The sequence below is a fragment of the Pagrus pagrus genome, assembly GCF_965226575.1.
Source record: "Pagrus pagrus genome assembly, chromosome: 9".
Lineage (NCBI taxonomy): Eukaryota > Metazoa > Chordata > Actinopteri > Spariformes > Sparidae > Pagrus > Pagrus pagrus.
In genome coordinates, this window is record NC_140193.1 from 33,394,047 (window position 1) to 33,637,839 (window position 243,793).

Consider the following 243,793-nt stretch of genomic DNA (forward strand, 5'->3'; position numbering starts at 1 on the left):
CTATTGTAATTGTAATGTTTATTAGGGCCCGAGCAGGGAACCTGCGAGGACCCTATTGTAATTGTATTGTTTCTTATTATTTTAGTTATTTTTATTTTTCCCAAATGATCGCATTTTTCACTGCCTGAACATACCCCAAAACTCACCAAACTTGGAATATAGATCAGACCTGGCGAAAAATTTTATAATCTGTTGTCGTTGTGAATTTTCACCAGTAGGTGGCGCTGTAATTAAGGAAAGTGCGTTTTGCCTAATAACTCACACATACTTTGTCGCACATTCAAAAACCTTATATCCACGCCTTCAGTGAATCCTCTTGAATCTCTGGGTATAGGCCACGCCCATATCCGCCTACCGTTTTTTTTCGCTAGCTCGCAAAATGTCGCAAACCTACTTTTTCGAACTCCTCCCAGGCAATTTCACCAATTTGCACAAAACTTTGCACACAGCATCTGTGGACCCTCCTGACAAAAAGTTATTAAAAGAATTTTGATATACCAAAAAATACTCAAGTTATTAAATTACAAATTCCTGCAGATTTCGCTCAAAACAGGAAGTTTTGCATATCTCCACATTGGTGTGTCCAAATGACTTCAAACTCAGGATAGTACTTCCCCATGAGCCCCTAAGGCTCTGTGCAAAATTTTGGCTGATGACCACTAGGTGGCGCTCTTTAAATTGAAGTAATTTATATCTCCACATCCGTTTGTCGGATTGACATGAAACTTGGTACACTCATTGCCAGTGCCCTCCTGAGGACAGCTCATGAAGGACTTACCGATCCGACACTAGGTGGCGCTCTGGTGGCAGTTTCATTTTAGATTTGGCACTGTGCCCACACCATAACGCTTACGGATATGAAACTCATTGGGGTGGTATAGACTGGCCCCTGTAACTCACACACAAAAAATGACCAGCAGGTGGCGCTGTTATCAAGACAAAAGCGTTTTCGGTGAATAACTCCCACATAATATGTCGCACAGTTCAAAGCCTTATATCTTCGTGTTCCCTGAATCCAGATGAATTGATTGATGTAGGCCACGCCCACTTTCGAGGTACATTTCCATTTGCACATTCCCGAATGTCTCAAACCTACTTTTTCGAACTCCTCCCAGGCAATTTCACCGATGTGCACCAAATTTTGCACACACCATCTGTGGATGCTGACCACAAAAAGTTATTAAAAGAATTTTGATAGTCCAATAAACACCCAAAATATAGAATTACAATTTCCTGCACATTGTGGTCAAACAGTCAATCTTGCGTATATTGACGAAATACAGTCCGATTAACACAAGACTTTAACTTATTGTGTTCCATGGCCAACTGACGGTTTGTGCTAAATTTGGTGCAAATCGGCCAATAGATGGCGCTTTTATTGCTAAATAATGAAAGAACAGCTTGACTGCCTTCACTTTTCATTCCTCAACGGAAGTTGTTGCATGAAGAAGCCCCGACAGCTGCATGCCCCGACAGCAGCATGCCTCGACAGCAGCATGCCCCGACGGGAGCATACCCTGCGAGGGCCCGATCATCACTGCTTGCAGTTTTAATTAGGGCCCGAGCAGGGAACCTGCAAGGACCCTATTGTAATTGTAATGATTATTATTATTCTTATTTTAGTTTTTTTTCTTCCCAAATGATCGCATTTTTCACTGCCTGAACATACCCCAAAACTCGCCAAACTTGGAATATACGTCACACCTGGCGAAAAATTTTATAATCTGTCGTCGTTGTGAATTTTCACCACTAGGTGGCGCTGTTATCAAGGAAAGTGCGTTTTGGCTAATAACTCCCACATACTTTGTCGCACATTCTAAATCCTTATATCCACGCGTTCAGTGAATCCTCCTGAATCTCTGGGTATAGGCCACGCCCATATCCGCCTACCGTTTTTTTTCGCTAGCTCGCAAAATGTCGCAAACCTACTTTTTCGAACTCCTCCCAGGCAGTTCGACCGATTTGCACGAAACTTTGCACACAGCATCTGTGGACCCTCCTGACAAAAAGTTATTAAAAGAATTTTGATATTCCAAAGAATACTCAAGTTATTAAATAACAATTTCCTGCAGATTTCGGTCAAAACAGGAAGTGTTGCATATCTCCACATTGGTGTGTCCGAATGACATGAAACTCAGGATAATACTTCCCCATGAGCCCCTAAGGCTCTGTGCCAAATTTTGGACGACCACCACTAGGTGGCGCTCTTTAAATTGAAGTAATTTATATCTCCACATCCGTTTGTCTGATTGACATGAAACTTGGTAAACTTATTGCAAATGCCCTCCTGAGGATGGCTGACGAAGGTCTTACCGCTCCGACACTAGGTGGCGCTCTGGCGGCAGTTTCATTTTGTTTTTGGCACTGTGCCCACACCATAACACTTATGGATATGAAATTCATTGGGGTGGTACACACTGGCCCCTGTAACTCACACACCAAAAATTACCACTAGGTGGCGCTGTTATCAAGACAAAACCGTTTTTCCCTTGACTGCCTTCACTTTTCATTACTCAACGGAAGTTGTTGCATGAACAAGCCCCGACGGCAGCATGCCCCGACACGCGTGGACTGCGAGGGCCCGTACATCACTGCTCGCAGTTTTAATTAGGGCCCGAGCAGGAAACCTGCGAGGTCCCTATTGTAATTGTAATGTTTATTATTATTATTTTTATTTATCCCAAATGATCGCATTTTTCACTGCCTTAACATACCCCAAAACTCGCCAAACTTGGAATATACGTCACACCTGGCGAAAAATTTTATAATCTGTCGTCGTTGTGAATTTTCACCACTAGGTGGCGCTGTTATCAAGGAAAGTGCGTTTTGCCTAATAACTCCCACATACTTTGTCGCACATTCTAAATCCTTATATCCACGCGTTCAGTGAATCCTCCTGAATCTCTGGGTATAGGCCACGCCCATATCCGCCTACCGTTTTTTTTCGCTAGCTCGCAAAATGTCGCAAACCTACTTTTTCGAACTCCTCCCAGGCAATTTCACCGATTTGCACGAAACTTTGCACACAGCATCTGTGGACCCTCCTGACAAAAAGTTATTAAAAGATTTTTGATATACCAAAAAATACTCAACTTATTAAATTACAAATTCCTGCAGATTTCGCTCATAACAGGAAGTTTTGCATATCTCCACATTGGTGTGTCCGAATGACTTCAAACTCAGGATCCTACTTCCCTATGAGGCCCTAAGGCTCTGTTCAAAATTTTGCCCGATGACCACTAGGTGGCGCTCTTTAAATTGGAGTAATTTATATCTCCACATTGGTTTGTCGGATTAACATGAAACTTGGTACACTCATTGCCAATGCCCTCCTGAGGATAGCTGACGAAGGTCTTACCGATCCAACACTAGGTGGCGCTCTGGTGGCAGTTTCATTTTTTATTTGCCACTGTGCCCACACCATAACACTTATGGATATGAAACTCATAGGGGTGCTATAAACTGGCCCCTGTAACTCACACACCAAAAATGACCAGCAGGTGGCGCTATTATCAACACAAAACCGTTTTTGCCTAATAACTCCCACATAACATGGTGTGAATTCTTAAACCTTATATCTATGTGTTCCCTGCATTCAGCTGAATTGTGTGATGTAGGCCACGCCCACTTTCGCATCACACTTCCATTTGAAAATTCCGGAATGTCACAAACCTTCTTCTCCGAACTCCACCTATGCAATTAATCCCATTTCCACCAAACTTTGCACACATCATCTGTGGACCCTCCTGACAAAAAGTTATTAAAAGAATTGTGATAGTCCAAACAACGGCCATAATATGAAACAACAATTTCCTGCAAATTCTGTTCAAACAGACAGTCTTCCATATCTTCACCAAATGCAGTCCCATTAACACACGGACAGTTAAGACATACATACACAATAATCGGGCAATGCGGCCGGGTAACTGGCAGGCCCCGACCGCAGCACACCCCGACACGCGTGGACTGCGAGGGCCCGTTCATCACTGCTTGCAGTTTTAATTTTTATTATTTTTAGGCCAAAATGATCGCATTTTTCACTGCCTGAACATACCCCAAAACTCACCAAACTTGGAATATATGTCAGACCTGGCGAAAAATTTTATAATCTCTTGTCATTGTGAATTTTCGCCACTAGGTGGCGCTATTATCAAGGAAAGTGCGTTTTGCCTAATAACTCCCACATACTTTGTCGCACATTGAAAAACCTTATATCCACGCGTTCAGTGAATCCTCCTGAATCTCTGGGTATAGGCCACGCCCATATCCGCCTACCGCTTTTTTTCGCTAGCTCGCAAAATGTCGCAAACCTACTTTTTCGAACTCCTCCCAGGCAATTTCACCAATTTGCACAAAACTTTGCACACAGCATCTGTGGACCCTCCTGACAAAAAGTTATTAAAAGAATTTTGATATGCCAAAAAATACTCAAGTTATTAAATTACAAATTCCTGCAGATTTCGTTCAAAACAGGAAGTTTTGCATATCTCCACATTTGTGTGTCCGAATGACTTCAAACTCAGGATCCTACTTCCCTATGTGGCCCTAAGGCTCTGTTCAAAATTTGGGATGATGACCACCAGGTGGCGCTCTTTAAATTAAAGTAATTTATATCTCAACATCAGTTTGTCGGATTAACACAAAATCTGGTACACTCATTGCCACTGCCCTCCTGAGGATAGCTGACAAATGTGTTCCAGATCCGACACTAGGTGGCGCTCTGGTGGCCGTCTCATTTTGTATTTGGCACTGTGCCCACACCATAACACTTATGGATATGAAACTCATTGGGGTGGTATAGACTGGCCCCTGTAACTCACACACCAAAAATGACCAGCAGGTGGCGCTGTTATGAAGACAAAAGCGTTTTTGCCTTGACTGCCTTCACTTTTGATTCCTCAACGGAAGTTGTTGCGTGAACAAGCCACAACGGCAGCATGCCCCGACAGCAGCACGCCCCGACACGCGTGGACTGCGAGGGCCCGTACATCACTGCTCGCAGTTTTAATTATTTTTAGTTTTTTTCCTTCAGCCGAAATGATCGCATTTTTCACTGCCTGAACATACCCCAAAACTCGCCAAACTTGGAATATATGTCACACCTGGCGAAAAATTTTATAATCTGTTGTCATTGTGAATTTTCGCCACTAGGTGGCGCTATTATCAAGGAAAGTGCGTTTTGCCTAATGACTCCCACATACTTTGTCGCACATTCAAAAACCTTATATCCACGCGTCCAGTGAATCCTCCTGAATCTCTGGGTATAGGCCACGCCCATATCCGCCTACCGTTTTTTTTCGCTAGCTCGCAAAATGTCGCAAACCTACTTTTTCGAACTCCTCCCAGGTAATTTCACCGATTTGCACCAAACTTTGCACACAGCATCTGTGGACCCTTCTGACAAAGAGTTATTAAAAGAATTTTGATAGTCCAAAGAATACTCAAGTTATTAAAAAACATCTTCCTGCAGATTTAGTTCTTAACAGGAAGTGTTGCATATCTCCACGTTGGTTTGTCCGAAGGACATGAAACTCAGGATACTACTTCCCCATGAGCCCCTAAGGCTCTGTACTAAATTTTATCTCATGACCACTAGGTGGCGCTGTTTAAATTGAAGTAATTCATATCTCCACATCCGTTTGTCGGATTAACATGAAACTTAGTACACTCATTGCCAATGCCCTCCTGAGCATAACTGACGAAGGTCTTACCGATCTGACACTAGGTGGCGCTCTGGTGGCAGTTTCATTTTATATTTGGCACTGTGCCCACACCATAACATATGGATATGAAATTCATTGGGGTGTTAGAGACTGGCACCTGTAACTCACACAACAAAAATGACCAGCAGGTGGCGCTTAATGGCTCCATAGCGCCCCCTGGAATATTTCTAAATTGAAGCCCTGCCTTCTACATGCACGTACTTGAACAAAATTCGGTAGGCTTATGTATCATCACCACACGCACAAAAAACCCTCTTGGACACATACCCTCCATCCAACAGGAAGTCCGCCATTTTCCTTCAAATTCAATCCTTCGCCATCAAGCAGGAAGTCCTGATAACTTCAACATACAATTTCCCATCGGCATCAAATTGCTCACACATGTAGAGGGGCTCGCCCTGAACACGTCTCTGCATCAGTACTGTGTCATATCTGTAGCGCCACCCTCTGGACACAGGAACTCACTGAAGATGTCACTGTTGTGTTTTGTGTGACACGGATCACATTTACATTAGGTAGGACATTTCCACAGGCAATAGGCAAGCACACAACTGGGCGCACAGGCCTCCGACGGCGCCACAGCCCAACGTACGTGGACTGCGAGGGCCCGTTCATCGCTGCTTGCAGCTTTAATTAGGGCCCGAGCAGGGAACCTGCAAGGACCCTATTGTTTTTGTAGTGATTATTATTATTTTTAGTTTTTTTCCTTCAGCCGAAATGATCGCATTTTTCACTGCCTGAACATACCCCAAAACTCGCCAAACTTGGAATATATGTCACACCTGGCGAAAAATTTTATAATCTGTTGTCATTGTGAATTTTCGCCACTAGGTGGCGCTATTATCAAGGAAAGTGCGTTTTGCCTAATAACTCCCACATACTTTGTCGCACATTCAAAAACCTTATATCCACGCGTCCAGTGAATCCTCCTGAATCTCTGGGTGTAGGCCACGCCCATATCCGCCTACCGTTTTTTTTCGCTAGCTCGCAAAATGTCGCAAACCTACTTTTTCGAACTCCTCCCAGGTAATTTCACCGATTTGCACCAAACTTTGCACACAGCATCTGTGGACCCTTCTGACAAAGACTTATTAAAAGAATTTTGATAGTCCAAAGAATACTCAAGTTATTAAAAAACATCTTCCTGCAGATTTAGTTCTTAACAGGAAGTGTTGCATATCTCCACATTGGTGTGTCCGAATGACTTCAAACTCAGGATCCTACTTCCCTATGAGGCCCTAAGGCTCTGTTCAAAATTTTGGCCGATGACCACTAGGTGGCGCTCTTTAAATTGAAGTAACTTATATCTCCACATTGGTTCGTCGGATTAACATGAAACTTGGTACACTCATTGCCAATGCCCTCCTGAGCATAGCTGAAAAAGGGGTTACAGATCTGCCACTAGGTGGTGCTCTGGTGGCAGTTTCATCTTACATTTGGCACTGTGCCCACACCATAACACTTATGGATATGAAATTCATTGGGGTGTTAGAGACTGGCCCCGGTAACTCACACACCAAAAATGACGAGCAGGTGGCGCTAAATGGCTCCATAGCGCCCCCTGGAATATTTCAAAATTGAAGCCCTGCCCCCTACATGCATGTACATAAACAAAATTCGGTAGGCTTATGTATCATCACCAGCCGCACAAAAAACTCTCTTGGACACATACCCTCAGTCCAACAGGAAGTCCGCCATTTTCCTTCAAATTCAATCCTTCGCCATCAAGCAGGAAGTCCTGATAACTCCAACATACAATTTCCCATCGCCATCAAATTGCTCACACATGTAGAGGGGCTCGCCCTCAACACGTCTCTGCATCAATACTGTGTCATATCTATAGCGCCACCCTCTGGACACAGGAAGTCACTTATCTTGTCACTGTTGTGTTTTGTCTGACACGGATCACATTTACATTAGGTAGGACATTTCCACAGGCAATAGGCAAGCACACAACTGGGCGCACAGGCCTCCGACGGCGCCACAGCCCAACGTACGTGGACTGCGAGGGCCCGTTCATCGCTGCTTGCAGCTTTAATTAGGGCCCGAGCAGGAAACCTGCGAGGTCCCTATTGTAATTGTAATTAGGGCCCGAGCAGGGAACCTGCAAGGACCCTATTGTAATTGTAATGATTATTATTGTTATTTTTATTTTATTTTTTCTTCTGCCAAAATGATCGCATTTTTCACTGCCTGAACATACCCCAAAACTCGCCAAACTTGGAATATACGTCACACCTGGCGAAAAATTTTGTAATCTGTCGTCGTTGTGAATTTTCACCATTAGGTGGCACTGTTATCAAGGAAAGTGCGTTTTGCCTAATAACTCCCACATACTTTGTCGCACATTCTAAATCCTTATATCCACGCGTTCAGTGAATCCTCCTGAATCTCTGGGTATAGGCCACGCCCATATCCGCCTACCGTTTTTTTTCGCTAGCTCGCAAAATGTCGCAAACCTACTTTTTCGAACTCCTCCCAGGCAGTTCGATCGATTTGCACGAAACTTTGCACACAGCATCTGTGGACCCTCCTGACAAAAAGTTATTAAAAGAATTTTGATATTCCAAAGAATACTCAAGTTATTAAATAACAATTTCCTGCAGATTTCGGTCAAAACAGGAAGTGTTGCATATCTCCACATTGGTGTGTCCGAATGACATGAAACTCAGGATAATACTTCCCCATGAGCCCCTAAGGCTCTGTGCCAAATTTTGGCCGACCACCACTAGGTGGCGCTCTTTAAATTGAAGTAATTTATATCTCCACATCCGTTTGTCTGATTGACATGAAACTTGGTACACTTATTGCAAATGCCCTCCTGAGGATGGCTGACGAAGGTCTTACCGCTCCGACACTAGGTGGCGCTCTGGCGGCAGTTTCATTTTGTTTTTGGCACTGTGCCCACACCATAATACTTATGGATATGAAATTCATTGGGGTGGTAGACACTGGCCCCTGTAACTCACACACCAAAAATTGACACTAGGTGGCGCTGTTATCAAGACAAAACCGTTTTTCCCTTGACTGCCTTCACTTTTCATTACTCAACGGAAGTTGTTGCATGAACAAGCCCTGACGGCAGCATGCCCCGACACGCGTGGACTGCGAGGGCCCGTACATCACTGCTCGCAGTTTTAATGATTATTATTATTATTTTATTTCTGCCAAAATGATCGCATTTTTCACTGCCTGAACATACCCCAAAACTCGCCAAACTTGGAATATATGTCACACCTGGCGAAAAATTTGATAATCTGTTGTCATTGTTAATTTTCGCCACTAGGTGGCGCTATTATCAAGGACAGTGCGTTTTGCCTTATAACTCCCACATACTTTGTCGCACATTCTAAATCCTTATATCCACGCGTTCAGTGAAACCTCCTGAATCTCTCGGTATAGGCCACGCCCATATCCGCCTACCGTTTTTTTTCGCTAGCTCGCAAGATGTCGCAAACCTACTTTTTCAAACTCCTCCCAGGTAATTTCACCGATTTGCACAAAACTTTGCACACAGCATCTGTGGACCCTCCTGACAAAAAGATATTAAAAGAATTTTGATATACCAAAAAATACTCATGTTATTAAATTACAAATTCCTGCAGATTTCGCTCAAAACAGGAAGTTTTGCATATCTCCACATTGGTGTGTCCGAATGACTTCAAACTCAGGATCCTACTTCCCTATGAGGCCCTAAGGCTCTGTTCAAAATTTTGGCCAATGACCACTAGGTGGCGCTGTTTAAATTGGAGTAATTTATATCTCCACATTGGTTTGTCGGATTAACATGAAACTTGGTACACTCATTGCCAATGCCCTCCTGAGGATAGCTGACAAAGGTCATACCGATCCGCCACTAGGTGGTGCTCTGGTGGCAGTTTGATTTTTTATTTGCCACTGTGCCCACACCATAACACTTATGGATATGAAACTCATTTGGGTGGTATAGACTGGCCCCTGTAACTCACACACCAAAAATGACCAGCAGGTGGCGCTAACTTGCTCCATAGCGCCCCCTGGAATATTTCAAAATTGAAGCCCTGCCTCCTACATGCACGTACATGAACAAAATTCGGTAGGCTTATGTATCATCACCAGCCGCACAAAAAACCCTCTTGGACACATACCCTCAGTCCAACAGGAAGTCCGCCATTTTGCTTCAAATTCAATCCTTCGCCATCAAGCAAGAAGTCCTGATAACTTCAACATACCATTTCCCATCGGCATCAAATTGCTCACACATGTAGAGAGGCTCGCCCTGAACACGTCTCTGCATCAATACTGTGTCATATCTATAGCGCCACCCTCTGGACACAGGAAGTCACTGAAGATGTCACTGTTGTGTTTTGTGTGACACGGATCCCATTTACATTAGGTAGGACATTTCCACGGGCAATAGGCAAGCACACAACTGGGCGCACAGACCTTCGACGGCGCCACAGCCCAACGTACGTGGACTGCGAGGGCCCGTTCATCGCTGCTTGCAGCTTTAATTAGTTAGGGCCCGAGCAGGGAACCTGCAAGGACCCTATTGTAATTGTAATGATTATTATTAGGGCCCGAGCAGGGAACCTGCAAGGACCCTATTGTAATTGTAATGATTATTAGGGCCCGAGCAGGAAACCTGCGAGGTCCCTATTGTAATTGTAATGATTATTATTATTATTATTATTATTATTTTTCTTATCCCCAAATGATCGCATTTTTCACTGCCTGAACATGGATGAAATCGCGATTTTATTTGGTAAATACATCAGGCCTCGCGAAAAATTTTATAATCTGTTGTCATTGTGCATTTTCACCACTAGGTGGCGCTATTATCAAGGAAAGTGCCTTTTGCCTAATAACTCCCACATACTTTGTCGCACATTCAAAAACCTTACATCCACGCGTTCAGTGAATTGTGCTGAATCTGCTGATATAGGCCACGCCCATATCCGCCTACCATTTTTTTTCGCTAGCTCGCAAAACGTCGCAAACCTACTTTTTCGAACTCCTCCCAGGCACTTTGACCGATTTGCACCAAACTTTGCACACAGCATCTGTGGACCCTCCTGACAAAAAGTTATTAAAAGAATTTTGATATACCAAAGAATACTCGAGTTATTAAATTATAACTTCCTGCAGATTTCGCTCCAGACAGGAAGTGTTGCATATCTCCACATCGGTGTGTCCGAATGACTTCAAACTCAGGATCCTTCTTCCACATGAGGCCCTAAGGCTCTGTTCAAAATTTGGGATGATGACCACCAGGTGGCGCTCTTTAAATTAAAGTAATTTATATCTCAACATCAGTTGGTCGGATTAATACAAAATCTGGTACACTCATTGCCACTCCCCTCCTGAGGATACCTGACAAATGTGTTACCGATCCGACACTAGGTGGCGCTCTGGTGGCCGTCTCATTTTGTATTTGGCACTGTGCCCACACCATAACACTTATGGATATGAAACTCATTGGGGTGGTATAGACTGGCCCCTGTAACTCACACACCAAAAATGACCAGCAGGTGGCGCTGTTATCAAGAGAAAAGCGTTTTCGGTGAATAACTCCCACATAATATGTCGCACAGTTCAAAGCCTTATATCTAGGTGTTCCCTTAATCCAGATGAAGTGATTGATGTAGGCCACGCCCACTTTTGCAGTACATTTCTATTAGCACATTCCGGACTGTCACAAACCTACTTTTTCGAACTCCTCCCACGCTATTTCTCCAATTTGCACCAAACTTTGCACACAGCATCTGTGGACCCTCCTGACAAAAACTTATTAAAAGAATTGTGATAGTCCAAAGAACGGCCAAAATATGCAACAACAATTTCCTGCACATTGTGGTCAGACAGACAATCTTCCATATCTTGATGAAATACAGTCCCATTCACACTAAAGTTTTTTTAATTGTGTTCCATGGCCCGATGGCGGTTTCTGAAAAATTTGGTGCAAATCGCCCAATAGGGGGCGCTTTTATTGCTAAATGACGAAACAACAGCTTGACTTGTTGCATGAGCAGGCACCAACAGCAGCATGCCCTGACAGCAGCACGCCGCGACAGCAGCATGCCCCGACCCGCGTGGACTGCGAGGGCCCGTTCATCGCTGCTTGCAGCTTTAATTAGGGCCCGAGCAGGGAACCTGCGAGGTCCCTATTGTTTTTGTAATGATTATTAGGGCCCGAGCAGGGAACCTGCGAGGACCCTATTGTAATTGTAATGATTATTATTTTTTGTTATTTTTCTTCTGCCAAAATGATCGCATTTTTCACTGCCTGAACATACCCCAAAACTCGCCAAACTTGGAATATAGATCAGACCTGGCGAAAATTTTTATAATCTGTTGTCATTGTGAATTTTCGCCACTAGGTGGCGCTATTATCAAAGAAAGTGCGTTTTGCCTAATAACTCCCACATACTTTGTCGCACATTCAAAATCCTTATATCCACGCGTTCAGTGAATCCTCCTGAATCTCTGGGTATAGGCCACGCCCATATCCGCCTACCGTTTTTTTTCGCTAGCTCGCAAAATGTCGCAAACCTACTTTTTCGAACTCCTCCCAGGGAATTTCACCAATTTGCACAAAACTTTGCACACAGCATCTGTGGACCCTCCTGACAAAAAGTTATTAAAAGAATTTTGATATACCAAAAAATACTCAAGTTATTAAATTACAAATTCCTGCAGATTTCGCTCAAAACAGGAAGTTTTGCATATCTCCACATTGGTGTGTTCAAATGACTTCAAACTCAGGATAGTACTTCCCCATGAGCCCCTAAGGCTCTGTGCAAAATTTTGGCTGATGACCACTAGGTGGCGCTCTTTAAATTGAAGTAATTTATATCTCCACATCCGTTTGTCGAATTGACATGAAACTTGGTACACTCATTGCCAGTGCCCTCCTGAGGACAGCTCATGAAGGACTTACCGATCCGACACTAGGTGGCGCTCTGGTGGCAGTTTCATTTTAGATTTGGCACTGTGCCCACACCATAACACTTATGGATATGAAACTCATTGGGGTGGTATAGACTGGCCCCTGTAACTCACACACCAAAAATGACCAGCAGGTGGCGCTGTTATCAAGAGAAAAGCGTTTTCGGTGAATAACTCCCACATAATATGTCGCACAGTTCAAAGCCTTATATCTTCGTGTTCCCTGAATCCAGATGAATTGATTGATGTAGGCCACGCCCACTTTCGAGGTACATTTCCATTTGCACATTCCCCAATGTCTCAAACCTACTTTTTCGAACTCCTACCAGGCAATTTCACCGATGTGCACCAAATTTTGCACACACCATCTGTGGATGCTGACCACAAAAAGTTATTAAAAGAATTTTGATAGTCCAATAAACACCCAAAATATAGAATTACAATTTCCTGCACATTGTGGTCAAACAGTCAATCTTGCGTATATTGACGAAATACAGTCCGATTAACACAAGACTTTAACTTATTGTGTTCCATGGCCAACTGACGGTTTGTGCTAAATTTGGTGCAAATCGGCCAATAGATGGCGCTTTTATTGCTAAATGATGAAAGAACAGCTTGACTGCCTTCACTTTTCATTCCTCAACGGAAGTTGTTGCATGAAGAAGCCCCGACAGCTGCATGCCCCGACAGCAGCATGCCTCGACAGCAGCATGCCCCGACGGGAGCATACCCTGCGAGGGCCCGATCATCACTGCTTGCAGTTTTAATTATTGTTATTTTTTTTTTTAGGCCAAAATGATCGCATTTTTCACTGCCTGAACATACCCCAAAACTCGCCAAACTTGGAATATAGATCAGACCTGGCGAAAAATTTTATAATCTGTTGTCATTGTGAATTTTCGCCACTAGGTGGCGCTATTATCAAGGAAAGTGCGTTTTGCCTAATAACTCCCACATACTTTGTCGCACATTCAAAAACCTTACATCCACGCGTTCAGTGAATCCTCCTGAATCTCTGGGTATAGGCCACGCCCATATCCGCCTACCGTTTTTTTTCGCTAGCTCGCAAAATGTCGCAAACCTACTTTTTCGAACTCCTCCCAGGGAATTTCACCAATTTGCACAAAACTTTGCACACAGCATCTGTGGACCCTCCTGACAAAAAGTTATTAAAAGAATTTTGATATACCAAAAAATACTCAAGTTATTAAATTACAAATTCCTGCAGATTTCGCTCAAAACAGGAAGTTTTGCATATCTCCACATTGGTATGTCCGAATGACTTCAAACTCTGGATCCTACTTCCCTATGCGCCCCTAAGGCTCTGTGCAAAAAGTTTTGCCCAATGACCACTAGGTGGCGCTCTTTAAATTGAACTAATTTATATCTCCACATCCGTTTGTCTGATTGACATGAAACTTGGTACACTCATTGCCAATGCCCTCCTGAGGATGGCTGACAAAGATCTTACTGATCCGACACTGGGTGGCGCTCTGGTGGCAGTTTACTTTTATATTTGGCACTGTGCCCACACCATAACACTTATGGATATGAAATTCATTCGGGTGTTAGAGACTGGCCTCTGTAACTCACACACCAAAAATGACGAGCAGGTGGCGCTAAATGGCTCCATAACGCCCCCTGGAATATTTCAAAATTGAAGCCCTGCCTCCTACATGCACGTACATGAACCAAATTCGGTAGGCTTATATATCATCACCAGACGCACAAAAAACCCTCTTGGACACATACCCTCAGTCCAACAGGAAGTCCGCCATTTTCCTTCAAATTCAATCTTTTGCCATCAAGCAGGAATCCTCATAACTTCAACATACAATTTCCCATCGGCATCAAATTGCTCACACATGTAGAGGGGCTCGCCCTGAACACGTCTCTACATCAATACTGTGTCATATCTATAGCGCCACCCTCTGGACACAGCAAGTCACTGAAGATGTCACTGTTGTGTTTTGTGTGACACGAATCCCATTTAGGTAGGACATTTCCACAGGCAACGGGCAAGCACACAACTGGGCGCACAGGCCTCCGACGGCGCCACAGCCCAACGTACGTGGACTGCGAGGGCCCGTACATCACTGCTCGCAGTTTTAATTGTTATTATTATTATTTTTTTTTTTAGGCCAAAATGATCGCATTTTTCACTGCCTGAACATACCCCAAAACTCACCAAACTTGGAATATATGTCACACCTGGCGAAAATTTTTATAATCTGTTGTCATTGTGAATTTTCACCACTAGGTGGCGCTATTATCAAGGACAGTGCGTTTTGCCTTATAACTCCCACATACTTTGTCGCACATTCAAAAACCTTATATCCACGCGTTCAGTGAATCCTCCTGAATCTCTGGGTATAGGCCACGCCCATATCCGCCTACCGTTTTTTTTCGCTAGCTCGCAAAATGTCGCAAACCTACTTTTTCGAACTCCTCCCAGGTTATTTCACCGATTTGCACCAAACTTTGCACACAGCATCTGTGGACCCTCCTGACAAAAAGTTATTAAAAGAATTTTGATATACCAAAAAATACTCAAGTTATTAAATTACAAATTCCTGCAGATTTCGCTCAAAACAGGAAGTTTTGCATATCTCCACATTGGTGTGTCCGAATGACATGAAACTCAGGATAATACTTCGCCATGAGCCCCTAAGGCTCTGTGCCAAATTTTGGCCGACCACCACTAGGTGGCGCTCTTTAAATTGAAGTAATTTATATCTCCACATCCGTTTGTCTGATTGACATGAAACTTGGTACACTTATTGCAAATGCCCTCCTGAGGATGGCTGACGAAGGTCTTACCGCTCCGACACTAGGTGGCGCTCTGGCGGCAGTTTCATTTTGTTTTTGGCACTGTGCCCACACCATAATACTTATGGATATGAAATTCATTGGGGTGGTACACACTGGCCCCTGTAACTCACACACCAAAAATTACCACTAGCTGGCGCTGTTACCAAGACAAAACCGTTTTTCCCTTGACTGCCTTCACTTTTCATTACTCAACGGAAGTTGTTGCATGAACAAGCCCCGACGGCAGCATGCCCCGACACGCGTGGACTGCGAGGGCCCGTACATCACTGCTCGCAGTTTTAATTATTTTTATTATTATTATTATTTTTATTTATCCCAAATGATCGCATTTTTCACTGCCTGAACATACCCCAAAACTCGCCAAACTTGGAATATACGTCACACCTGCCGAAAAATTTTATAATCTGTCGTCGTTGTGAATTTTCACCACTAGGTGGCGCTGTTATCAAGGAAAGTGCGTTTTGCCTAATAACTCCCACATACTTTGTCGCACATTCTAAATCCTTATATCCACGCGTTCAGTGAATCCTCCTGAATCTCTGGGTATAGGCCACGCCCATATCCGCCTACCGTTTTTTTTCGCTAGCTCGCAAAATGTCGCAAACCTACTTTTTCGAACTCCTCCCAGGCAGTTCGACCGATTTGCACGAAACTTTGAACACAGCATCTGTGGACCCTCCTGACAAAAAGTTATTAAAACAATTTTGATATTCCAAAGAATACTCAAGTTATTAAATAACAATTTCCTGCAGATTTCGGTCAAAACAGGAAGTGTTGCATATCTCCACATTGGTGTGTCCGAATGACATGAAACTCAGGATAATACTTCGCCATGAGCCCCTAAGGCTCTGTGCCAAATTTTGGCTGACCACCACTAGGTGGCGCTCTTTAAATTGAAGCAATTTATATCTCCACATCCGTTTGTCTGATTGACATGAAACTTGGTACACTTATTGCAAATGCCCTCCTGAGGATGGCTGACGAAGGTCTTACCGCTCCGACACTAGGTGGCGCTCTGGCGGCAGTTTCATTTTGTTTTTGGCACTGTGCCCAAACCATAATACTTATGGATATGAAATTCATTGGGGTGGTACACACTGGCCCCTGTAACTCACACACCAAAAATTACCACTAGGTGCCGCTGTTATCAAGACAAAACCGTTTTTCCCTTGACTGCCTTCACTTTTCTTTACTCAACGGAAGTTGTTGCATGAACAAGCCCCGACGGCAGCATGCCCCGACACGCGTGGACTGCGAGGGCCCGTACATCACTGCTCGCAGTTTTAATTAGGGCCCGAGCAGGGAACCTGCAAGGACCCTATTGTAATTGTAATGATTATTATTATTAGGGCCCGAGCAGGGAACCTGCGAGGTCCCTATTGTAATTGTAATGATTATTATTATTTTAGTTTTTTTTCTTCCGAAATGATCGCATTTTTCACTGCCTGAACATACCCCAAAACTCACCAAACTTGGAATATACGTCACACCTGGCGAAAAATTTTATAATCTGTTGTCGTTGTGAATTTTCACCACTAGGTGGCGCTATTATCAAGGAAAGTGCGTTTTGCCTAATAACTCCCACATACTTTGTCGCACATTCAAAAACCTTATATCCACACGTTCAGTGAATCTTCCTGAATCTCTGGGTATAGGCCACGCCCATATCCGCCTACCGTTTTTTTTCGCTAGCTCGCAAAATGTCGCAAACCTACTTTTTCGAACTCCTCCCAGGCAATTTCACCGATTTGCACCAAACTTTGCACACAGCATCTGTGGACTCTTCTGACAAAAAGTTATTAAAATAATTTTGATATTCCAAACAATACTCAAGTTATTAAATTATAACTTCCTGCAGATTTCGCTCCAGACAGGAAGTGTTGCATATCTCCACATCAGTGTGTCCGAATGACTTCAAACTCAGGATCCTACTTCCACATGAGGCCCTAAGGCTCTGTTTAAAATTTGGGATGATGACAACCAGGTGGCGCTGTTTAAATTCAACTATTTTATATCTCAACATCGGTTGGTCGGATTAACACAAAACTTGGTACACTCATTGCCAATGCCCTCTTGAGGATACCTGACGAAGGTCATACCAATCCGACACTAGGTGGCGCTCTGGTGGCAGTTTCATCTTAGATTTGGCACTGTGCCCACACCATAACACTTATGGATATGAAACTCATTGGGGTGGTATAGACTGGCCCCTGTAACTCACACACCAAAAATGACGAGCAGGTGGCGCTAAATGGCTCCATAGCGCCCCCCGGAATATTTCAAAATTGAAGCCCTGCCTACTACATGCACGTACATGAAGAAAATTCGGTAGGATTATGTATCATCACCAGACGCACAAAAAACCCTCTTGGACTCATACCCTCAGTCCAACAGGAAGTCCGCCATTTTCCTTCTAATTCAATCCTTCGCCATCAAGCAACAACTCCTGATAACTTCAACATACAATTTCCCATCGGCATCAAATTGCTCACACATGTAGACGGGCTCGCCCTGAACACGTCTCTGCATCATTACTGTGTCATATCTATAGCGCCACCCTCTGGACACAGCAAGTCACTGAAGATGTCACTGTTGTGTTTTGTGTGACACGGATCCCATTTACATTAGGTAGGACATTTCCACAGGCAACAGGCAAGCACACAACTGGGCGCACAGGCCTCCGACGGCGCCACAGCCCAACGTACGTGGGACTGCGAGGGCCCGTTCATCGCTGCTTGCAGCTTTAATTAGGGCCCGAGCAGGGAACCTGCGAGGACCCTATTGTAATTGTAATGATTATTATTATTATTTTAGTTTTTCTTCCCAAATGATCGCATTTTTCACTGCCTGAACATACCCCAAAACTCACCAAACTTGGAATATATGTCACACCTGGCGAAAAATTTTATAATCTGTTGTCATTGTCAATTTTCACCACTAAGTGGCGCTATTATAAGAAAATTACGTTTTCCCTAATAACTCCCACATACTTTGTCGCACATTCAAAAACCTTATATCCACGCGTTCAGTGAATCCTCCTGAATCTCTGGGTATAGGCCACGCCCATATCCGCCTACCGTTTTTTTTCGCTAGCTCGCGAAATGTCGCAAACCTACTTTTTCGAACTCCTCCCAGGCAATTTCACCGATTCGCACGAAACTTTGCACACAGCATCTGTGGACCCTCCTGACTAAAAGTTATTAAAAGAATTTTAATATTCCAAAGAATGCTCAAGTTATTAAAAAACAACTTCCTGCAGTATTCGCTCCAAACAGGAAGTGTTGCATTTCTCCACATTGGTGTGTCCGAATGACTTCAAACTCAGGATAGTACTTCCCCATGAGCCCCTAAGGCTCTGTGCAGAGTCTTGGCCAATGACCACTAGGTGGCGCTCTTTAAATTGAAGTAATTTAGATCTCCACATCCGTTTGTCGGATTAACATGAAACTTGCTACACTCATTACCAATGCCCTCCTGAGGATAGCTGACGAAGGTCATACTGATCCGACACTAGGTGGCGCCCTGGTGGCAGTTTCATTTTTTATTTGCCACTGTGCCCACACCATAATACTTATGGATATGAAATTCATAGGGGTGGTATAGACTGGTGCCTGTAACTCACACACCAAAAATGACCAGCAGGTGGTGCTATCTAAATGACAAAATAACAGCTTTCCTGTCACTTCTCTTTCCTCAACGGAACTTATTACATGAGCACGCCGCAACAGCAGCATGCCCCGACACGCGTGGACTGCGAGGGCCCGTTCATCGCTGCTTGCAGCTTTAATTGAGAATATTTCTTTACTTTGCAGTCTGTCTGCATGCTGTAACATACATTTGTGAACACAGACCACACTACAGTTTAATACATCAAAATTAATATCAAAACACCCCTAAGCCTTACTTATATGACTGAGCAGGGCCCAGTTAACTCACTTCTAGCATAGTTGTAGGCATTTCACACAGACTTAGATGGACAAATATTAAAATGACGTGCAAAACAGCTGATGATAACAAGCGAGTAACGTTAGCATAACTTCACAACAGCTAGCAAACACAAAACAACATTACTTCAATCAAAAAAGTTGCTTCAAACAAAAAAACCTTCACTTCTATCAAAGAAAACATTTTCAATCAAATAAAAACAGTGTTCAAATGCATTTTTTTGAGTCTCAACTATATTTTTGCATTCAAACACTTTTTTTATTTGATTGAAAAGGGTTTTTTTTTATTGAAAATATATATTTTGATTGAAGCAACCTTTTATTTGATTGAATAATAAAGACACAAATCTACCTTCATAGGTACTTAGCTGGACGGAGAGGTGAAGCGTACTTCACCCCTCCCCGAGTCTGAAGGCGCTTCCCTCTCTCGTCTCTCTCTGCTCCAATGTCCGCCTGACGCTGCTCCGTGTTGCCACGGTTGGTTATCGTCCCACTCAGCTTCGTCTCGGTGTCCGACAGTCTTCTCCACCGCCGTACTCCGTCCTGGCTGCGCTACGGCGTCTGTTCTGCATGCCATCCGCTCTTCCACCCGCACACCTGTCTTCTTGCTGCACGCCCGCACTCACTCTGTCCACTGTGGAGGGAGACAAGAAAAAGGAACCACCTGCCCGCACCAACCAATCACCGCCGTCCTCCCAGAGTGGACAAGTGTTCCTAATCTCCTAAATGTCACAGCATATGTGCGGCCACACATCTTAGAAGGGGAGGGAACCAATACCCGCACACACACACAAACACACACACCCTGTGACAAAGGTTTTCGACACAATCTTGATAATAATTCACTTCTGCCACAATGACAGGGGGCTAACTATCTGGTTTACTTGCCTGGAGACCCCTGTGTGATCTATCGATCATAATGTCTCTGTCCATATTCAAAACTTCTTTCAGTAGTTTGGATGTGTTGGAACGCCTCATCCTTCCCTCTATGTCAATGCATTTTCCCCGTAGGCTGGTTACCTCCATCTCAAGCTTGCCTACCTTGGTTTGCAGCGAAGTCACGTTGTCTGAGCAGGATGATAACCCATGTGCCACTTCAGTTTCTACTCCATGTAGTTCGAATTTTTACAGCTTAAAATTCCTCAGCCAGTACACTCTCTAGCTCCGCTCTAAGAAGTATAGTGATGTCTTTTTTCAACGATCTGAGGATTTAGACTTTCAGGTCCTCCGCCTGTATTTCTAGACCTGATTGGGGAGAGTCACTGCTGCCCTCAGCACTCGAGCTTGTGGCTTTGGGTCAGCACTGGAGGTTCCTCCAGTGAATTTATATTTATATATATTTATACATTTGCAGATTGTTGGCCATTGGCACGGTAATACCAAACTAAACTAATGTAAAGTGGAAATAAACTTAGAACTAGGGATGTCCAGAGCCGATCTGCGGGATCGGGATCAGGGCCGATATGGGCATTGTTTCACTGATCGGGATCGGCAATTTTGAACGTGGACCCAAGCCTGATTATTTTTACGTCAGCTGTAAACGGAGCATAATTTGTGGAAGAACGCAGACGCGCGCGTAACGTTAGTCTGGCAACCCTGTGAAATGTCTGCAGTGTGGAAATATTTTAAATTAGAAAGTGAAAGCAGTGTACAAGTAACATCTGCAATATGACCGTTTCGCGAGCTGGTAACAAAAGAGCTGCATTTAATACTACACATTTTATACGGCGCGTAAAAAACAAACAATCAAAGGAATACAACAAGTTCACTCAGGCAATACAGGCAAAGGCACCAAAGCAACAAACACTCGCGGAGACTTTCAAAAGGAAAGAGAAATGTCATGAGACAGCGACATGGCCAAAAATATTACAGAGAAGGTAACTGAATTAATCGCTCTGGATAACCAGCCCATCTCCGTGGTAGAGGATCAGAGTTTAGTTACTGACTTTGTTGACTTGGTTGTTTTTGTTAAAAAACAAAAAACAAATGAAAACCAATGTTGCAATAGCATATGCAGAATAAGAAAGAGCCATATGAAAGTATTTACTTTGTTTCAACAAAATAAAAATAAGCCTATTAAGGAACAGCTTGGATGCAGGTAATTTTTTCTTAATGCATCTGTATTATCTAGGAAAATATTAGTTAGGGCTAAGTATAGGATCGGGACTCGGTATCAGCAGATACTAAATATTAAATGGCTAGGATCAGGATCGGGGTAAAAAAAACCTGATCGGGACATCCCTACTTAGAACAATATTTCATAACCCACTTTGTGGGTGTATAGTGCCTAAACAAAACCTTTTAACCGAGTTTCAGCAGCGCATGTTCAAAACACCGTTTTCCTCAAACTGACCGCTGATAATATCAAATCAAATCAAATCAAATTTTATTTGTATAGCCCAAATTCACAAATCACAGTTTGCCTCAGAGGGCTTTACAATCTGTACAGAGACGACACCCTCTGTCCTTCGACCCTCGATTCGAGTGAGGAAAAAGCCCTTTTAACAGGGAAAAAAAATGCGGAAGAAACCTCAGGGAGAGCCACAGAGGAGGGATCCCTCTCCCAGGACGGACAGACGTGCAATAGATGTCGCATGTACAGAGCAGATCAACGAGATCACAATGTATTCAATTATAAGCGATGGTTGACAGGAGTGAAAGTACACAAAGATGTATTACAGCAATAATGATGAAATGCACATGGAAATGTGATTACTAGTGATAACAGTAGTAGTGATCAATGGCAAGGATGGTATGTAGCAATGCAGTACGATAATAGTAGTGGAACGTATGTAACAGAGATGTGACTAATATTAGCGACAGTAGTGGTGGGTGTCAGGCAGGGTCATGGCAGTAGGTGCATCCACGATCAGGCAGGGCCATAGCAGTAGGCGCATCCAAGATCAGGCAGGGCCATAGCAGTGGGCGCATCCACGATCAGGCAGGGCCATAGCAGTGGGCGCATCCATGATCCACGACCCGGGCGCGGCCAGGATCCAAGGGAGCCTGTAGGACTAGAAAGCACAAGGACTCCGGGGAAGAAGTAAGTCAGTGACATGCAGAGATGGGGCATGTATACAGGCATAATGTATACAGATGGAGAGGAGAGGAGAGGGGAGGAGAGAGAAGCTCAGTGTGTCATTGTCCCCCGGACTAGGCCTATAGCAGCATAACTAAGAGCTGGTCCAGGACAGGCCTGGGCCTGTCCTGGACCAGCCCTAACTATAAGCTCTATCGAAGAGGAAGGTCTTAAGTCTACTCTTAAAGGTAGAGAGGGTGTCCGCCTCCCGGACCAAAACAGGAAGATGGTTACACAGAAGAGGAGCTTGATAACTGAAGGCTCTGGCTCCCATTCTACTTTTGGAGACTTTAGGAACTACAAGTAATCCTGCGTTCTGGGAGCGTAATGCTCTAGTTGGGTGATAGGGTAATATGAGCTCCTGGAGATATGATGGTGCCTGACCATTGACAGCTTTGTAAGTGAGGAGAAGGATTTTAAACTCTATTCTTGATTTTACAGGGAGCCAGTGCAGAGAGGCCAGTACAGGAGTAATATGATCTCTTTTCTTAGTTCCTGTCAGTACACGTGCTGCAGCATTCTGGACCAGCTGGAGACTCTTTAGAGACTTGTTAGGGCAGCCTGATAATAGAGAATTACAATAGTCCAGTCTGGAAGTGACAAATGCATGGACTAGCTTTTCTGCGTCTTTTTGAGACAGGATGGGCCTGATTTTTGCAATGTTACGTAGATGAAAAAATGCAGACCTTGAAATTTGTTTTATGTGGGAGTTGAAGGACATATCTTGATCAAAGATAACTCCCAGATTCCTGACGGTGGTGCTGGAGGCCAAGTTAATGCCATCCAAACTCGCTATATCATTAGATAATGCATCTCTAAGGTGTTTAGGACCAAGTACTATAACTTCGGTTTTATCTGAGTTTAACAGCAGAAAATTGCAGGTCATCCAGGTCTTAATGTCCTTGAGACATGCATGGAGTTTAGTAAGCTGATTAGTTTCATTTGGCTTTATTGATAGGTATAACTGTGTATCATCTGCATAACAATGAAAGTTTATGGAGTGTTTCCGAATTATATTTCCTAGAGGGAGCATATATAAGGTGAATAGTATGGGTCCAAGCACGGAGCCTTGAGGAACACCATGACTAACCTTGGTATACAGGGATGACTCATCATTAACATGTACAAACTGAAATCGATCCGATAAATAGGACTTAAACCAGTTTAATGCGGGTCCTTTAATGCCAATTAAGTGTTCCAGTCTCTGTAGTAGAATGTGATGATCAATGGTATCAAATGCAGCACTAAGATCTAGTAAGACCAGGACAGAGACAAGTCCTTTGTCAGAAGCGATTAGGAGGTCATTTGTAACTTTCACCAGTGCCGTCTCTGTGCTATGATGTGCTCTAAAACCTGATTGAAAATCCTCATATAAACTATTTTTATGAAGAAAGTCACATAGCTGGTTGGCGACTGCTTTCTCAAGGATCTTGGAGAGGAAAGGGAGGTTGGATATAGGTCTATAGTTGGCTAAAGCTTCTGGATCAAGATTAGGCTTTTTAAGGAGCGGTCTAATTACAGCTAGTTTAAAGGATTGTGGTACGTATCCTGTTAATAGAGACAGGTTGATCATTTCTAGTAAAGATGTGCTAATTAAAGGTAAAGTTTCTTTCAGCAACCTAGTTGGGATGGGGTCTAGGAGACAAGTTGTTGGTCTAGATGAAGAAACCATCGAAGTTAGTTGGTGGAGGTCAATGGGAGAGAAGCAGTCTAAATATAAGTCAGAATTTACAACTGTTTCTGAGGTTCCTGTGTTTAAAGATACAATAGTGCCAGTTGAGGGCAAGCGATGATGGATTTTGTCTCTAATAGTTAAAATTTTATCATTAAAGAAGTTCATGAAGTCATTACTACTGAGCGTTGTAGGAATACATGGTTCAGTAGAGCTGTGACTTTCTGTCAGCCTGGCTACAGTGCTGAAAAGAAACCTGGTGTTGTTTTTGTTTTCCTCTATTAATGACGAGTAATAGCTTGCTCTGGCATTGCGGAGGGCCTTCCTATATATTTTAAGGCTATCTTTCCAGGCTAAGCGGGATTCTTCCAAGTTGGTGGAACGCCATTTCCTTTCAAATTTCCGTGATGTTTGCTTCAATTTGCGGGTATCCGAGTTATATATGTGGAAGATGAGAATGTATTGCTCCTGTTTGAGATTAAGAAAGCTCTTGACTGTGATGTTCTGGTCTATGTGTGCTTTTACAGGGAAATTATTACACAAGAATAGAACAGCCAAAAGGCAAGTACAATCTCACAAATGGTGTGTACAAATATTTACATTTTATTTATTTTCCACAAAGGTATGCAGTCACAAAAAGATTTTTAAGCTCACCACTGGATGTGTTACTAACACATTATACAATATGCCGTACTGAGACAAAACCTGAACGTTAGCTTTAACAGACTGTGTCTTTACAACAGTGGTCTCAACATTGTACAAGGTCATCTTTGTAGAGCTGCATTCATTTTGGCAAGCTTTGGTAAAAAGTACTTCAACTGGACATAAGAAATACAGGCAGAAGACAGCAGAGAGTCACGAAGTAAGTTGCTATGGTTTGACTGTTATATAGTGGGTGAGGCTGAAGATAATAATAATTAAATTGACTCATCAAAAAAAAAAAAAATTAATTGATTCATCGCAGAACAATCTCAACTCATTGTTTTAATCTCACTAACTCGGGTTAGTGAGGTTACTTGCTCAATTGTTCTGGAGCTTTCAGTCGTATTAAATAGTCCTCATTAGCAGATAGTTTAATTCAACATTCCAACTTTAATCACTGATATACAATGTTTGGTTAGTAACCCATGTCTCTCTCCCCCCTTCTCATGTAGTAAAAGAGGAAAGAAATTTGCTTGTATCCCTGCCCACTTTATCAAATCAAGACAGAGAACTCCATAAAGAGGCGGTCCTGGCTGCTTGTGAACGAGCACAGTTTGCTAAGTGCAAAGCAGACAGGAAGTTAGCTACAACAAAGCTGTTTACAGGAGCTTTCATTTTTTTAGTTTCGCTTATAAATTACTTGACTAAATGCCTTGTCAGTTCTTAAAACAATCAGACTGACAGCAGAACATTTGGATCTCTGAGCTGAGAAGGAACAAAATAAGAGAACCTGAAGAAGAGAGACAAAAAGTAACTTTTCTCTTTCATTTATAAATAAATACAACAGATCTGATGCATGACAAGGCTATGGTAACAAGGATACAATATCGAAAAGTGTCTCAGCTTCAAAAAGTGTGTTTTTTGGTGTTTAATCCACAGTTCTTAACCAAATGGTTCAAAGTGTTTAAAAAAAATGCTGTGCCATAACAAGAGTATAAAAATACATGATTATGCAAGACAAGTACAATTATTAGTCTTTATGAGTACTGTGAGCTCCTTACAGTACTGTGTTGTTTGGCCAGCAGCCACGTAGACATGGGGGAGTTCATCGATTTTCCCTTGGGTACGTAGAGCTCAAGGTGGCGGTAGAGGAACAAAACAACATACAACAGCAGTAGTGCATTTAAAGTGAGCAGACAGCTGATATGCAGCATTTCAAACTGTGTAACTTTTAAAATGCTCCAGAAGAGCAATGTGAACTGGTGTGGGGAACACCAGCAGGATTTGCCTCGAGTCATGATGGAGAGAGTTTAGATGGCACAGTCGTCCTGAGCAGCAGGGCTGAAGGCGGCACTCCGCAGGGCATCCAAGCAGTTGACCAGGATGAGCGTGCCGGTCAGGTGCTTCCAGCGTTTGGTGATGGGGTTCTTCATTTTGTCTAAACCCATGTGCAGCTCCTGGATCACGTCCCTGTAGCTATCACCGAGTTGAGCGGCCCACGTGACCAGGAAGTCATATGCCGGCTTCCACATGGCCTGCAGACAGAGGTAGAGGGAAAACAAACATCCCATGATGTGCTGACACACTGAAATGTCTGAATGTCCCTAATCATGACAGAGCAGATATTGTCTTGACTACAGACTGACAATGTACTCTAAGTTGTTCTATTTTTTTGCCATGTGTATGTTTTGCAAATTAAAAAAACAAATTAAGTTTTTAAAAAATACATTGATCGGAACATGATGGCCATGTTGTGATGTGAATCCTGTCAAGATATTTCTGTCAACGCTGACTCAACGTGCTTGCTGATTTGCTGATCATCCAGTCAAGGGGCCTGGGAGCCTGAGTCAGGAAACTTAGGATTTTCAGTTCTGGAAGAAGCGACTAGAATGAGTTAGATCAAGCCTGAGTATGTTCAGCCTGAAATAAGTATATGCTTGGGGAAAGAGAAAAAGCCATTATCAATGGAGCTCCGATACTGTGATTCGCCATGACATCTGGTAAAAAAAATTCCAATAGAAGCAAGAAATATGGACGCATGTAAATATGACATTTATCTAAAAAAAATAAAATAAAAACAAGAGTGGAGAAAAGGAGTCAGTGAAAAACACGATTATTCCATTAAGCAAAATCCACATTCATCATTTACCAGACTTGAGTTTCCTTTATGGATGATAGTACTGGAATTGTCCTGTATCTTAGTCTACATTAGATTTTTTTAAAAATGTATTTAAATTAAATAGTTAAATAGTGTTTATTCAGCTGAAATGCACGAGCTAGCAACTGATGATGAAAATATGGCTCAAACTGATAAGATATTGCAGCGTGTCAGGGGTAAGAGGGTTGAGTTTCCTGACATGCTTTGAAATTGAATTTGAATTTATTTATTCAGGATTGACCCTTGAGATGAATCATCTCATTTTCGAGGGGGTCCTTCCACAAAAATGATAAAGACACAAAAAGAAAACAGTGAAACACATTACAGGATTTATACATGCACACACACACTCACACAGACACAGACACAGACAAGGCTCTCCAGACCCAGGCTAATCCACTGATAGCCAAATCTCAGTTCAGTAATCAATTTGGTACAAGTGGGAGAAAGAAAGTTACAGGAATATCAGTTTATATAATAAATATATAAGATATCACCATAATATAATTGAGAAAATGAATGATAAATGAGAATAAAAGAAACAATAAATAAATAAATAGAAACAAGTTTGCAAATGTGTTAGAAGTGATGCTGTGAAACCATGAAAAGAGGTAGTAGACCTAAGCTGGCATTGGAGATTATTCCAGTCAGACGGAGCTTTGAACTGGAATGAACGGCGCCCAAATTCTTTAAATATTCTAGGAGTGCGGAAGAAGAGGTGATCGGTATGTCTTAGGTTGTATTGTGTACTGTAAGGAATTAGAAATTGTTTTAAGTATGAAGGAAGATTAAAGTGAATGCATTTAAAAATGAATAGTGACCAGTGAAAAAATCTTCTGGCTTTTGGGGTTAACCAATTCAGAGATTCGTAAAGAATACAGTGATGAGTTCTGTAGGGACATCTCAGAACAAATCTGCAGAGGCTGTTATAAAGCACGGTGAGAGGGCGAAGATTTGCTTCTGTGGTGTTCTGGTAGATAATGTCTGCATAGTTAAGAATCAGAGGTGGGTAGTAACGCGCTACATTTACTCCGTTACATTTACTTAAGTAACTTTTTTGATAAACTGTACTTGTAAGAGTAGTTTTAATGCAACATACTTTTTACTTTTACTTGAGTATATTTGTGAAGAAGAAACGCTACTTTTACTCCGTTACAGTGAGATACATTCCGCTCGCTACTTTTGTTTTTATTCATCTGTTATTCAGTACACAGTTGTTTGTTTTGTTTTGTCAGAGACTTCCACCAAAGGCTCTGTCACATGACTCTTTTTCGCCAATCAAAAGTAGCCACTAACAACGTTTGACTCCGTTTCACCAATCAAACGGAGCCAGGCAGTCACATGACCGCACACAAAATCTCCGCGGCCCCGCTCAGAAGCAAAGTGACAAACAAGAAAGCAGAAAACAATGGCGGAAACAACGGCGTGTGATTCGGAACCAGAAGAGGCAGAAAACCCCTGGCCTCACATCCAATCTATGTTTACCTTACAGACTATAAAAAAGAACAGCTATGTCATGCGCTGTCATATGTGTCTGCCTAAACATGTCGACATTTCAGCCTACAAGAACTCCACTTCGAACTTGCGAAAACACGTTGCGGTAAGTGTATATGTGTTTTGGCTGTGGATAGGCTAACGTTAGCCCTTTTATAACGTCATAAATAACTGTCAAATGTACATTGCTTTGGAGTAATTTATTATCACACTGCAGCCTCACAGACACACACACACACACACACGGAGTCAGTGAACAGCAAAGCACAGTCACCATGGTGGAGAGAAAGTAAAGTGAATTTCAGTGAATAAAACAATTTATAATAAACAAGTATCGAGTATCCCACCGTCATGGTGTGGTGTGGTGATGAGTCTCCCTGTAGCCTCATTGATATTTTTTCTGTCAACAGAGGGTTCACCCCAACAAACTGACGAGGTACACAGACTTAATAGAGTCCCACAGAAAGCGAAAATCCTCCTCTTCTGACGAACCTCCTAAAAAGAATGCGAAGATCACTAATTCCTTCGCTGTCCCTCCACGGCAGGTAACACAAGCAACGCTTGACAAGCTTGTGCTACGTTTTGTATGTGAAGCCAACCAACCATTTTCTGTGGTTGAGAAACCATCCTTCAAGACAATGTTAGAAACCCTGCAACCTCATTGTACAGTAATGACAAGGAAAACGTTATGCTGTAGAATACAGGAAGCTGCAAAGAACATGAAGAACATTATCATCAAAAAGTTGAGCACTGTGAACCATGTTGCTACCACAACAGACTGCTGGTCTGCCAGACAACGTAGTTACTTAGGTGTCACCTGTCACTGGATAGACCACAATTCTCTAGAGAGGCACTCCGCTGCATTGGCTTGTAGACGTGTCAAAGGCTCGCACACGTTTGATGTCCTTGCTGCAGCATTAGAAGAAATCCATTCTGAATACCACATCAGGGAGAAAGTGACCAGGACGACAACAGACAGTGGCTCAAACTTCCTGAAGGCCTTTCGAATATATGGTGTGGAGGAGAAAGAGGACGAAGTTGCTGATGGACAGGAGGAGAGAGACTCCATTCTTGATGATGCGTCAGAAGATGAAAGTGAGTTTGATGTGGAATATCAAGATGTGTCTGCTATTTTGGATGACGACACCGGCCTGGAGTACACACTTCCAAAGCACCAAAAGTGTGCATGCCATCTCCTCAATCTCATATCAACAGTTGACACCACTGCTGCAGGAGCTGGCAGCGAAACATACAAGAGGCTGTCTCGGTCTGCTTTTGCAAAATGCAATGCTCTATGGAATAAAACCAGCAGGTCAACCACAGCATTTGAAACAGTGGAACGTGAATGCAAATTGCAGTTCCTGCGACCCAATCAGACCCGTTGGAGCTCCCTGTTCCTCGCTGTAGAAAGGGTTGTGCGCATTCAGAAGGAGCAAGGAGAAAACGCAATCCACAATGTATGTACAGCATTGAAGATAAAGATGTAAGTTGGCAGAACTCACATTGTTTGTTAAAGAGTAATGAAACAGATGTCAGCATTGCTGATTAATGTGGGTGAATCCACCTGTTTTAAGTTTAATATATTGTAATATGGTTTAGTTTTCTTTACATGGTTGTGTGATAATTGTAGTTGATTTGGATGAAATAGTTTATGAACTTATTTTTATTTTGTATTTTTTTGTTTATTTAACATGGATAATGTGCAATAAATATATGTACCAGAAATAGCTAATTTTCCTCTTTACATCTTTTATAGGCTCAATCCAGCTGAAATGGGATTTTTGGCTGAGTACGCTGCTGTAATGAAGCCTGTTGCCATGGCCCTTAACATCCTCCAAGGGGAATCATCTGTACATATGGGCTTCCTGCTGCCAACACTTCACCAGTTGCAGGACAAGCTGAAGAAGCTGGAATCAGCTTGCAAAGTGTGTGGACCTCTCATTGACGCCCTGCAGGATGGGATCCAGAAACGTTTTGGAGAGATCATGAAAGAACCTGAGCTGATTGCTGCAGCTATACTCCTACCAAAATTCAGGACATCCTGGACCACTGAAGAGAGCATCTTAAAAGCTGGTAAATATACTTATGTATCAATTTAAATGTGAATCCGTAGACCTTGACATACACTTACCAGCCACTTCATTAGGTCCACTTGTACAATCTAATTTGATCCATTACAACAGCTCTGTCATAAATTCTGTCTTTACAAAGATAAAAAAGTACATTTTTGATTGACACTGTCAGAGAAGGATCGATTCGACCATGTTTATTGTTGAGGTTGTACAGTAGTTTGCAGTAGTGTTGAAACGGACTGTATTGTTTTGAGATGTTTCTAATATTTTGGCCACCCGAGAGGGCCGGAATATTAGAAACACCAGTCAATATACAGTACTCCAGTACAACACCACCACCCAGTACGACTTCAATAATGAACATAAAGTAGAATTGTTACCTTTCTGACAGTGTCAACAAAAACAGGAAAATTGTGAGCTTTGTTAAAGTAGAATTCATGACAGACCTTTTGTAGTGGATTGCATTATACTGTACAGGTATCCCTACTGAAGTGGCCAGTGAGCGTATATGAATCTATGTTATGTTATTGTCATTTAGGTTTATATTGTGTCAGTGACAAACTATAGGCTGGCAAGAGTTACAACCACCAAGGGCTTTTAATACCAAAAACAGCAGCTTGGCAGCCTATACAGTAGAAGGGTGTGCACCTAATTCTTTTGAAAACAATTTATCTTGCCACAGGCTTTGACTACATCAAAAATCACGTGGACACTGACTTGGAGTTGGATGATGATGCCCGCACAAACAGCAGCCAGTCTGATGAAGACGACTTCTTTGCATCCATGAGGGCAGGAAAATCAGAAACAGGAGAGCTGGAGAGGTACCTTTCATGTCCGTCCAACGGAGGTATGGATGTCTTACATTCCTTTCCTCAAATCAAGAAACTGTCACTCAAAGTCAACACAAGTCTTCCAGCATCTGCAGCCTGTGAGAGACTCTTTAGCCATGCAGGACTCCTGTTCACTGCTAAAAGATCACAGCTTCACTGCAAGAACCTTGAGAGCCAACTACTGTTGAAGCTTAACAGTCACTTCACTGAGTGATTCTTTGGGACAGAACACGAATTTTCAGCAAAACACACACGCACAGTTCATGGACACAGAGACCTCTGTATGCACAGGCTGCCTTGTTTGTGTTCCTCTATATAATGCCTGCTGAGCCTATTGTGCTGTTTCATGAGTTTAAACAAAAAAAGTTATGAAGTTATTACCATTTCTTGTGGCTGAATTTGCCTTAATTTATGTTAATTTATGTTTTATGTTATGCTATTTTAGTTATTTTGTAAAAATGTAATTTATTATTGTTTTAGTTAAAGAATTTGCACATTGCTATTTTATGTTTTTGTCTATTTGATTACATTCATGCTCTGATTATTGTAACAATAAATCAGAAGTTACTCAGTACTTGAGTAGTTTTTTCACTAAATACTTTCTTACTCTTACTCAAATAATTATTTGGATGACTACTTTTTACTTTTACTTGAGTCATATTATTCTAAAGTAACAATACTCTTACTTGAGTACAATTTTTGGCTACTCTACCCACCTCTGTTAAGAATAGGGAATATTAATTGTGTTATGATTCTTTTCCGGACCTGTAATGTGAAGCAATCAATGGAACGATACAGTAATTTCAAGCGAGAGTAGATTTTCTTTGTAGTTGAGTCGACGTGTGGCTTAAAGGATAACTGAGAGTCAAGCCAGAGGCCCAAGTATTTAAACTCGACTACATTTTCTAGTGGTGTACCATCAAGAAAATTTAAGGACCAGTCTTTGGATAGTTGATCAGATCTAGTGCTGAAGAACATGTTATGTGTTTTCTTATTAAAGAGAAGCTTGTTAGATGAAAACCATTTTTGAACCGAGTTAAAACTAGATTGTAAGGAGTGCTGAATTTGTGAAATGTTAGGTTTAGATGAGTAGATTACAGTATCATCAGCATAAAGATGAATTAGACAGTCAGAGCAGGTTTGTGGAAGATCATTGACAAAAATGGAAAATAGGAGAGGACCCAAAGATGACCCTTGAGGCACACCTTTTGTTATTGATTTAAAATCAGACTGAGTGCTCTGAAAGGAGACACACTGGTTTCTATTGTGAAGAAAGGAATTAAAAAATAAAACTGATTCTGATGAGAGACCAATAGCATATAGCTTGTCCAGGAGGAGGTAGTGATCAACCATATCGAAAGCTTTTGATAGGTCAATGAATATGGCACCAGTAGGCATATTATTGTCAAAGGAGGATAGTATATCATTGGTGAGTTTTGTGAGAGCAGTGGTCGTCGAGAAGTTGGGTCGAAAGCCAGATTGGTGTGGAGATAAAATATTGTAATCATTGAGATAGTTGGATAATTGGTTAAAGATAAGTTTTTCAAATATTTTTGCAATACTATTGATGATTGAGATGGGTCTATAGTTGTTAATATCTTGGGGGTCACCACCTTTATGTAGAGGGGTCACTCTGGCACATCTCCAAGATAAGGGAGTTACACGGGTAGTCAGGGATAAATTAAATAGATCAGACAGAGGAAATGATAGAGAGGCATGAGAAGCCAATTTAAAGAATTTAATCTCCAGCCCATCTAGACCACAACTGCTCCCAGAGCTTAAGCCGTCAATGACCCGTTGAACCTCAGTTGAGGTGATAGTTCTGAAGGAGAAGGGGCTTTTGCACCTTTCATTAATCAGGGTGAGGTCAGAGCATTGAATACTGGTAAGAGAATTGCCAGTTTCTGAGAAGTGCTGACTAAAGGCTTCTGCAATTAAAATTGAATCATTAATAATTTCATCATTCATTTTAATATGGGTAGTGAGGTTTTTTGTAGATTTATTAGTTACATTATTGATTATCTTCCAGAACTGTTTGGGATTTTTAAAATTGGTTGCTAGGGAGTCTTTATAGTAATTGGCTTTAGCATTTCTTGTTTTGGTTGTACATTTATTCCTCAAATCTTTGTAAGCAATCCAATCAGAGACATCCTTAGTTGCTCGATATTTTTTCCAAGCCTTGTCTCTTTGTTTGAATAAATTAATAAGTTCTCCTTTAATCTACGGAAGATGTCTACCCTTAACTCTGATTGTTGACCAGGGTGCATGTTTGTTTATGACCTCAAGGAACTCGGTGTAGAAGAAATGCCATGCATCTTCAACATTTGGTATTAACTGAAACCTCTCCCAGTTTATGTTTAAAATGTCCTGGTTAAAGAGATCAGGATTAATAATGTTAGCTTTCCTTACTTTAATAAATTTAGGAGGAAGATGATGCATTCTAATCTTCCAAACACAAAAGACAATGGAGTGGTCACTAAAGGAATCTGATAATACTCCAGATTGAATAATTCTATCAGGATGGGTGACTAGTATCCCATCAAGCAGGGAAGCTGAGCTAGAGCACACCCTGGTGGGTTCAGTTATAAGTTGTGTGAGGTTTATACTGTTGAAAAGATTGCGATCGTTGAGAAAGGACCGGTCTAGCCAATTAGAGTTAAAATCCCCTAAGATAATTTTCTCACCTGAGTGGTCTAAGGAGTTAATGGTAGATAACATACGATTTGTAGATTCCGTAGGAGATTTAGGAGGTCTATAGATATTTCCAATAATTAATCTTTTGCTCTGGTGAAAAATTATCCTAACAAAGAGACATTCAAAATACAAAGGATTCTCAGTTGGTATGACTAGTTCTGAAGTCAGACTTGAGGAGATATAGGTCAAAAGTCCCCCTCCTCTAGAGCCCCTATCACTCCTGTATAGGACATAGTTGTCAAGTTTGACATCGTTGTCAGGAATATCACTGTTCAACCAGGTTTCTGAGAGAGTGATTACATGAGGTTTGTTGTAAGTAAGCCAGACTCTTAAAAGGTCAATTTTAGGTAGCAAACTTCTTATATTCAGGTGAACAACTTGCAAACCTTTCACTAAGTTCATTATTCATTTGAGACAATTAAGTATCCACTATTGTGACAGAGAGAAATGCATAAGTACCAAAACTTAGCATCATCACAGATTGTGTAGTATGTGACAATAACAGGCAGTGGTGGGGGCCAGCAGCTGGAGAGTAGCACACGTCCACATACAAACACACGTCCACATACACATGCCACACAGGTGTACAACCACACACACACACACACACACACACACACACACACACACACAGGAGCTGAACATAGACTTAACAACAAAACAAAGTTCAGTCTGCAGATTTTATGATGGGACAGACAGATTGTATTATTAATAATAAGGTTTTTCAGGAGTAAGCAAGAGAGGTGCCACAAAATAATTTATTTCCAATCCACAAAGAGACAATCATTTATCCCGATAAGACTTCACGAAAGGGGAACCAAAAAGTCAATACTCGAACAGAAAGTGTCCCTCAGTGAGAGTATAGTCTTTCTTTACGACGGAGTGCGGTTGATTGCGGATTCCGCTTTGCGACAGTTCCACAGCGGTTGACGGCAAACAAAGCTGCATGCCTTACTGTTCAACAGTTAGTGACATGAAAAAGTTAATATGTCCGCATAAGATTAAACCAAACGGCTCCAAATTATACTTAACTCTGCGCATGAAGGAGAGAAACTGGTGAGGGTTATGAGAGGAAGAAAAGAAAAAGAAAACATCAACATTACCCGCACACGCCAGTTCCTACTCGCGCATGGGATGAGCATCAGGCTGGGGAAGAAGTTGCGGAGCTCGTGGTGTTATCACAGGCTATGACTTTACTAAGGAAAGCCTCCACCTCCGTGGGGGTACGATACAGGGTGGATGTACCCTCGTGGATAATTCTCAGCAAGGCGGGATATTGTAGAGTATTTTATATCCAACTCATGGAGCTTTTTCTTGACTGGGTCAAAAAGCCGGCGCTTCTCTCTTATTTTGTTTCTCCAGGTCTTTGATTCGCTTTTCCATATCGCTTATCGCGTCTTCATTTCCACTGACTCTTTGTTCGATCAGAGTCATATGATCATCCAGGGTAGTCAGCGATGATTGCAAAGAATTAATACTCGTTTGTAGCCGATCCATTTTCAAATCAATATGAGAGCACAGTTCTGATTTCATATGCTGCATGGCCTCAAAAAGAGCTTCGTTAGAGGCCATTGCAGAGGATGAGGTGAGCAGATTGGCTTTGAAAGTTCCTTAGTTGAGTTAGAAGTATGAAAAAAGGACTGATTCAAATGATTAATGAGTGATAATGAAGTGAGTCAAAGCAAACAAACGGAAAAAGTTTCAGAGGTCAGGAGAATTAGCTCATAATGTAGACTGAGGACTCAGGAGACGCTCACGGAGATTCACGTGCGGCCATCTTAGTCTCAAAAGTTAGTCTCAAAAACTCGATTGCTATGCTTTGAGACAATGTGTCTGAGGCCAAAGTCAAGTGTGTCTAAATGTTTTCTAAATCACCACAAATGTTATATGTTGAACAGTAATTGTTGTTGCTGTTCTTCACCCCAGTTCTACAAATGTTTCTAATAGATTACAGTTGTTGTGGCAAAAGACAATCTTTCACCATGAGTGAAGTCATGCACATGGAAAGTGACATCTTGCCTGTGTAAGTACAACTGTAATAAGATGTGTCCCACTGTTAAACAAAGATTGCTTCCTAGAAGTTAAACTTCTCCCCTGATTCTGCTACAAGAGACCCAAATTGGCTCTGTTTAGTTTAGTTATGGGCCTATGCTTTAAAGATATACTCTGGCCTAGTGATAATGATTCTCAGGAGTTGCACTTGAAAATGTGACTAGGTTCAAATAGAGCAAATTTTCCAGCCTAATTTATATTTAAAAATCCTGCTCAGCAGCATTTTTACATATGTACATTTAAACTTAGTCACTGAAATGCTGTCAAAACACAACACAACATGACTACATATATAAAACATTTGCTTTAAAACTACACTGCTCAAAAAAATCTTTACTGATGTACATTGTATAATTTGTTGATAACAAAATGACGTAACAACAGTCAGTGGAAACCAAAATCATCAACCCATGAGGGCTGGATTCAGAATCACACTGAAAATCAAAGTAAAACATTGAAATCACAGGCTGATCCAACTTGCGTGAATTTTATCATGGCAACTCATAATGTGACTCAGTTGTGTGTATGGCCCCTGCATGCCTGTATGCACTCGACAGTGTATGGGCATGCTCTTGATGGGTCGGCATCCCAGACCTGGATCAGACCAATCAGACCAATGTGTTCTCTTGCCATGCCAATCGCGCTGCATGGTGCTGGGCTGTGAGCACAGGTCCCACTAGAGCAGTGGTTCTCAAATGGTCTGGCTTCGGGACCCACCATCACCCCTTAAAGGAATAGATCACTCTAGAACGAAATTCAGTCGTTATCGACGCACCCTCATGCTGATGAGAAGTCCGGTGTAGTTTCTTATTCCTCAAAGTGCAGCTGGAGACCCACGGGGGTACCCTCCTGCAGCGAAAAGGTCCATAAAACTACAACTTCGAGTAAACTCTGGATCTTGCCACTTCAGGACACTTAGATTGCAGCGGACGAGCAGTATGGAGGAATATTACAACGTTTTTGCGTAGTTTTATGGACCTTTTCATCTCGGGCACATTGATGCCCGTTATATGGGTTTTTGCTGCAGGAGGGTACCCCCGCAGGTCTCCAGCTGCACTTTGAGGAATAAGAAATTACACCGGACTTCTCATCAGCATGAGGGTGAGGCGATAATGACTGAATTTCATTCTAGAGTGAACTATTCCTTTAATGACAACCCAAATCAAGGAAAATTTTCAACTTCTCAAATGTATTTAATATAACACTTCAGTAACTGTACTATTAAAACTATTCAGTCACTTATTCAAGCTATAAAAAAATAAATAAATAAATAAATAAATAAGTGCAACTATGACAACCAACAATGCACTATGGAATAAATTCTTCTAAATTCTTCTTCAATAAGTTTCTTCAGTAGCAGTTTTTATCCATAAACTCAAAATAAATTAAACAAAAAGTGCAATTCAAAAAGAATCAAGTATACAAAATGAACTTTTCTTCTGATAACCTTATCAGTAGGTAAATACTGAAAAACACTGTGCTTTGAAGAAAATTAAGCACCACTCACTTCAACCTTACAGTAGGTGTAACACTGACATCATACACCTAAGTTTGGAGGAGTTAATGGGAGAACTGGGGATGTTGTTTGCTCCTGACAAGAGTCTCAAAGTCTGGAGTTATAGTAGACCAAGCAACTCTGAGGTCATGCTCAATGTCCAGTCTGTTTGTGTGTTTTGTCTTCAGCTGGACCAGAGCTGAGAAGCCACATTCAGAGATAGGTAGTGCTGAATGGTAGGAGGATTTTTACTGCTCGAGTGGCAAGGGAAGGATACTCCCTTGCCTTGATCACAGTGCTGCACCAGAAATGGGAGAGGCTTACCTCTGTGAATTTCTTTTTCAGCGTGTGGTCACAGGACAGCTCCACCAGCTGACTCTCTTCGTTGCTTGGCAACGTCATCTCATCTCATCTCATCAACTTCCGCTATGTCCGGGGTCGGGTCGCGGTGACAGCAGGCTCAGTATGGAGCTCCAGACCTCCTTCTCCCCAGCAACACTCTCCAGCTCCTCCGGGAGGATCCCGAGGCGTTCCCAGGCCAGATGAATATGTAGTCTCTCCAGCGAGTTCTGGGTCTGCCCCGGGTCTCCTCCCAGTTGGACGTGCCCGGAAAACCTCCATGGGGAGGCGCCCAGGAGGCATCCTAATCAGATGCCTGAACCACCTCAACTGGCTCCTCTCGACGCGAAGGGGCAGCAGCTCTACTCCGAGCTCCCTCCGGATGTCTGAGCTCCTTACCCTATCCCTAAGGCTGAGCCCAGCCACCCTACGGAGGAAACTCATTTCAGCCGCTTGTATCCGCGATATCGCGGTTAGCAAACGACTCGAGGAAAGGGGGTCTTCGGAGGTCTGCTGCACAGTGCCGCATCAGAGCAAAAAAACTTTGTCAGGAGTACATTAAAGTGCGTGATGCACTGAAAAAAACAGGAAGTTCTGGTAAAGAGAAGGCCAAATTTCCTTGGTTCGACAGCCTGGACAAAATACTTGGGACAAAACCGGTTGTTGATCTGGTGGATGTTGTGGAGTCCCATGACAGTTCAACAACATCGTCCGCTTCCAATGATGCTAGCACAGCTAGCCTGGCTCCCGCATCTGACACGGATCTTGATGGTGAGTTTATTCAACTTTATGCAGGTGCCAATACCAACCAAGTTACAGAAGTTATGGTGTAGGCATAGACAGTAGTATACTACTGTATACTGTATCCACCTGTCTGTCTAGATAATGTATATTCTCTTGGTTTCAATTTTACCTTAATGTTGGCATTAGGACATTACATCACACACACACACACACACACACACACACTGTATTCTGTACACGGCATTATTAGGGCCAGAGCAGGGAACCTGCGAGGACCCTATTGTAATTGTAATGATTATTAGGGCCCGAGCAGGGAACCTGCAAGGACCCTATTGTTTTTGTAGTGATTATTATTATTATTTTTTTTTTTTTTCTTTGTCGCAAATGATCGCATTTTTCACTGCCTGAACATACCCCAAAACTCATCAAACTTGGAATATACGTCACACCTGGCGAAAAATTTTATATTCTGTTATCATTGTGAATTTTCAACACTAGGTGGCGCTATAGTCAAGGAAAGTGCGTTTTGCCTAATAACTCCCACATACTTTCTCGCACATTCAAATACCTCATATCCACGCGTTCAGTGAATTGTGCTGAATCTCCTGATATAGGCCACGCCCATATCCGCCTACCGTTTTTTTTCGCTAGCTCGCGAAATGTCGCAAACCTACTTTTTCGAACTCCTCCCAGGCAATTTCACCGATTTGCACCAAACTTTGCACACAGCATCTGTGGACCCTCCTGACAAGTTATTAAAAGAATTTTGATATTCCAAAGAATACTCAAGTTATTAAAAATCAACTTCCTGCAGATTTCGTTCCAAACAGGAAGTGTTTCATATCTACACATTGGTTTGTCCGAAGGACATCAAACTCAGGACACTACTTCCCCATGAGCCCCTAAGGCTTTGTACAAAATTTTATCTCATGACCACTAGGTGGCGCTCTTTAAATTGGAGTAATTTATATCTCCACATTGGTTTGTCGGATTAACATGAAACTTGGTACATTCATTGCCAATGCCCTCGTGAGGATAGCTGAAAAAGGGGTTACCGATCTGCCACTAGGTGGCGCTCTGGTGGCAGTTTCATCTTAGATTTGGCACTGTGCCCACACCATAACACTTATGGATATGAAATTCATTGGGGTGTTAGAGACTGGCCCCTGTAACTCACACACCAAAAATGACGAGCAGGTGGCGCTAAATGGCTCCATAGCGCCCCCTGGAATATTTCAAAATTTAAGCCCTGCCCCCTACATGCACGTACATGAACAAAATTCGGTAGGCTTATCTATCATCACCAGCCGCACAAAAAACCCTCTAGGACACATACCCTCAGTCCAGCAGGAAGTCCGCCATTTTCCTTCAAATTCAATCCTTCGCCATCAAGCAGGAAGTCCTGATAACTTCAACATACAATTTCCCATCGCCATCAAATTGCTCACACATGTAGAGGGGCTCGCCCTCAACACGTCTCTGCATCAATACTGTGTCATATCTATACCGCCACCCACTGGACACAGGAAGTCACTGAAGATGTCACTGTTGTGTTTTGTGTGACACGGATCCCATTTACATTAGGTACCACATTTCCACAGCCAACGGGCAAGCACACAACTGGGCGCACAGGCCTCCGACGGCGCCACAGCCCAACGTACGTGGACTGCGAGGGCCCGTTCATCACTGCTTGCAGTTTTAATTTTTTTTAAAATTATTTTTAGGCCAAAATGATCGCATTTTTCACTGCCTGAACATACCCCAAAACTCACCAAACTTGGAATATATGTCACACCTGCCGAAAATGTTATAATCTCTTGTCAGTGTTAATCTTCACCACTAGGTGGCGCTATTATCAAGGAAAGTGCGTTTTGCCTTATAACTCCCACATACTTTGTCCCACATTCAAAAACCTTATATCCACGCCTTCAGTGAATTGTGCTGAATCTCCTGATATAGGCCACGCCCATATACGCCTACCGTTTTTTTTCGCTAGCTCGCGAAATGTCGCAAACCTACTTTTTCGAACTCCTCCCAGGCAATTTCACCGATTTGCACCAAACTTTGCACACAGCATCTGTGGACCCTCCTGACAAAAAGTTATTAAAAGAATTTTGATATTCCAAAGGATACTCAAGTTATTAAATAACAACTTCCTGCAGATTTCGCTTTAAACAGGAAGTGTTGCATATCTCCACATTGGTTTGTCCCAATGACATCAAACTCAGGATACTACTTCCCCATGAGCCCCTAAGGCTCTGTGCCAAATTTTGGCCGACGACCACTAGGTGGCGCTCTTTAAATTTAAGTAATTTATATCTCCACATCCGTTTGTCGGATTAACATGAAACTTGCTACACTCATTGCCAATGCCCTCCTGAGGATAGCTGACGAAGGTCATACCGATCCGACAGTAGGTGGCGCTCTGGTGGCACTTTCATTTTTTATTTGCCACTGTGCCCACACCATAACACTTATGGATATGAAATTCATTGGGGTGTTAGAGACTGGCCCCTGTAATTCACACACCAAAAACGACGAGCAGGTGGCGCTAAATGGCTCCATAGCGCCCCCTGGAATATTTCAAAATTGAAGCCCTGCCTCCTACATGCACGTACATGAACCAAATTCGGTAGGCTCATGTATCATCACCAGACGCACAAAAAACCCTCTTGGACACATACCCTCAGTCCAACAGGAAGTCCACCATTTTCCTTCACATTCAATCCTTTGCCATCAAGCAGGAAGTCCTGATAACTTCAACATACAATTTCCCATTGGCATCAAATTGCTCACACATGTATCAGAATCAGAATCAGAATTCCTTTATTTGTCCCGCAAATGGGGAAATTTCTTTGTCACAACAGCCAAAGGACAGTATCACACTTAAACAGTAATAAAAGTAAAAAAATAAACAATATAATAAGACATAAGAAATAGAATTTAACTGGTATATACATAATATCTACAATATGAAATTGGTATTTACAATATGACATAGTATTTATTATTTATAATATGGACAGTGTAAGTTTAAACAGTTGGTATTTTTATTTACAAACAATAAATAATAAATAATAAATATGGATATTAAAAATTGTCCAATTTGTGCAAACCAGAAAGTGTGTGGATATGTGCAGAGTTTTTTTATTGCACAGTGCACAGTGAGGTCTACTGGGAGCAGTGCTGGTTGTAGACTCTGACAGCAGCAGGAAGGAAGGACCTGCGATACCTCTCCTTCACACACTTGGGGTGTATCAGCCTGTCACTGAAGGAGCTGACCAGTGCTGTGATAGTGGCCTGTAGGGGGTGGGACTCCTTCACCAGCAGCGATGATAGCTTGGCCATCATCCTGCTGTCTCCCACCACCTGCACTGGGTCAAGAGGGCATCCCAGGATGGAGCTGGCCTTCTTGATAAGTTTATCAAGTCTCTTCCTATCTGCTGCCGAGATGCTGCTGCTCCAGCAGACTACACCATAGAAAATGGCTGATGCCACCACAGAGTCATAGAAAGAAGTCAGGAGTGCCCCCTGCACTCCAAAGGACCTGAGCTTCCTCAGCAGATGGAGTCTGCTCTGACCTTTCTTGTATATTGCTGCAGTGTGATGAGTCCAGTCCAGTTTGTTGTTCAGGTGAACTCCCAGGTACTTGTAAGACGTCACCATCTCAATGTCCGTTCCCCGGATGTTCACCCGAATGCAGGGTTGTTTGCGCCTGCGGAAATCCACCACCAGCTCTTTGGTCTTCCCGGCGTTGAGCTGGAGGTGGTTCCGCTGGCACCAGTCCACAAAGTCCTGAATAAGTTCTCTGTAGGCTCCGTCATCCCCGTCCCTGATGAGGCCGACGATAGCAGAGTCGTCAGAGAACTTTTGTAGATGGCTGTGGGGTGTTTGGTGGGAGAAATCAGCAGTGTACAGGGTGAACAGGAAAGGGGCCAGGACTGTTCCCTGTGGGGCCCCTGTACTGCAGACAACCGTGTCCGACACGCAGTCCCGAGTCCTCACATACTGTGGCCGGTTGGTGAGGTAATCGAGGATCCAGGACGTGAGGTGTTGGTCCACCCCCGTGAGCTCCAGCTTGTCCCCCAACAGTGCAGGCTGTATGGTGTTGAAAGCACTGGAGAAATCAAAGAACATGATCCTCACAGTGCTTCCAGGCTGCTCCAGGTGGGACAGTGATCTGTCCAGGAGGAAGATGATGGCGTCGTCCACTCGGATGCCAGGCTGGTAGGCAAACTGGAGTGGGTCCATAAAAGGACCCACCAGAGGGCGGAGATGGACAAGGACCAGCCGCTCCAGGGTCTTCATCAGGTGTGAAGTGAGAGCAACTGGTCTGTAGCTGTTGAAGTCCTTTGGGTGAGGGATCTTTGGTACTGGTACCACACAGGAGGTTTTCCACAGCAGTGGCACTTTTCCCAGCTTCAGGCTCATGTTAAAGATGTACTCCACAATCCTGCACAGCTGGTCTGCACAGGACTTGAGGAGCCTGGAGCTGATCCCGTCTGGACCCGTGGACTTCTTCACCTTCATCTTCCTCAGTTGATTCCTCACCTGGATAGTGGAGAGGGACAGATTGGAGCAGGGGGGCTGAGTGTCGGGTGGGGGAGGTGGGTGAATGTCAGGGGGGGCAGTGGAGGGTGTCTGCGACATGAAAGCAGTGGAGAGGGAGGTAGAGGTGAGAATGGGGCAGGAAACAGGTGGGGGGGAAGAGGTGGTGGGGGGCAGCAGAGATGAATGGGCCGGGGGAGGGGTGGGTGTCTGGTCAAACCTATTGAAAAATAGGTTCAGGTCGTTCACCCACGTCTGATCCCCGGCAGCCTGGGAGTCTGGTTTCCTCAGTCCTGAGATGGTTTTAAGGCTTTTCCAGACTCCACGGATGTTACTCTGCTGCAGCTGGACCTCCATCTTCCTCCTGTAGCTGTTCTTCCCCTCTCGGATCTTCTTCCTCAGCTCCTTCTGCACAGCCTTCAGCTCCTCCTTGTTTCCTGACCTAAAGGCCCTCTTTTTCTCCTTAAGGAGAGCCTTAATGTCAGGATTAATCCAGGGTTTGCTGTTTGAAAAACACCGTACAGTCCTGGTGGGTACAGTGTTTTCAACACAGAAGTTGATGTAGTCCGTTATGCATCCTGTTAAGCTGTCGATGTCCTCCCCATGAGCAACACACAGTTCTTCCCACACAGTTGAGTCAAAGCAGTCCCTCAGAGCCTCTTCAGACTCCTCAGTCCATGCTTTAACTGTGCGGGTTTCCACTGGTTGCCTGTTTACAAGGGGCTTGTACACAGGCAGGAGATGAACCAGGTTGTGGTCAGATCTTCCCAGGGGAGGGAGGGGGGATGAGTTGTATGCCTCCTTGCTGTTGGCATAGAATAAGTCCAGTGTTTTATTGTCTCTGGTGTGGCAGGTGACATACTGAGTGAATGTGGGCAGGGTGGAGGACAGAGAGGCATGATTGAAATCCCCAGAGATGAGGAAGAGGGCCTGTGGGTGCTGTGTCTGCAGTGAGCTTGTGACTGAGTGGAGAGCGTCACAAGCTGCATCAGCGTTAGCAGAGGGGGGGATATACACTGCGATCATGATCACCTGTGTAAACTCCCTCGGGAGGTAGTACGGCCTCATGCTAACCGCTAAAAGTTCAATGTCTTTACTGCAGACCTGCTCTTTAACAGTGATGTGCCCAGAGTTACACCATCTGTCATTAACAAACACAGCCAGCCCTCCTCCTTTCCTCTTACCGCTCTCTGCCGTCCTGTCCGCCCGCCGCATTTGAAATCCGTCCAGATTAGCGTCTGTGTCCGGGGTCTGCGCCGTTAGCCACGTCTCAGTAAACACCATGATGCTGCTCTCACGGTAGTCCCTCTGATGCCGGGTCAGCGCCGTTAGCTCGTCCATCTTGTTGGGGAGAGATCTTACATTCCCCATGATGATGGACGGGAGGATGGGTCGGTAGCGTCTCCTCCTGCTACGGCGAGCAGCTCCGGCACGGCACCCGCGTCTCCTCCTCTTCAACTCCCGCGGGACATCGGGCCGCTCGAGCGGCGGCACCGCAGCGCTACTGAGGGCCAACAGCTGATCCCTACTGTAAACAATAGGGCCGCGTACAGGCTCCCCGGACACGGCGGAAAACAGCGAAAGAAGCAGAATTAAGACCAGAGCGATAAAAACAACTCTGGTCTCCATACTGCCCGGAGAAAGAGCTCCAAAGTCAAGTAAATAAAAAAAGTTAAAAAGTACTAAAAGTTATAAAAAAAGAAGAAAAAGCTCAAAGGTGAGCGAGAGCTGCTGTAACAGGCTGCCACTCACGCGGCGCCCCTCCTCGTAATGAGAGGGGCTCGCCCTGAACACGTCTCTGCATCAATACTATGTCATATCTATAGCGCCACCCTCTGGACACAGCAAGTCACTGACGATGTCACTGTTGTGTTTTGTGTGACACGGATCCCATTTACATTAGGTACCACATTTCCACAGCCAACGGGCAAGCACACAACTGGGCGCACAGGGCGCCCAACGTACGTGGACTGCGAGGGCCCGTTCATCGCTGCTTGCAGCTTTAATGTATTATTTGTTTTTTTCTGCAGTATTATGACATGAGTAACAGAGAAATTGTTTCTTTCAATAAACAGGGGGAGATTCAAGCAATGTATCCTGTGATACTGATACTGCCATAAACACCCCTGCTGATGCAGACGTGTCTGATACTCAGAGCACAGAGAGCAGGGACAGTGAAGAGTGCATTAGAGGAGGGAGACTGGCCATTCCCGGAGCTCAGGCTCGAAAAAGAAAGGCTAAATCGTGCCGATCTGATGATGATTTTCGTACACACATGGCTGACAGTAGAAGGATGCTGGAGGATATACATGGAGCTGAACGGAGCCAGTTGGCTCAAGAGGCTGCTGCTTTTGAGAAGATATTTCAGGCACAACAGGAGGCTGAGGAGAGACGATTCCGGTCTATGCAGGCACAGCAACAGGCCACCAACCAGATGTTTCTGCAAATAATGGGCACTCTTGCAAGTGTTTGGTTCCCAGGTCAACCTCATTCCTCAACAATACCACCCTGGACCAAAACACCCCCACCAACATCAACACCAACACCTAGTGCCTGATCCATGCCACAGCTGTATCAGCCAACACAGCCTACATTCCTGCCGCCTATGATCCCTCCACATCAGCACCAGACACAATCTCCATCCTCCCAAAATGAGCATCCCACCACCTCATCCATTCTACATGAGATAAATAGTAAGCAGGACTACTACAACCTGTAAATTGTTGTTACACTTTTTTCTCTTTTTTTTTCAAATTAGGAAAGGCTTTGTTTATGTATGCCCTTAATGTGCACATTCATTACTGGCATTGTTTGAATTGCTATGCAGAACTTACTGTTTTTGGTTTAGTGTTATAAAGAATGTTAGACAGATTTTTTATGAAGAACTATGGCTTCTTTGTGTGTGTTTAGATTTCCAAGCAATATGCTACCTCATTTTCAAGGTTTTGTTCTTTTCAAGCTTCTGGGCTACACATGAGGTGAATATCCTATAAAGAATCATTTTTGATTGTTATACTACTTAAAGCTTTATTTTTTATTGTCATTTCAAGCTTAAAGCTTAATTTTGTTATTGTAATTTCAAGCAATCTACCAAAAAAACACTGTTGAAAACATGTCAGTTTATTTTCTAAATGGAGACAAAGCATTTTTTTTTGCACTGATGTGGCAACGTTACATTTGTCACAAGTTAAAAAGGCAATAAACAGTTTTTAAAAGCAAAAGTGTTTCCATTCTGTCCACTTTGAATCACACAAAACAGGTTCCCACGATACAGAATATGGTAGCACTTACAGTAGCACACATGAATCAGTAAAAATTAATTAATCAAGGGAGATAACAGCTCATAACTTTGGGAAGCTCAAACTGGCCTGTATTGTTTGTAAGGTTTTAACATTCACATTGTTGAAAAGTAGCTACGCAGTGCATTTCTGATGTAATTGTGTTGCTGTTGCGCATACCCCTGCTCATGATGTCCCACACTCTCACCCTCCTCTGTAACTCTTCTGTTATCTCTCTCAAGATAGTCCTCATTATGTACCTCACAGTAATTATGCAGCACACAACAAGCAGACACTATGCGGCTTACAAAAGTTATGTGGACATCACATTCTTTCATGAGGCAACGCCAGCGTCCTTTGAGGCGCCCAAAGGCATGCTCAACTGTCATACGGGCTTGACTTAATCTGTGGTTGAAGTTGAGCTGCTGTGGTGTTACTCCTCCTCCCTCTGGGTAAGGTCTCATGAGCCAAGTTAGCAGAGGGTAGGCCGAATCACCCAACAGACAAAGAGGCACGTCGACCCCCTCAAATGTTTCAGTCCAATGTGGTAAAAGAGTGCCTGCACTGCCAAGTTCATACAGTGACGAGAGGGAGAACACATGGGCATCATGTATCTTGCCTGGTCACCCAACATTAATGTCCCAAAATCTCATCCTATGGTCCACCACACCCTGCAAAATAATTGAATAGTCTCCCTTTCGATTGTAGTAACAAGATGAGTTGTCAGGTGGAGCTCTGATCTCAATATTGGTTCCATCTATTGCTCTTGCAACACTCCATGTGTCTCGAAAACCTTTTACTATCAGCCTGAACTCTGCTGCAGAGGGATGCTTAATGTACTGAGGCTTCATTACAACATTTATAGCAGTCACAACCTCTTGGGTGATAGAGCAACATGTTGATATCCCAACACCAAACGGGTGTGAGATAGACCTGTACTCTAGGTTCGTGGCTAACCTCCAAATACAAATTGCCACACGAACGTCTACAGGCACCGCCTGCCTGTATTTAGTGTTTTGGCGTGTCAGCCAGGGCCGGAGAGTGTCGCACAGTAGATTGAAACTGCCTCTTCGCATTCTGAAATTTTTCAGCCATTCCTGGTCCGTCCAGGCATTGTTGATGCAGGGCCACCAACTATCGCTATGTGGATATGTCCATATGCTCCTGTGTAACAGAAAGATATATTTGGTAAAATATAGATAATTATCATAGGTAAACTGCTGTTATTAATATTGTTGAATGAATTAGGCCAATGTCATTTTTGCTGTTTTTGCGAATCTACATTTTTAATAAGGTTTATCGCTTTGGATAAAAGTACTAAATACCCTAATATAAACATAAATGTAATTTGGACAGATATAAAACAGCATAGGTCTCTCCTCTTCTTGCTACCCACAAAAAGAGATTCATAGCTAACAAATAATTGGCTTTTTGTAATTTTACAAATTTGTAATTTCATGCTAATGTGTTAGGGAAACTCAGCCTTTAAAAGCAGACTCAACCTCAAAATTTCACCAGACAACATTAATTCAAAAGAGCACACGTTTGCTGTCTCTATTCACAAGAGGTGCAGGCTGTGTTGAAGACCACGGGCGTACCTGATCGATCTTCGGAAATATTGTCGGCTGATGAGCATGTCACAGTGTAGGAGGATGCGCCTCTGCCTGAACCGTCTTGATATGCTTCGTCGGTGACTCCAGTGCATCATTACATTGTTTTCCAGCCTCAGCCTTGCCTCATTTTCGAACTGTACCATTTGCCTACAGTGATGAGTGCAAACTACGTAATAAAGGATTACCAGGGCCAAGAGCAACCTGCGTAGTTGTCCCTCCATTGTTGAAAAGTGGCGCTCTGATAGTCTGCTCTTCTTTGTTTACTTCCGGGAGTTTTCCGCAAGGAAATTCGGACCAATTAGAGAGCAGTTTCCTCGCGCATCACACATTTTGGTCCGCTTGTAAATGCTGCCGTGTGAACACAAACCAAACTCGAGGCAATATGCAACATTGTAACAAGTTGGTCCCTGATTCGGACCAAAGCAAACGAACTATAGGTGTGAAAACGCCCTTAAACTCCTTCGCTTGGGTCAGGAGCTCACTCCCCAACCGGAGGGAGCAATCCACCTTTTTTCGGCAGAGAACCATGGCCTCAGATTTAGAGGTGCTGACCTTCATCCCGACCGCATCACAGTCGGCTGCAAACCGCCCCAATGCTTGCTGAAGGTCACGGGCTGAGGAAGCCAACAGAACCACGTCATCCGCAAAAAGCAAAGACGCAATTCTGAGGTTCCTATACCGGACACTCTCCTCACAATGGCTGTGCCTTGAGATGCTGTCCATGAATATCACAAACAGGATCGGAGACAGGGGGCAGTCCTGGCGGAGTCCAACACCCACTGGAAACGTATTCGACTTTGTGCCAAGTATACGGACACAACTCTCACTTTGGTCGTACAAGGACCGGATAGCTCATACCAATGGCCCCGGTACCCTATACTCCCTCAGTACCCCCCACAGAACTCCCTGGGGGACCCGGTCGAAGGCCTTCTCCAAGTCTACAAAACACATGAAGACTCTACTGATTCTACTGTTTTGACAATGCGCATGCGCGAGTAGCAACACGCGGACGCTGTGGAGGCTCTGTGTTTGGCAAACAATTAACGTAACTACTATGCTTAAAAATAAAACCTCTACATGGTTTTGACTTAAAAACTCAAGTGGAACATATGACCTAAACTTCTTGTTAAAACTGAAGTAAATACCGCCACGATGACTGAAAGGGGGACAGAGATGGTCGGCGAGACTGAAACTTTCGTTATCTCTGACACCTGCCCGGTGATTAAGGAAGATCAGGACAAAGGGAAGGAGCCCTCTTCTAAACGACCAAAACCTGGATCTTGGTCGGAATCAAATTCACCGGATAGTTCACCCTCTGCCCAGGTAAATCACCAGCTGTTGGCCTCTATTGAGATAAGACTCCGAAAGCTGGATATATTGGATGAGCTGCGGCAAGATGTTCAAGATCTGAAGCAGACCTCGGATTTCATATGCGCAACGCTGGATGAGTATAAGAAGAAAACTGACGGATTGGAAACCACATTCATCCAACTAGAAACAACGGTAAATCAGATGAAAACGGAAAATGGCCAGCTAAAGGAAAAAATGCTGGAGCTGACGACTAGATCTATGAGGGATAATTAGATTTTCTCCGGGATCACAGAAACTTCAGGTGAAGATGTGGAGAAAACACTGAAACAGTTCTTAATCAACGAATTACAGATGGATGTGGGGATGGTGAAAAAAATCCAGTTTGATTGTGTACATAGGCTCCAACGCAACAGAGAAAACCAAGGAAAGCCCCGTTTATTAATGGCGAAGTTTGAACGTTTCAAGGACAAAGCTTTTGTTAAAAGTTTCACCAAACACCTGGCGGGTAAGCCGTATGGTGTGAATGACCAATTAGGCTACGCATAGACAAAGAGGATAATAATGCAAGAATGAGTATAGAAAGAGGAAAGAGGGACTTGATCTGTTTGCCATATAAGTGAGTAAGATATTTTGTATCATTAATGATGGCCTCCACACATGTGTTAAGGTGGCTTTGCCTCTGCTGACCACCCAATTTTTATTTTTTTGTTTTATGTTGTGTGTCTATGTCTTTTTTATGTCTTTTCTGTTATCCTGTTTGGATCATTTGAGGTTTATTAGTAGGCCTGTGTGTATTTGTTGTATATGTGATGGTTTCAATATTATTAAAGAGTGTCTATGGACATAAATAGGTTGGTTAAAGGGAGTTATAACTGTAATGGGTTAGCTAACAACGTAAAAAGAAATGAGGTTTTCAAATGGCTTAAAGATAAATGTACATTTGACATTATATGTTTACAAGAAACACACTCTGTATCAAAGGATGAAATGAAATGGATGAGAGAATGGGGTGGACATATTTTCTTTAGTCATGGATTTAGCAATCAAAGGGGGGTATCAATCCTTATTGAAAAGAATATTGATTATGTAATTCATACAACTTTAAGAGATACAGAAGGAAGATGGATTATTGTAGACTGCACAATTAAATCTCTACGATTATGCTTAGTTAATTTATATGCACCATAAGTGAACATATGCGTTCAGATCATTCACTTATTACCCTTCAGGTGATGACTGATGATTTTCATAGAGGTCCAGGTTTCTGGAAGTTTAATCTGTCTTTACTACAGGATGATTTGTTTGTTGAAAACACAAAAACATTTATTTCTGATTTTTTTAAGTTTAATATTGGTAGTGCTAACCCTCATATGGTATGGGATTCCTTTAAGTGTTCGTTCAGGGGATACTGTATAAAATATTCTTCTTGGAAATATAGGTTGAACACACGTTATGAAAATGAATTGATTCAAGAGATTAAAAAGTTAAATGAAGAAATTGATGAGGACGGTGAAACTTGTTTAGATATATATGTTACTTTGGAAAATAAACAGAGAGAGTTAGAGAGACTCTACCATAAAAAAGCTAGTGGCATTATAATTAATTCCAGAGCTACATGGATGGAGAAGGGTGAGAAATGTACTGACTTTTTTTTAAAACTGGTTCATAGAAATCAAACAAGGAAAAATATAACTCAACTGGAGACTGAAGATGGATCTGTGTTATCATCGCCAATAAAAATTTTAGAGGAAGAAAAATCCTTTTTTCAAAATATTTACACTCTAGTAGAACAGAGTTGTCCACCTCCAGACCTCTACCAATCCTTTCTCCCCGACTCTTATCCAGAAAAATTGTCAGATTTACAGAAACAAGATTGTAAAGGTATGATTTATGAGGATGAGCTTCGTCAAGCAATAAATTCCTTTAAATCAGGTAAATCACCTGGACTAGATGGGATCCCTATTGAAGTTTATAAAATATTTTTTGATTATATAAAAGATCCCATTCTAGCATCTTTCAATCATTCTTTTGAGGTTGGTAGATTGTCTGGAACTCAACAAGAGGGACTGATCTTTCTTCTCCTAAAACAAGAGGCAAATGGTCAATACAAAGATCCAGTTAAATTAAAAAATTGGAGACCCTTAACTTTATTGTGTTGTGATAACAAAATATTGTCCAAATGTATCGCCTCTAGAAATAAAAAGGTTATGCATGGAATTATCGATAAAGATCAGAATGGATTTATTGAGGGTAGATTCATTGGGGATAGTATAAGACATCTCTTGGAAATTATTGAACTTTATGAGAAAGGGAAGAAACCTGGTTTAATTTTTGTGGCAGATTTTGAAAAAGCTTTTGATACTGTGAAATGGGAGTATATTTCTAAATGTTTGGAATTTTTCAACTTTGGTATCTCCTTGATAAGTTGGGTTAGAGTACTATATAATAATCCATTAAGTAGAATTATAAACAGTGGCCATTTATCACAAAGTTTTTTATTGTCTAGAGGAGTTAGACAGGGTTGTCCACTATCCCCATATTTGTTCCTGTTAGTAATAGAAACATCAGCGATAGAAATTAGGAATAATATTAATATTAAAGGTTTGAGTAATTATGGGTTAGAATCAAAGATTTCGTTATACGCGGATGATACAATTTTCTTTTTATCACCCAAAGAAAGGTATTTGAATGCATTACTCAAAGACTTGGATCAGTTTGCAGAATTGTCTGGTTTGAAACCAAATTATGAAAAATGTATTATTTTGCGATTAGGCTCGTTACATGGAACTGCGTTCAAATTTTCATGTAATCCAACATTGATGTGGTCAGATGGATCAATAGATATACTTGGCATCCATATTCCAAAAAGGATTGATGAACTGGTAAAAATTAACTTTGAGAATAAACTTCAAAAAATGAAAAAAGTGTTATGTCCATGGAAATCAACAACATTATCTTTATTTGGGAAAGTCACCCTGGTTAATTCATTGTGTACCTCTCAGTTTACTTATTTGTTAATGTCTCTTCCATCCCCAGACGAGGTTTTTCATAAGAAGTATGAGAAACTAGTCTTTAATTTTATATGGAATAATAAACCAGAAAAGATAAAGAGAAAATATTTATACAATTCCTTGGATGAAGGAGGTGTCAAATTAATTAATCTTAAGGCACTCAATCAGTCCTTAAACGCGTCTTGGGTACAGAAAATATATTGTAATCCCAACTGGAGTTCCTCATGCTTCTTACGCAATATACACCCAATATTTAAGTATAATTTATTTATGTTTGCACAGATTTCAAATACCCATTTTCAGTGTCTGCAAAACATTTTTGTAAACCTATCACCTTTTTTTAATGATATGATACAGGCATGGCTACATTTTCAATATTTTCCACCTGAGTCTGTGGATGCCATTTTGCAACAAATTATATGGTTTAATTCTAACATACTGATTAACAGATCACCTATTTTGTGGGAGCATTTTGTTGGAAAAGGTATTATTTTTGTAAATGATGTAATGGATATGAATGGTAACATTTATTCATATAAAACATTTTGTGAATTATTTGGTAAATTGTGTCTGTCTGTGTTAGTAGCTGCAATTCCCTTAGTTTGGAAGAAGAAAGTTAAAAATGCAAAAAGAAAATTGTTGGTATGCAAATCTCTTATAAAAAATTACTTATGGCTTAAAGGGAAAAAGATAAACCCCTTTATGTATAAGTTTTTCTTGAGGGCATATAATTTGAATAAGGAGCTAGATAAATTTCAGTCTTACTGGGAGGGGATATTTGATACCCCTTTGCCATGGCGACAGGTGTATAATTTAACATATAATTCTATTATAGATACAAAATCACAATATTTCCAAATCAAGATTCTATATAAAATTTTGCCCACAAGAAAAATGCTCTTCATTTGGGGGTTACAAGATGATCAAAACTGTCGTTTCTGTACAACCGAAATTGAAGATATGTTGCATCTTTTTTGGTTTTGCCCATATGTGGCTATGTTTTGGATGATCTTGGAAAAATGGTTAGCCTCAAACTCCCTTGTCTTGTCAATGTGCCCTCAAACAATAATTTTTGGTGACTTAAGTAATGGATGTCCAAATGTTTTAAATACAGTTATTTTACTGGGTAAGAGATTTATTTTTGAACTGAAAGGAAAATAATTTTTGACATTGTTTAACTTGATTTCTTTTTTGAAAATTTTTTTTTAGTTAGAGGGTATTATCGCAAATAGACAGCAAAAGACCGAGGACTATGAAAGAAAATGGAATACATTAAGGCCTTGTTTTAAAAGATTGAGGATGGTGAATTGTGTCTTTTTTCTCTTTTTTTGGAAATAGTGCTTTTTTTTTGTTTGTGTGGCTTTTTATTATGTATGTCATTTGTGAAAGATGTTTTGGTAGTTTTTGCGTGTCCTTGTGCTGTTTTAATGTAATAAAAAAAAAATTAAAAAAAAAACACATGAAGACTGGATAGGCAAACTCCCATGACCCCCCCAGCAAGCCTGCAAGGGTAAAGAGCTGATCGATTGTTCCACGGCCAGGACGGAATCCCCATTGTTCCTCCTGAATCTGAGGTTCGACGATCGGACGGACCCTCCTTTCCAGCACCCTGGAATAAACTTTCCCAGGGAGGCTAAGCAGTGTGATACCTCGATAATTAGCACACACTCTCCAGTCCCCCTTTTTAAAAATGGAAACCACCACCCCGGTCTGCCACTCCAGAGGTACCGTCCCCAACCTCCACACGACACTGCAAAGACGTGTCAGCCATGTCAGCCCAACAATGTCCAGAGCCTTCAGCATCTCAGGGCAAATCTCATCCACCCCTGGCGCCTTGCCACTGGCTTGACTACCTCAGTGACCTCTGCCAGGGATATGGACGAGTCTTCCCCCGAGTCTTCAGACTCTGCCTTATTTACAGAGGACGTGTTAGTCGGGTTCAGGAGGTCGTCGAAGTGCTCCTTCCACCGCCCGATGGTATCCCCAGTCCGGTTCAGCAGGTCCCCTCCCCGACTGAAAACAGCCTGGGCTGAGGCCTGCTTACCTTTTCTGAGCCGCCGATGGTTTGCCAGAACTTCCTTGAAGTCCTTCTCCATAGCCTCACTGAACTCCTCCCACACCCGGGTTTTTGCTTCAATGACTTGGGTTGTCGCCCCGACTGGCACCGATGATCGTCTGACCACTGCTCTTAGTGGCCACCTCTACAATGGAGGCTCTGAACATGGTCCATTCGGATTCCATGTCCCCAGTCTCCCCCGGGATGAGCCAAAAGTTCTTCCGGAGGTGGGAGTTGAAGACCTGACGGACCGGGGCCTCCGCCAGACATTCCCAGTTCACCCTCACTACCCGTGTGGGTTTCCCAGGTCTGTCCGGCAGCCTCCCCCGCCACCTGATCCAACTCACCACCAGGTGGTGATCAGTTGACAGCTCCGCTCCTCTCTTCACCCGAGTGTCCAAGACATACGGCCGCAGGTCTGATGATACGACCACAAAGTCTATCATCGACCTTTGGCCTAAGGTGGCTTGGTACCAGGTACACTTATGCGCCACCCTATGCTCGAACATGGTGTTCGTTATGGCCAATCCATGACTAGCACAGAAGTCCAATAACAAAACACCCTTCGGATTTAGATCGGGCAGGCCGTTCTCCCCAATCACCCCCCTCCAAGTTTCCCCATCGTCAGCCACGTGAGGGTTAAAGTCCCCCAGAAGTCCCCAGGCGGAGTCCCTTCCAAGACACCACCCAAGGACTTCAAGAAGGCCGGGTATTCTGAGCTGCTGTTCGGTGCATACGCACACACAACAGTCAGAGCCTTCCCCCCAGCGACCTGCAGTTACATGGAGGCGACCCTCTCGTCCCTCGAGGAGAACTCCAACACAGCGGCGCTCAGCCGGGGGCTTGTGAGTATCCCCACACCCGCCCGGCGCCTCTCACCCTGGGGAACTCCAGAAAAGTAGAGAGTCCAGCCCCTCTCAAGGAGTTTGGTTCCAGAACCGGTGCTGTGCGTGAAGGTGAGCCCAACTATATCTAGTTGGTACCGCTCTACCTCCCACACCAGCTCCGGTTCCTTCCCCGCCAGAGAGGTGACATTCCACGTACCGAGAGCTAGTCTGCGAAGCCGGGGGTCAGGACGCCCAGGTCCCCCCCTTCGCCTACTGCCTAATGTACATTGCACCCAACCCCATCGCTCTCCCCTGCGGATGGTGAGTCCACAGGGGCGTGGCCCCAAGCTCCATCCCCGGGTCTGGCTCCAGGGGAGGGCCCATGGTGCCCCCATACCGGGCGAGGTACTCTGTCCCTGTAGTTGCCGATTAATAGGATCTTTTTGTGCTTGGCAACGTGACACTTCCCATGATGATTCCAAAGGGGTCACATATCCAGTCGTCATCCCTCTGTATCTCGGGAAAGTAGTCATTAAACCATTCCAGAAGATTATTCAGATGTGTCGTGATCATTTTCCTCATTAAAATTTTTCCTGCCGTGTACAGTTGCTGTCCCTCATGACAGGCATTCGGTGTCGTATTTACGTTTTGCCATGCTCAATAAGCATTTAAAATCAAACTTTGCGGCTGTTCTTCTATGCTGTGAAATGGTGGGTGTCAATTAGCATTACAGGGCAGTATCGCCACCTACTGTTAAGGAGTGTGAATAGACTGCGCTGCGTTGCATAAAAAGTCTCCTTCAAAATCAAAGCACAGGATTTTTTTCTCAACATTTTTTTTTGCCTGGGCAAAGGTCCGCAACCGACTGAAAACCAGTTGAGAACCACTGCACTACAGGACATTAGGCCCTCATGACACCCTCATGGCACACCAGCAGCCTGCTGGAGGTCATTTTGTAGGGCTCTGGCAGTGCTCCTCCTCTTGCTCCTCGCACAAAAGAGCAGATCTGGTCCTGCTGCTGGGTGGATGCCCTTCTACAGCTCTGTCCAGCTCTTTGTGTAACAGCCAGTCTCCTGGGATCTCCTCCATGCTCTTGAAACTGTGCTGGGAGACACAGCAAACCTTCTTACGATCGCACGTATGGATGTGCCATCCTGGAGGAGCTGGAATACCTGTGCAACCTGATTGGGCTGCAGGTACTGCCTTATGCTACCAGTGACAAGGATGCTAGCATAACGCAAAACTAGAGATGAATCAGTCAGGAAGGATCAGGAGAGAGCAATTGTCTGTGGCCACCACATGAAGAACCATTCCCTCTTTGGGGTGGTTGTCTTGCTTTTGTCTCTCCATTGCACCTGTTGTCTCTTTCATTTGCACCAAAGCAGCTGAAACTGATTCACAGTCACTTGTACTTCTTAAATGGACAGATTGATATCCCTGAAGTTTACATTTAGTCCAGTCTTAGAGTCTTCAGTTCTTTTTATTGCACCACCATCACCTAATTCACTCATCAAATCATGTTGGAGATTATGTGAATATTTCTAACTATGATAGGAATGTTCCTTCAGACATGACAGTTTATTGTTGACTGATCAGTGTGCCATGTGTCTAAAGCTTCATATAGATTAGTTTTATGTAAACATTAATGTACAGTTAATGTTTCAGTGCAGGGTAAGAGCTGCCTTAATGTTCACAATAGCCCTTTTCAAACAGAGACTCTGCATTATCTCCACAGCGGAGGTTCGCCAATTCTCCGCCTTTGTGTGTTCACACTGAACCAAGCAGCTCCGGCGCAAAGCCGCACCAGTGTGCCAATTCATACAACTCTGATACCCCTAAATAAAATCCAGTGCAACCAATTGCCTTCAGAAGTCACCTAAATTAGTAAATGGAGTCTACCTGTGTGTAATCTAATCTCAGTATAAATACAGTTGTTCTGTGAAGGCCTCAGAGGTTTGTTAGAGAACATTAGTGAACAAACAGCATCATGAAGCCCAAGGAACACACCAGGCAGGTCAGGGATAATGTTGTGGAGAAGTTTAAAGCAGGGTTAGGTTATGAAAAAATATCCCAAGCTTTGAACATCTCACGGAGCACTGTTCAATCCATCATCCGAAAATGGAAAGAGTATGGCACAACTGCAAACCTACCAAGACATGGCCATCCACATAAATTGACAGGCTGGGCAAGGAGAGCATTGATCAAGCAGCCAAGAGGCCCATGGTAACTCTGGAGGAGCTGCAGAGATCCACAGCTCAGGTGGGAGAATCTGTCCACAGGACAACCAATAGTCGTCCACTCCACAAATCGGGCCTTTATGGAAGAGTGGCAAGAAGAAAGCCATTGTTGAAATAAAGCCATAAGAAGTCCCGTTTGCAGTTTGCCACACAGAGCAAACATGTGGAGGAAGGTGCTCTGGTCAGATGAGACCAAAATTGAAGATTTGGCCTAAATGCAAAACGCTATGTGTGGCGGAAAACTAACACTGCACGTCACCCTGAACACACCATCCCCACCGTGAAACATGGTGGCGGCAGCATCATGCTGTGGGGATGCTTTTCTTCAGCAGGGACAGGGAAGCTGGTCAGAGTATTTTTTTTGCGGTCAAATTCCAACAGAAATATTCCAGGGGATACAATATTATTAGGATGGATTCTCAAAGAAAGACAGTTGGCCCGAGACATAAGAACGTGTCATGGGAAAGAACACAGTAAAAGTATTGATAATATAATAATAATAAAATAAAAGAATAAATAAAATAATAATAATAATAAAAAAATAAAATAATCAACAATAACAATAATAAAATATAAGAGTAAAAACAAAAAAAAATGACATACATATCCTACAAAAATACATACATACACACATAAATATATTGACAAGACAGAAGGGACTTGACGTCTAGAAGGACTAGATGAGAGGTGAGAGAGCCAGTGGGAAAATCAACTTACAGCATGTTTTTCAAAGAGTCAGCGGTGCTATGCCAGGTGCTAAGGGTGCTCTCATTGGCACCATTAATCTGAGCTGTTAAAGCTCCATGTATATGGCGTCCAAAAGAGAGAGAATCCAAGACTGAGTAGTCAGAGAATGAGGTGACTTCCAGCGAGTTGCAATCATTTTCTTGGCTGCTGTCAGTCCAGCAAAGATGACTCTCTTTTTTGAGTTTAGAAATATTGAGGATTGACAGATTATTTAAAATCAACACACATATAGTTACAGGTACTGTATCATCTATCAAATCAGATAATTTGGATGCAACATTGCCCCAAAATTGTCTAACAGGAGGACAGTCCCAGAACATAAATGTGCCCTGGGTTTTCAATGAGCACGGCTCATTAATAATTTTCATGTGATGGAGTTTAACAGCGGTGAGGTATGTTCTGTGCAAGAAATTAAAGTGAATTTGCTGATGATCTGGATTACGAGATGCATCATGAATGCTGGACCACATTGCGTCCCAATCAAAATCCTGAGCTAGGTCTGGGCAATCTCTCCTCCAGACTCTCTCCACAGGGAGTAAAACAAGGTCTGTTACCTGCAAAAAATGATACAGTTTGGATACCATACCCTTAGCTCTGTTTTGTTTAGTTAATAAATCTCGGAGTGGGTGGGTAGGTAAAGGACATGTGCTCTAAGCGCTGACCTTAGCTGTAAATTAGGGGTGGAGCCGAACCCGAATACGGTATTCGGAAAGACACAAATAACGTGTTTTTTACAAATACTTATTTCGAACAAATACTTTGAAAAATATTTGTATTCGGGAACAAGAAAAGCATCGTATTAAAAAGCTACGTTTCCTCATGAGACCGCAGTACATGCCCGGATGAGTGAGTGAGTGACGTTCAGGAGTCGGGGGTGGGGGCGTCAAAACACCGCTGTTCCGACCCCCCCCCGCCCCCGCAGCTGTCCATGGTGCTGCTGAACCAGGTGACGTTGTTTACACTCTGCGTTGTGGCTTGTCTGTGAAACGCGCGTTGCTCAGGGACTGGGCAGATCTGTCCCACTTGCTTTGTCCCTCACTCCGTTGGGAGATCTTCCACAGAGTAAAAGAAATACACGTTGTTTCTCTCCCCCGCTCCGCTCGAGCGCGGCTGAACGCGGCTTGAGCCCACTTCACGGGCGCGAGGCTGCTGCAGCCGGCGACCCTGCTGACAGCAGACCGGGGGAGAAAAAACATTCTTTGCTCGGTGCTTTGGTTGGGTTTTAGGCAATGAAGAAGCATAATGACAGTTAGCTATAGGCTACTATGTCATATTATTTACAGATTAAGTTTAGTTCTTGGAATTCTGTGCATTAGAAAGAACAGTTTTTAAGTATTATTTGTTTTTATTCTGTCTGTTCAACGTCCTCCAACAAGGACGGGTGGTGGTGGGGTTCATAATGTTCACAATGATATTTTATTAGTTGTTGGTTTAACCATGGATGAGGTAATGGCTGTTATGTTATTTTCTTTTCAGTGACATTCCTTGTTACATGTTCATTGCTGGATTTATGGAAAAAACATCAACCAATATTGCATATCCATAATTATTATAATGGATAATTAAAGAATACTTACACTATAATAAAAATTAGAAGTGTAACTCAAAAAAAAAAAAAATTTTTACGCCTATTTTGAATTTTACTCGAATACAAATACAAATACTTTTCCCCCCTCAACAAATACAAATACAGATACAAATATCGGCTGCTCTGCACACCCCTACTGTAAATAAAAGAAAAAAGTGGAACTTGGCAGATCGAATGCATCCTTAGTATCAGCAAAAGAGAGTAATCCGAAATCATTAAAAATGTCTTTTAAATAGTGAACACCCCTCTGTTCCCACTGGGGAGCACAGATAGGTCTCCCCCCAATTAGAAGTGCCTTGTTATTGAATATTGGAGAAAAGATGTGCCACTTGCAGGAAAGATGACAGTGTGTTTCAACTAATCTCCATACCAGCACAAGATGAGAGATAATGGGGTCAAGGCGTAGTTGACACTGTTTTTTAGGAATGTTGCTAAAAAGAATGTCTTGAAGTGTCCATGTCTGAACTATATTGCTCTCTAGCATGCGCCAAGAGACAGAAGAATGAGTATCAAACCAGGAGAGCAGTGGCCTGAGCACGAACAACCAAGAATAGAGTTTAAAATTAGGGACAGCCAGGCCACCATCCTCCCTCCTTCTCTGAAGAATAGACAGTTTCAGACGCGGCCTCTTCCGGTTCCAAATGAATTTGGAGGTTGCAGATTGGAGCTTGCTCCAGTAATCAGATGGAGGGGGAAGAGGAACCATAGAGCTTACGAAATTGATCTGGGGCAGAATATTCATTTTAACAATAGAGATACGGGCACGAATAGACATAGGGAGGTCAATCCACCGGTCCATGTCCCTCAAGATCTTATTCAGGACAGATGAATAGTTATGCTTAATAATCTGATTTAAAGAAGAAAATATTTCAATTCCTAAATACTTAAAGTGTTGTACTATGGGAATATTGGCCGGAAGGACAGATGTTTTTGCAGTGTCATTTAGATGTAAGAGAGCAGATTTGGACCAGTTAATTTTAAAACCTGACATATTACCAAACTCCTCACAGATGGTCAAAAGGTGTGGTACCGACTGAGCAGGATTTTCCAAGAAAACTAAAACATTGTCCGCATATAGCGACAGCTGGTGTTGGGTGTTATAAACAGAGATGGGGGAGATCAAATCAGACTGACGAAGCTAGTGGCTCCAAGGAGAGCACAAATAGTGCAGGGCTTAACGGACAGCCCTGGCGTGAGGACCTGGAGACTGAGAAGAGGGAGGAGTATGTTTGACCAGTAAGTACCTGTGCTGAGGGGCCTGAGTATAGTGTCTTAATCATACCGATAAAAGTGTTACCGAAACCCATTGCTTCTAAAACAGACCATAAATACGACCATTCTAGTCGGTCAAAGGCCTTCATAGCATCAAGTGAGAGTACAGACATGGGTGTTTTATTATCTGTTGCAGTGTCAACTATGTGAAGTAGGCGTCTAACATTATCTGCTGCAAGCCGCGACTTTATCAAGCCTGTCTGATCAGGATTGACTAATGATGGCATGTGGTGCTCAAGGCGGCGAGCAAGGAGCTTTGCAAAAAATTTTAAGTCAGAATTTAGGAGACTGAGGGGACGGTAGCTAGAGCAGGCAATAAACTGATTAATATATGCTTCATTTTTTAATAACGAGGTATTAAAACGCCATCTGGCTGCACGTTTAGATAGACGGCCCAGAGTTGCTGAACAGAAGACACCTTTATGGTCTGACAGAGCTATCGGGAGTAAAACAGCGGTATTAATACGATGAAAGTGCTGGGGGGAAGCAAAAAGGAAGTCTATTCTAGAAAAAGATTTATGTCGGCCAGAGAAAAAAGTGTAGTCTTTGATGGAGGGGTTTATTAAAGCAACACTAGGTAGTTTGGAGTCATTACTACCCCCGGCTGGTTGAGAGGCGCAATTATCTGTTACTAGAGTCGTAAATACTGTCGCTGTATGAGCATCCCTGGGGAAAATGAATACACGTGAATTTGTTGACAGAGCCGGCGAATCATGAAATCGTCGGAAAAAACCTCAACCGAGTGCCAACAACAAGCTAGATTCAGAGTTAGCAGTTGGTAGTTTGTTAGCATATAGGCTGCACAGCACATCAGCATGCTAGAATTATTCTCATACCGAGTTGGTTGTAGTGATTGCACCGACTAAGTTACTTCCAAAACACGACGCTTGGGCGTGAATGTGTTTAGTAACGTCTGAAAATATAACTATGTTTTCGGGAGTTACTGAGTACAATCGCAAGTTGACGTTGTGTTCGGCTTAATAACTACAACCAACTCGGTATGACAACAGTAAGTAGCATGCTAACGTTACCTCCCGATCCCGATCACACTGTTCAACAATTACGTTGATTATCTGCATGAACTAAGGAATCCGCAACTTTTCAAGACAAGAAGTTCATAGTGTTTTAGTAAGTTAGTCATCGTCTAAAGTCACTTCATGAAAACATGCAAGCTGACGTTGTGTTCGGCGTAATAACTACAACCAACTCGGTACAACAGTAGCTAAGTAGCATGCTAACGTTACCTCCCAATCACACTGTTCAACTATTACGTTGATTATCTGCATGAACTAAGGAATCCGCAACTTTTCAAGACAAGACGTTCATAGTGTTTTAGTAAGTTAGTCATCGTCTACAGTCACTACATGAAAACGTGCAAGCTGACGTTGTGTTTGGTGCAATAACTACAACCAACTCGGGACGACAACAGTAGCTAAGTAGCATGCTAACGTTACCGATAACAACAATAGCCTGACGTTACCTCCCGATCACACTGTTCAACAATTATGTTCAATATCTGCATGAACTGAGAAATCTGCAACTTTACAAGACAAGACGTTCATAGTGTTTTAGTAAGTTAGTCATCGTTTACAGTCACTACATGAAAACGAGCAAGCTATTGAAACGGACAGCATTAGCTTATCTCCCGGCCTTATTACGGTTATAAACTGTGGACAAATAGAACCCCAAAACACCACATAACAACAAATCAACTCAAAGTAAAAGTCGGTAAGATATGTATAATATAAATATATATATAATATACATAATATATATATATATAAATATAAATATGTATATATGTAATATATGACTTACAAATCCAGTAGCATCAAGGCTAGGTCGCCATCAGTTCTTTCAGCTCACACCACCGAGCGTAAGCTGGTCCAATATTTATCCATGTCCGGCTCATGTTATATCACTTTCTCTTTTTCTTTTCTTCGCCTCCTCAGACAATACCTTCTTGGCTTTTTTAGCTGGCTTGGCCATGGCGTTGGTTTACAAAAAATCCAAGTAGCTGCTGGCTAAATCCACCGACGAATAAACGTGTCGTAAAGCAGGTCGCACTAGACTTCTTTACGTCAGGTATGTCGCTACCCGCTCTGGGAAGTTACACAGTGCGGTTTCTGCTGGCGCGACCCCGCTCAGGCTGCAGAGGCGTCACCGTTCATCCTATTAACCGTTATTCTACCACTTAACTGAGTTTAGAAATATTATTTTAAGGTCGAAAAGCTACCTAGTGTTGCTTTAATCACCACATATCCACAAGCCCCAAATTACTGGCCCAAAATTTTAGAGCATTTCTAACAATTCTATGTGTTAGCAATTCTAACATTTTTGATGTAATTAAATTGTAGAAATTGCTGTCGAAATCATTAGGAGCATATGCTGATATAAGAGCTATTTTCCTTGAATTAAATTCTATTCTAGCAATCACAAGTCTACCCATGTCATCTGCCCAGGATGTTATAATTCTCATTGGAAGACTGCGTCTAACAACAATGGCCACACCTTTAGTTTTCGTGTCAGCAGAGGAGAATGCTACAGTGTGAAAAAATCTATTAGCAAGACGACCAGCATCAGCTTTCAACAAATGCATCTCTTGCAACAATGCTATGTCAATATTCTTTCTTTTCGAAGCTGGTCAGAGTTGATGGGAAGATGGATTGAGCCAAATACAGGGCAATCTTGGAAGAAAACTTGTTAGAGTCTGCGACTTGAGACTTGAGACATGGACGGAGGTTCACCTTCCAGCAGGACAATGACCCTAAACATACAGCCAGAGCTACAATGGAATAGTTTAGATCAAAGCATATTCATGTGTTAAAATGGCCCAGTCAAAGTCCAGACCTAAATCCAATTGAGAATCTCTGGCTTGAAAAATTGCTGTTCACAGACACTCTCCATCCAATCTGACCAAGCTTGAGCTATTTTGCAAGGAAGAATGGGCAAAAATTTCAGTCTCTAGATGTGCAAAGCTGGTAGAGGCATACCCCAAAAGACCTGCAGCTGTCATTGCAGCAAAAGGTGGTTTTACAAAGTATTGACTCAGGGGGGCTGAACACTTTTACACGCCACACTTTTCTTTTTTTTATTTGTAAAAAAAAAATTGAAAACCATGTATCATTTTCCTTCAACTTCACAATTATGCGCCACTTTGTGTTGGTCTATCACATAAAATCCAAATAAAATCCATTTATGTTTGTGGTTGTTACAGGACAAAATGTGGAAAAATTCAAGGGGTATGAATACTTTTGCAAGCCACTGTACCTGCTGACTGTTTACAATCATATGGATGCTGTTATAATGTGTTGTGATTGAGATCCTGACCCACCATGCATCGTGGAAAGTGACAAAGTTACGTTTTTCGCTCTAAGTTACATTATTACATAATCACCACCATCAGTAAACAGGACACTGTCTGACTCTCTCACTCGTGGGGAGGGATGCTGTTTTCTGGGAGAAAGTTCACTGAAGTCTTGGTCGGGGGGACTGACCGTCGCAGTGACTTTTTTCAAGACAGTAACTACAACAACACAATAGTGGAAGGAGACAAACACTTGGTGAGTTAAAGTTTTTTGCCAGGGACAGACGCTGTTTTTCGGCCAGAAATGTGACAAAGAGTCGGTAGGACAGACAGGATGACAGACAGGATGACAGACACTTTTCTGCGTATAACTGCAGATTTTTCCTCATAAGTTGCCAATGACAATACCATGATGTCCATAGCTGTCTCTGACCCTACATGGGCGACGGATTGATCATAAAAGCAATCATGTTACGTGGAAAAAAAAAAAAAATTATATATATATATATGGGGATTTCAATATTTCTCAAGAAAAAAACTTCTGCAAAATAATGTGTTCCGATATGTATTTCGATATTAACTGTATGAATGAGGAAAGGAAACCTGCTTCAGGCTCAGCCGGAGGGGAGGAGTCAGAGAGAAACTCAAGAGTTTGTTAAAGAAAACATGTCAGTGAGCAGCTTAGCTTCACAGAGCCAGTTACTGCAGTAACTGAGCCAGAATTCTAAAAGTTATCTCTTTTTTTTTAATGGAAAATCCAGAGTTTTCCTCACCTCAGGCTTAACATTCTCATGGTTTTCACTAATCCTGCTTGCTGAAACAGGGCTCTGAAATATGAAACAGGATCTGTGCTTAGTTAGGTAACTTCAGAGTTAATCCTGGGTTTTCAGTACTAGGATGGTGGTTCACATCCATCATCATGGTAATTTGTGCTGCACACCTAACCTGCTCCGGACCAGGTGATGATTGAGGTAACGGATCCAAACATATGAAAGCACCACCTTCTGGCCAATCAATTTTCTGGAAAATTGTGTAATTATCCAGAAAAGATCCCGTGGAGCTCAGTGCATGGATCATAATGGGTGTATTCCTGTGTTGGAGACCCCTAACACTTAAGACGCAAATATTACAAAAGGTAATAGTAGTTAGTCTTATTATAATACAACTCCAAAGAAGAGAGTTAGAAGTGAAACCCCTAACCATAACTTGATAAACATACCATTCTCAAGCTTAAAGTGAAACTCTCGCCTAAATGCAACCTAGGCTGTTTTTGTGAAGGAACTCGAGTCAAATCTTTGTGTAAAAGCATAATTACGACGAAAAAGCCACTTTTAAGATTTACTATATTTTCGTTTTCGGGTCAAAATCATTTTCATTGGTGTGCTAGGGGCAACATTACGGTAGCATCAAAATCGCTATTTTTAAAACATTAAGAAGACTCGACACAACATGAAACTTTGCTCGTAGTATCACCAGGGTCTCTACACATGAACACGAGCATTGAGAACATTGTTTGTGTACACAGAGTTTACTAAAAAGAAGGTTTTTGAATGACTCACGCTAGCACTAGCTTGCTCCACTCGCCGCCGTCCTGCCAGTCGAGAAGAGTCGATCCCTGAGTGCGACGTAACATGGAGGAGAGTAAAGGTGGAAAGCTCCTAAAGCGTTGCACTCACTGCTTTTACACAAAGGTTTGACTCGGTTCCTTCACAAAAAAAGCCTAGGTTGCATTTTGGCGAGCGTTTCACTTTAAATCTTAGACAACAGTTATCTACTGTAATACAGATGTACCTCACTGTCCACCACCCCGTTCTTGTCACGATGTGGTGCCTCGTAAGCATCCATTTGCTGGCGTGAAACCTTGGCGAGCCTCTCAGCCAGCTCCCTCCAGCGTCCAGCCACCTCCACAGCCGTGGTCAGTAGGACAAAGTCCATGACCAGTCTGGCCACGAGACCCTGACAATCCATCTTCAACAGGGCCTGCAGAGAAAGGACAAAAAAGGACTTTAGTGATAAATCAATAAAAGAGTACTTAAAGTTACAGTCTGAAATGATGGAGGTAGATCCCGAATTCTGGAGAAAAAAAATGACGTATGAGCTCTGACTAGGAATCAGTGGACATGGTGAGAGAGAGGACCACAGTGAATTGTGTCCAGTGAAGATGGAAACTAGGGGTGGGGGAAAAAATCGATTCACATAAGAATCGCGATTTGAATCATCCACGATTCTGAATCGATTCATAAACTTCAAAAATCGATAAAAAAATAAAAATAAAATAATAATTTTTATATATATATATATATATATATATATATATATATATATATATATATATATATTGAAAAATCACACAAAACACCAATTTGTGTTATTTGTGTACAGTTTATGTTTGTAACTTCTGGGAGAAAAAGGCAGCTGGCCTAAGCTTTTATTTAGGCAATTTTATTTATGCAAGTTATTTCTTGTACAGTAAGTAAGTTTTTATTTGTTTAGCATGAATAAATGTTACCTTTTTTTAATGTTTGCCTTTGTGTGATTACATCATTGGAATCAGTTTGTTTAAAAATCACATTATCTTATACAAACTGTATTGTTTTGATGCCATAATTTGCCTTAACACACTAAGCACTGTATCAATTTTTGAATCGAGAATCGTTTGAATCGAGAATCGGTTGAATTGAGAATCGATTCTGAATCGAATCGTGACCCTAAGAATCGGAATCTGAATCTGAATCGAATCGAATCGTGAGACACCCAAAGATTCACACCCCTTAATAATGCCCTTATGAACACCGACCTTTGCTCATGCTTACAGACTTAGAGACAGCTAGGCTTAGAAAGGACACACATGACCATTCTAAACTGATAATGTCATCACAGGGTGGATTAAGAAATGCAACATGACAAAACCATGGTTCAGTCAAATTTCAGGCGTACAATCTACCTTTTTATGTACTTGTTTTTATGTACATGTTTATGTGTGTGTGTGTGTGTGTGTGGGTGGGTGTAGGGCTAGTTTTAGATTTATTTGCGTGGTTTTGTTTCTGTGTTTTTCATGTTTTTGTGAACATAGAAATTATTACCTGTGTGCTTAAATTTAAAATAGAGAGGTTAAATTGAACCTTTTTCCCCACGGTCTTTAAAAATGATAAAAATAGGACCGGTCATTAAAAAAGATCAATTATTATCAATATCGATATGAAACTTCACTATCACAATAGACTTTTCAGCTATATCTCCCAGACCTAACTTATGTCAGTAACAAGTTTCAGAGGTCAAATCTGAAATGCCTCCATGTCTGAAATTAAACTTGGTGTATAGAAAAAAAATGAGAAAGTTTCATGCTTTAGACATAAAATGCATAATACCTTCCATACATGAGCTTATTTGCTCCACTAGTGATCCTCTGCTATTTTCCACTGCCTGCCTTCCCTAATTCTCCTTCAAATCTCAGCTTTGTGCATTTTTCAGATGCTTTCTGGTGGAAATAGATATAAGAGCCTAATGTTGCCTCAACAGGAACAGTCAGGATTTATGTCATATCTGAACTGAGGGCACAGAAACGCATGGTAACCAACACTGACAGACTGATAATATACACTACAGACAATGATACTCAGCAAGACACAACAAGTGCTGTATTCAGTAAGTCTAAAGCTTGCTGAAGCATCTCCTGAAGGCAACATATTGATGATTTAGCTGAATTTTTCCTGAGGGTGGCATTAGAGAAACATCAGGATCAGTCATGAAGCTTTCTTAATGCGGACCAAATTGTTGACAGCTGAAAAAAATCTCCGTCCACAGGTCCAACTGAGGCAAAAAAAAATGAGGAAGAGAATTGCAGCGGGGTTCACGTTTGCTTGGACAGGAGTCCGGCTCCTCCCATCAGCCTATGTAACCTCCCTGTCCCCATCAGTCCTGCCCAGACGACTGGAGATTGTGGAAGAGAAAAACTCTGTAAAGACCCAGTCTGTTCTTACAGCAGACAAAACACATGCAAAGTGCATTTGTGCTGATTGGCACACATGGTTTCATTTGTGCACCACATACACAGGCACACACAAAACTCCACATTTGTACTTCAATAATACATTGCTTGACCCCAACACTTAAGACGTAATCTCAATATTAGTCTTATTGTTTAGCACATTTGAAGCACCACGTTTCGAGGTTTTTCACAAAAAGAACAAAAAGTAAAAACCAAAAATGACAATACAAGCTTAAGGAAACAGATATTAAAACTGGACCTCGGGGTGGGTGATCTGGCCAAAAAATAATATCAATATCTATTTAATCTCAATCACAATCCACCTTCCTGTGCTCTCTCTGAAACCGATGCCTCCAGCAACTTCCTCTCCTAAACAAGGGTGCAGTGGTAAAGGAATAGGCTCAAACAGTTACAGCTGTGGCACTAGCAAACTTCAGTGAATATTGAAAAGTAATATCATGAAATAAATACAGACAATATCTAATTGAAATAGGCTACTATGACACAAAAAGTCATAGTATTATAATATAAAACATTAAGGAAATGTTTAATGATTTTTGTTGTATTAAATACAAGATGATTTAATTAGCTGTATAATCAAAAAGTTTAATATCTTTTTATTCAAGAAATAAATACCATTATAATGTTGCCCACTTACAAATGTTGTTGATAATGTCATATGTCTTTGTGATAAACAACATATAATATAATTTATAACACAAAGAACACACATTAGGTGCACCAAAGACACTTTTTATTGACATGAACTCATTTTATAAAACATTATGAAGATATATTTCATGAATATCACAGAAAAAGTCCATCTGATGGAGGTGACTTCTCTAATACAGAGTTGACAGCCAACTGACTGAGTTGATGTCATATGAAACACAATAGTACACAAACCTTAAAAACCTGGAAGCACACAGGAAGCCATTCCAAACATGAATCTTCTCTTTTTTATTGTTTCAGATCGAAACCGCAGCCAAATGACATCTTCGGCTGATCGCCATTCGGACTCATACTGCATCTTCTACAGCCACTTGGCAGAGCCCTACACAATTACCTCCATCGGCTCCTCGGCAGGAGGAACCCATGCAGCTGGGACAAGCCAAACTGTCCACAGAGCAGCCAATAGAGGCCAGTGCTCTTGACGGGAGCTTGATATTTAAAGTGACTCACAAGACTGAACCTCTCGAAGTCATTGTAGGTGACCACCATGAACACCATGTGTTTTCACTTGTTTCATTCTACCCAGTACTCTCTTATTCTGGGCTTCCCGTGGTTAAAGGAACATAACCTACACATCGACTGGAGTACCGGAAAAGTTTTGAACCGGGCTGAGGGTTGTACAAAGAAGTGTTTTAAGTCATGTCATGATTTGAGTATGAAACCTGTATTTAACACGGTCTCTGTTCATCCTGACACAGACCCTGAACCCCCTGACCTGACATCAGTTCCGAATTGTTACCATGATCTGGGGGAAGTTTTTAGCAAAAGTAAGGCTACTTCTCTTCCTCCTCACAGACCTTATGATTGCCCCATTGACTTGATCCCTGGGGCCCCTATTCCTAGAGGTAGACTGTATTCAATCTCTGGCCCTGAAAGGGAGGCCATGACGGCATATACTGAGTCGTCATTAAAGGCTGGCCTTATTCGCCCCTCTTCATCTCCAGCAGGGGAAGGGTTCTTTCTTGTGGGGAAAAAAGATGGGTCTCTCATACCTTGCATTGACTACGGGCCACTTAATGACATCACTATTAAAAATCGGTATCCTCTGCCACTCATCAAATCAAATCAAATCAAATCAAATTTTATTTGTATAGCCCAAATTCACAAATCACAGTTTGCCTCAGAGGGCTTTACAATCTGTACAGAGACGACACCCTCTGTCCTTCGACCCTCGATTCGAGTGAGGAAAAACTTGCCCCAAAAAAGGCCCTTTTAACAGGGAAAAAATGCGGAAGAAACCTCAGGGAGAGCCACAGAGGAGGGATCCCTCTCCCAGGACGGACAGACGTGCAATAGATGTCGCATGTACAGAGCAGATCAACGAGATCACAATGTATTCAATTATAAGCGATGGTTGACAGGAGTGAAAGTACACACATGTCATCCGCCTTTGATCAGCTTCAACAAGCAAAGATTTTTACCAAATTAGACCTGAGAAATGCTTATCACCTGGTTCGTATCCGAGAGGGGGATGAATGGAAGACAGGCTTTAATACACCTAGTGGTCATTATGAGTACCTAGTTATGCCATTTGGTTTGACCAATGCTCCTGCGGTGTTCCAAGCCATGATCAATGATGTTCTTAGAGACTTCCTGAACCACTTTGTCTATGTCTACTTGGACTTCTTGATCTATTCCCCAGACTCGGACTCTCATGTTGGCCATGTAAGCCAGGTCCTCCAAAGGTTGCTGGAGAACCAGTTGTAAGTTAAAGCTGAAAAGAGTGAGTTTCATGCTGACACTGTATCTTTCCTTGGCTTCATCATAGCCCCTGGAAAGATGCAAATGGATCTGGCTAAAGTTAGCGCTGTGGCTCAGTGGCCTACACCTGATAGCCGCAAAAGGTTCAGCAATTCTTGGGATTTGCTAACTTTTACAGCCGGTTTATCAGAAACTTCAGCACCATAGCAGCACCTCTCCATGCCCTCACATCTCCACAGACTCCGTTCCAGTGGTCCCCTCAAGCTGAGGAGGCCTTCCAGCAGCTTAAGACATGCTTCACTACCGCTCCCATCCTCACAGTTCCTGATCCTAGCCGACAGTTCATGGTGGAGGTGGACACCACCAATGATGGGGCAGGAGTGGTCCTCTCCCAATGCTCTGAGAAGGACAACAAGCTTCACCCCTGTGCCTTCCTGTCTCGGAGGCTTTCGCCGGAAAGGAACTACGATGTTGGGAATCGTGAGTTGCTGGCTGTCAAAATGCCTCTGGAGGAGTGGAGACATTGGCTAGAGGGGGCGCAGAATCCTTTTGTTCTATGGACAGACCATAAAAATTTAGAATACATTCGGAAAGCTAAAAGACTGAACTCCATCAAGCCAGATGGATGTTGTTTTTCGGTCGTTTTAACTTTGTGCTGTCTTACAGGCCGGGGTCCCAGAACACGAAGCCCGACGCCTTGTCACATCTGTTTGACCCCGAGCCTACTGCCAAGGAACCTGAGCCCATCCTACCACTGAACCGTGTGGTTGGAGCAGTGACTTGGCAAATAGAATCTGAGGTGAAGCAAGCTAATGGTGAGAACCCAACACCTAGTGGTTGTCCAGTGAATCGCTTGTTTGTCCTGTTACTATGCGTCCACAGATGATCCATTGGGCTCACACCTTGCTACTCACCTTCCATCCGGGTGTCAAAAGAACCATGCACGCCATTTCCCAGAGGTTTTGGTGGCCCTCCATGGAGCAAGAGGTCCGGGAGTATGTGGAGGCATGCTCCATCTGCGCCCGCAACAAGACCTCCTCCGGAGCACGGATGGGTTTGCTGCAGCCACTCCCCATTCCTACTCGTCCTTGGGCTGAGATCTCTCTGGACTTCGTCACGGGGCTCCCAGTCACTGAAGGTAACACCACTGTTCTCACAGTGGTGGATAGATTTTCTAAGATGACTCATTTCATTCCTTTGCCCAAGTTGCTCTCTGCCAAAGAAACAGCGGAAGTTATGATGACTCATGTGTTTCGTATCCATGGATTTCCTAAGGATATCATGTCAGACTGGGGGCCCCAGTTCATCTCTAGATTCTGGAAGGAGTTCTGCAAACTCACTGGAGCCACCGTCAGCCTCACCTCTGGGTACGGCCAGACAGAACATCTCAACCAAGAGTTGGAAACATGCTTTCGATGTCTGGTGTCACAGAACCCAGCTTCTTGGAGCAAGAACCTGGTGTGGGTGGAATACGCCCACAACTCCCTCCCCACCTCAGCCACCAGTATGTCACCATTCCAGTGTGTCTTCGGTTACCAGCCCCCTGTCTTCTCTGAGGCAGAAAGGGAGATCACTGTCCCGTCAGCTCACACCATGGTCCAGCGTTGCCACCGCATCTGTTCCCCATTACCCTGTGTATATATGGTCTGCGTCTTCCTTTGTCTGTTGCCAGTTCGTCTTGTCTTGTGTGCCAGTGAACCAGCTCCGTGCCGTCATCGCTTCAAGAATTGTCAGCGTTTGTTCCATGCCCGTCTTGTCAGGTTTTGTACTTTTATTTGATACTTTGTTAAGCCCTTGGTTTTGTTAGTAGGTTTTCCCTCATGCGAGTGGTTTTCTGTTTATTAGCTGTCGTAGTGATTTTTTTCCTCGTTGTGAGTGATTTTCTGTTGTACTTTAATAATAAAAGATTTGTTTATTTTCTACTTTGCCTCCTGAGTCGTGCATTTGGGTTCAAGTCCTTGTTCAGTTGTGACAACTATAACTGTGAAAGACCTATTTTCCCCTGAATTAAACAGCCACCATTTATTACAACTAGGGATGGGACGATATATCTAAATTTAATATTGCAATACAAAAATGTAAGGACGTGTATAGGTCAGAAAATTGAATGGGAATAGTATCTGTGTTTTTCTGCAGTAGTAACCATAAATGGAACATTTGACTATCATAATTTAAGAAGCCTTCCATCCAAATTATATGATTTAGACTTTGTAATGACATTTTGAAATTGTGTACATTTTAGCAAGACAATGCCATTGCTTGAAAGATTTGTGGCTCAGAAATAAAGAAACATATCTGACATTGACATTGGACATTGTAACTAAACTGTTGCTGTTTAGTCACTGGATGTGCTTTCTTGACCTCCTCTGAGAACCTTTCCATCTCCTCCTCTTTAATCTCCTTGCTTGCTCAGTCATGTCTCCTACTTGTTTTATTTTCCACTCCACAACCCTTTTCTCCATCTTTCTCTCTCCCTTTGTTGTTCTTCTGCCTTTCTGATTATTTATCCTCTCCCTTCTCTTTCTCTGATACTCTCTGTTTCTGGCCCTCTTCGCCTCTAATCAGAGGTTGTGTTTAGCCATTTGTACCTGAAACATTTTGAAGTAAATAGCCTTCTTAGTCATTGATATGCATCCATTAAAATGCTTGATTAGTGTAGTAATGGTATTTAAATAATTTGATTGAAAATAAAGTACTGATTTCAAACACATTATTCAATTATTAAAGAGAACTGAGAGTTATGTCACCTCCGTCAGCATATCAACTCCATAAGATGCAATATCTGACGGAGTTGACGTCTGACGGAGTTGACGAAATGTCACTTTTTTTCACTTCACAGCATAGTTGTAGTGAGTAGCCTTTTTTTAAAAAAAGATGCTAAGAGTTCTCTTAATGCTAATCAAAATACACCTTTTTAAACCACAATTCATATTCTGTTTTGATTTAGAAGGGCAACGGAGTTGACCTGTTATGGTTGAGACACACCTGATAGCAATATTATTTCATGAATTTATCAGAAAAAAAAAAAGCTTACCAGTGCCTAAACAGCATTCCCGCCTTATTTTGAAACCAGGAAGTGAAACAGGGGACCTTAGGATATAGCTGACCGTTTTTATGCCTGATTAAATTATGCTTTTATAGAAATCTGACAGAGTTGACAAAGATCTGGGACACAACTTTAAAGGGCCAACATTTTTTAACAAAAAATATATTTTTAAACAAAGATGATTATATTAGTACATTTGACATCTATGTTATCAGTAGGTTTTATAAATCATATTTATTTCATATATATAAATCCTTTAAATGGAAATTTTCACCAAAAAATAAATGGAATTAGTGTGTTGATGATTAATAATTTTAATTTTTTTGGTAGGACATGATTTGTCCCAATTCTCAAGAATGGGTGATACACTTTTCTTTCATCTTTCTTCAATAGGTATGCAAACGATGTCATCATTTCTCAATTTTTTCTCCTCAACAGGTACAATCAAACACAACAGGCAAGTATCCACAAAAGTATTCAGCTAATCAACAAACGATGCTCAAATTATCAAAATCAATTGCACTGGCAATAAACCCAATAATACAGTGCTTAAAAATGGCAATTTGTCCCTCCTCGTCGTCAATTCCCTGACTTCTTCATCACAGTTACTTTACACATTACATGCCACATACAAAACCGAATTTAGCTAGCTGCTGAACAATATCCCAATAAGCAATTAGCATTAGTCTAAAAAACGAAATATAATACCCGAAACACTCAACATGTCAACGAAACATAAACAGAAGATCTTCCCAAACACATATCAAGCTTATTTAAAAACCTCGAAAGCATAAACACTCATTCACAGTACCTGAAAAAGGGAGATTTAAATAACCATAACTTCTTCTCTGTGAACTATGAACCTAGCTAGTTCCCGCCTCCTCAGCATGAGCTGAATGATAAATCCAACACAGCAAGAGAGGTGGGACTTAAGGCAGAACAGCCAATCATCAGCCGGTCACACTCCAAGCCGGTGTCATGTTTGAAGCAACAAAAGGAGAGGGAGGGGGAGAGGAGGCAGTCGCAGCGAGCACAGACACAGAGCGGCCAGAGAAACTGAGCGTCTGTAGTAAGGTGTTTGTGCAAAACTGCAGAAAAAGTGTGGGTGTTGAACCCTCTCACCGGAAAAAGTGTGGGTGTTAAAACACCCACATCCCCCACGGGTGCGACGCCCCTGCACCTACGGATAGTAAATTTGCAATTTGGAATTACTGCAAAGCGTTGTTTATCTGAGGAGGAAACAAGGCGTCTTCCTTTAACACATCAAATTTGATCAACCACCTCAAGAAGAATCATGTGGAGTTACACGCTACATTTGTGCAGCAACGTGATGGAAAGAAGCAACAGCCGACACCGATAAAAAACACACAGTTGTCTCTTAAAGAGTCAACTGAGAAAAAACAAAAAACTCAAAATGCCTGTTAAAAAGCTCCAATAAGATGTGCCCACCAGGTAGAATTCCACCTATTATATCATGCAGAGCCTGGTGGAGCAGAAGAGGGCTATAAGTGCATTTGCTGATGATTATGAACTCCCTGCAAACCCAGAAACTGACAGCAACTCAATGGGGGGATTCTGGAGAAGATGATCACCCTACTGCAACCCTTTGAGCAGCTAACCAAGGACATCAGCTCTGCAGAGGCCACTGCTGCAGATATCATCCCTGCTGTGGTCTCCCTGACACGGCTGCTTACCAAGGATGATGAATCCAACAAAGGTGTGAAAACAGCCAAACGTGCTCTACTGGAAGCTGTCAGTGATCGTTTTAATTGTGTGCAATCTGAACCTCTTTATGCCATTGCAACCATGGTTGATGCTCGTTACAAAGATTGTTTTTTTGACATGGATAAGAAGGAGGGAGCATGCAATATGCTTCTGAAAGTGGTGAATGTACCAAGCGGGACATGCACCAAGAAATCCTCTCAGAGAATGAAGTCGCCGATTAAGCACCTACAGGCGAGGCAGCACAGGTGAGTAATTAACAGACCTTATTATCAAACTAATTTAATCTGCTGAGTGCTTCACATGAAAATGTACATACAATGAATAAAATAAACATTTGGCTGTCAGTGCTTCAAAGAAAATTAAATAGAAATTCTATTAAAGAAAAGGAAGAATTCTATTATATAATTATTCCTTTTCTTTTTTTTTTTACTCTTTGTTTAGGTGCATGCATACCTGGGAGAGGACATCCTCCAGAAAGGATGCCCTTTGGAGTACTGGAGGCTCAACGAGGCCCACTTCTCTGTTGTTGCTCATATTGCATGCAAGTACCTCACTACACCCTGCACCAGTGTCGACAGTGAACGGCTGTTCAGCACTGTTGCCCACGTCATTGATGAGAAGAGAAATCGCATACATTGTGACAATGCTGAGATGTTTGTTTTCATACAGAAAAATCTACCTCTCACACATGAGGACATGGGGAAAAAGAAATAAGCCAGTCATATGGACCAGTCAGCATCAGTCTTCTTGGAGCTTCATTTGTTGCACTTTAAAGGAGGGCTACATTTTTTAAACATTTTTGTGCCTTTCTTGTTTTTATTTGCACTATTTTGTTACTCATACGAAAGAGCAGGGCTGATTGAGACCAGTTTATAATTTAATGATTGTATTATTTGCCAAGTTATGGACAGTTACTCATTCATTGAACTTGGAATAAAAGAGGACTATGTTTGTTTACTACTCTGGACTGAAGATATGCATCTTCCTTGTTTTGATATTGTCTGTAGTGTTGTTTGAGGCAAGATGTTTTTCTCTAAAAACTCTAAAAAATAATAAATATGGCAGTGCCATATTGGCACTTTTTTCCATAACTTAAGTTGAAGTTGTTCTCTTATTTTGCATAGACAGTGTTTACATTTGGAAAGCCATGTTGCATTTATATATGCATCCAGTGGGGCATCACAATAAAATTAGGCATAATGTGTTAATTTCACAATAGGAGATATGTTATGTTGTTACCTAACAGTTTTGGTGTAAAAAGCCTGCATATATCGGTATCGGGTGATATCGGTATCGGAAATTACGAGTTGGACATTATCGGAATATTGGATATCGTCAGAAAAGCCAATATCGAGCATCCCTAATGTATATATGTATATATATGTATATATATATATATATAATTTATTTATGTAACGCCCATTAGTTACACACAGTGTAATCCCCAATTTTTACAGCTTAACAATGTGTAGAGCTATACAGCCTAGTAGGTTTCAGATGAAGTTGCTTAGTTTCACCAACAGGGTGCGCATTCATCCAGTTTCCTCATTTGTTTCTGTTCTCGGTCATTTCCATGCACCGATGCAGACCAGAGCACCACAAGAGAGACGAGCGAGTTGATGAAGTTGCTAACTGCCTGTAAAAATGTTAAAACTACAATTTTGTTCCAGTTATCAGTTTGGAGGACTTCCGTACAAGGAAGACAGGTTTTCTTGCCAAACTTGACCGTGTGGAGTGAAAACTCTGGTAAGTAAATGCTATGAACGATTAGCGTAGCATGCTAGCGATGCCGACCACGGCTAATTACTTGCTTATTTTATTGAATATATCTCCACTGTGTATAGTCATGTTTCTATGACAGTGTTTAAAAGCCAACCGGAGACAGATAAACGTGTCGAGGTTGAAAATGTATTTGATTGTCTATTTCTGTGGGAAAGAATGACATCTGTGTTGACTGCGCTAGCACATGCTATACAGCTAAGAAAGCTGGTTTAAACTGGATTGGGCTGGTTGTTGAGTTAAAACACACGCAGCGGTGTGCAATTTGAGTTTACAGAAGATAATTCATTTCATTTTCTTGGGTAAAACAACATGATTGAAAGTCATTCATTTCATAATTTGTGTACATTAAGCTGATGAGTTAAAAAAAACATCTAAAATTCATATACATAATTGTGTGTTGGCTGTTAAAAAGTTATTGCGCAGCTGTATATGATACTTGTCATTGAATAATTCATGTTCATTGGTTTAAGATACAAAGAGAGTTAAAGGATAACTACCGTTTTTTACAACCTGGACCTTATTTCTAGCAAAATATATTATCATTTACTCACCCAGATAACTTTGGTGTCATTTGGCGTCGTTCGGACGAAATTAGATCCAGTGGAGTGCCGCGTATATCCATATAATGCAAGTGATGGGGCACAGAAGCGCAGCCTCTATGAGCATTATCTGCCACGAAACTAGTTCATTTCACTGATATTTTGTTACAATACGCTAGTGCTATTCCCCTCTGAGTCCAGGCTTGTCTGTTGTCAACATCTGGGATCTGTAGGTTGACCTACTACCTCTGACCTGGAAGATGTCATCTCTGAGCTGCGCGCGCACCCGCGACAGCCAGCTTGTTTACCTGTAGCTGCTACTACTAGTTTGACCCCGGATGTTGATAACAGACGAGCCCGGACTCAGAGGGGAATAGCACTAGCGTATCATGACAAAATATTGGTGAAATGAACTAGTTTCGTGGCAGATAATGCATTATATAGAGGCTGTGTTTCGGTGCCCCGTCACTCGCATTATATGGATATACCGGCGCTACACTGGATCTAATGTCGTCCGAACGACTTCAAATGACACCAAAGTTATCTGGGTGAGAAGAGAGATTAACAAGATGAATAAGATTTTATTTAAGAGATGCTACTACTACTGTCCGATGCAGGTTGTTTTTTTTGTATGAGTGGATTCTGATGGCGGCCAGAGCCTAGAATGGTGGATCGTGGAGCGGGACGCAGGCTATACGCGTGGAGGGTGTGACGTCAGCGGGAGCTTCACTGTGCATTGGAAAGAACATCTCTTCATACAGATAAGACATAAAACATAAAATCAAAGTACCCGGGTAGATGAACTATTACACAAACTCACTGAAGAAGGACAAACTGTGAACATTGATTTGATCCAGACTTGACTGCTCTTTTTGGACTTTTTAAAAAAAAAATTCTTTCTTGTTTTGTTTATTATTTTGGGCCCATATTTCACAACTCATACTGTGAATTGTTTTGTTGTTCTATTAAGCGTTATTCAGTGCAATTTTCTGAGTTGTTGATAACTTCTGATATAAGAAAGGAATTCAGTCATATCTGAAGTAATTTATGTTTTGCACTTAAAGGTGGCACTGTTGCCAATAAATCTCTTTTGGTTACTACTCTTTCCAAACAGTTGTCCTGTTCCATCAATCCTCCTTGGACATATCTATTTTTTCTGATTGGCCTAAATTGAGAGTACATGACAGTCATTTTATTATATGTACATTAGACAGTGTTACATTTATATTATATTATATTATATTATATTATATTATATTATATATAATTTTCTAACTGTATGTTCAGTGGTTGTCGGGTGTTAATGGATTGACGCTGCGATTTTCTCACGGTTGGCTTGTAAAAGAACAGGCTGGTACAGGGGATTGTGAGCCGTAGTTTCCCCGCTGGTAAACACACCACATGGCTGTCGCAGCTGCAGTGTCTTTGGGCTCGTTAGGTGAAGCAGACATGACGGTTGGCAGAGCAGAGGCAAGGCAACCCAGTAGCAGCCTGCCCTGCGGACAGCCAGCCTGCTTGCTAATTAGCTTAAGGGCACTTTTGCAGAGTGGAGAGTGAGTGAAGAGGTCGGTTTGAAGAGGCTGGAGTGTTACTATAGCTCAAGCACTGCTGATTGTGAAATCACGAAATTCGGTATATCGTTACATCCCTAGTGTGTCTTTTTACCTCGTCTGAAAATTAAAACCTCTAGGGATGAAAAACTAATATCAACTTTTGAGGGCACAACTATGACCAGTGTGTTTTTCATTGTGTTTTCGCCATGAGCTGAGAGGCTGCCATGCAAGAAAGAAGCCCTTGATCCAGATGCGGCACCTTAAAGGATAACTACCGTTTTTTACAACCTGGACCTTATTTCTACCATAAAATATGATCATTTACTCACCCAGACAACTTTGGTGTCATTTGAAGAGGGGAATAGCACGAGCATATCATGACAAAATATTGGTAAAATGAACTGGTTTCGCGGCAGATAATGCTCATAGAGGCTGCGCTTCGGTGCCCGGATCACTCACATTATATGGATATACTGTGTGTGGCGCTCCACTGGATCTAATTTCGTCCGAACTATGCCAAATGACACCAAAGTTATCTGGGTGAGTAAAGCATCGTACTTTATGCTAGAAATAAGGTCCAGGTTGTAAAAAAAGGTAGTTATCCTTTAAAGCTGGACTGACGTTTGCTGCTGATCACATGGACAAAGAACAAACCTTCTGGAGGAAAACTCTGTGGTCAGATGAAACAAAAACTGAGTTGTTTGGCCACAATGAGCAGCAATATGTTTGGAGGAGAGAAGCTCTACAGAAAGTAAACGGAATAATGAAGAAGGATGATTATCTCCAAATTCTTCAGGAAAACCTAAAATCATCAGCAGAAGATTGGGTCTTGGGTGCAATTGGGTGTCCCAACACGACAGTGATCCCAAACACACATCAGAAGCGTTAAACGAATGGATCAATCAGGCTAGAACTGAGGTTTTGGAATGACCTTTCCACATCTTGACTTGAACCTCCCCCCGATGCTATTCTCTTGGAACCCTACAGGTTCATGATTACAAGTTTCTGGTCTGTCAAGTGTGTATGAAAATAAATTTTAAAAACCCCAAACTGTTTAAATCAAGCATTTCGATCCATTCATTCCTTTCAGTCCCTGACTCTATTAACCTATGCCACTTCTGGTTTGTATTTTATAGAACGGGAAGCACAATTCTCTCACAAAACCGATTCCAGAAGTCACTGTACTGTGTTTCTACACATTGATTTACTGGGGTTTTCTCAGTAAAGACAACGTCAGTATTTTTCAACCTGGACCCTATTTTCCCCTGTTTTTCCCCTTGTCGCCAAGTGAAGTCAATTAGATAATTGCAAGCAGTGATGAACGGGCCCTCGCCCCATGTACATCGGGTCGTGGTGCCGTCAGAGGCCGCACGCCCAGATGTGTGCTCGCCCGTTGCCAGTGGAATTTTCCTATCTAAATGGGATACGTGTCACACAAAACACAACAGTGACATCTTCAGTGACTTCCTGTGTCCAGTGGGTGGCGCTATGGATATGACGCAGTATTGATGCATAGACCTATTCAGGGAGAACCCCTCTACATGTGTGACCAATTTGGTGTAGATGGGAAATTGTATGTTGAAGTTATAACTTTAACTTTAACTTTATTTTATTTGTATGGCACTTTTCATACATACAGTAACACAAAGTGCCTCACAGAGGATAAAAACATAAAATACATTTTTTAAAAACCCAACCCTCCCAACCCCACATATAAATACATAAATACATACACACTCAGGCGCAAACGCAGGCGTACACACAGACACACACACACCGACAGACAGACACACGCACGCACACACACGCTCACACCCACACCCACACACCTACACTGACTGTAACTGAGGAGACATGGCTGGGCACCAAGACCTGAGTTAAGGAAGCAGCTACGTTTGGGGGCCATGCACACTGAGAGAAATCATGGTCTATAACCACAGGGGGTGCCGCCACAGGGACCACCCCAGCCCAGGCACAGAGGAGGTCCCACACCACGGTGCAAAGCCCTCTAGGCACCCTGGCCAGAGCCGTCCACGGGACAGCACCCCCATCGGCAGACCAAAAGCAACTCCCAGTGTGGTAGGCCCCCATTATGGAAACACCGGAAATGCGAGGGACTAAAACAGTAAAATAAGATAAAAGTATAAAGCTAAAAGCTGAAGTAATAAAAACGATTAAGACACTATAGAAAAACAATAAAACAATAGGATAGCGTAAAAGGTAAAAAGGCTAAAGCTGATGGATTAAGAGAGTAAAAGCTAAATTAAATAGTAAAAAATAGAATAGAATAATAAAAAAATTATAAGAATAGGGGTAAGAGCATAAAAGGAATTAAAGAGAATTAAACAAGGTTAGTTAAAAGCTTGATTAAAAAGGTGGGTCTTGAGCCTCTTTTTAAAAATATCGACCTTAAAATCGATCCTGAAGCGCACAGGGAGCCAATGAAGCGACTTTAAAACTGGTGTAGTGTGCTCCCGCCCTCTGGTCCTCGTCAGCACGCGTGCAGCTGAGTTCTGTAGTAATTGTAGATTATGCGTGTTCTTTTTGGGAAGACCAGAGAGCAGGGCATTACAGTAATCTAAACGACAAGAGATAAAAGCATGCATCAGCACCTCCGCGCTGGCCTGGGAGAGAAACGGGCGGACTCTGGCTATATTCTTAAGATGGTAAAAACCTTTGTTATGTTTTTGATGTGTGGAATAAAAGTGAGCTCAGAGTCAAAAATCACGCCCAGATTTTTTACAGATTGTGATGGTTTAAAATCCTGTAACTTTGGTAAAAGTTTCTCTCTCTGGCCTTCAGGACCAATGACTAAAACCTCTGTTTTGTCCTGGTTGAGCTGTAGGAAGTTTGCTGCCATCCATGACTTTATATCTAAAATGCAGTTAAAAAGGGCATCAATTGGCCCTGTGTCATCAGGAGACACGGCGATGTACAGCTGCGTATCGTCAGCGTAGCTATGAAAGCTGATGCCGTGCCTCCTGATGACGTCCCCAAGGGGAAGCATGTAAAGATTAAAAAGAGTTGGACCTAAAATTGACCCTTGGGGAACTCCACACTTTGTCTCGTGGATTCTAGAGGAACATGTATCCATACTTACAAAGAAACGTCGATCAGTAAGGTAGGACGTGAACCAGTTAAGAACAGTACCAGAGAGGCCGACCAGGTTCCTCAGTCTGTTTAATAAAATGTGATGGTCTACCGTATCGAAGGATGCGGTTAGATCCAGTAGAACCAACACTGTGAGTTTATGGTTATCTAAATTGCTCCTGATGTCATTTAAAATCTTTAAAAGGGCTGTCTCTGTACTGTGGTTCATCCTAAAACCAGATTGATGGCTCTCTAAAATATGTTTTGAGTTTAAAAGATCATTTAATTGATTAAAAACAAGTTTTTCTAAAATTTTACTTAAAAATGGTAAGTTGGATACAGGCCGATAATTATTTAAAACATTGGGGTCTAAATCGCTCTTCTTCAGAAGGGGCTTCACCACCGCTGTTTTAAAGGAGGTGGGGAAGACACCCGTCTGAAGAGAGCAGTTCACCATATATAACAGTTGTTCCTCAAAGAATCCATAGAGTGTTTTAAAAAAACGGTGTGGGAATTGGATCTAAAAGGCAGGTTGTGGGCTTTACCTGGGAGAAAACTCTACCAAGTGTCCTCGCATCAACCAGGGCAAAACTTTCCATAGGTGAAATCAATGACATCAATGATCCAGTTGCGTCGACACTTAAAAACTGTTGGGATAAAAGACTGGATCTGATGTCATTGATTTTTCTTCTGAAGTGGTCTGCAAAGTCCTCGCAAAGGGCGTTGTCTGGTGTTTTGGAGGATCTTTTAACATTTTTGTTTGTTAAAAGATCGATTGTGGAGAATAAGAATTTGGGATTATTTTTATGATCATGGATTAGATTTTGGAAGTGGGAGATTCTTGCCTGTTTGACTGTTATTGTAAGTTTTGAGTTGTTCACGTAATATTTCATAACTGTTAGCTTTGATCTCCTCCATCTCCTTTCAGCACTCCTGCATTCCCTTTTGAGTTTTTAATTTCCTCAGTTCTCCACGGGGGTGTAGGTCTTTTTTTGATTGTTTTATTTAAAAGTGGAGCCACTGAGTCCAGTGTTGACTCTATTTTATTGTTGGAGTTGTCAGTGATTAAGTCACAGGGTGCTGGTAAAGTAGAGTGCTCTGTAAAATCCGGATAAAATTTGCAGCCACTTCAGAATTTAGGTAGCGTTTCCTCACTGTTCTCACAGGGGCCTCCCGCTGGTTAAAACTGGTGATTGTAAAAAACACACAAAAGTGGTCAGATACAGCCAGGTCCACAACAGAGGGCGCACCAATGGACAGGCCATAGGATATAACCAGGTCTAAGGGCCGCTAAGGGGGGGGCGTGTATGGTGTAGGTGGGGGGGTGAAGGCAAGCGTGAGTGAGGTGCAGAGGGTCTGTGTGTAGGTGTAGTGAGTCAGGAGGTGGTTGTGGTGCAGGACCGGACAGTCAGGTCAATGTTGACTGATAAAAGCCTCGATCCCTCCCGGTTTGGGTGCAGGCCGTCGTGTTTAAAAAGGTGGGATCTGTTTAAAAAAGCCATAAAATTGTCCACAAATGGGATACTTTTTATCAGGCAGTACCCCTTCAGCCATATGTGCAGCTGACGAAGGTGGCTGCTGGTGACGTCACCATAACGCGGTGGGGGAAGCGGACCGGAAATAATTAGCCGCTTCCCCGTGTCCAGCAGGCAGTCGATCATGGCGGAGAAGTCCTGTTTGAGGACCTCCGACCGCTCATTTTTAAGGTCGTTGATGCCAGCCTCCAGGACCAGGATGGAGGCCGAGCGGTGCTGCGCATTCAGCTGCAGGGCGGAGGATGCAACCTCCAAGACGCGGGCTCCAGGGCGGAGGATGCAACCTCTGACACGCGGGCTCCAGGGTGGCAGAAGTCCGGCCGCCGTGTACAGCCATGTGCCCGACCATAGAGGTCCCTACAACCAATACGGAAGGGGTGTGCTGCTCCACTGGCCGCCCAGAGATGCGGCCAGAGGTGCGCCCGGAGGTCCGCCCGGAGGTGTTGTGGTGTCCGGCTGCGGTTTCACCTGATCGAGATGGGGGGTCTGACTGCTTCGGGCTCCTGAACTGATGAGAGCCATGACCAGCTAGATTGACAGGTCCCGGAGGCGAGCTGGACCAAGCGCCCATGGGAGGGAAATCCTGCAGGCTTAAAATGTTAAACCTGATATCCAGTGGAAGATCCGGAGGCGGCGGAGGGGGAGATGGACGAGCCCCGGTGCCCCTGTTCACCACCGACCAGGGTTTCCTCGGCTTGAGTGGAGTTGAGCTCACTGGAGTCGGAGCCACTACTCCATCCTCCCTGATGGAGCACTGCGACTCCGCGGGGTGAAGGCAGGAGGTGGAGAGTGCCGATGTCTTGGGCTTGGCTCCCTGGCAGTGCCAGTTGGACTCGGTGGGTACTGGTGCCGGGGTTCCCATGGTGATAGAGCCGGTCCACGGCAGGGTCGTGTTGTTCGTGGCCGTCAGGCTCCGGTCACCAGCGCCGGATGCTTTCAGATGGGCGATAAGCTTGGCCTGGGTCGTGGCGACGGTGGAAAAATCCATGAGAACCTTGTCCCTCTCCTTGAGGTCTGCCTGCAGGCCAGAAACACTCTCCCTCAGTTTTGAGAGGGTGGGGAGGCAGGACTCACACACTGCCATCATACCTGCAGCCTGTGTAGGAGATCTGATGCCCCGGACCACAGAGTCGGCACACGGAGGTGAGTTATAATTTAGTTTCAGCTGTGGTGCCGAAATGTCCTGGGGGACCTTCCCCACTCTTAAGATTGCACACAGTTAAAAGATCCCACACAGTTAAAAGGTAAAAAAGGTTATTTTTTTAAAAATTGGCGCCTCGCTAGTGCAGTTCGACGTTGTGCAGTTCGGCGTACGACTTCCTGCTTCCTCTATAAGGACTTCCTGCTCATGGCAAAGGATCAAAATTGACTGCACTGCCACGCCCATCAGGTGTAACAGAGGCAAAAGCTTTTTAACTTTTCATCATCAAGGTATGAGGATGCTACTGAGTGAATGTGAAGTCCGTGGTGTTAAAGTACAAGGCTTAGAAATTGTGTTCCTACAGAATGGGAAAAGCCATAAGGGGGTCATCGAAATTAACCGCACCGCCACACCCACCAGGTACATCGAGGCGAAAGCATTTGACAAGGTGTCATCATCAAGGTCTGAGGATAATACTGACTGTGAAGTCTGTGGCGTTAAATCTGTAGGCCAAGTTAAATAAAGTACGAGGCATAGAAATGAAAAAAACTACTGAGCTGTTGTGCATGAGGGCAGTTGTGGTATCGAATTAACGTACTCATGGGTTTGAGGCTACAAGACCAAACTTGGTGAGTCTGCGATCATCTTAAAGTCCTGAAAACACTGTCGGAAAAATAAAAAATACCGCACGGCATTCAAGATGTCCGACTTCCTCTTCCAGCAAAAATTCCGACAAAAATAATTCCTGGCTAAATCCTTGACACCCATGAGTCCTGTAAATTTCATGACGATCCGAGAAGTTTTTTGGTCACGTGACTTGAGGTTAGGTGGCGCTATGGAGTCGCTATGGAGATTATAAAATTTATCACCAGATATGACGTATATTCCCAGTTTGGTGAGTTTTGAGGTATGTTCAGGCCGCCAAAAATGCGATCCTTTGGGAGGACAAAAAAGAATTAAAGCTGCAAGCAGCGATGAACGGGCCCTCGCGGTCAACGCATGTCGAGGCGTGCTGCTGTCGGTATTAAAAAATGTACGCTGAAGTCCAAAGAACTCCCTGCAATTTACATAAAGAACAAATAATGAGAGGACTACACTGTGACCCTACAGACTAAACAGAGGTTTGTATCCATTAGCCAGCCAGCACTGCCGTCTGTTGGAGAAACCCTGAATTTACAATCAAAAGTGAATGCAGTCAAGCGGTTCTTTCATCATTTAGCAAACCGTCATCAAGCCATGGAACACAATTGGCAAAAGTTGTGGTAATGGGACCATATTTCGGCAAGATATGCAAGACTGTCTGTTTGCGAAAAGAAGTGGTAGGCGGAAATGGGAGGGGCCTATATCAGAAGATTCAGCATATTTCACTGAACACGTGGATATAAGGTCTTTGAATGTGCGACAAAGTATATGGGAGTTATGAGCCAAAACGCACTTTTCTTGATTATAGCGCCACCTAGTGGTGGAAATTCAAAGCGACAGCAGATTTTAACATTTATCACCAGATGTGACGTATATTCCAAGTTTGGTGAGTTTTGGGGTATGTTCAGGCAGTGAAAAATTTAATCATTTGTGACAAAGAAAAACAAATAAAAAATAACAAACAAAAAAATAAATAAATAATCATTCGAAAAACAATAGGGACCTTGCAGGTTCCCTGCTCGGGCCCTTATAATAATAATAATAATAATAATAATAATAACAATAATAATAATAATAATAATCACTACAAAAATAATAGGGCCCGAGCAGGAAACCTGCGAGGTCCCTATTATTTTTGTAGTGAAATAAATAAATAATCCTTACAGATACAATAGGTCCTCGCACGAGATTCATGCTCGGGCCCTAATAATAATAATCCTTACAGATACAATAGGTCCTCACACGAGATTCGTGCTCGGGCCCTAATTGAAACTGCAAGAAGTGATGAACGGGCCCTCGCCCCCCCACCTACGGAGGCCATGAGCCCAGATTTTTTGTATTTTTTTTTTTATTTTATTATACTATTTTCATCCCACAAGGGGAAATTCTTTTTGTTATTTTATCACTCACATTACACACACATGCACACCCACACACAGTGTATAGAGGAGAATGAGTGAAAGGGCTGCCACATGCAACGGTGCCCAACGAGCAGTGTTAAAAGATGTGTGCTCGCCTGTTTCCTGTGAAAATTTCCTACCTAAATGGGATACGTGTCACACAAAACACAAAAGTGACATCTTCAGTGTTTCCAGTGGGTGGCGCTATAGATAGGACACAGTATTGATGCAGAGACGTATTCAGGGTGAGCCCCTCTACACCTGTGAGCAATTTGATGCAGATGGGCAATTGTATGTTGAAGTTATAAAGACTTCCTGCATGATGGCCAAGGATCGAAATTGACCACACCGCCCCGCCCACCAGGTACAACACAGGCTGTTGAAGGTATGAGGATGCTACTGAGTGAATGTGAAGTCTGTGGCATTAAATCTGTAGGACGAGAGAGTAAAGTATGAGGCTTAGAAATTGGGTTTGTACAGAATGGGAAAAGCCATAAGGGGGTCATCGAAATTGACTGCACTGTCACGCCCACCAGGAATAACGTAGGCAAAAGCTTTTTACAACTTTTCATCATCAAGGTATGAGGATGAGACTTAGTGACTGGGAAGTCTGTGGTGTAAATCTGTATGACGAGTTAAATAAAGTACGAGGCATAGAAATGAAAAAAAAAATGAATGGGAAAAGCCATAAGGGGGGCGTTTGGGGGCGCTACTGAGCTGTCGTGCTGCACATGAGGGCAGTTGTGGTATCGAATTAACGTACCCCCGGGGTAAGGAGCTACATGGCAATTTAGGTGAGTCTGCGAACATCCTAAAGTCCCAATAACAGCGTCGGAAAAAAGATAAAGGCTGCACGCCATTCAAGATGGCCGACTTCCTGTTGCACCTAAAATTCTGACAAAAAAAATTCCAGCCTTAATCCTTTAGACAATTCGAGAAAAAGTTTGCGGGGACAAAACGACGTTGGGTGGCCCTATGGAGTCCTCTGGCCACACCCACCCCCAATCATTTCAAATTTTCAAATGTTTCACCACTTGTGACGTATGTTCCAAGTTTAGTGAGTTTTGGAGTATGTTCAGGCCGCCAAAAATGCAATCTTGGGGATGGAAGAAAAATAATAATAAATTAAAGCTGCAAGCAGCGAGGAACAGGCCCTCGCAGTCCACGCACGTCGAGCTGTGGGGCCGTCGGAGGCTGTGCGCCCAGATGTGTGCTCCTCTGTTGCCTGTGGAAATGTCCTACCTACTGCAAATGGGATACATGTCGCACAAAACACAACAGTGACATGTGTGACAAATTTGGAGTAGATGTGCCATTGTATGCTGAAGTTATGAGGACTTCCTGCATGATGGCGAAGGATTGAAATTGACCGCACTGCCACGCCCACCAGATACAACACAGGCTGTTGAAGTTCTGAGGATGCTTCTGAGTGAATGTGAAGTCTGTGGTTTTAAATCTGTAGGAAAAGATAGTTAAACTACAAGCCATAGAACTTGGGTCCGTATAGAATGGGAAAAGCCATAAGGAGGTCATCGAAATTGACCACACTGCTACGCCCACCAGGAATAACGTAAGCAAAAGCTTTTCACAAGTTCTCATCATCAAGGCATGAGGATGCTACTTAGTGACAGGGAAGTCTGTGGCATTTAATCTGTAGGCCAAGTTAAATAATGTACGAGGCATAGAAATTCGTGTCAATGGCGGCGAAATCTCAACTTTGAACCAAAATGGCAGACTTCCCGTTGGACTGAGGTTATGGGTCCAAGAGGGTTTTTTGTGCGTCTGGTCATGATACATAAGCGTACCAAATTTTGTTCATGTACGTGCATGTAGGAGGCGGGGCTTAAAGTTTGAAATACTCCAGGGGGCGCTATGGAGTCATTTAGTGACACCTGCTGGTCATTTTTGGTGTGTGAGTTACAGGGTCCAGTCTATACCACCCCAAATAATTTCATATCCATAAGTGTTATGGTGTGGGCACAGTGGCAAAAATAAAATTAGACTGCCACCAGAGCACCACCTAGTGGTGAATCGGTAAGACCTTCATCAGCTATCGTCAGGAGGGCAGTGTCAATTAGTGTACCAAATTTTGTGTTAATCCGACCAACCGATGTTGAGATATAAATTACTTTAATTCAAAGAGCGCCACCTAGTGGTCATCGCCCAAAATTTTGCACAGAGCCTTAGGGGCTCAGGGGGAAGTAGTATCCTGAGTTTCATGTCATTTGGAAACACCAATGGGGAGATATGCAACACTTCCTGTTTGGAACAAAATGTACAGGAAGCTGTTATTTCATAACTTGAGTAATCTTTGGAATATCAACATGCTGAGCACAACTGTGGGTCAGGAGGCTCCACAGATGCTGTGTGCAAAGTTTGGTGCAAACCGGCGGAATCGCCTGGGAGGAGTTAGCAAAAGTAGGTTTGCAACATTTTGCGAACTTGCGAAAAAATTAGGTAACCGGAAATGGGCGGGGCCTATATCAGGAGATTCAGCACAATTCACTGAACGCGTGGATATAAGGGTTTTGAATGTGCGACAAAGTACGTGGGAGTTATGAGCCAAAACGCACTTTGCTTTCCACCTAGTGGTGGAAGTTCACGACGACCATAGATTATCAAATTTTTCGCTAAAGCCTAATATGTTTGCCAAATAAAATCGCGTTTTCGTATATGTTCAGGTAGTGAAAAATGCGATCATTTCCGACAAAGAAAAAAAAAAATAATAATCATTCGAAAAACAATAGGGACCTCGCAGGTTTCCTGCTCGGGCCCTAATAATCCTTACAGATACAATAGGTCCTCGCACAAGATTCGTGCTCGGACTGGAAATGTGTTGCTCTTTGTGGAACTTGTGCTGTTTTTCCACCTTTGGCCACGCTAAGTCAAACTGAGCTGCGGTCATGATTGACCTGCTCTGGAGCAGGGCAAAGCCGTGCGAGCCCCACCTACAAGTGGGCTGCAGTGACGTCTCCTGACTGTGGCCAACCCGTAACAAGCACCATGTCTCTCCCTCAAATCGATACTCAACTCATGTCTGTACAGGAAACCTGAGAGATGATTTAAACTACTAATGTCACTGCAATGGATTGAGCCTGCTGCACTGTCCTCATATCTTAGCAACATAATAATACTCTGAGACAGTAGAGGGATTAAATGCTATATTTTTCTAAAATGCCAGCTGATTTATGTAAACGGCATTGACTCTGTGTGTGTGTGTGTGTGTGTGTGTGTGTGTGTGACAGAGAGAGTTAGTTAAATGCAAGTTTTTTTCACCAGCTCAGCAATCCGTGCTCTGAGGCCTGGCAGCCCCACCACTTCGTAAATCCTCTGCTTGTCAAGACAAGAAGAAAATTCCTGCAGACATACTTTCAGAGATAAGGTTAATGTGATAAGGTTAATGCGGGTGCTGCCATCCCAAGATGGCAGCACGTCTCTCTGTCTGTTTGTTTGTGCGTGACTGAATGATTGATGTCTGTTTGTTTTTGGGATAATACCACAGATCGCTGTGTGAACTTCTTTACAAATATACTACTAATCCAACTGTAGTATTTGTTGTACTGTTCAAGTTGCTATTAATGCAAATCGGTCTAGTTCAAGTCGGGACTCATTGACAGGCATAGTTTGACCTGGTTAACTCGGACTGTGCTAGTCCTAGCAGTGCATCCTGAAAAGTCAAGGCATTTTTAAAATCCCAATCTGAAGAAGTAACCTCGTCCACCTTGCCTAAGGGAACTTATTGGAAGCGTGGCGTACCTTTTCCGCCGATTCTGGAGCTTTTGGATCATGCTGGCTGGTCGGTCTTCGGCGCCTGTCCATCTACCCGCGCCGGAGTGCAGACGTGTCGCTGATTAATGTTGGGCCTGATCTCTTCATGATTAAGGAAAGTGCTTTCTTCCTGGTTCCTGCTGCTGGTTGTAAGATGTATTCTGATGTTCTTAGAAGCAACGGCTCTTGATTTTAACTCTTTTATCCACAGCATTGCTTCACTCACCGGGTCTTCCTGTTTACGAGTGACGACACGCATCGTCATTGCTCCGCGCGGAAAAACAGGAAAGAAAACCCATACTGGATTATTCTGTCATTGGCCTGGACTTTCGTCACTATACCTCCTTCTTGAGAAGTTGTAACACATCATACAGGAAATCTTTTATGCAAAAATGTCTAATTATTTTATTGTTGTTAATGTCTGGGAATGTGCAGCCAAACCCAGGCCCAGACATCTCTACAGGCTTTGACACACCAGCAGATTTTAAAGAAAGATCTGGTCTTGGTTTCTTACATTTGAATGTACGCAGTCTTGGCCGCGTTTCCCAGATTCCATCGTTCTTAAGGACTTAAGAAGGCTCTTAAGAAGGGTTCGGCTAAGAAGGAGCGCTAAGATACGGATGTTTCCCAGACGCGTTCTTAACTGCCTTCTTAGGAGAACCTTAAGATCAAGCCAAAGAAGCTTCTTAAGAAGCTCTTGGTGGGAGCTGTCCACCTCGGTGTTGATGGCCGCGTAGTGCTTTCTACCGATCCAACACGGATCCACCAGGGAGGGATTGTGGATTGAAATGAGGGTGCCATCCACCACACCGATCACCCGGGGGATCCCAGCCACTGCGTGGAACCCTTGGTGGACCTGGCGGGCCTCGTCCCGTGTGGTGGGCAACTTTATGTGGGACCGGGCATGGCGCAGGAGAATCGTTGTCACAGCTGCCACACTCCGTGACACCGATGCCTTGCTGAAGCCGGTGCCGTCACCCACCACCTCCAGGAAGCTCCCCACTGCGTAAAAACGCAGTGCAGCCAGTAGCTGCACGTCCGGGCTGAGGGCAAAATTGCAGCGGGTTGCTCTCTGGATGTGTGGAGACACCAGAGTGATCAGCCGTTGGATCTCCGCACGGGGCAGCCGGGTACTTTGCCTGGACAGCCCGGTCTGACAGCACGTCCAGTGGGGAGAAGTGCTGACGCACGTATGCATTTATGTAAACTGTCTGGCTTCGCGCATGGCGACGCTGTTGGTTCGCAGCGAGAATGTGCTGTATTGCAGCCATGGTTTCTCACACGCGCGGACTTTGGCAACGCATTCATATAGGTGTAGCCTCTCTGGATGAGGTTCAGCTGAGTTCAATTAAATCTGTTTCCTTGATATCTGTGAAATGCCACAGGGTTGTTTTTTTATGTGTAGTACTATAAACTCATATATGCAGATGTGTGGAAAACTTAAACGTGTAATTCAATAAAAAGTTGTTGTTTTTTTCATCTTCTATTAGCCTATGTTTCTTGCGCCAGTGGTCCGCAGCTATGAGCGCATTTCAACATTGAGCATTGTTTTATTATTTCGAAAAGTGAAGGATATAAATTTCTCTGACGCGGCTTGATCACTGAGCATTTGGTCGCTAAGAAGGCTGTTAAGAGTGGGTCAGCTCGATCTTACATTTCCTTCTTAGTGAAAGATCTTCTTAAGCTAAGAGCGACTCTGGGAAACACATCCTTCTTTCACAGCGTTCTTAAGAGCGCTCCTAAGAAGATCTTGGCACTTAAGAGCTTCTTAACGAATCTGGGAAACGCGGCCCTTGTCTCTAAAATGGACATGATGAATATCTGGGCACACTCTACAGATGCTGATGTTATTGTCTTATCAGAAACATGGCTAAGCAAATCTATTTCAGATAAAGATATCATGATTAGGGGGTATAATGTATTTAGGACTGACCGCCCTAAAAGAGGTGGGGGTGTAGCAATCTACATTAAAAATAAGTTTCATGTTAACGTTCTGCTCTCAAAATCCGTAGTTAAACAATTTGAATTTTTAGCCTTGGAGCTTGAAATCTCTAAATCTATTCCTATAACTGTTGTTGGTTGTTATAGGACACCTTCAGCTGATAGTCGGGCTCTGCCCTCTTTAATGCAGCTCCTTTCAGATCTGAACTCCAAGGAATTGGTAGCTCTGGGAGATTTAAATTTGAACTGGTTGCAACCAGTTTCTGATGACTTCAGGGCTTACTGTGATTCACTTAACTTATTCCAGATTGTTGATAGTCCCACACGGCCAAACATAAAAAATCCAGAAAAATCATCTTTAATAGATGTTATTCTAACAAATGTTCCCCACAAGTATTCCACTGCTTCCATATTTGCAAACGACATCAGTGACCACTGTGTTGTTGCAACAGTTAGAAATGTCAAAATACCAAAAACCAAACCACGTATTTTAGTCAAAAGAGATTTGAAACACTTCTCAGAACAAGGATTCTTTCATGATTTATTTCACTTTGACTGGGAAAAAATTAGTTTATTTGCAGATGTTGATCACGCTTGGGATTTCTTTTATGAGGGTTTTAACAGTATAATCAACAAGCATGCTCCACTAAAAAAGTAAAGAGTGAAAGGCCGCAACAATGCTTGGTTCACACCAGACCTATCAGATCTCCTGCATAAACGGAACCTAGCATGGGCAAAAGCCAGAAAATCTAAACAGAACTCTGACTGGCTGGTTTTCAGACAACTGCGCAATGCATGTACAGTTAAAATTAGAAAGGCCAAAGCCGATCATTTTCTTTCCCAAACATCAGATAATCTGAACAACCCCTCAAAATTTTGGAAAATTATTAAATCATTATCAGAAAATGATAATAAAGGCTTGGAGCTTCCCCCATGCATTGTGAATAATGAAGGAAAAATTACAGACAAGGCCAAAATGCTCGATTGTTTTAATGAGCATTTTATAGCCTCTGGGTTTTTATTTGAGTCCTCCTGTCCTCAGCATAACTGTTCTTCTACAGAAGAGTCTGTTGGCCAGGATCCATCAAATAAGACTTTTACTTTCAGTCCTGTTACAGTTTCTGAGGTACATAAAGCCCTCAAGCTTTTGGTTACAACTAAAGCTGCTGGCCCTGATAAACTGGACTCTTACTTTTTAAAGTTAGCAGCAAATTTTATTGCCACTCCTTTAACTCATATTTTTAATCTATGCTTAACCACAAACGTAATTCCTCGTATCTGGAAGTCAGCCTTTGTTATTCCCCTGCTTAAAGGGGGCGACCCCACTATTTTAAATAATTACAGGCCCATCTCAAAATTGTCTGTCCTGGCAAAGGTTTTTGAATCCTTTGTTAGTGATCAACTAAAGAATTTTTTAAATAGTAATAATGTTTTATCCGAATTTCGATCTGCTTTTAGAAAAATGCATAGCACAACAACAGCAGCTCTTAAAGTTTTAAATGATTTTATTGAATCTATGGATAACAAGCGGCATTGTGCAGCCCTACTTATTGATCTCTCTAAGGCATTTGACACAGTGGACCACTTTGTGCTTAAGCATAGACTACCTAAAGCTGGACTGTCTCAAAAAACTGTCAGTTGGTTTGCTAATTACCTTACAGACAGGACACAGTGTGTGCAGGTGGAGGGCTGCACCTCTAGCTCGCTCACTATAAGTAAAGGTGTACCCCAGGGATCAGTCCTGGGGCCACTCCTATTCATTTTGTATATCAATGACATTGCTCATAATGTGTCAAATGTGAAATCACACTTTTATGCTGATGACACTGTACTCTACAGTTCAGCACCCACTCCAGAAGGAGCCCTCTCCCAGTTACAACTTGCTTTTAACATGGTTCAAGATCATTTGTATGATTTAAAACTTGTTTTAAATGCTGACAAAACTAAAGTCATGCTGTTCTCAAACACAAAGTTGAAACCACAAAATCTGCCCTCAATCCGCTCCTCTCAGGGCTTGAAAATTGAGTGTGTATCCAATTACAGATATCTTGGGATACTAATTGATGAATCCCTCTCTTTCACAAATCATATCCAGCAACTGGTAAAAAGACTGAAACTGGGTTTTTACTTTAGGATTAAATCCTGTCTTTCTTTTAAATCAAAAAAGAGACTGGTTGCTGCTACTTTTATGTCTGTTCTGGACTATGGTGATGTTGTTTATATGCTAGCCTCGTCTCTTGACACTGTGTATCATGGAGCTCTGAGGTTCATCACTGGTTTTAAAGCACTTACTCATCACTGCACACTGTACGAACGGGTTGGATGGTCCTCCTTATCAAGGCGTAGACTGAGACATATGCATATTCTCATTTACAAGGCAATCTTAGGTTTAGTCCCTTCTTACCTTATGTCCTACATAAACCGAAGTAATGCTGGGACTTACAATCTTCGGTCACAGGATCTTTGCTTGCTGTCTGTCCCAAGAGTCAGAACTGAGCTGGGTAAGACAGCGTTCAGATTTGCTGCTCCCTCTGCCTGGAACATGTTACAAAAAACTTTGAAACTAAATGAGTTGGTCTCATTGAACACCTTTAAAGGAAAATTGGATGACATGGAGGCTGTAAACTCTAGCTGCAGATGTTTTGCCTGACGCTTTTATGATTTTAGCTGATCTTAAGTGTTTGCTGTTTTGGATGCTAAGTGTTATTAATGTGTACGTCCATTTTGTCTTTGTGTGTATGTATGTCTATGCTGCTGCCTGTCTTGGCCAGGACACTCTTGTAAAAGAGATTTTTAATCTCAATGAGTCTTTTCCTGGTTAAATAAAGGCTAAATAAAAAAATAAAAAAGTAGGGGGGTCAATCTAGGGGGGTTACAGCACTAGGGATATTGTTAAATTAATTATGAATACTCTATTTTGGCTCTTATCTCTATCTAGACACTTGTTATATTCACCAATTCATATTATTTTTTATATATGGTTTATTCTACAAATAATCCACAAGTATTATATATTTCTGATATAACATATATATTGGCTGTCTGTCTGCCTCCTCGTCTGTTGTCAATGGACTCGGTCAATCTGATTTGTCAAATGGCTGCTGAGCCACAGGTAGATGCTGCTCCAGTGAACGGAGCTGAGATGAAAGTCAGTCATCTCCGTCAGTTTGCGTTCACTAACTCAGTCCACCCAGTACGTGTTTGTCTCAAATCCTCTTCCCTGCAGCTCTGCATCAATATTTGGGGAATTATTAGGTTGACTTTAAAAAGTGAAATCTACAATTAATAAGCAGTTCAGATAACGTGCCAAATCACGGATCAACTTCGTTCAGTTATACCACTACCTGGTCAGTTTACATTAGTGACAACAGCAAATTAGACAGAGAAAACTCGACATACAAATACATCATGCACCCGAGCTTAAGGTTAATTTACCTTGCATTCGCTAAACAGTTGAGGGTGATGGTCGCGCAAATGAGAAAGTAAATTGGATGTGTTGCTGCCCCTCGCAACAACTTTCTTTTTGCAGCTCCTGCAGATAGGGCTGCCATCCTCGACCAGCTGTCCCTGAGCATTCTTATAATAACCAAAATACGCCCAGACTTCAGATTTGGTTCTCTTTGAAGGCGGAAAAATGCCTTGAGGGCCGCTACTATCACGTCCTCCCTCCGCCATGTCTTCTTCACTACATAACAAGCGCACGTTGCAGGCTGCGCCTACGTAGGGAGCCTTGGATAAAGAAGGCCTATCTCGCGAGTAATTAAAACTTAAACAGTAACCTTCACCGTCGAGAATTTTACTGTGGTTTACCGTGACACCGGTGACCGTTACATCCCTATACAGCACACATATTCTTCATGAATCGAGTCTGTACAGACGTCATAATTCGATGCACGCAGTCATATGACAAATAAACCTGACTGTAATATGGTGACAGCATATGTCAAGGGGTCAGAATATAAATATTTTAATCCACACTTCAATCCAGTAAGTGGGACTATTGCACCTACAAGCTGTTTTCGAACCACCATTTAACAACAAAAACAGAGGAAGACACGATATGCTGGTCCTGTATGTTGGATGAGTATGATGGCGCCGCGTGAGTGGCTGCCTGTTACAGCTGCTCTCGTTTACCTTTGAGTTTTTCTTCTTTTTATATTACTTTTCATACTTTTTAACTGTTTTAATTTACTTCTTTTTGGAGCTCTTTCTCCAGGCAGTATGGAGACCAGAGTTGTTTTTATCGCTCTGGTTTTCCTGCTTTTTTCGCTGTTTTCCGCCATGTCCGGGGAGCCTGCACGCGGCCCTATTGTTTACAGTAGGGATCAGCTGTTGGCCCTCAGTAGTGCATTATGGTGCTCACGGAGACTTGGCTAACGGCGCAAACTCGGACACGGACACTAACCTGGACGGTTTTCAAATGCGGTGGGCAGAGAGGACAGCAGAGAGCGGTAAGAGGAAAGGAGGAGGGCTGGCTGTGTTTGTTAATGACAGATGGTGTAACTCTGGGCACATCACAGTTAAAGAACAGGGCCCGTATTCCTAAAGATTCTGAGAATCCGCTCAGAGAGCTCCTAACTTAACCTAAAAATTCCTAGCAGGGAGTCTTAGCTTAGGAGTGATTCCAGAACACTCTCAGAGAACTCTGGGCAAGGAATGGACAGAAACTCCTATCTTAGTGAGGAGGTGTGGTTGACCTCGTTGCTAGGTATGAGTCATCATTTCAAAAGCTGTGATTGGTTGATCCTAAAAGCTAGATAAAAAATATACTTTTGGTGATAATGGGCAAAGGATGGACCCTCAAATCGATAAACTTAATCATAGAATCTAATCTTATGAAGACTGTGTAATTGTAAATAATAATTCAGATAAAAGAAAATATCTGTTAAATGAATAGTAAGCAATACTTTAAAATTATCCTACAAAATGTGTGAAAACTTAGGCCCACTTGCACAGTTTTCACATAGTGATAGTTATATTTATTTGCTTATATTAATTGCCATGCTGGTAATTTTTGCACTTTCAACATTTCAACTCAATTTGGTATTAACGAGGGTAAAATAGCTCAGTTTTCATCAATGTCTGTGATTGCTGACTGGCCTATAAGAAGCAGTGTTGGCTGTCTTTCATTTCGGGTGGTATTGCATTGTGGGGTTGAGTTGGAGAAGTAAGTGCATCTCTAATGAGATCAACCACAAACATGATTCCTGCACGATCCAATCTATAGCGTTTCATTATTTCACTGTCATCCAGTGTTTGGAGAATATCTCTCCTGTCTCTTCCGTCCGCCATTTTGTCCTCTGCTCAGGGAACTCCTAAGCAGCTTAAAAGTCCTCTTCCCTGCTCTTAACAGATCTCACCTTAGGAGCTCTCTTAAGAGCTAGGATTCTTTAGGAATAGCTTTTATCTTTACTAGGATCTACTCTTCACTTTTAGGGGAAATTCTAAGAAAACATCATGATTCTAAGAATTTTCTAAGAATTTGGCCACTAGGAGCAACTCTTTGCACCAAGAATCTTTAGGAATACGGCCCCAGGTCTGCAGTAAGGACATCAAACTTTTAGCGGTTAGCATGAGGCCATACTACCTCCCGAGGGAGTTTACCCAGGTGATTGTACTCGCTGTGTATATCCCCCCCTCTGCTAACACTGATGCAGCTTGTGACGTTCTCCACTCAGTCACAAGCTCACTGCAGACACAGCACCCACAGGCCCTCTTCCTCATCTCTGGGGACTTCAATCATGCCTCTCTGTCCTCCACCCTGCCCACATTCACACAATATGTCACCTGCCACACCAGAGACAATAAAACACTGGACTTATTTTATGCCAACAGCAAGGAGGCATACAACTCATCCCTCCTCCCTCCCCTGGGAAGATCTGACCAAAACCTGGTGCATCTCCTGCCTGTTTACAAGCCCCTTGTTAACAGGCAACCAGTTGAAACCCGCACAGTTAAGACATTGACTGAGGAGTCTGAAGAGGCTCTGTATGATTCTCATGGGGAGGACATCAACAGTTTAACATAGGGGTGTTCCAACAAGGGTACCTCACGATTCGATTCGATTTAGATTATGGGAACTTCGATTCGATTATTGGCCACGATTCTTCGATTATTGCAATTTTTAATGCTTTTTTCCGTATAAGATTGATTTTGTCTTCATCTGTGGCTATATTTGTAAATAAATAGCCTATCAATTAACTCAGTTCCTCTAAAACTACACTCATAAAGTAAATAACAAGGTTTTTTGAACATTTGACTTGTATTTTTCAAAGACACAAAATATTTTATTTTATGACTATGTAAACATTTGCACTTTGACCTACTTAACTTTGACTAGGGAAAGCTCCACTTGCAGGAGAGCCCCGTCTATTGGCGGAAAACACTGAAAACAGTCAAGCCCTGGATTTAATGAGGCATAAACATGTGACGTGACGTGGTGTGAAGCACGAAGTTGGGCAGTGATCAGTGACAACAAAATTGTCTTCAAAATAAGAGCTTTACATTGCACCCCATTGGATTTTAGAACTGGGTTCTTAGCGGGGGGCTTTTAATTTGAAAGTAGCGACCATTCGTAGCTTGCCGCTACACAACAGCTGACAGTCAGCAGTTACTAGCTGTTTGGTTGTGTCCGCTAGCTGTCAGCTACAGAGACCGAGGAGACGGTAGCATCTCCCGGATCTCAGCGGCTTTCCAGTTGCTCATCTTGACATCCGCGTATGAAGTGATGAACTGACTGCTGTGATCAGCTGTTTCAATCAATCATCATCATCATTTATTTGTCATTGCCATAAATAACAACGAAATTCCGTTGGAGCATACAACCTTACATAGTGAAAAGTGCATAGTGCAAAATGTGCAATGGTGCAGAATCCCACGGGCATGTCATGTACACGAAAGAAAGGACAAAAACACAGGGGCGCCAGAGGACATGGTCAGAGGTAGTATAGTGTGTGTTGCAGCAATGCAAAGGCCAGTTCACAGTTATTGTAAGGTGGAGTGTGGTTACTGTCCATATGGGGGAGGGGGAGACATGGAATGTAGACAAAGGAAAGACAAAAACAGGGGCATCAGAGAACATGGTCAGAGGTAGTATAGTGTGTGTTGCAGCAATGCAGAGACCAGTCCACAGTTATTGTAAGGTGGGGTGTGGTTACTGTCCATGTGAGGGGGGGAGAGAGAGGAGGGGGGCACTGTTCAGCAGCCTCACTGCCTGAGGGTACAGGCTGTGGGCCATTCTGGTGGTTCTGGCAGATAAGGCCCTGTTACCTTCTACCTGAGGGCAGCAGGTGGAACAGGTGATGGGCCGGGTGGTGTTGGTCATGCAGGATGTTACGCACTCTCTTCAGACAGCGGGAGGTGTAGATGGTACTGATCTCTGGTAGAATGGTCCCCATGATTTTCCCCGCTGTTTTTACCACCCGCTGGAGTGCCTGCTGTTCGGCCTTAGTGCAGCTGGAGAACCACACAAGGAAACCGTATGTCAGAACACTGCTGATGGCACAGTTGTAAAAGTTCACCATCAGCTGTTTCTGGATCCCGGCATTCTTCAGTTGCCTCAGGTAGTAGAGCCGTTGCTGGGCCTTTCCTACTGCTGAGGCGGTGTTGATGCCCCAGGACAGGTCCTCAGTGATGGTCACTCCCAGGAATTTGAAGTGCGCCACCCTCTCCACCGCCTCGCTGCCGATAGAGAGTGGAAGATGGTTGTTTTGTCTCTTTTTGCGGGGGTCCACAATAATCTCCTTGGTCTTCTTGATGTTCAGTATGAGATTATTACCCACACACCATGCTGCTAGATGTTGCACTTCAGTCCTGTAATCCGTCTCATTATTGTTGTTGATGAGTCCGAGCACTGTGGTGTCGTCGGCGAATTTAACAATGAGATTGGAGGGAGAAGAAGCAGAGCAGTCATGTGTGAACAGGGTGTAGAGCAGAGGACTGAGCACACACCCTTGGGGGGCCCCGGTGTTGATTGAAAGGGTGGTGGAAGTATACTTGTCCACTCTCACACTGTGTTCGGTTTGTAAGAAAGTCCACAATCCAGTTGCAAAGCAGGGCTCGAAATTAACTTTTTTCCTCAGTGTCCCACAACTGTCCCGAATTCTACTTTGTATTGTCCCGGATATAACCAACAGTGTCCCAAATTTAAATTATTGTCGTCGCCCCCCCAATTATGCAGAATACATATAATTTGATCCTTTTTTGTCACTTAACCATCACACTTAACCATCACACCGCCATTTATATGGTCCACCATATAAGTTTAAAATACTTATTTTATTAAACAAATGAATATCAGTCTGATCTGTTGCCTCTCCTAGACTAGAAGGGAAAGGAGTTGTTTTAAGACATGTTTTCTATTGTTTCTCAATATCCAGACTAATTTATCATTATGTCAACATTAAAGAATTATGATAGTTTTATTTTTCAATTCAATATGTTATGGCTGTATGGTCTCTGTGTTCCATAATACAGTTTATTAAATGTATCTTTTTTCAGTTGTAATTACAAGTTATTATTACAAGTCAGTAGTACTATAGGAATATCATTTTATCTTCTGTTATCATTTATGAATGTCAATCATCTTGCTCTCACTCATTCACCCACCCCACCAGGTCTCCCCCTTCACATTTACTCTGCTTACTCCTGCCCTCCTACACAACACTCCTCTCTTTCTTGATGTGTCACTCTCTCACATACACCTCAAGACCCAAAAATACAACACATTGTTCAGGTGCTCCCTGTAACCTGCGAGGACCCTATTGTTTTTGTAGTGATTATTATTTTTCCTCCCAAATGATCGCATTTTTCACTGCCTGAACATACCCCAAAACTCACCAAACTTGGAATATACATCACACCTGGTGAAAAATGTTATAATCTGTTGTCGTTGTGAATTTCCACCACGAGGTGGCGCTATAATCAAGGAAAGTCAGTTTGGCTTAAAACTTCCATATACTTTGTCGCACATTCATAAACCTTACATCCACGCGTTCAGTGAATTGTGCTGAATCTCCGGATATAGGCCACGCCCATTTCCAAATTCGCGAAATGTCGCAAACACACTTTTTCGAACTCCTCACAGGCAATTTCACCAATTTGCATGAAACTTTGCAGACAGCATCTGTGGATACTCCTGACAAAAAGTTATTAAAATAATTTTGATATTCCAAAGAATACTCAACTTATTAAATAACAACTTCTGTGGATTTGGGTCAAAACAGGAAGTGTTGCATATCTCCACATTGCTGTGTCTGAATGACATGAAACTCAGGATACTACTTCCCCATGAGCCCCTAAGGCTCTATCTAAAATTTTGGGCGATGACCACTAGGTGGCACTCGTTAAATTGAAGCATTTTATATCTCGACATCGGTTTGTCATTAACTCAAAATTTGTGTCGAAGGTCTTACCGATCTGACACCAGGTGGCGCTCTGGTGGCAGTCTACTTTTATTTTTGCCACTGTGCCCACACCATAATACTTATGGATATGAAATTGATAGGGGTGGTCTAGACTGGCCTCTTTAACTCACACACCAAAAATGACCAGCAGGTGGCGCTATTATCAACACAAAACCATTTTTGGCTAATAACTCCCACATAATATGGCGCACATTGTTTAACCTTATATCTATGTGTTCCCTGCATTCAGCTGAATTGTGTGATGTAGGCCACGCCCACTTTTGCGCTAAATTTCTATTCGCAAGTTTGCGAAATGTCGCAAACCTACTTTTTCGAATTCCTCCCAGGCAATTTCTCCGATTTGCACCAAACTTTGCACACAGCATCTGTGGACCCTCTTGACAAAGAGTTATTAAAATAATTGTGAAAGTCCAAAGAACACCCAAAATGTAAAACAACACTTTCCTGCACATTGTGGTCAAACAGACAGTCTAGCATTTGTTGACCAAATACAGTCCGATTAACACACGGACAGTTAAGGCACACATACACAATAATCGGGTAATGGGGCCGGATAAGTGCCACGCCCCAACAGCAGCACACCCCCGACGCGCGTGGACTGCGAGGGCCCGTTCATCACTGCTTGCAGTTTTAATTTTTAACTAAAAATAACGCTTTATTTGGCAAACACATTAGGCTTGGTGAAAAATTTTATAATCTGTTGCCGTTGTGAATTTCCAACACTAGGTGGCGCTACAATTAAGGAAAGTGCGTTTAGGCTTATAACTCCCATATATTTTGTTGCACATTCAAAAACCTTATATCCACGCGTTCAGTGAATTGGGCTGAACCTCCTGATATAGGACACACCCTACTATTTTTTCACAAACTCACAAAATGTTGCAAACCTACTTTTTCGAACTCCTCCCAGCAATTTCACCAATTTGCACCAATCTTTGCACACAGCATCTCTCGACCCTCCTGTCAAAAAGTTATTAAAAGAATTTTGATATTCCAAACAATACTCAAGTTATTAAATAACTACTTCGTGCAGATTTCATTCCAAACAGGAAGTGTTGCATATCTCCACATTGCTCTGTCCGTATGACATGAAACTCAGGTTACTACTTCCCCATGAGCCCCTAACGCTCTGTACAAAATTCAGACGGATGACCACTAGATGACGCTGTTTAAATTCAAGTATTCTATATCTCGACATCCGTTGGTCGGATTAACGCCAAACTTGGTACACTCATTGCCACTGCCCTCCTGAGGATAGCTGACAAAGGTCTTACCAATCCGACACTAGGTGGCGCTCTGGTGCCAGTATCATTTTATATTTGGCACTGTGCCCACACCATAACACTTATGGATATGAAATTGATAGGGGTGGTATAGACTGGCATCTGTAACTCACACACCAAAAATCACCAGCAGGTGGTGCTGTTATCAAGACAAAGGCATTTTTTGACAATAACACATAATTTGTCGCACACTTTTAAACCTTATATCTACGTGTTCCCTGAATTCAGCTGAATATTTATGTCGCAAACCTAGTTTTTCGAACTCCTCCCAGGCAATTTTACCGATTTCCGCCAAACTTTGCACAAAGCATCTGTGGGCAGTCCTGAGAAAAAGTTATTTAAAGAATTTTAGTAGTCCAAAAAACGCCCGAAATATAGAACTGCAATTTCCTGCACATTGTGGTCAAACAGACAATCTTGCATATCTTCACGAAATACAGTCTGATTAACACAAAACTTTTCTTAACTGTGTTCCATGGCCAGATGAGGGTTTGTGCAACATTTTGTGCAAATCGGCCAATAGGTGGCGCTTTTATTGCTAAATGATGATAGAACAGCTTGACTGCCTTCACTTTTCATTCCTCAATGGAAGTTGTTGCATGAGCAAGCCCCGACAGCAGCATGCCCTGCGAGGGCCGTTCATCACTGCTTGCAGTTGTAATCTTCTTATTATATTGTTTATTGTTTATTTTTTACTTTTTATTATTGTTTATTGTATATAACTGTCCTTTGGCTGCTGTGACAAAGAAATTTCCCCATTTGCGGGACAAATAAAGGAATTCTGATTCTTATTCTGATAGGTGAAGACGAAGAAGACACTGAGATGTGCAATGTGCTATGGCTAATTCACAAGAGACACTAGAGCGAGAGGACCTGCTTTCCAATCAGCTGTGCAAGAAAGTTTCAGAGAATGGTGGACTGGACCAGGACCAAGTGTCGGTGTTGTTCAACACTCGTATGTTAGTGGAAACATGTCAAACATGCAAACACCTATTAGAAGGCATCACCTTCCTACTCCCTCGTCCCAAAGCAGACTGGATGGTTTCGCCCAAATCTGGATTTGAGGCTGCTAAACAGATATCTCAAGGTGCTCCCATTTCTGCTGCTCAAGTTGGGGACTTTGTTTGAAGCCATAAGGGCAACAGTCATGTTGATAGCTATACATCTTCTGATGTATTAAAATCCGAACGAGCTGGATTAACGAGGCGGATGGACACACAAATGCAGTGTTTTGTGATCCTGGACCTTAGCACAGCCTTTGACAGAGTGGAGTGGATGACAGCATCTTGATTGATAGATTGATAGGCAGTGGTAAGGAGTCTCTGGCAGAGCCCTGGATATGTTTTCCTCCTATCTTTTAGATAGGAGTCTCACCTGCCATTAATCTGTATGGGTGGTTTCAAATGATCTGCTATTCTTCATATTTTTGCTCATCTTTTGCTGTTTTTATGGTTTAAACTACACCTGTTAAGCACTGAGCTTGTGCTGTGAAAGTTGATAAAAATAGACTTATTATTAGGGTTCAAGCCCGAAACAATGTTATTGGATTACAGAAACATTTAGCAAAGAAACACAGGAAGTCCAAGTGACGAAATTTGATACACAAGTCCAGGTGAAGGTGCTCTACAAAAGACTACAAAGGAGCATATAGGTCCACTATGTATGATCAATCAAAATATCTATGCAAAAGGCGTGGCTCAGAATAAATTAGACATAACTCTTGACGAATTAATCCAATCATCATGAAACCTGGTATATATCTTTAGGTCGACGTTTGGAATATGTCAACTAAAGCATTTCTGTCACAATCAATAGGGTCACCACAAATAATAATACAATAATGTATCTTAAAATCCACTTGCCAGAATTTCACCATTTTTGGTAAATATAATCTGTGGGTGACTATTAACCAAAATCTGAAGTGCCATTTGGATTGGTGAAAGTGGGAGTGGTGCTTCACTTAAAAATAGAAAAAATGGTTTCGCCTATATAAAAACTGAAACATAAATGTGGCTTCACCAACACAAAAAATGAAACCTGGTGGACAGAATTTCACAAATTTCACCAAATCTTGCTAATTGCTGCTTGTGGCTTAATTTCGGTGATTGAGCTTCGAGGACGAAGTAGGCTTGAACCCAGCAAATAGCTACTTGCAGCTATATTTAGGGTTCAAGCCCAAAGGGCTTTTGGGATACACATTTGGGATACAGCATTGTGGAACAGGGATACACAATTCTATTACAAATGAGCAAGATCAGTCGGACATGGGCGCTATCAATCAAAATATCCTTGGTAAAGGCGTGGCTTAGAATGAATTGGCCATAACTCATGAACCATTGGTTTGATCATCATCAAACTTGGTACGCATGTTCAGGCTGAGGTTGGAATAGGTCTACCAAAAGCATTTCTAGCACAACCCATAGGGGCGCCACAAATACCAGAAATCGCGTACCTCAAAATCCGCCCCACCCACTTTCACCTTTTTGGTTTGCTGGTTGTGATTATTAGCCAAAATCTGCAGTACCATATTGATTTGTGCAAGGGGGCATGGGTTATGACCTAATTAACAAGAATTTAATTACACCATCTTAAAATTTGAAACATCATAAAATTTGGAACATATCCATACAAAAAGTCTTCAGACTGAGGTTGGGTATAGGTCTACCAAAGCATTTTGAGCCCCAACAATTAGGGGGCGCTGAAAGTTCCAACGTTTTTTTTTACCTCAAAGCCTGGTAGATGAAATGTACGCCTATTTCAGCGAAACCTGCTCATTGCCGCTTGCGGCTTTAGTTTTGGCCGATTGGGTGTCTTGAGTGTAAACAGCTTGAAAGTGCTGAATAGCTGCCTGTGGCTATATTTATCATTGTATTTTTCATCCACTTTCCCCTTATCTGTTCATAGGGTTGCAGCAGATGATTGAGTTTTTTGTTTGTTAACTTTTCTGGGCCCTCTTTTATTTTACATTCCAGTTGACTAGAATGGGCTCATACTCCAGGATGTTTTTATTTTACCATTGACCCGGAGAGACTAATTTTTGTTTGCATACCTTTCATTCGCTAGCAATAACATTTTTGTATAATCATCCTTGGTTTGGCTTTTTTACCTCCTGACTGATTTGGTATACTATTGTCACATGGTTACAGCTTCACTGAAATGATATAAAGCGAATGTTTATGTATGTAAACATGATTTTATGAAGGAAAGTGAACCTGCAACCATTCCTTGTTACTCGGCAGTGATGGTTGGCCCTTTCCTTCCTTTCCATTCACTAGAAATAGGGAGAGCATGTGGGTGCGTGACATACATTTAGGGGGTGAAGCAACGGACAAAAAGGAGCAAGGAGGCCTGAGATGTGGAGGAAGAAAAAAAAGGGATTTGTGTGCAATGGCGATGCAAAGTGTTGTGCAAACATAATGGGCCTTGTTGCTGCTCCAGAGACAGGATTTTATTATTATACCTAGCCATTACCTGCAACACGGATCTTACCTGCAACACGGATCTTACCTGCAACACGGAGAGTCTGACACTGCTTACTAAGCTGAGTGAGAGCTTTGATATGAAAATCCCCTTTGAGCACCAAGATACAACAAAGGTTGCACATCTATAGTCTCATACTTCAAGATGTTATGGAATCTGCAGTCGGTTCACTGTGTGTCAACAAGGGGAGGAAGAGGAGGAGAAACAGGATGAGGGAGGGTTTTCCCCAGTCCTTCTCATTCTTGGTTAACACAAGCATTAGAGGAAGTCAAAGCTCACAGTGGGCCCGGTTTTATTCACATCATGTGGGACGGAAACATTAGTCACAGTGTCTGGTCCATTACAAACAATGAAAGCCAAATAAAGAAATATTCTTAATAATGAACATATTAGTGTCATTACTGTTGTTGTTGATAAAGTCAGTTTTTAGTCACGGTAGTGGATTTTAGGGATGGTCCTTAACTTTGGTTAATGGCGGATGTTTGCCTTCATGCAACAGCAGTTGCAGTTTACATACATGTCTGCCCAGACTCATAATACGGCTTATGTGGTGAAGATTTTGAGGGAGTTTAATAGTGGGTACACGTACTGTTTCTCAGTATCGCTGTGTTGACATGTATGATTCCGAGGAATGTAACAATACCAAAAACTCACAGTGAGTTGATATCACAATAAATAGTCCATGATATTATATTTACCATGATATTAAAACAAGATTAGGTCAAAATGTAGTAAATGGCTGGACTCATTCTTGGGTAGTCAGTGGTAGAGTTCACAATATGAATTCCTGGATATTAAACGCTCATGTGCAAAAAAATTGGCAGAATTATAGTTTGACAGTGCGCGGTATTTTAGGAATGAGTGGAGTTATTACATTCACAAGATACATTCATTGATTTCTTTTTTAATAAATCTGACTCATTATAAAGACAGCTGTAACCTAAAAAGAGATCTAATGATTGTTTCCCTCTTGATTTAATTAACACAGTTTCATTAAAAGTTAACTATTCCTCATTCTGAGGTACACATTTCATGTTTCCCTAATCTTATTTCCATCACCATTTACAGTTTCATCTTAACAAATGCTGTCTGTGTTTACATTTTAAATTTTACTTTATTCATATATATTTCTATATTTTTTTATATTTATTATATTTCTAACATTTTAAGATTATTTTTTAGTGACCTGATTACCTGCCAAACACCAAAACTCAATAAAATAAAGGGGTTGTGTTCCCCTGGAGAGAGTTCATTAGTTTACTGCTATTAAACAACATTTTATACTCGGGATGTAACATTACACAGAAGTCAAGGTTTTGTACGTACCTTGGTAGAGGGGTTGCTGTTCGGTATGATTTTCAGGACAACAAATGCTACAAAAAACAAAAAAATCCCAAATGCATAAAGCTCGTTTTCTTTTCATCAATTTTCATCTAACAGTAATCAAGTTACAGTTGGTTCCACCTAGTTTCATTAGTAAAAGACAATTAAACAAAGAAAAAGTTAGATAATGAATAATTAAAGATTAAAGAAATTCCCTTTAAAATACAGTGACAAAATTAGCAAATTAATACTTGAACACCATAAGGAGGTTCTGTATCTAACTTATTGTAAAGCCACAGTAAACGGCAATGATTGAAGCCCTAATTTAAATGAGCTGACAGTTTTAGCAGACCTCAGAAAACTTGTTCCACAGATGGAGAGCATGGAAACTATAAGCTGCTTCCCTTTGCCTGTGATTGTGTTAAGCAGTAAATAGTCAACATACGCTCTGCCATAGGTCATATTTTTGTGCAGGGCTGATAAAAAAACAAATGCAAACATGAAGTAAATGCTAATTACACCGTTAATGTCTTTGGCCTTGTCTGCTTTAAAACAGCGGGGAGAAGTTAGTGGACTCTTCTTCTTCTTTTTTTTTTTTCTTTTTTTGTGATTGGCATACCTGAGTGAAGCCTTCTAATATGAGTTAGCCTGTTTGACGTGTTTCCACTTAAATACAATTGTTGAGGCAACACCGACCTCGTCTGATCCACCACTCGCTTTCTGAAACTTTGCCACACATTTGAAAGCAGTGGGCAGGTCCTCTAGATCTGTTGTCTCTTGTGAATTAGCCATAGCATAACACTTCATTTATTGCGTCTGCTTTTGTTGTGTAGTGGCAGTTGGAAAACAGCTTTTAGGTGCAGTCGTGTTGCTTATTGGGTTGGTTTGTGTATCAGAACGGTTATAATTTCACTCATTTACAACAAAATTAACCAATCAAAAGTTGAATTGTGGTAATTGGGACATCCAAGGCCTGCTAGAAGGCCCCCAATGATGATATTACTATCAACCGATCGTAGTCTTTTTCGTGCTGTGGGACAATAATGCTAGACTGGAAAAACGAGAAGAATGGTTGCTAATGTCGCCAGTGCCCCTGTAACACTGAGTCTGGTTGCTCATGTCGCCAGTGCCCCTGTAACACTGAGTCTGGACCTCCCTGTGGCCCCCCCTCCGAACAAAGAATAATACAGTAATTATTAGTTCCGCCTTTTACGCCGACGCAAAAGGTGGAACTAACAATACGCGTGGCTCAACATTCTAGTCGGATGCTTTAGTGCGCTGCACCCAGGCTGCACCACTCAAAAAAGCGGCCGCAAGGAACAAGGAAGGAAGCAACGATTACCACGAACAAATATTGAACTGTTACAAGGTAAGACTTCTGGGCAAAAAATGTTGTTGGCTAACTTTATGAATTATAATAGTAGCCTGCCAGACCAGGCGTTAATGCCAACTTGAGTTGATTGCACGTTTCTAGCTAACGTTAGTTAACCTTATCACAACACAAAACCAAGCAAGCCCGCAACAGTAGCCTATTATTAAGTATTGCGTATTCCTCTCCATTGCATTTTCTCTATAGTTATAATGAAGAGAAAAAAGGATATTACGTCCTATTTCTGCATGAAAAAGATAGATAACAATGAGACAGACAATGAGACAGAGCCAGGAGATACTGTTGAGAGAGCTAAAGAGAAGGAAGTTGAGGAGGCCACAGAGAGAGAGCAGGAAAGACAAGAGAGACATATGAAGATCCTGAGAGTGAAGCAGAGCGGGAGAAACAGACAGATATATGTGCATCCACCAGCACTGGACCATCAGATTTGTTACACTGAAAAAAACAACATTTGCCTGCTGTGTGTGTGTGTGTGTGTGTGTGTGTGTGTGTGTGTGTGTGTGAGAGAGACTTTTTATTTTAATGTTTATTATCAGGGATGATACATACAACAATGCCTACAAAATGGGAAAATGTGATGCATATAAGATATCTAGCTTCAGCTAATTTTAAGTCTCAGTCCCTAGTCAGGCTTTAGAATACAATGAAAGAATGTAATGAATACAATAAAAATACAATTAATTAATACAATTAATAAGTACAGTAAGGATATTTAGACAATAGTGTGTGTGTGTGTGTGTGTGTGTGTGTGTGTGCGCGCGCTTAAACAGTGTAATTGCAGTCTATGCTGTGTCCATGCAGAATATGTTTATTTAGCCTACATATTTGGTTTGTCTTTGTACACAGACATCAGCAAATGTAACGCAGACCCACCAATGCAGCCAGACCTAAGGTTGTTTCCAAGGACCTTGATGGGGGACAGGAGGAGGAGCTTCAAGGCAGCCTGGTACCACGTCCACCCCCTGCACCTAACAGTTATTTTGATTATTAATTCATCTGCTTAAATCACCAAAACCGCAGAATACAGTTGCTGTAATAGTAGGGCAGCCGATGTATGTACTGTATTGTGTACCGAGAAAATGAACCAAAGCTGCACCTAACGGTTATTTACATTGTTAATTCATCTGCTTAATCACTTGTTTTTATAACGATACAAATAAATCAAATTTTATTACTTACTTTACTTTACTTTTTTGCCCCGGGTTGAATGTGCCCCTCTGACAAAACCTCTGGCCCCAGCCAGGCCCCCTCAGTATAATTGGTCTAGAACCGCCACTGTGATGGAGGCAGATAACTAAACACTGCCGAGTACACTGAATGGAAATGTTCATGTTATTAGATAAGGCTTGATTAAATTTAAGCTGACAATTAGGCCTTGGTAGTGGTCTGCACTCTACTGAGGGCCTAGTTAAACCTTCATTTAAACCTTATCATTTTTTATTATTGCTTACCTTATCATTCATTTGTCTTGTGTGTCCACCTGATGTATGTAAGCACAATATTCACTCTCCTTTAGCTTTGTATTTGGTCCCTTACAATATTTATGTCTGTTTAGCTGCTAAATTATGTTTCACTATGTTCATCAGCTAGTCTCTTTCTGTGTCTGATTTGTGACATTGTCTATGCCATAAATCAAAATAACAGTGTGTTTATTTGAGCAGATATGGCTAATGTGAATCGACCACAGTTAACATAAAGTCTTACTTCACTTTGAAAAGAAAATGACAAGGGTAACTGTATTTAGGAACCCTAATTAAGGCAGGTTGCACATAATATTTGGCTAAACATTTTAGGCTTCAGGGAATCAATCAATTTACCCTATGTTCATTAGGTGCCATTCGACATTCACTGTAATCTTTTTCTTGCTGGAGTGGATCACCGCCAAAATGTCCATTTCCAGTTTGTTGGTTTGTCAGCAGGATTACACATATGTGGTTCCACAGAACTTGCATGTAGCATGGGTCTCGACCAAGAACAGACCCCATTAACTTATCATTGAGATAGGGCATTCTTTGGCATTTTATTTAATTTCTCAGGGAATGATGCATGGATCTTAAGGGAAAAAAAAATCAGTTGTATTTAGGTGGCTGGTATCTATAAGTGAGTAGAATTTGACACGTATTCTAATAAAAATCTGGATCCAGCCGATTTTAATAATTTCCATTTTTTCCAGCTGCTATAGGGCAACAAATTGAGATAGAGACCTGTTAGTAGCACCAATGTGTAGGAGATAATGGAGATTCAGAAAGGTACATTCAGAATCAGTGCTTAGGCTTGATTAAATTAAAGGGGCCTCTTGGACACACATTGTTTTTTTTATTTCTTCTTTATATTTTCCTTTGTTGTATGAAATACAATAGAAATCATAAATAAGTTTGGATACTTTTTAATTGTATGTATTTACTTTGTGAATGTTCAATTTAAAAGACTTAAAACAATAAAAGTCAAAGTAAATGCTTAAAAAGAATGAAAATATTTTTGTCTTTTTTAATACAATATTGTAATCAAAACTTGGAATCTATACGAACCAGACCCAAGAAGCAGAATCAGAATCAGAATCAAATGAAGTGTGTAAAATGTCTATATGTAGTGCAGCGATAAAATGACATTAAATAGATATCATAATCTATAATGTAACAGAATTCAGCCGAAACAGAGAACACAATGATAGCTGACAGTGAATGGTAATATGTCCAGAGGAAGTCTGGGTCAAGGAGGATAATAGGAAGGACATGGAAGTGGTATGGACTGCAGGCGCCTGCACGTCCACAACTGGCGCTTCTGTTTAGTTTCTGAACAATGAGGCAGGAAACATCTGCAGGCCTGAGATCCAAAAGATACTACCTGGAACCTTTCCATCATCCCCTGACAACAACAACAGAACCTCTTCACAAATAAATAAGACTCACATCAAACTGTTACAAACTGATTCACGTGTGATAGTAGCTTCATTCAGATATGAATATTATCTAGGAAAATAATTTCAGACAATGTATTAATAAATTCTAATTCTACTGTAAATTCTTCTCTCTTCTGCAACTCATACAAAAGCTCAGAGGTCACGAAATACTAAATAATACACTAAGGGCCGGATCTACTAAAGGTTTGCGTGTATTAAAACGTGTGCAAACTCCTTTCACACGCAAAAAAAATGTACAAACTGATTAACTAACAGTGCGCAAAAAGGGTTGCGTCTGTCAAAGGTGCAAAATAGCACGTCTGCATTCAGTTAGTACATTTGTAGCAATGAACATGGGCGTTTACACACAATTGTGCGTGTTGTGGGTGGAAAAAATGTAAATATATTAATTTAGCACCAGAAAGTGATTTATCAAACTTGAAAGCAATTTTGCCAATAGAAACTGCAAACGGTTTGTATGCGTACTTGCGCACACATGGCTGCCGTTATTGCTGCAAGAAGGAGACGCCGAAACAATGGAAGGAGACGCCCAGAACGCATTTTTCACCCTCGTGTGAACATTTTGGATGAATGAGGAAACTATCATTAGAACATATCGCCTATCCAGCCTTGCCATTTTGGAGCTGTTGGAGGAACTCAGAGCGGATTTGGAGCCAGCTACGAGAAGGAGTCACGCAATACCTGCAATAACAAAACTCCTTGCAAGTTTACAATTATTATTATTATATTTATATTATTATACGCCAATTTTTCTTTTGTTGTTCTTCTGATGTCTTTGTATCTCCTTTTCACTTCATCCACTGTTCGCCTGTTTTTTCCAACAGCATTAACTTTTTCACAGATTTTCTCACACACGGCGTTCCTTTGCACGACCGTCAGATTCCTTTGCTGCAGCTCATTGAAATGTTTATTCGCTTCCTCTACCAACACTTCTAATTCCAAAGGGCCGAATTTCACTTTGCGCTTTCGCTCCCTCAAACTCGCCATGCTGAAAACCATGAAACACACTAAACCCTCATTTAAATAGGCGTGTCTTCAACACGTTTGCACCTGTTGTCATCAACGCAATCACTCTTAGTAAATCGCCCGCAAACCGCGGTTCAACCCCACACACAAAGTTCTAGATTGCGCACGCAGATTAGTACAAGCAATTTGGGATCTTAGTAGATCCGGCCCTAAATAACTTTCCACTGCTCACCTCAAAGGTTGCACCAGCATCGGAAACATTATATTTTGCAGCATAATCAATCATGCTAATGGAATGACCACTGTTAGTGAATATTTAGGTTGGGGTGTTTAGGGGTTAGGGGTGTCACAATTCTCCAAATCCTTGCTTCGATTTGATTTTCAATTTTAAGGCCATTTTCAGACTAGTCTAGTCTAGGATTATTGGTTTATGCCATGATAGCTCATTCAATCTTAATTCTTATTTCAAAAGATGGTCTACATGGTGTCATGAGATATATAATCTCCATTATTCATTCATTTGCAATGCACCACACTAAGGCCTTATTGTCAAATTTAAATAATTTATTAACATTATAAATGTAACAATAACTTGTTTCACCAATCAATTTGAAACTAACTGTAAACAAAAGAAGAGAAGTCATAGAGGGTACCTGCTATCTAGTGACTGTTTAGTAACTTAAATGAGAAAACAGCACCACATATTTTATATATATATATATAATATGTGGTGCTGTTTTCTCATTTAAGTCTACTTCCTGTGGAGATGCCCTGCCATATTTGTCGTGTTGCCTGTGGATGCGTATGCTACACGCGCATAGCAAGCAGATGTTGGCGTGGTGAAACACCGCACGACCGTCTGCTTGCTATGCGGTGTCGGACTGTCACTCCATGGTCCATGTGTGACGTGTTCTGAACCCCCGCTGATCAGTTAGCCGAAAGGCAAAGCCGCTATGTTGTTCAGCTACTAGCTGGAACAACTAGTGATTGTTTGTCCTCGTCGACGGACTTAAAATAACAGTGCAGTCATTACGGTCAATACTGTGTGTTTTAAACTGGGGGACCAGACTGAACCGAAGTTAAAGTGAAACTTAACACTACTTAGAGAGATGTCCTTTGTGCTCCCTCTGTAGTATTTATCCATGCTAAATAACATGCCCTGCTACTGACCCGTTCTACTCTGCTTATGATCTCCGGTCATGCCTCTTCCACAGTAGGTTAACAGTAGGCCACAGTAAGTTAAACATAAGAGTCCTACAGAGCTAGTGGCTCAGCGTCAAGGTGCTATCTGGTGTGGGTGTGTGTCCGTCTGTCTGTGGAGGGTATGTGTGGTGTTTGCTGCCAGAGAAAATGAAGAAATCTTTGGGTTATTAGCATAAAATCGTCTCTCTATTGGGCTTACTAAAGGTGCTGCGAGAAACTGAGGCTATAGTTAATTCAGGAAATATGGCTGAAAGGTCTATCACGATAGTGAAGTTTCATAAGTTTCATATCAGTCTATATCGATAATGATGACCTGTCCAATCTCATTTCATGAAAATGTTTTAAAAAAGATTGAATTAAATCTCTTTAACCACTTTATAATGGTGAGATAGATTCAACAATCCAAGATATTGGAAAAAATTTACATTGCAATATTTTTCTTTTCAGCGATATGTTTTGCAACATTAAAAAAATACAGGACTTAAAAAAATAAAATAAATAAAACTAATAAAACGATTGAGTATCAAAAAGCTTTGTCAAATTATACAAAACAATAATGCAAAAAGCAAGTAACAATGAAATAAACTGCCCGGCCAAAAACGAAGCCACACACTCTAATATTTCGTCGGACTGATTTTAACTTAGATTATGGCACACATTCTCTGAGGCATCGTTTTGATAAGCTTCTGCAATGTCACAACATTTATGTCCATTCAGTGTTGGATTAATTTTTTCACCAAGATCTTGTGTTGATGATGGGAGAGTCGGGCCGCGGCGTAAAGTCTTCTCCAGCACATCCCAAAGGTTCTCAATGGGGTTAAGGTCTGGACTGTGTGGTTGCCAATCCATGTGTGAAAATGATGTCTCATGTTCTGAACAACTCTTTCACAGTTTGAGCCCAATGAATCGTAGCATTGTCATCTTGGAATATGCCCGTGCCATCAAGGAAGAAAAAATCCATTGTCATTCAGTATATTCAGGTAGTCAGCTGTCCTCATTTTTTGGGCACATAATGTTGCTGATCCTAGACCTGACCAGCTGAAGCAACAGCAGATCATAACACTGCCCCCACAGGCTTGTATGGTAGGCACTAGGCATGATGGGTGCATCACTCTGTAACTCTAGAATTGGGTAAATCTGCACTCATCAGACCACATGACCTTTTTCCATTGCTTCAGAGTCCAATATTTATGCTCCCTAGCAAACTGAAGCCTTTTTTCAGATTAGCCTCACAGATAAGTGGTTTTCTTAAGGCTACACAGCCTTAGCTAGTTACGTTGGACTGTTCTGAACCCAATTTTAGTAGTTTTTAGCAACCTCTTTAGTTATTTTCTTTGCTTGATGCAGGCCAATAATTTGACCCTTCTGAAACAGAGTAACATATTTTCAACGACCACAGGATGTGTCTTCTGACATGGTTGTTTAAGAGATGAGAAGCTACTTCTGCATCAATTAGGATTAAATAACAACAAAAAATAATCACTGCAGTAATTATCTGATGGAAGGCTCTTGCCTATTTGCCTGATTATATCCAGGCGGTGACTTTTTTTGGGCCAGGCAGTGTATATTTTGCCAAAACAACTCAATTCAATACTTGTGACTGTGTGCGTGAAAAACAGAGTTCAATCCATTGGGTAAATAGTCCATTTTTGTTTCCCCACAACCTCAAAACAGTTCAGTTCCAATCCAGTTCACAACCACAAAAAGAAAGACAACTCAAAAGTCTGATCCTCCAAAATACCTCTGCTAAACTCATTCAGTAAATCCCACATCCAGTGCCGACCTCTCCATATCAGTATCTCTGGGAGATTTCATAAACTGCGCTACGAACAGATTTTTATTATTATTCCTCCTTCTGAAAAAGACACAGGACTTTTAATTATTTATTTATTTATACAACGAGCTGATACAATAACACAGACTTTACAATGCGATCTGATGCAGAGAGTAAACCAGGCGTAACTCTCCTCCACTGACCAAACAACACTGGAAGTTAGAGACACACCTGCTCTGCATGCCTGGATGTCAGTCACTGCCAACGAACTCATGCAACCCTACACACAGGTAAGGAGTAATTTACAGTTAAGTAATTTTAATGAAAAACACACAAATAGAATTACACATATAAATAAAATACTCCCATACTGGCCTGTCCTTTTTTTCCACAATTTCCTCTCCATCAGTGCTCATTTTAAAAACAATCGCCCAGCTGACACAGCAGATTGCGAGTTCCAGTTGCCCCAGTAATCACACTAACTACTTTGGCTGTCGCAACTGCAGTGTCTCTGAGCCAGTAGGTACAGCAAAAAGGCTGGGTCGCCGAGCTGTGGCAGGTTGGCTTGTCCACTCTACCTACGAAACCAGTAGGTTTGCATTTAAGGCATACACATGAAATTATTGAACATTTTATCAAACTATTTTCTTATTGCTATCAAAGTCGTGTCTATCGCTGATACATATTGCTATCGTTTTGTCGCCCAGGCCTAATACCATGTATTGCACAACCACTTTTGTTGATAAGTCATTATTGTGGGAAGACTATCATGACAGTATTGCATTGTGACTTCATCTGTGATTCCTACGTCTAGTCAATATTATCCACTGATCCAGTATTGAATTAGAGGAAAAATATCCCCTACAATATTTTATATATAGAGAGAGAAATTAACTACAACATAAGCAGGAGTCAAAAGCAAAGAGAAAGATTGATGACTATCTGTCTGCAGTACATTTAAGTGTGCAGTAATCTACAAAAAAATTTTTTTTTTTTTTTTTTTCCTTAGCTCTAAGACAGCACTACCTGAATTTGGCAGACATCTCAAGCATGACTTTGCTGCACACACCTCTCTCAGGGCTGGACAGAAAAGCTGACTGCCCCTTCAATTCTTGGCTGATTACTTGTGCTTGCTGTATTCTTTATGGTTGCAGACGTTAGCTCAGGGTAAAAACTGTGAACATGGTTCCTAAAATTTGTTGTATTAGAGAGATGATGTTTGCTTCCAAACTACTAAGTAGGTTTTTTTGGTATCACTCACTCTCTGTCACATTTCCTGATATTAATAAGTAAAATTAACCTTCAATCCAAGAGTTTGAATTTGCATCGATCAACAATCAACAACCGTTAGCAGGCTATAATTTTGTGTAGGCTACAAACTCCCAATTATGCTTTGTCATGCTATCGATGCAGAATCTTCCACATATACACCATGATGCATCTTAGAATCAAGAAATGTCCACACTGCTTAAAAATACAAAGGCAACATTAATCAGCCTGAGAAGCAGTTAAATACAGAAATAATCTATATCATTGTGTGTTTATACAGCATTGTTGATGTCCACCAACAATCAAAGCAGAACAGATGGATTCAGACATTTGAGCACAAAGGAAGCTCTTGTGACCACAGTACTTTTGATTTGCTTGTCTGTCTTCTAAAGATACATTCCCATCCATGTCCAATGACACACTAGCAAAAAAAGAGATTGTATTCTGTGACATAGGACACCAATTCATTTGCAAGAGGACAGGAAGATTAGACTCACTCAACTGTACTCCAAGGCCAGCACACAACAAAATTTACTTTTCTGAGGACAAAACAACAGTTAGACGAACAGCACATTTTTGTTAATAAAACAAAGACTCTGCATGCAATTTGCTGGATTGCTGTGTTCTTTGATTGTCCCCACCGTAACCAGTAGCTGAGGTGTAAACCTGACGGAGGAAACAGAAAAACAGACCTATATTCAGAAATGAATTATACTGTACTGACTCCCTCAAAGGCATATTTTTCACTCACCACCTTTTATTATGTTCTTTTCCATACTGCAGTGTCTCTGTCTATAAATGGTTCTAACTAGTGTTTGCAAGCTCGCACAAATTACAGTGTTTCTGCTCCATGTTACTTCAGCTGTAGCACATCCATGACCTCTGACAGAGACTCTCAGTAGGATAATATGCTAACAGAGAAACACAGTCTAGGAACAATATAAACACAGTAGGGAAGCTTAACACCACTCTCTGAAGTGTTGTAGTAGTTCAAACAGGCACAGACACGAAAATATAAAAACTAGATATAAAAATGCAACGTTTTATGGAGCTATGGGCCATAAGCATTAGTCAGACTGGATATAATGAGGGAATTTTGCACATTTACCTTGACATTTGAATCAGAATCAAAATCAGAATCAGCTTTATTGGCCAAGTATATGAAATACAAGGAATTCACTTTGGGTTTTTTTGCACACAGAGTACATAGACGTAAACATGAACATAAACATGAACATAACATAACAAACATTTAACTAGAAAGAACAAGACACACATATAAATTGCAAAGTGGATGATTTTGGAGTCGGGGTTACTGACACTGGGTGACTGATGAAGTGTTCATCAGTGTGACGGCCTGGGGGAAGAAACTGTTCCTGTGTCTGGTTGTTTTGGCGTACAGTGTTCTGTAGCGCCTGCCGGAGGGGAGGAGTTCAAACAGATTGTGTCCAGGGTGTGATGGGTCTGCAGAGATGTTTCCTGCCCGTTTCCTGACTCTGGATGAGTATAGGTCCTGGATGGTGGGCAGTTTAGCACCAATGATTTTTTCTGCAGTCCTGATTGTCCGTTTCAGTCTGTTCCTGTCCTGTTTGGTGGCTGATCCAAACCAGGCGATGATGGAGGTGCAGAGAACAGACTGGACTATTGCCATGTAGAACTGGATCAGCAGCTCCTGGGGCAGGTTGAACTTCCTGAGCTGATGTAGGAAGTACATCCTCTGCTGGGCCTTTTTGATTATGGAGTCTACATTGGGTGTCCACTTTAGGTCATGGGAGATGGAAGATCCCAGAAACCTGAGGGTTTCGACAGCAGACACGGTGTTATTGAAGATAGTGATGGGGGGCAGTGTAGGGGGGGCTCCTGAAGTCCACTGTCATCTCCACAGTTTTGAGCGTGTTCAGCTCCAAATTGTTCTGACCACACCAGAGGGCCAGCTGTTCCACCTCCTTTCTGTAAGAAGACTCGTCACCGTCCCGGATGAGGCCAATGACCGTTGTGTCGTATGCAAACTTCAGGAGTTTGACAGATGGGTCTCTCAAGGTGCAGTCGTTGGTGTATAGGGAGAAGAGCAGTGGGGAGAGCACACAACCCTGGGGGGCACCTGTGCTGATTGACTGGGTGCTGGATGTGATTTTTCCCGGCCTCACCTGCTGCCTCCTGTCTGTCAGGAAGTTTGTGATCCACTGACAGGTGGAGGCTGGGACGGTGAGCTGGGTGAGTTTGGAGTGGAGGATGTCTGGGATGATGGTGTTGAATGCCGAGCTGAAGTCCACAAACAGGATCCTAGCATATGTCCTTGGGGAGTCGAGGTGTTGCAGGATGTAGTGCAGTCCCATGTTGATTCCATCATCCACTGACCTGTTTGCCAGGTATGCAAACTGCAGGGGGTCCAGCAGGGGGCCTGTGGTGTCCTTCAGCTGGCTCAACACCAGCCTCTCAAAGGACTTCATGACCACAGACGTCCTGAGATTGCTGGTTTCTTGGGGACCGGGATTATTGTGTAGCTTTTGAAGCAGGAGGGGACTTCACACAGCTCCAGTGATCTGTTGAAGATCTGGGAGAAGATGGGGCCAGCTGGTCAGCACAGACCTTCAGACAGGAGGGTGACATGCCGTCTGGGCCTGGGGCTTTCCTGGTCTTCTGTTGCCTAAAGAGCTGACACACATCCTCTTAACAGATCCTGAGTGATGGTGGGGGGTCAGTAGGGAGGGGTGAGGGTGGTACAGGGGGTGATGAGGGTTGTTTGATGCTGGAGTCGGTGATAGGTGTGAATGTTGGCTTCTCAAACCTGCAGTAGAATACATTCAGGTCGTCAGCCAGTTCATGGTTCACTGCAATGTGGGGGGATGGTCTCCTGTAGTTGGTGATCTCCTGTAGACCTCTCCACACTGACGCAGGCTTGTTAGCTGAGAAACTGTTCTTCAGCTTCTCAGTGTAACACCTCTTTGCCACTTGGATCTCCTTTGTCAGCGTGTTCCTGGTCATGTTGTTCAGGACTCTGTCCCCACTTCTGTAGGCCTCCTCCTTGGCCTGACGAAGCATCCTGAGTTTTGCAGTGAACCAAGGTTTATTGTTGCTGTATGTGCAGAAGGTTTTGGTCGGCACACACATGTCCTCACAAAAGCTGGTGTAGGATGTCACAGTGTCAGTGAGTTCGTCCAGATCAGTAGCAGCAGCCTCAAAAACACTCCAATCTGTGCAGTCAAAGCAGGCCTGTAGCTCCAGCTTTGACTCTGTTGTCCATCTCTTCACATTCTTCACTACAGGCTTAGCAGATTTAAATTTCTGCTTGTAATTTGGGAGAAGATGAACCATGCAGTGGTCAGAGAGCCCCAAAGCTGCACGGGGGACAGAGCGATATGCGTCCTTTAAAACAGTGTAGCAGTGGTCCAGAGTGTTGTTGTCCCTGGCAGGACATTTAAAGCTCTGGTCTACGATCTGAGAAAGGTTTGAAAAAAGCCAAGCTAGCGTAACGTCATTAGCATGTTGTCTGTGAGTGTGCGTGTGCTCTGGGTAAAACCAGAGCAAGAGTGTTTGAGGTTAGGGAAGCAGTAGGGGTGAGCTGCCTTTTTCTTTACACCAGTTTTCTCCTGTTTTTGATTAGGTTAGGGAGTTAGTCTTTTGTTTCTTTTCTTTTTGATAGGGCTTAGATAGATTCGGACCCCGGAGTTTAGATCTGTGTTTTGTTTGTTGTTTTAGGCCTGAGCTCACCCTGAAGCCCGATTCACACTTGTATATAGAGCACCTATTTCACTGTACATAATTGCACTTATCACTCGTGTTGTAAATAAATTGTTTTTTGTTACTCAACTTACACCGTGTTGGGTGTCGGTTATTTATGTTAGGCTTGGCTCCCTAGGTCGAGCGTAACACAGCTACCTTACGTTACAGCTACGTAATAAAATACTATTTATCAACAGCTAAGTAAGCCACTTCTAAAAGTTATTGAGGGCCAAGAGACTAACAGATGCTGCCGTCAGCCACATTGTGGCTGAAAAATAAACCTACATGAGCCTCGGACCAGCTGTGTCCCAGCTGTTGTCTGAGTAGCACCAGACCGTGACACAAACGTGACCCGTAAACCTTAATCTCTTGTTTATGACAGATAAGACACACAAATACACACATCGTAATGCGTATATGATAATCCTTCATATTGATTTAGCAAAGGCTTCGTTGAAAACAAATGGACAAGACCGGGAGGAGGGTTAGCAAAACAGTTGAGTAGTGACTCAACACTCTAAACACTCAACACTCATGCATACAACTCAATAATCTCTCTCATTTCTCTTTCTAATTCACAGTGCTCTCCCGTCAGCCCTCGTTGCTATAGGAACCCGACATGACGTCGGCAGTGGCAGAGCGCTGGGATGAAACGCTTGTGTTGTGAGACAACAAAACTGAACGTGGGTTTTGATTGACATTAGCTAGGTAGCTAATGTAACGCTAAGTAAGCAGAGTGTTTACTGAGCAAACAAAAGTTTACAACATGTTTGTAATGAAAATACAACAGTCATCAGCAACATTCAGTGTCTGTCCAATCTGCTCCCTCAAACTGACTTTTCTGTCTCTGTTATTTTTCTGGCTTAAAAACATGATGTTTTTGTCACATCCAATGAACAGTAAATTATACTCTTTTACAACCTCATGTTCAATGCGCCAACATTAACTTCTCACGTTACAATATCAGAAGCGATGCCAATCTCCTTCGCATCATAAGACTTACCAGTCTCTATCTTAATAATTACTTAGCAAGGAAGCTATCAGTTTAAAGTTATTGGTAATGTGTGAATACCCTTTAGTGGACAGATTGTATGACCACATTCTGATAGCGGCATTGCCAATGCATAAGCCTATGTATATAGTGTATACTGTAGGCAAAGTGTAAATATTGGTAATAAGCTAAATTTGAGCAGCAAAAATTCAAATATAATTTGAATATCACAAATAATAAGGATTGAATTTGAATGGGATTATAGAGGAAGCTTTGCAGCTTGAAGGATATGGCCATGCATTGTACAATATAACATATATGTTATGTTGTCTGTTGAAACCCTTGTGTGGACAGCAAGTTCTTTCACTTGTGTGTCTAAGAGAGCAATTAATGTTTTTGTTAAAAAAATAATGATCGTGTGTGAGAAAATCGTGATCTCAATTTTCAGGGAGAAAAACGTGTACCAATTGTCACAGTTTCATACTCTGTGTGGGTTATTACTTGTCCATGGTCTTTGTAGTATTGATCCCTGAGTGTATATATTGCTGTGTGTATATGAAAAATAGAGGCACCTCTTTAGTATGTTCTCATGCTTGATGAAGGCCTATAATCCTGATGGTGGTTGCACACGTCCTATTGAGTGTCTTCCTTCTATGATAGACCCGGATGATACAACATTAGCAATAAATATCAGCGATACACACACCATTGATAGCAATAAGAAAGTGGTTTGATAAAATGCTCAATAGTTTCATTGGTATGCGTTAAATGCAAACAAACATGAAAGCACGTAACGAATACGCCCTAACTCACAAACACCCTATCATATCCCTTGATAATTCAGCATGCTACAAATAGCCAATCATTTAACAGGCACATCCCATGTGTGCACTATCGCCAAGACTCTAGTGTAGAGTGATGGGTTGTTATGGATCACACAGTAGTTCCTACAACGCCAGACTTACTCCGCCTGTAAACTATTAACTTGCACAGTAGCTCTGGTCACTCATCCTCCGGAGCCACACTAACTGTCAGAAAGTCTGTGGGCTCATTTGGTGGAGGGACCATCCGCTAGTGCCAAAGTGGTTGGTGTTTACCAGGGTTACGGCTCACTCCGCCGCTGGATGATTGTTTTACAAACCAACCGCGAGAAAAACACAAAAGCTCAACACATTAACAGCAGAGTGAGAAAATGAGTGCTGAAGGAGAGGAAATTATGAATAAAAAAAGGGCAGATCAGCTCACCAGTATGGCAGTATTTTTATTTATTTGTATGATTTTATTTGTGTGTTTTTCATTGCTTTGTTAACATAAAAATGATTCGCTGTGTGCCTTGATAAAGTGGTTAAATTCAAAATAAAGATGTTGAATTCAACGTTCTTTCACCTGGTCTTTAAAAATGATATTAAAATAGGACAGGTCATTCAAAAATGATCAATAATTATCGATATCAACCGATATAAAACTTCACTATAATGACAAACTTTTCAGCCATATCGCGCACCCCTACTCTATGATTGACATTTTTATAGACTCACTGGTTTATTCTATTTGTTGTCTTGTTTGGGGATGTTAATTGAGTATCATCTTACACTTGTGCATCATGAATTAAGGACTAAGTGCAATAGAATGTATCTGTGTATGTATCATGTTTATGTATGCACATATTCATGTTTTTTTGGATTCTATTCTGATGAAAAGCTGTGTTACTCCAATCGTCACTACCTTGGTGCATTAAATAAGTGGATATGGGAGTGCTACAGTCTGGGACCTGTTCATTTTTGTATTTCATCATTTGTTGAACTCAACATGTTATTGGTGACTTTGCCAGCTTGATTGTAGCGTCATGTGGTGAATCATGCTAACCATCAATTAGCCTAGCTGAATTATTTCTCTGTGCTTTTGCAATATCTGGAGATTAGTACTACCCAGCCAGCTGTGAGAGAACTTAAATGAGGCCCAATGAAATGAAATACAATTTTAATTTCCAAAGTCCTTTTGAGAGATAAAAATAATAAGAAAAATTAAAGCTGCAAGCAGCGATGAACGGGCAATCGCAGTCCACGCGTGTCGGGGCATGCGGCTGTCGCGGCGTGCTGCTGTCGCTACATGCTGCTGTCGGGGCATGCTGCTGTCGGGGCTTGTTCATGCAACAAATTCCATTGAGGAATCAAAAATCAAGGCAGTCAAGCTATTGTTTTGTCATTTAGCAATAAAAGTGCTCCCTATTGGTTGATTTGCACCAAATCTTTCACAAACCGTCATCGGGCCATGGAACACAATGCAAAAAACTTTAGTGTTAATGGAACTGTATTTCATCAAGATATGGAAGACTGTCTGTCTGACCACAATGTGCAGGAAATTGTTGTTTCATATTTTGGCCGTTCTTTGGACAATCACAATTCTTTTAGTAAGTTTTTGTCAGGAGGGTCCACAGATGCTGTGTGCAAAGTTTGGTGCAAATGGGAGAAATTGCCTGGGAGGAGTTGGAAAAAGGAGGTTTGCGACATTTAGCGAATTTGCGAATGAAATTGTGGCGTGAAAGTGGGCGTGGCCTACATCACACAATTCAGCTGTATGCAGGGAACACATAGATATAAGGTTTAACAATGTGTGCCATATTATGTGAGAGTTATTAGCGCAAAATTGTTTTGTGTTGATAATAGCGCCACCTGCTGGTCATATTTGGTGTGTAAGTTGCAGGGGCCAGTCTATACCACCCCTATCAATTTCATATCCATAAGTATTATGGTGTGGGCACAATGGCAAATATAAAATTAGACTGCCACCAGAGCGCCACCTGGTGGCGGATCGGTAAAACCATTAACAGATATCCTCAGGAGTGCATTGACAATAATTCTACCAAGTTTCGTGTTAATCTGAGCAATTGATGTGGAGATATAAAATACTTTTTACAATTTAAAGAGCGGCACCTAGTGGTCATCCGCACAGATGTTGCACAGGGCCTTAGGGGCTCATGGGGAAGTAGTTTCCTGAGTTTCATGTCATTGGGACAAACCAATGTGGAGATATGCAACACTTCCTGTTTTGAACGAAATCTGCAGGAAATTGTTATTTAATAATTTGAGTATTCTTTGGAATATCAAAACTGTTTTAATAAGTTTTCGTCAGGAGGGTCCACAGATGGTGTGTGCAAAGTTTGGTGCAAATGGGTGAAATTGGCTGGGAGGATTTGGAAAAAGTAGGTTTGCAAAGTTTTGCGAATTTGCGGGAAAAAAACCCAGGCCGCAAATTTGCGTGGCCTATATCAGGAGATTCAACAGAATTCAGGGAACGCGTGGATATATGGTTTTTGAGCAATAGGGACATCGCAGGTTATCTGCTGGGGCCCTAATGAAACTGCCACCAGAGCGCCACCTAGTGGTGGATCGGTAAAAGCTTCAACAGATGTCCTGAGGAGGGCATTGGCAATGAGTGTACCAAGTTTTGTGTTAATCCGACCAACCGATGTGGAGATATAAAATACTTCAATTTAAAGAGTGCCACCTAGTGGTCATGGGGCAAGATTTTGCACAGAGCCTTAGGGGCTCATGGGGAAGTAGTATCCTAAGTTTCATGTAATTCGGACGAACCAATGTGGAGATATGCAATACTTCCTGTTTTGAGCAAAATCTGCAGGAAGTTGTTATTTAATAAGTTGAGTATTGTTTGGAATATCAAAATTCTTTTAATAACTTTTTGTCAGGAGGGTCCACAGATGCTGTGTGCAAAGTTTCGTGGAAATTGGTGAAATTGCCTGGGAGGAGTTCGAAAAAGTAGGCTTGAGACATTTCGCGAGCTAGTGAAAAAAAATGGTAGGCGGATATGGGCGTGGCCTACATCAGGAGATTCAAGACCATTCAGGGAACACGTGGATATAAGGTTTTTGAATGTGCGACAAAGTATATGGGAGTTATGAGCCAAAACGCATTTTCCTTGATTATAGCGCCACCTAGTGGTGGAAGTTCACCACGACCATAGATTATCAAATTTTTCGCCAAGCCTAATGCCAAATAAAATCGCGTTATTGTCCATATTCAGGCAGTGAAAAATGAGATCATTTTGGTCGAAGAAAAACTAAAAAGAAAAAAAAAATTCAAACGGCAAGCAGCGATGAATGGGCCCTCGCCCCATGTGCGTCGGGCTGTGGCGCCGTCGGCAAGGTGTCATCATCAAGGTCTGAAGATGATATTTAGTGAGTGTGAAGTCTGTGGCGTTAAATCTGTAGGACAAGTTAAATAAAGTACCATGCATAGAAATGAAAAAAAAAAGAATGGGAAAAGCCATAAGGGGAGCGTTAGGGGGCGCTACTTAGCTGTCGTGCTGCGCATGAGGACAGTTGTGGTATCTAATTGACGTACTCATGGGTAAGGAGCTACGGGCCAAATTTGGTGAGTCTGCGAACATCCTAAAGTCCCGAAAAATGCATATCACCGCACGCCATTCACGATGGCCCACTTCCTGTTGCGGCGAAAATTCCGACAAAAATAATTCCAGCCTAAATCCTTGAGACCCATGACTCCTGTAAATTTCAAGACGATCCGAGAAAAAGTTTGCGGGGACAAAACGATGTTAGGTGGCGCTATGGAGTCTCCTGGCCACATCCGCCTCTAATCGTGTCAAATTTTCAAATTTTTCACCACTTGTGACGTATGTTCCAAGTTTGGTGAATTTTGGGGTATGTTCAGGCTGCCAAATATGCGATCTCGGTTTAAAACTGTGCAACATATTATGTGGGATAATGCGTCTATACCACCCCTATGAATTTTGTTGACATAATTGTTATGGTGTGGGCACAGTGCCTAATATAAAATTAGACTGCCACCAGAGCGCCACCTAGTGTCGGATCGGTAAAACCTTGGTCAACTATCCTCAGGAGGGCATTGGCAATATGTGTACCAAGTTTTGCGTAAATCCGACCAACCGATGTGGAGATATAAAATACTTGAATTTGAAGAGCGCCACCTAGTGGTCATCGGGCAAAATTTTGCACAGAGAACTTGAGTTTCATGTCATTCGGACACATCAATGTGGAGATATGCAACACTTCCTGTTTTGACCCAAATCTAAAGGAAGTTGTTGCGCAGGTTCCCTGCTCGGGCCCTAATAATAATCTCCTTACAGATACAATAGGTCCTCGCACGAGATTCGTGCTCGGGCCCTGATAATAATTATTCCAAAAACAATAGGGACCTCGCAGGTTTCCTGCTCTGGCCCTAAAAAACACATTTATTGAATCTAGAAGCTTCTATTGAAGCTTGACTGAAACTGGGTTTCCATCCAAATGTATCGAGTTTAAGAGAGGATTTTGTGAAAATGCGCAAAAAGCAAATGCGAATTTATGCCCGTTTCCATTTGTTATTGTTTTGCGATTATTGGGAGAGGAGGAGTGCACCGTGAGATTACGTCATAAGAGAGCGTGAATGTATCCATGACAACAGTTGACAGTCAGCTGACAGTTGACACTCAGCTGACACTCAACATCATGGACAATTTACTGGTGAACCTGTCGGCTCTTGGGAGAACATTAGCTACGATTTTGTCAGCGTTCACAGCCTACAAAACCCTCCTGAAGAGAAGGAAAAGAAGATTTTTAATGTTACGAGTGCTGTCGGAGTTTGCTGAAGGGAGTTTGCATTGTTCATCCATTAGATCAAAATACTTCAATGTGCTTTTGGCTTTCCCCCTCTCACTGCTGTTAGCCATCCGACACCTCTCAGCCATGTAGCGTTGTTTTAAATTCTTCCATTTGCTTCTTTGGATTAGCCACGGTTTGTCAAAGCCTTTGGCACTCATTTGCTTCTGTAACTCTTGATAAACTGTCGCGTTTCTTTGCTGTTTTTCACCGAGAATTGCGTTAATGTTCGCTTCTTTTATTAACTGTAGAAATGTTTCAGTTTCTTCGTCCCCCCACACATACCTTCCACTCTCCTCCGCAACCATTTTTTGAAACTGTAGCGTAGCGTAACGTCACGTAACGTGACATACCACGACGTCACATCCGGGTTTGTCATGATTTATTCGCAAAACCTGTTTCCATAACAAAAAGTTGCATTTTCCTTTTATCGATACGCTGACAAATCCACCCCCTCCAAGCGTAAAAACTTGTTTGAGAATTTACTGCCTTTTTTCGAATTTCTGGTGTTTCCATCCAAGTATTTATTCGCAATTTTTGAAAATGTGAATAAGAAAAGGTGGATGGAAACGCAACTTGAGAGTGAAAGATGTCTGACGTAGCAAAATGTTTGAGCTCTTTTATGAGAAGTGAGAAATATATTTCGGATCATTATGAAACTATGGCGAGAAAAAAATAGATTTTGGTGGGCTGCCAGATTCTAGGTAATTCATGGGAAACACTGCAGGATGTTACACAATCAGGAATATCCTAGAGGATCATCAAACAATGGTGGAAGGTTATTAAATCTCTCTTAAAATGTGTTTAATAAAATTATGTGTCATTTGAGATAATGCTTAAAAGATACATTTGTTATTTGTGCAAATGTGTTGAATATATGCTAAATATGAATTTACATACTTGGAAGTTGAGGGTAAAGGTTTGCAGATTCCTATAGATAGCATAAACAACTGCCAGATCAATTTTTATACTGAATTTTGTCATACCAGATATTTTTTTGTCACACAGGATCAGGTTATCAGGTACAAATACATACTGTTCATCTGTTGTATCCTGTCCCTGCATCTGCAACATGGTGCTTAAAAATTTGGCTGTGAAGGACGTAATATAAATCTGTTGTTTTGATGGTTATGCCTGAGTCATCACACAACCCAAGAGAAAGAGTAGACAACTGCTACTATGCATTCTGTACATTTTAAAAGGCATTTTGTTAGCGTTTCAGCCCTTGGTAGCTCATGTGAGGTCAACTGTTTGCCCCTTCAGTGAGCAGGATTTTCGAGTATGATGTAATGCACTCTGTCTCTTAATGACAAACATTTGTGGCCCTGTTTAACCATAGATAACCAGTAATAGTACATAGTATTGGTACACTGTTTCAGTGAGCAGTTTTCACCCTAAGGGCTTTGTTTATATGTACATAAAGACAGAACATTAACAGAGCACCCTGACAGATCAAATTAATGTATAAGATCAGCATATACACACTTCACACTAACTCTGTAGCTCAAGCAACAGATGCTCATATAAGGACAAGAATCTTGCTGCTCTCCACAGCCCCTTTAGGGTCTCGATTAGACCCCTATGCCTAAACAGCAGTTATTGACTGCACTCCCAGCAGAATTAACAGACTGAGCCACAGCCTAAAGCCAAGAGCCTAAAGCAGCTATTGCAGATAACAGGAGAAAAGGAAAAATAGTGGTCAGAGAGAGAAGTCTAATACCAGGAGCATACAGATAGAAACATATGACCATTTTATTGGACACGTGAGGACAAAAGACCTACCTGAGGCTTAAATTTCTAAAACAGGGATAGATAATTAGCATCTTTTCAATTCAATGACTTAGAGAAAATGCCAAGTTGCTGCAACAAAGGAGGGTGCCAAGGTTGTAACTTACCGTCAGGAGTTCTTTCTGGAAGGACTTCCGCTCTTTGCTCTCTGCATTGTTGCAATCCTCCTTCAGCTTCTCCAGCACTGATGCAACCCTCTCAGGTTCACTGTCCAGCTCTGCGCGACAGAAATCGGTTAAGGACAGGTTGAGATATCCCAGGGCATCCGCGAATGCTCGCCAGTTTCCAATGTTCTCCATCAGTATAGTTCTTACAGAGGCATAGATATATGTGAGGAATTTGCAGGGCTTCAGTATCTGCTCCAGTAACAGTGAGGTGGTAAGGTCGGGCCCGCTGAAGTAAATGGGCTTAACTTTGCCAACCACTAGCACATTCTTGGCATGAACAAATCCCATTTTGCCCTGATAATATCCAATGTACCATTCTTTTGTCCACAACTGGCCCTTCAGCTTGATCTTCTCCTCACTCAACAAAGCTACAAAGTCTCCTTTTTTGTACTCGAGTAAGTACTGATTTTTTGTTTGTCGGCTGACAGTTTTGATCAACTTTCCAAATTTCAGGCTGTTTATTCTCCTGTCCTGAAAAACAGGGTACTTGGTGGCGATGGCGAGGGGCGACAAGACTATCTTGCCCACTTCCTTCTTCTTCAAGAAGCGTCGTTGCACTAATGTCTTTGGGCCTGTTTTGGGTGGTGGTGTTGGTGTCTGGACGCAAAACTGAGCCAGTATACAATCTTGGTCATCTTTGACCTGGATTCTTAAGGTGAAATCAGAAACATCTTCAGTGTTGCGCGAAGCAATGACGTAGACAAGTCTGCTGACTTTGCCGAGTTTAACTTGGAATCCCCGAACCACTCTGGCCTGGTCACCAGCTTTTACCTCATAATTGGCCATGTTGGAGTAAACCCCAACACGGAGGTCTTGGGGTTTGGAAAGGACAAACTGGTGTTTACCCCATAGCTGCAGCACTACTGATGGTGCAGACTGCACCTGTTTGCCGACCTCACTCACCAATAATGTTTTTGGGGCACAATCGTGGCCAAACATAGCTACGACTGTTTTGAAGGACGGGTGAATATGTTTGGGACCATACACTCCTAAGGTAATCTTTTTAACCACATGCTCCCAAACTGTGGTGTCTACAGATAAGGACTGGGACTGAGACACAACACACACATACATGCACGGTTCAAGGTTATCCAGGCACACCTGGACTGTGTCCCCATACATGTATGCCTGAGGAATGGGAGTGTAAGGTCCCTCTTTACAATCACTCCTGACACACAAGACTTCTGTCGTTTGCCTGCTCTCCATTTTCACCACGACAGACACTTTCATCTCCAGAGTAAGTGTAGTTTTGGTCTCCATGTTGCTAAGTTTAATCTCCACCACAGGGCTGACAGTGGTGCAGCGGTCGTTGTTCAGCTCTAGTGGTGGGTCGAGCAGAGCTTTGACTGAAATCTGCTGGGTGTCCCCTGGGGTCACATGGCCCTCAGGTATGTGGATGCTGATGTTGGTGTCTGGCAGCTGGACAGCCCCTCCTGAGCTGTCCAGCCGACAGACAATATTTGTCTCTACCGGCTGTGTTTGGCCCCAGCCTGGGTTCTGACCCAGAGAGTCCAAGTCATGGCAGGACCTGGCTAACTTGCGGTGGCTCAGCCACGCTGTCCGGAAATCCTCCCTGCTTTGGAACTGCTCTGGCACAGGTGCTTTGAGGCCTCCGAAGAAACTGGTGGAGCTCAGTGGGGCATCAGACTGAGCCTGCAGGATGGACAACTCAGACAGACTGTAGGACCGTTTGCTTCTAAAAAACGGGTTGTCCCTGCGCATTGTCTGTCCCACCCCTACAGTGGGACTTAGAGGGTTCAAGTTAAAAACGCCACTGCCAAAACCATTGATGTCGGCAGTGCTGCTGGTGGAGTTGGGCACTGATGGAGTGAGAGTATCAAACAGAAGAAGGTCAACGGATTTCTCATTACTATTTTGATCAAGTGAGCTCTGAGGACCACCATTTAGGAAAGGGTTTGCAGAGGTATGGGTTGCTACAAAAGGATTTTGATTTTGGAAGGTGGTTGGTTTCAAAATCACCCCTGCCCACTCTCCTATAAAGTCAATTTCTTTGGCTGCCTCCTCGTTACAGTCTCCCACAGTGTCAATCATCCCGCTGTCGCTGAAGGACGAGTCTCTATAGTTGATGGGCTGCACATAAGCTGCAGGGATGTAACCCATCTCTGTGTTGTTGTGGGCATACCACCACTCTCCTCCTGACGAGTCCAGAACATAAAGGCGGTCCCCTTTTGAGAACTTCAGAGTGGTGAAGCTGGATGGGCAGTAGTCCTTAATGGCGACAACTTCCCTTGCAGCACCAAAGGAAGCAATCGCGTCCAGTCGTAAGGCACTGGGAGAAGGCACTGGAAAAAATAATAAAACAATGTCAGATGGATGTGGATGATATGGCCAAAACATTAAATTAAGTGTTCATGAGTAGCAGTGTATGAAATTATAGCATATTTCACATTATTTTCTGATATCATGAAATAGTTGTCAGTGTTATTGAAAGAACCCAACACAACAAATATCATAGTATCATGTTCCGTTTGACATTATTTCCTATTGTTGATAATAATAATTAGATTATTTGCATAGTTCAAATCCAAATCATATCCATAACAGTAACTACTCCTTTGGAGCTTTGGTGAAGTTTTAGTGAGCGGGCATATGGACAACGAAGATGCGGAGTGTCAGAACCATGGAAAAGAGACGGCAAACTGGTTAGAAGGTTTTAAATTCACTCGCCTCTCGTATTGATTAACAAGGCCACTGCTCCACCAGAAACATCTCTCAATGCACAGTAGGGAGATTCCATAGATTATATTACAACATCTTGATTCTGATGGCAAGGTAGTTCAAAGTGCCTTATATTGGCATGGGAAAAAACAATCCTCTGTCCCTTCAATTGTTGATATATGGTCCAATCAATCCAAGCCGCCCGGATGCTTTAGCTATGTAGAGCATAGCTATAATATGTTACAGAACAGACTGAGGGGAAACTGAAAGTCTGATCAATAATTCGTTCGCTCCAGTTGTTTGTGCCTCTTGAAGGAAAAGGCTGAACAAAGTAGAATCTACTTACTGTTCAGTTTCACCTCTATAACTAGAGTTTCATGTCTCTCAGGAAATATTTGTGTCCCTGTTCAACCAAAACCCATTCCGTTTTTATATTAAAAGGTCATTGTAACTGTAATAATAATATTAATTGAGTAATGCAGTAAACCATGACACAATGAAGCTATGTCATGGTATACTGCATTTTTTTTTTAAGATGCTTATTGTGCTGTTAACATTTCATACCTTTGCAATCCTGCTCCAGAACCAAATTTTGCCACACCCGAGAGGAGAGGAGAGGAGAGGAGAGGAGAGGAGAGGAGGTTTTTTTTTTTTTGGTTTTAAAAGTCCCTTTATTGAGCCACTTCAAGGAGCAAGCAAAATCACTCATTCACTTGCTTCGAGATAACCACAAAAAACAACAACAGCACAAAGAGAGTATATGTATATCCAACTCCCCATCCTCCCCCACAGAGTACGAAACCACCCCAATAGCCCATATATGTGTGAAGTAGAGATGTTCCGATACCATTTTTTCCCTCCCGATACTGATTCCGATAGTTATGCTGTGGGTATCGGCCGATACGAGTACCGATACCAGTGTGTTATAAAAAAATACATATATCATACTACGCCTGCATGACTTTGATATGATTATCATTGCGGAAGGCCTGGCTCAGGTTAAACCCTTTGTAAAACATGAATGAATACAGCAAATGAAAGCCATTTATTTTTAAATAGAACAGTATAAAGCCGAATTCAGCACAGAGCAGACAGGAAGTCAGACATGAAATAATAACATGACATCCGGTTAATTTTCAAAATAAAACACTCCGTGTTGATACAAGCACAAAAACCTCAAATAAGAGACAAATACTCGCTCTTCTTCTAATCCTTCAGTCGGGAACACTTCGTGTTGTTGTGTTTATAACACATACATATAACTGCGGTCATGCGTGATTATGTAATCATTGCGGGAATTCCTCGGTTTCGTAACTCCAGCTGATCGGCGGAGCTGCGCTGTGGCGGACTCAAAACACAGCTGGTGGGGGTTGCTGGACGAGGACGACGGAGACAAACCGTACCGGAGCCGTAACGCAGCAGACACGTATCCAGTAGAATCTCGGGGCTAACGGAGCTAGGCTAATAAATTACGTGGTATCGGATCGGTGCCTGGACTCCAGTACTCGCCGATACCGATGCCGGCATTTTCGGCAGTATCGGAGGCATTTCCGATACTGGCATCGGAATCGGAACAACTCTAGTGTGAAGGCCTGCAAAGTGTCCATCATTCTATAGTAAGCATGCTCCACCCACAGTCGGGCCTTCAGCAGTCCTTTCAGAACCGACTCCGGCTCCGAACTGCCCACTGTTTGAGCTTGATTTCTGCGGGTCAGCCAGATGGCCAACTTTGCAGAACCAAATAAAAAGTTTAACAGTATGTGGACAGACTTCTTCCTGACACAGTATTTTGGGCCAAAAATAAACAAATCAAAAGTAAAACCCTCCACAAGACCCTGAAACATGGTTTTTAGCAACTCAAACAAGATGTCCAGACGGGGACACTGAACAAATAAATGTGCCAAGGTCTCAGTCTGTGAACAGAAAATACATTCCTCCTGAGTCCCGATGAAGCTGTTGAAGAACAGAGGTTCCTCAAACAACCACAGTCTCTTCAGGGTCACGCTTGACCCTGAACATCTGCCAAGCCTGCAGAACAGAGTTGTAAAAAGGAGCCAATCCACTGAGGTCCATGTCCTCGGGTTGTAGGAGGAACAGGTGTTTGTCGTAGTCTAGCCATCCAGCTCTTCTCAGCAGCAAACAGGCTGTGTCACACCAGCTTTGGACACAGTTATAAAGCAGTTTTTGTGCAGTCCTGAGTCTAAACGAGGCGATCTTTGACTGGACACTGATCAGTCCCTGCCCCCCTTCAGCCACAGGTATATAAAGGGCAGATTCCCGGATCCAGTGTTTAGCAGCCCAGAAAAAGTCCAGGATGGCTCTCTGAATGTCCTCTATCAGGCCTCTCGGTGGTGTCAGTGCTATTAATTTGTGCCAGAGGGTCGAGGCAACCAAATTATTGGCAACCAGAACACATCCCCCATATGACAGCTGGGGTAGCAACCATTTCCATTTAGACAACCAAGTACACACTTTCTCCTTTACTCCCTCCCAATTCTTTCTCTGGAAGCCCACAGTGCCCTAAAAAAATCCCAACACCTTCAGTCCCTCTTCCCCACTCAATGTCCTCCGGGCAGACCTGGCATTGCCTAATGATTACAATGTCCAACCCACAATGTTTCGCTTTTAGCCCAATTCACCCATGCAGATGATGCCTTTTCGTATAGGGACAGGGTGTCCTTCAAACTCTGAACATCCCCCTGGTTGGAGACAAGAGTCTGTTTGATAAGGCTCTGGAAAGCACCTTGTTATCTGCACAAAGGAGGGGCACTGGCCTCCAGTTCTTAAGTAAGGCCAGGTCTCATTTCTTTGGCAGCATGGAAAGCACCATACGCTGACAAGAAACAGGAAGAGATCCTGTTCTGAAACTCTTTAATAAAACACTGTGCAGATCAGGTCCAAGGATATTCCAGAACTGTTTAAAAAAGTAATTGGAAAGACCATCAATTCCTGGTGCCCGTCCCAGTGGACCAACACCTCACGTCCTGGACTCTCGATTACCTCACCAACAGGCCACAGTATGTGAGGATTCGGGACTGTGTGTCGGACACAGTTGTCTGCAGTACGGGGGCCCCACAGGGAACAGTCCTGGTCCCTTTCCTGTTCACCCTGTACACTACAGACTTCTCCAACCAATCACCCCACAGCCATCTATAAAAGTTCTCTGACGACTCTGCTATCGTCGGCCTCATCAGGGACGTGGATAACAGAGCCTACAGAGAACTTATTAAGGACTTTGTGGACTGGTGCCAGTGGAACCACCTCCAGCTCAACGCTGGGAAGATCAAAGAGCTGGTGGTGGATTTCCGCAGGCGCAAACAACCCTGCACACAGGTGAACATCCTGGAAACAGACATTGAGATGGTGACATCTTACAAGTACATGGGAGTTCACATGAACAATAAACTGGACTGGACTGATCACACTGCAGCAACATACAAGAAAGGTCAGAGCAGACTCCATCTGCTGAGGAAGCTCAGGTCCTTTGGGGTGCAGGGGGCACTCCTGACTTCTTTCTGGAATCAGCCATTTTCTATGGAGTAGTCTGCTGGAGCAGCAGCATCTCGGCAGCAGGCAGGAGGAGACTTGATAAACTTATCAAGAAGGCCAGCTCCATCCTGGGATGCCCTCTTAACCCAGTGCAGGTGGTGGGAGAGAGCAGGATGATGGGCAAGCTGTCATCGCTGCTGGTGAAGGAGTCACACCCCCTGCAGGTGACTTTCACAGGACTGGGCAGCTCCTTCAGCAACAGTCTGATACACCCTAAGTGTGTAAAGGAGAGGTATCGCAGGTCCTTCCTTCCTGCTGCTGTCAGACTCTACAATCAGCACTGCTCCCAATAGACCTCACTCTGCACTCTGCACTGTGCAATACGACTATACTATCTGGTCAATTTTCTTAATACCCATATTTATTATTTGTATTGTAAATAAAAATTCACTGCTGTTAATTTTGTACAATATCATGTTTATATGTAGTCTATTCTATTTCTTACCTTTTAAATTATATTGTTAATTTTTGGCTATTGTTATTGTTTTTTTGTAATATTCTGTCCTTTGGCTGCTGTGGCAAACAAATTTCCCCGTTGTGGGACAATAAAGGAATACTGATTCTGATTCTGACTGATGCCATCTGGTTGACAGCAACCGTCAGTTACTCCAAAGTCAGCTCAAAGTCCAGAGCAGCTTTCTCTCCCTGACTAAGCTGTGGAAGCCCCTCCAGGAGCTCCTCACAGCCCTCCATGCTGCATTGCTCTTCCCCAAAGAGATTGGTATAGAAAATCCATTGCATGGCTCCTCATCTCATCTGGACTGGTGGCCACTCTGCCTCCTGGCAGCTCAAGGCAGGTCATCTGTTTCTTCTGTGCCACTGACCTTTCCAGGTTGAAAAAGAAAGAGGTTGGGGCATCCATGTCCTTCAGCTGAAGGAAACAAGACCTTACAAGCAGGAAAGGCTCCTCCTGCAGGAAGGAGCTCAACGCCAACCTCTTCTCCTGAGGCAGATGGCCTTTAGTTGGATCTGAGTCTCCCTGCAACTCCTCTTCAATGTTCTTTATGCTCGTTTCAAATTCCTGAACTGTTGCCTTGAATTGGAGGTGTACTGCTGGCCAAAGACACAAATATGTGCCTTACCCAGATCCCACCATAGCTTCAGAGAACTGAAGTTTGCTTTCTGAAGTTTCCACTTTTCCCACAAACACTGAAAGTGTTGGCAAAATATGCTGCCTTGCAGGAGCTTGTTGTTAAAAAGCCAGTAGGACTTAACCCTTTCACCTGGCGAGATGTTCAAATGTAGGTTAACAAAATGGTGGTCAGTGAAACCAACTGAGTTTATTTGGCAGTGCATCAGTCTGGAGCTTAGATTTTGGGAAAAGTAGATCCTGTCTAGTCATGCAGCACTGAGCCTGTTGTTACTGGCCCTCACCCGTGTATATTGTCTGGACTGTGGATGTTTTACCCTCCATGTGTCTAACAGATCCAGGTGTGTGATGATGCTTTGTATGCTTTGAGCTGACTGAGGATTGGGTTCCTCACTTGTCCTGTCTTCAGTGAAATCTATTGTACAGTTAAAATCTCGACCAATGATGAGCTGATCCTGATGGTAGCTTCTCAGCTCGTTTTTCATCAGGGTGAAAAAATGTACCCTTTCTGCTCCACGATTTGGAGCATAAACATTGACAAAGCAGAACACATTATTCTGTATTTCTGCCCGTACAATGAGCAGACAACCCTTCACCACTTCAGTGGAGGATAGAACTGTTGCATTTGCTGTTGTTCTGAACAAGATAGTTACTCCTACACTGAAGTTAGTGCCATGACTGAGGACACATGGACCCTGCCACCATAAGCTCCAGTCTACTTCATCTGCTGGATTTGAATGTGTCTCCTGCAGAAACAACACATCTGCATTTTTAAGTGTGGAAACTTCTGAAATCAGAGCCCTCTTTTGTCTGTCTCTCCCCCCATTAATGTTTAGAGATCCTATTTTAAGACTGCATGAAAAAAGAAACAGACAGGAAAAAGCAAGCAGATAACAGTGAAAAGAGAAACCCAGCATGTGATGCATGATCATGTGTTACTTTCTGGTCCTTCTTCTGATAGTTTTGCCTTTTCAAGATTCAATTCAAGATTCAAGAGGGTTTATTGTCATTCCACCATATACACAGTACACAGTGCAATGAAATAACGTTTCCCAAGAGGCTTCAGTGCAAACAAACAACAGTTTCCGAACCAGGCGGTGATGCAGCTACCCAGGAGGCTCTCTATAGTCCCTCTGTCGAAGGTGGTGAGAATGGGGGGTGGGAGGTGGACTTTCCTCAGCCTTCTCAGGAAGTGGAGACGCTGCTGGGCTTTCTTCACGGTTGAGCCGGTGTTTAGGGACCAGGTTATGTTCTCCGCCAGGTGGACACCGAGGAATTTGGTGTTCTTCACGATCGGGAGCCGTGAATGTCCAGTGGCTCAGGGTCCCTCTGTGTTCTCCGGAAGTCAACAACCATCTCTTTGGTTTTGTCTATATTCAGGGACAAGTTGTTGACTTTGCACCAGGTTATCAGTTGTTTCACCTCCTCTTTGTATGAAGACTCGTCGTTCTTTTCGATGAGACCCACCACGGTCGTATCATCGGCGAACTTGATGATGTGGTTCGAGTCATATAGTGCTGTGCAGTCGTGGGTCAGGAGTGTAAACAGCAGAGGACTGAGCACACAGCCTTGAGGTGCCCCTGTGCTCAGTGTGGTGGTGCTGGAGGTGTTATTCCCAATCCGGACTGTCTGGGGTCTCCCCGTCAGAAAGTCCAGGATCCAGTTGCAGAGGGATGAGTTCAGGCCCAGCAAGCTCAGCTTCATAGTCAGGTGCTGGGGGATGATTGTGTTGAATGCTGAACTGAAGTCTATGAACAGCATTCTTACGTAAGTGTCCTTTTTATCCAGATGGGTGAGTGCTAGGTGGAGGGTGGTGGTGATGGCGTTGTCGGTGGAGCGGTTTGCTCGATACGCGAACTGCAGGGGGTCTAGGGTGGGAGGCAGAAGGTTCTTTATGTGCCTCAGGATCAGCCTCTCAAAGCACTTCATGATGGTAGGGGTGAGTGCGATAGGGCGGTGGTCATTTAGGCAGGACACAGGTGACTTTTTGGGCACAGGGACAATGGTGGTGGTTTTAAAGCACAATGGGACAGTGGCACTGCTCAGGGAGATGTTGAAAATGTCCGTGAGAACATCTGCCAGTTGGTCTGCACATCCTTTGAGCACACTCCCGAGAATGTTGTCTGGACCAGCAGCCTTACGCGGGTTGACTCTGCGCAGAGTCTTTCTCACCTCAGTGGTGGTCAGACGTAGCACTTGTTCGCCGGTAGGGGGGGTGTTCTTCCTTGCCTCCACATCGTTTTCTGCTTCGAACCGGGCGTAGAACACGTTCAGTGCATCGGGCAGGGAGGCATCATTGTCACAGGCCGGTGTTGTTGTCCTGTAGTTTGTGATGGCTTGGATGCCCTGCCACAGCTGCCGTGTGTCTCTGCTGTCTCTGAAGTGGCCGTGTATTTTCTGGGCATGCGCTCGTTTAGCATCCCTGATAGCCCGGGCCAGTGTTGCCCTCGCTGCGCTCAGAGCCTCCTTCTCTGCTCCATCTCCTGCTCTGAAGGCTATATCTCTGGCTCTCAGCAGTGCACGTACCTCTGCAGTCATCCATGGCTTCTGGTTTGAGCGAGTGGTGATGGTCTTGATGACAGTGACGTCATCAATGCACTTGCTGATGAAGCCAGTTACTGATGCTGTGTACTCCTCCAGGTCAGTAGAGCCGTTGGTGGTTGCTGCCTCTCTAAACATTTGCCAGTCAGCGCACTCAAAACAGTCTTGGAGGGCAGAGATGGCTCCTTCTGGCCAGGTCTTCACCTGTTTGTTTGCTGGTCTGGAGCCACAACACTGTTGTCGGCACTGTTTTCGGGCCCACTGGGACGGACCGCGGCTCTCAGGCCACGACACCGCACGGGCCCAGCACTGCCACCGGCAGCGGAGCTTGCACCGGCCGCGGCGGCAGCCACTGCCCCAGTCTGATCTATGCCACCCACTGCATCGGTGCTGTGAGCTTCCGCCTGTTGCTTGTGTGGACAGGCATAACATTTATGTCCCACATCTCCACGCTCAAAACATTTAATCTGTCCAGAGCTGGCATACACCATCACCATGTTTGACTCTGAAGGACACCTCCAGTGTTTGTGTGGGTGAGTCCAGGAACATGAACACCTGCCGCCTGAGAGACTGCACATGGCAAACTTCCCGAACCTCCGCAGTTCTTTCTCCAACAGCTCGTTAGGAATGTATGGCGGGTGACCGCGTGGAGGACAGCGGGGACACCTGCACAAACAGATCTCTGACAAACACAGCAGATGAACCAGAAGATCGTCTTTTAGGAACACAACAACTGCTTTATTCATCCGCGATGCAAAACAGAGTTTGTCGTGTGCCACCTGCTCACCAGCAGCCAACAAAACCTCCTCCACACTAACGCATCTTGCAGGACGATCCTCACTCCCTGCTGGATAGACGGAGGTGGCGTCTCGGCAGACACCATCCCTCCCGAAAACCACCAGACAAACGACTGATCACTAGATCAACACTCAGCAAAAGTATCACAAAGCTTTTTGGTTATCATTTTGTGCTGTCACACAATTAGAAACGGATAGGATTCCGTCTAATAACTTTCTAAACTTAAGTTGTATTTTTCTTGCCACTGACACTTCATATCCAGACGAATTAACACACACGAGTAAAGCATTAAGCATAGAAACAAGGAACTTTGTGCTTACCTGAATATATCAGCTCAATGATTATAAAAACAAGCATTCGATGTCAACACTGAAGCAAACAATATTGAACACCTTACTGTGTACAAGGGGCACTGAGACATGCAACAGTTGTCAATCAAAGACAGTTGACAGATTCCCTCAGAGACATTAATGATTATTTAGACAGGACTCATTAAAGATCGCCATAAGTGTAAGTTATCATTCAAGTAAATAAGCATTGTTTGATAACACTGTAATGATTGTAAATTAATTCTAAAGAAATGGAGAGTTAAGAACAAATAATTGGAAGAATGAATGACATTTACCTAGTGGCTAGCTTGCACCCAGTGGATGTAAATGGTCACCTAATGGGTGGTAGGGGTCACACATAATCTGAAAGTTTAAGGCGTTATCCCAGGGGGGGCAGGTGGGAGCATGACCCCACCATTCTGGGAAAAATATGATTATTGCTTTGCTGACAGGGTGATAGACAATGAGTGTTTGTAAGCAGAGTTACAGCACTACTGTTGATGTCCCCTTCAGGAATTGCTCATGAGAAAATGTCATGTAATTGTCCCTTCCAAAGCTGATTTTGGCCCTGCATGGTTAAAATATTCCGATGAGTTTAACAGACTGGCTCATTACACCTATTATGTACGTTATGTATGAGCAGATGCATAGAAACATCCTGAACAGCATGCTTTTTGTGTATGCAAATACATTTTGCGCATGCGTCATGTGACACCTCCACTGCTACAACTCAATCCCAAGGGAAACACTGATGCTGTGATCAAGTTTCTACAGTTTTGCCAAAAACATAATTAAATTGAAATTAATTGGATTTATCTCCCAGTTCTTATTTCATTAAAACCACAGATGTAACTGATTCTTCCTGTTTAATGAATTTCTCAGTTTGAGCAGCTAACCTTTGACATCAGTCAGATTGGCTTCTGACACTGCTTCACTGAGATCGATGAGCGTTCCCTCTGACTTGCAGCGCGGGAGAGAAGGGTTGTTGGTGGTGGTGGCTCTAATTCGATGGGCAGCCATGTTCAGACTTGTTCACAGTGTTTGCAGTGCTTTCGTTTTGCTAGTGGCCAAGTCAGATGTCAACGGCCTCCCATGATCTCTGAAAGACAGAAAATATTGGGGTTATACAGCATATTTATAAGACAAATAAAGTGTTGTCTAGTTGCCTTTGTTTTCTTGCTTGTTATTTATTACTTAAGATCAGGGCTCCAAGGTGCGACTGTTCTGGTCACATGTGCCCAAAAATCTGTCAAGGGCAACAAAACGTTTTCATTGGTCGCACCAGTTAGCAGGTCTGATTAAAAATGTAGCCTATGAAAATATTGTTTACAAACACCATCTGGGTGTGTGAAGAGTTGACTCTGAACAAATATTAGCCTCTAAACATATTTTCTGTAGAAAGTTTCACTGATAGTGGGCATGCATGTCTGTGTGTGTGGATCTGTGAGACCACACTGTGTATTGCTCCCACATTCCCTGAATGCAAACGAGAGAAAATAGTGAGACATTACAATAGGGATGGGACTATACCAAAATGTCTCTGCACGATAATACACGACAAATAGTCCACTGGGGGTGTGAATCTTTTACAATTTCATTGCGAATCGATATTCAGCATGAAACAATTCTTGATTCGAATTGGATTGAAGGGAGTCCCTTCAAGATGGCTCTAGCGTGTATATGCTGTAAACTGTCCGGGTGCTGCATTACCCTCACAGTTCAGTTCAGCCTTTTTTGTTCTATCAACATCACGTTATTAAAATTTTAAAAATGGGATTTTCGACATCTGAATCTTCGATTTTTTTTTTACCAAGCCCGATTGTCCTCAATACAATATTTATCACGATATTGAAAAAACAAAAAGTCAAATTGAGTCCTTCAATGATATATCTGAGGTGCAGGGCATTTATTATTTGTACAGTACCAGTCAAAAGTTTGGACACACCCTCTCATTCAATGTTTTTTCTTTATTATTATTTTCTACATTGTAGATCAATACTGAAGACATCAAAACTATGAAGAAAAGTGTTAAACAAACCAGAATATGTTTTATATTTCATATTCTTCAAAGTAGCCACCTTTTGCTTTGATGACAGCTTTGCACACTTCTGGCATTCTCTCAATCAGATTCATGAGGTAGTCACCTGGAATGGTTTTCAAAATTAATAAGGTGTGCCTTCTCTTGCCTTCTTAATGTGTTTGAGACCATCAGTTGTGTTGTGCAGAGCTATGGTTGGTACACAGTTCAATACAGTGAATAGCGCTATTCGTCTACTGTTCTAATCCATATTATGGCAAGAACCACTCAGCTAGGTAAAGAGAAATGACAGTCCATTATTACTTTAAGACATGATGGACAGTCAATCTGGTAAATATCAGTTGCGAAAACCATCAAACACATGATGAAACTGGCTCTCATGAGTACCACCCCAGGAAAGGAAGACCAAGAAGCTACCTCTGCTACATAAATTCATTAGAGTTACCAGACTCAGAAACCACAAATTAACAGCACCTCAGATTAGAGCCCACATAAATTCTTCACAGAGTTTAAGTAGCAGACACATCTCAACATCAACTGTTCAGAGGGGACTGCGTGAATCAGGCCTTCATGGTCGATTGCTGCAAAGAAGTCCCTACTGAGGAAGAACAACAAGAGAAAGAGAAGTGCTTGGGCACGTTATTATTTCCTAACTGTATGTTCATGTAGGGGTGTTATGATATTTTGATATTCACAATAACCCTGATATTAAAAAATGAAATAATTATCGTGTTAACAAACATGATAATATCATCTGAATAATCCAGTGAAGATGTTGACCAAGTGCATCTTTTGTTTATGAGTTCATCTGATTGCTGTTCACTAGTAACTGGGTGTTAAAGATGTTCTCCTTATATGCTTTTTTTATAGTTATGGTCACAGAATCTCTCTCCACCTCCCCACACGACAAATTTTGAGGCTATTAAAAAAAAGAGACAAAACACACAGTAAACACAGTTAAAGATAGACTTTACTGGTGTTCCTTTTAAAATGTTTTATAGATATCGCAATAATATTGTTGTTGTGAATTCATTTGGCCAGGATAATCTTGTAGTGAAAATGTGGTGTTGTGACAGCCCTAGTTCAGTGGCTGTCTGGTGTTTTCAATCAATCAATCAATCAATCAATCAAAGTTTTTTTGTCATTTAGCTGTACCAACAAAAGTAGTGCAGCAAAAATGAGATTGCGTTTCTCCGGGATCCCACAAAACAAACACAATAAATACACACAATATATTACTATAATAACTTAAATCTAAAACTATGACTCATGAAGTGCAGTAGTGGGCATGCTCCAGATCAGCAGTTCAACAATCTAACAGCTTGTGGAAGGAAGCTGTTGATTAGTCTGTTTGTACAGCCTTTTCGACTCCAGAACCGTTTTGCTGATGGAAGCAGTTCAAAGAATGTGTGGAGAGGGTGGAAGGGGTCCCTGACGATGTTCAGTGCCCTGCTCCTGCAGCGGCCTAGGAAGAGTTCTTAGACAGAGGGGAGGGAAACTTTGATGACCCTCTCAGCTCCTCTAACTATTCTCTGCAGGGCTTTTTTGTCTGACATACTGCAGCTGGAGTACCATGTCGAGATACAATATGTCAGAACGCTCTCCACCACACCACTATAGAAGGTCCCGAGGATGCTGATGGGATGATGAGAGGCTTGTTTCAGCTTCCTCAGGAAGTACAGTCTCTGCTGGGCCCGTTTCGTGATCCCTGAGGTGTTCTTATTCCAGCTTAGGTCCTGCAAGATCTGCACTCCGAGGAACTTGATGTTCTCCACTCTCTCCACTGTGCGGCCACTGATGCTGAGAGGAGCGTGCTTGGGCTGAGACCTCCGGAAGTCGATAATCATCTCCTTTTTTTTGTCCGCATTTCTCTGCACCAATCGTCTAGGTGTTTAACTGCTTCTCTGTACATTGATTCCTCATTTCTATCTATCAATTTATTATTTAAAGTGCAAAATCACCATGGTACATGGTCTCAATACACTTTGCAGTAAAAACAAGTACAATAATAGACAATAAAAAATAAATAAAACAATAGTAAAATTAAAGCTGCAAGCAGCGATGAACGGGCCCTCGCAGTCCACGCGCGTCGGGGCGTGCTGCCATCGCTACATGCTGCTGTCGGGGCAAGCTGCTGTCGACAGCAGGGCTTGTTCATGCAACAACTTCGGCTGAGGAATGAAAAGTGAATACAGGCAAGCTGTTTTTTCGTCATTTAGCAATAAAAGCGCCGCCTATTGGCCGATTTGTCATCGGGCCATGGAACGCAATTAAAAGAATTGTAGTGGTAATTGGACTGTATTTCATGAAGATATGGAAGACTGTCAGTTTGACCACAATGTGTAGGAAATTGTTGCTTCATATTTTGGGCGTTGTTTGGACTATCAATTGGGCGTTGTTTGGACTACTAATTGTTTTAAGAAGTTTTTGTCAGTAGGGTCCACAGATGCTGTGTGCAAGGTTTGTTGCAAATCGGAGAAATTGGGTGGGAGGAGTTCGAAAAAGTAGGTTAGCGACATTCCGGAATTTGCAAATGGAAATGTACCGCGAAAGTGGGCGTGGCCTACATCACACAATTCAGCTGAATGCAGGGAACACATAGACATAAGGTTTAACAATGTGCACCGTGTTATATGGGAGTTATTAGGCAAAAACGGTTTTGTGTTGATAATAGCGCCACCTGCTGGTCATTTTTGGTGTGTGAGTTACAGGGGCCAGTCTATACCACCCCTATCAATTTCATATCCAAGTATCGAAGTATCGAAGTAACTTCCGCTGAGGAATGAAAAGTGAAGGTAGTCAAGCTGTTCTTTCGTCGTTTAGCAATAAAAGCTCCCCCATTGGCCGATTTGCAGGACATTTTTCACAAACCATCATCAAGCCATTGAATACAAGTAAAAAAACTTTTGTGTTAATGGGACTGTATTTCCAGAGACAGCAGTAACAAGTAGGTCATTAACTACTCTAGTTAGGGCAGTCTCAGTAGAGTGACGAGAGCGGAAACCAGATTGTAATTTTTCAAAGAGATTGTTGGCAGAAAGGTGGGCAGTCAGTTGATCAGCAACAACTCTCTCAAGTATTTTGGAGAAAAAGGGGAGAGTGGAGACAGGGCGATAATTAGCAAGAACCAGAGGATCGCTATTGGGTTTCTTGAGGAGTGGTTTAATGATAGCAGATTTATAGGATAAGGGGACACACCCCTCAGTGAAGGAAGTGTTTAAGATGGTAAGTAAAGGGCCACTAAGACAAGGAAAAAGTTCCTTACAGAGGTCAGAAGGGATGGGATCTAGTTAACATGTTGTAGGCTTAGAGGCGGCAACCATTGAGGCCAAGGCCTCAGCCGAAATAGGTTTAAACTGTGAGAGTGAACTTGTGGACCAGGATGCAGAGCACTGGTCAGTCATGTTGCTAGAGGACTGCTGGCTAATGATATTGCTCCTTATTAGGGAGATTTTATCAGTAAAAAACTCTAAAAATCATTAGCTGTGATAGCAGGGCTCAGAATAGGAGAAGACTGTGTAAGCCTGGACACAGTATTAAACAGGACCCGATGATTGTTCTTATTGGTTTCAATCAGGTTGGAGAAATAAGAGGATCTGGCAGCAGACAGCACATGTTTATAGCGTTTAAAACTAAGAGTGAACATGCTGTACAAGAAAATTGATTGGAAAAGATAACCGCAAGTCCCCCACCTGTTCTGTCTTGCCTTGCAGAGAATAAGAAGCTATGGTCAGGGGGAGATGCCTCAATAAGAACAGCACTGGCAGTGGAGGAAAGCCAACACTCAGTGAGGAAAAAAAAATGCAAACCATGGTGAGAAATAAGATCATTAATATAAAAAGTCTTGCTGGAGAGTGACCTAATATTAAGTAAGGCACACCTGAGGTCGACAGGGGGAGGAGCTTGAGGGACAGGAACTGTTTTAATGCTAATTAGGTTAGATCTCACCCTTCTATGAGAGCTGAAGCGAGTAACTTTAGTGGGATCAGGGTTGAAGCTATGAGGACAGAGAGAGCGTTTTGACAGGATATCACGCCTGTCAGTAACTCTAATAGGAATATGAGAGCAGATAGGAGTTGAAATCGACATTGGAAATCAGGTTAAAGGATGAGCTACAAGTTTTGCCGCTGCAGAGGAACTAGGTGGAGTAAGGGGGCCAGAGACGGAGATAGTGCCAACACTAGAGATGACACCAGGACCCGCACTGTCAGAGACAGTGTTGTGACAGGAAGACAACGTGAGCAGGGCAGGGTCTTGCTGGGAAAGGCATCATTTCAGGCTAAAAGCAATGAAGTTAATAAAATTGTTTGTTAGTCTTTCAGACCCTTTCCTGTTCAAATGTAGACCATCAAATTTGAAGAGGTCACGCTCAGTCCAAAAACAGTCAAAATTGCCAATAAAACCAAGGCCTGTTGCAGTGGTGAAGTTCTGCATCCATGTGTGCAAACTAAAAAGACGACTAAAGCGCTCTGAGCTTTTGAGCAGGGTGGGAATAGGGCCAGAGAGAACACAACTCTTCCGAAGGCTTTCAACAGTGTGAATCAGAGACTTGAGATCATGGTTGAGTTTGAGGGAGCGTCTGGACATGACGTCATTTGTGCCAGTGTGCAACAGAACAGTGTGAACAGACGGATGGAGATCAAAGATGACAGGTATCAGTTCTATGAAGTCCGTAGTAATCCCACAAGAGAGACAGTAAGTGATGGAGCCTGGGAGATGCACATTTCTAATGATAGGGTCACCAATTATGAGAATTTCAGGAGGTTGATTCTTGCAGCCATTGTCATAGACTGACAATTTAGGAGACAGGAAGAGATGGGAGATGCCAGGGTTTTCCGGAACAGTAGAAGAGGGATTAGAGTCGCTTGCGCAGATGACGTCATCATTGAGCGTCGAGGGGAACGGACCCACGTTGGGCAGTGGAAACGATGGCTGTGGGGCAGGGAGACGAGGCCAGTTTTCTGCAAAGGATACAGATGAAGGGGATGAACACCTTGGACGCTTGTCCTGGGACATCAGTGGGCTAGATGGAGGGGTGCGACGCTTTCTGTGTCGGGAGTTTGGCAGGATTGGCTGCTCCAGAGCGGTGCGTGAGGATGTAGCTGGTAGCTCAATTAACTTCTCCAGTGGGGTGAAGAAGTTTGACAACGGGATGGGATCATCGTCATATTCATCCATGCCAGGGGAAAACAGGGAGAGAGAGACCCATCTCCCCTTCTTAACAACGGTCGTCCAGGAGGAAGAGGGGGCATCGGATGTGCGGTGGACAGTGTTGGCCGAGCTGGGACCATCCTGCTGTAGGGCTTCCACCCAGGCGAGGAGCGAGGATTGGCGCTGGAGGACATCATCCAGGAGGGTCGCAATGGAGCGAAGCTCTGACCTCAAACTGGACAGCTCATGGTCCGCCGGGGTGAGAGGAGGCATACTCAGAGAACGAAGGACAACCGCCAGTGCACTGAAACACGGTGCAGGTCCGCTGAAACAAAGAGAAAACAGCAGCCAGCAGACAGCCAGAGAACGGCGGACAGACCAGGCAATAACGATAATCAGAGACAGGAGAGGGATGTGTCGTGAAGGACACTTACACGCCAGGGCTCCAGCCTGGAGCCCGCAGCAGTGAGATAGCAGATCGACAACGCTGAACGGGAGGGAGACTTACCGGCGAGGGCCCCGGAGGAGGGCCCGCTGATGGCGGAAGCTTCAGGTAAGTCTCCGTCTGCAGGTGTAGCAGGCTTGCTACGACAATCTGTTCGCGGAAACGTTGATAGTTCACAGGTGCTTTTCCTCCAATATTATTTTAGAAACAGTTATTGTGGTGAAAAGTTACATTGGAAGCGCAGCTAGCTCTGTCCAATAACTGCAGAGTAGCTGCTGGATGCTACCACTACAAGCAAACATGCGTGTGTCAGTTTTTGTGTCTATGAATAAGTCCCAACACTGTGGTGTTGATGATGATCTGGTTCCCCTCATGTCTGGATGCACAGTCATGTGTTAGCAGTGTAAACAACAATGGACTGAGTACGCAGCCTTGAGGAGATACAGTGCTCAGCGTGATGGAGTTGGAGGTGTTATTTCCAATACGGACAGACAGAGGTCTCTCCGTCAGAAAGTCCCGGATCCAGAGACGTGTGGCGGTGTTCAGGCCAAGTAGGAGGAGTTTCTCCATTAGTCCCTGGGGGATGATGGTATTAAACGCTGAGCTGAAATCAATGTACACGATTCTGGCGTAGGTGTCTTTCTGGTCCAGATGGGTGATGACTGAGTGCAAAGTGGTGGATATTGCATCCTCTGTGGAGCAATTGAGACGATAAGCAAACTGGTGTGGGTCATGTGATGCAGGGAGGCTGGCTGTGATGTGTGGTTTGACACATCACACATTTGGTTTGGAGGTGATGTTGTGTTTCCTCACAAATGGTTTGTAAAAATATAGATGCAAGTGGCTTTTTGCCAGCTTCAAGCCTATTTCGCTCTAGAAGCTCTTTCAGCCAAAATTCAGCCGCAAGCAGCAATGAGCGAGATTTGGCCAAATTCTGTCTACCAGGTTCTGAGGTTTAAAAATATGGTATTTGTGGGGCTTTGGTAGACCTATTCCCAACCTCAGTATGTTTAAATTTTTATGATGGTGTAATCAAGTAAGCATGAAGATGTTTAAATTTTTTGGTTGATGAAGCCACAATTATTGTTGTGCATAATTTTTTACGTGAAAAACCACTCCCACTTAGACCAATCCAAATGGCACTTTAGACTTTGGTTAATACTCACCCCTATGGATGCCAAAGATGGTGAAATTATAGCAAGCAGATTTGAAGATACATGGTTTTTGTATTTGTGGTACCCCCTGCGTGTTGTGCTACACTTATTTTTGTAGACCTATTCCCAACCTTGACTTGAAGATATCAACCAAGTGTCATGATGATTGGACAAATGGGTCATGAGTTATGGCCAATTTATTTTAAGCCACGAAGCAAAGATTCTGTCCCACAATGCTGTAACCCAAATTTTGTGTTTGAAAAAGTAGATTTGACTTTATGCTAATTAGCACAAATCCAACATGCTCCAGAGGCTTTTTTGTAGAGTACTATCACCTGGACTTGTGTGTCGAATTTCAAGTTAATTTGTGAAAGTTTGTCCAGCAGATTGTGATATATGCGTTGGTGAGAATCTGTGAAATTCTGTTCACCAGGTTCTGAGTTGGAAAACTGTTTTTTGTGGGGCCTTGGTAGACCTAACAACAACAACAACAACAACAATAATAATAATAATAATAATAATAATTATAATAATAATAAGCTGGCACAATTTCAATAGGGTTCTGCCCTTCAAGCTTGAACCCTAATAATAACAAAATGGCACAATCTGAACAATATTATTATTATTATTATTATTATTATTATTATTGTTAATAAACTGACACAATTTCAATAGCCGGTCTGTTTGCTCCACCTAATGAGCCTAGAGACACTCTTGCAGCTAAGGACAGATCTGAAGTGAGTGACCCTGACAGGAATAGCAGAGGCCATGGAGAGAAGACAAAGATGTTGGTGTATTTCACTGCAAAACCACAGCTCAAACACTGCAGAAAACAGACATTACCAGAGCTATTGTAAGAGTTAACAGTTTGAGTCAAGCATAGAGAACACAACCAATCAAGCCAACCAATCAGAGGCGTTGTACAGTGGATCTTAGGAGAACTCAGGTGGGTCTCAGAATAACGTGAGTCTGTCTTCTTGACCTGTATGATTGCACCCTCTGATGTTCAAACAGAACAATACAATGACAACGAGCGATAGTAGAATGCATTTATACGGATTTCCCTTGTTATATCCATGAGCTTTACAGGCATAAAACCCAAATCAACATTTTATCTATTTAAGTTTGTCAACATCAGCACTTAAATGTTTTTCCTCATTTAAATGACAGCACGTTATCTGCACCTTTTTCTGATGTGTTGAAAAATAAAATTGAAATATATTATTGGGTGCACCTACATTATGGACAGGTGCACCCAAATGTTAGGTGTAAAAGGTAGTCTAGAGCTCTGTTTAAGATATACAGTGATCTGTGTGAAAGATCAATCTCAAACATCCAGACTTGCCATCTTCTTGTTTCAAATTTGTCTTGTTGATGTTAATCATGCTCATTACACTGTAGCTGAGATTTTCATCACGCTTTTAAATTGGAATGTTTTTTTAGTTTTCTGATTTTAAACTTTCAGCGTGCTACAAATCAACATGAACTGACCAATAACTGTCAATATAAAGTGGATGTGCATAAATGTGTGTGTGATTCAAGTCTTCTAAATACATCTGATCCTTCAGCCTCCTTGCAGGAGTTTGGATGTTCATGTACAGAATCAGACCAATGGAGCATTTAGAAAATTAATATAAACAGAATGACAAATAATTTCATGCAGCATTTGGGTTGTCTCATTCATATGCAGATGTCTGATGAATGTTTATAGATATCAGATTATTTATTCAGGCCATACTTATACATGATTTCTGTGATCATTAACGCACTGGTAAACTGAGAGGAAAATTCATTATTCCAATCTAAATCTGAGGACCAGACTACTTTTCTTCTTTTCAGTGGCTGAAATGTATAATAGTAATCATAATGATGATTAATAATTAGCATCTTTATGTTTACATTATTGCATTATCACGTGAAATTGTGAAGATTTGTGTTTTGGTTGCCTTGGAATGAGCTTTTTAAAGTGGGCAGGCCTGCTGTCAGGCAGGATCAAAGGGTACAACTAATTTGTGCGGCAGTAGCTCAGTCGGTAGAGCCTTGGCTTGAGGGTGGCCGGTTCAAGTCCAGCTACAGACCACAATATGTGGACTGGTAGCTGAAGAGGTGCCAGTCCACTTCCTGGGTTACTGCCAAGGTGCCCTTGAGCAAGGCACCAGTGTCCCTGGGCGCCTGACATCCTAGTTTGCAGTGTGTGTGTACTTACAATGTGTAGCTAGGTATGGGTCAAATAAAGAGGACAAATTTCAGGTGTGTTTGCATGTTGCATGTAAAAATAACTGACAAAATAAAGATTCTATTCTATTCTAACTGACCCCAGCCCAAGGCCCAGGGGGGATCCATGCAAAGCTGCTCGGTGGACCCTTTAATGGGATCAAGTACAACAATTTACTTACCGATCAATATTACCTTGCCATCTGATACCCCATCCCCCTGCTGTTATTGTGAAATGGTGTGGTCCAAACAGGGTTTACATTAGCCGGTGTATGCCATTTTTTGCTGTTATCACTAGTAATTGTCTGGCAGATGAGAATATCAAGGGCCAAAATGTCCAGTGGGAAATATGCCAAATAAATAAATTAATTAATTAATAGCATTTTAAATGAACTAATAGAGCAGTGATGCCAACTTAGCGACTTTGTCGTTATATTTAGCGAGTTTTCAGACCCCTCTAGCGACTCTTTTTCAAAAAAGCTACTAGCGACAAATCTAGAGACTTTTTCTGGTGTATTTGGAGACTTGTGGAGCCTCTGACGTGAAAGCAAGACTCGTTCAATGAGCAGCGGGTGCTGCCGTGGGCCCGTCCCAAGGCACTCACAGGCGGCCCAGTCCTCACGCAACGGTCCCTCCCAGCTGCTCTCCACGCTACGTGCTGCCAGAAGATTTTGTCAGTTAGACGCGGTACATGGCTCTGGCTAGATCGTCAATTCATAAGACTTACAGTGTTTTTGCATTTCTCTCCTGGACATCTAAAGTTTCTCGTGTTTCTCTGCCTTCAGTGTTCGCCTGCACTCCAACTACCAGTGAAGTGTAACAGTCACTGTTTGTTTCCTGAAAAAATATATATGGACATGAGATTCTGCATGTCATTGTTTTCAGTTTTGGGACTCACATATGTAGAAGTTAAAATATTCTCAACCCTGCAGCGCAAGTTTTGGAGCTGCACTTCAGTTGCCCCCGGCATCTTGCTCCACATACATTGTTCACAGTGCTGTTCAGAAAGACATGCTGGTCAATTCAGCTCCTCCTCTACTTTTCTAATCACACATAGAGCTGATCTTTAAAATAACCTAACAAATGTATAACGTTTTACAGTCAGTAAAGGCCCACTTAAAGCACTGACCACAGGTGCACCACACGCATGATTGGGGCATGATAAGGTGGAAGGAATAGACAAAATGATCTGAACCAGTGGATCACAGGATTTGTGAGGTTTGTTCTTTGATGCTGTTTAAATGAACACTGTAAACGGGTATTTAAAAACATACTAATGCAGTGCCCATTCAAAATGTGCCTGCTCAATTGTTTGTCCTCTGGTATTAGTCACTGCAGCTTTCTTGAGAACCACTCATCCAAACTACTTCACACTCCAAACTGATTGCAGAGGTTTATCAAAACGTTAACATAATAACTGAATTTTGCTGACATCTTGTTAGATGTAACCAGCAACTATACTTCAGCCTGACTCTAGCTGGTAACCCATGTTCACTTGCAGCTGTTCAGAAGTTACTACAGCATTTTCTAGTTTTGCTGCTTCATAAAAAAAGCTTTAAGATAACTGGGGGACTTTTATCTGTTGTGACAATTACCTTCTGTTCTGTCCTGCCCGCTTTTCTCTGTCCTAGCTTGAAGTGCCTCGTTTGTGTGACACAAAAAGTAGGGATGGTATCCACAGTAGCACACATGTCAATATAGTTGGACTGGCCAACAACTGTATGTGCGGTCCAACAGTTCCAATGCTGCCTCTGTGGACCGCTGTGCAGCAGCTGATTTTACTGTTTTCTTTCTATCTTCCCAATTCATTTCCATTATTTAATTCAGTTTTAGAAGGAAGCACTTCATACATTTCAAATCGTCAACTTGTCACTTTTAAGTTACTGCAGTACTGTTTACAGTTGACATTCACATGCAGACTGCAATGCACATACTTTTATAGAGAAATAAATTATGCAAAGCACATACTCAGAAATTATACTGTGCAATTCTTCATACAGAGAATTAAAAATGGATAACCATTATTAAGAATTTTAAATAAACATTTTTCATGTGATTGGTTTGTTGTTGATTTTTCTTTTTTTTTTTTTTTAAACCAAGACAAATGTTACACAAAAGCAGGATTACAAAAGGGTGGCTGGTAAAAAAAAAAAATTGAGAGGCTGGTAGAACTGTGGCTGGCGGATGAAAATGTTAATTTCCAACACTGTACCCAACCCTAGTTGAGACAAAGTCAAGACCTAAAAGTCTTGGAATTGTCTCAGTCTCAATAAAGTATTAGTCATGACTTGGTCTCGGTTTAACTGTGGCTAACACTAACACTATGCAATGACACCTACAGAACCACCAGAGATCTCTACTAAAATCAACTGCGCCTGTGATGAAAGCACTGAGAGAAAGACAACGCTGACAAATGCCTGGGGAATGGTAAATGTTGTAATGCAGACTCGTCCACTTTTCGTGTCCCACACAGGGGCAAACATAGCTGTTTTAAAAGCAGCTGTCACTGGCCGGGAGCTTAAAAGGCCAAACCATAGCATCGCTATTGTGACTGACAATGCACGTAATAGCCTAGAATATCTTAAAAACTCAGTGTTATTCATTTTTGTTATTTATGCTGTTTTAATTTTTTGTTTTCAATTTGTGGAAAGGAATTCAGTTAGAAGGTCACACACAGCTTCAGTTAGAAGTTAGAAGCTCTCACATAGTTCATGCAGTTAAAAGGTCTGAAGAGACTCGTGAGAAATCATACAGGGGAGAAGCCAGTCAGTTGAGAGAAAATAATCCCCTCATTTCAAGAGGGTCCTTGCACCATTTGGTGTTTGTGCCTAAAAATGCGTAGATGGGTCACCAAATATACTTGGGCAGATGTTAATATACCTGGGCAGTCCGCCCAAGTGTACTGTTGCAAACACTGCATCATCAGTTCACGCTGACATGAGTTTAAGGGGGACGTACCAAGTCAGTGTATCTAAAGGGGAAAGTTAGCTGGTAGTGGTGAGTCTACTGCTCACCACTACCAGCTCACCACTACAACAGACAAGTCCGGACTCAGAGGGGAATAGCACTAGAGTATCGTAACAAAATATTGGTGAAATGAACTAGTTTCGTGGCAGATAATGCTCATAGAGGCTGCGCTTCGGTGCCAAGATCACTCGCATTATATGGATACACACAGCGCTCCACTGGATCTTATTTTGTCCGAACGACGCCAAATGACACCAAAGTTATCTGGGTGAGTAAATGATCATATTTTATGCTAGAAATAAGGTCCAGGTTGTAAACAACGGTAGTTATCCTTTAAGTAGGTCTGCATAGTTCTGTATTGCTACTCTATTTCTATTTATTGGCTAGTTCTTTTGTTTCATAAATGCACCAAAACATTGCATCATTGAAATGGAAATGCAAAGTTCAAGTACCTTATACTGTAAGCATTAGTAGCCCACTGCAGAGTTGCCACATCATGTGAAAATATAAATGAATGCTCATTTAGGAATATTAATAATCCTGATATACTAATTTAGACTTTCTAGGTTGCGTTACCTAGACAGATTTTTCTGCCGAAGGACGGGGGCAAAAATGTCACTTTTAATAGTAAAGGTTGCTGACCCCTGTCCTAGACCAAACAGGAAGTCAGCCATTTTGAATTTATTTTTTACCGTTTTGCCATTTATAGGTGTGTACTTTTATAAACTCCTCCTACACAATGATTAGAATCAACGTCATATTGGGTCAGTGCACCCGAACGATGAAAAGTTTAGTCTATGGAGGTGCGGTTCATTTTTATGATTCGGCATAAAACAGGAACTTGCTGCAACTACACTGTAAATGGGCAAATCTGCTCCAAAACTTCTTGTTTAATAACAGTCTAATTTTAATAGGAGGACACATTTACATGCCCAAAACTCAGAGTCATAGTGCCACCTAGTTTAATTACATTTTTCTATACTATTATTCTATGTAGAAGTCGACCGATAGCGGATTTTTAAAGGAACTTGGGGCAGGATCAAGAAATAAGACTCAATAGGGACACGACGGCGTTGCAGCCGTTATGGTAACTGCATCCATCAGCAAAGCCGGCGAGGGAGCGCACATGAACTCTTCACAGCAGTGATGCCTTATCCCCTACACACACGAAGCAGCCGGGAAGCTGGCTCGCTGTGTATAGTGACACACAAGCGCAGCGATTTACTTTTACGGTTGATGCAGTCTGAAAGGCACAGGCGAAAGCAAAGACGGCATATTGGGGGACAGAAATATCGTCTCTGATACGGGATTGCTGTATGTAAGCGGCTAATGTTGCTACACAAACAAACCGTTAGCCTGTGGCTACAGCCAGCTGCTAACGTCACCTCCCGGATAACAGGTTGGGCTTTCGGTCCCATATATAAAAAGGGACATATTTCTAACTCTTCGATTTCAGACTAAAGGACCATGGAAAATGCGCAGTCTGTAACTATTCAGTGTTACACAGTGGTGGACTAAGTTACATGTTTGCAGCTAATGCTACTTTGCACGTTAGGTCACTCCGAGTCCTCGGTGATCTCATATGATTTTCAAATCAAGCTCTAAACATGACCTGTAATGTTTTCTTACCTCATAAATGAGCCATGTCAGCATCTGTTTTCAATCCCAATTCAAGTTGAAGCTGCCTCCATGAGTTGAACGCATATCCGATGTTTATCCGGGTGCCAGCTAGGGTTGGGCACCGAGAACCGGTTCCTAACGTCCGGTTCCAGAACCGTTACGAAGATGTTTGAATTTCGATTCTTTTTTTCGGTTCCTAAATGCCTGCACTAGTTTGTTTCCGGGGTTTGTATTACTCCGCCCGGCTTGCTCCGTTTCTTTACGGGGGTTTGTATTACTCCGCCCGGCATGCTCCGCTAATAAGAAGAACATCACTCGTCTTAACATGGACTGCAAAAAACGTCGCTTCGAAAATCTGGCTTCATTTTAATTTGAAAAAGGACGGATTGGCACAGTGCAACACCTGTGAAAAACGTATTACTGCCAGAGGATGCACAACAAACATGACAAAACACCTTCGCCTGCAGCATGGTATAATAATTAAAGAGTGTACAGTGTTTAACTCTCCTGCTCCCGTCGCTTCCTCCACTTCGGACAGTCAACCATCAGCCAACAACTCCTCATTGCAAACGGAATCAGGTACATGAAAATTATGATTGTCTTATTCTTAACAGACTAGCTAAAGTTATAGACTACCAATTGCTAAAACTGTCAAATCTGTTCATAGTTGTTGAAAGCTCGTAGAGTGATGCTAACGTTAGCCAGTCTGAGCCTGCTGCTTCTGCTGCTGCTGCTGCTGCTACGTTAACCAGCCAGCGACCCCAGCCAGCAGAGACGTTTCTTCAACCAGCAGAGAAACGACGTGACACCCCATTCACTCTAGCAACAAGGGGAAAGCTGTCAGTGGAGCAAGTCGAAGAGTGCCACAGAAAAGTAACAGCTTATGTGGTGAAAAGGCTGCATCCCTTTTAAGATGTCGAATCGCCCACATTTAGGTACCATAAGCAAATAAGAATAACGTTAAGCTAACTAACTTAGCTGGTAGCTACTTGTTATCTACCCCTGACCTAACGTTACAGTAACAGTTCAGGTTTAACTTTATTGATAGATTTGTCTTTGGCACAGTGCTCGTTTCATTTAAAAACATCACAACATATGGACATGTGCTAAAGTGTTTGTGTGTATTTATTGCACATTGCTCTTATTCTCTGTTTAAAAGTTAAATGCTAAGTTAAATTTACTAAAGATACCTAATGTTTGTTTTTGTGTTTGCAGGGATATGATCCAACTGGCAATGTGAATAAATAAAAATGGCCTGTGTAAAGGCTTTTTCAAATGAAAAAAATTCTCCTGTGAAATCTGTGACGTGTTGACCTGCACAACTCCAAGGACACGCATTCAGCGTCATTGGACGTCACGTCGGCAGGACCGCACGGGAAATTCAGACACCGAATTGCAGTACATTATGCAGCACACAGCCTGTTCAAGGCAATGGAGAGATATGTGGGTGGGCTCATTCTTTTGGTTTTGAACGCTTCAGCACCCATTAGCATTAAAAAACTTAAAATGCATGTTTATTTTTTCACAAATCCTGGCCCAAGTTCCTTTAAAGGCCGATTTAATAACAATAATTGGGAGAAGGAAAAAGCTGATAGCCGATTAATCAGCTGATATATATATGTGGATGCAACGGTAGAGTTTTCCCACAGTTCGGTGTGCATCACAGTTTTTGGGCCACGGTAACAGTACAGTTTCGATATCTTAATATCACACTAGCAAATATTGCATGTAAAAATAAATAATTATAATGATATAGTCAAACCACACACCTTATTATAAAAATGTAACACTTATCTTAATTGCCTTCCATAAAAAACATATGCAGTATCCAATCAAGTTAAACAGCAAACATTATTGTAGTATTGTATTGTATTGTATTGTGTTGTTTTTGTGTATTGAACCTAACAGGGCGTATTGAACGGTTCGATAAAATATTGAATATTGTTGCATCCCTAATATATATATATACATATACACACACACACACACACACACATATATATATTTCAGGGATGGAAATTAGCACCCGCCAAATGCAGGTGAATTTGCTGGCGAGTGAATTGAATCAGTTAACCAGCCACTGTGGCAGGTTCATTTCAGTCAGATCTGATCCAATTAATCTTAATGATCGATATCTTGGTTAAGGCATAACAGTGCGCTTTCCACAACCCTAGAGTTAGATCTGGTCAAATTATATGTTTCTGATTGGACCAAAGTGTCCGTTGGACTTCACTAGCAAGCCTTCACTTGGACTCTTCACTGCTACTAATTATTACTCCGCGCTCCGGTCAGCCGAGCAGGCCGTATGTCTATGGAGCCGGCTACCCTGTTGCTTGGCAACCATCGACTCTAAGTTGGAACTATTTATTGTGGTGCACGAATAAATGTTATATATATATATATATATATATATATACATATATATATAGACCCTTTCCAAAAAATTAGAATATCATGGAAAAGTTTATTTATTTCCATAATTCCATTCAAAAAGTTAAACTTTCATAGATTATAGATTCAGGGCCCACAATTTAAACGATTTCAAGTATTTATTTGTTTATTTGTACATAATTTGGGCTTCCAGCTCATAAAACCCACGAAAACAGGAATTCAAAAAATTAGAATACTGTGAAGAAATCACCATTTCTCAGTTTTTGCAGAAAAATAACAAAGAAATTAGGATCACATCAAATCAATCAAAATATGGTACTTTCAAAACGATATGTCAATCTTCAATACTTGGTTGGGAATCCCTTTGCCTTAATCACTGCCTCGATGCGCCATGGCATTGAGGCAATCAGCCTGTGGCATTGCCTGGGAGTTATGGAAGCCCAGATTTCCTTGATGCTTGCTGTCAGCTCTTTGTTTTTGGGTCTAGTGCCCCTCATTTTCCTCTTGATAATACCCCATAGATTCTCAATGGGGTTTAGGTCCGGCGAGTTGGCTGGTCAGTCAAGCACTGTGATGGCATGGGCATCAAACCAGGTTTTGGTGCTTCTGGCGCTATGGGCAGGGGCCAGGTCCTGCTGGAAGATGAAATCTGCATCTCCATACAGATCCTCAGCAGAAGGAATCATGAAGTCCTGGTAGACTGTTGCGGTGACCTTGGATTTAAGAAAGCAGAGTTTACCAACACCTGCACCGGACATTGCACCCCAAATCATGACTGACTGGATATTTCACACTGGACCTCAAGCAGCTTGGGTTCTGTTCCTCACCAGTCTTCCTCCAAACCCTTGGACCTTGATTCCCGAATGAAAGGCACACTTTACTTTCATCGGGAAAGAGGACCTTGGACCACTGGCCAACAGTCCAGTCCTTCTTCTCCTTAGCCCAGTTGAGACGCTTCCTACGTTGGCTCAGGCTTAGAAGTGGCTTGACCCGAGGAACTCGACAGTTGTAGCCCATCTCCCGGATGCATCTGAATGTGGTGGTTTTTGAAACTGTGGCTCCCGCCTCATTCCACTCTTTCTGGATCTCTGCCAGATTCTTGAATCTTCTCTGTTTGATAATCCACTGAAGCCCACGGTCATCTCTTATGCTGGTGCATCTTCTCCTGCCACATTTTGCCCTTCCATGTTTTATGAGCTGGAAGCCCAAATTGTGTACAAATAAACAAATAAATACTTGAAATTGTTTAAATTGTGGGCCCTGAATCTATAATCTAAAAGTAGAAAGAAAGTTTAACTTTTTGAATGGAATTATAGAAATAAATAAACTTTTCCATGATATTCAAATTTTTTTGGAAAGGGTCTGTATATATATATATACACACTGAACAAAAATATAAACGCAACACTTCTGTTTTTGCTCCCATTTTTCTACTGTCTAAATCTGTGTTAGTGAGCACTTCTCCTTTGCCGAGATAATCCATCCCACCTCACAGGTGTGGCATATCAAGATGCTGATTAGACAACATGATTATTGCACAGGTGTGCCACAATAAAAGACCACTCCAAAATGTTCAGTTTTATCACACAGCACAATGCCACAGATGTTGCAAGTTTTGAGGGAGCGTGCAATTGGCATGCTGACTGCAGGAATGTTCACCAGAGCTGTTTTGCCGTGAATTGAATGTTCATTTCTCTACCATAAGCCATCTCCAAAGGCGTTTCAGACAATTTGGCAGTACATCCAACCGGCATCACAACCGCAGACCACGTGTAACCACACCAGCCCGGGACCTCCACATCCAGCACGTTCACCTCCAAGATGGTCTGAGAGCAGCCACTGCTACAGCTGCTGCAACAATCGGTTTGCATAACAAAATAATTTCTGCACAAACTGTCAAAAACCGTCTCAGGGAAGCTCATCTACATACTCGTCTTCCTCATCGGGGTCTCGACCTGACTGCAGTTCGTCGTCGTAACCGACTTGAGTGGGCAAATGCTCACATTCGTTGGCGTCTGGCACGTTGGAGAAGTGTTCTCTTCACGGATGAATCCCGGTTTTCACTGTTCAGGGCAGATGGCAGACAGCGTGTGTGGCGTCGTGTGGGTGAGCGGTTTGCTGATGTCAATGTTGTGGATCGAGTGGCCCATGGTGGCAGTCGGGTTATGGTATGGGCAGGCGTTATGGACAACGAACACAGGTGCGTTTTATTGATGGCATTTTGAATGCAAAGAGATACCGTGATGAGATCCTAAGGCCCATTGTTGTGCCATTCATCCACGACCATCACCTCATGTTGCAACATGATAATGCACGGCCCCATGTTGCAAGGATCTGTACACAATTCCTGGAAGCTGAAAACATCCCAGTTCTTGCATGGCCAGCATACTCACTGGACATGTCACCCATTGAGCATGTTTGGGATGCTCTGGATCGGCGTATATGACAGCGTGTTCCAGTTCCTGCCAATATCCAGCAACTTCGCACAGCCATTGAAGAGGAGTGGACCAACATTCCACAGGCCACAATCAACAACCTGATCAACTTTATGCAAAGGAGATGTGTTGCACTGCTCGAGGCAAATGGTGGTCACACCAGATACTGACTGGTTTTCTGGGCAGCAAAAATGTTGCATTTATATTTTTGTTCAGTGTATATATAAAAAATTTAAAACAGTGATTTTGTTGGTGAAAGCTGGACAGGTACAACATAGTCATCTATATTCATATTTTAAATATTTTGATTTCTTTTACTAAATGTGATACTGTCAAAATTGAATCTATGGTATTACCTTTATAATTCTAAATAACTTTAACTTTAACTTTATTAGAACTGTTGAACTGAACATTACGGCCCTCTCTCCCTCTCCCCCTAGTCCCTCCCACCCTCTCTGTGATAAGATACAGTGAAACTCAGGCTTTGTAAAATTGGTAAAATAGTTAACTTAAGAGTTGTGCAGGACATAGTCTTTAATTTGAGTTGAAATGTTAGCAGTAGCTGTCTGTTTGATATCAAGACACAAGATCTGGAAACTGTGATTTAGTGGATTACATTGTTGGGATGTTCTGTGGCTGAACTGGCCAGAATTACTTCTGTTACGCGTCCCATTACATTGTCAATCTTACAAACTATTGATGTTTGTGCATATTCCCTGGATGAGGAGGATCATAGAGTGTGCCATTTCATTTCTTGAATGGATGGATAGTTAAGTGGCTGGATTATTTGGAAGAGACAACGCCAAATTGATAAGTACAGTGTTAAGTAACGTAACGTTAACAGCCTGCCTGGCTGCCTTCAGTGCCCTGTCCCTATCTTTGAAAAAGTCATGGTGCTGTGTTACATAGTCAAGACTAAATAAACTGAAAATGTGTTGGATGAGAGAGGTCTGACTTTGTGAGACTACATATGACTAGAATGCCACACTTGTCAGCCTCCGGTAAAATCAGCTGCTCCAACATTTATCTTAATGACGGGACCACAAGATTTAACGTTCCTCCATATTTTCTAACCCTTTCGCCAGAGTTATGCGTGGAAGGTATTTCATGGAGTGGAGAATTACTTTATGAAAAAAATATCTCTGATGTAATGTTTCTCATAGAAACTAGTCTCTTAGTCTACACTGAATAAACGTGACAAGTCTGTTGCGCATGTATGGCTGCTGCATATCTAACATTAACGTACAGCAGTTACCTGTTAGTGTCAAGCTGTTTACTTTAGATTAAGAGGGAGAGGGAGATTACAAGGCTTTAGATATTTTTAGCAGAAGTGACCCTCACATGATGAGGATTGACTCAGGGTGGTGACATCAAAATGGTGACATATTCCCCCGTGTGGTCGGTGGAGGCTGCACAGCCATCGGCAAATCAGAGCCAAGTTCAGTTGATAATAGGGATGCAACAATATTCAATATTTTATCTAACCGTTCAATGTGCCCTGTTAGGTTCAATACACAAAGGCAAACAATACAATACAATACAATACAGTACAATACTACAATAATGTTTGCTGTAAAACTTAATTGGATACTGCATATTTTTTATGGAAGGCAATTAAGATAAGTGTTAAATTTTTATAATAAGGTTTGTGGTTTGACTATATCTGCTTTTAATTATTTTTACATGCAATATTGCCTTTGCTAGTGTGAGTAGTTTTATATTACAGTTTTTCTCAATTGCTAAAACACTAAAACCCATTGGCTGAACAAAGTTTGCAGCCTGAACTCATTTAGCTAATTGTGCAGTCTGTTGTGAATACCTTAAACCATTTCACATGGTAAAACACAATTTGCAGATCTCACTTAGACTTTTCAGCAGAACTCTAAACACATTCTCATTCTCAAAACACATTCTGCACTCTAATGCACATGTCATCCATACTGGTAAACACAAGTGGCAATAATCAAATACAAATAGAGAACACATGTCATTGATTACAGTTTTTCTTGATTGCTAAAACACAAAACCTGGTTCCTGTAGCACAAAAACCCAAACCTTTTCGTCATTCCCAGAAGCACACACACATTTCCCATAACCAAAAACACAATTCAGCTGTTTCCACACGTCTCAATATTCAAAACTCTTTCTGCAAAACCTTACACAAAAGTGGCCAAATAAATCATTCATTGCACTATGTGTTCATTTAGCAAACACATGCTCTCAATATAATTAACTCAAGTTATCATAACCTAAACTCAGAGACCACACCCTTCTCCAGGTGAAAACGCTCAGCCTAAAAATTGTTAACACACCAATCAGAACTGGGGGTCAATAAATAGAGCCCAGAGGCGTTTTCTTGTCCTTTGAAACAATGGATCCCAACCATGCAGAGGTTGAGAGACAACAGAGAGGACGGGGACGAGGAAGAGGAAGAGGAAGAGGGAGAGGAGAACAAACACAAGTTTATCATGTTGCAACATGATAATGCACGGCCCCATGTTGCAAGGATCTGTACACAATTCCTGGAAGCTGAAAACATCCCAGTTCTTGCATGGCCAGCATACTCACTGGACATGTCACCCATTGAGCATGTTTGGGATGCTCTGGATCGGCGTATATGACAGCGTGTTCCAGTTCCTGCCAATATCCAGCAACTTCGCACAGCCATTGAAGAGGAGTGGACCAACATTCCACAGGCCACAATCAACAACCTGATCAACTTTATGCAAAGGAGATGTGTTGCACTGCTCGAGGCAAATGGTGGTCACACCAGATACTGACTGGTTTTCTGGGCAGCAAAAATGTTGCGTTTATATTTTTGTTCAGTGTATATATAAAAAATTTAAAACAGTGATTTTGTTGGTGAAAGCTGGACAGGTACAACATAGTCATCTATATTCATATTTTAAATATTTTGATTTCTTTTACTAAATGTGATACTGTCAAAATTGAATCTATGGTATTACCTTTATAATTCTAAATAACTTTAACTTTATTAGAACTGTTGAACTGAACATTACGGCAACAGACAACCTGGTTTATTAACCAACACGACGAGGCTGCAAAACAACATACAGGCAGCTGGCACCTAGCGGTGTAACATTGCTCTGACCCGGACCCGATAACCTGTATAGCTGAGTGTTCCTCAGTACGGTGTCCGCAGTAGCTCAATAAACATCAACGCTAACATATAGTGACTGATCTACATCCCCCTTTTTTAGCTCTTGCTCATACACTGACAAAACCGTGTTGTCAATTATCAGTTTGCTGAATAGTATATAGTGAACAAACCTTCAAATAACATACAGTAAACAACTGTTCAATAATCACTGAGTGAGGATTATCAAATGCACAAAACAATTTCCCCTTAATGAATAATATGAAAATAGTTGTTTTAGCAAAGCATGTATTTATACTTTAACACAAAATGAGGTCATTATATGTAAAGATAACTGAAATAAAACCCAAAGACCCCAATGTCAGCTCTTAGCAAATCAGAGAATTGGCTTAAATGACATAACCTTCAATTTATTTATTTATTTTTTTTAATGACTCAATCTTTATACTTAGGATTTGGCTTGCTGACACGACCATAGCGCGCTATGTACTGACTTCCAGTTGTGTCAGATGTTTTCATATGTGACTGTTCAGTGTTCAGAGTGTTGTGGGACACTTTTGTTGGAGTGTGCTGGTTAAGTTCATGTCCACTGTCCTGACATTCACTGTCATCTGGGTAGTGCTGTGCTGGAGCAGGCTCTACGACAGGCAGAATGTGACGCCTATTTCTCCTGTACAGCTTTCCTTCTGAGTGAATGAGATAGGATCTGGGCTCCTTGCAGATCTCCTTTATCATGCCTGTTCGATTGTATCCGTGAGGGGTCTGCATTCTCACAACTTGTCCTTCCATCAGTGGTTGGAGAGGTCGGCTCGATCTGTCATAGTACAACTTCTGTGTCAGTCTTTTGTTAAGAAGCTGGGCCTTTACCTCCAGTGGCCAGTACACCTCTGGTTCAAGCAGCTTTCTTGAGACTGGCAAAGTAGTGCGTGTTTGCCTTGACATCAATCTTTGTGCAGGGGATCCAAGTTTTGTGTCACGTGGTACATTTCTGAGATTTAGCAGATTGAGAAAGACATCACTGCCATCTCTATGAGACTTTTCCATGAGCTGTTTCTTTGTAAATATCATGTCATTGTAAGCCAGAAAACAATCCCCCTTGCTCTCCGTTTAGTTGCTTCTGCACCAGGATGTCCTCTGTGTACAATGTCAGTGTAGTCTTTCTGTAAAGACTTTGGAATGACAGCCTTATTACCTTTCAGAGATGAACTGACTGTTGAAAATGGTGTGATCATGAAAGGATAATAGGAACGAATAGCATGAGGAAGGCTGGATGGTCTGCTAGGCCATCCCTGTCTGATGATGGAGCTGAGAGTCTGCAGAGTTGTGTCAGTAGCTGTGTGTTCTTTCAACTCCAACAGCCGGGAAGAAGAGATGTAGTTGACCGTCATCACATCAAAGCTGTCCTCCTCGTCAGCTTCCTGAGCAGTTGAGCTTCTGGGAGCGCGAGACAGTGTGTCTGCCACGTACATGAGTTTTCTGCTTTTGTACACAAGTGTGAGGTCATACTTCTGCAGTCTGAGCATCATCCTTTGCAATCTTGCTGGAGCTGCATGTATGGGCTTCTTTAGAATGGTGACCAGGGGTTGGTGGTCTGTTTCTATGGTCACCGGCTTGCCATAGATATAGTCATTGAATTTTGAGCATGCAAAAACTACTGCTAACAGCTCCTTCTCGATTTGTGCATATCTAGTTTCAGTTTCAGTTAATGTGTGTGAAGCGTATGCTACAGGTTTTCCTCCCTGCAGACATGCAGCACCAAGTCCATACTGTGAAGCATCGCACGTCAGTGTCACTGGTTTAGTGACATCGTAGTATGACAGAACTGGTGGACTAGACACGTGTGTTTTTAGCTGTTCAAAAGCATTTTGCTGCTGCTCATGCCATGTCCATGCTGTGTCCTTGTGTGTAAGTTGTCGTAGTGGAGATGTAAGCTCACTGCAGTTGGGAATGAATTTCCCCGAGGTAGTTAACCATTCCGAGAAATCTTTGCAAAGCTGGAACATCTGTTGGTGTTGGCATTTCACTGATCGCTTTTGTTTTTGAAGGGTCTGCCTTGAGGCCTTCACTGGAGAAAACATGACCAACATAGGTGACCTGGTCCAGCCGGAACCTGCACTTAAGAGGATTGAGGCTCAAGTTCACCTCTCTGGCACGGTTGAGCACTTTTCTCAAGTTCTCATCATGTTCTTCCACAGTCTTACCGCCAATGAGTATGTCATCAACTATAATTGCACAGGGATATCCAGCGAAAATCTGCTCAATGGAGCGCTGGAAGACCTCACTGGCTGAGTTGAGTCCGAATGGCATCCGTAGAAATCTGTAACGGCCAAAACAGGTGCTGAAAGTGGTTAACATTGAGGATTTGTGATCAAGAGGAATCTGCCAAAAAGAACTTTTTGCGTCTAGTACTGAAAATACAGTTGCATTTGACATGTCTGCAGCCACTTCCTCTACAGTGCGCATGGGGTGATGTGGTCTTTTTAGAGCAGTGTTAAAGGATAAGTACCGTTTTTTACAACCTGGACCTTATTTCTGGCAAAACATATGGTCATTTACTCACCCAGATAACTTTGGTGTCATTCGGCGTCGTTCGGACGAAATTAGATCCAGTGTAGCGGCGATATATCCATATAATGGGAGAGACGGGGCAGCGACACACAGCCTCTATATAACGCATTATCTGCCACGAAACTAGTTCATTTCATCAATATTTTGTTATGAAATGCTAGCGCTATTCCCCTCTGAGTCCGGGCTCGTCCGTTATCAACATCCGGGGTCAAACTAGCAGTAGCAGCTACAGGTAAACAAGCCGCGCTGTCGCGGGTGCGCGCGCAGCTCAGAGACGACATCTTCCAGGTCAGAGGTAGTAGATCAGCCTACAGACCCCGGATGTTGACAATAGACGAGCCCGGACTCAGAGGCTAATAGCGCTAGCATTTCATAACAAAATATTGATGAAATGAACTAGTTTCGTGGCAGATAATGCGTTATATAGAGGCTGTGTGTCGCTGCCCCGTCTCTCCCATTATATGGATATATCGCCGCTACACTGGATCTAATTTCGTCCGAACGACGCCGAATGACACCAAAGTTATCTGGGTGAGTAAATGACCATATGTTTTGCCAGAAATAAGGTCCAGGTTGTAAAAAACGGTACTTATCCTTTAAGGTCTCTTGGATTTATGCATATTCTAATTTCTTGTTTGTCCTTTTTGTTTGTAGCTACCATTGATGACACCCAGTCGGTTGGCTCAGATACTGGGGTGATGACACCTAATTCCTGCATTCTGTTCAATTCAGCCTTGACTCCGTCTTTCATAGCCACAGGAATGTGATGTGCAGGACGGACAACAGGTCTCACCTCTGGATCAAGTGTCATGGAGTAAGTCACAGGTAGTTTCCCAAGCTCATCTGAGAAGAGGTCGCTGTATTCAGTGTGAATTTGCTGAGACAGATCATCATCAGTAGGACTTAACTGATGAACATCTTTGCTGAATGAGACAAGTCCCATCTCTCTGCATGCACGCAGACCAAGCAGTGGCAAAACATCCTCATGAACAATGAAGAAAGGCACCGTATGTGTTTGTCCCTCTAGGTGACATTGCAGCTGAACAAGACCAACAGTTTTAATGTTGCTGCCCCCATACGCAACAAGGTTTGTGGGTTTCATGTGCACTTCAAATTGTTCATTCCTCTTTATCTGTTCAAATGTCCGAATTGACAGGACATTGCACTTGGCACCGGTATCAACTTTCAGTTCAACTGGACTTCCATTTATATGTACAGTAACAAAAGCTTCGTCTTTTTCAAGTACGTGTACATCAGTTGAATCAACAGTCTTTTGCAGTGTTAGGCCATCAACGTAGAATGTATCATCAGCAATATCACAAGCTTGGTCCGGTTCAATCTGGTGAACAGTTCTCCTGGATCTTAGCTTGTTGTGGCCCTGTTGTACAGATCTACAACATCTTTTAAAGTGACTCCATTTTTTACAGGCGTTGCACTGTTGACCAAAAGCTGGGCATTTGTCTCTCTTGGCTTCATGACTGCCTCCACAGTTGTTGCAGTTAGCAATGCTCTGTTTGACATATTTTTCTGATTGACTGTCCAGTCTGTCTCTATCATGCTTTTTTATTCTCATGAATTTGGGATTGACTGGATCAACATTTGTAGCATAGTGCTGTTGTGAAGCTAGTGTCTTGTTGTGCTCTTCCGTCATCTCATGAATTTGACAGACAGAGACTGCTTTGGCTAGCGTCAAGTCACTATCACGTAATAGCACTTTCCTCATATTGTCATTATTTATGCCACAAACAAATCTGTCCCGAACTAGCTCTTCACATAGATCTCCAAAGTTCCAGCTTTTTGCTTTAATTCTCAAGTCACTGACATATGATTCAATGGCCTCACCAGCCCTCTGATCATGTGTGTTGAACTTGTGTCTTTCCATTGTGATATTGGACCGTGGGTTGCACATCTCTCGAAACTTTCTTTTCAGGCATTCGGGATCCTCTTTGGAGTCAGCGGGAACGAGGACTTCTCCTCCCTCGCCGGGTGCTCTCACTTCCGCTGCATACACAAAAGACCGTTGGCGCGCGATGGCCTCTGGTCCTGCCAAGTTGAGGAGAATGTATGCTCGGGTGCAGGCTGGCTTGTCAGAGTGTGCCGCCGCGATGAAAATGTCATATTCCTGTTCGAAGATCCGCCATTTCTCACTGATGTTGCCATCAAAGACGAGAGGTTCGGGCCGCCGAACCCCGTCCGCCATGTTCGCTGATTAGCTCCGCAGGCTAGGTGGCTCCGTTGTCCTCGCTTGAAAAACTAGAAAAAAATCTCGGCCGAAAAAAATGTGCGCGAGAGTTACAAAATCCCTTGCTTCTGACACCATTTTTCATGTTCTCATGAAATACGCAGGCTTAGTACTCACAACCTGGTTTATTAACCAACACGACGAGGATGCAAAACAACATACAGGCAGCTGGCACTTAGCGGTGTAACGTTGCTCTGACCAGGACCCGGTAACCTGTATAGCTGAGTGTTCCTCAGTACGGTGTCCGCAGTAGCTCAATAAACATCAACGCTAACATAGTGACTGATCTACAGGAGGGAAAACAGGTAATTTGCCTCATTGTCACTGTACATGTACATGTATTGTATCACAGTACATGCACAGTAATGTTGCAGTACATATCGACTGAATATCCACTGTATGCTGTGTAGTTTTTACTATACTGTACCACAGTACACCATAGGTCAGTAATGGTCAAATTTCATTTTTGCAGAACTGAGAGGCAGCCATCTATTGGAGGCCAGCGGCGATTGCTCACTGCTAAGCAGCAGACTGCCTTGGTAAATATGGTGATTGCCAATAATGCCATCACTTTGAGGACTTTACCGAACTTAACCGCGTGCCTTTTGAGAGGAATTCCGACAGGGTTAAGGAGCAACAATTCCAATATGTGCAGGTAATTGCTATACTGTACAGAAATGCTATAGTATGTAAAGACCCCTCTTTCATTCCAATACACACAGTACTGTGTTTGAAGTAAAATGTGTGTTTTTTGACTCCTGTAGACAATCTTTGAGATGGATGCAATGGCTGACCCTCATGAATACATCTTTATCGATGAGGCAGGGTTCAATTTCACAAAAAGGCGCAAAAGGGGCCGCAACATCATTGGACAGCGTGCAATCACACAAGTTCCAGGCCAGAGGGGAGGCAACATCACCATGTGTGCAGCCATTAGCAATCGTGGCATCCTCCACCGCCATGCCATACTGGGTCCATGTAACACTGCACTACTCCTTCAGTTTCTAGATCAGCTGCACAATAACATTCTCCAACAGGAAGGGGAGCCAGGGCAACCAGAGCAAGCCCAATATGTTGTCACTTGGGATAACGTGAGCTTCCATCGGGCTGCTCTGGTTCGCACCTGGTTCAATGACCACCCCAGGTTCAGGGTCCTTTTTCTGCCAGCATACTCCCCTTTTCTGAATCCAATAGAGGAATTTTTCTCAGCATGGCGGTGGAGAGTCTATGACCGCAACCCATACACATAGCACAATCTCCTGGAGGCAATGGTGATGCCTGTGAGGATATTTCTCTGGAATCTATCCAGGGTTGGATCTGACACACAAGGGGATATTTCCCACGCTGCCTGGCAAGAGAAGACATATTGTTTGAAGTTGATGAAATACTATGGCCTGACCCTGACCTAAGACAAGATCATGCTGATGTTGATGCCGATGCTGATGAACCTGTATATGTGCTCAATATGGAAATACTGTGAATGAACCCTATTCTTGACATTTTGGTGGCAGTGTGTTGAATTAATCCCTCCTGTGTGTAACAAACACTCATGTAGTCTGTGTTTTGACAGCTTGTATGTATTGTCTGAGGGTAAAAACTGATTGGGACCCAGACGTTAGATGTTTGTACTGTTGGGTGTGAGTTTTTAAAATTGTGTGTGAATAATTGAGAAAATGGTGAGTTGTTCCAGGAATTGTGTCTAAGGAATTGAGAATTACTATAAACACAACCACTCAAAATTGATTTCACTTGTTTCAAATCATGTGACACAACCAATATAAGCCGGTACAGAGAGCAAACAGGTTGTTGAAAGAGAAAGTCTAAGAATGGATGGAAGAAACAAATTGTCTGGCCCTGAACATTGTGCTTTCCATTTGTTTACAGTACCGACTGCTCAATAGATTTTGACTGGTTGCAGGTTCATATCAACAAAGAACAAGAACAGTATCACAGTATCACAGAAACAAAGGAGTTTGTGAGATGCAGGGTACAGTACTGTAAAAATAGGGGTACAAGGAGGAGGAAGAACAAAAACAATTGCAAAGAGCAAAGCAGAGTATAATTTCTGATCAATTTTGAGCTACTATGATGGAACATGTTTTCATTCATCAAAAGACAATGACGGAAAAATATGAAATTTGTTTTGAGATTAAAAATGTACTTCTCCCTGAGAACTATTTGTTTTGAACGTGTTTTCTATTTTTTGGTGTATTGTTTACTGACTGCTTGATAGTGTATATCATTTTTTGATATCGCTTTGTTTATGATTTGAGAGCAGTGTTTGGTTTTGAGCACAGGTAAATCTGTTTTTGTTTTTTTTACTTTTTATTTATTCATTTACATACACAAAGAACATGAGATCATCATGGGTGTCACAGCATTCAGCACATTTCTCCAACTGAAGTCTTAAAGGGGACATATTATGCAAAACTCACTTTTTCCTTGCTTTAGTGTGTATATTTGCGTATCCGGAGTGCCTCCCCACCCCTTAAGCATGAGTTTCGACAACTAAGTCAATACTTGGTACCTACCGGAGTCAGGAAATGAGTCTCTAAACAAGCTGTTTGGATTTCGACCGGATTGTTACGTAACAGTCCGGTCATTTGAATAATCCAGCCCTCGCGCTGGGTATCTCCTCCCACACTACGCCAGCTACCTGAACGAGGATCCGCCATTTTCTCGTTTTCGCTTCGCTTGTACGCAACAGCCTGACCGCTACCATGTACAACCCGAAAGCCAAGCACTGCTGCTCTGTCGTTGGATGCACGGATCCTCATGTTTCGCTACATCGCCTCCCTACCAAAGAGGATATCAGAGCTAAGTGGCTACATTTCATTTATCAGGGAAACGTCCCAGCTTCAGTGAGCAAAAGTGTTATGGTCTGTGCCAGTCACTTCACACCGGACTGTTTCAGCAATCAGGGTCAGTAAAACTGGTGTGTAAACAACCCTGCTGTGCTCAATCCTACGTTTTTTTCGACCAAAGCATGTTACTAACATTCCATTTAGACACCAAGGACCCATGTCAACAAGCAGAAATGAGCATAATATATATTTGTCACCTTTAAAACAAAAGTAAGTCTCTTCATACAGTAAATTTCTTGAATGATCCCACGCCACTGGTCCAATGTTGGAGGGTCTGGTTGCAACCATTTCCTAGTTATAGCTTTCCTACTACTTGCCAAGAGTATCTTCAATAAGTATTTATCCTTCTGCAGGACTGTTTCCGGTATTTTACCGAGATATAAAGTAACAAAAGAGAAATCTAAATCCACCCCAATTATTTTATTTATCTCGGTAGCCACCTCTCTCCAGAATGGCTGGATTTTCGGACAGGTTCAAAAAACATGAAAGTGATTAGCCATAGAGGTTCCACATTGACTCCAACAGAAGCCTCGGCTCTGTATGTCTGTTTGCAGTGCTGTCATTTTAGGAGTTATAAAAAATCTCACTACATTCTTCCAGCCGAACTCTCTCAGTGATCTTGAGTTTGCAGTGGTCGCTTGTGTCTCACATATTTCCATCCAGATCTCTTCTGATATTTGTGTTTCTGACTCCCTCTCCCATTTTTGTTTAATGGATAACGTAGAATGATTTAGAGGCTTGTGTACTTCCGTATATTCTTGAGACCAACTTTTTATTGTCTTTTTTTTGGTATGCATCATGAAATATAGAAATCAAATTGTATTCCTTCTCCTCTTTGACCTGTAATCTTTTATTATAATAGTCTCTGACTTGCAGGTATCTATAGAAGTCCTGCTTTTCCAGACCAAATGTGTCTGAAATTAACTCATAACTTTGAAATTTTCTGTTTGAGGTGAGGGAACAGAAAGACACAAACCCATTTTTTAAAGCCCCAGTCCAATCTAGCAGGTTCAAATTCTGGATCGTATGCTACCCAATTCAAGACCCCAGCCTGTTTCTCTATTTGTAACTTCCTCAAAACCTTAAACCATAGCTTAAGAGTGAATAAAGTCCATCAATTCAAGCTGTTATAATGTCTTTCAGCTTGGCTTTTATTTCCTATTATAGATTGTATTGGAATTTGTATCTGTGTAATTTCCAAGCTTTTCCACTTGGATTCATAATTTGGAGCGCACCAGTATACTAAGGGTTTCAATTGCGCAGCATAATAATAATCCTGTAATCATGGTAAAGCTCTTCCTCCCTTCTGTTTTTCCAGCTGCAATGTCTTGAACTGAACCCTAGGTCTTCTACTGCTCCAAACGAACCTTGAGATCCAGGCATTCCACTCATCAAATTGTTTTTGGGGAACCTCTAGAGGCAAAGACTGGAAGAGATAAAGAAGCCGTGGCAACACATTCATTTTAATTATTTCTATTCTATTACTCATATCCAATGGGAGGAGGGTCCATCTAGAGATGTCAGATTTGATCTCTTTATTAATGAGGCCGTAGTTTTTTTCAAAAAGTTTTGACATATCTTTAGTAAGGTTTATTCCTAAATATTTTATTTTGGGCGAGTCCCATTTGAAATTATATTTCCCTTTTGTATCTGAGTGGGGAGTATAATTAAATGTGAGGGTTTGCGTTTTTTGAATATTTAGCTTATATCCAGAATATGAATTATATTTATTTAGCAGGGACATCAATTTAGGGATGCTTGAGTCTGGGCTTGTAATAAAAAGGAGAACATCATCTGCAAACATACAAGTCTTATGTTCTTCTCCTCTAATCACAATCCCCTTTATCTCAGAGTCCTCTCTAATTGCTTGAGCCAAAGGTTCAATAAATAACGCGAATAGGGTCGGACTCAGGGGACAGCCCTGGCGTGTCCCTCTTTCCAAATGAATAGTTTGCGACAGATGTCCATTGACCCTGATCCTGGCTGTTGGAGAGAAGTATAACGCTCTAATACATTTAATAAAACCGTCTTTGAAGCCGAATCTTGCAAGTACCCTGTATAGATATTCCCAACCCACCGAGTCAAAAGCCTTTTCGGCGTCAAGGCTGACCAACATTGCACTGATGTTTTCAGTGTAATATGGCTCACCACTTGTAGTGTTCTTCTTAAATTATCCTGTGTCTGTCTATTTAATACAAAGCCTGTTTGATCTAAATCAGTCATGTCCAACCTATTCCACAAAGGGCCGTGTGGCTGCAGGTTTTCTTTCCAACCAAGCAGCAGCACACCAGACCTGACTCATGTAATCAGCTGATCTCCGTCTTAAGACAGCTGATTGGTCAAAGTGTGTGCTCTTGGGTGGTTGGAACGAAAACCTGCAGCCACACGGCCCTTTGTGGAATAGTTTGGACATGCCTGATCTAAATCTACCAGCTCCGGGACAATGAATTCCAGTCTCTTAGATAGGATTGAAGCAAATAATTTATAATCAACATTCAAGAATGATATTGGTCTGTATGAGCTGCATTCCTTTTTATCTTTTCCTTCTTTCGGGATGATAGAGATAACTGCTTCCTTCCATGATTGGGGGGCTTCCCTTGTTCTCAGCGTATGATTAAAACAGTTAAGCAGAACAGGTATTATTTGAAGTTTAAATGTTTTATACCACTCGGGCGGATATCCATCCGAACCCGGAGCCTTATCAGCTTTCAATCTTGAAATGGCTTTATTCAGTTCTTCTGCTGTTATCTCAGCCATAATTTCTTTATTTTGTTGTTCTCCTATAGATGGTAGGTCTAGTGAGCTTAGAAAAGACTCTATTGTTGTAATATCTGCCATGGCCGGTTGGGTATATAGGTCTTTATAATATAGTTCAAAAGCAAGTTTAATATACTCTGATTCACTGCAAACCTTTTGTGTCTTGGGGTTCCTGATCTTATAAATCGTATTCTTTCCCCGTTGTTTTCGTATCCTCCAGGAAAGTAGTTTCATAGCCCTAGGCCCTGTCTCATAGTACCTTTGTTTGGTAAATTTAAGTTGTTTTTCAATTTCCTCATCATATATACCATTTATATCTTGTTTAATTTTGTTTATTCTAGTTAATACCTGAGGATCTTTTTGTTCAGTGTGTCTGATTTCTAATGACTTCATTTCCTTTTGTAATTCAACAAGTCTTCTCTGTTTTTCCTTTTTCCGAAAAGCCGTGAGGGCAATAATTTTACCACGAACGACTGCCTTCACTGCGTCCCATAAAGTATTTGGAGACACCTCTCCATTGTCATTATTGTGTAAATATGTTTCAAATTCCTGTTGAATATGTTTCTGTACTGTTTTGTCATTTAAAATACTCGTATTGAGTCTCCTAAGTGTATTTTTCTGTTGATTAGTTAGATGCAGGGTTAGGTACACCGCTGAGTGATCAGATACATCTCTAATCTCTATTTTACAGTCGCTGACTCTGTGCCAATCTAATTTATATATACATAAATAATCAATTTGTGAATATACAGAGTGACATGGGGAATAATAGGTGAATTGTTTTTCTCCTGGATGGGACTCTCTCCACACGTCAATCAGACCCAAGCATCCACTGGACCACAATGGCATTTGGACTTTTCTTTTGACACTGATTAGATGTATCTAATTTAGGTTGAAGTTGGACATTAAGATCACCACCAAAAATTAGAATTCCCTGTGTTTCAAAGACTATCAATTCAAATAATTTCTTGAAAAACATTTTTTTGCTCCCTGGGGGGGCATACACATTGAATAAAGTTACTTTTTCATTATCTAATTTGCCCTTTACTAAAACAAATCTCCCTTCCTTATCTTTCACTTCTGAAATAAATTCAAAATGTACTGCATTAGGGATCAGTATAGCCACTCCCCTCCTACGGCCTGATTTATGATAAGAGTAATAAGTATTTTGAAATCCAAGTTTTATCAATTTTTCATGTTCTAAAGAAGACAGATGAGTCTCTTGCCAAAAAACTACCTGCAGCTTTTCTCGTTTCATTTTAGCTATAATTTTACTCCTTTTAATCGGATTATGCAGCCCATTGACATTTAGCGTGACCATCTTATATTCCTGATGATGCATAAACTCTCTCAAACTGTGTACACCTGTGTAACATTACCCATGATATCTCAAACAAAAACAATGAACAACAAAACAGAAAAACACAAACCAAAGACTTCCAAGTCCGAAGTTCAAATAAAACCTCAAGTTGGGGAGAACCTCGCGTCTGTCGAGGGCCTCTCGTCGGTATCAAAGAAGATACTAGTCTGCACCGGTAACATTTTCAAGTCAGTTTCTCCATAACCGGTATGAAGTTCCATCTTATCAAGCTCAGTTAATAATAATATTAAGGCTATGTACACACGTAGCCGGGTATTTTTAAAACCGAATATCTCCCCCCCTCCGTTTATAAAATAAATTTTATCCACACTACCTCGTTTTCGAAAAAAAACCCTTCCACACATAACCGAACATCTGCGTTTTCAATCACACTGACGTGTGATCGCATGACAGTGGACTGCCCCTCGATATGAGGACGTAATAACTCCGACAGCGACAGGAGTGAGGACCGGGACATACGGAAATTGTCACGCAATGTTTTCTGTCGCCTGTGCTCGTGGAGCAGTAGTTGGGCTTGTAAAATCAAAGAGGTAAACAGTGCCTGCACAATAGTTAACACCACCACAGTTTTCAAGGCACTCGGAGCCATGCTTCTGCAGTCAACAAAGGTCGCACGTTTGATGTCAGAGCAGATTTGTTGTTGTTTTGGCGCATATTGTGAAGTTCGAAAACGCAAAACTCCGGTTATCTCTGTCTACACGCAAATGCATAAACGGAGTATTCGCAAATCTTCACTTTGCCCCGAGTTTTTTTAAATATTCGTTTATGATGCGTTTTCATGTGGATGACAGGTCCAAACGTAGAAAAATATATTCGTTTTAGCAGATACCCGGCTACGTGTGTACGGAGTGTAAGTCTCTTAGTAAATTGGCAGAGAGTTGAGAAACATCAGTATTGTCTTATCAGGTATAAGGATAGTGAAATGATCAACCTGTCTCTATTAACAGGATACGTACCACAATCCTTTAAACTAGCTGTAATTAGACCGCTCCTTAAAAAGCCTAATCTTGATCCAGAAGCTTTAGCCAACTATAGACCTATATCCAACCTCCCTTTCCTCTCCAAGATCCTTGAGAAAGCAGTCGCCAACCAGCTATGTGACTTCCTTCATAAAAATAGTTTATATGAGGATTTTCAATCAGGTTTTAGAGCACATCATAGCACAGAAACGGCACTGGTGAAAGTTACAAATGACCTCCTAATCGCTTCTGACAAAGGACTTGTCTCTGTCCTGGTCTTACTAGATCTTAGTGCTGCATTTGATACCATTGATCATCACATTCTACTACAGAGACTGGAACACTTAATTGGCATTAAAGGACCCGCATTAAACTGGTTTAAGTCCTATTTATCGGATCGATTTCAGTTTGTACATGTTAACGATGAGTCATCCCTGTATACCAAGGTTAGTCATGGTGTTCCTCAAGGCTCCGTGCTTGGACCCATACTATTCACCTTATATATGCTCCCTCTAGGAAATATAATTCGGAAAACACTCCATAAACTTTCATTGTTATGCAGATGATACACAGTTATACCTATCAATAAAGCCAAATGAAACTAATCAGCTTACTAAACTCCATGCATGTCTCAAGGACATTAAGACCTGGATGACCTGCAATTTTCTGCTGTTAAACTCAGATAAAACCGAAGTTATAGTACTTGGTCCTAAACACCTTAGAGATGCATTATCTAATGATATAGCGAGTTTGGATGGCATTAACTTGGCCTCCAGCACCACCGTCAGGAATCTGGGAGTTATCTTTGATCAAGATATGTCCTTCAACTCCCACATAAAACAAATTTCAAGGTCTGCATTTTTTCATCTACGTAACATTGCAAAAATCAGGCCCATCCTGTCTCAAAAAGACGCAGAAAAGCTAGTCCATGCATTTGTTACTTCCAGACTGGACTACTGTAATTCTCTATTATCAGGCTGCCCTAACAAGTCTCTAAAGAGTCTCCAGCTGGTCCAGAATGCTGCAGCACGTGTACTGACAGGAACTAAGAAAAGAGATCATATTACTCCTGTATTGGCCTCTCTGCACTGGCTCCCTGTAAAATCAAGAATAGAGTTTAAAATCCTTCTCCTCACTTACAAAGCTGTTAATGGTCAGGCACCATCATATCTCCAGGAGCTCATACTACCCTATCACCCAACTAGAGCACTACGCTCCCAGAACGCAGGATTACTTGTAGTTCCTAAAGTCTCCAAAAGTAGAATGGGAGCCAGAGCCTTCAGCTATCAAGCTCCTCTTCTGTGGAACCATCTTCCTGTTTTGGTCCGGGAGGCGGACACCCTCTCTACCTTTAAGAGTAGACTTAAGACCTTCCTCTTCGATAGAGCTTATAGTTAGGGCTGGTCCAGGACAGGCCCAGGCCTGTCCTGGACCAGCTCTTAGTTATGCTGCTATAGGCCTAGTCCGGGGGACAATGACACACTGAGCTTCTCTCTCCTCCTCTCCTCTCCATCTGTATACATTATGCCTGTATACATGCCCCATCTCTGCATGTCACTGACTTACTTCTTCCCCGGAGTCCTTGTGCTTTCTAGTCCTACAGGCTCCCTTGGATCCTGGCCGCGCCCGGGTCGTGGATCGTGGATGCGCCCACTGCTATGGCCCTGCCTGATCGTGGATGCGCCCACTGCTATGGCCCTGCCTGATCGTGGATGCGCCCACTGCTATGGCCCTGCCTGATCGTGGATGCGCCTACTGCTATGGCCCTGCCTGATCGTGGATGCGCCTACTGCCATGACCCTGCCTAACACCCACCACTACTGTCGCTAATATTAGTCACATCTCTGTTACATACGTTACACTACTATTATCGTACTGCATTACTACATACCATCCTTACCATTAATCACTACTACTGTTATCACTAGTAATCACATTTCCATGTGCATTTCATCATTATTGCTGTAATACATCTTTATGTACTTTCACTCCTGTCAACCATCGCTTATAATCGAATACATTGTGATCTCGTTGATCTGCTCTGTACATGCGACATCTATTGCACGTCTGTCCGTCCTGGGAGAGGGATCCCTCCTCTGTGGCTCTCCCTGAGGTTTCTTCCGCATTTTTTTTCCCTGTTAAAAGGGCCTTTTTTTGGGGCAAGTTTTTCCTCACTCGAATCGAGGGTCGAAGGACAGAGGGTGTCGTCTCTGTACAGATTGTAAAGCCCTCTGAGGCAAACTGTGATTTGTGAATTTGGGCTATACAAATAAAATTTGATTTGATTTGATTTGAAATAAGCACTGGTTTTCGGCCCCACCATAGCACAGAAACGGCACTTACCAAAGTTTTAAATGATCTACACATAAACACAGTAGGGCTGCCACGATAAGTCGACTAGTCACGATTACGTCGACTATTAAAATCGTCGACAACTAATTTAATAGTCGACGCGTCGTTTTTTTTTTTTAAACTTTGTTTTCTCTCTCTGCTGCGGCACCTTCCACTGCCGCGTCTGCCTTGCTGTCCTTGACACACATGCGCAGTAGTGGTAATCTGGGTCAGCCGTGGTGTCACCTGAAGTTATACCAGACGGGCTCTCTGGTATCATGGCTACCCGGCGGCAACGGAGCTCAAAAGTGTGGGAGCATTTTAAGAAATCAAAAGAGAAAAGTGTGCGATGCAATATCTGCAAGACAGAACTTGCCTTTCACGGCAGCACAAGTGTGATGCACGAGCTCCTGAAAAGGAAGCACGTTGTTGCTGACAACGACGATGAAGAGGGACCGTCGTCTCGTTAAGCTAACTGGCTAGTTAGCTGCTAACATTAGCGTAAACAGAGAGCTAACTTACTACTTACTCATATTGATAGCTGTAAACGTTAACATTAGCGATGACGATTTGATTCATTAGCCTTAGGAACGAGCGTTCTGCAGTTTGGGATTATATAGAGTCAGAGTGTAGTAAAGTTGAATACAGTTCGTTGTGAGCACTGAGCACAAAATGCACTTTTGTTATATTCAGGGATGCAAACAGCGCGCCGACAAGCGCAACTCGCTTTTTTCGTGGCCAATCAGGTGACTTATGAGTTGTTCAGATCAGATCCGAAGACTTTTTGTTTTGGGGTGCTTCTCAGCTCGGGTCAGTAAAATGACAAAGTGACAATCACGTGAAACTGAGGCGAGCCTACCTATTAGCTTCCAATGTAGACGCGAGACATGCGCGCTCACGACCCAAAGCGGAGCTGTGCGCCGCGGACGTGCACGGTTCCCTACGTTGCTGTGTCAGGCAGGTGTTTCCCACGGAGCTCTGCCCCGTTTCAAAGGTGAAGGAAGCCCTAAGTGGAAAGACGTTGCCTCCGCGATGTAGAATGTGTTTTATAGAAGAGAAACACACATTTCAGGAGCTGACTTGTATCATCAGAACAGACACATGTAAACACAGAGAGCTGAAAATCACTGGACATGTCTGTTGGGATTATACAAATCAACAGTGTAAAGTGGAGCTGTCAAGATGTATGCAGTAGTTAATTATTGCATATCCTACTGTACCTATCACTCCTATTGTTTCTGATGTACAGGTGCAGAATGTCATGGGAGAGTTTATTAAGGACTATGTCACTAATTCAATTCAACAAGTGAAACTAATACATTATATATATATATATGTCCATTACACACCGAAACATCCCATGTCTTTATTTATTCAGTTTATTTTAATAGTAATAATTATGGCTAACATTCAATGAAGACCTAAAATTCAGTATCCCCAAAAATTTAAATATTACAAAGGAACTTTTTTTCTTTCTTTTTTTAAAAGCATTGTTAATATAGAAATGTTGGCCTTCTGAAAACTATGTCCATCTATATTTTTTCGTCCTGACCCGTTTGCATCCCTGTATATTTGAGTCAGTGAGACCAAAACTTCAATAATTCCTTAGGTCAGCTAGTGCCTTATCCGTTTACTCAGCTGTTTGCACTTTATGCTTCAATTGTTTGTTGCTACAAGCATATTTCATTAAAGGTTTAATGAACTATCATCTTAGTTGTCTTCATTTTTAGTTAGCATATACCTTAAACACTTCAAGCTGAAAGCTAATGATTGTTATATAAGAGCAGCTGCATGCTGGTGCGATAAACTGTATGTTATACATTCAATTTACGTATGATCCGATTAGTCGACTAATCGAAAAAATAGTCGGTGATTAGTCGACTATCAAAATAATCGTTTGTGGCAGCCCTAAAACACAGACTCCAAAAAAATCTCCATTCTTGTTCTACTTGATCTTAGTTCTGCGTTTGATACCGTTGACCACAAAATCTTACTGGAAAGGCTTGACAGGTGGGTTGGCTTGTCTGGTCCAGTTCTAAATTGGTTCAGAACCTATCTTCATGATAGGCAGTTTTATGTCTCCATTGGTGAATTCAACTCCAACACACTATGAACATTACATGTGGGGTACCCCAAGGGTCAATTCTTGGACCAATGCTGTTCAATCTCTACATGCTTCCACTCTCACATGTCATACGCAAACATAATCTTAGTTACCATAATTATGCAGATGATTTGCAACTTTACATTTCACTACATCCAGATGATCTATCACCCATAATATCCCTCACTCAGTGTATCAAAGACATTAATCAATCGATGTCAGAAAATGTTTTACAACTAAACAAAGACAAAACAGAAATACTCATCTTTGGTGCACAGGCTCAGAGACAGAAAATAGCAGCACATCTCAACTCTCTCTCTCGACAGCAAAACTGAAGCAAGGAATCTGGGTGTAATCATCGACGGCAATCTAAATTTCAGAAGTCATATCAACCACATTACAAGATCATCTTTCTATCATCTCAAAAATATTTCCAAATTGAGGGGCTTTCTGTCAAAATCAGACTCAGAAAAATTAATCCACGCATTTATAACAAGTAGACTAGATTACTGTAATGGTTTATTCACTGGACTCCCAAAATCAAGTATTCAGAGGTTACAACTAATTCAAAATGCAGCTGCGCGTATTCTCACTGGTACCAAGAAATATCAACACATCACACCTGTTCTTAAATCTTTGCACTGGTTACCTGTTAGTACAAGAATTGATTTCAAAATACTACTCCTGGTTTACAAGGCACTACATGGCCTTGCACCTCTGTACATCACAGACATGCTCATCACCTACACCCCAACAAGAACACTTCGGTCAACAGGCAGTGGCAACTTACTCATTCCTCGCACCAGATCCAAAGAAGGGGAGGCAGCCTTTAGTGTATATGCCCCACGAAAATGGAACACCTTGCCTGACACAGCTAGACATGCCACATCAGTAGCCATCTTTAAAAACAGATTAAAAACATGTGTCCATATGTGATTGTGTGAGTGGATGCGCATGTGTGAGTCTAAGTGTGTATGTGCTGAAGATGACATATATGATTGTTTACTTGCACTTGCACTCTTCTTGTTTTCTATTCGATTTCTAATTGATTTTTATATAACTATGTTACCTGTTGTGAAGCACATTGAGTCTGCCTTGTGCATGAAATGCGCTTTATAAATAAAGCTGAATTGAATTGAATCTTAAGGGGCCCCATTCATAGTTGTAATACACCACTGCTTCTCTCCCGGAGACAGTCATATCTTTCCTTTCAGAGTCATGCGAGATTAAGTTGAAGTCTTCCTTGTGACAATTATGTTATAATTGAATGTCTTTGGATTTGTAAATGAGACTAAAAACTGCTATCATTTTGTTCTCTCCTATCTTATTAACACACACACACCTGCCAAGAGTGAACTTTCTTTCCCCCTCACCTTCGCCTGATAAGGAAACACATGCAGGCCAGAGTGAATTTACTCCCACTCATAATTTATGATGTTGACTCCCTTATCTTTAAATTCCTGTCATAAAAGGTCCCTACACTCTTCTAGATTTCAACAAAGTTAAAATGATTGTTAACCCAGAACCTAATCTTCTGGATTTTAACATATTATTAACCAGGGAGAAAAGTTCATTTTACTCGCATTTCTCTGCGATGAAAATTGACTGAGATAAATTTAATGTGTGAAAATGTCCTGTGTTCCGTGTAACCACAGTGTCCTCTAGTGGTGAGCCCTGGTATGATCTGGACAAGTTTCAAAAGACTTTTCCTAAACTCATTTGTGTACGTCACCAGTCAATGTTTAAAATATTCACTGTTTGATAAGTATTAGGCTAGAATTAAAAGAAATATGGATAAGTGATTAGATCTACGATATAATCAAGTGTGTTGAGATGTTTTGACGAAGTTTTAATTTTCTTTTGAATGTTAATGATTTAGTGATGCCATGTGATTTGTGTTAATAAGAAATCCACATATTAAGCCATGGTGACATTCTGGGAAAGGTGAAACAGGAGTTTGGAACATTAAAAATATTAGTTTAGTTAGTTTCTGTGAGTTTTAGACTTATAATCCTGTCTAAAGGACGGCGGGGAGCAGAACAAGCTACTGCTAGCGTGAGTTGTTCAAAAACCTTTTTAGTAAACTCTGTAACAATGTTCTCAATGCTCATGTTCATGTGTAGAGACCCTGGTGATACTACGAGCAAAGTTTCATGTTGTGTTGATTCTTCTTAGTGTTTTAAAAATAGCGATTTTGATGCTACCGTAAAGTTGCCCCTAGCACACCACTGAAAATGATTTGACCCAAAAACGAAAATTCGGTAAATCTTAAAAGTGGCTTTTTCGTCGTAATTATGCTTTTACACAAAGGTTTGACTCGGGTTCCTTCACAAAAAAAACCTAGGTTGCATTTTGGCGAGAGTTGCACTTAAAGACAACACTGAGGGGACACGCTGCCTCAAATTCGTAAACAACGATGTCATCGTCCATGTTGGGAATGGATGTTAGGGCAGGTGTGGTTATCAGGAATTAATAATTATTGAAAATAATTATTAAAATTAATAAAATAAAAATTTATAAAATTAATCTTCAAATCGTTAAAAACGGGGCACCACCCTGAAATCAGGGACCAATAACCAGACCAAAATTAGTCTCAAAGAAGGGTTCACTTTAACTGTGAATATTTGTAAAATATTTACAATTAAAGGAACATTGAAGGAAATGAATCCGAGCACTGACCATCACAACCAATAAATGCTACAAAACATATGCACAAAATAATCACAGAAAACTGCTATGTACAATATAATAGACTTTATTATTGTCAGCAAATTGATTAAATCAATAATACTTTCAATAAAACACAGATCAATTACTCAACCAAGGCAGCTAAACTATGAAACTAAACTAAGACAAACTCAAGCACAAATAACAAACAAGCATGGGTGTGTGTGTGTGTGTGTGTGTCTGTGTGTGTGTGTCAGAGACAAAGAAAGAGGAGCCAAGATGGCGGTTGTAGTCAAAGAAACAAGATGGTGGAGAGCCAAAATGGTGGTCACGCTCCCTTGGAGGGTGACGTCACATAGGCTGTGTCCAAATTCAGGGGCTGCAGCCTTCAATGACCTAGCCTTTGCAGTCCACGAGGGCCGGGTCCTTCGGACAGGTCTTTGAAAGCCTCATCCACCGTTGTTAAATGGGACGGTCTAGCCTTCGGAGCATTTCCTGGTTGCCTCACCAGATGTACCCGCCCCTTACCCTTACGCCACGATTGTGAATGAAGAGATGCATTAAAGTCTGTTTTGGTTCAAATCTATCAAACGTGTACATTTATTTGTGTGTGTACAAAAATTAACGACAAAATGTGTCAAATCTAAATTGAATTATCAACATTACAAAATAAACATTAACCCATTGGTGAATAACAACTATATTTACCATAACATTACCAGCGTCACGTATTTTAACTGAAAGTTAACATCTGGAAGTTTTATAGTCCCTTGAAGTTTAACATATCTGGCGTTGGATATTCAAATGACTAAAAACCGAGTATAAACCCATTACTTAAATTTTTCATGTCATGTCTGCGCCACTTGATGTCGTCATTTTCTCTTGCTTCCTCTTCTGTTTCGGGACTGAGCAGCGGCACGCAAAGGATCTTGGGATATGGGATGCCGCGAAGGATAGTAGCGGTGCGTCCTCTGAAAAGAGGGAAGTGCAGGCTGCATTTGTGGGCTGCGTTTGAAGGAGCCTCTGAATTTGGACAGCCTTTGCGCAGCGTTGTGACGTAATTGGCCTTCAAATGCGCACTTCGTGGGCGGCAGCCCCTGAATTTGGACACAGCCATAAGCCGTTTCTCAATACCCAGTACGCCAAGTTCGAACTTGTGAACTCCCAGGGGACGGGAGGACGGGAGAACGGGAGGACGGTCCGCTCCGCTCCTCGGCCACGGCTATCACGAAATGCATTCTGGGATACGTAACTTCCCAAAGTCCACACAAGTCTCCACTGATGCATCCTCGATGAAACGGGTGGGGCAAGAACACATCCGGGGTATTCGACCGTACTTGGCCAGATGCGAACTTTGAATTGGAACAGTACTTGGTCCGGCGCTGATGACGTTTCTCAAGTCCACAAGAACAGAAGTACAGAGAAGAACGCATATTGAGAAACGGCTATAGTGTTCCGTTGAAAGGACTACAAAAATGGCAGAACAGGAAATGGGGAACTCACGTTCGTTCGACTACAAAAATGGCCGACGCGTGACTTTGAGAAGTCACGCGTGGATACGAATTCAAAAGGACAATAGATTTTGCTGAATCATATGTCTGGAATTCCAAAAATGGTGCACGTGAATATGTCACCTAAAGCTAGTCAAATGAACGAACGCGCGAGATTTGAACAACGGCAATGGTTACACCACCGTTGGACTCGTGTACACTTTGATTGCACAGGAGATGAATTTGTAGGGAAAGTGACCTACGGTCCCACAAAAGGTGGACGTGCTACCACGAGGCTTCTGTCTCTTAAGTCATAAAAGGGAGATATCACGAGACACACATATCTTATGTTATAGCGAGGTCATCAACCATAAGTCTCCAACAGGTCGCTCATAAGATTATGTGTGTGTGCCGTAACCCCTAATATGTGTGTACATGTGGGTTAGTTGAAGAGAGAGAGAGAGAGAGAGCAAGACAAAGACAAAGGGCCAACGCCCTTAGCGGCGGCTAGGCTAACACTCGTAACTCGTATTGAGCGAAAAGTGAAAGCAAACATGTTTTACAACGTGAAACAAACGGCAATAAAAAGAGGGACACGGCGGTCCACAAACTCACAGACAACAATGTAGCTCACAAGCATACAATACACACTAACTTCTATTATCTGCCCAGACACTAATTAAGCCTCACTTGTAGTCGTGTCTTCCTTAATCCAGCTCACTTCCTCGGCGTGGATCAAAGGCGGGTTGCAGTTTCTGCGTTGGCTGTTGAGACAGCATTGTCCACCGGCAATAAGAAAACAGGCAAAAGCGGGCATTTTCTGAGGAAAAATTAAAGAATCCTCCTTCTGCAGGCAGGTAAAGAGAGGCTGGTTGCACAGCATCTTTTCTGGATCCGGAGTGTGTTCGGTGAACACGGCGCAGTTTTGGCTCGTCCGGCGAGATGAAAGACTGCGGCCTAGGCAGGAAAAATAAGTCCAGACATCTGTAGGCCCCCTTCTGAGTAATAGCTGCGTAGGGGAAGCTGATGCTTCCCGCAACTCGTAACTCTGGGACTCCTAATACTATAAGACTTGAAAAACACTCTAAAAACTGAGTAGAAAATAGTCTGCCGCTGTATTTATCTCCTCCGGTGTCGGCGGATGTGACGCGTTCAGGTGCGCACGCAGACAATGGGAGATGGGAGTTTCCAACCTGGGGGCTGTGACAAGCAGGCGCCACCTACAGGACCTAAGAGATGTTGCACTTTCCTTTGTTTATAGTGCAAGGAAGGTGTGTTTAAGCATTGAGCTACACACGGGCTGATCCAATGTCAGAACCATGTGGCCGGTCCCAACATCCATCACAATGTTTCACTGTAGACATTGTCATATGCCAATTCGGTAGACATCACCCAATCCCACATGCTTTTGGGGGACTTCAAATGTGCTTTTGCTAAATTTAGCCGGGCTTGGATGTTTTTCTTTGTAAGAAAAGGCTTCTGTCTTGCCACCCTACCCCATAGCCCAGACATATGAAGAATATGGGAGATTGTTGTCACATGTACTACACAGCCAGCACTTGTCAGAAATTCCTGCAGCTCTTTTAATGTTGCTGTAGGCCTCTTGGCAGCCTCCCTGACCAGTTTTCTTCTTGTCGGGCGGCTGTAGCTCAGGAGATAGAGCAGGTCGATTAGTAATCGGAAGGTCACTGGTTCGAATCCCGGCTCCCCCTAGTTACATGTTGAAGTATCCCTGAGCAAGATACTGAACCCCAAATTGCTCCTGATGAGCAGCTGGCGCCTTGCATGGCAGCCTCCGGCATCAGTGTGTGAATGGGTGAATGTGGCATGTGTTGTAAAGCGCTTTGAGCTGTCCAAGAGGACTGGAAAAGCGCTATATAAATGCAGACCATTTGTCTTTTCATCAATTTTGGGGGGATGTCCAGTTCTTGGTAATGTCACTGTGCCACTGCGCCATATTTTCTCCACTTAATGATGACTGTCTTCACTGTGTTCCATGGTATATCTAATGCCATGGAAATTCTTTTGTACCCTCCCCCTGACTGATACCTTTTGACAATGAGATCCCTCTGATGCTTTGGAAGCTCTCTGTGGACCATGGCTTTTGCTGTAAGAAAATGTCAGGAAAAGCCTACTAGAGCAGCTGAACTTTATTTGGGGTTAATCAGAGGCACTTTAAATGATGGCAGGTGTGTACTGACTCCTATTTAAAATGAGTTTGAATGTGATTGGTTAATTCTGAACACAGCCACATCCCCAGTTTTAAGAGGGTGTGCACACTCATGCAACCACATTATTTAATTTTTTATTTTCCCGCCTAAAATATTTCAGTTTGTTTTTCAATTGAATTGTACAGGTTATGGGTCACATTAAAGGTGGAACAAGTTCTGAAATGATTACCTTGGTCTCATTTTTTACATCACAAAAACATGGCATTTTAACAGGGGTGTGTAGACTTTTTATATCTACTACGTATCTGCAGCAGCAGGAGGAAGGAGGCTCTATTGTGTTATTTACTGCCTCAGACTGACTGGACTCTCCCAATACAAACCAAAGCTATGAATACAAAATTATCATGTCTGCCCTTCTCCAACCCCTACTCTCATTTCCTGTGCTGGCTATGAGGTGGTCATTGTCGGCGTGCATCAGGAGTGGCGGCGTATCCCTGCTGAGGCACGATAAGCCAATTTCCACACTTCAGCTCACTGCAGCGACCGTGGAAGACCAGCCCGTCTTTAAAACAGAAAAACGATCACTCAGCCTTTCCTCTACAGTCCGCACAGAGAACATGCTCTCATCCAGTCATCCATCCCATTCCTTTTATTCAGCAGTTCACTTGCTGTGGGGGTGGATGTCCCCCAGGAAAGGCTGTTGCTGTCTCCGGCATCTTTCTGCTCAGCAATCTACTCCATTGCCTTCACCTGCTCACCTTCCTGGAATCCTAGTGAGATCATTTAACCCTGGCTCTCGTCTCTACCAGCTCACCTGCCTGCCCTCGTCTTTGTCATTCCATTCATTGTGGTAATAAACCTTTTTTCTTCAACACAGAACCTTGTGTCTCTACATTTGGGTCCAACCAAAACATAACAGTTGCCAAAAGATTTTAATTACAGATTCAAAGGGGGAAAAAAACAGAGCACCTTTGATAAGCTGATGGGGAATTGCAAATATTCACCTTTGTCAAAGAAAATGGATTGAAGGTTTATTAATTAAGAGTCTTCAATGTAGACGTTGGTTATGAAATGTATATTTTGTTTTATGCTCTCTCTAATGTCAGTCTAGCTTGCAACAGACCTCAGACCTGAAAATGATCTACAAACAACAACTTGTTTTGTACAACATGCACTACATATTAGAGCAAATACTGAGGATAATGCACTGAGCTACAGGTGTACTGTGGTTAGTGATGCTGCTAAACAAATTTTGTTGGGGACCACTGAAATGACCACGTGTGTGTCGCATGGACGCTAAAGAAATTATAATTTCTAATAATTTCTAAAAATTATAATAATAATAATATTATATATATATATATATATATATACAGTACATATATATTATTATTATTATTATTATATTTTTTTAAGTTTGTAACATCTCAAATGTGGCTTTGACTTACAACAGTCAGCCCACTTTGTAGAAGTGAAATACTGAGGCATATCGTATATCACATTCAGCCTTAAAATACAGAGATATGAAGAACTCTCTGCCATTTCATGTATTATGGTCCTTTTCATTATGACAATTATAAAACAATGGAACTTTAGTGCCCGAGTTGCATTGTTTTTAACACCTTTGGTAACCTTGATTGTCTTTTCCTCTTTCATAGGACGATGGCATCTTCCGTTCGCAAGTGCTCGTTTTTTGTTGACCTCATTATTACTTCATATTATTTGTAAAAAAAAAAAAAAAATCATTTTGTTTAAACTCTTGCATCCTGTTTCTCCTCCTTTTACTCCTGGTATTCATTTTACTATGTTACTCCCCTCAACCCCTGACTTTACGGGGACGTAACATAGCCTATAAAGCGCTGTTAACGTAAGCGGCAGGTAACGAAGCAGTGTTCTTTTTAATTTGATGAATAGCGTGAAGCTGTGAAGTATTTGCCAGCATCCATGCTCTGCAGTCTCCATCAGATAAATGTCAAATGTCATTGTGATAATACTGCATTTGCCACAGTGGAGAAATCACCACAGCTGAACGCCATGTGGGACATTTCCAGGCATAACATAAAGCACCACTGATGTCAACTGACGTATGAGGATCTTGAAGGGTTGTCCCATTTCATAGGGAAGATTTCAAAAATGCAGAAGGGCATTGTATGCCTGAACACTGTGTAACACCCTACACAGAACAGAAGCCCCATCCATACTGCCTCTTTTAAGGTAGGAATACTGCGCCAATATTCCGCCTCGCCGTCTGTATGAAAGTTACAGTGAAGGAATGGGGGGAGCAAAGTCACAAGACCAAACAACAGCAACATGGTAGCAGGCAGCGTCTTTGGCAACTTATATGAGGAAAAAACGAAACAAATTTGTGGAAAAGTGGCTGTCATCCTGTCTGTCCTACCGACTCTTCGTCACAATCACATCACATAATCATTTCCAGTCAACTGTTGACTGACAATGATTAGGTGACGCGATTGAGCAAACATTTTTAACTCACAATGTCTTCGTTGCCTTCCACTATTGTGTTGTTGTAGTTACTGTCTTTTGCAACTTATATAGAAAAAAATCACCAAATTTAATGAGGAAAAGTCACCATGAACTTCTGTCACTCAACAGAACTCGCAATAGATACACACCGGTATTTACATCCTGCTGTGAGTTTCAAAGTTTCAAATCACTAGTGCAGGCAGGTCCCTCTTGTGTTTGTGTGTCGCTCGGTCGCTCACAGCAGGATGTATACCCGTGTGTATCTATCGCGAGTTTCGTTGATCTTGTCTGGCGCGGCTTCCATAGTACAATCGGCTGTGAGGGAGACTCGCGTGCACACGGGAGCGTTCCTCCAGGCAAATATAGCATAGTGACTGTTTAGGCTAGAAAAATGTACTAATGACGTTGTTTTGAGTAAACTCTGGATGTTGCCACTTCAGGACACTTGGATTGCAGCGGATGAGCAGTATGGAGGAATATTACAAAGTTTTTGTGTAGTTTTATGGACCTTTTCATCTCGGGCACATTGACGCTCATTATATGGATTTTTGCTGCAGGAGGGTACCCCTCACGGGTTCCAGCTGCACTTTGAGTAATAAGAAACTACACCGGACTTCTCATCAACATGAGGGTGAGTCGATAATGACTGAATTTCGGTCTAGAGTGAACTATTCCTTTAATAATCTGAATTGGCAAAGTAACTAGTAGCTAAAATCATCAAATACATTTTGTGGAGTAAAAAGTATATTTGCCTCCATAATGTAGGGGAGTAGAAGTATAAGGTATCAGAAAAGCAAATACTCAACTTAAGTACCAGACAAGTACCTCAAAACTGAACCTGTACAGTAGCCTACTAGGATATGTACCTTATTATTTCACCACTGGGATTAACCTTAGATGCAGTTTCAATATGTCTAATGTCTCTAACAACAATATCCCGCAAAACTGCACCTCACTAACATTACAAGAAAGAGTCTGACAGCTTCAGTACACACTTAAGTAACGTTACAGTTAAATTGTTGAGACTGAGAATATGACCGGCCCAGTTAAGTACAAGAAATAACGTTATAGCTTATGATTCTTTTGCTAGTCAACAGGCTAAATGATGGACTAGCACATCCACTTGTTGACGTTTGTTAATGCAAGGCAAGGCAAGGCAAGTTTATTTGTATAGCACAATTCAGACACAGGGCAACTCAAAGTGCTTTACAGGCGCATACAATTACAGTAAAACATTTAAGATACATTAAAACAAAACATTAAAACAAGTTGAGAAATAGACATTTAAACAAAACATTAAAACAAGTTAAGAAATAGACATTAAAACAAAACATTAAAACAAGTTAAGAAATAGGAAAGTAGGCTAAAATAGAGAAAAAATAAAAGTCACAGTGCAGTTCAAAGACTTAAAATTGCTTCAGTGAAAGGCTGTGGCAAACAGAAAGGTCTTCAGCCTTGATTTAAAAGAGGTGAGAGTCGGAGCAGACCTGCAGTTTTCTGGGAGTTTGTTCCAGATGTGTGGCGCATAGTAACTGAACGCTGCTTCTCCATGTCTAGTTTTGACTCTAGGGACTGAAAGCAGACCTGAGCCTGATGACCTCAGAGGTCTGGATGGTTCATAACGTGGTAGCAGATCAGAAATGTATTTTGGCCCGAAACCATTCAGTGCTTTATAAACCAACAACAGGATTTTGAAATCTATTCTTTGACTGACAGGAAGCCAGTGTAAAGATCTGAGAACTGGAGTGATGTGATCTACTTTTTTGGTTCTTGTTAGGACTCGAGCAGCAGCGTTCTGAATCAGCTGCAGATGTCTGATGGATTTTTTAGAGAGTCCTGTAAAGACACCGTTACAGTAGTCGAGTCTGCTGAAGATAAATGCATGGATAAGTTTTTCTAAATCCTGCTGAGACATAAGTCCTTTTATCCTGGATATATTTTTAAGATGATAGTAGGCCGACTTTGTAATTGACTTAATGTGGTTGCTGAAGTTCAGGTCTGAGTCCATTATTACACCGAGGTTTCTGGCTTGGTTTGCAGTTTTCAACATTATAGATTGAAGCTGAGCAGAGACTGTGAGTCGTTCTTCCTTGGCTCCAAAAACAATTATTTCAGTCTTATCTTTGTTTAACTGAAGAAAACTCTGACACATCCAATCATTGATTTGTTCAATGCATCTACTTAGCGTTTGTATGGGATTGTAGTCCCCTGGTGAGATGGTTATGTAAATTTGTGTGTCATCTGCATAACTATGGTAACATATTTTGTTGTTTTCCATTATCTGAGCTAGAGGAAGCATGTAAATGTTGAATAGTAGAGGCCCCAGAATGGAGCCCTGGGGTACTCCGCTTATCATTTTCATCCTTTCAGATGTGTAATTACCAATAGACACAAAGTAGTCTCTATCATTTAGATAGGATTTAAACCAGTTTAGTGCTGTACCAGAGAGTCCCACCCAATTTTCCAGTCGGTCCAGTAGTATGTTGTGGTCGACTGTGTCAAACGCAGCACTGAGATCCAGTAATACTAAGACTGAAATTTTGCCATTGTCTGTGTTTAAATGAATGTCATTGAGGACCTTGACTAGAGCAGTCTCAGTGCTATGATGTGGTCGAAATCCTGATTGGAAGACATCAAAACAGCCATTTACTATTAAGTAATTGTTCAGCTGTTGAAAAACAGCTTTTTCAATGATTTTACTTAAAATTGGGAGGTTCGATATGGGCCTGTAATTATTCATTACTGATGTGTCTAGATTGTTCTTCTTCAGGAGTGGTTTAATAACTGCAGTTTTCATGGCTTGGGGGAAGACGCCTGAAAGTAGAGACATGTTGACAATCTGTAGCAGATCTGGGGGGTATTCCAGAAAGGAGGTTCAACAAACTCTGAGTCTATCCATGAACTCCGAGGTGACTTACCCTGTGAAGTGAAACTCTGAGTTTTCAGTTCCAGAACAGCTGATCTGAGTCAGGTAAGTCGACTCTAAGTATGTTAACTCTGAGTTGAGCTCGTGCCTGACGACTAGTAAAAAGCCATCATCAATGGAGCTCCGATACTGTGATTCACCATGGCAACAGGGGAGAAAACAGGAAGCAGACATTTTCTGGGAAAAAAAAAAAAAAAAGCAACACGGCTGCGGCCGTAAAATCACTGACAGAGTTTTAGATGCGGTCGTCTTTTCATTTGGAATTTAACATCAGTTTCTTTCATATTAGCCTTTGGGGAAGTGGTTGAATGTTGTTCAGTGTTTTATTTTAGGCTATTTTATTTCATTTAAATCGGCTGAAAATGAAATAGCCTACCTATAAAAACAGTCTCACGGTGGCTCCTCCTCCTTCTTGCTGCTGAAGGTGATTGATTAACCTGCGAAGTGATTAAAAAAACAAAAAAACAAAAAAAAAAAACGCAGAGGATGGTTCAGATCTGAGAGCACGTCAGCGATGACGTGTAGCCTGATATTCGCTGTGCGGCCGGAGAATATAAATGACGGACTGATGAGGAGCGGTCTACTGTTCGGTCCAGTCCTCGTCAGGGAGTGAGAGCTCATCTAAATTAATCTAAATTCTCCTCCTGGTGTAAAACTGTGTGAATTATTTCTGCTTCAACATGATCGGACTGAAGGAAAGGACAGCCGCTGTCAGACAGCTCCGTCAGACTCAGGGTTTCTTCAGGTGAACCTGCCAGTGAGCAGGTTATGTTCACAGAGTCAGTTACCGCGGTAACAGACCCAGAGTTTAAGTTATCTCTCTTTCTGGAACTGAAAACTCAGAGTTTCTCTCATCTCAGGGTTAACAAACTCAGAGTTTTCACAAAACCCGCTTTCTGGAATACCCCCCTGGAGTCATGCAGTCTGAAACTTTTTTGAAGAACCCTGCTGGTAAAATATCAAGGCAGCATGAGGAAGATTTCAAATGTTGTATTATCTCTTGCAGGTTTTTGTCATTGATTTGGTCAAATTGTGTCATGGTGTTAGAGTTGGTTTTCGGTGGACACATGGATAACACACCTCCTGTACTAGGTACGGTGGCACAGACCGCTTGTCTAATTTTCTGAATTTTGTCAGTGAAGAAGGATGCAAATTCATTACAGGCCCTGGTAGATAGATGTTCAGAGGCTACTGGCACAGGAGGGTTTGTTAGCCTGTCGACAGTAGCAAACAGGGCACGTGCATTATTATTGTTTTTGGTGATAATGTCTGAAAAGAAGGACTGCCTTGACTTTTTCAGTTCTAAATTAAAAATGTAAAGTCTCTCTTTATAAATGTCAAAATGAACTTGGAGCTTAGTTTTGCGCCACCTGCGCTCTGCCTTTCGGCATTCCTTTTTTTCCATTTTGACAAGCGTGGCATTTCTCCAAGGAGATTTTTTCTTACCAGAGACCACCTTCACTTTAGTGGGTGCAATGGCATCAATAACATTTGTAACTTTAGAACTGAATGCAGTCAAATTAGCTCTAAGAGAGTCAACATTTGCTTATGTTATTATCGGCTAACGTTACATATAAAATGAAATAACATCAGCCAGGCCGATAATCGGTCGAACGCTAGAAAAGATTACAGAAAAATAACTTTTTTGTGGCTGAGGTTTTAAAAGTGATCAGTGTACAAGGTCAAACACACAGCGATCACCCTGCAGCAATAAAAGCATCATAATGACCAAATGACTAGCTTCATATTGGCCCTCAGTGCAGGCGAGTCTCTGCTGTGAGTTTTAAGGACGACTGCTCCTAAGCAGGAAGTGGGTGAGGAGGAAATGCCTTTGTAATGAGAGGCAGCCAGATCTCTGCTGACTCTCCCTGCCTGCCACATTTCCTTCAGAGCACCGCCTTCAATGCATTGTTCACATCTGCTCGCTCACAGTCCAAAAAGATGCTAAAGACTCTACGGTGAAAGGAGTTGCATGAACATTGCACATTTACATTTGATCTTCCACACAGGAAGATCAAATATAAAGAATAAAATGAACGATGCCTGCTAATCATCATTTCACTCAGTTAGGTATCCTTTCCCATGTTGGACAACACTGATAATTAGTAAAAGACTGGGTGTTCCTCAAAAATGATCCAAACCACTGTGAAAACAATACATTTATACTGACACTGCAGGATTTTTACCTAAATACAGCACAAGTGTAAGTGCAAGTGTAAGTGCAGTTAGGGCGTACTCACACTAGGTAATCCGTACCGTGCCCAACCATGTTTGGCCCCCAAAGTCCAGTCTGATTGACCAGTGTAAGCGCTCTGTACTGTGCTCAAGCACTGTACACTTTCTTGGCCCTGGCACGATTGGAAGAGGTGTGCTTCAGCACGGTACAGTTGCTAAAGCACAAGCACGGGTGTGCAACGTGGACATGAATTATAATCATGCGTATTACGGTGCCTTGCATAATCAAGAAATCCAGGAAAGTGAGAGGGCAGTCTATAAGCCACAAAATGACACAAAATAAGCCATAAAAAAGTCAGTAAAGTTACAGTCATGCTCTCTGGTTGTTTTCCACTGTGCTGTGACCGCGCTACCACTTGATGACATATGTACCAGAGGTAAGGAGCATTGTGAGTGCAGGCCAGCAGGGAACTGGGGAGGAGCAACTGGGCTAAGTGTGAGTGCACCCTTAATGCCTTAAGCTGCTCCCTAGAGCAGCCATTACCAAACTTGACACAGCCCTATTTATACTAGAAAAAATCTTCTGGAACCCACCCAAACTTTAAATCACAACTCTGATCAACACACAGTGCAAACTACTATATTCATCAACATACACACAACAATTTGTGAACTTGCATGTCTTTCAACACACGCAAGCACATGGAGTTACAACTGATGTGATATAAGATATGTTCCTATGTTGTCGAATTTTGTTCCTCAGTCAAATAATGTTGCCCTCCTGTTGGAATTGTGTGGTGTCATACTGGCAATGTTGATGAGCCACACTGTTCACCAAATTTTTTTTGACAACAAAATTGAAGCTGTTGCTAATATGGAGTAATGGTGTATGACTACAGTAGAATCTGGGAGTCACATGTCATCCTCCAAGCCTGGCTTATAAAAGCAGTGTGGCTCCTTTAAGAAACATTCGAGGTGGCGTATGTGAGTGGTCGAGCAAGAGAAGGAGAAATAGCAACGGTGACTGTGTTCAGAGCAGACGTTGGAACAGAGAAGTTGTTTAGTAGCAGTAAAGTACAGTACACGTTACATTTTGACCACGAATAAACTCTGCAGCTCCTCAATACACAGGAAGAACTTCTGTTTGAGTGACAGCTATTGCTATCACTGCTCATATTGGTGATGCTTGTCCATGCTAATATTGATGCCTTCACTAATCCATGCTTGCATGTTAATCTTGCAAGAACTGCAGTCTGGTTGCCATGGTAATAACTACGTATAACCATTAACCACGCCCCTATTCTCTGTTTAAGAAAGAACACTGACCGTGAGACAGAAAGAGAAACTGACAGCAATTCCCCACATTTAGAAACTGAGTTGTGTGATTTTGTTGCCAGCAAGCGAGGATTTAGCAGCTGACAGGTCACAGACTTTAAATTAGTTGGTAAATTTATCAGAAAATGAGAGGAACCCAGATGCTGTGTTCTCTAGCAGCAGCTGAGTGAGAGATGTAAGAACACAGTCTCATACTGTGTCATCACTGCTGAAGGCCTCAGTGTTTGGAAACAAAGCTCCACTATCTCCTGTGCGGAGCCACACTGCTGAGTTCACGAGAGCTTGCTGCTGAAGTTCTGCTGTTGAAATACTTCATAAGAAGTCATTAGCACAAAAGCTGCTTCGACTTGTGCTTCATTTGTACAATACGAACAATGGGTGCCAGGAGAACCAATATTACAACAAAGCAAGGACCCTTGTTGGGGTGGCTGTGGCTAAGGAGGTCGAGGTCGCTTGCTCTGCTCGCCATCATCCTGCCAGTCGAGATGCGTCGATCCCCTAGTGCGGTGTAACATGGAGCTTTCTCCTCCATGTTACGCTGCACCCGGGGATCAACGCATCTCGACTGGCAGGACGGCTACTGCTACTGCTAACGTGAGTTGTTCAAAAACCTTCTTTTTAGTAAACTCTGTGTACACAAACAATGTTTATGTGTAGAGACCCTGGTGATACTACGAGCAAAGTTTCACGTTGTGTCGAGTCTTCTTAGTGTTTTAAAAATAGCGATTTTGATGCTACCATAAAGCTGCCCCTAACATGCAATTGAAATTGGTTTTGACCCGAAAACGAAACTACGGTAAATCTTAAAAGTGGCTTTTTCGTCATAATTATGCCTTTACACAAAGGTTTGACTCGGGTACATTCACAAAAAAAGCCTTGGTTGCATTTTGGCGAGAGTTACACTTTAAGGCTGCAGAGCAAATTCGTAGTTGCGGCATTTAGCCTGTGTCCCCCTTTAGCATTTAGCCATGGTAAATAACATACCCCATGACTACTCTACCTCTGATCTAGAGCTTAGATCAGGCCCAAAAAAATCAAGCCCGACCCTACCCGAGCCCGTGCACATTGTGTCCGAGCCCGGCCCGGCCCGACACGTTAACTGTAATTATGAGCCTGAGCCCGATTTAAACCAGACAATTTTGTAATACGTGGTGTAACAGTCAGAGTTATTCAATGTTGCGCCACTAGGTGGCACCTCCTTTTGTTTAGTGGGTAATGTAACCTGCATGATGAAGAAGAGCAGGTGCTTCCGCTCCCTGTGAGAAAGGATACTGCCGACAGAGCGAAGACTCCCCATTTTATTTTGTCTTTATTTAGTAAAGTGTTGGTGCAAGAACCTCGGCCTGTGTTCGTTTGCATGTATGCCTGTAACATCTAGTGCTGTAGAGACCTGGCATGGTGTGGTCAGTATTATGAATAAAAGTGCCGTGCGGAAACCCCCACATGTTGCCTGCCGTCTCTTGAGTAACCGGAGCTACCCGCACTAAAGTGGACCATCACCTTCCCCTTCACCAGCCCACGTCACAGTGGGCTGATATAACTGACGCTCTCAACTACAACTCTGAGTTGTTTGAACTACAGAAATCTGTTTAGAATTATATTAATGAATAATACAACAAGGACGAAGCATGTACACTGCGTTGTTTGTTTATTCAGAACGGAATGGATCGCAAATGAATAAAGTAATGATTAAAAAAAACACAAATGCTTGATCAAGGGCCCGGCCCGCCACTATCCTCGGGCCGGGCCGGGCCCTTGATCAAGCATTTTCTCGGACAGAGAATCTAAACTCTACTCTGATCTGCCTAACCTACACTGCCAGAGTAGGCCAGGCATGCTGAGTCTACAGTGATTGTCAACATCCACAAATAAAAAAAACAAAAAAAACAACAACTGATGCACAAGGCCAAATTGAGTGAATACATGAAACATTTTGTTACACTCCATTGTGGTTTCAGTCATACAGGCTGCTAGTCTGATTACCAGCTTATGTAATAGGCCACCTGTCGTGGAAAAGGCTCTTCAGGTGGGCCAATGGATCTTTGGGTCTTTCACAGCACTTAAATTATTAATGGCTGTAATTGGTCAAAAGGTTGAAAATAACACTCTGTATTGACCAAGTACAGCAAACCAAGGCTGGTTCATGAACACAGACACTGAAACAATGATCAAAAGAGCTTCTCCCTATATTCTGTGCAGTTCTTTATCTTTATTTTGGGATTTGCCACCCTTAGCTCCGATTAATCACTTGGCAATTTGTCAACCACTATGTCATGGCTTGGCAGCTGTCCAACTAATTTTCTTGTGGTATAATGGTGTCTACACACTAGGCATAGGCAATATAGCTGAGAGGTCTGTCACAACAGTGAATTTTCATATAAGCCGATATCGATTATTATTGATAATTTTAATGGCCTGTCCTATTTTTATCATTCTAAAAGACCAGGCAGAACAAGGTAGAGTTTGACCTCTTTATTCTGAATTTTACCACTTTATCAAGGCACACAGGTAATAATTATGTTAACATAACAATGAAAAATACAAAAATAAATCCCAAACAAATAAAAAGACTGACGAGCTGACCTGGACTTTTTTCATTCTCAATTACCTCAGCAAAATTGTTCTCACTCTGGTGCTAATTGGTTGTGCTTGTGTTTTCCTTGTGGTTGGTTTGTATAGCGCTGAGCCAGCGGTGGTGCTGGTGCAGCAGATTGTGAGCCGTTGTTGTCCTAGTGCTGCAATTGGTTTGTTTTCTTATTCTGCAATCAGTTATGTATTCTGTATGATTGTTTCAGCGCTGCAACAGCTGCACCCATCATTCATTCCTTTACTATATAAACATACCAAGGTGGAATGCCTGCAGGGATAAAGTGAGGAGGAATGTGAGGAATGCAGAGCTCCAAATGAAATAATGCATCATTCAAGTGAAGGAGGAGGAAAACAAGACAACTTCTCATTCTTGTGATGACAAAGAGGAGGTTAGAGATCATGTTAAACTGTCATTCTGGGCTTTTATTGGAAATCATTGGGCTGCTTTTTGTTGTTGCAAGTCTTGTCACGAACTCAACAACAATGACACAACACTCAAACCCTTTCCCCTACTCTATCCCCCATCCTAAATACACACACACACACACACACACACACACACACACACACACACACACAAACTGGAACAGACTTCCCTCCCTTTGCTGTCTTCAACAATACAGTCTACAGTCAGCCGTCATGCTAGCTGTCACACCAACCATGACACAGATGGATGACTTTGCTTATCACTAATGTGCCAGAAGTGTGAAGTTTTGCTCCAATTTCTTCAGAGATTCATACAAAGCTAGGGCTCAGTGACAGCTGTTTGAATTGGTCGACCACTCAAAGGTTTGGAGACAGGATTGAAAGCTAGCTACACAGCTAAATACAAGGTTACACAGTTAATGTATTTGTCATTTTACAAACAACTATTTTGTGGAGTGAACTGAGTGTGAAGGATGAATTGAGGAGTCTCAGCCTGAGGAATGAAGCTGCTCTGTAGTCTGGTGGTATGGCTGTGGATACTTCTGTATCTTTTTCCAGATGGCAGCAGAGTGAACAGACTGTGGCTGGGTGGGTGTTGTCTTTCAGAATCTTTCAGACTCTGTGCAGATATCTCACTTATATAAACTCAAATTGTGTAGACAGAGATAGTCACAGCTGTATAGGTTTGTTTTTGGTTTGTTTTTCCGATCACTTTTGGGTCGTTTTTGCCTTTTTTTGATAGAGGACATACAAGAAAGGGGGAAAGACCAGAGAGAGGGTGACATGCTGTTAAGTACTCCCTTGAAACCACAAGCACAGTTTGTGTCACTGAAAATGACATTATTGGACTGAACACTTTACTCCCATTGTTGCCAACTCTTCTCCAAGGAAAGTATCTAGCATAACCTCAAAAAGTTGCTAAAAGTTGCTGGATGATGTCATTCACTCGTTTGCATGATTAGCTCACTGATATAGATGCACTGAATTATTATCGTAATATCGGGATTGGCTGATAAGATTAACTTACATCAGCTTTTTGACAAATAAGACAATATTCACCAATTGATGTTAATCTGTTGTGTCTCATTCATTTTGTGCTGGGTAGACGTGCTGTCCAGCACCACCTCCCCACAGACTGCAGCCATATATTTGCATTACTTTCTCCATGACTCTGGCAATGTGCCATGTGCAGATGCTGAGTAATGGGCTGTGCACACTTGTGGTTCGTTTTCAAACAAAAGAAAAAGACCCCCGCACACTGTCCACTTCACTTGCAATTAAGTTTAATGACAACAACGTTTCGGTTCTTAGACCTTCATCAGGTTAGCTGTAATCAGTGCAGAATGTTTTTGTTGGGCTAGGTACAGAAAAACTGCTGAGTTGAGGTGGGAATGAAAGGCTTTGGAAGAAGTTATTTTTCATGGTAAAGGTTATATTAAAGATTATTTCATAAGTCTGTATGATTGAAATTCTGTTCATTCACAGATAGTGTAATGAAGTGCTGAATGGTTTTAAAAGTTATTCAAGGACCATTTCTTTTTTTCTTCAACACAAAAGGGAGAATAAAAAACAACAAAAACAAAAATGGAAAACTATTGGTATCAGTAATTGGCCAAATTGGTATTTTAAACCTCGGTATCGGGCCAGAATTCTGTATCAGTGCATCACTTCTAACTACTACCATATTGGTGTATGTCCACCATAAAGGAAGTCATTTTGAAACACTGTCTCCATTACATAGTTTGCCCACCAGAGGGAACGCACAATGCCGCACAATGTCCCAAACTACACAGATCTTGCTCACAATTCTTACCAAAGTCCAGTGTATTTTGGATTTTTTAATGGTATTTTGGATTTTTTTCTTTCTTTTTCTTTTTCCTTCCTAACAACATTAATAAACCACACTGTTCGCTGAATATTTTTTGACAAATGAAAGTGCGTAGTGTGTGTGTGGTTGAGTGAGAGAGAGAGAGAGGGAGAGAGAGACTGACTGCACTTTGAGCACACAGGCGTTAGCAATCAGAGTGTAGCAGTGAAGTGGCAGTACATATTCAGTACAGATTACGTTTGGACCATGAATAACCTCTGCAGCTCCTCAATACCCAACAGGAACTTACATCAAAGTGACTGCAACAATATCCCTGCCAATATCCATGCAATCGCTGTCCATGCTACTGTTGTTGAGCTTGCTAGAATGGCTGTGATGGTAATGGGTAACATCCGACTACTAACCACACCCCCATTCTCTATTAGAGAAAGAAGTTTAACCCTTACCAAAAGATTCCACTGGATGCATGTGCGTTGCGTTCTGGCTCCAGTACAGTTTTGCTCCGTCATCTGGCAACCCCCACTGGCTGCCTTTTGAGTTCAGTAAGGCGCAGCACCACCGGACAACTGGAGTTGCGAGACCGAGGAGTTCCTGTGATACATAATCACGCGCAACCGCAGTTATACGTATGTGTTATAAACACAACAGCAAGAAGTGTTCCCAACTGAAGGATTAGAAGAAGTGCTTGGATTTGTCTCCGGAAGGCTCCGGAGCAGATACGCAACGCAGCGGAGCATGGGGAAGGAAACACATAGACTAGAGTGAAACCTATCAGCTCCGCTGCCGTGGCTGAGCCGTGACGGAGCGGAGCCGGACCGGACACGTATCTGGTGGAATCGAGGGGTCAGACTGGTTATTTGTTCATCTTACAAAATCGGACAGAATAGCTGAACCTCTCAAATTCTGACATCTGTATTGGCCCCAAGCAGTAAAGTATAAATAAAATATCTACAAAATTGGAATGCTTAGTTCCCATTAATAAAACTGTCTGACATGAATTGAGTACTTGGAGGGATCCTGTCATGAACTGAATTTTTACAAGCTGGTGGAGCTTAATGAAAAGTCAGCAGATCACCAAAGTTAGCACAATTCATCTTCCTTTGTGAACCACCAACGTTAATAAAGCCAACATTAATGGAAATTCTTTTGATTGTTACAATACTTAAAGGAATAGTTCACTCTAAAACAAAATTCAGTCATTACCGACTCACCCACATGCTGATGAGAAGTCCGGTGTAGTTTCTTATTCCTCAAAGTGCAGCTGGAGACCCACAGGGCTACCCTCAACAATAACCAACAATAATCCATATAATGAGCATCAATTGGGCCCGAGAGGAAAAGGTCCATAAAACTACACAAAAACTTTGTAATATTCCTCCATACTGCTTGTCCGCTGCAATCCAAGTGTCCTGTAGCGGCGACATCCAGAGTTTACTCGAAACGACGTCATTTAGTACATTTTTCTAGCCTAAACAGTCTCTATGCTACATCTGCCTGGAGGCACGCTCCGCGTTCACGGGAGTCTCCCTCACAGCATTTGCACTACGGAAGCCGCGCCGGACAAGATGAACGAGACTCGCGATAGATACACACAGGTATATGCTGATGTGAGTGTCAAAGCTTCAAATCATGAGTGCAGGCAGATCCTTCTTGTGTTTGTGTGTCGCTCGGTCGCTCAAAGCAGGAAGTAAATACCGGTGTGTATCTGTCGTGAGTCTCGTTCATCTTGTCCGGCATAGCTTCTGTAGTGCAAACGCTGTGAGGGAGACTCCCATGAACGCGGGACGCGGGACCTCACAGCATAGTGACAGCAAAAATATACTAAATGATGTCGTTTCGAGTAAACTCTGGATGTCGCCACTTCAGGACACTTGGATTGCAGCGGACGAGCAGTATGGAGGAATATTACACAGTTTTTGTGTAGTTTTACGGACCTTTTCTTCTCAGGCACCATTTACGCTCATTATATGGATTATTGTTGCCGGAGGGTACCCCCGTGGGTCTCCAGCTGCACTTTGAGGAATAAGAAACTACACTGGACTTATCATCAGCATGTGGGTGAGTCAATAATGACTGAATTTTGTTTTAGAGTGAACTATTCCTTTAAGTTTGCAAAAAGAGTTGTTCTTCACACAAGTTTTCTGCAGTTTTGACCCATTAAGATTACTTTACTTTCTCCATACAACTTGTTGCGTGCATTTTGTGCCAGAAACCTCAAACATACTGTGGACCAAACATCTGCACTGACTGACTGACTGGGTGACTGACTGACCTACTGACTAACTGGACACGGCTAGCATGCTAATGATGTTGCTGGGAAATTAAAATTTGCATCCTGTCATGGAGCTATTGGTTCAAAGTAGGGATGGAACGCAAATGGATAAAAGGTGTGTTTCTTTTCATGTTAATGAGTAGAAGCAACTCATAGGCTACAGCAAACATTCACTCTGGGCTGATGCAGAGCATAGGGGTGGTGGGGTGGGGGGGTGAAGGGGTTGGGTGAGAGACCGATCTCCATGATGACTCACGCGTGATATAATAGTTGGCCTCAGTCCCTGACAACTAATGCTGACATGGGTTGCCCTGGGCTGTAGCTGGTACAAAGTGGCATACCAGCCACCTGTCTGATGCCAGCTACAGACATGCCTCCCCTGTTTCATCATCAGCTGGAGCTGAGCTTCAGTGACACCAGAAGATGCATGTTCACTTAGGGGTGGGCGATATGGCAAAAATATCATATCACGATTTTTTAAAAATAAAATCACGATTTTGATTTTATCACGATCTTAAATCAAAAAAAGAAAAACAGACAATTTAGGCCAATGAACCTTTCTGAACAGATTTTAATTTAAATAGTTGCAGTTTTGCCAACATGTGCAAACAACGTAAACATACTAAAAGGTAAACAACAGCACTCTGATAAAGTGCACTCTTTCAACATAAAAGGTAGCTTTCAATAAACATGAAAGTAAAATATCAATGAAGACATTACTGTTTGTTTTATTCAACAGTCATTTTAACAGGATTTAAGTATATCAAAACACTAAATAGCTTATTGAAAAGGGTCAAATAAGTCCGTCAGTGGTCGGACTATCCGACGGGGGGTTGGGGGGGTCGCGGTAATTTGAACACTGTACAATTACCGCGATATAGCGCATTTACCACTACCTATCCATGCGCCCGTGTGTGTGTGTGTGTGTGTGTGTGTGCCCGCCCGCACCCGAGAGAGGCGGCAGGTGGAGGGGCTAACTGGCAGAGATGAGAGATGGTGAAACGCTGTTTTTTTTGTTTTGTTTTTTAAAAAAGCGGCCAACTCCTCCGTTTGGCTTTCTGCCATGGCTCTCCATGCGGCTACCGCTACACACATAAACAAGGAGGCGGGTAAGAAAGCGCATCACTGCCCGTAATTCGCTATGATTGGTCGGTCAGGTTGACGACGTAATACGTTTGGTGCGTCGGTGCATCAGCATAGAACTGCAATTTATAGAATGTGCCCTAGACGATCCTACGATCTCTGCACTTTGGCAGATCGTCTACACATTCTAATCCTTAACGATCTAATATCTCACACCTCTATGTTCACTCCTTAACTGGAATCACATTAATTCATTTAAACAATGAAGTCTGTTCAAGTCTTCCTTTAATCAATCTAGTCTATCACTACGCCTATTTAATCTTTGATGCCATTAATTATTTCAAGCTATGTTACTTAATTTATACACTGTATGTAAGACAAGAATGTCACGCTACATATTTACTACTCCTACTACTACATATATATATATATATATATATATATATATATATCATAAACATGAAAAGGATTGGTTTTATTTGAAATAGACAGGCAGTCAGTACAAACCTAAATTAAAGTTCATCACATTTTTTTTCTCTTTCCTCAACATTCTTCCTCTCATAACAGCACATTGCAGTACATTGGCTTCTTGTGTGTGATCATGTAAACTGACTGAGTCATGTGCACTGTCTGTGTACATATTTCACTGACTGTGGAGCAGTCAGACACTATTATGGTCTGCATGTACAGTATTATTCATAGGGCCGGGCGATATTTATTCGAAATAATATCACAATATTTACAGGCTATATCGGGACACACAATATATATCTTGATATTTTGAAAATCCCCCAAAACCACATAAATGCTAGAACTGGGGGACAAAATCGAGTATCACAATATTTTTGACCAAATACCTCAATATCAATATTGAGACGACATTCAGAATCAGAATTCCTACATTGCAGGGATGACTACTGGTACTTTGACAAAATATTACCCCCATGTGATTTTGTATAATAATCATCAGTAATGTGAATATAATGACTAAGTAGAAAAAGGCAGGTATTAGAACAGGTATCTATCATGGCAAAATAGCAGGTTGACCTGTACCACCTGCACCTAACCAGGCTGACTGAGAAGGTAGGCAAGGTCTGGATAGATACATGTAATCCACTTTCAATATAGTTCCAGCCACTCTCTTCTGGTCAGACGTGTAGATACCCCAAAATCATAATCAAGGTAAGTAAGACAGGTAAGTAAAGCAAATAACATCACTTTACTGTAATGCAGCATTTAAAACCAGAAGACAACAATTATGTCACAGAGACTGTTGTGCCCACAGAGACCCATCTCTACAACATCTTGTATAAAGCTGTTGCACTCAACGGGCGGACCGTGTATTACAACTATCAAAATTGTTACCAAACTAGTATTTCTGTTAATTGAATGATCAATTTACTAATTTTCTGGTAATTTACAAATTTACTTTTTAAATGTATGAAACAACAGACACCCATGCACTGCTGTCAAAGATATTCATTAGCAAATGCAATCATAATTATACTTAACAGATGAGAGGAGAAGGAATGACAATGAGAGGAGTTGAACAAAGATTAGCTAAACCTCAGCCACAATATCTACACCGTCTTCATAGAACAATGGATACATCTATGTTTATATGACTATGGTTATGGTTGTGCCTTATAAATCTCTGCCATCATTACATACATTAAACAAGAAAGGGTCAAAAAGAAAAAAAAAAGCTATGTAGTACACTGAACTTTTAGATACAAACAAATGACTTAATGAATGAATGAATTAATACTGCTGCCTCCATGGCTGTGGCCTCGCCTGTGGAAACAGACAGGATCCAGTGAGCCTCTGTCAGGATGATGACATGACAGTGTGGACAATCACTGAGTCTGTTATTTAATGTCATGGCAACTAGTGTCAACCGAACCCACCTCAGCTCGGCGATACCAGCAGGCTCCTGATCAGTGCAGTGACAGCAGACGGACCATCGGGTTATAAAACGGTAATAATTAAATATCTGCCATTTGTTAGAGCTTTAGTTTTCTTTGAGACTGGTTTTAAACTTCAAACGCCTGCATCACAAATGTGCCTCCATTACCGAACAGCGGAAACAACTGGAGTGTTACAGTAGCTACGACCCAGTCAACGTTACCGCCACAGAAGAGCTGTTCTGGGTCTGAAACGGTCCGGCCAAAAGCGAGACAAGACAAAAAGAAAATATATCTTACCCATTAAAGTCTCAATATATTGGAAACCAGTATTATAATCGTAGATTAACCGTCGTTTTCTCAGCTGCAGCCCCGAAACATGGAGCACTTTGTCGAGATTTCGAACGATGAAAAGTTGCTGCTAATTCTTCGCTTCATGGTGAAACCCGCCGCTCCAGGTGGACCGACTGAAACATGTTCTTACACCGACAACACACACAGCAAGATGAAGACGACTAAAAAATGCAGCTTACCAGAGAGAGAAGCAGTGTTTTTGTCCCATGAAGAAAGCGATGATAGCCGTCCGTCGGCTCCTTGTGGTAGTGTTGCTGGTTGTGTGTGTGTGTGTGTGTGTGTGTGTGTGCGTGCGTGCGCGGATCCACCGTGTTCTCCTGGAGAAAAGAAGCCGAGCTCCGGCTGATGTCACTGGGACAGGGAGGGGCCTCACCGGGACACATTTCCATAAAGGACATGATGTCACTGCACTGAGAGTCCACATCCATTTGGCACCAAACTTTAATCTAGTCCAAAAAACAAAACTGGAACCAATAAACAGTGAAGGTGCCAGTAACGCACACAGTGATACTGCACTGAAGTACAGGCCTACAGTTCTGAGCTATTTACTTTATACTTCTACTCTACAACATTTCAGAGGTACGTTGTGGAAAGTTACTCCGTGCAAATAACAGAATTGTTATTCATTACTAAATTACAGTTTCAAATGAAAAAGTTGGTTTCGGTAAAAAGCCTATAGAGAAAAGCCCTGTAAAATGTGTGGACAGAAATGCCACTGTTCCCCGAGTTGGTTTGTTTGTGTGTTGGTTGGGTGGTTGGTTGGTTAGTTGGTTGGTTATCAGCAGGATTACGCAAACACTTCTGAATGGATTTCAAACAAAGTTGGATGGAGGATGGGTCTCGGCCCAGAGTCAATTCCGTTTGGTGTGGAATTGATCCAGGAATTTTTTTTCTCACTTTCTTTAACATAGCTATATAGGGTGTTTTTTTCAAATTTTTGTTAATGTCTCAGGGAATCATGCATGGATCTTGATGAAAAAAAATCACAGCCCACTGCATTTTTCAACCATGCAACCTGACTGGCTGGACCACCTGAGGGAGGAAGAAAGTCACAATAAAAGCCATGCTAATCCAGCTTGGTTTAAGGCTGCTCCTGGCTAATGTCTGGTTGCAGGAAAGGGAAATGGACAAAATGGGACTCAGGCTGGCAAAACAACATGAAAACAGAGACTGTTCTTGGACATCTTGGATGAAACTGTTGCAATCAATGGGTGTACCATGTTCAGTTTATATTTTAAAAGTCTGTTTTATAATGAATATCTTCGTGTGGATGTAGCGTAAGGTACAGTGAAGCAAAACCTTGACTCTGCTTTGTTCTGGTGAACTGGCAAAACTACACAGCTAATGGCAGCATTTAGCTACGGTTAGAGCTGGTAAGCACATGCACTCTGTTAAACTTACATACCCACATTAACATGTAAATATTCAGCATGTTTGTTTCAGGGTAAGCTGGTCCATAGAGGCAGAGGAGGTTTCTCTTCCTCTATTTTTTAGAGGCAAGAGGTAGATCAAAATATAAAAAAGAGTAATTGGTTTAAATAAAACAATAAAACATTAGCATTCCGTTTGTGTGTGCTTTACATTGCTTGTTTGATGTGATATCACATTTATAATGACTTTTCAGATATAAGCAATCATATGCACATAGTAAGTCACAATAGTAACAATTTTAATGATGCACCCAGAATTCCAGTTCACCCAAACTGGACCTTTGTCAAAACCTCTAAACGATCCAGAGCAGACAGAGAGGAAGAGATGGAAAACGTAACAACATCATCATTCCTTATGTCGCAGGAACATCTGAGAAAACTCAGGAGGAACTTCAATAAACATCATATCCTGGTTCACTTCAAACCTACCAACACACTGAGGCAGAAACTTGTCCATCCTAGGGACAAAACACTCAGGCATAAACAGAGTAATGTAGTTTATGCTGTTCAATGCAGCCAGGACTGCACACAACACAGGAGGGCCAACTCCTCAGGTCAAGACTCTGCTGTCCACTTACATGTGAAGGAGAAAAATCATTCCTTTGAGGACATCAATGTAAACATCTTGTCCAGAGAAGACAGACGGTTTGAAAGAGGAGTAAAAGAATCCATCTATGTCAAACTAGAACAGCTGTCTTTGAACAGAGGAGGTGGCCTAAGTCATTACTTATCACCCACCTACAATGCTGTACTGAGTTCTCTCCCCAGACAGCTTAACAACCATTCACACATGGGCTCACCTAGCCTTAGCAACCCACATGAAGGCCGGTTAAGTCAACGACCCACAAGTGGCCCTATTGCTCTGAAACTCAGAGCTCACATGTGTCCTTAATGACTCTGTAAGGACACTCTCACACAGAGTTTAAAAGCCTGCAGCTCCTCCAGTTAGTTAGAAGTGAAGAAGCCTCTTGGATGAGAGGTGAAACGTCCTCAACAAACTGAAACACATCCAGGTGCCTACGATACAACACTTAGAATTACCATGACTTGGATGACTGCGAACCTTCGTCAAAAATGATCAATGTACTTCAGTGTTTCACTTGTAAGGTAAATTTTTTGTAAAAGCATGTGTGTATCACATGTTTGAATGTACTGTGTGTAGAACATATTATTTTGTCAAGCATTTAGAATAATACAAACAGCCACCAAAATGGAATAAGTTGATACCACACCTATTAAAAATGTGTTTTTATCTCTACCTTCTTGAGTACAGGCTTCATTGAATAACTGGTGAATTAGACTGTATTAACTCATAAACTGGCAACTAAATGTATGGTATTGTTGTAATCTATATAATAAGCCTGTATATCTACACCCTTGATAGATAATCTCTATACATATTCTACATTAGGCCTGTGCGGTTAATCTTGAAACAACAGAACTGAATAAAACTATGTTGTTTTAAAAGTGTAACTAAACCCCCAAACAACATTTTCAGCTGTTAACCATATTTGGGTATTTAGTTGTTTTGCTGATAGATTCAGGTCCATATCCTGACATTTTAGTGTAAGGTATTTTAATTCTATATATTGTGTTATAAATATGCATAGAGGCTGCCCTCTACTGGTGAAAACCTGGCTATAGTAGTTGAATTTTGCTATTGGGTTTTATTAGCTTCAGGCAGGTGACAGGTTTTGTCACCAACCAGCCCTGCCCCTCCTACAAACTAACATCTCTCAATTTGACAGACTGTGGAGAAGAGTACCATCGAAGATGTGTTTGAGTACTTACACTAAAATGACTATGGTAACATCCCAGTCGCTAGGATAACATTTTGTCAGGTAGTGTTTCTGACACAATCACACCATATAGACATTTCTGTAAACCCTTTTGTGCCCTATCAAGTTCAGATTGCATGTTTATGACCTGACTTTCATATCAGGAGGTGAATGTGATTGCGGTGGAGTTACTGGAGAGAAAGTTGCCAAGTCAGTAACCACAGATTGAGACTGCATTTCAGCATTTGTAAGTGTGATACCACTGAATATATCTAAGGTGACCGTGGGACAATTTCCAGCCATGTGTGGTGACAAAAAAACAATATTTTTTGAGGAAAGCTGGGACAAAATTGGGCATTTTTCAAGCGCTGTCACAAGATATATAAAGTAACATATCCAGGGTTTACAGAAACGTACACTGCCAACATTGATTTGGGTTATTGGGTCAGTAGTAAAGTGAAAAAATAGAGATATTAGTTGGAAATGTATTTAATTTATTCTTCTGTCTTTTACTCAAGACAAGTACTCTTCAGTTACAGAAACACCTTGAAGCAGGTAGTCCTGTTGTAATGGATATATAAATCCCAGTTTTGCTGGGCTAATGTGCTGAGTCAAACCTAGTCAAGCCAAGATAGCACATGTGGAAATGCCCTACAGTGAACCAGATGCATCTCTTCTGGTGCCCTTTCTGACAGTCGGTCCAGTCTTCCTGTTCAGCTCCATATCTTACTGAACTGGTATCTTGATAAAAATTCAGCAGCATTTGGTTTCAGTCTATCCCTTCATTTTATTCCAATAACTTGATTATTTTGCTCAGTTCATTTAAAAAAGACAGCTGTGTGAAAAGTGAAATCTCCTCAAATGTAAATTTAAAGTTAATACTGGATCACAGTTTAAATTGAGTGTAAAGTTTTGGTGCAACAGAATTAAATTTTCACCTCTCTTTAAAGTAAGTTCTGATGATAAGGATTAGGATATTTGTCAACTGTGAAAATATATTTTATAAAAACTGTAAAATTACAACTGTGATTTCTTACACAGCTCTTCATCAGTAAAGTGATCACACAAACCATTTCAGCTCACTGTTGGTCTCCCTCTTGTTATATCACACTCCTCACTGGTGTGCTCCCTTTAAAATAGTTTTTCACTTGTTATCAAATACACTAAGCAGGCCTCCTAAAATCACCTGCGCGTTAAATACATGTACGCTAACAACTATCAGTATGTCAATAGGCTACTACGCAAGTAGGCCTGTATTTTGAAACATTTTCTAGGCCTCTTTAGAGTATGTATGACCAGTTATCCAGCAGAGGTATTCATTACATCAAATAATATGCATTATCACACCATGTCTGAATAGAGACTAAAGTCTCTCTCTCTCTCTCTCAATTCAATTCAACTTCAATTTTCGATTCAATATGCTTTATTGGCATGAATGTAACATAGACAGTGTTGCCAAAGCCTTAAGTGATAATGAGATTACAGTAAAGTTAAAAAGAAAAAGCAAAAGCAAAAAGGTACAATTCGTAAAATCAAGAAAATAGTAGAAAACAATGAATACTTGATCTGTTTGTGTGTGTTTGTGAAAGATTGTGGAAGTTTGTGTTGAAGTTGTTAGTGTGTGTGTGTGTGTGTGTGTGTGTGTGTGTGTGTGTGTGTGTGTGTGTGTGTGTGTGTGTTGATGTTGGTGGTGTGTGTGTTTGTGTGTGTTGATGTTGGTGGTGTGTGTGTGTGTGTCAGTACCTGGACAGTGGAGGGTCTGGGTGGTTGTGTATTTAGCTCCTACATTAGACCCTCCATCACACAGTGAGTATCAGTATCAGTATCAGTCGTTCTAATAAGGAATTATTCAAAGTTATCAAACAATTTACAGAATTATAATAACAAAATTATATAAAGCAGTCTATAACCAAGTTATAGCAGAAACATGTAATCATTTAATTATTGATATATCAAATAAATGTATACTAGTCAGGTTTTAATAAACCAGGTACATTGTAGGCCTATCAACCAGGTTGATTGATATATACAAGAAATAAATAAATAATTAAGAATGAAACAATTAAAAAGAAGTCAATACTGAGTTATGTTTCTCAGGTTCCACTAGCTGTCCTCAGGTCATGACATGAGGTGATAAATTTAGCTGCTCTCACTTTTGTGCTTTTCCCCAAGTAAATATGGGAGTTTGTCTATGTCTGTTATGTTTTCAAATTCAGGGTGTATTTTTATTATATTGGGAAAATGTTAATTTCTCAGAGCCTGGTATTTGGGGCATGAGGTGAGGATGTGTAGTTCTGACTCTACCTCTTGTCTGTCACAGTGGGGGCAGAGTCTCTCCTTCTCTGGCAGTCAGCTCTGTTTATGCCGACCCTTCTCTATAGCTAGGCTGTGTTCACTGAGTCTGTACATAGTTAAGGCTTTTCTTAATTTCGGATCTTTTACTGTGCTCAGATAATTTGCTAATGTGAAGTTTCTTTTTAGGGTCAGATAACATTTTAATTTACTCTGTGTTTTGGTTGTTTCGTTCCAATATGTGATATAGATTTCTTTTTGTTGGTTGATAATTTGGTTTGGTCTGATTGGCTTGGTGTTGTGGTCCCGAGGCTGTCCGGGGTGTGTTAGGTTGTCTGGACAGAGCCTCTGGACCAGCTGGCTGAGGGGACTCTTCTCTGGCTTCAGCTATTGGCAGGTTAGGGCTTTGTGATGGTATGTCTGGGGGTCACTAGTTTTTAGGTGATTGTAAATTGAATTGCTCTTTTTTGTATTTTCAATATGAGGGGGTATTGGCCGAGTTCTGCTCTACATGCATTGTTTGGTCTCTATCTCTGGACATGCATGATGTTCTTACAGAACTCTGTGTGGAAGGATTCTATTATTGTTTTGTCCCATTTGTCAAATTCATGATTTAATTTTGGTCCCCAAATTTCACTGCCATAGAGAATTATCGGTTCTAATACAAATTGGAAATTTTTTAGCCAGATTTTAATTGGAATGTCAAGTTTAATATTTCTTTTAATTGCATAGAAAGCTCTCCTTGCTTTGTCTCTCAGATCTTTCACAGCCAAGTTGAAGCTTCCTGTGGAGCTTATGTTGAGGCCAGGGTATGTGTAGTTTTTTCTATGTTGTAATTTAGTGGTGTCCAAATAGAAATTGTGTGTGTTTTCCTGACTTCTGGACTGCTTCTGGAGGACCATAATTTCGGTTTTCTTTAGGTTAACTGTCAGGGCCCAGGTCTGACAGAATGTTTGCAGGAGGTTGAGGTGCTGCTGTAGACCTTCTTTTGTTGGTGACAGCAACACCAAGTCATCTGCGTACAGGTGACCCTTAATTTCTGTGTCATTCAGGTTGAGGCCAGGTGCCGTGGATTGATCTAATTGACATGCAAATTCATTAATGTATAAATTGAAGAGGATTGGACTAAGATTGCATCCCTGCCTCAGCCCACGACCTTGGGAAAAGAAGGCTGTTTGTTTGTCTCCTATTTTAACTGCACATTTAATATTTGTGTACATAGATTTAATTACATCATATGTTTTTTCCCCAATGCCACTGTTAAGTAGTCTATAGAAAAGGCCCTCATGCCAGATGGAATCAAAGGCCTTTGTGAAATCAACAAAACATGCATAGGCCTTTCCCTTCTTCTTGTCTAATTCTTGCTCAATCAGGGTGTGGAGGGTATAGATGTGGTCTGTTGTGCGAAAATTTGGTAAGAATCCAATTTGGCATTTATTCAAAACATTTTGGTCATTGATAAAACTGATAAGTCTTTTATTCATAATGTTGCAAAAGGTTTTTCCCAGGTTACTATTTACACAGATTCCATGGTAATTATTAGGGTCATATTTATCTCCATTTTTATAAAGTGGTGTTATTAACGCTTTATTCCATATGTCAGGAAAAGTGCCAACTGCTAGAATTATATTAAAAAGTTTCAGTATAGCCAATTTTAATTTATGGTCAGAATATTTGATCATTTCATTTAAGATGCTGTTGACTCCACAGGCCTTTTTAGCTTTCAGGGATTGGATGCTCTGTCAATTCTTGCTCTGTTATTGAATCATCTAAAGGGTTTTGGCTGTCTTTAATTACTAATTCTAAGGTTTTCCACTTGGTGTGTGTTTTGTTTTGGTCACTGTTCTTTGTAGTATTGCTGTATAATTCAGTAAAATAATTCATCCAAATGCTGCCATTTTTGTATTGCCAATTGATCTTGTTGTGTTTTGTTTAGAGTGTTCCACTTCTGCCAGAACTAGTTTGACTCTAAAGATTCTTCTATTTCAGAGAGCTGGATTCTGGCGTGTTGGTCTTTCTTTGCTCTTAGTGTGTGTTTGTATTCATTTAAGGTGTCATAGTAATGAAGGCGTATATTTTGGTTATTTGGGTCTCTATGTTTTTCATTTGAAAAACAATCATTGTCAAACCATTTGTTATTGTGTATTTGTTTTGGTTTTTGATTAGAGGTTTTCAAGTTTGATAACATTGCCAATTTATCAAAAATTGCGTTAATTTTGTCCACAGCAGTGTTTACACCATCATTATTATGGGGAAATATTTCAGAAAAAGAAATAAATCGATTGAATATTGGATTTTGGCATTTTCAAATGCCTTTTGGTAGCTCTTCATGCTGTCTGATTTCCATCTGTATGAATGTGTGGTGTTGTACAGTTCACTGGGTTTAGAGGTCTCGTAGTTAGTGTGTGCCCTCTTCAGATAGACTGTGATCTTGCTGTGGTCTGAGAGGGGTGTGAGTGGGTTGACTGAAAGCTCTGAGAGACATTGGGTCCAGATCTGTTATGGCAAAGTCTACCGTGCTACTGCCAAGAGCTGAACTAAATGTGTAACGGCCCAGAGAATCTCCTCGTAACCCACCATTGACTATGTACAGACCCAGTGTGCGGCAGAGCTGTAAAAGCTGGGTACCACTTGTGTTTGTAATTTTATCAAAATTGTGTCTTCGGGGGAGTTCAGGGAGAGGAAAGCAGGTTTCTCCAGGTAGGCCTAAGTGCTGATCTCCCTGGATGTTTATAGTGTCAGCTTTCTTTCCAGTTCTAGCGTTCAGGTTCCCGCAGACTAGCACGTTTCCCAAGTTTTAAATTGGTTTATTTCCCCCTCTAGAATGGAAAAAACATCTTCATTGTCATGGTCTGCACATATTATTTCTTTGTTAATTTCAGCCAAATATAGGATTCTACTTTTTTGATCATTTCAATTAAATGGGTTAGTTAAGATCTATACCAAATAATCATGCCTCCTGAGTCCCTACCTTGGGTTACTGTTTGGAGTTTAATTGATGGAATAATAATCTCAACATAATCGCAAAGACAACCAGTGGTCTTCTCTGTACCATGTCGCTTGTAAGACAGTGATATCAGAGTCTTTTACCTCTCTAATAAAATCTGGATTTCGGCTTTTTAATCCAAAAGCAGATGATCTAAGGCAGTGGTCACCAACCTTTTTGAGCCCAAGATCCCTGACCTCGGTCCTGAATAAAGAAAAGATCTACCTATTGAAGCATTGTGAGAAGAAAGCCCAAATACTTTCAAATCAAAGCCTTTTATTTAGGCAAACTGGCATATTAATGAGGTCTTGGCCTTTGCTTTAAGAATTGAACATCACACCATCACTTTTAAGTTGCATTAAATTCATAACACAAAGAGTAAAGGCATGTGGCCTATATTTACATTACAGAATTATGTTCATAGAAAAAAAATCAACACATTTTGTAATCAGCAAATCATGTGCCATTGATAAGAGTTAACTGTGAAGCTTATGGACATGCTTAACTTAAGTTACTACATTTACTTTTGTTCATACTTTTGTTCACATTAGGGAAGAAATCTACACATTTTGTAATGAACAGATTCATACCAACACAAAGAAGAAATCTACATATTTACAGAACAGAATTACACACATTGGCCAGCGAACATCAGCATGGAGAGTATTAGACCCTATTAGGTCTCCATAAGCGGCATCAAGCTCATCCATTAACGACTTGAATAAGCGGTGTTGAAGAGCTTTAGCTCGAATCAAGTTGATCAATTTGACCACCAATGTCATGACGTGAGAGAAGTCCACGACTTTCCCCACCAAGGCCCGCTGATGAGTTACACAGTGATAACTCATAAAGTCTGGGGAAGCAGGATCATTGCGGCACAGTGCAATAAAACCCGAGCGCACACCGCGCATCGCCGGTGCCCCATCAGTAGTGATCGCTACCAGTTTATGAATGGGAACGTCATTTTCAAGGACATATTCTTTGAACTTGTTGAAAATATCCTCACCTCTTGTTCTGTCCTTTAAGCAAAAGAGTGAGAAAGTCCTCCTTGGTTATAGAATCCTGGAAAGCCATTCTGACAAACACAACGAGTTGAGCTGTGTCGGTTACATCCAGAGACTCATCAAATTGCAGTGAGAAATATTCACAAAGTGACAAGTCCCTTAACACCTGTCAATCCACGTCCTCCGACAGTGCTTCGACCCTTCTTGTCACTGTTGCAGGGCCGAGCGGGACACTGCTGAGTGCTGCTTTGATGTCATCTTTGTTTGGCGGTAATAGTCATAGCCTCCTTGAATAACTCCCCATCTGTAAAAGGCTCCTTGTGTTTAGCCAAAAGGTGACTTACACGATACGATGCTTCTGTAGCAGCCTTATGTCGAACAACAGGTTTAACGAAGAGCGACTGCTGGGCTTTCAACGCCGATTTTAGCTCCTCAACTTTCTTAGCACGAATAGCACTTTTTAGTGGAAAGAGTGCTTGAGTTGGCATAACATACATATACACTTGTCTTTTACTTACGTAAAAATAAATTCTTCCTCCCATTCTGGATGAAAATGGTATATTTTTGCCTTCTTTCGCGGAGCCTCAGCCATGTTAGATGGTTGCTACCTAGCAACGTAGCCCTTGCATCGTTGTGGGAGACGGCTTCTTTTCTCTCATTGGTCAAAATAATTGTACTTTTTTCTAATCGTATTGGTCACTGTCACGCTACTATGACAGTACTGCAGCTGATTCAAGAGAGAGGAAGGCGCACACAAAACGTTTGCGAACATTAATCAGGCATTAGGTGATTGTGTATTTATTTTTCCTAATATTTTCGGGATCTACAGGGAAAGTCCCAAAGATCGACAGGTCGATCGCGATCGACGGGTTGGCAACCCCTGATCTAAGGCCTTGAATGTTCCAACATGTTATTTGAAACGTGAGTGTCATGTTATGTCAAACTTGTGTCAAAGTGTCAAATTGTCATTTGAAATCTCTCTCTCTCTCTGTCTCTCTCTGTCTCTCTCTCTCTCTCTCTGTCCCTCTCTATCTCCAGTGGCTTGCAAAAGTATTCATACCTCTTGAACTTTTCCACATTTTGTCATGTTACAACCACAAACGTAAATGTATTTTATTGGGATTTTATGTGATAGACCAACACAAAGTGGCGCATAAGGTGTGCCATACTATATAGATATATATATATGCCATTCAGGAAATTAATCTTTTAATACATCGAATGAATCTTGAATATATTGAATGAACCTTGAATATATTGAATGAATTCTTGAATATATGGAATGAACCTTGAATATATTGAATGAATCCTTGAATATATTGAATGAATCCTTGAGTATATGGAATGAACTTTGAATATATTGAATGAACCTTGAATATATTGAATGAATTCTTGAATACATGGAATGAACCTTGAATATATTGAATGAATCTTTGAATATATTAAATGAAACTTATAACTTATATTGAACGAACAGAGCTTGGTAACGTGACGTCACCGTGTTCGAGCTGCGGTGTCGGACGCCATCTTGGTTGCTCGAGAAGCCGTAGCGAGAGCGAGAGAGAGAGAGAGCGCTCGATAACCATACACTGGAGAGTTTTAGTCATGGGAAGGACCTGTTGCGTTGTCAGCTGCAATGCCCGTTCACACGACCATAAGGAACAAAAACTCGACAACGGACTATCGTTTTCCTTCGTGGAAGCAGCTTCAAGGAAGCCTTGAGTCCGACATTACGAAGAGGAGATGGTTGGCTTGGCTAGCAGCCGTAAGGCGCCCTGACAGCAAGTTTGCCAGCATCCCGAGATATATGAAAGTATGCTCCAGACATTTTCACTGGGGTGAGTGTTTTGATTGTCTACTATTGGTCATGTGTTCCAATCCAATTTTGCTCCATAATCATAGCTACCGAGACATCCAGATAGCTGGCTATGAGTCACACCCTGACTGGGCTCCATTCCTGCGCCTGGGTCACTCTGATGTTACACATCCAGACCGGTACTCATGCAGACAAGAGCGACTTAAAGGAAGAAAACACCAGGCAGACACACATATGGATAGAAGATGAGGAAGATGGAGACAACGCAGAGTCACTTACCTGTATGCAACGCATACATCTGTATATCTTGTATATTTTGTGTAATTTGTTTTAATGAAATCCTTGCTGTTATACCATTGTGTTTTTTGTTGCACCTAATACAAAACAAATGTTTCTTAGCTGTATAAGTGTCTTTAATTGTCTATAAGTGGTGTAATTCCTATTCTTTATTAGAAATGCCATTGTAATTGTGCAATTGTTTGGGTGCATATTTAACAACAAATAGTGCAGAACAAATTGTGCAAAAGAAGTTAACATAAGTACATAAGTAAACAATGCAGTCAAAAAGTGAAACATTGTGTAATGACCTTTTCAGGAAAACAATTTACAAACTACTTACAAATATTGCATAACAAATAGTGCAAAATAATAAGTTAACATAAGTAAATACATTGATCAGACATAACATTGTGACCATTTGTACAATCTAATGTGATCCAATACAACAGCTCTACAACAAATTCTGCCTTTGCAAAGATCATGTTCAGTTTTTGATTGACATTGCCAGAGAGGTATTAATTAAACTACATGGTGATTATTGAAGTTGTATTCTGAACTGGTGTTGAACTGGAACAGAGCATCAACATGAGTGCCGGTCTCTGAAGCTCCTGCCGTACAGGTGCAGTGGGCTCACTCAACCATCACAGTGCTGCTAACGATCGTCCAGGGCTTTTAAGGCGGCTCGCTGAGGCGCTGCGAGTTCAAAACCTAAGTACAGAAATAACAACAGTAAATGAAAAGACAGAGCACAGAATGAATAAGTAATGTATTCTCATTAAAAACTAGCTAGCTAAGCATGCTAAAGGAAAGGTAACGAGTTGAGGATGTTTACATACCTTTGATCGCTGACAATGTTTATAAATCTCTATGTCGTAAACCCATCCATTGGTAAATTGAACGTGGGCTTCCAACAACTTATAGGATCTTAACTGCTCGGCGGTGTAGGCACTCACACCACAGACAAAATAACTGTACATGTCTGGGAAAGTGAGCGGATGTGAGGCGATCTCATATGGGTCCGTATATCCGACTAAAGCGATTTTTTTCCAGGTATCGCCTCTTTGCCTCCCGCAGGAGTTTCTCGCGGTAAAGTCCATGTTCTTTAAGTTTGCTTGATAACAATAATGACAATAATAATGTGTTCTAACTATGTAACAGGGAAATAATGAATGAATGGGTTCATTCACAGGCTATCAAAAAGGCGGCGGGTATCCCAATATGCACTGCGCTGTGACGTCAGTTGCCAATATGGAATGAACCTTGAATATATTGAATGAATCTTTGAATATATTGAATGAAACTTGAATATATGGAATGAATCTTTGAATATATGGAATGAAGCTTTGATATACTGATAAAAAATTGAGAATACTGAATGAAATTCAAAACCTAGTTGTATCCTTTTCATCAAAGTGATAGCCTTCTGAATTAGCTGGTTTTACAAAATGGCAGCAGTTGAAATATTCCAATACTTTCTTGAACTGGAAAACTTTTTTGCTACAGGATGTACTCCAAATGACACTAACAGTTTGGAGACTATATCGCGTCACCTTGAGGATCATATTTCCATTATTGCAACATTCATAGTGCTTATGAGTAATAATGTTCAACAAAACACATTCTTGTTAAGTAGAAATAGTCGTACAGCAAAGTCAATGAAGTTACATTTTTATGTACATCCAGTGTGGTTTATTACGATAATAATAATGTTAATAATGATAATTATATCACATTTCTTCTTATTTCAGGCATACTGACACAAACCACAAGTTAAATCCATGGGGATTTGTGTATCATGGAGCAGTTGATGGCTACAGTCACTGCATTACCTTCCTGAGATGTTGCACAGACAACCGAGCATCAACTGCCTTGCATCTTTTGTATTTGGACTGCCACATCATGTCAGGGGTGATGCTGGTAGCGAGAACATTGATGTTGCATGGTTCATGATTGAAAATCGAGGAGCAAACAGAGGAAGTTTCATGGTTGGACTTAGTGGCCATAATCAAAGGATCGAAAGATTGTGGGCAGAAGTAAACAGGGTGGTGTCAGGATACTATAAAGACCTTTTCCTTATTATGGAAAATTTCGGACTGTTAGACAGCACTGACCCTCTTCACATTACAGCTCTTCACCATGTTTATCATCCAAGAATTAACAGATCTGTGGATGAGTTTGTGAGCCAGGACAATGGAGAGTCGGTCCCCACTGCAACTGTGGACAATTGGAATGCTCCAACTTCCTTAGCATCAAAGGCCACTCAATCGTGTGCCTGTGCAACCCCCTTATGCTCACCAGTGGAATGTGGCGTTAAGGCCCATCAACCCCTTCACTGATGATGGAATCAAACTTTTTGTCAGAGCATGTGAACTGCTTGAGAGATAGTCTGCTAGCTTGAGTAATTCAGTTGTTACACTATTGCGGTGTCATACATTGTCACATGTAGACTCAGATATAAATAAGTAATTTTGAGAAATATCACATAATTGAACATTGTTATTTGGTTTCAAGTCTCAGTTTGAAATGATTAATCGTTCAGTTGTACCGTTTAAGGGATATCAATGGACAAAAGGAGTGTACAGGTCCTCGGACAGAAGATTGGCTTATAATATACTTTTCTTTCATGACAAAATGTGATCTTATCACCGCAAAGATATGTGCCAGGACCCCTAAACTGACACAAACTGAGATGTAGCGGAGTAGAAGTATAAAGTTTCATACAATGCAAAGACTCAAGTAAAGGACCTGAAATCTGTATTTAAGAACAATACTTGGGTAAATGTACTTAGTTACTGTCCAACCCTGATTATATTATATATAATTATATATAATGTATTAATTTAACCCTATTGATGAAGATGAACTTATATAAATTCATTTTGTGTACGGTTTTACAAATCGAAAAAATATGCCTGGGATACACATATCTCGTAGACACTAAAATGACAATGAACCAGTCCATACAAAGTAGGAACATACAGCCATTTATTAAGAAGGCCTTACCATAACATTTAGAGGGAATAATCTGCGCTAATCACTCAATTGCTGCTTTGGGTCATATCAGACGGTGGAGATAAATGACATACATCGTACAGTTGTTCAGGTTGGAGGACTGGTTGACTGGTTGACTACAATACAAAAAGAAGTGTCTAACATTTATCAACTTAAAAGTTCACCAAGTGCACATTATTAAATCTGAAACACAAAACCATGGCTTGAAATATATCTTCGAAAGTAACAAAGAACATTTGTAAAAACAAACAGACATCCTCATCATAACTCAAGCCCTCTATAATATATTACCTCTCACACTCTCCCAAACCCTGGTGAATTGCGTATGGCAAAATCCATATCAGATTTGAAAGCAGTGTATACTGCATGAACTGGAATGCGAAGAATGTTTTCACAAGTATTCGTCAGTGGAAATCGGGAATGGGTGATGAACTTAAGGCTTGGCTTTGGAGAGAAGCCCAGTGCTGGAACAGTCATATCCAGTGAAGAAAACAAGAATATCCCCCAGTGTGGGTCGCAAACCATTGCCTGATGATGTTGGAGCGATGGAAACTGACATTGTCACAAACTATCACGTACTTTGGCAAGTCATCTCCAATCTGACCCCTCTCTTGTTCAGGGATGAGATCCCTGTAGAGAGTGTCTACAAAGGTGACAAGACGCTCTGTATTGTATGGCCCAATAATGGGAATATGCGTTAGCACACCATTCTCAGAGATAGCAGCACCCATGGTTATGTTCCCGCCCCATTGGCCTGGCACATCTGTAGCTCTGTGGCCGATGATATTTCGACCACCCCTTCTGCCTTTTGTTAGGTTGAAGCCAGCCTCATCCATGTAGATGAAGTTGTGCGGTGGTTCACTTGCTTCCAGTTCCATTATACAATATATCCAGAAGACACAAAATGAGTTTTATGAATTACATGCATTTTGCATGCATTTTGGACAAGATACAGTTACATCAAATGTATACAACACATATTGCATCTTCTTTTCTACAGCCATAGCAAATGTGTAAAGGTCACACTTACTGTACTGTATATCACTATACAATGTTATACTGTTTACTGTGAGGTATAGTTACTGCATGCTCATACATGTTTTACCTGTACATACTGGTAGCACAGCTCCTTCACTCTTTCACCATTTCTTTCTAATGGAAAAGTGTACAGCTGCTTCATACTCATTTGGTGTCTTTTCAGCACCCTGTCAATGGTTGAGATGCTGACTGTTTGGATGTTTTCAAAGATGTTGTCCTCTGTAATGGCACTCTTTATCTCCCTTAGTCTTATGGCATTGTTTTCTACAACTATGGTGCAAATAGCCTCCTCCTGTTCAGGTGTGAAAAGGGGCCCTCTGCCACCCCTGTGAAGTTGTCCTTGAGGTCCTATGTGGAAAAAATATAGTAATGCAAAACACAAAATTGAGTAAGATAAAATGTCACTGTATAAAGTATACTTACTGTATATTGTAAAATGCAAGTGGAATACTGTAATATTGTATGAAGCATTACAGAAAGTATACAGTATTACAGTACAGTGCCTATTGTTAGATTACATACCTGTTCTGTCGACGAAAAGTCTGAATGATTGAGGACACAGTTGTTCTCCCAACATTTGACTGCACCTTTCGACCAGCCTCGGCCATTGTAAGCCCATGATTGAGAACATGGTCTACAATTGTGGCTCTTATCTCATCAGGAACGCGCATTAGTCCTCGGCCTCTTCTGCCTCTTCCTCTGTTTTGCCTCCCAGCTCCTCCGACACGCAGCCTCACTCCTCTTCCTCTTCTTCTTCTTCTTCTTCTTCTCTCTGGCTGTTGACCCCGTCCAATTGTCCTTCCATTGTCAGACATTGTAACATTGTGTTGTTCTCCGGCTATATATATACTCAACAGTTGATGGTTCATGAGATGCACCTTTGAGCTATTTCAGAAAACTGGCTGATCATTGGTTGATCTAATACTTCACACATTTCCCTTCGTTAGAGAAAGTCAAAATTCACCTGGGAGCAATTTACCAATTCAAGACAGATTTAGAAAAAAAGTTTAATGGAAATGTATAGAAATATGCTTGACATATTATGACATCTTGTTCAACCATTTTGCATGTCAAGACTTATGCGATGAACCAGGGCAATTCTAGGATCTGACCTTTGGGGGGGGGGGGGGGGGGCTCAGCCCCCAGGAAGCAGCTGACATCCACTCTTGACGAGGAATTATGAGGCTACCGAATTTAATCCAGTTTTTAAATTTCTTAGAAGATTTTTCATAAAAGCAAGAATCTTTGATTATCCAACCATGATCTATGTACACGCTCCACTGACATACAATCCCCCCACTAAATCAGTCATTTCACCAGATGAAAGTCTAATATCTCCCTAAACCTATGATAACAGTAATGATTAAAGCTTGGGTCTGCAATTCGGTACAAAAGCATGATTTATCATATTTGTATAACATTTCTTAACATCCTGACAGCAATCAAAATATTAAATTATTTGAAAAAAAACCCAAAAAAGCCATTGTCTCTGGCAGCTCCAGGGCTGTAAAAACGTCTCCCAATCCTTGTAAACGGCCCGATCTGCCCTTACCTGACCACCCGCCCCACCCTCTGCTGACTCTGCGCATCAGTCATTCCGCGTGACCGGCTTTCTACACTGGAGCTATGGCGGACTGTTTACGACAAGAATGGCAGAGAAACTACAGCCACACTTCTCATCACCAGCGGTACCTACAGCAGCTTACACTGCTGAACAGAGACAGAAAAGAAAGACTTAACTCAAGAAGGCTATCAAGAAAAGAAGCTAGACAGTGCAAGAAGTAAAACTAGTCAACATCGGAGTGGCTTTTCAGCGATGGTGACAACTGAAGGAGTCGAAGACCTGAGGTTGTTTGTTTTGTTGGGGGAAATGTATTACTACTCTGCATTATGTAGTCAACGTAGCTAACGTTAGCTCCTTATGTTGCTGTCGCATATATTCACCCAACACTAACGTTAGCCGGTTGTAGCTGACGTTAGCTAGTTAGCTAACGTTAGCCGGTGTGCTGATGTTGCCTATTTCTGTGTCCTATAGTTATGAGAGGGACGCATCAACTTTCAGCCTTGAAGCATCAGTTCAGAGCAGAACCATGCCCTGATGTTTCCACTATTTCTGCAGAGTCTCTCTCTGACAGGTGAGTGTAACTTGATGCTGATAGCAACATGGATCAAACCACTGTTATTCATGTAATATGTGTCTTTGATGGAAGCATTTCATGTATGCATGTGTCCTTCTTTCATATCAAGTCGGTTTGCTTTATGTGCATGAATGTGCTCCTTAGCAGGGATACAATAGGAAAAGGAATTACATCATTTCTTTAGCTGCACCAGGAAAATGCTTCAAGTACTGGTCCTAGCAGTCACATGTTAGCCTACTGCTTGAGACTATTGCATATTAGTGAGACATTTTTTAAAAGAAAATGGACTTTGCATTTCAGTTCATGATCTGAATGTCAGCTGAGCACAGTAGAATGTGGGAAACACAGAATGCACCTGACAATCCCTATAAATAATCACTTGCCACCATCACATAAGCTTCCCATCACCCACCTAACCCCAGACTTCATTTTTTTTTTACATAGCAACACTCCTGTGTTGTCTTTGAGCGAATCAATAACATTTTTATGCCCCATAAACACATTTAGATGTTACTTTATGTCCTGTAAACACATTGAGGTTTCCATCCTTATCCAGTTTTCTGTCTTTTTGCAGAGAGGATGGAATTCCTTTCTCTTAGGCCAGGTACTCTAAGGTGTACAACAAGAAGTCCAGCAAGTAGGGCTTGTACACACTACTGTAAAAATGCATAGAAAAAACAGTAAGAATGTGAAACTATGTAAATTACTCTGAAAGGGACATTTTGCTCACCCCCCAAAAAGTAGAATTGGTAAATATGAAATGACTGTAAATGGCACAACTCTGATGTAACAGAGACTATTTCTGGTTGTTTTCAGGAATATTTGTCACTACATAAAATGAAACTCAAGTTGTGGTGTTATCAACAGGATAACCAGTCAAGAAACCTCTGGATGTCCTTCCTGTATATAGTTGTTTATGCTAATTGTACTGTATATTGTCTAAACGATAAAAGGTATACTATTCGTATACTATATTTGTTGTGTTATTTATTTACATGTGTTCCAAGAAATGGAATAAACAAGAGTCTTGCCTAATTCAGTTGTTATTATTAGTGCATCATGTAAAGTGTAAGAACTGTAATGGGATGGCTGTTTATGCTGGAAGTGTAAAGAAAAGGCATTTATCATTCTCAAGACTTTATTCAAACAAGTTAGAGATAATGCAAAACAAGGAGTAAATACAGAACGACAAATAAATAGGTGTCAGGCAGAGTTCCAGCACTTGATGTGACTGCTCCAAACGTAGTCCTTGAATTCTGGCCTGTAAAGCAACAGATGAGCAACATGATAAGATATTTTTATGGAACAGAGCTCAACTGTCCTCAGCATACTGCGAACATATACATTTTCAATGGTCAATACTTTAGACATTCCTGGACAAAACTGTACAGATGTCCCAGTTTATATTACATTAAAAAATAAAAAAGGACCAGCCCTTTATCTTTCTTTACATGTTTCTACTTACTGTGTTTATTGTTATGCACCAAAACACAAATTCACATGGTGAAAAACTGCTTGGCAAAAAATGTGATTCTGAACAGGGCATGTGTGTCCAAGTTACATGCCTGGTCAATATACTGTACAAACACAAATAGTTGTAGGTGGTGTTTATCAGAAAAAAAGCACCAGTAATGTTCTACTTTAGTTGCTGACCTGCTCATGTCCAATCCTTTGAGCTTGAAGATCTACTCGACCTATGAACACCTGCTCCTTGACCTGTCGCCCTCACGTCCACGGCCTCTGCCTCTACTCATGTCGTCCTCTCTGACGGGATGATGTACTTCGCTCTGGCGTGTCTTCATCATCAGAGTCAACAATGCTGTCATAGTGGAAGCTCTAACATGCAAAACATCGTATCATCATGAGTCCAATACAATATTCACGTTCGTCTGTGAATCACTGAGGGAAACAAAAAAATAAAACACGCAGCAGTGATGAAATGATGCAGATATGTTTTTGGTGTATTGTAAGCAGCTTAATGTGAATCAAGTCTAGAGCATATGTCATGATTACTTGTACTTCATAGTGAACAGCCTTCTCTGCTTGACCTCTTTCCATTTGGCCAGTGCCTCTTCAAAAGGGAACTCTGACCTTTTGGGCCCCAGGCTGACCTTGAGAAGCTGCTCTTGATGTTCTGATGACAGCCTGTTCCTGTGAGGGGTGAGGATGAGGTTCTGAGCAGAGAATCCTCGTTCGCAGCCAGCTGTATGCACAGCCAGGGTGGTGGCAAGTTGAGCAAGGATGGTGAGGTTGGGGAAATCTTGCAGGTGATATTTTGTCACCAATGCCCAAAGCTTCCACATGCTGTCTCTGGGGTAGTGCTGTGCTTTGACAACTTTCTTCACCAGGGCCCACTCCTCTCGAGTTTTTTCAGCGTTGATGAGGGGCTGGGTAGTCACCTGGTGGTCCTCGGCGCCCTCTTTCCATTTGTGGGTTTGCTCATGCCCATAGTGGGCAATAAGCAGTTCTAACTCCTCCTCTCCATAGGCCTTCAACTCTTCTTCACTCATGAAGCAGATGGGACGGAGACTCATCACACCAAACGCACACAACAGCGAGGTGTTTGGAAACCTGGAGTGCATGTTGCTTATCAAGCTGTCAATAAAGCTGATGCACAACTGAGCCAGATTAAATGTGGCTTTTGTGATTTGATGCCCACCCCTGTACATGTTGCCCTGGATGTCGCTGGCTAATGCTGTGAGGTTGGGAGAGGTCATTTCTTTGATCTTTTCCAGATCCTTGATGGCAAAGTCCAGCTTCACTTTTACCAATGCAACGTCAACGTTTTCTGTTTGCAGGAACTGGGATAAGATTGTAACGGGGCCATGGCATCCATCATCAGAGCAGTGATGCTGATGAACTTCACTGTGCCAATCTTTTTCTTTAGGCCGTTTGCCTTTGGGTCTTTGCTGATATCCTGGGTCACTTCAGTGAAGTATGTCAGCAGGCTGTCAGTTGTCCTGTGCACAATTTGAAGAGCATTGTAGTAAGATAGCCATCGAATGGAATGCAGCTCCTTGTAGGTGAGCACTGGGTCTTCCAGCAGTTTTTGTATTTCTCTTATTTTGACTGCTCGTTTGGGACTAGCACGGAAGTAATAGAACAGATCAGTTAGTATCTGCTGATGCTCTTTGAGAGCTGGTATTGCCTCTGCTGCTTGAGATGTGCACAAGGCCAGGGAGTGGGCAACACAGTGCACATTCACCATATGGGGGTTGGACCGAAGCAGTATGCCTGTGCAGCCTTTGTTTCTTCCCGTCATGACTGCAGCTCTATCTGATCCCATGCTCATCACTTTGGTTAATGGGACATCCAGCTCTGACATCACTTCCTGGATACATTTTGCAATGCCTGCACCTGTTGTATCCAGACAGTCTTTATTTGCAACAAAATGAGTGCTTGGTTGAAATGACTCAGTATCAGTGATTTGGACATATACAACAAGGCGTTTGTGGTTGGTGATGTCTGTAGACTCATCTGTGAGCACAGTCACAAATGGAGATTCATTCACTTTCTTTTTTAGAGCTGCATGCACAGTGTCTGCTATACTGGACAGCAGTTCTGTGGCTGTGTATCGTGAACTGTAAGAAACAGCTTTTTGCTGCAGAGGTTTGAGATCTGGGACACCAACCTCTGCCAGAAGGTTGTGTAATGACTCAAACTTGGACAGGGGGACCCCCTCCTGGGCCATCCAGTGAGTGGTTTTTAACAGCACCAGCGCTGCTTTGTCCTGCTGACTGTCCACCTTCATCTGACTTTGTTCCAAGTCTTTTTGTAGAGCAGGAATACTGAGGCAGGACTGATGTTCTTTGCTTAAAACATGGCGAGTGATGGTGGAGTGCTGATAGTTGGTGCATTTGTTTGATTTGTGCATAGATGTGCCTGTTTTGTTATAAATAGTGCAAATGTCACAATACATGAAATTGTCATCTGAAAAGCGCAGCCATTTGTATGTGGTGAGCCACTGCTTGAGAAAAGTTAGCTTTTTTGGGGAGGAAGATGCAGAAGGTTGAGGCACTTCTTTTGCAGTGGGCTCATCAGGCTCAGTAGAGGAGGAGGCAGAAGTAGGTACAGGCAATGTTGAGGTACTCTCTCTAGGCTGATCAGAGTCAGGGAGGAGTGCAGAGGTAGTGGGAGCAGAAAATACAGCTGCAATAGTCTGCTGACCTGCAATAGGTTTTATCTTTTTCTTTGGTGGCATTTTTGCGTTCTCCTTTTCCTGCTTACTCGAGAAAAAACGGGATCTCTTTGGAAGCGCGATGTATGCGCAGACCCCGTTTGGGCATAACAAAATGGCGGCTGCCATTCAATGTAGTTTTCATCACCACCAACGGATTATGTTTTATTTATTTCATTACAGCATGTCCCCTAAACATTAAAACATAATCGACACGAATGAGCACAGCATCGAGCAGTGGAAACGTGGGTTTATTTACTATGAAGTTCGTATTTTTAATTGTTGAAATGAAATCAGCGGTGACGGGCTAGTTGTTTTGGTAGCGGCTAAATTAGCATGTCGCGATACTTTGTACAGGGGATCACGTCTGCGCCGAGGGTTGAAACAGCGCTTATCCGGTCTGCTAACAACAAGGTTTCTTTTGCCAGTTACTGTGATTAAACACGAGTTGTTTAATGTTCACAATGTATCGTTTTTCATGGGAAAAATGAGGTGCGTCCCCGGGACGCATGGGTAGTGAGTTTAGTGCGTCCTTTCAGATTTTAATGCGTCAGGGACGCAGGACGCGTACCTAGCAACATCACTGGGCCAGTGTTACAGTTGTTAGTTTTCCTTGCACATGGTTAATTAGCTGAGTTAACTGTGTCTGAGACGTGCCAGCTAATGCCACCATGCTGTCTGCTCGTTAAGAGGTCAAGAGCAGCAGTAGATGGCTGAAGCATCTACTGTTAACATTAGTCAACAGCTAAAGTGTGGTTTATGTATTGAAAAGGGGAAAAGAAGCAGGGAAATGTACTATATAGCCAGGGTTTCCCCCAGTGTATTATAAGCATGGCGGGCCGCCAGGTCTTACTTGCCCCCCCGCCAGGCTAAGCATCATTTTTTTTTTTTTTTTTTTTTAAATCAGTCTTGCGCTCCATCAACACGTGATCAGGTGTCTTTTTCATCACCTGATAACGTCACAACTTCGTCGCGCATAACGGGACATGTCACGGACATCATGCTCATCAGACCGCTGCTTCACGCTGGTGTGAAGCACACCAGCTGACCGAGAGGAACTCACCAAGTCGACGTCGACCTCGTAGCCGTTAACGTGAGCGGAGCCGCGGCTCTAGAGGCTCAGCCAGCTGCTGCAGCGGCTAGTAGCTGTTAGCTGTTAGCACGTCGTCCCCTGCAGCGTCAGAGCTCCGGACTTCTGTGAGCCGAGCTGCTTTTACCAGATGTGAAAATGACCCAGCGTTTCATTTTTCAGCTCGTACGGTTCGCGTTTACACACGTTTGTTTTCTCTGGTCCAAACAGTAGATTACAGAGTATCTTTGGTAGATCCGTGATTGTCACGTTTCCATGACGACTGACCGGAAAAAGAGGCGTGGTCATGTTCACGTGACTCCAGATCGTAAAAATCTCTGAGGAAAAAAATAAAAATCTCTGGAGACACCAGGCAGTTGTTTTTTAGTTTTTAGTGCAGACAGTTGATATTATTTATCTAAATAGTATTTTTATTATTTATTTATTTTTGTCGTTGGTTGAACAGCATTTCAAGAGTGCAGTCTGTAAGACCTGGTGTTACATAAATGTCTTATAATAACACATGATAATGATGATATTTTAAAATTTCCAGTCAACTTTTAACATTGATCTTAAAGCCTTATGGAATCACTCCTTCTAAATTCTACTACTCCATTAATGAATCTGTTACCTATAGGGCCCTGCCATCAGTCAATGGTCAGGGTCAGGCCCCTGACACAAAAAAACACGCTTGGGCACCGTGGGGCCGCTGGTGGGCCACCCTACCACCGGGCTTAACGAGTTTTCTGGGGGAAACCCTGATAGCTGTTGGTTATCTTTGCTTGTGGTAACCTTGAGCAAACTGGCCTCCTCCTTAATTAAGCCTTGTTAATGTTGCCTCAAGCATGCATGCTTTCACTGCCTGTATGCAGAGAGGACAGGCGGGGAGATGGAAGTTAACAGCAGCTAAGATGGCAGCTTTTGCAACACTCTACTCTTTTTGTTGTTGTTTTATGAATGTAGCCTAATTGATTTCTACAGCTTAAGTGTATCAGGTCTTGCCTGGGATGCTCTCAGTAAGTAGCTTTCAGCTGTTCATGTGATGTTTTTCAATGTGATATAAACCCATGTTGTGTAGGGCTGCTAGTGTAACGTGTGAATGTCTTTTGGAAAAGAGAGGTACCATAGCACACTTTCTGATGTATCAGGCCAGTGTTACAGTTGTTAGTTTTCCTTGCACATGGTTAATTAGCTGAGCTAACTGTGTCTGAGACGTGCCAGCTAATGCCACCATGCTGTCTGCTTGTTAAGAGGTCAAGAGCAGCAGTGGATGGCTGAAGCATCTACTGTTAACATTAGTCAACAGCTAAAGTGTGGTTTATGTATTGAAAAGGGGAAAAGAAGCAGGGAAATGTACTATATAGCTGTTGATTATCTTTGCTTGTGGTGACCTTGAGCAAACTGGCCTCCTCCTTAATTAAGCCTTGTTAATGTTGCCTCAAGCATGCATGCTTTCACTGCCTGTATGCAGAGAGGACAGGTGGGCAGATGGAAGTTAACAGCAGCTAAGATGGCAGCTTTTGCAACACTCTACTCTTTTTGTTGTTGTTTTATGAATGTAGCCTAATTGATTTCTACAGCTTAAGTGTATTCATAGTAACCAACCAATTAACACAATGATCAATGAACAAACCAAAATGGTGGTAAGGTTATTTGGCAGTCAAAGCACCATTTACTGCTAATGTCAATCTTTAAACTGTTTAGTTAGCTGAGGAGACAGGTGGGACAGGTGTTTTGAGAAACCATCACACAGCTAAGTGAGCCTGCTGTGAATATAGTGACTTAGACTTGTTGTTATTAAAGAGTATCAGAGTATGACTGTTTGTTGAATTGACTTTTCTCCTGTTTTTTTCCCCTGTATTTTCATAGTTTATATGAAATGTGAGTCTGGCTAAGCTGCTATGTTGCTGGCGTATGTCAGTTCAAACATTTTCCTCTCCTAGCCCTGTCTGTAGGACTTTTAGATGGTGATCATAGTTTATGAGGCCTACTAGAGGTTCCCTGGAGTTGGTTTTGTTATCTGATGTTTTTTCTTCTTCTGTGAAGGACTTTGTAAGCTTGTTGTGTGCTATATAAATATGTCCATATGTAGTAAATTCATTTGTTAAGCAGTGTAAAAGTAAGTCTGGATTCAGTAATGATGTTGCCAGTACTGTACAAGCCGTTTTATTTTTCTGATCATATGCTTGTCTATCATCTATCATCAGACTAATGACACCTGCCGGTTAAACATGCAAAAGTGAAGACGCATAAATCCAAAGGAAGATGCAAAATTTTATGTGACTACTGGAAAGGACAAAGAGGGACTTGACATCAAGTACATCAATGCCTTCAAAGGTAAGTTGAATCTTTTGACTTTTTAGTCATGATTAAATTATCGTTTTACTTTATGTCACTTCTTTGTTTTTTGTGTGTCAAATAGGTCGTGGCGTCTTCACACCTGCTCGATTTGACAGAGGAGACTTTCTGTTGGAGTACAGGGGTGAACTAATAAGCAGTCAAGAATGTGAAGGAGACAGAGACTTAACCATGAAAGCCTTAAGGTGTTCGAGTTCTGTTTCAATGGAAAACTGTGGTGGTACGTATTCTGTCAATGCTTACTCTAATCAGAAATATTATACTTTGCCTGTGGTTTGCTGAACATGAGGCAATTTTGATCGGACGTTCTTAAATCAGGGCAACTTACACTGCTTAAGAATATAAATTGACTGTTTTTTAAACCATTACTTGTGTCTTACTTAGTGTTGATGCAGCAAAAGAGGACGAGTCTCTTGGAAGACTTGTAAATGACGACCATATAAACCCTAATGCCAAGATGAAGTACCTGACTGTCCAAGGGAAGCCCCATCTATGTTTGTTTGCAGTACGGGACATAAATCCAGGAGAGGAGATCACCTATAATTATGGCGACTCAGACTGGCCGTGGAGATGCAAGGTAATCCAAACATAATTTTGTTAATTAATTTTAATGTTGTCAAAATGAAAATGCTCTAACCATAGAAATCTGCTTATAAATACTGTACATTGTCCATCTGGCTTTGGTTTTAACATGGTTTTTATAGCAATAAAAAGCAATTTTGGCATGTCAAGTGAGAAGCCAGTGATCATAGCTGCTTAGAGAGAGAGGAGACTGTCAGTGCAATATAAAGACAGAGATGGAGTTTTTCTTTAGGGTTTTACATACTGCATGTTTTTATGTTGAAATGATAATAGTATATGAGTAAAATTCAAATTTGATGTCTGCAGTGCGCCATAGGAGCAATTGAGGCTTGTCAGTTATTGCTCTAAATGCGTATCGGCCATTAATCTCTCAATGTTGCTGATATCTATGCACAATTTAAAAAAAAAGTTGAGTGGCAGTTGACAATTTAGATGTTCCCAGTAAAAAAGTTTACATAGACCATAGTTAAAAATTTTTGTCTCAACATGCCTTCATAAAGCATTAATAGTACTAATACTATAATATTTCTCATTATAGGAAACTATGTAGAAACTCCTGTCTTCAGTTGTCAATGATGATACCTTCTCTTTGCCTTTTCAGCAGGATCTTGATGAGGAAATGCCCTCGACAATATGTGGAGACACAAATTCCCCATCTACAGTTCAAGATATTGCAGAGGTATATCTTCATGAGAGATGGATTTGTATTAATATCTCGTGTCGATTGTCTATATCTTGCAAAACTATCCTTTTGTCAACTGTAGGATAGTGTCTTTTATTCAAACCTCTTATGTTCTCTCTAGTGGTACATTTCCCGTACATGTCAATTCATCGTCCCTTTCCTCTGTTGTATCTGCTACAGATGGTGACTGAGATCAACCAGATCCAGACAGCTGCGATCACCCAGAATCAGACGAGTCTATTGCTTGGTCCTCTGAACAAGGTTGGAAAGGTAAATTATGTCCAGTTTACTGCTTTATGATGTTACTTATGGCAAAATATCAAAACTGACAACATGTTTCACGGGGGTTGTGTGTGTGTGTATAGTTGCATGAGTGTAACATGGTTTATGTGGACAGTGTATGGTTTTATAAGGACGTGGTTTACAGGAACATTGGTATCTAAGGCCCATCTTGTAACATGTGTTAGGAGTAGAGGGATTCCTCCTTTTCTTTCTTTTCTCTTTCCCTCTGTTTTCATAAATTAATGGACTGGTTTTCATGAGAGCGGTAAGAGGTGTGGTTAAGCGGTGCTGAGGTTGGGATGACCTCACTTGGAGAGGCGTGTGCCTCCTGCCCCTGGAATCAAAGAAAAGTGACTCACCTGTGTGTGGGGGGCGCTGGGGCTGTGAAGTAGCCTGAGTGAGCGCCACGCTGGAGACGCCGACTGAAGAGAGACGCACCTTACCCTCATGAGAACCAGCCTGGGGCACGAAGACCCATCCACCATCATTCTTTTAAAAAACTTTGAACTGAAAAACAAAGACGGAGCTCGCCGCTCCAGAGAGAGCACAGGTCTGAGCTGGCGGCGGTGTTGTCCTGAAAGACCAGCTACCTCCGGTAGGCCGACCCACCTCCACACTTTCCTCTTAGTGAAATCAGTCCATCTCCGCCCTGCTTCTTTACCATGTTCTTTCTCCTTCTCACACACTCCAGGTTAGGATTAGCACGTTACGTTTACTTGAATCTTCCTAGACCCGCTAGTCCGTAACACATGCTTTTCAAAGCTTTGGTCAGTCTCATATCTGAGTGTATGTGTGTGGAACCATGACCTGCCCCAAATATGACTTGTGAGGTCCCTACAGTTTAAAGGGTGCTGTTTCCAGGTGGGGTTGATAGTGGCATCCCTTTGGTTTTGAAGAATACTTTGAGCTGCTGCATTTGATCTGTATGTTGTGCATTGTCATTTGTTTGGCTCCCAGTCATGAGATGTAACTAGTCACAAGGAATAATGCAGTTCATGATAAGATCTCATTTTAAAAGGAATCCAAGCAAATCTACGAACTATAAAGGCAAGAAGTCGCTCAGTGTGAAAGATTACAGTCAGCGCTCTCAGGTAGAGCGTGATCATTGTAGAAAGTGAGTTGGAAGTAGAAAATCAATGAAGTAATGACATGCTGTATTCATGAGTTAACAATTACTTAAAAGATTATACTTTCTGCTGACTGCTGTCATATAGCCTTCATAGGTGACCAAAGAACAGTGTCAGAGCTGATTTTTTTTCCACAAAACACTCACAGAAACACAGCCATGATGCCCTTCACATAATGTCACAGAACATCCTGTCTCCAAATATGTGTGATCATTTTTTTTCTTTGCCTTTTCAGCAGGATCTTGATGAGGAAATGCCCTCGACAATATGTGGAGACACAAATTCCCCATCTACAGTTCAAGATATTGCAGAGGTATATCTTCATGAGAGATAGATTTGTATTAATATCTTGTGTTGATTGTCTATATCTTGCAAAACTATCTTTTTGTCAACTGTAGGATAGTGTCTTTTATTCAAACCTCTTATGTTCTCTCTAGTGGTACATTTCCCGTACATGTCAATTCATCGTCCCTTTCCTCTGTTGTATCTGCTACAGATGGTGACTGAGATCAACCAGATCCAGACAGCTGCGATCACCCAGAATCAGACGAGTCTATTGCTTGGTCCTCTGAACAAGGTTGGAAAGGTAAATTATGTCCAGTTTACTGCTTTATGATGTTACTTATGGCAAAATATCAAAACTGACAACATGTTTCACGGGGGCTGTGTGTGTGTGTGTAGTTGCATGAGTGTAACATGGTTTATGTGGACAGTGTATGGTTTTATAAGGACGTGGTTTACAGGAACATTGGTATCTAAGGCCCATCTTGTAACATGCTTTTCAAAGCTTTGGTCAGTCTCATATCTGAGTGTATGTGTGTGGAACCATGACCCGCCCCAAATATGACTTGTGAGGTCCCTACAGTTTATAGGGTCCTGTTTGATTGATGATAATATTTGTGTTTTGTTTGTAAAATCCCGAAACAAGGAGTCAGCTGCCTCAACGAAGGCCTCTTTTATCATCTCTCCATCTTGGAAAGACTTCTTATGCTTAATGATAGTGACTCACCCATAACAATGCTTCGATGGCTGCCTTTGCTTGTGAATTCCACTGTGTGAAAAACGATTGTTGTCCGATTAACTGTGATTTTAGTTCCCTCACCCTTATCTTTCTCAGTTCGCTTTTCGGAGGGAAGTCAGTGTCGTGCTTATTTATGAACAGTTCAAAAGTGCCTCTCAACATTCCCCTTCTTCGGAATATCGATGGTAGTTTGACAAATCGGACAAACGCACTTCAAAAAAGACATAGTGAAAAAAAAGTCCTCCTCCCATTCTGCGTGGAAGTGGTATGTTTTGGGCTTTTTACTTGGTCCAGCTGCCCCACTCATTTTTTATATCCCTTCTTTTGTTGATATCAATTGAAGCCGCTAACCAGGTCACTTAGCTCGCTTGTGTTTTGCAGTAGCTAGTACGTTTGCGCATGCATGGTGACCCATGACGCGTGACACGTACAAGAAGAGATCTCAGACTGGCCGCCCTGTACGTCAATCAGGTGGCATAGATTTGATTTCGCTTTTCAGAGATTCATTCATTTTCACACGATCTACCCGCACTACCTTTGTGATCTACCGGTCGATCGCGATCAACGTATTGGGTACCCCTGTCATATAGCCTTTATAGGTGACCAAAGAACAGTGTCAGAGCTGATTTGTTTCTCACAAAATATTCACAATACAAAAAACAGCCATGATACCCTTCACAGGGTTTTTAAAAATTAATCCAGCCAAATCTACGAACTATAAAGGCAAGAAGTCGCCCAAGGAATGTATCCACAAGGGTTCATTTGAAGTAAGGGCACGCAGCGCTTCCCAGTTTTGCGCATTTGACCAAAACAGGCTCCAACCTCCGACAACCTCACCAGTACTCACAGCAGCAGCGCATCAGGCTGGATGCTCCTGATTTGCACGAAGGAGTCAGAATTTAACTTCATGCAAATGAGACACTGTTGTCTACAGATATTAATGTTGATGCATCTTTTCCCCCCCTTGTTTGCAGTGTTTTGATGAGGAAATGCCTTCTGCACTTTGTGGGGCCAAAAATTTGCCACCCACAGTTGAAGGCAATGCTGAGGTATGTCTTCATAAGATATAGATTTCCATTAATACCTTGCATTGATTTTCTATATCTTACAGAATTATACAGATGTTAAAAGCAAGGTTTTTCTGTCTTTTTATAAACAGTAGGATAGGTTCTTTGCTCAATACTCAATTGTCCTCTAGTGCTACATCAATTGTTCTTTTCCTCTATTCTATCTGCTACCAGATCCAGACAAGTCACATGCTCTGTCCTCTCAACAAGGTTGGAAAGGTAAATTAAATCCATTGTACTCCATAAAGATGATACTTTTGGCATAAAATTGCAGTCCAATGAATGTGACATGGACAGTGGCCCTTCTCATAACATACACATAGTGTACAGAAAATGTGCAGTAATACTTTTGCATACATAAGTACAGCGTAATCAGAATATCAGTAATATTTGTAATCCTGAATACTGTTTTTAAGACTTTTGCAATTTGCAGCACTACAAAATTTTTCTTTTTTATGGCTTAAACATAAAGTACATCAAACAATAGAACACTGTTAATTTCTCTCTTTCTCTTTTTTTTTAGATGACCACTGAGAATAACAACAATCAGTTTCCCAGTCTATGTCAATTGGGTCCAGTTGTCAACAGTGCCAAGGTAAATTGAAAGTCACATTGACATTGTATTTAAAGGAATATGTTCTCTGGAGTAGGTATCAACATGTTAATGTGAAATATATTGCTGCTCAAACTGTGTGGCACAAACAAATGTTAGATTTTAATTTTAATTTTTGCCAATAGTGTCAAAAACATCAGCTGGTATCCACAACAGTATCCAGTATAAAGCGATTAATCATCAGCATTCAGGGAAGACAATTAGCCTACATTTTATTTCATGGGGGCAGTAAGGGACCTGGATAATGGATAAGGGGAAACAGGCCCAAAAAAGGTTGCGAACCGTTGCCTTAAGTGAAATTTTAAGACTTTTCTTTAAGGAGACAAGAGAACAAGAATTTCTGTTACATTAGTTAAACTCTGTTGATCACTAAAACTGACGAACACATTTTGTTTTCAGTTTGTGATATAGATGTCTGTGTGTGTGTGTGTATATATATATATATATATATATATATATATATATATATATATATGATAAATAAATACGTTTGTTTGATTTTTACTTTGCATATCTTCCAGGAAATGCTTGTGAAGAACAACCCAGAAGAGCGCCAAAGAGAGTGTGGTCAACGGCTGAGGTTGCTGCAGTATTGCGGCATTTTAAAGATCACAAACATAAAGGAAAACTGGCTACCAAAAACGAATGCAGTCACTGCAAGCTGGTTGAAGGCCCTGTCTTGGCACAAAGAACAGTGCAAAATATAAGGGACTTTGTTTTATGTTAATTTTTATTTTAATCTTATGGACCAGTTAAGTCATTACAGCAGATGAGCTGTATGGAGCCATTTGGTGTTTTTTTGGTTGTCCCCAACTACTTCAGTTGTTTAAGAGAATGCTGCAACGTTGTCTTACTGTGACGCTCCAGAAATGTTTTGTTGGGTGAACTTATAACTAAATGTTTAGACAGCAACAAGTTCCAAATGTATATTTGTAAGTTGGATAATAATTACAATTTTTAATTAACAGAAAAGCTAATGTGAATTCTTGTTTAAAGTTGTGGCCCTTGTACTGTGTGACGCTGTAACAGGCTGCTATATGGCTGTTGGTGAGGTGTCACCATCAAATTATGGTGATATTTCAACTGTATACAATACAGAATTAAGAATAAATGGCCTGTTCCTGTAATGCTTGGTGAAGTCTGGTCAGTGTAATAATGTTAATGAGGAGACATTTAAAAGTGACATCATCGTCCCTTTAAAGTCCAGATAATGTTTTTTTGGTCCTTATAAGTCACATATTTGTCAGAAAGGGAATTGTCCACGAAAACCACAATAGAATTAGGGTGATGTGTATCAAGTTCTGTAGGGTGTATCTGCAACCTAAAATGACCCAAATTTTTTTCAGATTTTTTGGAGTGTTTAAATCTAACTCTCATAGCTCTAGGACCTCAGGAAAGGGTAGTCCATCTAAACCACCACCGGGCCTGTTTGGAAAAATTGTCTGGCTAAACCATAAAAACCCGTATTTGTGTGTGTGTGTGTGTGTTTTATAGGCCTACAGTAATATCTTACCTCAATGGGATGTTATAACACTAAAAATGACAAGAAAAATATTGGAGAAAATAAATGATCTAATTATTGATGATACAGTTTACAGTAGTATAACAGTCACTGTGCAGTGATGCATTAGATTGTGGTAAAGTAACTAAGTAAAACAACAATACAATTACATTGGTAACTCATTCTGTAAGAAATACATAAGGCATACATTACGAATGGTAATACAGTGTTGTCCTTTGAATTGTATGTCTAGGATTGGATGACAACCTCGCACGGGTGGCAGAGGAAGACTTCTCAATGACCAACAAGAACAAGACATCTGTAACATGGTGAGGGCAAATAATGCTATCACACTGAGACAGATCCGCACTGCAGCTTGGAGGTGTATGAGCATCAGGCTCAAAATCAGAGGTCCCTGCTCCATGCAATGGACGCTGCGTGTGATGATATTACAGGAGATCAGTGCAGGGGATGGTTGCAACATGCACGCCGTTTCTTCCCTTGTTGCATCGCAAGGGAGAATATACGCTGTGATGTGGACAAGAATCTGATGGTGAGGATGGTGGCCAGTGAAGAAATGTTAGTTTTGAATCTCCAGCTTTATTTACAGCACTGTAGGCTACATATAAATTTCCCTGTTTTTTGTTTATGTGTTTATATTACAGTATATTGTGCTGTATACATTTTCTTTTCCCTCTGATGTATGGAAGTTACTTTATGTGTGTGAATAAAAATGGTTACAATTTCCTTGGCAGTATGAGTGCAATGTGTGATGTCAAACCTTGGAGGGTACTCTTGCCGTAAAATCCTTTTTTTTTTTTTTTCAGTTTTCTACACAATTGTATTCTGTTTAGCTAGACAAAAAAAACTAGTACAGTAACCATTGTCAATGAAGGACTGGGTTAAGACTGAGAGGTGGACATGAGGGATATTTCAATGGTCCTCTGCCATAGTGACAAAACATCTAAACATTTTGATTTGCAGTGCTTACACAATGCCAAAGGGACAATGCATTTTGGGGGCACTGACTATGAGAAAGGAATTTAGTTTTGACACATGAGTGAACTGTTTTGGGAGAGATATGAGCTTTTGCAGGTGATCTATGGTGTTGTGCTGAACCATCCAGGTTATTTTGGCAAAAGCACCAAGAGTGTTGAGAGCGTCCGGTCTGTTTCGAGAAATGAGCCAAAGCAATTGAGAAGGATCTTTTGCCTTGTGATGGCACTGACTATTTATATGGGAAAGGAATTTAGTTTTGAAGCATGAGTGAACAGTTTTGAGAGAGATATGAGCTTTTGCAAGTGAACTATGGTGTTGTGCTGAACTGTAAGACTGTTTTGCCAAATGATCTTAGAGTTTTGAGAATGTAATTTCTGTTTCAAGAAATGAGCCAAACCAATGGAGAAAAACTGTAATATGATTGTGTTTTATGCTCAAGCCCGAGGGTTGATTGCCATATGTGGCTGAGGATAAAAAAAGAAGGATTAACTGAAATGGATTAAAATAAAATTTAAACTGTCCTCTGTTTTCAAATCTAGGCTGCCGCTATGTGTTTTATTTATTATCAAATGAGGCTACCTTTTATTTTGTACATTTTCACAAACACAGGGACGACTTAAGTAGGTCTATATATATATATATCTCTGTATTGCTACTCTATTTCTATTTATTGTAGGCTAGTTCTTTTATTTCATAAATGCACCAAAACATGGCATCATTGAAATGGAAATGCAAAGTTCAAGTACCTTATACTGTAAGCATAACTAGCCCACTGCAGAGTTGCCACATGATGTGAAAATATGAATGAATACTCATTTAGGCCTATTAATAATCTTCTTAGGCTAATTTAGAATTTCTAGGCTGTGTTACCTTCATCATAAGGCACAAATATGTTTTGCGGCTCCAGACAGATTTTTTTGGCGAGGGACGGCTAAAAACACTCCTTTGATAGTAAAGGTTGCTGACCCCTGGTCTATAACATTGTGTCTCAGCTTTTTTGGCCTATTAAGGGATAAAAGATCATCTTGAACTATAGCCTATTTGGGGTATTTTTAAAAGCCTATGTGTTACACTCGGTACTAGTAGGACCCAGAAGCGGACACAAGGCAGGATGAGATGTTCAAGGTGTTTTATTAAAGAACCAGAGGACAGCTGGTGGTGATGTGAGTCCTTGTCCGAGAGGTGGCAGTAGGAGACCAGGTAGCTCACGGGGCGCTGGCAGCGGTGTGGCGTGTGGCCGCGGAGGTGCGGCCGGGGCAGACTGTCCGCTGCAGAGGCGCGGGGAGAGCGGAGTCACAGGCAGGGTTTGGATCACCGGTGTACACTGGAGGCAGAAACAAAGTATTAGTTTAGGCAACGAAAAGACACTAGAAGTTCGCTAGAGCTTAGTTCGGGCTGAGCCATATACCACGTCTGGTCGACATAATCATCTGGCAGCAGGTAGCGTGGAGAGCTGGGTTATAAACTGGCGCTGATTGCCAACCTGCAGCAGGTGTGTGTGCCAGCAGCTCCGGTGACAGGGGACTCCGCCCAGCCTCTCGCCGCACCTCTGCAAGCAAAACAGGGAAACAAAACACAAAAACTCCACCACAGAAAGTGAGATCGTGACACTATGCCCTCTAAATGGGATTTAATATGCATTGAGACATGAACCACCTTCCTCCATGCCATGGACAGTACAGTATTTCTGTATCATATTTACACAGTACTGAAACACATTGGTTTTCAATGTAAAATACACATGGTAAATATGGAAAATGGATGGTAAAAATTTGAAGACAAAGTAAAATATGAACTTAAAAACAAATTGTTTTATTGATATTGGGATATTGTATGAACTTAAAGGGAGATTAAAAAGTCATCCATGAAATTACTCTAAATATAATGTACTTTCTTTTTATAGGTAATTAGTGAGGTGGTTTGCCCCTTTAACAATCAATGCCCTTTTCTCACCTGCTTCTTCCAGGTCTTGCACCCTCTGTGTGTCCTCTCTCTCTCCATCCTCCTCTCTCCCTCTTTACATACATACAAACGTTTTGTAAGGAAGTAGTTATAAACCTTTAAAGTAATACATAAAGCAAACAAGCCCAGTGGGCCAATTTCTGAGGTAAATACAGCAAATGTAGGCCTACATTATAACATGTCAATGTGCAGTGGGACAGAGCAGTTTTAAAAGATTGAGTAAATAAATGTGGGCAAATGCAATGAATGTGGCCAAAAAGATGCTTATTGTTATTGTCTTCTTTGACTACCTGTTCATGTTCTCACCTGTTTCATCTTGCTCTCTCCTTTTCTCTCTCTCTATCCTCATCTCCCTCTCTTTGTACTGTCCACCAAAAAGACAAAGTAATACAGTATAACAACTAAACAACAAAGAAATAAATGCTAACTCATTAACATGTATGCATCTATTAAATACTTTGTTGCTATACTACTAACTGGCATGGATTTACATTCTCTCACCTGCACCTGGCTGTTTTCTTTTAAAAAAAGAAGTATGTCCATCTTTGGAAAAGCAGACATTTGCAAAGGGTTTAATGTTCCAGTGTTTAAGATGGTATCACTATCCTACAGTATAGCGACCATGAATCACCTTTTTATCAACAGCCAGTATGAAAAGCAGGCATATGTAGTGTAAAAAAAAGAAGATTCATATCATTCAAACGTTAGTCTACTAGCACTATAGCTGCTACTCCTATAG

At 41.9% G+C, this 243,793-nt stretch overlaps 3 protein-coding genes and 1 long non-coding RNA gene across 12 annotated transcripts; 1 reads left to right on the plus strand and 3 right to left on the minus strand.

Annotated features, from left to right (window-relative positions):
- Positions 1-24,759: 24,759 nt before the first annotated feature.
- Positions 24,760-208,571, minus strand: LOC311263097 (SH3 domain-binding protein 4). Of its 5 annotated transcripts, none has more exons than XM_084362977.1 (5): positions 208,021-208,571; positions 142,295-142,497; positions 130,353-132,715; positions 66,284-66,472; positions 24,760-26,354 (listed from the first exon to the last, which is right to left on the minus strand). In XM_084362977.1, the coding sequence occupies exons 2-5, from the start codon at positions 142,416-142,418 to the stop codon at positions 26,130-26,132; spliced, it is 2,901 nt and encodes a 966-aa protein (XP_084219103.1). In that variant the 5' UTR covers positions 142,419-142,497; positions 208,021-208,571; the 3' UTR covers positions 24,760-26,129. The 5 variants fall into 5 exon arrangements, with proteins under 5 accessions (XP_084219103.1, XP_084219104.1, XP_084219105.1 ...); XM_084362978.1 differs by having other exon boundaries at positions 207,788-208,571; XM_084362979.1 differs by lacking the exon at positions 208,021-208,571 and adding an exon at positions 207,491-207,766.
- On the minus strand, positions 42,926-45,002 carry LOC311263098 (uncharacterized protein). Its single transcript, XM_084362982.1, has 2 exons — positions 43,499-45,002; positions 42,926-43,248 (listed from the first exon to the last, which is right to left on the minus strand). Exons 1-2 carry the CDS (start codon positions 44,872-44,874, stop codon positions 43,245-43,247), a joined length of 1,380 nt encoding a protein of 459 aa, XP_084219108.1. The 5' UTR covers positions 44,875-45,002; the 3' UTR covers positions 42,926-43,244.
- Positions 207,481-240,678, plus strand: LOC311263099 (uncharacterized protein). 5 transcript variants are annotated; one of them, XM_084362987.1, is made up of 14 exons: positions 207,491-207,561; positions 225,512-225,611; positions 233,068-233,197; positions 233,283-233,438; positions 233,603-233,795; positions 234,402-234,479; positions 234,663-234,752; positions 236,127-236,204; positions 236,388-236,477; positions 237,887-237,961; positions 238,154-238,198; positions 238,503-238,574; positions 239,114-239,172; positions 240,347-240,678. In XM_084362987.1, the coding sequence occupies exons 5-14, from the start codon at positions 233,676-233,678 to the stop codon at positions 240,354-240,356; spliced, it is 717 nt and encodes a 238-aa protein (XP_084219113.1). In that variant the 5' UTR covers positions 207,491-207,561; positions 225,512-225,611; positions 233,068-233,197; positions 233,283-233,438; positions 233,603-233,675; the 3' UTR covers positions 240,357-240,678. The 5 variants fall into 5 exon arrangements, with proteins under 5 accessions (XP_084219110.1, XP_084219113.1, XP_084219109.1 ...); XM_084362983.1 differs by lacking the exon at positions 240,347-240,678 and having other exon boundaries at positions 239,114-239,898; XM_084362986.1 differs by lacking the exon at positions 240,347-240,678 and having other exon boundaries at positions 236,388-236,468; positions 239,114-239,898.
- A 1,526-nt stretch (positions 240,679-242,204) lies between these two features.
- Positions 242,205-243,458, minus strand: LOC311262366. Its single transcript, XR_014623237.1, has 4 exons — positions 243,361-243,458; positions 243,046-243,107; positions 242,501-242,641; positions 242,205-242,416 (listed from the first exon to the last, which is right to left on the minus strand). It is a non-coding gene; the product is annotated as an uncharacterized lncRNA (long non-coding RNA).
- Positions 243,459-243,793: the final 335 nt, after the last annotated feature.

Bases quoted from the DNA above. Each gene is read 5' to 3' on its own strand.
- LOC311263098 (XM_084362982.1), bottom strand. From the start codon at position 44,874: ATGGAGACCAGAGTTGTTTTTATCGCTCTGGTCTTAATTCTGCTTCTT.
- LOC311263097 (XM_084362977.1), bottom strand. From the start codon at position 142,418: ATGGCTGCCCATCGAATTAGAGCCACCACCACCAACAACCCTTCTCTC. The intron at 66,473-130,352 runs GTAAGTTACAAC...CTTTCTCTGCAG, and splicing joins TCCAGAAAGAACTCCTGACG to GCCCTGTTGAAGATGGATTG. The intron at 26,355-66,283 runs GTACATCTGTAT...CTCTGTCTGCAG, and splicing joins ACGGGGTGGTGGACAGTGAG to GCCATGTGGAAGCCGGCATA.
- LOC311263099 (XM_084362984.1), top strand. From the start codon at position 233,676: ATGAAGTACCTGACTGTCCAAGGGAAGCCCCATCTATGTTTGTTTGCA. The intron at 237,962-238,153 runs GTATGTCTTCAT...ATCTGCTACCAG, and splicing joins CAGTTGAAGGCAATGCTGAG to ATCCAGACAAGTCACATGCT. The intron at 238,575-239,113 runs GTAAATTGAAAG...CATATCTTCCAG, and splicing joins CAGTTGTCAACAGTGCCAAG to GAAATGCTTGTGAAGAACAA.